The sequence below is a fragment of the Schistocerca cancellata genome, chromosome 1 (assembly GCF_023864275.1).
Source record: "Schistocerca cancellata isolate TAMUIC-IGC-003103 chromosome 1, iqSchCanc2.1, whole genome shotgun sequence".
Taxonomy (NCBI): Eukaryota; Metazoa; Arthropoda; class Insecta; order Orthoptera; family Acrididae; genus Schistocerca; species Schistocerca cancellata.
Window position 1 is genome coordinate 390,677,820 of NC_064626.1, and position 288,358 is coordinate 390,966,177.

At 40.3% G+C, this 288,358-nt stretch overlaps 2 protein-coding genes across 6 annotated transcripts; one reads left to right on the forward strand and one right to left on the reverse strand.

Annotated features, from left to right (window-relative positions):
• Positions 1 to 5,332: 5,332 nt before the first annotated feature.
• On the reverse strand, positions 5,333 to 205,904 carry LOC126175571 (telomeric repeat-binding factor 2-interacting protein 1-like). Of its 5 annotated transcripts, none has more exons than XM_049922465.1 (16): positions 205,656 to 205,904; positions 182,334 to 182,491; positions 173,588 to 173,669; positions 173,398 to 173,493; positions 163,160 to 163,271; positions 155,629 to 155,741; positions 140,234 to 140,317; positions 101,727 to 101,822; positions 101,499 to 101,594; positions 88,920 to 89,015; positions 80,399 to 80,494; positions 49,284 to 49,355; positions 44,454 to 44,498; positions 21,161 to 21,272; positions 19,067 to 19,176; positions 5,333 to 5,845 (listed from the first exon to the last, which is right to left on the reverse strand). In XM_049922465.1, the coding sequence occupies exons 3-16, from the start codon at positions 173,632 to 173,634 to the stop codon at positions 5,788 to 5,790; spliced, it is 1,233 nt and encodes a 410-aa protein (XP_049778422.1). In that variant the 5' UTR covers positions 173,635 to 173,669; positions 182,334 to 182,491; positions 205,656 to 205,904; the 3' UTR covers positions 5,333 to 5,787. The 5 variants fall into 5 exon arrangements, with proteins under 5 accessions (XP_049778422.1, XP_049778397.1, XP_049778388.1 ...); XM_049922440.1 differs by having other exon boundaries at positions 163,160 to 163,268; positions 173,588 to 173,674; positions 205,656 to 205,902; XM_049922431.1 differs by having other exon boundaries at positions 173,588 to 173,674; positions 205,656 to 205,902.
• Positions 205,905 to 210,353: 4,449 nt separating this feature from the next.
• LOC126175600 (zinc finger protein-like 1) lies at positions 210,354 to 245,277 on the forward strand. Its single transcript, XM_049922478.1, has 6 exons — positions 210,354 to 210,602; positions 224,360 to 224,471; positions 226,741 to 226,934; positions 236,882 to 237,143; positions 240,058 to 240,175; positions 244,707 to 245,277. The coding sequence occupies exons 1-6, from the start codon at positions 210,501 to 210,503 to the stop codon at positions 244,933 to 244,935; spliced, it is 1,017 nt and encodes a 338-aa protein (XP_049778435.1). The 5' UTR covers positions 210,354 to 210,500; the 3' UTR covers positions 244,936 to 245,277.
• The last annotated feature ends 43,081 nt before the right edge of the window (positions 245,278 to 288,358 follow it).

A 288,358-nucleotide genomic window follows, 5' to 3' on the forward strand; every position in this document is an offset into this window, starting at 1 on the left:
TGAACAAGAAATTTCAGAGTGAACAACTGTCTTGCTGGCAGGTCAACAGGAAGCATCTTCTGAACACGGCTGAGTTTGTATGGATAGCAATCCAGAATGCTTCTCAGGAATTATACACCATACTCACAAGCGTGCCGAATGTTTGGGTCATTTCCCGTGCACTGCATGTTTGCATACCACCACTCGACCCCTCTTGTAATGCTGTGGCTACGTCTTTAACGGACGTCAGATCAACTTCTTTCTTCCCTCTGGAACACTGAACTTCCAAAGAACATGTCTTTTCAATATTCTGAAAAGGATAGTCGCTACTGACAATACAGCACAGATGCCAAATTGCAGATAGGCACAACAAAAAGACAGTCCGAAAGTGAGCTTTCGGCCAACATGGCTTTCATCAATTTCATAAAATTGTTACATTCCACCTTGAGTTTTCCATTCTCGGATTTAATCTGTCTTTTCTAATTTTGTAATCATTTTATCAAGACTCTTAGTAGACATCTATCTTGTCATCTATTACCTGTCTTTATGTATTATATACTTGTAAATAAACAGTGCTTAGAAACCCAATGAATCATTTCGGCTAACCCAATATATAAAGATTATTCCGATATATAGGAATATTATCACATTAACAGAACTGATTCCATTATCAAAACTGTTTGTATTGAGGCATAGATGGTTTTTTCACATTAAAACAAGAAGGAAAATAATAATAAATGATAATATAAAAACAGCATATACGTACCTGACGTAACTTGATCTGGCAGCATTTAAGAAGCAAGATGATGTTGTTTTAAGCAGAAGGTTAATTAATTAATGAAAAAGATGATTCTATACTGTTTAAATTAGATTACTTAACAAATAGTAAAATATTTATCCATTTATATGGGGCAGCATGCATAAGGGTACAGAATTTTTGTGGATTTAAATTTAGATTTTTCCCTCAAGACCCAGAGGTACAAACTTTTTGGTACCCTCGTCATCCATAATTGAGTAAATGTGTTCAGAATGAAATTTTCACTCTGCAGCAGAGAGTGTGCTGATATGAAACTTCTGGCAGATTAAAAGTGTGTGCTGGACCGATACTCGAACTCGGGACCTTTGCCTTTCGCGGGCAAGTGCTCTACCAACTGAGCTACTGAAGCATGACTCATGACCCATCCACACAGCTTCAATTCCACAAGTACCTTGTCTCCTACCTTCCAAACTTCACACAAGCTCTCCTACGAACCATGCATAACTAGCACTCCTGGAAGAAAGGATATTGCAGAGACATGGCTTTGCCACAGCATGGGGGATGTTTCCAGAATGAAATTTTCACTCTGCAGTGAAGTGTGCACTGATATGAAACTTCCTGACAGATTAAAACTGTGTGCCAGACCGAGACTCGAACTCGGGACCTTTGCCTTTCGCGGACAAGTGCTCTTTCTGCAAGGTTCACAGGAGGAGGAGAGCTTCTGTGAAGTTTGGAAGGTAGGAGATGAGGTACTGGCGGAATTGAAGCTGTGAGGACGGGTCATGAGTTGTGCTTGGGTAGCTCAGTTGGTAGAGAATTTGTCCGCAAAAGGCAAAGGTCCCGAATTCGAGTCTCGGTTCGGCACACACTTTTAATCTGCCAGGAAGTTTCATATCAGCACACACTCCACCGTAGAGTGAAAATTTCATTCTGGAAACATCCCCCAGGCTGTGGCAAGGCCATGTCTCTGCAATATCCTTTCCTGCAGGAGTGCTATTTCTGCAAGGTTTGCAGGAGAACTTCCGTGAAGTTTGGAAGGTAGAAGATGAGGTACTGTCTGAATTGAAGCTGTGAGGACAGATCGTGAGTCGTGCTTCGGTAGCTCAGCTGGTAGAGCACTTGCCTGCGAAAGGCAAAGGTCCCGAGCTCAAGTCTTGGTCCGGCACACAGTTTTAATCTGCGAGTAAATGTGTTGTTTATTAACGTTATGTTAGAGTATCTGATTCAAATAAAACACAAGAGCATATTTTCATGATTGTTTGAATGCCTCTGGCACACTGTAGTTAGTGCAATCTTGTCACTGCAATGCCTACTGCATTGTAATATATTCATAGATAACTCAATTAAAGTGCTTCTTGGAACTTTGTAAGTACGCTTTCTCATGGTGGTGTGTTTATCTTCAAGTGGCTGCCAGTTCAGTTTCTTCAGCATCTCTGTGACGCTCCCCCATGGGTCAAACAAACCTGTGACCATTTGCACTGCCTTTCTCTGTGTACATTCAACATTCCTTGTTAGTCCTATATGGTATGGGTCCCACATACTTGAGCAATATTCTACGACTGTTCACACAAGTGTTTTTAGAGGCAATCTCCTTTGTAGACTGATTGCATTTCCCTAATATTTTACCAGTGCACCGCTATGAAACCTTATCAGATCCAACTGAATATTCATACAGCTATTTTCAGACAATACTTCATTATACACTCCTGGAAATGGAAAAAAGAACACATTGACACCGGTGTGTCAGACCCACCATACTTGCTCCGGACACTGCGAGAGGGCTGTACAAGCAATGATCACACGCACGGCACAGCGGACACACCAGGAACCGCGGTGTTGGCCGTCAAATGGCGCAAGCTGCGCAGCATTTGTGCACCGCCGCCGTCAGTGTCAGCCAGTTTGCCGTGGCATACGGAGCTCCATCGCAGTCTTTAACACTGGTAGCATGCCGCGACAGCGTGGACGTGAACCGTATGTGCAGTTGACGGACTTTGAGCGAGGGCGTATAGTGGGCATGCGGGAGGCCGGGTGGACGTACTGCCGAATTGCTCAACACGTGGGGCGTGAGGTCTCCACAGTACATCGATGTTGTCGCCAGTGGTCGGCGGAAGGTGCACGTGCCCGTCGACCTGGGACCGGACTGCAGCGACGCACGGATGCACGCCAAGACCGTAGGATCCTACGCAGTGCCGTAGGGGACCGCACCGCCACTTCCCAGCAAATTAGGGACACTGTTGCTCCTGGGGTATCGGCGAGGACCATTCGCAACCGTCTCCATGAAGCTGGGCTACGGTCCCGCACACCGTTAGGCCGTCTTCCGCTCATGCCCCAACATCGTGCAGCCCGCCTCCAGTGGTGTCGCGACAGGCGTGAATGGAGGGACGAATGGAGACGTGTCGTCTTCAGCGATGAGAGTCGCTTCTGCCTTGGTGCCAATGATGGTCGTATGCGTGTTTGGCGCCGTGCAGGTGAGCGCCACAATCAGGACTGCATACGACCGAGGCACACAGGGCCAACACCCGGCATCATGGTGTGGGGAGCGATCTCCTACACTGGCCGTACACCACTGGTGATCGTCGATGGGACACTGAATAGTGCACGGTACATCCAAACCGTCATCGAACCCATCGTTCTACCATTCCTAGACCGGCAAGGGAACTTGCTGTTCCAACAGGACAATGCACATCCGCATGTATCCCGTGCCACCCAACGTGCTCTAGAAGGTGTAAGTCAACTACCCTGGCCAGCAAGATCTCCGGATCTGTCCCCCATTGAGCATGTTTGGGACTGGATGAAGCGTCGTCTCACGCGGTCTGCACGTCCAGCACGAACGCTGGTCCAACTGAGGCGCCAGGTGGAAATGGCATGGCAAGCCGTTCCACAGGACTACATCCAGCATCTCTACGATCATCTCCATGGGAGAATAGCAGCCTGCATTGCTGCGAAAGGTGGATATACACTGTACTAGTGCCGACATTGTGCATGCTCTGTTGCCTGTGTCTATGTGCCTGTGGTTCTGTCAGTGTGATCATGTGATGTATCTGACCCCAGGAATGTGTCAATAAAGTTTCCCCTTCCTGGGACAATGAATTCACGGTGTTCTTATTTCAATTTCCAGGAGTGTAAATAATTGCATCATCTGCAAACAATGTGAGGTTACTATTATACTGTCTGCAACATCATTAACATACAGAACAATCAGCATGGTCCCAAGTAACTTCCCTCGAGCACACCTGAAAGTGTTCCTACATTTGTTGATGACTTTCCATCCACGTTAACATGCTGCATCCTCCCTACCGAGAAATCCTCAATCCAGTCACATATTTTGCTTGGTACCCCAAACGACCTTACTTTCATTAATAATCGTAGACATGATATTGAGTAGAATGCTTTTCAGAAATCATGAAACACTGCATCTAACTGATTGGTTTAATCCACAGCTTTCTGGATGTCACATGAGAAAAGTGGGGGTCGAGTTTCACATGACTGGTTTCAGAACAAATATTGACTGGCACAGAGTGCTCATTTTGTTCAAAATATCTCATTATGTTTGAGTTCAGAATATATTTTAAGATCCTACAAAAATGGATTTCAAGAATAATGCACAGTAATTTAGTGGATATCTTCTGCTACCCTTCCTGTTGACTCGTGTGACCTGTGCTTTCTTCCAACTGCTGGACACAGTTTTTTGTCTGAGGGATCTACAGTAGATTATTCTTAAATGAATGCTAATTCAGCTAAAAATTCAGGGATTCTATTGAGCCCTAGAGCTTTATTCACATTTAGCAATACAGCTGTTTCTCAACACTGCTGACAATAATACCCATAACACTCATTTTTGTAGTGCGGCAAAAATTACATTGGGTAATACTCCAGTATTATCCTTTGTAAATGAACATTTGAACATGGAGTTCTGCATTTATGCTTTTGCTTCGCTATCATCAGTTCCAGTTCCTGACTTACTCCCGAGTGCCTGGACACTACTTTTGGTACCACTAACAGCCCTTACACATGACCGGTTTTGTGAGATATCCTTTGATAGTATTCTGCTACAGTGGTTGCTGAAGGCTTCATGCATTGCCCTCTTGAGAGCCAAACATATTTCATTCATTCAGCATCTTCGTATCTATAGCCCTATGCTTTGTACTCCACCTACTACGCAGTAGTCTCTGTTTCCTTAGAAGACTCTTCACAGTTACTTTATACCATGGATTGTTCCTCCAATCATGAATTGTTCTAGTGAGTACATACCTGCCACATGCATGGTCAACTGTGATGATGCCATCTGCTTGACATGACAAATGGCTGCACTATTTTATTTTGTAGGGAACTTTGACAGTTATTCCCAACTATTGCTCAAATTTTGTCTTCGCGTGTTTCTTTTTCCCCTGAATATGTATAATCTCTGTTCACCATGGTGTAAACAAGCAATCAAAAATGGTTTGCCTTGAAACCACATAATCTGAAGGAAATGGAATAAGATGTCTCCTCACACAAAAAAATCATCTGAACACTATATTCCAGAAACTTTCTTTTATTAAAAATATAGTTTACTAATATCAAAGTGAAATGTTAAAATTTATTTGAATTGCTATCTTTAAAAAGAAATATCTGAAAATGAAGTAGGAAACAATCCAGTAATTACACTTCATTCATTATTGTAAACAAATAACATCGTACTACGTTGAAAGGAAATTTATAAAGGCATAAATACACTAGAACCAATTTTAAATAACAAATTTTAAAAAAATTAAATAATAAATAAATACATACAGCTTAAATAAATTTAAAGAGGCATAAATGCACTCAAAACAATGTTAAAATTGCAAGGAGACAAAAATCAGCAAATCTTCCTAATGTACCACATATATCTGAAAACTTGATAATAATACACAAGTGGAATTTTACAATTATTAACAATGCACTTTCACATGAGCTGGATATAACAGTTTTTATCGTGACCTCCGCATGTATTTTGGTTCCTCTGGCAAATTCTGCCTATTCTCTTCCATGGGAAATGAAAGTCATTATGTTGTACGCAGTAAGTGAGGTCACGCAAACAGACTGCGTTTGCCCACTTTTTTTGCTACTGGTTGTGATCCTTTTGACCTGCAGATACGTTCAAAAAGAAAGTTTAATTAGTAGTTATAGTTGTTTATGGAGGAAAATCAGGTGAAGAATAAGAAATCAACTAAGTCAAATCGAATGGAAAAACCCTGATGGGGATGTAACTGTGTATAATATACATCATTCCTTACCAATTACAAGAAGTATATATCTAAAAACAAAGATGATGAGACTTACCAAACAAAAGCGCTGGCAGGTCGATAGACACACAAACAAACACACAAAATTCAAGCTTTCACAACAAACGGTTGCTTCGTCAGGAAAGAGGGAAGGAGAGGGAAAGACGAAAGGATGTGGGTTTTAAGGGAGAGGGTAAGGAGTCATTCCAATCCCGGGAGCGGAAAGACTTACCCTAGGGGGAAAAAAGGACAGGTATACACTCGCACACACACACATATCCATCTGTACATACACTGACACAAGCTTGTGTTAGGAGGTATCTCATATTTTTGTCACCTCAGTATATACAGGGTGTCCATAATTAAAGATTCTGTTTGAAAACATCGTAGAAAGAGAACTGCTAGAATGACGTCAAATTTGAACAGTATATTATTGACATAAGGGGAAACATCATGGAACAAAAAAATTTAATGAAAATTTTACCAACAGATGGTGCTGTAAGCTTTTTAATGCAAATGGGGTTGGCTACAAATGACATATGAATCACAATATGATGACTATGGTTTGAGTTGCAAATTACACCATCCAAAATGACAAGGTTGTACCACATCAGATGGGAGAAATTGGTTTTTAATTGACCTGAGGTCAAAAAAAGCATAAAAAGCAAAATGACATCGATTTTTAACTGTCCCAGAGCCAAAAACTGCGTAAAAAGCAAATTGATTTTTAATAACCCTGAGGCCAACCACCTCTTAAAATGCAAACTGATACTAGTTTCTAATTGTCGTGATACTGGCACAAGTATGCTGTCCACTATTTTCTGCCAAAAGTTGAAATCGAGAAACAGCATGTTCCACAACATATCGAAGTGTCTCGGGAGTCACATTTTAGATCATTCTAGCGTCTTTCTACAATGTTTTCCAAGTGGAAATTGAATTATGGACACCTTGTATATACTGAGGTGACAAAAATCATAGGATAGCACCAAATATTGTGTCAGACCTCCTTTTGCCCAGCACAGTGCAGCAACTCGATGTGCATTGACTCCCTGCAGAATATAGAACTATGCTGCCTCAACAGCCGACCGTACCTGTGTTGTGCAATGTGTGCCTTCGGTTCAGCTATGTTTGTAATTGGAGCACTGAACACATAACTCCACAGCCAGAAGTCACACGAATTAACATCGAATGATCCGGGTGGCGTGGTTGTACGCAAATGATGGCTAATGATTATAGCCTTTCCAAAAAGCCTCTGCAGAAGCCACTTTACTGGCTGTGCAGTGTGCAGAGGAGTGCCATCTTGCATAAATATGATTCTACCCACACAACCACACTGTTCAAGGATTGGAATGATATTGATACAGAAGACTCTCACAATGTTTGACAGTGATCGCACAGGACTCGTAGGACTCATCTCCTCAATAAAAAAAGGCCCTACAATAAATGATGTCATCAGCTAGCACCACACAGTCACCTTTGCAGAATGAAGTGGTACCAGTTGAAGTGCATATAGATTTTCCATTGCCCATATTCTGCAATTCTGTATATTCACATGTCCTTGGAGTTAGAAATGGGCTTCATTTGTCCACAGAATGTTCCAATGGCTGTTCATTGTCCACTTGCTATCGAGCAATATATTCGATAGTGGACGTCTGACTTGCTGAAGTGTCAGCAGGAAGCAACTCCTGAACATAAGTGATTTTGTATAGAAAGCAATGCAGGGCATTTGATAGGATTTTACGCACCGTGCTTGCAGGCATGTTCAGCATTTGGGTGATTTCCCATGCAATGCATGTTTGCAAATTACCACTTGATGCCTTCTGCAATTCTGTGGCTACATCTTCGATAGATGTCAGATCAACTGCTTTCCTCTCTCTGCCACATAGCACTTCAAAAGAACCTGTCTCCTCAAATTTAATCATTTTCTCCAGATCTTTAGGAGACATTGGAAATATGCCTTTTTTTCATACCCTTGTGTGTCTGGACCTTCTGCAGGGTTACTGGAGCACAGTCACTGTTCTTAGAGCTTTATCAGCAACACATGATCCTTCCTGGAGACAGTCATGTTGGGCATCTCGGATGCAAACTGAGGAACACCTGTGTGACACGTGCCTGATAGTGTGGACATTCTGATGCTTATAGCGCCATCTATTGTCAGATTTTTGTTTTTTGTTCCATGAAGTTTCCCCCTGGGTCAGTAATATGCTGTTTTGACATCAGTCTGAATAGTGGTTCTCTTTCTACAGCATTTTCAAACTGCAACTTCACTTATGTGCACCCTGTAGAATACACCATGTCATTGTAAGTGGGACAAATCTGACAGATGTAAAAATCATTTCAAGAGTACCCCAATGGACAGTTATAAGTCCATTACTGTTAACAAAATATAAAAATAATCTAGAATATAATAATGAAGCTTTGTGAAGCCATTTGTGGACAAGGCTGTTATCCTACATCATCATCATCATCATCATTTAAGACTGATTATGCCTTTCAGTGTTCAGTCTGGAGCACAGACCCCCTTATAAAATTCCTCCATGATCCCCTATTCAGTGCTAACATTGATGCCTCTTCTGATGTTAAGCCTATTACTTCAAAATCATTCTTAACCAAATCCAGGTACCTTCTCCTTGGTCTACCCCGACTCCTCCTACCCTCTACTGCTGAACCCATGAGTCCTCTTGGGTAACCTTGCTTCTCCCATGCGTGTAACATGACCCCACCATCTAAGCCTGTTCACCCTGACTGCTACATCTATAGAGTTCATTCCCAGTTTTTCTTTGATTTCCTCATTGTGGACACCCTCCTGCATTGTTCCCATCTACGAGTATCTGCAATCATCCTAGCTACTTTCATATCCGTAACCTCAACCTTATTGATAAGGTAACCTGAATCCACCCAGCTTTCGCTCCCATACAACAAAGTTGGCCGAAAGATTGAACGGTGCACAGATAACTTAGTCTTGGTACTGACTTCCTTTTTGCAGAAGAGAATACATCGTAGCTGAGCGCTCACTGCATTAGCTTTGCTACACCTCGCTTCCAGTTCTTTCACTATGCTGCCATCCTGTGAGAATATGCATCCTAAGTACTTGAAACCGTCCACCTGTTCTAACGTTGTTCCTCCTATTTGGCACTCAATCCGTTTATATCTCTTTCCCACTGCCATTACTTTCGTTTTGGAGATGTTAATCTTCATACCATAGTCCTTACATTTCTGATCTAGCTCTGAAATATTACTTTGCAAACTTTCAATCGAATCTGCCATCACAACTAAGTCATCCGCATATGCGAGACTGCTTACTTTGTGTTCACATATCTTAATCTCACCCAGCCAGTTTATTGTTTTCAACATATGATCCATAAATAATATGAACAACAGTGGAGACAGGTTGCAGCCTTGTCTTACCCCTGAAACTACTCTGAACAATGAACTCAATTTACCGTCAACTCTAACTGCTGCCTGACTATCTATGTAAAGACCTTTAATTGCTTGCAAAAGTTTGCCTCCTATTCCATAATCTTGTAGAACAGACAATAACTTCCTCCTAGGAACCCGGTCATATGCCTTTTCTAGATCTATAAAGCAGAGATACAATTCCCTGTTCCACTCGTAACACTTCTCCATTATTTGCCGTAAGCTAAAGATCTGGTCCTGACAACCTCTAAGAGGCCTAAATCCACACTGATTTTCATCCAATTTGTCCTCAACTAATACTCGCACTTTCCTTTCAACAATACCTTAGAAGATTTTACCCACAACGCTGATGAAAGAGATACCTCTGTAGTTGTTACAATCCTTTCTTTTTCCATGTTTAAAGATTGGTGTGATTACTGCTTTCGTCCAGTCTGATGGAACCTGTCTCGACTCCCACACCATTTCAATCATCCTGTGTAGCCGTTGACCTGAAATTCCACTGTATTTGATGAGTTATTGACCATTTTCTCCACTTTCTCAAATGTGATCTTATTTCCATCATCATTCCTATCCCATTGTACATTGAAATCTGAAACATTACTGATCATATTTTCACCTACATTGAGCAACTCTTCAAAATATTCCCTCCATCTGCCCAAGGCATCAACAGGATTCACCAGTAGTTTTCCTGACCTGTCCATAATACTTGTCATTTCCTTCTTACCTCCCTTTCGAAGACTGCTAGTTACACTCCAGAATGGTTTTCCAGCAGCTTGACCCAAAGTTTCCAACCTGTTTCCAAAGTCTTCCCAAGATTTCTTCTTGGATGCTGCAATTATCTGTTTGGCTTTGTTTCTTTCTTCAACATAGCTTTCTCTGTCTACCTGAGTTCTAGTATGTAGCCATTTTTGATACGCCATCTTTTTCCTTTTACAGGCTGCCTTGACTGTGTCATTCGACCAAGCTGTTTGCTTCATCCTACCTTTACACGCTACTGTTCCAAGACATTCTTTAGCCACTTCTAGTACTGTGTCCCTGTACCTCGGCCATTCCTTTTCCAATGACTCATTCCTTTTCCAATGACTGTAATTGACTACATTCAACTAACTGGTACCTTTCTGAGATCACTGTTACGTACTTGTGCCTGATTTCCTTATCCTGAAGTTTCTCCACTCTTATCCTCCTACATATGGACCTGACCTCGTGCACTTTCAGCTTCACAATACCAATTTCACCCAATTTCACTGCAGATTAAATAGTGATCAGTGTCATCAAAGAATCCCCTGAATACACGTGTGTCCCTCACAGCCTTCCTGATCTGTTATTATATAGTCAATGACAGATCTGGTTCCCCTGCCTTCCCAAGTATACCGGTGAATGTTCTTATGTTTAAAAAAGGAGTTTGTGATTACTAAGCCCATACTGGCACAGAAATCCAAGAGTTGTTTCCCATTCCTGTTGGCAACAATCCTGATGCTGGCAACAATCAGAGCAAAATGTTATCCTACAGAAAAAATATAATCCTAGAACATTGTAATGAAAGGCCTGGAAACACACAGGTGATAAATAACTGGAATAGGACTGGCAGTTGATCCTGAATGTAAATATATTGAAGCTATGACCCACAGATAAGTGGAGAGATCCATTACTGTTTGAATGCACTACTGTCAGTAACTCCATGAAAACTGTAAAAATTATTGAGTACCTGAGAGTAACTGCTGGGAGCAAACTAAAGTAGAATGAAAAGAATAAAACTAGTTGTACGAAAGCAGATGCCAAGCTGAAAGTCATTAAAAGAATTTTATGGAAATTTAATTCATCCATGAGAGAAGTGGCTTCCAAAATACTCATTGAGTACTGCTTGTCAAATTGGTAGGATTTGCAGAAGAGAGAGAGAAGATCTGATGAAGAATGGCATGTTTTCTAACAGATTCATTTAGTAAATGTAAGAGTGTTTTGGAACTGCTCCTCAAACTGATGTGCCTCATGTACAAGCCGATTCTCATAACCATACTTGCAAAATTAGGGGAAGTATATTATATACAGAGACAAGGCACTCTAATATAACCCTAGAAAATTTCATTTAAAAATCAGTTTACTCCAGTCCATATAAAAGTTAAAAAGTTTAGTAAAACATTAAACTGTATTACGAACAGAAACGACTCCATAGTCAAGGCATCCACAGCTGTGATAGTACCTTTTATAGCAAGAACTCCACAAACAGCTGTATCTTGAACCAATTTTTATTAAGATATTACTACAAGAAATAAACAAAGGTAGTGATTGGACCCCTACACATCAAAATAGTACCAATCATATGCACCTACTTGTAATAAAAGATAAGCTTAGAAATATTAAAACATGATAACTAACTACTGACACACCTGATGATGTGGCTATAAGCCACGGAAATGTTTATGCCTTCATAAAAATCAGTTGAAGATACCGCTGTTTGCAAAGTTCTTGCTATAAAATATATTATGAATGTCTCAAATGTACCAACCAGAACTCCACATAAGCACTTATGACCATGAACTTTCAAGGAGTTCAACTTGTGTAGCACGGGCTTCAAAATGATTATCACTGCAAAAGTTAACAATATCATTGTTTTTATGCTTGTATTCTTTTCTAATATAAGTGGCAACTGCACCTTTCTCCATATCTGTCCTACAATAATTTGATGCTAAGACCTACAATAATTGGATGTTAAGCTATACCCACCCCCATTCAGCATTTCTGTTTCAGTGCTCAAATGATACTCAGTACATACTGTACTCATATGGTTTGTAAGCTGCAGTTCAACCAATAGAAATAACAAATTCATTAATTTTACTTTTAACCTGTAATGTTCCAAAAAAATACATTTACTTTAACCTACCTTTCATCTTTACAATTAATTGTTGGTGTTGTGGTCTTCAGTCTGGAGATGGGTTTTGTGTAACTCTACATGCTGGTCTATCCTGTGCAAACCTCTTCATCTCCTGCATAACTTCTGAAACCTACATCCACTTGAACCTGCTCACTGTATTCATGCATTGGTATCCCTCCACAATTTTTACCATCCACACTTCTTTCCATTACCAATTTGACAATTCCTCAATATCTCAGGATGCCAAATGAAACAACAAGTTTACTGTTGCTAGTCACTGTTTATTTATATCAACAATGTGTTTTGAAGGTTTAAACCTCCATTATAAAGCTGATTTACACGGTTAGTATGACATGTGTTGTGTTATGATTTTGACACAACACATGCATGTCATACTAACACATGTAACTCCAGCTAATGTTGGAAGTTTAAACCTTTTAAATACATCGTGGATATAAATAAACAGTGACTGGTAACAGTAAACTTGATTCATTCGATATCAATAAAAGTCAGGGTAAAGCTTAACCTGAAATGTTCGCATCAAGGATGTGTCATAAACTGATCTGCTCTTTTAGTTAAGTTGTGCCATAAAATTCCTTTTCCCTCAATCCGATTCGGCACCTCCTCATTTGTTATTCGATCTTCCCATCATTCTTTTATAGCACCCCATCTCAAAGGCTTCTTTTCTCTTCTCATATGAATTGATCATTACCCACATTTCAGTTCCACACAACGCTACACTCCAGGCAGATCAGATAGATACCTTCAGAAAATACTTTCTAGCACTTAATTGATATTAGATGTTAACAAATTACACTTTATCAGAAATGCTTTTCCTGCTATTGCCAATGTGCACGTTATATTCTTTCTACTGCAGCATCATCATTGTTTTACTGCCCAAATAACAAAACTTGTCTACTACTTTTAGTTTCTTATTATTTCTTAAAATAATTCCCTCGGTATCACAAGATTTAATTCAATTACACTCCATTACTCTTGTTTTAGTTTTGTTGATATTCATCACCTAAAATTTTTTCAACACACTATCCATTCTGTTCAACTGTTCTTCCAAATTCTTACCACCTCTGTCATTGGCACACCTTAAATTTTTATTTCTCCATGAACTTCAATTCCGTTTCCAAATTTCTTTTAAGCTTCCTATATTGCTTGTTCAGTGTACAAATTGAATAACATCAGAGATAGGCTACAATTGTGTCTCACTCCTTTCTCAAATACAGCTTCCCTTTCATGTCCATCAACTCTTGTAACTGCAGGACGATTTCTATATAACATGTAAGTAACTTTTTGTTCCCTGTATTTTATATCTGCTGCCTTCAAAATTTCAGACTGCAGTCCAGCTGTCAGAAGCTTTCTCTGTATCTACGAATTCTATAAATACATGTTTTCTTTCCTTCAGTCAGTCTTCTACGATAAGATGTAGGGTAGCTATTGCCTCACGCGTTCCTACATTTCTCCGGAACCCAGACTGATCTTTACCTATGTTGGCAGTTTGACCGTTTGTCCATTCTCCTTTACTGTATTAATCTTTTGTAGTCATGATTTATTAGACTGACAGTTTGGTAGCATTCACACCTGCCAGCACAAGCCTTCCTCAGAATTACGATTATTACATTCTTCTTGAAGTATGACACTGTTTCTCAGCCCTCAAATCTTGCTCACCAGGTGGAACAGCTATGTCATGCTGGCTCTCTCGTGGACATCAGTAATTCTGAGGGGATGCCATCTACTCCAGGGGCCTTGTTTTCACTTAGATATTTCAGTGCCATGTTGAATTATTCTTGAAGTGTCATATCTCCCAATTGGTCTTCACCTGTATCCGCTGCTCTTTCTATAATATAGTCCTCCCTTGTACTTGACCTCTATATATTCCGGTCACCTTTCAGCTTTCCTTTCTTTACTCAGTACTAGCTTGCCATCTGAACACTTGATATACATACACTGTCTTCTTTTTTCTCCAAATGTATCTCTAATTTTCCTATACATGGCATCTATCTTTTCCCTAGCAGTGCTTGCATTTTTGCTCTAGTCATTTTTGCTTAGTCATTTTGTACTTTCTGTCAATCTCAGTTTTTTTATGTCTGTATTCCCTTTCCCCTGCTTCATCTGCTGCATTTTTATATTTTTACTTTCGTCAATTAAATTCAATGCCTCCTGTATTATCCAGAGATTTCTACTATGCCTTGTCTTTTAATCTATTTGATCCTCTGTTGTCTCCTCTAATTCATCTTCTATTGTATTCTATTCCCTCATTCAACATGGCCTGATGCTTCCTCTGAAACTGTCAACAACATGCGGTTCCTTTAATTAATCAGGGTCCCATCTCTTTAATTTCCAACATTTTTCTAATATCTTCAGTTTCAGTCTATGGTAATTTCCAAGAGTGATTACCTGTCAAACATATGGATTCCTATCAATATATATCAAACATGTGATTCGATGTCAACCACACGACTCTGGTGGTTGGTATGGATAATGTTTACAGTGTTCACTAGAGCAACGACATAAGATGAATGTTTACTAAGTTACAATTAATTACAAATGAAAGTAATAACTTTACTTTCTTTAATTGTCAGCCATGTCTTCTTCATGCACTATTCCTCATGTTGTATGAGCTGCCAGCAGCAATCTTTTTTGCCCACCTCGGGTACACTCTTGCTACGTCAGTTGGAAATGTTGGAAGAATATAAGGAGGATCAATTTTTCCATGCAATGTCAAGTTGTGAAAATATAGGTACTAGAAGAGGAACAACTTTCCACACTACATAACCAAGGAATTAGATTTTACCACATGAGGCTAATGGCACTTGAAACTGCAACACTGTCACTGTTGTTATTCACAACTATGTTTCTCTGGCAATGCGCTAAACATTCACCATAATTCATGCCAACAGAGTTGTGGGGTTGGCATTGAGCCACATACTCGATATTTATCATTATGGGCCAGTGCATTCAATAGGCAATCATTCTTGGAAATTACCAAATCTACAGTTCACAGCCAATAAATTACAGCCAGAATCCACACCTGCCCATAGAAATGTCTTACAGCTTAAAATCTGGTTTTGAAATTTCTGTCTTACCATTATATAATTAGTCTGAAACATTCCAGTGTTCTCAGGTTTCTTCCACATATAAAGCCTACTTGCGTGATTTTTAAACCAAGTGTTAGCAATGAGTAAATTATGCTCTGTGTAATTTCTACTTGGTGGTTTCCTCTTTTATTCCTTGCCCCTAGCCCTGTTCTTCTACTATTTTTCCTTCTCCTCCTTTTCCTGCTTTTGCGTTATTGCAACTACGATATACACACATAGCTTAGTTGCATTCCTATTTTCTTACTCATTATTAGACCTACTTCTGAATTACCCTTATTTAATTTTGTGTTGACAGTTCTGTACTGACCTGACTAGAAGTTCTCTTCTTCCTGCCACCACACTTCACTAATTCCACTATATCTAACTGCAACCTATTCATTTCCCTTTTTAAATTCTCTAACATACCTAACTGGTTAAGGGCTCTAGCATTCCACACTCCGACCCATGGAGTACAGGTTTGACTTTCCTGATGACCACATCCTCCTGAATAGTCCCCACCCAGAGATCCAAATGGGGCTATTTTACCTCTGAAATATTTTACCCCAAGAGGATACCATCATCATTAAGCCATATGGTAGAACTATGTTTTTCACTTATTCACAGTACCAGTACAGAAAAGTACAATGGCGAATGTTACAAGGGCAGATCAGTCTATCATCCAGGCTGTTGCTCCACTAACTTCTGAAAAGACTGCTAACTCTCTTCAGGAACCAAAGGTTAGTCTGGTCTGTCCACAGATACTCCTCCAATGTGGTTGCACCTATGGCACGTCATCTGTATTGTTGAGGAACGCAAGCTGCCCTACTGTGGCAAGGTCTGTGATTCATGGAGGCTTCACAATTTACAGGATCAAAACTAATTTATCCTAAAGAATTGTCTCCATTCATAACCGTAACTGCACAGCTGTTTCTACAACATGTTTATTTCATACCCGAATCAAGATACTGGTGAATTTCCTGCCTCTGTTCATCCACATATAACTTACAAGGGAACCCACCATAGGTTGCTCTCTGATACAGTCAAAACTTGGCATGGAGACAGAAGGGTAAAAATAGAGAGACACCTACTTCAGCTTAGGTGCCAATGCTCAATAGTTTTGGAGAAAATGACTGTCAAAGAGTCCACTTGGATATTGTGAAACCAGGTAAGTTGGTAGGGCAGTGGCTAAGAGCACCATGGTGTATATGCAGACAAAAAAAAAACTCTGGATTATCCTGTTAAAAATACAATTTCCCCTGTACAAAAATACACTATACCCTGGGTGAAAGCATTTTTTTCATGTTAAATGACAATATACTGCTGTAAAACTCATCAATCCTTTGAATAGTTATGATTTTATAGACTGGCACAGAGCTTCCCTGCAAATTAGAAACTTATGCATAAGTTACAAAAGATGAAAAGCAGTCTACTTTCTAGCAACATGTCGCTTTTCCCACCTCCACCTACAAGCTTCAGCAACTGCCGATAAGTGGATCTGCTCTCATTCAGCTCTGGTTCATTCTACAGCACAGATCTAGAATCATTTGTTTATGTACCTGGTAAGGTAGTGTCATGTGAAAATAATGGATTCTTCAACTAAGTAAATAAATAGTTTCTTAAGTGATAAAATGTTCTTAAACAGTGTGATAAGACTATCATTCTAGCAATCAGCAACTCCTTATAATCAATGATTTATAACAGAGTAATACATCATCACTTTGGGTGATGAAATGGATTAAAACGTACTGAAATAGAGTGTGACCTTGCTGAGGTTACTATTACTGCAGAACAGTCAATACTGTGAAGATATATTTTATTTCAGTATAATGAGCTATGAGCACTACTTCATCTTCAATACTGTGAAAGAAATCTCTTCTAAAGGAATCTCTTTGCTGTCCATATTCTGAAAGGTGGTAGTGTGGACCAAAACAAGGAAAAATATGTTAAGTATACATCGGCACTGAAGTGCTTACTTTAAGAGCTATAAGCATTTTTGTTCATCTTCGCTCCTGTGAAATACATATCTTCTGCAGAACATGTGTTCCTAAGCTTTTTAAGATATGCATTTTAGGATTCATGTATACTACCTCCATCCAAAATATGAAAATCAAAGAGCTTGCAGTAGAAGAGATTTGTTACACAGTATCGAAGATGAAGAAATGCTCAGCTCTTAAGGTGTGTTAGATCCCTCGTTTACTAGACCTTTTTGCTTATAATGAGCGTTCCTGTCATATCCTTGAACACTAACCATCCCTCTTCAGACAACCTGTTTAATAGACAGTAAGTGAAAAAAATTTCTAGTGGTTCAATTTTTGCTCTTATTTTTACTTTTATACTTCCAGGGAAACAGAACATTCCTACAAACATTTGAATTATAACAATTTGGAACACCACACACAGCACGTGAAGGCACATACACCACAGTCACCTTTTTTTTGCGAGGAGTAGGGGAATAATTTCACAGTAAACCATGAATGTCAAAGCATTTTCTCGAATGCTGGAGCCTGCAATTGACTTCGGATCAAGGTGTGTATTTTAACTGAATTGCTTCTACTTGTGATTTCCCTTTGCTGTGCAATAAGAGAAGGGCACTTCTGTAATTGGCAAATGTAATTTTTCAGGTGTCAGTAAAAGTACACATTGTAGGTTTTACATACATTATGGTGGAATTTCTGCCAATCCCTACATGGAGGGACTGTTTTGCCCACGCCATGAGCCAGTTTCTTTTGTGAGCTTTCCAGATTTTATGGTTGTTGTGTGCACATTCTGATGTTGTTCCATTAATTGGCTTATACCTTGATGGGTTCAAGGACCAAATTTGTCACTAACTTCTTGAAGACAAACAAAAGCTGTTGGTAGCAGTTCTCTGAAAGGTTTTAATCAGTTTTAATTGTCATGATAAAAACTATGTTTAGTAAGAATGACATCTTTATTTCTTCATCATTACTTCTACTGTCTTTCACAATGTCATGTTAAGTAATGATGACAGTACTTTTGTGACGGATTTGTTATACAGGGAGAGTGTATCCTTTACATTTATCCTTTTCCCAAAGCTTATACTACATTTTCTGCACAGTCTCTGTGCCTCTGACACACAAACATGACAAAAAATGCAATAACTAATTTTAATCCTTATTCTGCAGCTGGTAAATAGATTCTCATCTTCTGTGTTAAAATCGTTAAAAACAAACAGTTCAACAAAAAAAATTGATGCTCAGAAATGGAGCAACATTTGATAAGCATTAAAATTTAATAAATGGAAACATAAAGGAGCAGCTGATTTTTAATGCCATCTGAAAAGACCAATTTAAAAATTAAGCACACTAAAACTTATAAATTATCAACAAAAATTGGCAAGAGACCTCACCCCACCACACACACACACACACACACACACAAACACACACACACACACACACACACACACACACACACACTTACAAACTGCAAGGGTATCTGTTCAGAATATGTGGCAAATGAAATAATTTAAATATTGCACTATTTTTTATAGTCCTCAACTTCTTTCTCCAATCACAAACATTCCAAATTGGTTTTAAGCTTATATGTTTCAGAGTTTTCTTCACAGTGCCGTTTCCTGGTTGCTGCATTTCACTTGTACCTTGTGAAAGAAATAATATAAAAATAAAAGGGAAATATGTGAAGGACTGTTTGTGCAGTGTCAGTAAGGAAATATATAGCATTTACTTACTTAATACGTCTCACTATTTCTTCTGGCAAATTGTATTTATTAATATTTGGCACAATCTTCTTCAGGTACCGTTCCCTCAGTGAATGCCATGTATGACGATTTCCCACTGGCTAAAATAATTTGAAAAAAGTTTTTAGTAGATTTGATTCAACAACGGAATTTATATTTATAAATACTTTGTGTATAAACTATTCCATAAACTATTAAACACTAATAAATACAGAAAAAAATAAAAATAAATGTAAGCAACAAATGTAAATTTCTAAGGTTGCCCATACAATAGTTTTCCAAGGAGTGAGAGCCTTAGATCTGACATATTTCTAACATTTTGGAAGACGAACGGCAACTTGTAAGCAGCCATAAAAATGTTCCTGCTCTGATCCTGTATAATACTGACTTTTAAATCATTTTCTTGGGGGGGGGGGGGGGGGGAATCTGACTAAACTATACATTTTCCTTTCTCTGTGAGCTTGGAGGGTGAGAGGGGGGGGGGGGAGGGGGCGGAATGGCCCCCAATTGTTTGAGAAGAGCTCAGACAAATAGTGTATGCAATCGAACAAAATTCTTGTGTTGAAGCAATCAGAGTGTAGTTACTGGATGCTGTGCTTTATTTTTTATGTTCTATTTCAATTATATGAAGCAATATTGGCCAATGACCAGTTCTGTAAAAGTATTGAATTCTGAATTGTAAACTCAAATAAGTGTGATTGAAACAATGTGCAATACAAATGTGTTATTTTTGGAAGCTATACAAGGAGCAATGGCAAAAGCTGCCACAGTCAGTTCTATGCCATGTTTTAGGCTCAAAATCTGTGTCAGTTTTTTGCCAGTTTGTGATAGAAAAAACAAATTTTTAAGGTATTTTGACTATTTTGGCTACACCATTTATTTCATTAACTCGAACAGACAGCCTGACATACGTTAAGTGGACACAGATATTATTTCACGTAGAGGGAACACAATGAAGTTGAGTTGCAAACCTCAATTGAGATCATTGGTTATTAACAAGTAGTTCAATCCTAGCCACAAAAGCTGGTTATGTTGTAACAAGACTCACTTAAAAAGTCATATAAACAATATTTTCTGCAGCTTAAGTCCACAATACATTTATGTTATGGCACAGCATATATAAACATAAAGAAAAAATCGATATCAACATTGCTGAGCATCAAGCTGAAAAATTGACACCTTGCCTTCATGCACTTGGCTTCTCACCATTAAGGGGTGAATAATTGTAGGCATAGTCACGACACGATGCACACCTGAAAAGTTAAAAATTTTCTGTGTGTCTAAGTGTGACACATGAAATACTTTACTCTGTAAATAAATCATCCAGTATGCACCCTTTTACACAAGCCAAATGCAAGAGATTCATAAAAGCAATTGAACCGTTGAAACAATACACAGCTTATGATCACCAATAAAGATATTTCACTAATGTAAAAGTTATCAGTGTTACTAGCATTGTTAAAACTTAAAGAGTACATCATATGTGATGGTAGTGAATAATAAGAATCCAGGCATCAAAAGAGGTTTTGAACTAGTTGCAAATTGTAAGTGACTGGACTGAGACAGTTATAAACAAACAAATGTGCTCCATTTATGTGAAAAGAGGAAGATAGAGAAAATTGCTAAATGTAATTGAAAGCAATGCTGGAGGGACTAAGTCAGAGACTCAGCACCTACTTCCATAACCACGAAAGCAATTTACAATGTGGTTCTGTTCCAAGAAATAAGACCCAGACAACATATCAGTAAATGTCAAGACACGTGCCAGATATTTCTCTGTCTAATTTGTCATCTTTGTACTGAAGTCTGGGCTTCACAGCATAACTTTCAAAAAAGTCACACTGAACTTTAAAAAAAATATCATTGTAAAGAGCTACAAATCATGAAACCAGCATTTCAACTAATAATTACTACTATGTCATATACAGTATATGAAAATAGTAATCATACAGTTCCCAAAATGAAAATCAGTGATTTGCTCAGCAAATATGACCTTTATACGACATAACTGAATACAGTCAAACAAGGAATGAAACTTCGAACATAATGCAAATTTATAAGAAAAAGTTATATGAACATCAGTACCTCCGTTGCTGCCATATTCTTCCATACAACGTTGCCTCCAGTATTACTAAACCTGTTATGCTTCTGGAGGTATGTGAGTATGGCATATTCTTCTTCCATAGTAAATTCTTCCCTGAGAAAAGATACATCTAATAATGTATGACAGGATTTTCACAACATGAACTACGAAATGCATATATCCTTAAGAAAATATCATGTTACTTCCTAGCATATGTTGAACCAAAGGAAACACTCATGTTACTTGCATATCTTCAAGCAATTTCAACATTCTCATGTTATTTGATATTGTCGATTTTGTTGGTTTGCCACATGTACATGGAATTTTGTATACACATGTCGACAGAGGAGGGCATTTATGCTTCACAGATTGGAGTACTTGACTTATTTTCTTTGTTGGCCTAAAGGCCGGCCTGATGTCATGTTTCTGTAAAATCTTAGCAATCTGGTCCATTACTTTATTAATAAAAAGGAGAGAAACTGTATTTTTAGGTTGTTGTGGTTCATCCTTGTCCTTCTTCCTTTTTCGGAAAGTACCTTGTCCTTCTTCCTTTTTCAGAAAGTAACACATACAGACAGATATTTGCATAAAAACTCCAATCACCATCCACAATAAAAGAGAGGTGTCATTAAATGTCTTGTTGATAGAGCCGAATGGATATGCACATCGAAGCACCTGGACACTGAAATAAAACACCTGAAGCAGGCCTTTGAGAAAAAGGGCTACTCAGGGAAAGAGGTAATGAGAATTTTGTGATCAAGGAACAAAAAACAGAAGGACAAGGATGAACCACAACAACGGAGAAATACAATTTCTCTCCCTTTTATTAAAACAATAACGGATCACATCGATAAGATTTTACAGAAACTTGACGACATCAGGCCGGTCTTTAGACCAACAAAGAAAGTACTCTGATCTGTGACGAATAATGCCCTCCACAGTTGACATATGGTGTATACAAAATCCTGTGTACATGTGGTAAAGTTTATATTGGAACTGCAAAGAGAAGCATAAATACATGGCTAAAAGAGCACAAAAGTCTTTGTCGACTAGGAAAAAGAGAGAAATTAGCTGCAGCAGAGCATGCTCTTCAGTCAGGACACCACAAATGGAAGTTTTCTGAAACAGTAATTTTATCTACAACGTCTAATTATTATCCACGACTATGTAGAGAAGCCACTGAAATTTATAAGCATCAGGATCATTTCAATATGAAAGAGGAGGCAATGAAACTTAGCGACATATTAACAGTAGCTCTCCAGAATCACTAGACAATTTTATCTTTGACAAGGATTATCTCTGCTCATCACGTGTTACTTTGACTACGCCCCCTTTCCCATAGCATATATGTCGCTCTCGGATGTCGGACCAGTCAGTTGGCAAGATTCAGAGGAGGAGCACCTCTGAGGATGTCCAGTGCAGTCCTGGATGAAATGTCTGGAACAGAAGTGTTTCTTGGACCAAGACCTCACATCCCAAAAGGTTTACCAGCAGCTACACTGCCAGTTGTGTCTGCCAATGAAAACATTATGTCACCCCAATGACATGAGGAGTGCATTGCATCATATCATCGGTGCTGCACACATCAGCAGTTGCAGGCAGCTGTTATATGAGCAGGTACTGAGTCAGCACTAAAGCACCAACTGGATCTCAGAGTATGGAGGTTGGCTGTCTTCATTGGAGCCGAGGCCTTGAGTGGCTGGTAGAGGAAGAAAATTTAAGCTCCTCTGGGCATTGGGGAAATGTGTAAAGCTGACACTCAATCACACATGCCAGTGACAGTGGAGGAAGAGCTTCACCCACATTAGGCCAAGTTTTTACAGTATGTGGTCAATGATCGGGAAACTTGTAAGATTGCACCCAGTTTCAAACTGAAAGAACTCAACAATACGATATCAAGATGGGCAATAGCACAAGTAAAGCTTGTAGGCCACATTAAAATCCTAACTGTACTTCCCAAGTCATATTCTGAAGTGTCAAAAACATTTTTCAATGTATTTATAATAACAGATAAAATAGAATGCTGGGCCACTTGTGAAACCACAAGAAAAACTTCATATGAGGGACATAAGAACCACAAGAGATATGTTCACTGTGAACTTGGTTAGTAATGAAGACAAAAATAAGATAGTTAATAATCCCATGAAAAAGGAAAATATGGTGTGTGAACTAGCCAAAAAAAGTGTCTTCAAATTATTATGTATAATGTATCATCCAAGATGACACAGGAGTACATTTTTTCATGTATCAATGGGCAAAACCTAGAGTATATCACCAAGGAGGATGGAAACATCCAGCTGAGACTCAGAACAGAATAAAGCAACAGCACACCACATCATAAAGATATCTCTTGAATTAAGGAAATGCTACTTAACTTGACAATGGAAAATCCAGGATGGAATGTAACAATATTATGAAAAGGATAGTTGCTACTCACCATACAGAGGAGATGCTGAGTCACAGATGGACACAACAAAATGCTACTCAAGTAACAGACTTTATGTTGGCTACAGTTCAGTGAGCATGAAGGATTATTTGCCCTAACAGTGTGTATGAGGTTCGGCAACTTTTGGCCTGTGGCCAAGTGCTGCACTACAGCACTTTAGTGAGGCCCTCTTGAGCTCATAGTGGAGACAATATGCATGAATGGAAAGATGATCCCAATAGGAATTTTGATCCTGTATGCATACCCTAAAAATATAGGGGAAAAAGCCATTTGCTTCTATATGTACACCCTAAAAATATAGGGGGAAAAGCCATTGTGCTCTCGGATAGAAAGAGATACATACAAACTTCAACTGCAAAGAGGGACTCTACACATGGCTACTAATATATCTTTGCAGTATAAATGTAAAAACCTCTCATGTAAAGAGAAAACATTAATCTCTTACAAAATAAGCATTTGATTAGGTAAGGCTTACAATATAGTAATTGGTACAACAGTAAAATCAAATGTGTCAGTTCAGACCATACAGCACCTTATACTTCTACTGACTGGATGAAAGTGATGCTGTCCATTTAAAACATTCCTGCAATCAGTCGCAAAAATAAAAAAGGGATGCCAGATGCTGAGATGCATTTCTCACAAGTCTACATCAAAACATGGAAAATATCTGCAAATATCACAATGTATTGATTTCTAGTTTTCACACATGTGCTTGGTATCTGTCTAGGAAAGCAGACAGGTGGTATCAACCCTAATCAAATATGCAGAAGTTTAGTGAGGACTCTTCAGCTCTCCAGACTTGAAGGGGTCATAACAATAAAGACACTTCAATATCGGGTGTGAAATGGATATTCCAGGGGACATGAAATCACTTTTCCCATTAGAGAGGCTGAAGTTGATAATTCTCCTTACCAGGAACGAAGAGTAAGTGGAGCTAAATGTTCAAGTACTTCATACAAGAGGTGAGTATTTCAACACTGAAATTACTTACAGGAAATTTGTAATTTTGCATAGTAGTATTGCTTTTAACTCAAGCAAATCATGGGTACAGTGTTACATTCACATGTAAGTGATACATACATTAAATCAGCTCCATAGGATACACACAGCACAGCTCACTTCTATGCCCAGCCTAGTGCTTATGAACAAAATCAAGAAGCTGTTTGAGGGAATGAGATTCGACATAAAAGAGCCATACTCTGGGCAAGGCAACATCCAATTAATGTAATGAACTGTTCAAGTTAACAGTGCAGGAGGGTGTCCAATGACAGTAATTCTCTTTCATAACTAAGTATTGAGGCCTGTAAAACTAACTGTACTACAGTAGAATTAATTTCTCCTTTTGACACATGGTATATTGTAAATATGTACTTTTGGTACAGTTATAAGATTAGTGTTCATATAAGGAAACTAAGATAATAAGTGAAACTCTACATGACAAATTTGTCACTATAATGATGGATACCAAAGACAAATCAAGTTTCCAGAACAAGAGAATTCGTGGCCTTGAGTTATAAAAAAAACATACTTACGAAAATTCAGTTTCAATGCAAAATAGTCACATAACCTAGTAATTTAAAACAGGCAGTGACATCATCAAGTACTGATTCAGCATGACAAGCAGCTGTGCCTGTAGATCTGTACAAAGTTGGTGACTAACTCAAGGCGTGACCACCCACACTTTCATAACCATATTGTATGAATTAAAAGTTGTAACCATATTGCATGAATTAAAAATCAGAAATTTCGTAGTTCTGTGTGATGCTCTCTAGCTTTAAAACTGGTCTGTTGAACAGACAAGTTGACCATGTAAAGATTAAGTTACAGGCCTTGCATGCAAAAGGTTGTGGGTTCGAATCTCATTAGGTGCTTTGAAACTTTTTATTTTTATATCTTTATTGAAATGACTTTAGTCATTGGGTTAAACGTATGTTTACATTTCTGTTGATTTGTCATTTTATTTTCATCATCATATTAATTTTTTCATTTGCTCTTTTTTGTTTTTATCAGTCTTTTCCCACTTGGAATCTTTGTTCACATTATTTTAATCGTTTTTACATATTAATGTTGATTTAATTTCTTCCATTTTACATGCCATATTTTTGTCTGTGTGATTGCCTTAATTATTTCTATTCCTGATTTTGCTTGAATTTAATTTAAATCTTCATCTGCATTACGTTGTCCACAGTGCAATAAGAATTTATATTTTAAATGGTTGTATGATGATTACCATTCCAAAAATATACATATTGTCATGAAAAACACAGTTTTGTTACCATTGCTCATTCAATATAAATAGTGTATTTTGTCTTTTGTTTTTGAACAGGTACAGTGCCAGTTTCAAACATTTAAATTTTATGACAGATAAATGAAAAGAATGTAATTCACATGCACAGAGATTCCAAGAGGAAAAAGAATGACAGGAAGGAAAAAGTGAAAGCAACTGAAAAATTTACTGTGTTGATTTTAATGTGACAAAGAAGCGTAAATAAGAAAAATTACATTTAACCCAGTCAACAGATTAAAAATAATGACCAAAATCATTTCGATAAAGATAAAAAAAAAAATTCAAGCCATGTGATGAGATTTGAACGCACCACCTTTTGTGTGTGAGGCCTGAACTTTATTAATTACACTGTACAACTAGTCTTCTGAATATTCCTTTTTTTTTTTAAAGCTGTAGAGCATTGTGCAAAAATTTCAAATTTTATTATTATTACTTCCAAAAGAGGGCCTACATGATGAATGGTCACAGGACGTGATAGCTGGTATCTTAACCTATATCATAAAGATTATTTCAAAAAGTTGATCCCACAGATGGATAGCACTCTCAACATTAGTAGATAATAGTCAACCGACTACTGGTTGGCAGCAGCTAGTCGAACCATTACTGAGTGTACTATTGTCAAATGACAGACAAAAGAGATGTTGAGGAAACATCTGACTGAAGGAAACGAGAACAGTTAAAACTGTTGATGAACAAGGTTCTGGAGAATCTCAGCATATTAAAAAATAATTACGCACCAGATCCAAAAGACTGAGATATTTATGTACTTGGGTATAGCCACTACTTCCACTTGAAGCAACCTGTTCGACGAGGGTAGCGTGCAAGGAAAATCTGTAAACATTTGGAAATCAGAAGAGGTCATAATTCTGAGACAGGAGGAGGGATGATAAAGATCATACCCAAGGGAAATCTTATAGATCTACCCATCTGCTAAAAGTTATTGGCAAAATGTTTGGAAACGTGCTAAATAAGAGGCTTTACATTCACAAGAGCAAAACTGGAATAAATGATGCACAGTATCAGAAACTACTGAGGAAGTTACTAACTGTGATCTAAGATCTCCTGCTCTTAGCCAGATAGACAGAAACATAGGAGCTCTGCTGAACACAATTCAGGAGTACTGCAGTATAAATAAACTTTCCATTGCTCCTTGGAAGTCGAGCTATACAATGTTAAAAGACAGACTAAACTACAGCAGAAATCCTCTATTCAGAATTAATGATGTGCTCAGAAGCAGTATGCCCACTCGAAAGTACCTCAGGGTGTGATTGGATGAGAAATCAAACTATAATATTCAAACAAATGCAGCATGATCAAAAGGTTTGGCAATTATGAGTGAATTTGTTAACTTTGCACAATGAAGATTTGAACCACCAACAAAAATTTTTCATCGCTATCAACTGGCAATACCAGTAGCCATAGTGGGTACTGGTGCAAGCCTTTTGGGTACATGGGACACGGACAGAGACATTGTTTGCAGTGTGGGTGCAGCATGCAGATCTAAAGCTTTGCTCGGGTGCATTTGCTGCAACATGAATTGACGCCTTGTAACTAGTGTTTTGGACCAGTCTCTGATTCTGCATATCAGAGAAAAAATCTGCAACCTATTGTACGAAGAAAAGCATACCACACAAGGTAAATGAAATAGTTAAGAATTGTGAAGAGAGCTGTATTTCCATCAGAGTGTGTATTTTGAATTTGTGGCAGGAATTACATATCTTTACTGCCACTGGAAGGCAGACAGTTTGTTTCTTTTCAAATGTCAGGATATACTCTAAATGGGTCACATTTTATCATCTACTGCTCTTGAGCACATTTACTGCTCTTGTGCACCATTTGATGGTATGGTTCATACTCAGATCAACTATATGTATTGCATAGGAAAGATAATACAACTGTGATTACCCATCATAAGTGCACCTGACTGTGTCCTAATGGTGTGTCCTGTTTATGATATGAAAGAGGGAAGACAGTAGCTTCAGGGCACTCCTGTCCACGAGGCAGTGCCCAATGAGCTGAAATTTGTCTTCTTGAATGACTCCTGCCACTGCCACTACCCGCTGCAGAAGGATGTGACGTACCATGGAGGAGGGGGAGTGGCCTGTTACCAGGATAGGAATGAAGGGAAATGTCTAGCAAACCATCACCTTTTATCACTTTCAGAACCAAATTTGCTTTGGATCTAAGGGAACATCTGAAACAGAGACTGGATCTTCAGTACTTCACCTAAAATACAGCTGGTGGAACAGGAAACACTCCAGTACACTGTCAACTTGTTTTAGTATACACAGAGTTCCTAGAGCTAGTGTGAGGAAAAAAATGGATCTAGAGTAGCCTAAACACTGATATTACTTAATGTTATTAAAAAACAGTCACTGTTGTCTTCTCCACATATTTTTGTAAAAATGACAAATTTTGTTCTCCTTTCTATAGTTCTTTTCATTCCCTCTCTAACTTTTTATTATTATAGTTCTCTTTTATTATTAGATTGTCATTCCTTTATAGCATTAGGTAAGGGAAGTATAATGGGCAATTTTAGTAAATAAATTAGTAATAGTTATTTTACAGCTAGCTCTTAGAAGAACAAGGTGTGTAGGTGCGCACACTGCCAGAAACTGTTGTCCTCCAGCTTGTAATGTTGTCACCAGTGTGTACTAGGCACTTTAAAAAACACAAAAATAAATGTTTTGTGTACAACATGTTATTTTAAAAAAAGTTCATTTAGTTAACTACATGACTGACCATCAATAAATTTTACCAACTGTAATGTCTGACAATATTAAGCCTCCAAATAGTATCAAAGACCTGCTCAAGGAAGAATCAAAAGAGACACCTTTAGACATATTTGCTTAAGGAAACCTGTAACATAGGGGCAGATTACTAATGGTGGAATGATACCTCCTTGGACCACACTGGAAATAACTACGACACAATATATGCAGTTCATAACTTGCAAAAGGTTCCCTCCCAGTATATGTCTAAAATATGATGACACGAAGATAGAAGAGGTTGCAGAGAGAAGTTGGCAGTATTAAATTCTTGAGAGTACAACCTGATGATAAATCCAACTGGGAGAAGCATAGCACAGAAGTACTGAAGCACCAGAGCATACTAAAGAACTAAGGATGCTCATAAAAAAATCTTAACTTGTAATGTGGATGTTGTCAGATATGGGTGATATAAAAATAAGGCACTAGCACACTTCAATTACCTTCATTCGATCAGTTTTTGGGTAACTCATCAAGCCAAGCTAAAGTTTTCACAATCCAAAAATGTATGTGTGTACTACGAATCATTTATGGTATGAACTCATGAATGTCCTGCAGAGTTGTTTCGTTTAAAGGGTGCCCAAAGGATTTATTGGTAGTTAATTTCCTCATTTATTGGTAGTTAATTCCTTCGTTTCCATTGTCAAGTTTCTCAGCAGAACCAAATATGTGTGTGTGTGTGTGTGTGTGTGTGTGTGTGTGTGTGTGTGTGTGTAAATATATGTTAAGCATTATGTAAAATGTGACTCCTGCACATCTTCAGTGGAGTAATGTGATGAATGTAAATAAGTGAAGCAAACTGCTTCCTGTTTAATGACGCATGGGTACGACAGATAAAGAATTATCTTATGTACCTGAATGTACACACATTTACATGTTTGTCAATAGTTTGTTGTTACCTCTTAAATGAAAACATGTTTAAGATTTTTTGACTCATCCCACATCCGTGACAATCATTTCACTCACAATATGTGGAAGGAATATTGGCACATCTCTGTAACTTGTAAATGTGAATTATGTATGACATGTTTTATATCCTTGAAGATCTCCTCACTATGGGTCTATGGAACAAAAAGTACAGCTAATCTAAGGACCTGTCTAGATTGGGGAACCCAGATGAGACAGTGGTCAAACATTCACTTCAAGGCATTTCCTTTGCTTCAAGTGTGGGCAACATTACAACAATTATTTGGGTATGTACAGAACTTTTACATTTTTAATAATGAGATCCGGATGCCCCACCGTAAGTTAGGGGATTTCCTGTGTCCTAAATTCAGCTGAACAGGCCAAGGATTTCTTTAGTAGTACCTCTGAGATAGTGCAGCATGGGGTAATAAAAATGATTGTGAGTACAAAGATGTTGAATCATGAGCTACAGACATTGCCGAATGCAGTTTCCACACTGAGAAGTGGTACTTGTATCATTCTTCATTATTGAACTTTACTTCTCACTATTCAGTTTAGCAACATGTAAGTGTTGGAGAATTGTTGGATCCTAGCTGACAGCAATGGTCATTTGCCCAAAATGTCCTGCCACTGTCTGCGTGATGTCTCTCTGGTTGGTCATAAGACTTTTACTCCACATTACACCTGTGCCTGACCAAATCTAACCCCACCCAAAAATACTACGAACAATTTCCCACACCACTGTGTTGATTATTGAGTTCAAAAACTCCTGCCACACTCTCTTCTTGCTGTTCTTAAAAATATGGTGAGATTTGTTACTGAGACTGAAGTTTTTTCTTGTGCTTATGAAATGGAAAACCATACTGAAACAATTCAACAATCCAGAATTCAATGACTCACAATTTTGGATCTTTTTTTGCTTTGTTGAAAAGTAGGAACTACTGTACCTATTTGTTCAGTATGTCACATTTATGTAAGACAATTCAAATTAAAGGTCAGTCAATTAAATAAAATGTGTATGCTTAAAAGTGTAAAGTGTGTTACGGTACCCACAACCCCCTGAATGCTGGATGTGGTGACAGACCAATTTATAATGCAGCCCAGGTTCTAGGTTGGATTTTTAGGCGGTGGGTAAGCAAAGCCAATGAATATGAATGAGAACTACAGGCTGTAGTGATAAATTAGTCTGTAGCATAGCCTGATCTCTATGTTCATGTAATATTTAATGCTCTTTGTAATATTTCGTACACTTTTTCACAATAAGATCTAAAACAGCTAGATACATTCAGAGTACTATGTTCAGCCACCAATACCAATTTTCCCCACACTTGAGCAGAACAAACTGCACTAAAGATGACATGTTTTGGAAAGATTTTTTAAATTGTGGTGTATACCTAAAATGCATATTTACATATTATATAAATATGAAACACACTAAATATGGTATTTTAGCTCTGTATAATACTTTACAGTCTTTGACAAAACATAAAGAGATCCTCAAGGCAGCTTCTTTTGCTTAAAAATATATTTATCTTTTTTTTAGAGAGTGAAAGATAGACACATAACCAAAAGTGTTCTGCAATTATTGCTGGATTCTCTCTCTCTCTCTCTCTCTCTCTCTCTCTCTCTCTCTCTCTCTCTCTCTCCACCTCCAACTATAAGGTGCTTTTTTTGTAAGTAAGGTGAGCGGTGGGAATTTTAAAATTTTCCCGGTGAACTGAGTGTTCTAAGAAATTTTGAGCTTTCAATGGACTCTAGCTGATCATGACTGGCTGCAAGCCTGAAATTTCTTCGAACAGGGTGAGAGATGATAGCAACTGTACAGATAAACACAAGAGCTTAATTAAGGCCCCTTTAACAAGCAGTAGCAGATAAAAGACAATGTAAGTAACAACATAAATTTACGTTGTGTGTGTGTGTGTGTGTGTGTGTGTGTGTGTGTGTGTGTGTGTGTGTGTCTGTAACATTTTTGGACACTTTTTCGACTTCATATTACCCAAAAAAGGATAGCATGTTTTGTAAGAAACAAATACAGGAAACAGTCCCACAGAAAGAGCATACAGTCTACACTGAGAATCCCACACAGGGTCTCAAAGTTTAGGGGCACAATTAAGAATATTTTATTTAGCTGACTAACCCGCCATTGTCCGAGTATTAAATTTCCCAATTTTCTACTGGAAAAATAATTTTTGTATGTCGGACACAGCTGCTTCATGTATTTACAACACAATTTTGTAAATGTCTCTAAGGCAATGCCTCTTCACGCTCTACAGATGGCTACTGTTTTCAACTAAAGCTGTTTGTGCTTTGCAGTTGAAAGCTGTCAAATGCATTGCCAGGTGTCAGGGGTTTCCTTAAGTTCACTCGACTGCTGGAATAGTAAAGAATAAATGTATTAAAACTTCATGATGAGTAATTTTTTTTCACACAGTTCAGTGTTTATAATGTCATATCTCTTGAACTATGTGTGACACTATGATGTATTTGGGTACATACATTCTGCAGCATATGTGGACATACATTCTGCAGCATATGTGGATACTGTCTGTGACATATATTGTGAATAGATTTATTATCAAAGAAGTAGTAAATTTAAGTGTTGTGCATGATGTGACAGTTCTTCATGCGTCTCAGTATTTATGACGTCGTATCTCCCGATCCATATGTTATACAATGACATAACTTTGAAGGTACATTTGGTGGCATATGTGGATACTGTTTTCAAAAAGTGTTGCGAACAGAGTTAATAGCAAAGTAGTAATAAATTTAAACATGATGCACAATGTGGCAGTTTTCATGCATATCAGTGTTTATGAAATGCATGTCTTCTGAATTGTGCTAGTTTTTTACCCACACAGAACTGCATTGCTGCTTGACAGTAATGGATATGTGTGGCAAGTTTGGTCGAAATCGCTCCATTGGTTATATGTATAGGGTTGGGTTGTTTGGAGGAAGAGACCAAACATCGAGGTCATCAGTCTCATTGGATTAGGGAAGGAAGTTGGCCGTGCCCTTTCAGAGGAACCATCCCGGCATTTGTCTGGAGCGATTTAGGGAAATCATGGAAGACCTAATTCAGGATGGTCGGACGCAGGATTGAACCGTCGTCCTCCCGAATGCGAGTCCAGTGTGCTAACCACTGCGCCACCTCGCTTTGACAGCTTTCAATACCTCATCTAAGAATAAAAAATATAGTAAAAAATAGGATGTGAACTAAGCTGCATGAAGGCTGACTGATTTGAACACATGCCTTATGTCATTTGACTACTTCATCTGCTAGCTGGGGCTCTCCTCACCATCTTTATCTGCAATGGATGGAAATCACAAATCCTTCAATTTCTTGGAAACTATCAGGGAGTAGGCTGATTTGTACGAATAAAACTTCCTTAGTTTTTAGTGATCAGTCGCATCTGATCCAAAAGGGGCCCTGCATTATGACCTTAGCTCAATGTTTTTCTGTAATGGAAGCCTGGTGACCTAAATCATTCCACATGAGTTATTTTTCAAGATACACCAACTAGTGGGCCAAAACTCATTTAAGTCAGTAGGTCACACATCCGGGTCTCTCCGCATTAGCCTAAAAATGAGAGTCTCAGTGGTTAAGATGCTGCAACGATGTTCTGGAGAAAAGGGGTCAGATATCAATGAAACATTTAGTACATTTCTTACGAGAAAATGTTCTCTTGCTCCAGTATTTAAGCTGACAGTGCGTTAGTGTTAACAGAGTAAACTAAGTTTGTATGGCATGTTTGGCTGAAGTTCCTCAAAAGGGATGTTCAGCCACATCTTGGCTAGTTCTTTCAACTGTATGCCACTGAGGGGATATTCCATTAATCCTACCATGGAGAGGGCACCTACAGTTTAATGTGGAACCCCAACCACATGTCATTCTTGACATATCTTAACATCACTGAGGTTAAGTCCAGCTTAATTGCAGATTGAAGGATTCTGGTCTCTGGGATTCAATTCTGCAACCTTGTTGGCATGAGGCCTGCACTTAAGAGACAACCAAGCCAGTTGACAGAGTAAAGTGTTGAAACAGAGAGCAGCAAAAACCATTTGAAGCTGAGCCTGATGCCTTTTGTTCACAGCTGTCACATCACTCTGGTACCTCAGGCTGCTGGTTAACAAGTCACTTGTGGATGGTAGCTAAGGCTGGTAATTTAACTATTGGGACTTGTTTGCAGTGTGTGTTTTGTACCTTTGTGTGGAATGTTACTTTGCACAAATATGTGGAGCTAGCAGCAGAAATGCATTGGAAAAGATACAGCCATTATGATTTTGCAAAGTGAATGTAATATTTTGCATTGATGGAGAACATGTAAACTGTTGCTGCAGAGGCCCTACCAGGTGTTCAGGTAACAGTGAACTGACGACATCACTATTTTTCATGCTTGACCATCAATCACTTTCTTATTTTGATCCACGCATTTGGGTTTCTACTTATCAGGAGTACTGGTATGAAATGAGCATTAAGATACAAATGTGTCGATAGGGAACATTTGTTGTGAGCGAGCCTTAATTTTTTTTTTCTTTGGTTGGTATGACATCTTTCAAAGATATTTAGTATACATCAAGTCATGGAACAAACAACATCATATGTTTTCATCCTGTTAACAATGTCGAATTTTGTACCAGAAAGTGATGATTTGCGGAAAGCATTAATTTTTTGTTTCCATTTGAAAAAAAAGTGCTGCAGTCGCATCCAATGCTTGTCGAGGCATATGGTGATCATGCTCTATCACAAGCAACATACAAAAGATGGTTTCAACGGTTCAGAAATAATGATTTTGATGTAAGAAATGAAGAATGTGGAAGACCACCAAAAAAGTTCGAAGGCACCGAATTGCACGCAATATTGGATGAAGATTGATACTTTGAGTCAGAAGCAAATGGCAGCAATGCTAAATGTTGCACAACAAACAATTTCTGACCGTTTGAAAGCTATGGGAAAGATCCAAAAGTGTGGAAAATGGGTATCACATGAACTGAATGAAAGACAGATGGAAAACCGAAAAACAATTTGTCAAATTTTGCTTTAAAGACATGAAAGAAAATCAATTTTGCATAGAATTGTTACTGGTGATGAAAAATGGATTTATTTTAAGAATCCTATATGGGAAAAATCATTGGTTAATCTGGGACAACCATCAACACTGACTGCAAAACCAGATTGATTCGGCAAGAAGACAATGCTCTGTTTGGTGGGATCAGAAAGGTGTGGTGTATCATGAGCTTCTAAAACCCGATGAAACTGTGAATACTAATTGCTACAGACAACAAATGATCAATTTGAACTATGCATTGATTGAAAAAAGACCAGAATGGGCCAGAAGACATAGCAAAGTAATTTTTTTACACGACAATGCACCTGCACACAAAGCAAAATTGGTTCAGGATACAATCAAAACACTTGGTTGGGAGCTGCTACCCCACCCACTGTATTCACCAGACTTGGCCCCTTCTGACTACAATTTGTTTTCGTCAATGGGACAAACATTGGCTGAGGAACAGTTCGATTTCTACGACAAAGTCGTAGTTTGCTTCAAAAGACGAACAATTCTATTGGTGTGGTGCCCACAAATTGCAAGAAAGGTGGTCAAAATGTGTAGAAAGCAATGATCAGTACTTTGAATAAAATGTTTTTACTTCAATTCAAAATTATTGTTTCATTTTCACAAAAAAACGCTCATTTCATACTGGTTACCTGGTAAACCATTTGACACTATTAATGGGATAGTACCTTAAACCACATTTACACTGGTTTCTGTTCACTATTTTATTTTCAAGTCTGCAGTGTGATTCCAATCATATTTGTTGTTTGTGTCCCCAACAACACTAGCTATCGAACATTTCTTCATATTTATTTCCATTCTCTGCTATGCTGAACTAGCAGCAAATGTTTCACACTGTGTATTTACACCGAAAGCTAAGCTATGACAAATGAAGATATGAATTAGTGATATGTTGTGATGCATTAATAATACTTAGTGTGATGTTAGCTGACAAAGAAAAAGATGTAGTCCTTGTTGGTGGACAAAAACATGCTATAGGAGACATGGCAGCAACGACACATTCTGTGAGTTGAATTTGGAATTTCACTAGGATGTCGCTGTAGAATTTTGATATCCTAAAGAATATGTTAGTGCCAATTGTTTCAAAGAAAGACACAAATTTCAGAAAATCAATTCCTATGAAGCATGGATTTGCTGTTTGTTACTCTTTGGTTTTTGGCAACATGATATTCCTATGAAACTGTTGGATATTTATTCCACATTTCAAAGCCAATCATATCTCAAATAGTTCCTTTGGTTTGTAAAGGTTTGGTTGAATGATTGAAAGATTATATAAAAGTAATGCAGTTATGTTAACGGCACTGAAAAATATATTTTATTGATCATAGATTTATATGTAGATTAAAATTACACCAAATCAGCATCAAATTCGACAAACACAATCTCTTTCACTACAATGTCACTGGCAATCTGCAGCTGAAGATCCCCCTACCACATCCGCATTCACTGTTGAATCCTCTCCTGCATAAATTCATCTCTGCCACAAAGAGAGTTTCTTTGGCTGTAATTGGCCTTTCACAGGACTGCAAGCTTACGTAATGTGCACAACAAACTTCCCGATGGCACTGATGGAATTGTGCTCTTGTTGTTATTACTGCAAAACATTCTACATTACAGTTGCCTCATTTAATGGACTGCTTCTTCCACCTTCCTTTTCAGCTATTTTTGTGGAGGGAGCAAACTTGATGGTTCAGCTGCACCTACAGATTCTTCCATATCCTCATCTGGCATCTCTTGTGGAACTTGAAGTCAAATTTACTTTTTTCAGATACCAGTGAATCAAGATGAATAGCATGCAAAATAAAATGTGTTCAGCCAGGTACTCCATTTATCCCACTGTGAAGGAGCAAATGAAGGGTAGAATATTGTCCTACAACAGGTTGTTGGTTGTGGGAGTGAATTTTACAATTACAAAACGTAATTTATCATTGTGCTGCTTGTTAGTTTGACACCAATCACAACTTTTTATATGCTGATGTTTTCTGCAAAGGGAGGATTTCAGATGGTGGTGCATTTAAAAATACCTCTGTAAGTGAACTACTTCATACAAAAAAGTGAACCTGCCATGCATGAATGTTTGCCTGGAAGGACAAAGCAGCTACCACTTGCATTCCTGGTATATGATGCTTTTCAATTACAAGAAAAATCATAAAATCATGTCCAAAAATGCTCAACTGAGACTCAAAAAGAAGTATTTTAACTGACAATTGTCAAGGGCAAGGATGAAAGTAGAAAATATATTCGGTGGTACAGCCTCTTGGTTTTGTTGCTCCCCAAAAAAATCTTGTTGCAACCTGAGAAAGCATAATCTATCACAATGACAGCAGTGTGTCTCAATAGTTTCTTAAGGAGAAATCCCAAGTCAAGGAGCTATTACAGCAAACAAGGAAGCTTCAATTCTCATTGTCTCTAAAAAGGTGAAGTGATTCCAGCAGCACGGAGATGAGATGCTGCTGCATCATCTATTACTGCACTTCCAAATATACAAACAGAACTTCAAACACAAACAACGAAATTCATTTTGAATTTGTTAATTACTTTGAAAGCCCAGAAGAAGTTATACTATAGCAAAATAATTAATCATAAGCCCATGTCCCCTTGTGTACCTCTTTCTTGATTGTATTTCTTGTTTCTTTGGTTCCTGAATATCCTCAAAGAATCATAAATAATCAAAAGTGGACCACTCTGGTTAATGCAGAGACTCGGTACCACTCCCCAATTTCTAGATCTCTCCAACTTTTCTTTTTTTCTTTCTGTGCTGAGCCACACACAGGTGCTAAGCACAACAGTGATATTCTGTAGTGAGTCCTGTTTCATCTTCATATTTTTTATAATTCCAGGGGTACTCCTTTGTCATACAGAATGTGAAATGTTCAAATATGTGATTTCTTATCAGTTCCATTATTTTACAAAACACATCACAACATGCAACATTACACTAAGCAGGACAGAATATAAACAAACTAGAGCTGCACAGCAGCTTTTAGTGGAAGCAGACTAGGAACAATGTTACCTTCGATCTGTAATGAAACAGCTATGGAACACGTTTTCATGTTGTTAACATGTTGCAAACATCAATAGTACAGTAGTAGCTGCACACAATATCATAAACATTGTATAAAAACATGTTTCACACACAGTGTAAAAAAGGCTTTAAAAAGGGTCATTGCCAATTTCTTTTCTCATACTTCTCCATATCAGCTTGTGCTCTATTTATAAGGACCTCAATGTTCAACAGACATGAAACTCTAACTTACATATCTTCCTTTTGTATCATTTGATTGTTATTTGACAACCACTTGGCAATGAGCCCTTCACAGATAATTTTTTTGTTCATTTGGAAAATAACTGAATCTTCCATTATTAATGCAATTATACCATTCTCTACCTTAAGTGATTTGGGGAAATGTTAAGAAACCTACAGTTGAAAAAGGAAGAACATCAGATTTAACATCCAGTCGGTGATACGATTGTAAGAGATGGAACACAAGTTTAGACTGGAGAAGAATATCAATCACATTCTTTTCACATGTAAACTCAACAGCATAGCTAAATGTGCACGTCCGGACATAGCACTTAACCCTAGCACTACCAAACACAAATTTAGTGTGCTACACACTAGATCACCTCACTTGGTATCTAAATTGGAATTGGAATGTAATGTTTAAATGTGATTCCCCCACAAATACACACATGTACATACATTAAAGGAGCTCAGAAACCCAGAAAGAGATTGTGTGGACTAAACTGTGATGGGGCAATAAGTAACTGTGCGGAAGAAAAAAAAGGGTAGAGACAAGGTAGATTCAAAACTTAAAGCCAGAAACTGGGTTGTAATCTTGCCTTTCAAAAGCACAAATATTTTGATCTAACGTAGCATCTGACCTAGCCAGAGAGTTCATGGCAGGCACTGTGTTACAGCTCTGAGAGGATGTTCTGTATGTTGTGACTCGCCGATCATTCAAAGTTCCGCCGCGCAATTACGCGCGTCCTCTAAGTGCGGCGCTGTCTGCCAGCCATGCAGCAGCTGCGCCACCTAAGCGGCCAGCCGAGCAGCGGCCGCTAGACTGGGACTCAGTGCTCATTCGAATGCTAACGTGTTCACATGTCTTACTTGTCAACTTACTCTGTGACTTATATGTGTTGTTGTATCATTCCGCAATATATGTGTTAAACTTGAAGTTCTAACAATTGGCGACAAGGTAGTGGATTTTTCCTTTTCACCGTTGACTCACAGGATTCCATGGCTACTGTCGTGCAACTATTGCAAAATCTCCTTGAACAGCAAACGCTTCTAACAGCGGCGATTCGCGGTTTCGTCGCAGAGTCAAATGCGGGGTGTTTCTCGTCGTTGGCTATACCGCCTTTCCCTCCTTACGACGAGACGGCAGAAGACTGGTCTGATTATGAAAAACGCCTCGACAGCACTTCTTGGCATTTCACGTCACGGACGAACAACCATGTAAGTCTCTGTTCCTTTCCTGGATTTCACCTCAAATGTATCGGTTGTTGTCGCAACTGGCTCCTTTGAAGGATCCTGCGTCTTTGTCCTTTGCTGAAATGTGCTCACTTCTGTCTGTCTATTTTCAAAAGCAAACGCATGTGGTAGCCTCTCGTGTTGCCTTTTATCGTTGTCAAAAACAACCAAATCAATCCTATTGCGCTTGGGCTGCTGAACTTCACGGCCTCAGTCGAAAGTGTCAATTTGTTACTGACGTTCACAAAGAATCCTATGCCGATTACATGGTACGGGATGCTATTATCCGGTCGGCGCCCAACAAAGAAGTTCGGCAACGTGCCCTTCAGTTGGCGAATCCGACTCTAGATGAAGTTCTTTCCATTGCGCAGTCTTTTGAAATTTCTCACGCCGCTGGGGCGCAAATAGAGGTGTGGGGTGATGTCAGGGAAATACAACCTCTGTGCGCTGTTGACGGCGCGTGCCCGCCGGCCGACGTGGCTGCAGTGCGCTCCCACGCGCAGCCTCGGTCTAGCCATAAACAACCCGCTAAGAAACTGCAGCAAAACCCCCGGCAACTTCCTTCATGTCCGCGGTGTTTTACGAAACATTCACGCAAGGATTGTCCCCAACGTTGGGCTGTGTGTCACAATTGCAAAAAGAAAGGTCATGTGTCTTCCGTTTGCAAATCTGATCGCATGCATGATGTTCATGAACATGACACTGATTCTGATTCTGTGTTGTCTGTCAATTGCACTTCTTCCCTTTCAGGGAAGTTATTCCTCACTGTCCAAATCCTTGGTCGAGATGTTTGCATGCAAGTGGATACCAGTTCTGCTGCCACTATAATTAATTCTCAGACGTATCTTCAGCTGGGTTCTCCACTCCTGTCCCCTGTCACTCAGCAATTACGGAGGTACAATAAACAGAAGATTTCTCTCTTGGGACAGTTTAATGCTGAGGTATCTTACAAATCCGTCGTTCGCACTGTTCCCATATTTGTGGTCGACCAGAGCAACGCAGAAAATCTTTTTGGTTTCGATGCCTTTCCCGTTTTTGGGTTCTCCATAGATGACTCTGTCAATATTGTCTCTGATGCTATTCCTTATGCTCAACTGGATTCCTTGTCAACGACATTTTCGTCCCTTTTTTTCTCCTGGGTTAGGCCGTGCAAACGACTTTGAAGCTCATATCACGCTCAAACCCACTGCTCGGCCTAAGTTTTTTCAGGCTCGGCCCATTCCTGTGGCCCTTCGTAATCGGGTAAAACGGGAGTTGGATCATCTCACTGCTTCAGGGGTCTTGCTTCCTGCCACTTCCAGTGAGTGGTCCTCTCCTGTCGTTGTAGTTGCTAAGCCAAATGGTGATATTTGTCTCTGTGGCGATTTCAAAGCCACTGTAAATGCTCAATGCCTCATCGACACTTACCCTATGCCCCGTCCTGAAGAACTGTTCACTAAACTTGCTGGAGGCCAGTATTTTTCTAAAATTGACCTGTCAGAAGCTTATCATCAACTTCCTCTCGACGCTGCTTCCCGGCAGTTTCTGGTTCTTAACACGCCTTTCGGCCTCTATCAATACCAATGCTTGCCATTCGGGGTTGCTAGCGCCCCTGCTCTCTTTCAGCGATTCTTGGAACAGTTATTGCTCCCTGTCCCTGGGTGTATCACTTACATGGATGATATTGTTGTCACTGGCTCCACCACTGAAGAACATCTTCAAAATCTCCGCACACTTTTTCATGTCTTACAGACTGCCGGTCTTAAGTGTAATCTTCAGAAATCACAATTTTTTCAGGCATCTATCACGTACTTGGGGTTTCAACTCTCTCGGGATGGTATTCGTCTGCTTCAACAAACTGTCGCTGCGATCGATGCCCTTCCTCACCACCCTACATCTGTTAAAGAACTGCAGGCCTTCTTGGGCAAAATAGCATACTATCACAAGTTTTTACCGTCTGTGGCTTCGGTGGCTCAGCCGTTGCATCGCCTGTTGCATAAAAATGTGCCTTTTCACTGGTCCGCGTCTTGTGAAGCGGCTTTCCAGAAGTTGAAGACTATACTGAAACAGGCCCCGTGCCTGGCTACTTATCGACCTGGCCAACATCTTGTTCTTGCCACAGACGCCTCTCAATACGGGGTCGGTGCAGTCCTTGCGCACCGTTTTTCTGACGGTTCGGAACAACCCATTGCTTATGCCTCCAAAACGCTCACAGATGCCCAACAAAAGTATTCTCAAATTGAGAAAGAAGCTTTGGCCATCATTTATGCTCTTCATTAGTTTGGTGTTTTTCTCTATGGCTCAAAATTTCATCTTGTTTCCTTGTTTCATCCATCAACGTCACTTCCCGACAAGGCTGCACACTGCCACCAGCGTTGGGCTCTTTACTTGTCCCGTTTCAATTATGAGATTCATTTCCGGCCAACGGCTCAACATGAGAATGCTGATGCTCTGTCTCGCCTTCCCATGGGTCCTGATCAGGCATTCGATAGGGACGAACTTTTGTGTTTCCACCTGGATGTTGCCGAGCAGCGGGTTGTGGACGGGTTCCCCATCACTGGGGACAGGCTGGCGGCTGCTACGGGTTCTGACCCTACCCTCTCCCGGGTTTTACGCTGTATTCAGAAGGGTTGGCCAGATCGCCTGTCCGCTAAGACTTCTGATCCGTTGCGGAACTACTACACTTTGCGCTACCGCCTCACGGCTAGGGATGGTGTTATCCTCCTCTCCACTGACAATGCTTCGCCGCGTGTTGTGGTACCTGCGTCTTTGCATGCTTCGGTCTTGCGCCTCCTTCACCAAGGGCACTGGGGTGTGTCTCGTACAAAATCTCTGGCGCGCCGTCATGTGTACTGGCCTGGCATCGACTCTGAAATAGCACACATGGTCGCTGCCTGTGGCCCTTGTGCGTCACAGGCCACTGCCCCTAAGTCATCTTTGTCACCGTGGCCTTCGCCTGAGAAGCCCTGGGAGCGCATTCATGCTGACTTTGCGGGACCCTTTTTAGGTACTTATTGGCTCCTCGTAATTGATGCCTACTCTAACTTTCCTTTCATTGTCCGTTGCACGTCACCTACCACCGCAGCAACCACCAGTGCTCTCGCCCGCATTTTTTCTTTGGAAGGCCTCCCCTCTACTCTTGTTACTGATAATGGTCCGCAATTTGCCTCTTCCGAATTTGCGGATTTTTGTGCTTGTCACGGCGTTATGCATGTCACGGCCCCGCCGTTCCATCCACAATCCAACGGTGAGGCTGAACGACTGGTCTGCACATTTAAGGCTCAGATGCGGAAACTTCTGACTTCTTCTGCTGCTGATGATGCGCTTCTCCAGTTTCTGGTGTCTTACCGTTTCACCCCATGGGCGACCACAACCCAGCTGAGCTCTTACATGGCCGACAGCCCCGCACACTACTTCATCTTCTGCGGCCTCCCACCTCACGGCCGCGGGTGCCTTCACTTGGCCGGTTCACCACCGACGACCTTGTCTGGGTACGGGGATACGGCAGGTGGCCAAAATGGAGCCCGGGCCGCATCTTAAGACACAGTAGCAGATGCCTGTATGAAATCCAGACAGACACGGGTGTTGCAGTGTGTCATTCGGACCAGCTTCGGCCTCGGGTACCAGCAACGCCTGTTCCAAATGCCGCCACACCACCTTTGGCTCTACCTGATGCTCGGGATCTTGGCATCTCTCAATACTCACAACGCAGCCCTCTCACCGTCATCGCGATGCCAGCACCAGAACGGACACCATCAGGAGACGTGCCCATGCAGGAACTGGAGGACCATCCTCTGTCAGAGCAAATCTACTTGCCTCCTCCTCCAACGGACACCGACACATCGCCCATGTCTCCTGTCATATCAACTGGACTTGCCGCAATGGGCAGATTGGTGCAAGGGGCCCCAGCAGATTCGACCCCTACGTCTCCTGTCATCTCGACCCGTTATCATCAGGGACACTTCCGTCCGTACGGGAAGCCTCCTCCTCGAGACTTTACGGTGAGTCAAACAACGCCTATGGACGTTAGCCATCTCCAGGACATCTCCATCAAGACCAGTGCAACAATTTCAAAGCGGGGAAAAGTGTTGTGACTCGCCGATCATTCAAAGTGCCGCCGCACAATTACGCGCGTCCTCTACGTGTGGCGCTGTCTGCCAGCCATGCAGCAGCTGCGCCACCTAAGCGGCCAGCTGAGCAGCGGCCACTAGACTGGGACTCAGTGCTCATTCGAATGCTAACGTGTACACATGTCTTACTTGTCAACTTATTCTGTGACTTATATGCGTTGTTGTGTTGTTCTGAAATATATGTGTTAAACTTGAAGTTCTAACACTGTATGCTAAGCAACATCCTACTACAGACCCCCCCCACCTCCTTCACTCACCCACACGTCATGTCTTGTCGATTGAGTTCCAGCTGTTCAATGATTCAGTAACACTACAGATCATAAGACATACTTCCACTCACATGAATGTCCACTCTCTTTCCACAATCTGCTCTTATATTGTGTGGCTCTGAGAGATTTAATCGCTATTTGTGTGCATTTTAGACACATTCTCCAATTTTTTGAGATGTAATGGCCAAAACATTTTTATTCAATAAGAAATTTAACCTTTTTTCCTTTCCTCTACATCTAAGGCACAAATAATTACTAATCCTGGATGGTAACGCCCCACAACAAAAAGCTGTCCTGATGGACAAAGCCTGCAACACTATTATTTTCTTAAAAGCATTAATTTTATCTTTCAGTTATCAAAATGTAACTGGGAAAGTGTAGTCCTTTTCAGTAGCAGAGTAACCTGTACACTGGTATAAAGAAATACACAAAAGGTTTTCAGAGTTAATTTTTCATAGAGACTGAAATAAACTGATGACATAAAGATTTTTACTATCACAAATAAAAGTTAATTATCGTTCCTGATGTCTCCTTCCTCCCAACAAGCATTTGTGATACAGTAGTGACAATACAGATGTAAAAAAAAAAACCTTACTATTAAGAGCCACCTCTTTTGTGTACAAGTAATAAAAAATAAGCACACTTTTCAACTAATTACCAAGGAGGATAGTAGTGAATAAATAAAGAATTTCACTCACAGAACCAGGGTTTATAAGTATGTTCCCTTATTAAAAATGATGCTGGTAAATACTTAGATAATTGCCACTACTATACTCCCTTTATTAAAACTATTGTTAGAAGTATAGTTTTTTTCATATTTGACCATTAGATGTGCTTAATTACATGATTATGAGCAACTGTTGTCAGAAAAATAGATTTTTAATAATTATGTACTGCCAAAGAATGGGAACAAATTACCTCCTCTTTCAGCTTACTCTTGTTAAGTACAGATACATACCTATGTCTTTTCCTCAACTTCTTAGACGTCTGACTGATGGCTTTGCTGAAGAAAAAACAAATAAAGAAATAAATACAACAAAACTCTATTCCAAAAGTCTGCTAAAAATTTAATAAGGTATCAGTAACCTCAGTTTAACATCTTCATACTGAAATAGAAAATAAGGACACTCATTAATATGATGGGGGATTCAAATGGAGCAGTGATGCATAAAACACAAATTTTGACAAGATAAAGTCACATAGCCTCTCATATTCAATCCCCTCTCTCACCTCCATGTTGGTGAACAGAGGGAACCTGAGCAACTCTGTGGAAGACTGGGTACCCAAGCCCTATGGGAAACAGGGTCAGAGTACATGAGCACAGGGCAGAAACCCCTGACTAGGAAAGAATTATTGTTGTGAATAATTTAATACAGAAAGCCAGACTGCCCTCAAGAACACAAAATAAGTGAGGAAAAGGATACAAATAGGACTCTTAAATTCAGAACATGAAATATATGTACCCTGCTGGAATCAGGAAAATGAATAGCACAGCCAAAAAAAGGTTAAAATATGTTTTGGAATTAGATCAGATGGAAGTAAAAAGGAGAATAAGGGAGCAAAAATTTATGATATATTACTCTGGGAGAGGTGAGAGACAAGGAGATAGTGGTGTTAGGTTCATTGTAGGAAAAAAAATACGTGCAAATCTGCTGCTGACTTTCTGTCATATAATAACAGAATACACAGCCTAAGAACAAAAGGAATATTCTATAATATGACTTTTGAAAACATACATGCTCCAACAGAAGGATCAGATGACACTGTTGTAACGGCGACTGGAACAGTCACGGGGTTGAAGTGACGGAAAACGCGGCGGGACTCGCGGAGCGGCCCACAAACAACACAATGGAGACAATGGACACGAGCAACTATGGACCTTACGACAACAACAAGAATGAGACAACAGAGTCAAGAACCTAACAATACAACCATGTCAACTCGTAAACAAAACACGAAAGTAAATACGTTGCCTAAGGCGAGGTGATATGTCCAGAGATGTATGCAATGTTAGACTGGCTGGCTGAGCAAGAGACAGGCGCTTAAGTACTTTATCGGGGACGCCGCTATTGGCCGCTGCAACCACGCGTTCCACTGTGGCGCCCTCCCTCGCGCTAAATGCGGGCCAGGAGGCGCGCACCGCCACAACTTACGGTACGATGGTGCAGAGATCTCTAGGGGTCTTCGAAGTCCATGACGTATGGTGGGGATTCAAATTCCGCAGCGCGTGGTACCAGAGCTACACAAAGTCTGTGAGAGGATACCTGCACCTGCACATGATTCAAGAATAGCCCTGGGATATTATAATGCAAAACTTGGAAAAGAAGGAGCTTCCCCCACCTGTTTTGGTAAGGAAAGCTTGCACGAGAAAACAAGTACTATTGAGCTGAGAGTTGCCCAGTTCACAGCTGCCAATGATCTTAAAGCAGTAAGCACATGTTTCACAAAGAAAAAATTTCACAGAGGGACTTGATATATTTCTGGAGTGGATGATAGAATGATAGAATGACCATATATTGATATCCAAGAGATGGGCAAGTGACAGTGAAAATGCATGCACATTTTGGGGAGTTAACTTTGACCACTACCTTATAGATGCAAAAGTGAGGCAAAGGATTGCTATTCTGTATAAAGAGGAAATTATGAGAATGCTGAAATAGAACGTAGAAAAATTGGGAGATCAGCTTTCAAATATCAGAATAAATTGAAACAGAAATTACAGGTACTGGAGCACAGTAATGACATAGATAAGGAATGACAATGTATTAAGAATAATACCATAACTGTGTCAAAGGATGTAGTCGGAGAATCTAGAAGATCTAGAAGTGAGGGGTGGTATGATGATGAATGTAGATAGGTGGTTCAAAAGAAGAAGTGTCTCCAACGAAATACAAGAATTATCCAGGCTACATACAATGAAGGGAGGATAGAAGTGGAAGGGTATGCAGAAGAAAGAAAAGGGAAGCCTTAAAAAAGGAAGACATGAGATATTAAAGAGCTTTATAATAGGAATGAGAGAGAAGGCGTATAAGCAGTTAAAAGAATGAACACAAGGGTATAGACCTAAACTAATAGGCTGCAAGGATAAAGATGGAAACCTGCTGACAGGAAAGAGGAAAAAGATGGACAGACAAAAAGAATATTTTAAAGAAGTGCTGGAGGGTGACTACAGTAATGGGGAGCAATGGATATACCATACAGTACATCCAAAAATAGAAGAGTGTAGACTTGCATAAACACAGAAGGTGGTGAACTGTAAAAATCACATATCTCCAGGAAATGATGGAATAATTGCCGAGCTGTTAATGAGAGGAGGCATTACTTTACACAAATGAATATTTAAATTTATCTCTTTAATCTGGAATCAAGAAAGAATTCCAGAATAATGGACTAAAGTTGTAATCCAGCCGATACGTAAGAAAAGCAACAAAGCACAGTGTTCTAACTACAGAGAGATAACTCTGTTGAATGTGGCATAAAAGGTTTTATCTGGAATCCTATACAATAGACTATTACCATATGTGGAAGATGTATTGGATGATTATCACTGTGGCCTTAGGCCTAACACATCAACTGTGGATCAGATATAAGTACTGAGACAAATACAGGAAAATGCATATGAATATAATATACAGTTCAACAGTATCTATGTGAACTTCAAGCAGGCCTTTGATAATTTTTAATAGGGAAGAGATGTTAGAGGACATAAAACTGCTTTGGAAGGGATGGCGAATTAATCGATTGTTTTAGTATCAGTAATGGAGTTCAACAAGGTGATGCTCTTTCTACAATACTTTTCAATTTGACCTTAGAAGCAATTGTAAGAAAACTGGAACTAGCTGGGCACACAGGTATAAACACCACACAATTGAATGCATATACTGCTTTTTTTTCAGTTATGAGTAGATGAAGGGTGTCATTGGGGAGAGAAGCCACACAGCACAGGGGACTGGAAATTAATCACTAAAAGACTAAATATATGAAACTCCATACAATAGAGGGCACCAAAATCTGCATAACTGGTCAGCAGGAGGCTTTAATTTTCAACATGTAAATGATTATGAATATCTAGGGGCTAATACTGTCTCTCTTTCCAAGCATTAATCCCGAACTGGCGGGGTCTGCTGTTATGGTTAACTGGATGTGGTGTGTTAATTTTAAGGGGTGGCTGGATGCCCCTTCTGTCGCCACCCCTTCTCCCCCGGGACGGAATCAGTGTACCCCAACTCTCTGCGTCTAGTGTAAATCGTGAAATAGTGCGAACGTGTTTCAAATGTCTGCGAGCCGTGAACTTGAGGCAGAATGTGTGTGTGTGTGTGTGTGTGTGTGCGCGGGGGGGTGGGGGCATCAACCCAGTATTCACCTAGCGGGATGTGGAAAACCGCATAGAAACCACATCCAGGTTGCTCGGCACACCGGTCCTCATCAATAGTTCACCGGGTGGATTCGATCTGGGGCCAGCGCGCCTACCCGAGTCCAGGAAGCAGTGCATTAGTGCTCTCAGCTACCCTGGTGAGTCATCTAGGGGCTAATATTAATAAAGTAAATTCCATGTTCACTGGAATAAAAGCAAACTTTTTAAGTGCTAATAGGTGTTACCACACATTTATAAAGCTGATGACATCTTGAATGGTAAATCAACAGCTCAAAATGGCTATATACAGGTGCGAAGCATTGACACTAACCAGCACTGATGAACAACAACTCAGAATATTTGAACAAAGAATACTATGTAAAATTTATGAAGGGAGTCAAAACAATTATGGTACTTAGATAGCAAGAACCAATCATGGTTTGGATCATCTCATACAGGGAACTGATACTGTAAGGCTAATTAAAAGTAAAAGAACAGCTTGGCTGGGGCACATCCTAAGTACAGAGGACACAAGAGCTACAAAGAAGGTGTTCCACTGGAAACCAACAGGAAGAAGGTTAAAAGGAAGACCACGTAAACAATGGCTGGTTGATGTGGAAGAAAATATCAGAGCCCTAGGAGTCAGATGATGCAGAAAGAAAAGGCCAGAATGGAAATAAATTGTTAAGAAGCCACAACAACAAGAAGGCGAAGAAGAAGAAGAAGAAGAAGAGGTCAATATGATACTTGTACTTTGGAGGAAAGAATATATAATTATTCCTGCACTCATGGTATATAAATAAATAAATTAATTATAACATTTAACAGGCCGTTGCACCTTTACAGAAACAGAATATAAAAAAAATAGCAAACAAATACACTCTGACCAATTTTCACATAAATTAACTGCAGAGTGCATTTCGTCCTTGTAGAAATGATTACGAGTTCTAGTTTCGTGAAACAAAAAACTATTGTTATTATTATTATTATTGATTGTATTGACGAGGGGTGCAGCTTTTTCACTGAAAAGTCAAGATTTAACCATATTTCCAAGCTCATTTCTCTTCTCTTTCTTCTCTGCATTCTCCTCTATTCAAAGAACACATCGATGTTTTCATGTTTCCTGCAATGGCATGGTCTTTAGGGATATGTGTGTGTGTGTGTGTGTGTGTGTGTGTGTGTGTGTGTATGTGTGTGTGTGTGTGTGTGTTGTACCCCTTTACCCCTATCCATCCATCCATCCATCCATCTCTCTCTCTCTCTCTCTCTTTCCCTCTCTCTCTCTCTCTCACACACACACACACACACACACACACACACACTCCTCCTCCCTCTCCCTCCCACATCTCTCTATGAAATATTTACATCGACTTCTATTTCTTTCAAAGTAGTCTTGAAATTAAATTGAAAATGGCAACTACATTTTAGACTTACACATTCACGTTCTGTCGCTCTTGAGTCGTTGCCGCAAACCAGTCATCAGATGAAGAACTATCTTGAGATTTTCTGTAGTGGAAGAAAAATATTTCTTTGGAAAAATTCATTGTTTTATACAGTTGCATCTTATTTTTCTTCATAAATGTATAAAATATGAATCACCATTTCACAGCACACAACTGTCATAAAAGGGCATTAAAGACAAATCCAAATATTTTTCCAACCAAATTTGACAGTAATGTCAGATCAGTTATTGTGTGTGATACAATATAATTGTCTTATTGCTGTCTGAGATAGATCATAATGGAGCTGATTTGGTATTAATCTCCTTTGATGTTAGTAAATTTTTCAATTTACATTACTATAATTAACAAATGTCAAGTGCAACATTCCGTGTTATTCACTAGCGTGTAAAATATACTCCAGATTTTAAACACCAACAGTCCTTTTCCAAGGAGATAAAAAATTAGATTAGAATGTACCACTAGTATTAATCTTAGGAATGCTTTTAAAAAAATGTACCACTAGTATTAATCTTAGGAATGCTTTTAAGACTGGAACACAAATTACACATGGACAAGAATGGGGCAGAAAATCAGAATGGCATTTTTAAAGGAACCACACTTTTTGTCAAGAAACAGTGGTATGATTTGAATATCAAAGAAGTCAGGCACAGACAGGTATGAGTATTACCAAACTATTAAGTTAATAAGTTGTGACAGCAAAACAGTAACAGAAGGATCAAAAGATAAAATCCAACACGGGATAAGATCAGTTCAGACCCTGAAGAAATTTAGGAACACATTAGGCAGTATTATTTCAGCAACTTATTTCTGAAGATAGGTGAAGGAAAAACAAGCCCACATTGACAGCATTTGTAGATTTGGAAGTGTTCTTTAAATATACTGATTAGAATACACTCTTTAAAATTGTGAAATTGCCAGAGACAAAACACAGGAATAAAAGGTTATCTATAATTTATATGGAAACATGACTGCAGATATAAAGAGTTGAGGGACGTGAAATGGAATCAATAGTTAAGAAGGAAGCGACACTATACTGTAGCCTTTCCCATTATTAATCAATCAGGTAGAAAAGGAAACTGAGGAAAAATTTGGAAATGGAGTTTAAGTTCACAGTGAAAAAATAAGAACTACAAGTTTTGTTGATGATATTGTAATTCTGTGCAAGACTGCAAAGACTTGGAAGATCAGGTGAATCTTTTTTTGATGATATTGTAATTCCATGCAAGACTGCAAAGACTTGGAAGATCAGTTGAACAGAATGGATAGTGTCCTAAAAAGAGGTAATAATATAAGCAAGAAAAAAGTAAAACAAGTGCAATGAAGTGTGATCAAATTGAGTCAGCTTGTTGAGAGAATCAGATTACTAGATGAGATGGGCAGGAAAACAACTGATGATGGCTGAAGCAAAGAAGATATAAAAGGCATACTGGCAATAGCAGGAAAAGCTTTTGTGAATAAGGGAATATCATTTATATCAGTATACATAAATATATTACACAAATTTAAGTATTAATGAGTCTTTTGTGAAGTGTAGCCTTATTCAAGGATGATAAACACTGCAGATAATAAGAGAACACAAATTTTTGAAACATATTGCAGAAAAATGTTGAAAATTAAATAGGTAGATCAAGTAACTAATGAAGAGGTACAGATTAAAAGCAATGAGGACACAGCTTTGTTACACAATTTGATCATAGTAAGGGCTAGGTTGATAGGACATACCACGAGGCATCAGGGAATAGAATTTGATAATGGGCAAAACTGTAAGGGGTTAAAATTGATCATGAATACAATAAGATGGTTAAAATGCATATAAGTTACAGTAGTTATACTCAGATGAAAAGAACTGCACGGGTACACTGGTAAGGAGAACTCCTTCACACCTGTCTTGAGACACAGACAACTGCAACAACTGTAGGTGCATGGAAGGGAGTGAATTTAAGACCTCTGGCAACCATACATCCAGTGCAATAATCAAGATACAAATTACTGCTGCAATTCCTTTTCTTGTTTTTGGTGTCACTTGCCTTGGTCACTTTCCGTATCTTTTCCTTACTATTTTTTTTTTTTTTTTAACAGAGAGAAATCACAGTTCTCACAATGCAACACTGCAAGACACTTACTTATAAAATTATTGGCCTCAGGCTAATCTACTCATTTGCACAATTACTATTCTTTGTCAATTTTTATCCTAATTTTTAACATGGCAATGGACAACATAGTTTCTTTTAACACTACTCTGGCAAAGAGACCAGGTCTCAATTTAAATATTAATCTATTACAGTCACCTGCCAGTTCCCATGTCTCCAAAGAGTTTTAAAGATTAAGACACAATTGATTAAGTATTACTTAATCTGTGTGATAAGTGTTGCTCTCTCTCCTGCATTTGTGATTTACAGTAGTGTACATTACTGACCACATTGGGAGGAAGAATTTTGAACTGTTCTGTGCATCTACCCTTACTAAATTTTGGTTGCTAATGAGACTTAGTTTTTCTCAAGATGCCTTGCCACGAACAGACATGGACGATTAATGCTCACCTCCAGATTCCTGCGTGACCATAATTCAGTGGCAATGCAATTTCATTCACTGCTGCAATACTTCGTACAGCTCAGCAGTATGGATGATGGATGGTGTTTTCCACCTCTCTGCCATCACGTATGAGCAAAAATCATCCCCCTCACGATTTCCCCCCCCCCCCCCCCCCCTCTCTCTGCCTTTGCCTCTGCACAGAGATGTCTTTCTGACATGATGCACATTGTATAATTTATTGCTTACACATTTTATTGTTTTCATTTTAATGTCATACATCTTATCACTGAGTATTAATGGGGCTGACACATAAGATCAGAATTACAACATGTTAATGCAACAGTGTAATCTCAAAAAGATGACTGTTGGTGACTTTCAGTCTCACATTCACAGACTGTATTCCCAAGTTTTCTATATCTACATCCGCACTTTGCAAACCACTGTAAGGTGAATGGCAGAGAGTACTTCCCACTGGACCAGTTACTAGTGTTTCTCCCAGTTCCACTTATGTATGGTGCACAGGAAGAATGATTGTCAAAACTCATGTCTGTGCTCTGTAACTAATCTAATCTTGTTCTTGTGGGCCTTAAAAGAGCAATATGGAGAGGGTAGTAGTATATTCCTCGATTCATCATTTAAAGCTGGTTCCTGAAACACTATAAATAAACTTTCTCAGTACAGTTTGAGTCTATCTTCAAGTCACGGCCAGTGCCATTCGAACTACCATTCTATGTTTACATTCAATACCCCCTGTTAGACTTCTTTGGTAAGGGTCCCACACACTTCGGCAATATTTTAGGATGGCTTGCCAATTGTTTTGTAAGCAATATCCTTTGTAGATTGATTGCATTGACCTGGTATACTAAAAATGAACTGTAGTCTGCAGCCTGCTTTTCCTGTGACTGAGTTAATGTGATCATTCCATATCATATCCCTAAAAATCATTACAGCCAGATATTTGTATGAGTTGACTGATGATTCCAATTTTGTGCCTGTTTATCTCAGCAGTTTATCATCATGATCATTGTATATAGTTCTCACAGCAACAAAACTGTTTTACATATGTAACCAAAAATACATAGGCCTAACTGTTTACACCACATAAACATTCAACAGCACAGACTACAAACGAAAGTTGACATGCTCAATTCAGATGAATACCTCACTGGATACTTCATGTATAAGCTACCCTCGATACCAAAAGGGAAATGTCTGTTAGGACACTCATTTGCAAAGTGGTCCATTCTCTCAATATCGCCACAGTGGTACGACTATCTGTGCAAAAGCCCAACTTGTGCAGGTTGTATTAGCACATACCTTCTCAAGTCCAGAATCAATTGAGCTGTACCCACACCTACCCAGGATGATGAAAGCCTAGAAGTTAAACAGTTGAGTTGTCAGTAAATTTGTGGTTTTGGGATTTTATGGCTTGTCACTAATGTTCCCATTCATTTTCCAAGTGGAATACAGTGAAGAGCATTTGGATTGATACTTCACATGCTTGTCTTCTGGATTTGAGGTGTTTCAAGTGTACTGAAAATTGATCTTCGTAAAGAGGTACTGATTAATTTTTAGAAACTTGCTGACAAAGGTTGTAGTAAGCTGCCTTTTGATGAAGGTGTGCTGGACAGATGTTCAATAATATTGGTAGCCAGCACATCGGTGTAGATCTGACCGTGCTACTAATTAGAGGTCTGCATCTGATGTTTATGCTCGCTTGAATTGCTTAGAGCATGCAGTTCCGTGTAAGTCTCTCAGATGTCAATACAGTCACTTAGGACTGAGGGGGCAACAGCACTTGACTTTCATGACACTCGTTGGAACATTGAACACTCGAACTGCTTGGCCATCTGCTATAGTTACCCGAGCGCCTCTCGGTCTCCTGCTGTAGGATCATGGCGCATGAACATGAGATGAAAGAGTGTGTGAAAGCTAAACCTAATTCAAAATAATATATGCTGGGCACAAAAGACAGTGCCTGTAACAATGTTGGCGAGAGATTTTCATCAGCACCTGACAAGGGTGTCGGCTACGTGTACTATGGCAATTGCTCTGCTCTCCTGTCTTTGGTACCCACCATTAGACATCTCAAGGCACATGTCTGCAGTTTACGATACAGTAACAATATTATGAAACAAAAAGTTGCCACCCACCATGTAGAGGAGATGCTGAGTCGCAGATAGGCACAACAAAAAGACTGTCACAAATAAAGCTTTTGGCCATTAAGGCCTTTGTCAACAACAGATGACTGACACACACACACACACACACACACACACACACACACACACACACACACACATTGCAGTGTGGTTTCAGTTGCCTGAGACTGCAGTTGTGTGTGTGAGTTGCATTTGTGTGAGTGTGTATGTGTGTGTTTGTCGACTATTGTTGACAAAGGCCTTAATGATCAGAACTTTTATTTGTGATAGTCTTTTTGTTGTGCCTATCTGCGACTCAGCATCTCCACTATATGGTGAGTGGCAACTTTCCTTTTCATAATGTTATTACATTCCATGCTGGATTTTTAACTGTTTGATTACAATAAAGTGTAATTTCTGAAGCATTAGCAGTTTCAGTGAAAGCTACAATAATTAAAAAAAGGTGCATAGAAATGCGTACCAGAAACCTTATATTAACATTGTTGTTGTTGTTATGGTCTTCAGTCCTGAGACTGGTTTGATGCAGCTCTCCATGATACTCTATCCTGTGCAAGCTTCTTCATCTCCCAGTACCTACTGCAACCTACATCCTTCTGAATCTGCTTAGTGTATTCATCTCTTGGTCTCCCCCTACGATTTTTACCCTCCACGCTGCCCTCCAATACTAAATTGGTGATCCCTTGATGCCTCAGAACATGTCCTACCAACCGATCCCTTCTTCTGGTCAAGTTGTGCCACAAACTTCTCTTCTCCCCAATCCTATTCAATACTTCCTCATTAGTTATGTGATCTACCCATCTAATCTTCAGCATTCTTCTGTAGCACCACATTTCGAAAGCTTCTATTCTCTTCTTGTCCAAACTATTTACCGTCCATGTTTCACTTCCATACATGGCTACACTCCATACAAATACTTTCAGAAATGACTTCCTGACACTTAAATCTATACTCGATGTTAACAAATTTCTCTTCTTCAGAAATGCTTTCCTTGCCATTGCCAGTCTACATTTTATATCCTCTCTACTTCGACCATCATCAGTTATTTTGCTCCCCAAATAGCAAAACTCCTTTACTACTTTAAGTGTCTCATTTCCTAATCTAATACCCTCAACATCACCCGACTTAATTCGACTACATTCCATTATCCTCGTTTTGCTTTTGTTGATGTTCATCTTATATCCTCCCTTCAAGACACTATCCATTCCATTCAACTGCTCTTCCAAGTCCTTTGCTGTCTCTGACAGAATTACAATGTCATCAGCGAACCTCAACGTTTTTATTTCTTCTCCATGGATTTTAATACCTACTCCGAATTTTTCTTTTGTTTCCTTTACTGCTTGCTCAATATACAGATTGAATAACATCGGGGAGAGGCTACAACCCTGTCTTACTCCCTTCTTAACCACTGCTTCCCTTTCATGTCCCTCGACTCTTATAACTGCCATCTGGTTTCTGTACAAATTGTAAATAGCCTTTCGCTCCCTGTATTTTACCCCTGCCACCTTTAGAATTTCAAAGAGAGTATTCCAGTCAACATTGTCAAAAGCTTTCTCTAAGTCTATAAATGCTAGAAACGTAGGTTTGCCTTTCCTTAATCTTTCTTCTAAGATAAGTCGTAAGGTCAGTATTGCCTCACGTGTTCCAACATTTCTACGGAATCCAAACTGATCTTCCCCGAGGTCGGCTTCTACCAGTTTTTCCATTCGTCTGTAAAGAATTCGTGTTAGTATTTTGCAGCTGTGGCTTATTAAACTGATTGTTCGGTAATTTTCACATCTGTCAACACCTGCTTTCTTTGGGATTGGAATTATTATATTCTTCTTGAAGTCTGAGGGTATTTCGCCTGTTTCATACATCTTGCTCACCAGATGGTAGAGTTTTGTCAGGACTGGCTCTCCCAAGGCCGTCAGTAGTTCCAATGGAATGTTGTCTACTCCGGGGGCCTTGTTTCGACACAGGTCTTTCAGTGCTCTGTCAAACTCTTCACGCAGTATTGTATCTCCCATTTCGTCTTCATCTACCTCCTCTTCCATTTCCATAATATTGTCCTCAAGTTCACCGCCCTTGTATAGACCCTCTATATACTCCTTCCACCTTTCTGCTTTCCCTTCTTTGCTTAGAACTGGGTTTCCATCTGAGCTCTTGATGTTCATACAAGTGGTTCTCTTATCTCCAAAGGTCTCTTTAATTTTCCTGTAGGCAGTATCTATCTTACCCCTAGTGAGATAAGCCTCTACATCCTTACATTTGTCCTCTAGCCATCCCTGCTTAGCCATTTTGCACTTCCTGTCGATCTCATTTTTGAGACGTTTGTATTCCTTTTTGCCTGCTTCACTTACTGCATTTTTATATTTTCTCCTTTCATCAATTAAATTCAATATTTCTTCTGTTACCCAAGGATTTCTACTAGCCCTCGTCTTTTTACCTACTTGATCCTCTGCTGCCTTCACTACTTCATCCCTCAAAGCTACCCATTCTTCTTCTACTGTATTTCTTTCCCCCATTCCTGTCAATTGTTCCCTTATGCTCTCCCTGAAACTCTGTACAACCTCTGGTTCTTTCAGTTTTACCAGGTCCCATCTCCTTAAATTCCCACCTTTTTGCAGTTTCTTCAGTTTTAATCTACAGGTCATAACCAATAGATTGTGGTCAGAGTCCACATCTGCCCCTGGAAATGTCTTACAATTTAAAACCTGGTTCCTAAATCTCTGTCTTACCATTATATAATCTATCTGATACCTTTTTGTATCTCCTGGGTTCTTCCATGTATACAACCTTCTATCATGATTCTTAAACCAAGTGTTAGCTATGATTAAGTTGTGTTCTGTGCAAAATTCTACCAGGCGGCTCCCTCTTTCATTTCTTAGCCCCAATCCATATTCACCTACTACGTTTCCTTCTCTCCCTTTTCCTACACTCGAATTCCAGTCACCCATGACTATTAAATTTTCGTCTCCCTTCACTATCTGAATAATTTCTTTTATTTCATCATACATTTCTTCAATTTCTTCTTCATCTGCAGAGCTAGTTGGCATATAAACTTGTACTACTGTAGTAGGTGTGGGCTTCGTATCTATCTTGGCCACAATAATGCGTTCACTATGCTGTTTGTAGTAGCTTACCCGCCCTCCTATTTTCCTATTCATTATTAAACCTACTCCTGCATTACCCCTATTTGATTTTGTGTTTATAACCCTGTATTCACCTGACCAGAAGTCTTGTTCCTCCTGCCACCGAACTTCACTAATTCCCACTATATCTAACTTTAACCTATCCATTTCCCTTTTTAAATTTTCTAACCTACCTGCCCGATTAAGGGATCTGACATTCCACGCTCCGATCCGTAGAACGCCAGTTTTCTTTCTCCTGATAATGACATCCTCTTGAGTAGTCCCCGCCCGGAGATCCGAATGGGGGACTATTTTACCTCCGGAATATTTTACCCAAGAGGACGCCATCATCATTTAATCATACAGGAAAGCTGCATGCCCTCGGGAAAAATTACGGCCGTAGTTTCCCCTTGCTTTCAGCCGTTCGCAGTACCAGCACAGCAAGGCCGTTTTGGTTATTGTTACAAGGCCAGATCAGTCAATCATACAGACTGTTGTCCTTGCAACTACTGAAAAGGCTGCTGCCCCTCTTCAGGAACCGCACGTTTGTCTGGCCTCTCAACAGATACCCCTCCGTTGTGGTTGTACCTACGGTACGGCTATCTGTATCGCTGAGGCACGCAAGCCTCCCCACCAACGGCAAGGTCCATGGTTCATGGGGTGGATATATATTAACATTAGGTGCAGGATTTTACGATTTATATCAGGAGCTTGTAAAATGTCAGTTCAGAATTGGGAGATGTAGACATTTCCAACATTTTGCTTCCTGTTGCGATAATAGTACGAAGTACTGAAAGACAAGCCAATGAAATACAAGCAAGTATGATGGGCAGCACTGCTCAGGCTGTAGGTGTGAATGCATGTGGATGTACAGTTGATATATGCACTGAAAGATATCAGAAAATGTGTTACCGTCTAATAGTGTGGACTTTGCTTATTGAGATTAGGCACTACGAAATATGGCACTGGTGCCAAATCACTTTTCTGAGAGGAAAAAAAAAATGGAGAATTTACTAAGAACTACATTGAGGAAACATTATTCAAATTGTTAGGAGTAAATCCCCACCATTTTAATAAGATTTAATTTGAAACAGACAAAGACTTTAATGTAAGCAAGGCACTGTAATCCTTTCAGCATTATTATGCAAGCATTACTAATGATTTGAATGTAGTCCTGAAACATATGTTAGATGACTATTACTTAATAACCGGGCTTGAAGTAGTTTATTCCACGACTTATTCTGGTAAAGATAGTTACCGTTTCACGAAGAAAACTGGTGACCTGAATTCACTACAGACAAAGTTGAAGCAAGAAAAGTAGAGTAAGTGTAACAGCTTGTTTAGAATGCTACACAATGTACTAAGGAACTACGACAAAGTCATAGAACTGCTCCTGGAGAGAGGTGTGTCTGAAAAACTTACTGATTACAACAACAACACTGCAAAAGAACTCATGACATTTTTAGAATGATTCAGAGATGCAACAGGAATTCTAGAAGGCAAGAAGTTTCCAACAGTTCTGTTCGTTTTGTTACGGGTGCACAAACTGAAAAGTCATTGTAATATAGGACCTGAAGATACAAGGGTGCATACGTATTAATTATTCTAGACAAGCTGCATGTCCAGCAAATGAAAACTGTGCTTAATTGCAAAATGCTGCTTTCAGTGTCACTGGTATTTTGGCAGTACACTACAACAGCTGTATTATCATCAACTAACTGCAAGTACTATGACTAGTGAATCATCGCTCTCTCGGTCTCACAGATGAGAAAGTTGAAACTCCAGCATTGTACAGAATAGTAACAATTCTGTGGCGATTATTGGAAATGATATTTGTTTGTGACACAGATGAGACCTTAAATAGTGTGTGTCAAATGCCTGATGAAGTATAGGTTCTGATAAGATAGAACAATAAAAATTTCAGTGCGGTTTGACCCGTTATCTTTGACAGGTGAAGCGAACTTGATCCGAAATGAGTCGATTCATTGTAATTACACCAACAGGGAATAATTTAGAAACAATTTCATTCTTTTAGATTTCTAATTTGTGATGTGGTCCAATTCACATACATACATTTAACTCAGTAAAGCAGATGGTGTTATAAAAAGCAGCAACATAATTTTTCATTATGAGACTGACAAAGTTGGTAGATGCACAGTTTTCCTGTGAAATTCCAAATCGTTTCCAAAATTTCGTTATTGCATTAAGTAAGCTGTTTTCTCTTGTTGTTGTTGTGGTCTTCAGTCCTGAGACTGGTTTGATGCAGCTCTCCATGCTACTCTGTCCTGTGCAAGCTTCTTCATCTCCCAGTACCTACTGCCACCTACATCTTTCTGAATCTGCTTAGTGTATTCATCTCTTGGTCTCTCCCTACGATTTTTACCCTCCACGCTGCCCTCCCATACTAAATTGGTGATCCCTTGATGCCTCAGAACATGTCCTACCAACCGATCCCTTCTTCTGGTCAAGTTGTGCCACAAACTTCTCTTCTCCCCAATCCTATTCAATACTTCCTCATTAGTTATGTGATCTACCCATCTAATCTTCAGCATTCTTCTGTAGCACCACATTTCGAAAGCTTCTATTCTCTTCTTGTCCAAACTATTTACCGTCCATGTTTCACTTCCATACATGGCTACACTCCATACAAATACTTTCAGAAATGACTTCCTGACACTTAAATCTATACTCGATGTTAACAAATTTCTCTTCTTCAGAAACGCTTTCCTTGCCATTGCCAGTCTACATTTTATATCCTCTCTACTTCGACCATCATCAGTTATTTTGCTCCCCAAATAGCAAAACTCCTTTACTACTTTAAGTGTCTCATTTCCTAATCTAATACCCTCAACATCACCCGACTTAATTCGACTACATTCCATTATCCTCGTTTTGCTTTTGTTGATGTTCATCTTATATCCTCCCTTCAAGACACTATCCATTCCGTTCAACTGCTCTTCCAAGTCCTTTGCTGTCTCTGACAGAATTACAATGTCATCGGCGAACCTCAACGTTTTTATTTCTTCTCCATGGATTTTAATACCTACTCTGAATTTTTCTTTTGTTTCCTTTACTGCTTGCTCAATATACAGATTGAATAGAATCGGGGAGAGGCTACAACCCTGTCTTACTACACCTACTACACTGGCAGATGACATTCACCGAGCATTCATCGTACCCTCATCCTGCCATCGGTTTGCCACATTGTGTACCAGGATTCGACACTCCACAAAACAGTTTTTCCACTGTTCAGTCATCCGATGTTTACACTCCTTACACCAAGCGAGATGATGATTTGCTCACCTCCCACCTAACTGTCATAGTACATGCAGTGGGTCCATCTCAGTTTGGAATTTCTGTGTAATGGTCTGGATAGATGTCTGCCTATTACACATTATGACCCTCCTCAACTGTCGGTGGACCCTGTCAGTCAACAGACGAGGTTGGCCTGTGCGCGTTTGTGCTGTACGTGTCCCTTTACGTTTCCACTTCATTATCACATCAGAAACAGTGGACCGAGGTAGGTTTAGGAATGTGGAAATCTCGTATACAGATGTATGACACAAGTGACACCCAATCATCTGATCACATTCGTAGTCCGTGAGTTCCGCGGAGTGCCCCATTCTGCTCTCTCATAGTGTCTAATGACTACTAATGTCACTGATAGGAGTACCTGGTAGTAGGTTGCAGCACAATGCACCTAATATGAAAAACGTATGTTTTTGGGGTGTCCAGATACTTTTGATCACATACTGTACCTTGGTGTCACATAAGACAGAACACTAACATATAATTTCGCCTTTCCAAAACAGCTAAAAAGGCACAAACATGAGTGAACCTGGCAAGTATTACATGTGGAGCAAATTCATTAGTCTCTGTATGTCCATCTTTTCAGAGATGATTGCGGGACCTTGGCTGTTTGTGTAGAATGTCAATTGAAACAACTTTCAGCCATCTAATTTCCAAACTGTTATTTTATTGGTTGGTTGGTTGTGTCGGGGAAGGAGACCAGACAGCGAGGTCATCGGTCTCATCGGATTAGGGAAGGAAGTCGGCCGTGCCCTTTGAAAGGAACCATCCCGGCATTTGCCTGGAGCGATTTAGGGAAATCACGGAAAACCTAAATCAGGATGTCCGGACGCGGGATGTCATTTTATTGGGCTATCAGTTCTAGCATATATTACGCCACCTTCAGGCCTCCTGACCGATATGTAGGAAGTTTCCAACTTCGGTTGGTATCTGTAAATCTCTGCATTATACAGTGACTGGATGTTTGAAGTGATCGCTGTATCAAACAGAAATCTACAAGATATGAGTCTTTGAATGCTGGCCTCTATTTTGACTGGAATCTTCCTACACATCGGTTAAGAGGCCTGAAGATGGATGATGATGATGATGATGTTTGGTTTGTGGGGCGCTCAACTGTGCGGTTATCAGCGCCCATATAAAATCCCAATTTTTACACAGTCCATTTTTTTCTCCCAATCAAATCTAGTCACTTTCACAAATGATGATGATAATGAAATGATGAGGACAACACAAACACCCAGTCCCTGGGCAGAGAAAATCTCCAACCCGGCCGGGAATTGAACCCGGGACTCTAATCCAGAGGCAGCAACGCTAGCCAGTAGACCATGAACTGCGGTCATCCCCCCGCCTGAAGATGGCGTAACATATTGCCAAAACTGGTACCCAGTTTGGAAATTGGACAGCTGAAAGGTGTTCGATTTGACATTCTAAACGCCGTAGTTGTCCACGAAGCGTCCTATATATTAGTATACTCCACAGCAGAATGTTGTGCACCAGTTTAACTCTGCAGCACTTATGTGAAGAAAGTTGATGTTCATTTAATTGCAGCTATGAGAATCATTAGTAGTGAAGTCTGCAAATTAGGAGCTTCACTTGCTCGTACTCGCTTGAGCGCACTGCACTTGGCACAGCTTCCCCGAGTACAAATACTCGGAACTGAGCTGTTGTCGAATGAGGCACCATACAGGGGCTGGGTAGAAGCCACCCAGTCTGATGCACTCGCTGTGCTGCTGTTGCCACCATATTATTATCAGCACTCTGTGTCTGCAGACTGGTGTCGCACCCACCAGCTGATGGAACTACACTCAGATCAGTTTGTTTGCGCTGAAGATGTATACTCCTGAGTGGCAGTTTATAATCATGACATCATTGTGATCCCCCCCCCCCCCCCCCTCATGAACCATGGACCTTGCCGTTGGTGGGGAGGCTTGTGTGCCTCAGCGATACAGATAGCCGTACCGTAGGTACAACCACAACGGAGGGGTATCTGTTGAGAGGCCAGACAAACGTGTGGTTCCTGAAGAGGGGCAGCAGCCTTTTCAGTAGTTGCAAGGGCAACAGTCTGGATGATTGACTGATCTGGCCTTATAACAATAACCAAAACAGCCTTGCTGTGCTGGTACTGCGAACGGCTGAAAGCAAGGGGAAACTACGGCCGTAATTTTTCCCGAGGGCATGCAGCTTTACTGTATGATTAAATGATGATGGCGTCCTCTTGGGTAAAATATTCCGGAGGTAAAATAGTCCCCCATTCGGATCTCCGGGCGGGGACTACTCAGGAGGATGTCGTTATCAGGAGAAAGAAAACTGGCGGTCTACGGATCGGAGCGTGGAATGTCAGATCCCTTAATCGGGAAGGTAGGTTAGAAAATTTAAAAAGGGAAATGGATAGGTTAAAGTTAGATATAGTGGGAATTAGTGAAGTTCGGTGGCAGGAGGAACAAGACTTCTGGTCAGGTGACTACAGGGTTATAAACACAACGTCAAATAGGGGTAATGCAGGAGTAGGTTTAATAATGAATAGGAAAATAGGAATGCAGGTAAGCTACTACAAACAGCATAGTGAACGCATTATTGTGGCCAAGATAGATACGAAGCCCACACCTACTACAGCAGTGCAAGTTTATATGCCAACTAGCTCTGCAGATGACGAAGAAATTGAAGAAATGTATGATGAAATAAAAGAAATTATTCAGACAGTGAAGGGAGACGAAAATTTAATAGTCATGGGTGACTGGAATTCGAGTGTAGGAAAAGGGAGAGAAGGAAACGTAGTAGGTGAATATGGATTGGAGCTAAGAAATGAAAGAGGAAGCCGCCTGGTAGAATTTTGCACAGAGCACAACTTAATCATAGCTAACACTTGGTTTAAGAATCATGATAGAAGGTTGTATACATGGAAGAACCCTGGAGATACTAACAGGTATCAGATAGATTATATAATGGTAAGACAGAGATTTAGGAACCAGGTTTTAAATTGTAAGACATTTCCAGGGGCAGATGTGGACTCTGACCACAATTTATTGGTTATGACCTGTAGATTAAAACTGAAGAAACTGCAAAAAGGTGGGAATTTAAGGAGATGGGACCTGGATAAACTGAAAGAACCAGAGGTTGTACAGAGTTTCAGGGAGAGCATCAGGGAACAATTGACAGGAATGGGGGAAAGAAATACAGTAGAAGAAGAATGGGTAGCTTTGAGGGATGAAGTAGTGAAGGCAGCAGAGGATCAAGTAGGTAAAAAGAAGAGGGCTAGTAGAAATCCTTGGGTAACAGAAGAAATATTGAATTTAATTGATGAAAGGAGAAAATATAAAAATGCAGTAAATGAAGCAGGCAAAAAGGAATACAAACGTCTCAAAAATGAGATCGACTGGAAGTGCAAAATGGCTAAGCACGGATGGCTCGAGGACAAATGTAAGGATGTAGAGGCTTATCTCACTAGGGGTAAGATAGATACCGCCTACAGGAAAATTAAAGACACCTTTTGAGAAAAGAGAACCACTTGCATGAACATCAAGTGCTCAGATGGAATCCCAGTTCTAAGCAAAGAAGGGAAAGCAGAAAGGCGGAAGGAGTATATAGAGGGTCTATACAAGGGCGATGTACTTGAGGACAATATTATGGAAATGGAAGAGGATGTAGAGGAAGATGAAATGGGAGATGCGATACTGCGTGAAGAGTTTGACAGAGCACTGAAAGACCTGAGTCGAAACAAGGCCCCCGGAGTCGACAACATTCCATTGGAACTACTGATGGCCTTGGGAGAGCCAGTCCTGACAAAACTCTACCATCTGGTGAGCAAGATGTATGAAACAGGCGAAATACCCTCAGACTTCAAGAAGAATATAATAATTCCAATCCCAAAGAAAGCAGGTGTTGACAGATGTGAGAATTACCGAACAATCAGTTTAATAAGCCACAGCTGCAAAATATTAACATGAATTCTTTACAGACGAATGGAAAAACTAGTAGAAGCCGACCTCGGGGAAGATCAGTTTGGATTCCGTAGAAATACTGGAACACGTGAGGCAATACTGACCTTACGACTTATCTTAGAAGAAAGATTAAGGAAAGGCAAACCTACGTTTCTAGCATTTGTAGACTTAGAGAAAGCTTTTGACAATGTTGACTGGAATACTCTCTTTCAAATTCTAAAGGTGGCAGGGGTAAAATACAGGGAGCGAAAGGCTATTTACAATTTGTACAGAAACCAGATGACAGTTATAAGAGTCGAGGGACATGAAAGGGAAGCAGTGGTTGGGAAGGGAGTAAGACAGGGTTGTAGCCTCTCCCAGATGTTATTCAATCTGTATATTGAGCAAGCAGTAAAGGAAACAAAAGATAAATTCGGAGTAGGTATTAAAATCCATGGCGAAGAAATAAAAATTTTGAGGTTCGCCGATGACATTGTAATTCTGTCAGAGACAGCAAAGGACTTGGAAGAGCAGTTGAACGGAATGGATGGTGTCTTTAAGGGAGGATATAAGATGAACATCAACAAAAGCAAAATGAGGATAATGGAATGTAGTCGAATTAAGTCGGGTGATGCTGAGGGAATTAGATTAGGAAATGAGACACTTAAATTAGTAAAGGAGTTTTGCTATTTGGGGAGCAAAATAACTGATGATGGTCGAAGTAGAGAGGATATAAAATGTAGATTGGCAATGGCAAGGAAAGCGTTTCTGAAGAAGAGAAATTTGTTAACATCGAATATAGATTTAAGTGTCAGGAAGTCATTTCTGAAAGTATTTGTATGGAGTGTAGCCATGTATGGAAGTGAAACATGGACGGTAAATAGTTTGGACAAGAAGAGAATAGAAGCTTTCGAAATGTGGTGCTACAGAAGAATGCTGAAGATTAGATGGGTAGATCACATAACTAATGAGGAGGTACTGAATAGGATTGGGGAGAAGAGGAGTTTGTGGCACAACTTGACCAGAAGAAGGGATCGGTTGGTAGGACATATTCTGAGGCATCAAGGGATCACCAATTTAGTATTGGTGGGCAGTGTGGAGGGTAAAAATCGTAGGGGGAGACCAAGAGATGAATACACTAAGCAGATTCAGAATGATGTAGGTTGCAGTAGGTACTGGGATATGAAGAAGCTTGCACAGGATAGAGTAGCATGGAGAGCTGCATCAAACCAGTCTCAGGACTGAAGACCACAACAACAACAACAACAACAACGTGAAAAAGTATGCCTCTAGATACAACATCAAAGGAGCTAGATTCTAGTAACAGTTTTAGTCACTGACTTCAATTTTCCTACCAATTTTGCACAACCTGCTGTACAAAAATGCCACATTTTTGGGATATCTTTAATGTGATATATTAGTTAAAATAGATATTTATGTAATATGCAAGTATAAATGTGAGAAACACCAAATACAGTTCTTTTGTTTTGAAAACATGTAAATCAAGATGGCATATGACCTAGCCCCCAGCCTACTCAGGAAGCCATGCTGTCATCCCAAACTTCATTTATGAAATAAAAAAAGTAATTTGGCTAAATATTGGAGTGAATATTCTCAGTGTACTGTTTTACCACCAGATACATGTTTGTGTGATGTTATTTGTCCTGTACTGTGATTGGCTGATGGAAGCAAACAAAGCAGGTGCTATGTCGACTTGTGTATTTGTGAAGCTAAGTGTTTGGTGATTTTTGTATCTGTATGTGCGTCCTACAGAAATATGTAGTTCAATTGATGTGCTACATTAAACACATCTCAAAACTATAATTTTTGGTATGATTTCTTACGCAAAAATAGCGGGAAATTTGACATCCTTAAATAAAACATTGCCACTATTAAGATCGAAAAGTGAAAATTGCTTAATTATGTGGGAAGACAAATTTTTACCGATTAAAGAAGTAACCTTTTGAGAAATGTGAAGGGACAGATACTTCAGGCAGAAGTGCAGAAAACACTGAAATGCACTGGGTTGTACCTTCATATTAGGCTTACAACTCTTCTGACACAGGTACACCTCTTAAGTCTGTGTTCATAGATGTAGGTTCTTGTTTAATCCCTGGGATGATAATGACCTTTATTAATGCTGACATGGCAATAAGTCTATTACTTGCATGTGGAATGGCAGGTCTCAGTCATGTAAGATATTCCGAAGGTATTCAAACCCCTTCATAATTTAAGGAAAAACAACTGTCCATGTCAACCATGTCAATAGGATATGTGGACTTTGTCAAATTTCTGGTGTTGTGCTGAAGGCAGTTGTCACGCGTATTTAAATTTGAACTCAGAGCATCTAATTTTACACTATTGGTACGTTTTTTTTTAAATCCATTAGATTTAACCATAAACCCCCACCACTGATTCTTTAAAGAAGTGAACTCCCATGTATGAAACATTGTATCTTCTGAACTATGCATCATGCAATGACATGCTTTTGCGGGTACTTCAGTGGTATAAGTGGATACTGTCTAAAAATGTGTTATGAATAGAACTGGTAGGAAAGAAGTAATCAGTTAAAACATAATATCTGATGCTGCTGTTTCAACACATGAACAGTGTAAACACAATAAGCAATAAACTTTTTTCTTTTCATCTTTTTGTGAGGGGTGTGAGAAAAAGTTTCATGATGGTTTCAAGTTACGTGACAAGTTTGTTGGGAGTCACGCTTTTGCGGGTACTTCAGTGGTATAAGTGGATACTGTCTAAAAATGTGTTATGAATAGAACTGGTAGGAAAGAAGTAATCAGTTAAAACATAATATCTGATGCTGCTGTTTCAACACATGAACAGTGTAAACACAATAAGCAATAAACTTTTTTCTTTTCATCTTTTTGTGAGGGGTGTGAGAAAAAGTTTCATGATGGTTTCAAGTTACGTGACAAGTTTGTTGGGAGTCACTAAGTGCTTACATTCTCGGATGCTGGATGAATATAGTGTGGGTACTGTGCTGCCTCATTGCATCTACCTGTTTCTAACTGATGTTCTTGAGTTATAGTGTCAAACCTCAAACATAAGATTCTAGCTCTTAATGAGTAGATTATGAAAGCATTTTAAATTTTTAAATTTGGTCACTAATTGTATGAAATAGTGAAAATCCAGTTTTTGTTTACCAAGCTGTAGGCAGACTACCTGCAGTGTGACTGTACTCCGGGTTTGCTGCGTTTAATATAAATATTCTTTTAACAATGTAAATAAATGTAATTTGTGATGTCAATAAACATAAAATTATTGATAATTACATTTTCAGTTTCAACTTAACAGTGAATTACAATGAAATAAGACAAAATTAGGATCATAATAGTACTTCAGAAATAAGCCATCAGAAACAAATACCAAAATCTGCAAAAAATAGCAGCAAACTTGACAAAAAATTACAGCAGAATTGACTGAGAAGAACAATGAAATTGACAAAAAATGGTGCCATATTTGACCATAAAACAAAACATGTCATTGTTCCACCAGGTGAGCGAGATGCTAACAAAACAGTGCTTTATGCATATTGACAGTGAACAGAAATGCTTAGACATAGGTCTAAGATGAAGAAGTAACAATAAATCTAATCCTAAAATTAATCATTAAAAATTATAGTGGCTGCAGAACACACCCTCCCTTCTCCCAACCTATCCATCCCCTCCTGACGTGCTCTTACCTTGACCCCTCTTCATGAGCACTTATTTCGCTGTTTATGAATAAGATACTGTTGTATAAAAAAATGAGTTCTATAATAAAAAGTTGTATAATAATCAGTTGTATACAGATTTAAAGTCTGCCTGATAATATTCATGGCAAAACTTCTCAAAAGAGTCATAGTGTATGTTTCAGTAGCCTACATGAAGCTTGCTGAGGACCAAATGAATGTTAGTAAGTGACTATAGCAGTGCCCTTCCAGAATGTGCAAAGGAGAACAGCACATTTCATTACAGGATAATTTAGTAAGCACAAAAGTGTCACTGAGAGACTCGGCCATCTCCAGTGGCAGACACTTGAAAAAAAGGCATTATGCACCGTGGTATAGTCTACTGTTAAAATTTCGAGAGTATACTTTTCTAGAAGAGTGAGCCGTTATTTTGTTTTCCCCTATGTATATCTCACAAAAAGGCCATCAAGTTAAAACCAGAGATATTTGAGCCCACATAGAGGGTTACCACCAATTGTTCTTCCCGTGAACCATACACTACTTGAACAGGCAAAGAGGGAGTGACACTGATACACAAAGTATCCTTAACCACACACCATAATGTGGCTTGCACAGTATAGATGCAAATGTAGAATAGTTTCATCCTCCACTTAAGGTCAGAAGCAATTCAGCCTCCCAGATGTTCTTACAGCCCTTCTCTCCAGAACTGACTCCTCACTGTCCTATTTACTGTGGTTGCATTGTGTTCAGTTTAAAAAGAAATTGATCAGTCCTCTACTTTGGCATCAGGATTTGAGGAAAATGTCCTTCAGGGGATCAGCATTCATTTGCTGGGTATGGACTTGGCAAACCCAGGGTTCCTGAGCTGGGGACTGGCCAAGGCTGTTAGTTCTCTGTCACTGTAAGCTCTGGGCATGCTTCAGTGACTACTGTGCAGCACAGCAGTGGAACGTTGTATGTCACAGGGAAGGGGGTTTTTGGCTTGACCACTCGGATTGTGAGGATGATGAAAACTTCTATTTAAAAAACCTTGAATCTCAAGGTGTGCTGTGCACTGATGAGATGCAGGGCTGTTGAGGTGGAGCAGTTGCTAGCTGGCAACCTCAGGGGAACCTGCCGCACCTCAGTTGTATAAGACTTATTCAGGCACATGGGACCCTGTCTGAGTGGACCCATATTTCCATAGCTGTTCATGGCACCAAAAGGATCCTCCAATTTTCCTTTCCTTTTCCCAGCGAAAAGGATGGGTGCTGGAAGGTACTAACACCCAGTCAAACAAGAGGGCTTGTGTAGACAATCCTCCTGACTCGGGAGTTTATTTGGAAAGTACAGTCTCTAGTAAAAGAATACATGATGGTCCTCAGAATGTGTTTCTCATGGTGAAACAGAAGGAGGGTAGTTTTGAGAAGATTTTGCCCTTCTGTATACAAATAGGTTGGAGGGAATCTGTGGCTCCTTAAAATCAGTAAAGCGTTTGGTACTGGGACCCTGCTAATGGAAACTTCAGATTCCCAGCAAGCCACTAACCTACAAACTGCTAAATGCCTTGGGGAATGTGCAATAAACACTGAACTGCACAGCATCCTGGATGTTGTGACGTGCAGGGATCTAGCCAACATTCCCAAGGAAGAATTGTAACGTAAGTGGTCTCCAGAAGGTACGCTACATGATCAAAAGTATCGGGACACCTGGCTGAAAATAACATACAATTTTGTGGCACCCTCCATCGGTAATGCTGGAATTCAATACGGTGTTGGCCCACTCTTAGCCTTGATGACAGTTTCCGCTCTCGCAGGCATATGTTCAGCAGGTGCTAGAAGGTTTCTTGGGGAATGGCAGCCCGTTCTTCATGGAGTGCTGCACTGAGGAGAGGTATCGATGTCGGTCGGTGAGACCTGGCATGAAGTCGGCGTTGTAAAACATCCCAAAGGTGTTCTATAGGATTCAGGTCAAGAATCTGTTCAGGCCAGTCCATTACAAGGATGTTATTCTTGTGTAACCACAGGCCGTGCACTATGAACAAGTGCTTGATCGTGTTGAAAGTTGCAGTTGCCAACCCCGAATTGCTCTTCAACAGTGGGAAGCAAGAAGGTGCTTAAAACATCAATGTAGGACTGTGCTGTGATAGTGCCACGAAAAACAACAAGGGGTGCAAGCTCCCTCTGTGAAAAACATGACCACACCATAACACCACCACCTCTGAATTTAATGTTGGCACTACACACGCTGACAGATGACAATCACAGGGCATTCGCCATACCCATACCCTGCCATTGGATCGCCACATTGTGTACCGTGATTCGTCATTCCAAACATCGTTTTTCCACTGTTCAATCATCCAATGTTTATGCTCCATACACCAAGCGAGTCATTGTTTAGCATTTACCGGCATGATGATGTGTGGCTTATGAGCAGCTGCTCGACCATGAAATCCAGGTTTTCTCATCTCGCACCTAACTGTGATAGTACTTGCAGTGGATGCATCTCACATTATGACCCTCTTCAACTGTCGATGATCTGCGTCAGTCAACAGACAAGATCAGCCTGTACGCTTTTGTTCTGTACCTGTCCCTTCATGTTTCCTCTTCACTATCACATGGGAAACAGTGGACCTAGGGATTTTAGGAGTGTGGAAATCTCGCGTACAGACGTATGACACAAGTGACACACAGCCACCTGACCACCGTCGAAGTCCATGAGTGACACGGAGTGCCTCATTCTGCTCTCTCATGATGTCTAATGACTACTGAGGTCACGCTGATATGGAGTACCTGGCAGTAGGTGGCAGCACACTGCAGCTAATATGAAAAACTTATGTTTTTGGGGGTGTCCAGATACTTTTGATCACATAGTGTATAGTTGCCATGCAAAACATCATGAATAGCGTGGATGAAAATATTATCAAATCCAACTCCTGTATCCTGACATTCAGTAGCATGAAAGTTCCTGAGCATATTAAGGCTGGCTTCCTTCACCTTAGCATGAGGCCTTATTTCCCAAATCCAATGTGCTATCTTAAATACTAGTGTTTTGGGCGTACAACTCTCGGGTGTAAAGGAGAAGCAACGTGCAGCAACTGCAGTAAGGCTGCTCATGAAGGTGCTGGTTGCTCATCTCCAGCCAAATGTATCGAATGTTCTGGAAACCACCCTGTTTGGAATAGAGACTGCAGAATCATTCTAGAGGAATGCAAAGTACAGAAAATAAAAACAGACAAGTACAGGAATTATCATATCCTCTATGGTGAAGCCAAAAAGATCTAAAAGTCCATGCAGCCTCCCTCATTTGTTACATCTGTTGTGCTGATGCTTCAGGAGCATGCTCCCAAAGCTAATGGTTTTACACAAACAGAGGTGTTGAGTGTGAACAGAAAACACCTGCACATGTCATTGCACTTGCAAGGTATCAAGTGTTTCAGAGCCTGTAGCATCCCCTAGATCAGCAGACAAAGGTACTTGGGAGAGCCCCAGGCACCTCTGATGGCTGAGGCTGTTTAGTAACCCAGCATGGCCATTACCACTCCTACTTTGGCTCAAGCAGAGCCCTCAGAACAGTGAAAAGCTACTGTAAAGCAGCAACAACACATAAAATCAAGTGATAAATCATTGGACCATGTCGATGTGATTCTACCTGATGCTTCATCTGACTCTTCCCCAGAGCTGATGGAGTATGAGGTGTGTGTTGGGCACTTGTCTCGCCCCACCACTGAACCTTCACCCACTGCGACCTTCCCACCCCTGTGGAGAGACAGGATGAATGACTCCCATACTTCAGTGGAACTTGCTGGGTTTCAGGATGCATGTGGAGGAACTCCGTCTACTATCTCAGGGTAGACTATTGTGTCTGTGTCTCCAGGAGACTAATTTCACTGAGTCATATGCCCCTGAACTCTGAGGCTATGTACTCCACATAAAGGATGGCCTGAGAGGAGGAGTAGGTATTTTTGTCAGTACCGACTTCCACTCCTTGCCTCTCTCACTTACAACGAATTTACAAGCAGTTGCCAAATCAGTACATGTGCATAATCTGTTGACAATACGCTCCCTCTATGTGCCGTCACATGATGCGCTCAATGAAGGGGCTCTAAATGACCTTGATACACAGCTGCACTGTGGTGATTTTAATGCACACAATGTGCTTTGGGGCTGCGCAACTATCTGTCCCAGGCTAGGGAAATTGAGAGGCTTCTTGTGTCACCTTGCGCACATTTGCTCAATATGGGACAGAGCACACACTTTTGCACTGGCCATCGATCTCTCATTTTTCTCTCCAGCCCATGCTCACACTGTTCAATAGGTAGTGGTCGACGACTTGCACGGAAGCGATTGCTACCCAGTCTGGATTCATGTGCCAGATAATGTGGAACCTGAAAGGGAACCACCACGTTGGGTGCTCAGTAGAGCCAGGGTTGCCGCAAATTCTGGAAATCAGAGAATATCAGGGAATTTCAAACATGTCGGGGAAATCTGGGAAATATCAGGGAAATTTGAAAAAACATTGGAAAAATCTGTGCCAGTCTGAAGCCCATCATTCCCCACTAATTTGTAAGCCCTGCCCATCAGATCTAGTCTCACTGACCTGCCTGCAGTCCAGGTCTGTTTTTGAGTGGCATAATGCAGTGGATTTTTGTGATTTATCCAAGGGTCCCAGACTTTGGTGCTCCTCGGCAGGCCAGATGCCATGGGCGATATAGTACACGTTGGCACTTACGAGTGGACCTTCTGGTAGGTGCATCGAGTTTATACTGAAATGCAGGAAGATCTGCAACAAATTGACGCATGGTGCAGTGAAAGGCAATTGAATCTCAATGTAGACAAGTGTAATGTGCTGCGAAAACATAGAAAGAAAGAGCCTTTATCATTTAGCTACAATATAGCAAGTCAGCAACTGGAAGCAGTTACTTCCATAAATTATCTGGGAGTAGCCATTGGGAGTGATTTAAAATGGAATGACCATATAAAATTAATCATTGGTAAAGCAGATGCCAGACTGAGATTCATTGGAAGAATCCTAAGGAAATGCAGTCCGAAAACAAAGGAAGTAGGTTACAGTACACTTGTTCGCCCACTGCTTGAATACTGCTCACCGGTATGGGATTTGTGCCAGATAGGGTTGATAGAAGAGATAGAGAAGATCCAATGGAGAGCAGTGCGCTTCTTTACAGGATCATTTAGTAATCGCGAAAGCTTTACGGAGATGACAGATAAACTCCAGTGGAAGACTTTGCAAGAGAGACGCTCAGTAGCTCGGTACGGGCTTTTGTTGAAGTTTCGAGAACATACCTTCACTGACGAATCAAGCAGCATATTGTTCCCTCCTACATATATCTCACGAAGAGACTATGAGGATAAAATCAGAGAGATTAGAGACCACGCAGAGGCATACCGACAATCTTTCTTTCCATGAACAATACGAGACTGGAATAGAAGGGAGAACCGATAGAGGTACTCAAGGTACCCTCCGCCTCACACTGTGGGGTGGCTTGCGGATTGTGGATGTAGATGTAGATGTAGATGTAGATGTAGAGTTACGAGCTCCCACATCACCTGCCTATAGTGTGGATAGGCACCTATCACACCCTAAAATTGTAGGTGCCAATGCGGCCTCGTTTTTGAAATATTGCCTGTTAAGTTTGGGCAGCTCTTTATATACAGAAGAGTTTCACTGTTCTGGCAAGTGAGCGAGTAGCAAGCAAGCAAGACTCCCGTCCAGGCAACCCTCGTTCGAGACCCGTCTATGCTACTTTTGTTTCCTTTTTCTTTTTTCCTTCAAATTCCTGTTTTAATTTATAATTAATCATAAAAATTCCGCAAGGAATTGATTAAAAAGAATTGGCTCTGAGCACTATGGGACTTAACTTCTGAGGTCATCAGTCCCCTAGAACTTAGAACTACTTAAGCCTAACTAACCTAAGGACATCACACACATCCATGCCCGAGGCAGGATTTGAACCTGCAACCGTAGCGGTCGTGCAGTTCCAGACTGTAGCGCCTAGAACCGCTTGGCCACCCCGGCCGGCTTAAAAAGAATTAGAAGCCTCTGTTGTTGTTGTGGTTGTTGTTGTTGAGGTTGTTGTTGTTGTGGTCTTCAGTCCTGAGACTGGTTTGATGCAAATCTCCATGCTACTCTATCCTGTGCAAGCTTCATCATCTCCCAGTACCTACTGCAAACCAACATCCTTCTGAATCTGTTTAGTATATTCACCTCTTGGTCTCCCTCTACGATTTTTACCCTCCATGCTGCCCTCCAATACTAAATTGGTGATTCCTGGATGCCTCAGAATATGCCCCACCAACCGATCCCTTCTCCTAGTCAAGTTGTGCCACAAATTTCTCTTCTCTCCAATTCTGTTCAATACCTCCTCATTAGTTATGTGATCTGCCCGTCTAATCTTCAGCATTCTTCTGTAGTATCATATTTCGAAAGCTTCTATTCTCTTCTTGTCTAAACTATTTACTGTCCACATTTCACTCCCGTACATGGTTACACTCCATACAAATACTTTCAGAAACGACTTCCTGACACTTAAATCTATACTTGGGATTGCTAACTATCTATTCTAGGTAGTTTTGAGGCAAGGCATTTAGTAATGTTTTACGGGAATGTCGTATCACACCCACCACTAATAAAACAGTAATTTTCCCAATTAATTGTCAGATGATTAAAGTCTCCACTGATGATTACAGTATGACTGAGGAACTCATGTACAAGTGAACTGAGGTTTTCTCCAAAGCTTTCAGTTACATCAGGAGATGAGTCTGGTGGAAAATAGAAGGATCCAATTATCATTTTATATCCATCCCTGATACTGTGTGTTGCCCAAACAGTATCATATGCAGCTTCAGTTTCTATCTCGGTAGATCTGAGTTTCTTGTCTACTATGTCAAATACACCACCTCCATTTCCCATTTGTTATCCTTTTGATATACACTTAAAATTTCCTCAAAAATGTCACTGTTCTCAATTTCAGGCTTCAACCAGCTTTCTGTACCTCCTATTATGTGAGCTTCACTGCTTTTCATGAGCACTTCAGAATCTGGCACTTTCTTGTGAATGCTTCTACACTTTACCATTAGAATTTTAGTACTCTCACGTGTGGGAGGCATTTGTTTCAATCTTACACTGGTAGTTCCAGGTTTCCTACAGCTGTTGTTATTTGGATTGGATGGAGAGTTGCCTAATCTAAAAAACCCTTGTGTGCACCTCATACACGGTTAGCTACCTGAGTAGCAGCCTCTGATGCCTAGGGCACACCTAGGGGGATCCTACAGTCCTCAACCCTACGGTGTAAGTCCAGGAAGTTGCAGCCTAACTAGTCCCAAAGTGTTCAAAGTCCTTGGTTTAGTGCTTCCACTCGACTCAGAGCCAAAGGGCTGCAATCAGCTCTAGGGACAGTTTTGCAAATTGTGAGCTTTGTGGAAACTAACATGCGCAAGGCTGGTCTTCCAACCTTCTCTGCCAGTTGCTGGAATGACTTAAGTTTGACACCAGAGCCCAGATGACAGCCATCATTTGTTCCAAAGTGTGCCGTAGTCTGCAGTTGGTTGCACCCTGTTCCCTCAATGGCAGCTGGAATATACTCTTCAACGTGTTGTGTGAGACCTCCAGGCATACACACTGAGTACACCTGGTGTCCTTTCCTGTCCCTTCCTGACCTTTCCCTAAGAGTACCATCATTCACCATAAATTTGAACTGCTGGCGATTAATAGACCCTTACACTTTTCCTCTTGCAGCAGGCAAAATGGTTTTCCTCAAAAAAGGTGAAGTGAGTCCCAGTGGCTCAGTTTCAAATTCAGTGAGAGAAAGCACCTCAAACTTGTTGGTTAGGGGGATGGGTACAACACCCTGCATCCTCACTGGTCACTTTCGTCCTTGTATGTGACACCTAGGTCTACCATTGAGATGTCACTTGCAGTCAACTGGACAAGTAATAACACTTTGACAAGACCTACCTGAAATGTTCACTTGTCATGACAATGTGTCAACTTCTTTGGACTCTGGATCATAAGTGCTTGAATATCTATGATTGCAGTAGGTGTACAAATGGATGGGGCTCGATTCTTTTTTGCATTTGCCACTGACCCTGTAGCACACCACTGTGTCACCAAATCCTGTGTACTGCTCTTTGTTGATATGGAACCACCCCATAGACTACAAGTCGCAGGTGACAATGAGCAGTCTAATACTCTGGGCCAGTCTTTCGTATACCACCATGTATCTTCTCAAAACACTATGAGAACCTGTGAAAGATGGTAATGAATCTTTGATTGGATCTCACTTAAATGCATTTTATGTATTGTTCAGGACAGCAATACCAGACCACAAAGATAGTTATAAGAATGTATACGTATTGTTTCAGCTGTCTTTGTTTTTGCATAAGAACACTTCACAGGAGACACAGTTTGTGACAACATTATCGTAAACTTGCTTTACACCAATGAAGATTTGTGACAGGTACATCCAGAAAAGTTGATAATACACTGGCAGATAAAAGAGTACACTCTTTTTAGTGGTTTCCAATTCACTCAAGATTTAGTGTTGGAGCAATGCATATGGAGTGCATAAAATAGTTACATTTACAGATCAATAGTACAAGCAGTTCTGAGGTACCATGTATCGACCCATGCTGACACACGTAGGTAATGCAGGCACAGATTCTGGCAGACAGTCGACAGTACAGATGGTGAATACTGTCCTAGGATATGTCATGCCATGTCTGCTCGACCTGTTCATGTAGTTCTGTAAGAGTTGTTGGCTGACAAGTCATATGAGTAACTACTCGTCCCAACATATCCCACATGTGCCCGATTGGAGACAAGTCCAGAGATCGTGCTGACCAGGGAAGTTGCTGCACATCTTGCAGAGCACATTGAGTTTCACAGGCAGTGTGTGGGTGAGCATTATCCTGTTAGAACAACACATCACCTTCCTGTTGCAAGAACGGATCTAACGACATTCTGCATGTACTAAGGACTGGTTAGCATCCCCTCCAGTAACACCAAAGGTGAACAAGAGTTATAGCTAATTGCACTACAGACCACAATGCCTGATGTGGAGAGGGGGGGGGGGGGGAGTTACCTTGGAAAAATGCACTCTTATGAGACAGCCCTCACCAGCTACATTTATAGCATGCAGACAACCTTCACTCGTGTAGGAAAAATCTGCTTTCATTACCGAAGGCCACGGCATGCCATTCCACCTTCCAAGTGGTCCTCTGATGGCACCAGTCAAGACATGCATGTCAATACTATAGTGTGAGTGGAAGACAGACTAGAGGTGTGTGTGCCCATAGTCCCACTGCTAATAACTAGTTTGCAACAGTTCATGTTGACACTTCAAGGCTCACAAGTCCTTTTATCTGTGCTGTGGTAGCTGTATGATCTGCCACTGCTGGCCTTAAAATATAGCAATCTTGGCAGGCATCTGTGCTGGGTGGATGCCCAGAACCTCTTCTACGGGTGTGAGAATGTTCATGTGACTACTGATACCAGCATCTTTGCACAGCTAATGCAGAACGTCCACCTTATGCGGGGGTTCTCTGAAAGGACTGTCCCACAACTCAGAAGGCCACAATTTGACCTCTTTCAAACTCACTCAGGTGACTGTAGGAAACACGAATGCATCTCTGTGGCAAGATCGGATATTTGCTTCACACATTTGCACCACACAGACCCTTCTTGCTGTGAGTATTCTCTGTTAGAGGATAGACACAGATGGTGTTCCAGTAGCTATTTCACTAAACTGTCTCTTGATGGATGATGTTTAAACCATTATCAGTACATCTACTATCCCACAGGTGGCATATGCCATCATCAGATCAAAATCAACATTGTATTTGCAAGTGTACTACTCCCTACCCCCTCCCCACTTTCTCTGGCAGTGTATAATCAAACAGTGTGTGACTGATAGTCACATGCGATCAGCAAGGGTTGTTTCTCCCTGCTGAAAACTGACTATATTTTGCTCTTATTTATGGAAAGTATGCAGATGATCTTGGAATTTCATATCAGAATAAAAATCTTTCTGAATTTGAAGAACATCTAACACACAGCCCCCACTAAATTTTATGAAGATTTTAACCCTCCTACTAGAGTGCTTTTTTGTCTCAGTGAATACATTTGGGATCATATAGACCCCAAATAATTTATGTCAGATATATTGGCAGTATTGCAATGAACTAAACATAAAAATATACATAACAATTGTTCAACATAACAGTAATCATTCTGTTTTCATAAATATTATATTCAAGAAACAGAAAGAAATTTAGATTGAGGTCAGATTGACTATTGCCACTCAGTGCGGAAACCAGTAATAAATTTTAATGTGTTGTAAAAATAAAAGTTATTGAAACATCATTGGTACAATTGACTCACAAAGAGAAAGTCATACATTTTCAAAATAACAGTTTTGACAACTAGGGTGATATCTATTTCCAGTGTGCTTATGGGGTCATATTGATCCCACTAGTACTAGGAGGGTTAAGCTATGGCAACTTAAATCTTATGCTTCTAGAAGTACGGTACGGCTATCTGTATCGCTGAGGCACGCAAGCCTCCCCACCAACGGCAAGGTCCACGGTTCATCTACTATCTACGTATCAACTACTATTTTAAGATTACACACAATTCCCCGAAATGAGAAAAAGTCAAAATCCAATTTCAGCATTTAATAACTACTAGCTACCATTATTGGAAAACTGCTGGCCTCAGGTTTGCAATATTTTTACACAGGAATAGGAAATAATGTCAAATTACGTTACTTTTCGTAACAACTCACAATTTCACATTAGGTCACTAAAAATTGTCATTTCACATTATTATTTTCTTGCAAAGTTTTCTTGTCCCTAAAAATAGGTTTAGCTATGTATGACCTTCAGGCAGTGATGCTTGTGCCAATGGTACAAAGATGAAAAGTGTTTTATAAATTAAGATTAAACTACTTCCGTGTCACCACAAATATGGTATCCTAATGATTCTGAACAAATATTATTGTCACTTTTATTAATTTTATTTTGTTAATTATCATATTCACTTTTTTTGTAGATATCCAAAACTAGATGATAACCATTGTTATTTTAGGCATGAAGTACCTGGCAGCACAGTTGCAATAGAAATTGGTTCTTGTGCTTTGCTTTACTTTCCACAATTTTCAATCAAATATACTTTATTCAGATAACTGCTGAGGGCAACAAAAGAACATGTAACTATAAGTCTTATACAACTAACAAAAACACAGTTGTCTTAGAAAAAAACTGATAAGAAGAACTGCTTACTTTTAATAGTAATTTAAATTAGATTTTCCTTCCAGATTTTTCATCGCACTATATCTCAGTGCAGTGATTAATATAACATCAAGACAATAAGCCACAAATATCTAGTAAGATGGCATCCTCAAAATGAGGGAGACATTATCCCAGCATTATAGAATACACAGCAAAGAAATCTGAGCGAGTCTATGTTCCCGACAAGTGTGTTACATTAATCAGAAATGCAAAGAGGAGATCCCCAACATTTAAAAGAACAGAGCTTTGAGGAGTTCATGAATTTAAAACCACTGTATGATGAAGTAACTATAATATACCAAATAACACTGATGGGAATCCATTTAAGATCAGTGATGTGGAGCTCTTACATTTTGAGAAAGGTAGTGACTGTTTTTCTCAAAAGGGCAATTACAAACAGCTGGAATGGCAAACTGTTAATTTCAAACCCAAAAAAGTGTTCTGTGGATAATATTTGGGAAGAAATTTGTGTAAAACCTGTGTACACAATGTAGTTAACAATTCCACACACCAAAGTAAATTATTTGAAGAGCTTGATAACTAGTAACATAATTCCCGGGTTCTATAGCAGTTATTTTTAACAATATTTGTTAGCTTTGTCTGCAAATTATTGGCTTGCATATGATTTGTGACTTTCATATATTTTTTTGTGTTTTGGAAAGTTAATGTATTTATATTTTTATTGAACAATGGAAAGACAGTTACTACTCACCATATAGCGGAGATGCTGTCACAGAAGTACAACAAAAAGACTGCCACACAATAAGCTCACAGCCAACAAGGCCTTTGTCAAAAACAGAAAACAGACACACACATGCGCTCACGCAAACGCAACTCACACACACATGACCATAGTCTCTGGCAGCTTCAATTGCTAGAGACTGCAGTCACATGCTTTGATTTTTATTTCATATTTTATTTCCTTACTGAATTTTTTTAATGACATGAATCTCTTTTTCAATAAATTAGCATAAACAAACAAATAACATTATTCTATCTGAGTATTAGACCCTTCTTATAATTTAGTACCCAACACTTAACAGAAAGTAAATGGTAGTTGAGATTTAATCTGGGACTCACCTCCGATCTCTATTTGTTCTTTGTACAATTGGAGCTCTATGATGCTCCTCACTACCTGAATTCATCTCATCAGAACTGTTAATGACCAACTGCCGCCTAGAAACAACACACATTTTTATGTAGGTAATGAACTTTGTCTGTAGGAGAACGAGAGACAATATCAATCATTCATAAGAATCTGTTTGGATTTGCGTGTCAAATAAGCAATTACATAACTGAATCTTCTACATGATTCCATTCCACGCAACAGCATTTAATTGTTATAACCATAATTGCCCATTTGAAGGTCATCATATAGGAGACATAACTTTGCAACAGAAAATACAATTTTATACTCTTCTCCCAGCACTACTGTCAGTAACGACATGCCTTTAGACTCTTTAACTACTACTACTACTACACAAATTGCTTATGGCTACCATGAAAGTAAAGGGTCAAAAGTGAACTCGGCACAGTCACGCAGATGTCACAGGGTTAAAATGATGGAAAATGGAAATGATCCGAATTAAGCATATTTTCTCCCAGTTATTTTCTACAAAACTGATTTCCTTGCTAAGCTGTCTGTCATGAGGTCACATTCAACTGGAGAACTGAGGGCACTAGTCACCAGATGGAAGGGGTAATAAAAAATGAACAGACATGCAGAAAAAAAGACCTTCGACAGTTGAGATTTTAGATAATGTTTTCCATCCAACTCTCTCTTTCTCTGTCCCTTAGCTCTAAAGCTGCATAGGAACTCATTCAAAAATGGATGCACAAAGCCTGTTCCCTCACTTTCAACATTTGACAAGTGGGTAAGTGAATTCAATTGTGTCTGATATTCTGGAGCACCTCAAGGATTTCCCGAGATTGCAACCACAGACGAAAATATTGAAACAGTACACATGGTAATGGAAAAGCTGTGGCTCAACAGGCATGAATTATCAGAAGAAATAACTACACAAAATTTTTGAACAGAACAAGTGTTGTATTCGTTCAATGCTGACCACAAGCAGGTGAGGAGAAGAATCTTTCATCAGCAACGTTAGCAGCAGTTTAAAAAAAAATTGATTCTGCATAATGATTTGTCACTGTGGATGATACTTGAGTACACCACTTCACTCTATAAACAAAACAGCAAGTGGATCAATGGACAGAATGCTTCGGGCCTTCTCCAAAAATGACAAGTCAGTTTCATTTGAAGGGAATGTTATGACTAATGTAACAGGTATTTTACCATTAATTATGTAGCAAAAGGTAAAAAAATCTGGTGAACTATAAAAGTGTTCTAGATGAAAGAATATGTGAGAAAGAAATTGGGTTACAAAAGGGCAGGCAGAAGCCAATGCTTTTTTCTCAGCACTATAAACATTCACAAAGGTGCTTTGGAACTAGGGAACCAATGGCTTTGAAGAACAAATTGCTCTGCAAAAAGTTGCACAAGTGAAATTATGAGTTGAGAACATAATGGGATCTGTCTATAGTTATTTATATGTGGGCTATAGAAATGAGCTCAATAATTAACCTATCTTTAGAAAATCTGTGTGACTAAATTAATGAGTATTGAACAACTCAATAAATGTTAAGGGAAACATTTCTATTCTTACTAGACTTTGATGTCAAAGAAAAGCAACAGGTAGGGGATACAGGTTTATTTAATCTATGTGATCCAAGCTCTATCTCATCGAACAAAGAACAAGTTCTATAAACTATAATCCGTCCATTCATACTTGGAAAGTCAAAAATGTTAAAGGTTCATATGGAAGAGAATGTAGATAGAAGACATACGAAGAGCTGCTTGAGATATGCTTGTCTGGACACCAAATTACTAACATATATGAATAGGTATCTGTTCTTTCGGAGACGTCCGAAAGAACAGATACCATTCATGATATTGCAGCTCTCGAAGAATGAAATGTCTGAAAGAACAGATACCATTGGTGATCTTGCAGCTCTTGAGGAATGAAATTACAATGAAATCCAGACATTTAGTTGCTTACAGGTGTTGGTAAATATCAACGGGGACAGTTGAAAATGTGTGCCCCGACCAGTACTCGAAACTGGGATCTCCTGCTTACATGATACCATCTTCATACAAATAAGGCTTACCGGCCAATGATCTTCTTCAGTGAGGATGCACTCACACTGCCTGAACTGTTACGGGAATCGGTAGATTGGCTGCTGCGAGTAAAGAGCATAGTGGGCAGGGGCACAACAAATGTAGTGTGTGGACAGTAAGTTGTCAGTGTGAGTCTCACGGGGTGCGTGCAAGTCCCTGCAGTAGCATTATCCTCTGTGTCCTTGATGGCTCAGCCAGATAGAGCGTCTGCCACGTAAGCAGGAGATCCTCGGTTCGAGTCACGGTCGGGGCTCACATTTTAAACTGTCCCCATTGATATTTACTAACGCCTGTAAGAAGCTATAGGTCTGGATTTCATTGCAATTGTATATTACAAATATGTTGAGAAACAAACTAACTGTACCAAAGATAGTGATGGATGGGAAAAAAGGACAACACTGATACGACAAGACACAACAGGATTTTATTTCCATTTGACGGTGGCAATCTCACATTGTCACATTAGAGGACAAGAGAATTTTGGGCATGTGATAACAGGACCATGACAGGTATGTTGAATTAAACAAAACTATTCAGAAATTTCTTTGAAGGATACAAGATGTTACAATGGTAATTTGGTAAGAGACGTGACTGAAAACATTCAGAGTATCTATCAAACATAAGCTTATTCATTAACATAATATCATTAGTTAATATGACAAATGACACAGAAAATAACAGAAGAGGGAAAACTGACAACAGTTTAAAAATCACAAATTCACTTTTGAAGGAAAAAGTATATACACAAGTATACTGGGGCCAGCAGAGGTCTCAGATCAATAATTGACTACATCTTAGTGAATGATAAGCTAGCAGGCCACATAAGGGATACAAGAGTTTATAGAGGACACGATATAGGATCAGGTCATTTCTTACTAATCTCCAGAATAGATCTTTTTACAAAATGGAAGAAAATAACTAAACAAGTAACAAACCAACAAGATTAAAGCATTTATAAGGTATAATTGCTTGAAGAGGACAGTATCAGACACCTGTACCAAAGGAGATTAAATGAAGGAACTAGCAAACTTACAAACTAAAGACAATATAGAAGAAGAATGGCAAACTCTGAAGAATACTGTATGCAGAGTAGCAGGAGAATCTCTCAGTAAAAAGAAAAGAATACAGAAAAGTAAAGAATATGGAAAAGAAATGGCCTAAAAATCTGGAATGAGGATATAATGAAAGTTGTCAAAGAAAAACAGGATGCATGTATAAAACACTTAAGCAGCCCCACTGTTGAGAACAAACAATACTATAAGGAGAAAAGAAGTAATGCTAAGTGCATCACATCAAGAGCACTGGGATAGGTTTATTTCTAATATCGAACATGATATCCATGGAAGACAACAAATGGCATATTAGGTTTTAAAAACCTTAAACACAACATAAAGAGAAGATACAAATAAGTAGTATTGAAAAAGAACATTGAAGTATTGAAGAAGAACATTACAGCGAATTGTGGTATGATCATACAGCACAAGAAACTGAAATTGACCAACTAGACGAGAAAGGATTAGATGAAATACAGTCTGACGAATTAACATCTGTACTAACATCACTTAAGAACAGAAAAGCAACAGGAAAAGATGGCATTAATGCTGAATTATTAAATTATGGAGGAATGATGCTACACTAACGACTGCTACATCTCTTCAACGAATGTTGGAAGAAGAAGAAGAAGAAGAAGACGAATAGTATTCTCAAAGACTGGAAAACAGCTAGAGTAATATCAATTTTTGAAAAAGGAGCTAAAAGCCTATGCAGTAATTACAGAGGAATAATTTTACTGGACTCAGCATACAAGGTGTATGCTGAGATTTTAAATCCAAGACTTAAAAAATAACACAAGCAGTACTGCATGAGGAACAAATGGGTTTTAGGGAAGGACACTCTACAATAGATGCAGTTTTTATCCTGCAGCAAATAATAGAAAAACGGAGAGAGTATAATAAAGAAACACACATTACTTTTATTGACTTAAAAAAAGCTTTTGACAATGACAACAGACAGAAACTTTGGGAAATATTGACGAATTGAGAATATCCAAAGCATCTAGTAAATGCAATAAAAATTTTATATCAAGACACAAATATCACTCTAGATTTCAATGGTAAAACAACTAATGAGGTGCCAGCTAACAAAGCGGTATGGCAAGGCTGCTGCATCTCTCCAACTTTGTTCAACATCTACATAAATGAAATAATACGAGGGTTGTTTTTTAAGTAAGGGCCGTTTGCGCGTATAGTCCCGTAGTTTGCGTGGACGCCGCAACAAGCCACCGCGCCACTTGCCGGCATCCTTCCCGTTCACACTGATGCAAGTTGCAGCTCTGTAGCTGATGTGTACGCATCGCTGTGGTACTTTATAATGTTTACGATTATTGAATCACCCGCCGCGTGTGAGATACGGTCAGTGATATGTTTTTTGGCCGCGAAAAGCCTATCAGCTACAGAAATTCATCGCCAGTTAACAGAAGTTTATGGCTTGAATGCAATGAGTGAAGGTAAAGTGCGTCAACAGGTTAGAGAGTTTCAAAATGGCCATCAAAACGTCCATGACGAACGCTCAGGCCGGCCCTCTGTGATCACTGATGATTTGGTGGCTGCAGTCGAAACAAAGATTCGTGAGGACAGAAGATTCACAATTTCCACTCTTTCTTTGGAATTTCCACAAGTTTCAAGATCGGCTTTGTACAAAATTGTGTCTGAAAACCTAAACTTTAAGAAACTGTTTTCTCGGTGGGTACCCAGACTCCTCACAGAGGACCACAAAGGGAAGAGATTTGCCACTTCATTGGACTTTTTGATTCATTACGAGGGAGAAGGGGATGACATGTTGAGTCAAATTGTCACTGGGTATCCCATATCACTCCCGAAAGCAAGCGACAATCGATGGAATGGCGACACACAACCTCACCTGTCAAGGTCATAACCAAACAGACGCTGTCAAAGCGCATGATTATGGCAACTGTGTTCTGGGACCGGTGCAGTGTTTTGCTAGTGGACCTTATGCCACGAGGAACGACAACCAACTCAGATGCCTACTGTGCAACTCTAAAGAAGCTCCGCAGAGCAATTCAAAACAAAAGGCGCGGCATGCTGACAAAAGGAGTTTTGCTCCTGCACGATAACGCTAGGCCTCACACCTCTCAAAAGACTCGGGATTTGATTGATTTTTTTGGCTGGGAAGTTTTGGACCATGCACCATACAGCCCCGACCTTGCTCCTAGCGATTTTCACCTTTTCCGGTACTGAAACACCATCTTGGCGGGCAGCGCTTCAATGACGACGATGAAGTGAAAGCAGTCGTGAACTCTTGGCCGTCGGAGCAGGCAGCCGAATTCTTTGAAGAGGGAATTAAAAACTTAGTTGTACGGTATGACAAGTGCTTAAATAAACAAGGCAACTATGTAGAAAAATAGGTAAAAGTGTGTAGAATCAGAAAATAAAAGTTTTTTTTTACAAAAGTATTTGTATCTTTTTTAAAAAATAAAAATGACCCTTACTTAAAAAACAACCCTCGTACATATATGGAAATCAGAATTTCAGAAAGGCAACTACCTAGACAGGAACATTACTTTTAAATAATTTACTATATGCTGATGATGCAGTGGTCCTAGCAGATAAGGAAGATGACCTTCAGAAAGGAATCTACTTGCTGAAACAAATAAATGCAAAATTTAACATGGAAATTTCAAAAGAAAAAACTAAGACAATGGCCTTCATGGGGAAAGAACCAATCAGAACCAAAATAGTGATAGACCAGAAGAGTTTAGAGCAAGTAAACCATTTCAGTTACCTAGAATGTGAAATAAAATATGGCTACAGCAGAGATATTGAAATTAAGCTTAGTAAATTCAGTCGGGTATGTGTAACAATCATCAGGAACATAAAAAACAAAACCAGGAAAGACACTCAAATTAAATTTTACAAAACTGTTGCAGTTCCCACACTGCTCTATGGAAGTGAAACAAGAAAGCCAGATCCAGGCACAAGAAATGAAATTCCTTGGAGGTGTTAAAGGTTGCACAGGAGAAGACAGGCTAAGAAATCAAGATCCAGAGAAGAACTGCAAATCTTTAGTCTCAATGATTGGATTTGAGATTACAGAAGAAAACGGAATGAACATCTACAAAGAATGAAGAGTGAGAGACTTCTCTTAAAGGCAAGATATTATAAGTGCCATGGGAGAAGAGACAGAGGAAGACCACAACAGAGATGGGTACCGTAACAGGCCTAATACCTGAAGAGAAGAGGAAGATGAGAAAACTAAACGATCATTCTAAGAGTACTTTAAATGTCTGTATATTTCATGAGATGAATGAAACACATAGATTGTCATGAAGTAATGAGATTTCGAAAAATGATAGATGAGGTTTTTGAATACAAGTGATTAAAGCTGGGGCAAAAGAAATACAGAATGGAAATGCTAAATGTCAAACTATTATTCAACATACAAGAAAGGCGTTTGACAAAATATAAAGGACCAAAGACCTATGAGGCTCTCAACCATAATTTTAACAATTTTTACTGAAATAATCACCATCCTTACAGATGTAGCATAAGATCTTAATCAAACATAGGAAGAAGATAGCTTTAGAAGCCAATATAGCACAATGTACTATTTATAAGTTGTAATAAAGTTATGGTGACAGCAATGAGCATGATTTACTCCACTGACTAGGCTTCATAAATTTTTGAAAACTTTTGATTCAACCTGAACATAATTGGTACTCACATTTCTTGAGAAATACCACAAGCAAGCTATGTTAGTAACTGAAAAATATACAAATCAATGCTACAGTTTCTATTATATTGCATCACAATAGTGAGACATGCAGAATTTAACAAAAGGGTCAGGCAAGGTGATTCCATATCACCAAGCTACACTGTCTAACAAATAATGTTAAGCACCCAGAAGTAGAGGAAACAAAGTGAAACTTTATGGGCTGAAAATGTGAGTGAAGTTTACAGTGTCTCACTTCACTAGCATGTTGTGAAAATACAACTGCAAGAAAATTCTGAAACAGTGGTTTATTAAATCAAACAATGGAAAATCCAGGATGGAATGTAACAATACCAGAGAAAGAAAGTCGCTACTCACCATATAGCGGAGATGCTGAGTCGCGATAGGCACAATAAAAAGATTCACACAATTAAAGCTTTCAGCCATTAAGGCCTTTGTCAGCAGTAGACACACATACACACATGCGTACACACATACTCACATAAACGCAACTTGCACACACATCTGCAGTCTCAGAGAGCTGAGCCCACACTCTGTGCATCTCCGCTATATGGTGAGTAGCAACTTTCCTTCTCTGGTATTGTTACAGTGGTTTATTAAGTGAGGAACTGAAGAAAAGTGAAGTCAGAAGTCTGTAGTTATTGGAATAACACAGTAGATAATGAAATTTTACATAATAATGATACAGTAAGATACTCTCCTCTTTGCGTGGTCTCATTTGCCTAAGTCTCATTTCGATATCTGAAACCATTTATGTAATATGAGGAATGTCGTGCATATTTCACTCTGGGTTTATCGCTGGTGCAGTGTGATTGCAAATGAGTGTGCTAGATCACATCAATTCTGTCGAGATTGGTGACAGATACATACCTCTACCCAAGCCCAAAGATAAATTCAGTATTTTAGCTACATTTCATATGCAACAACATCTTATAAAATATGCACCAAACGCAAAATCAAAGCGACCTCTATTTTTCACAGCACACTTTTCCTAATTTTGTGCTGTGTCTTACTTTCACATGAATATCACAATAACTATGACCATTAATGAAATGACGGGCACATCATCACAAAGCTAACATATAAAGCTATAAGTAAAGCAGAAATGAATTTTTTCACCAAAGAGTTTTATTAAGGTCATTTGAAAAAAATTGCAGGGTGCACACCACAATTCTGCCTTCACTGAGCAGCTGCAAGCTGGAAAACACTTATCGGCCTCCCCTTCCGAACAAATGAATGAACTTGCCCAGCACTTTGGACGAAAACTGGTCACTGTGCATCGACCACCATATTCTGCGCGAGCTATAGTTGCAGCAAGCTGGTATACAAAGTGGGTGCTTTTATAGGTGGTTCTGTCAGTGAGGGGATGGAATATGCCAGTGAGAGAACTGACACATGTTGTAAACGCTGAGTATATGGGCTAAGTCTTTGTATCTAGGTCTTTGCCACAAATGTGATTTAGGTGGTAAAGAGTTGGAAGCAGGTTGATAAGCTGAATTAGCATATTCCAATAGTCAGTTATGTTCCTAACCGCTGTTCAATGTCTTCAATCGCAAGATTTCTTGGAAATTTAAGACTAACTGATAAACATAAGTAAATGAAGGAAAATTATCATTTTTTTTTAAAAAACTTGTTAGCACTGGCAGAGCTTTACAATGGCAAGTGTCAACTAACCTTTTTATGGTATGTGCTTTGTTTTTCTCTAGCTGCTGCAGGTCATCCTGTTTCCCGGAACATCTGCCACCTTCGTTCTCATGACATATCCGTGAGCTATATGGAATAACAGATTTGAATTAATATTTATACCAGAAATTTTTCATACATTGTTGCTACCCTCAACACATACAGATTGTAACACAGATAAGGAAACATATGATTTCAGTGGGAGGGTGCAGCATTGTATGGAGAAATTCACTTGATAGGGAGGTTGCACATGACTGCTATTACCCATCTTAAATATATTTGAGCACTGAATGATACCTGTAACTAAAGTGGGTGACTTTCACACATGGTAACATTACAGCTGGAATGTCATATTGTTGTCTCTTGTATTACTGTATTACTTCCATCATCATTGCTTCTGTCATGTTATTCTTACTATTATTATTAACGTTAGTCCATAAATTAATAAGGGATTATCCATGTCAACAGTTTCATTGATTAAAGCATAATTCACTTTGCATTTACGTATATGAATTCAATGAGAAGTCCAGTCATCTTTGCTTATTATATATCAATTGGAATTCATTTCTAAGAATAGCTCTTTACAACCCAGGTTTAAACATTGTTTATTTAATATTAGTTACAGTGAAAGAATATTTAAGAAAGAAGAGAAACAGCAGAGATAGCAGTGTGCTGACTCCCCCCCCCCCCCCCCATACAACATCCAGTGATGTCTCTGGCAGAGGATGACAGGATGACACAATGGTTGGTCGGTATCAATGGGCCCACCACGGTCTGTGGATGGAGCTGTTCCATACATATGAAAACAATGAGAGATTTGGGATTAATTTGCTTTGAGGCATTCATGCACTTTTCAAAGCTCAGGTTATTGTGATAATCAAAACATTTCATCCCAAACTTATATACTAATAATTTGTTTAGTATGAACTTACAAACACCAGCATCAAATTCAATAATAGCTCCCTCCCTCTTAGAAAGTGGTGCAGACAAACCTTTCTCTTCAAGAATGATTTGTGGCGTGCAATGAGTACAACTAAATCTCAACCACACATGTAATATGTCCGTTATTATTCCTGAATTGCTTCTACATACTGCAATCTTTTTTTGCAGATGACTACTTTTCTGCTGATAATTTCCACTTATTTGCCTTTCTCTTGCATCCAAACCCAAAGTTACCTATAATTTTATACACAACTCAACTGCTTCCCAAAAATTGTATCTTCTGTTTTAAAACTTGAAGCAATGTTCTCTATAGTTGGGTTTATTTTGTGCGTGTCAACATTTTCTATTTTCAGTTTCTTCCCGGAATGCTTCTTATTTGGTGTGCTAAAAGATCTAGATTCCTTGTTAATTCTATGGTCTTCACTCAGAATTAATTTCTAGCCACTCACAAATAAACCACAGATCAGCAAAACATGAAGCAATGTTTTAAAAATTTTAGGCTGAATGTTTCCTAGAGTCAAAAAAAGGATGGGAATGCAGAGACTTCACTACAGGTCTGTGCCAATGTGTCACTTGAGCTGATCTTTTAATGACTAGCTCTGAAAAAAGGACATTGTGATACATCATGGCTACAGTGCTGTTTTTATGACTATACATTCAACATTGTCTGCTCAGTACAACAGTAGTCCATCCTTCATGGACTCTGTTGGTGATCAGTACAGATTGAATTTTTGCATATTTGCATGTTTTATGCCTTGATAATTAAACATATGTATGTAAGGAATAAATTTATTCAATGTTGTCAGGAATTTATTAGGAAGTTTTACAGTGTACATAAATGCATATATGATGGGTTGGTGCACATTTAACTACTTTGTGCATATTTATGCATATATTTTACTTTTTCAGCAATGATTTTTGAAGTAGAAATGTTTCACCATGATACAAGAAGAATAAGAAGAAGAAGAGAAAGACCTGAGCAAATTTCTCCTTTTGTGTAGAAGGACTGTTACATATCACATTTCTAATTCCATAAATGATCACTGAAAAATGAGAACATAGTTTTCAACAATGTGCAGCTGCTGATCTAGTATAAAAAAAAAAAAATATGCTGCACAACAGCTTAATGTAAACTATACAATGTTCTTATTAGTAACTTGAATACAAAGCATTAATGTTTATTGTAGAGTGTTGATACTTGTTGTTTGAGTTAATATGTCTATGTTCCTCCAAGACCAACAGAATATTCCATAAATATTAAACAATGTTCAATAATCAAGTGGAAAATCTTTAAAGTAAGGTGCAGTCATCACATAATGAAACATGATACGGTTTGTATTATGTTACAAACAAAGCTGTCACCTGGAACAATTACATTTCCAAGAAAATTAAAAAGTGGCGTTTCCAGTTATATTAAATTTGTAACTAATGTGCTGTTACTCACAACTTCCGGAGTAGGAGCAGGAGATGACGAAATACTACAATACTGAGGAGATAAGACTACTACAATGCCAAGCAGTAAAGCTTATTTGCTTCAACAGTGGATTGATGGAAATACAGTACTGTGCCAAGTGTGTGAAAAAATATGTCAATCTTATTTTTGTACTTTCAGAATATTTAAAAAATCAATGTGATTTTTGAGTTAGTGAGGGTTGTTTTTATTTAACTAAATAAACTCGCATTATTTTTATACTATTGTTATAGGTGCTTTGTGACAAAAAATTCCAGATTACACAACATTTACAAACACATGTTCACAGAAATACTGTCAATAACACCCAAGTGTCTCCAAGATCCAAACTACCTTACCTGTAGCATTTTCTGCAAGCAGAAGTGGAAATTATGGCAATGAAAATTTTTCAAGAGGTATCTGCAAAACGTTAGTTTCTGACATTTCTTTCAAAAATTTAAATAATGTAGAATTTTGAATGCTCCTCGAAAAATATTCCAAATGAAAAGATCCTGATGAATCAACATTAAGGAAAAACTACCTCGGCAAAGTTTATGAAGCGATAAGTTCAAAAATTTATTTAATGAAACTAGTTTGTGTGTCAAATAACCCCCCCCCCTTTTCCCCAATACATAAAAAAATATTTTCAAATAGAAACATAAAATACTGTATGGCCTGCAATGCCACATGGTTTGATCTAGTTACTTGATAAAGAAACGCATTTATTACATTTTTTTAAACTTGTCTTTGCTCGCCCTCCCCACAAAAGAAGAAGTGAAACTCCAAACTACACCACTGATCTTTAGTATTTTCAATAAAATAATTGTTTTTAGGTAATACTAGACATAAGAAAGATGATATCGGTGACTCAAACTTGTGGTTATCTGACTCATGTGGGAAATTTATTGCCAATGTCATACGTGAAAAATGACAGAATCTGAACCAGGAACACCACATCTCTTTGTCTCCAGGGTAATGGAAGAAACAAAACATTCAACAACTGCTAGGATTGTTTGTGATGCATTACGTGTTCTGTGGCCTCCTAAAGAAAATGAAGAAACACTCTTGGTGATAGTTACAGATGCAGCAGCTTACATGATTAAGGTTGATAAAGCTTTGCAGGTATTTTATCCTACAGCAGTTCATACAACGTATTAAGCACACACTCTTCACCGGTTGACTCAGAAAATTTGAGCGAATTTACTATAAGTAAATGCCTTAATTTTCTATCTGAAAAACGTGTTTGTGAAGGTGCCATCAAGAGTAAATTATTTACTGATATGATGCAAGAACTCTTATCCTCAGGCTCACTCCTCACAGCTACTTGTGAGAGAAACAAAGTACTTAGCTCCACGGTATTTCTTTTCAGATGGTAAGTAATATGTGTACCAATTTTGGCTGAAATAGATCCAGAAGTTTAGAAGGAGTTTTTAATCCACAGCTTTGCCTGCATATGCGCATGTCATATTTATTTAACACATTCACATATATTCGTACATATTTCACCTCCCCGTAGTTTCACTTTCACACAGCTCAATGTTTATGAGGTCATATCTCCTTAATTGCATGTTGCACAAAGATATAATTTTGCATGTGTATCAAGTCTTATATGTGGACACTGGACGAAAAAGTGTGTAAAGAAGTTATGAATTAAAGAACCATGTATCATGCAGCAGTTTTTCATGCATCTCAGTATTTATGATGTCATACCTACTGAACTATGTGTCATACAATGATATATTTTTGCAGATTTATTCAATGGTATATGTGAATACTATCTGCAAAATGTGTTGTGGATAGTGTTATTAGTAAAGATGTGATAAGTTAAAAGGTTAAGCCAGTGAAAATGTAGTAAGTGGCAAACTGTTTTCCTTTCATCAATTTCTGCGGGGAGGAGGAGGGGAGGGGGGAGTTGAGCAAGAAAAACCCTTGTAAAACTTTGAAATTATGTGTAAAATTGGTTGCAAGACAGCAAGTGCTCACATTCTCAAATACTGGATGAATATAGTCTGATTATCTGCACGTTGTGAGCTACGCTTCTGTTCACCTTCACCCCCCACCCCTTTGAGATGTAGGTGTTTCTTACCACCACAGTGGTAAGTCTAGTTGAAATCAATCCAGTGGTTCAGGAGGAGATATGAAACTACATACATACACATACATACATACACTTTTATAATATGTATGGATACAGTGCAATTTATCTACAGTGCGACCCGTATTTGTCACCCTCTGAACCAATTAAAGAAAAAAGAAGCTATGTGCAAACATACCCAAGCATCTCAGAAAGCACTTCTCACTTCAAAATCACATCTTACACTGAAGAACCAAAGAAACTGGTACACCTGCCCAAATCACGTAGGGGCCCCGCGAGCATGCAGAAATGCCACAACATGACATGGCATGGACTCGACTAATGTCTGAACTAGTGCTGGAGGTAATTGACACCATGAATCCTGCAGGGTTGTCCATAAATCTGTAAGAGTACAAGAGGGTCGAGACCTCTTCTGAACAGCACATTGAAAGGCACCCCAGATATGCTCAATAATGTTCATGTCTGGGGAGTTCGGTGGCCGGCGGATGTGTTTAAACTGAGAAGAGTCTTCCTGGAGCCACTCTGCAGCAATTCTGGGCATGTATGGTGTCACATTGTCCTGCTGGAATTGCCCAAGTTTGTCGGAATGCACAATGGGCATGAATGAATGCAGGTGATCAGACAGGATGCTTACGTACACGTCGCCTGTCAGAATCGTATCTAGACACATCAGGGGTCCCACTTCACTCCAACTGCACTGGTCCACACCATTACAGGACCTCCACCAGCTAGAACAGTATCCTGCTTACATGCAAGATCCATGGATTCATGAGCTTGTCTCCATACCTGTACATGTACCTCCTCTCAATACAATTTGAAATGAGACTCATGTGACCATGCAACATTTTCCAGTCGTCAACAGTCCAAGGCGAGCTTTGTGTTGTGCAGTCATCAAGGATACATGAGTGGGCCTTTGGCTCCCAAAGCCCATATCAATGATGTTTTGTTGAATGGTTTACATACTGCCCCTTGTTGATGGTCCAGCATTGAAATCTGCAACCATCTGCAGAAAGGTTGCACTTCTGTCATGTTGAATGATTCTCTTCAGTCATCGATGGTTGCATTCTTCCAGGATCTTTCTCTGGCCACAGCGATGTCGGAAATTTGATGTTTTACCGGATTCCTGATATTCATAGTACACTCGTGAAATAGTTGTACGGGAAAATCCCTGCATTATTGTTACCTCAGAGATGCTGTCTCCCATCGCCTGTGCGCCGACTACAACACCACATTCAAACTCACTTAAATCTTGATAACCTGCCATTGTAGCAGCAGTAACCGATCTAACAACTATGCCAGACGCTTGTCGTCTTATGTAGGTGTTGCCGATTGTAGCGCCATATTCTTCCTGTTTACATATCTCCGTATTTTAATATGCATTCCTATACCAGTTTCCTTGGCGCTTCCTGTTTACATATCTCTGTATTTGAATATGGATGCTTATACCAGTTTCTTTGGTGCTTCAATGAAAATCTGCCCCTGCCTCACTACTTTGATGTCTGCTAGGTGTCTTGCATTTGCAACCAATGCATCATAACAAGGAAGTGGCACTGTAGTTCACATAAGAATCCAGATGGATCAGAAAAATCAACTGGAACAGTAACCTCGGCAACAGCTCAACTAGATTATTTATGCATAAAGAGGTATCTATAAACATTTCTGGGATCTGGAACCTTTATGCTTTTTTTTAATGGTACAAAATTTTACTTGTTTTTCAACCAATGAGGCCACCATACTGAGAAAACTTCACAGTCACTCTGATGATAGGCATCCTATCTTAGTAATTGTCATTACTCCCTACAATACCAAGCCAACTTGCAGCGAGCAAATGCTAACGGCTTATTTCATCTCTTTGTTGGTCCTGATGATGACTCTGACACACATGAAACTGTATGTTTTCAACTTAATGTTAATTTTGCAACACATGTTAAAATAACTTTACATTATCACATAAAGTTGCTCTTGTCACTTCCACAAACTTTCTACTGAGAGGTATTCTCAGATATTTTTTACAAGACTGGTCTGAATGGCTACCAAGTGCCAACCCTTCCGTAATTGACACTCTCACTGCAGAGCATCACCAATACAAAGTGCCAAAGGGCATTCTCCTGTTGGAGATGGGCAGCCCATTCTTGAAATCCTCTTTCCACAAATCCTCCAGCTGCTGCATCACTAACATTGGGAAGTGTCACAAATGACAGATCTTGTCCACAGCTATACACGCTGGCCAGTTATTGAAGCAGACACAGAACAAATAATTTGTGTGTACTCTTTCACAACACAACCGACAACGACCTTCATCAAAGGACCCCTTTGAACAAATAAACATCTACTACAGGTGTTACTGCTTGGAACCACAAAGATCTTAGATGTGGATGTGTTTTCAACATCCACATGTCACCTTCTTGACTTCCGTCATAGCTAAAACAAATTCTTGACACTGGCACCATATTTGCCATCAAGGACATAGCTTGCACCATCATTTCTGACAATGACTCACAATTCATTTCCTCAGTATCCAAGTCTTTTTGTTGCAGAAATCAACACAGCATCTTGACAGTGCACCTTTTCACCTCGCTCCCAATTTCAGTGTTAAATGGTTGGTAAGGACATTCAAGGCATACATCAAGGAATTAATAACATAGTGCTGAATAGTTTTTGGGCACATACTGATACATTCTTCCATCCATGTTCATGACCTCAGCCCAACAAAAATCCCACACATATGCCAGCAAAGGTGGCTGAACCAAATCCGTACACTCTATCAACAGCAGTCCCAGAAAGATCACTCTTCCACATTAGCTCCTGGTCTGTGTGCTCACATTTGGCCACACTCAAGGATGGACTCCTTGCACCATCACTGAGTGACAAGGGTGCCAGAGACTTCCCATTGAGGTCAAATGCCATTAATTCGAGTATATAACCAGTTTCAAACATTAATTTAACAAAAGCCATAAAAATTGCACAGCACAGAGAATTTCCAAAACAAAAAATACTGAAGTCAGTCCCATTTTTGGTTAAACAGTTCTACAGCTTTGTCAAGGACAGATTGTGGATAGATGTATTGTCTTCCTGATGGTGATGTTGATGGTGTGTCTAAAGTCATGAAAATATGTTGCTCAAGAATTCAGCAGGTGTATTTAACAATTGGTCAATGGAAGGAACAAGCACCACCTTGTGGGTCAAAGCTGATGAGGAAATCTTATTGTTCATGTGAAACTTTACACATGTTTCCAACCCACCAACATATATGCAACATACTGTCCAGGTTGTAAACTTGCAATTAAGTTTTCTCGAATTTCTTCATCTGCTTCAAAGGCATTAACTAGGAATGCTGCAGCATCATTGGAATGTCACTTACTCTGAGCTGATTATAATTAACTGGCTTAAATTGATGATTTTCTCTCATTCCAGAAATTGTATGTCCCCTGGCAAACCTTTTTCTTGATCAGCCTGAATTTTTTCAATGTCTTCTTTTGGTACATAAAGAAACTTTACAGCTGGAGTACTGTTATCACAGAATTTGAACAAATCATATGGAGTCAATATTTCGTTATTTACAGGCCTCTGCAGACTGGAATGGACTGCTAGTCTTCCCCAATGCCATCACAAGGTGATTTACCATGGCTTGTTCGTGCAGAAATAAACTGACGAAATTTTTGAAGATCTTATATTGAACAACTAAACCATCATTAAAGTATTAAATGTTCTTAATGTTTTCAATGTCTTTAAATGCGCTATTAACTTTATTTGAAAGGCATGGACAGTAACTGTATCACAAGTGAGACAGTTGCTGATCATACAAATACTAATACTCTGACATTTTTTGCCACAAAATAGACAACAAATTGATGTAATGTGGCTTGACAATTCTCCCAATGAAATCCTTGCACAGCATCTTGGGCAACAAATGAATAATTCTCAGCAAATTCCATCAATATAATTAATTCATTTTCTGCAAGATTAACTTTTTGCTGCTTAAGATGTGCCTTCTTAAACTGGTAATTTTCAAAATAATTGCCTCCATGAAATGTTCAACAGTTCTCTAACATGTTACCAAATTGTCTGTCAGTATGGCTCCATTGCTTGTGTTCGATTGTTTCTTCAGGGTCATTGTCTTTGAAAGTGTCTTCAAGAACAGCATCCAGTTGAGTTTTTCCTGAACGTTCCTCCCAATGTTGCACCATACAGTCTTTTGATTCCAAACTGCATACAGTTTCTTTTGTCAAGTCTGTGTAGTCATCTTGGATATATGTTGCTGAAACCAAAATTAATTTGACATTTTGACGAATAACACATACACATACTGAATGTGATTCAAAAGCACCAACTGTAGTACACAACTTTGGCCTGAGCTCACAAAATTGAGAAGCTCAGTTGATTTCCATATTGCTTACAATAAGCAATGAACATTTCTTTTGGGTTACAAAAAAACAGACTTTTCTGGTTCTGCAACACAATTCTTTTTGCCTGGGCGTAAATAAGAAAACTCTTCATCTTCATAAAACTGAGGACATTTTGTTTTACTTTATTACTGAGATTTTTCCCTTTTCGGTTTGCAGGTGTTGCCAAAATCCCATCTTCCATCTTTAGTTTCCTAGCTTTCTTCACCATTTTAGTTGAAACAGCAAATTCTTTAGTTGTTTTCTCAAGAGTCCAGCCACTTAGGGGTCAGGGTCAAAACTTGAACTTTACTGCAATTGCTTTAAGTCTGAAGCTTCAGCTTAAGTTCTTCAATTAACATGTCCACATCTTTACATTTTTGGCATTCTTCCATTTGTATCTGAGCAATATATACTTGGCTCTCACCAGCAGTTGTGGCAATTACCTTAGTAATGCTACCTTGGGCTTTCGGAACTTCATGCTTTATGTTTCCCATTGAATCCCTTTTGCTGATCTCTTTAAGCTTTAATGGTGATTCTCCAAGTGATAATAATGAAGTACTGGCAGGAAAGCAAGCATCAACAACATCCATGTCTTCAGAGGATGGTGATTCTTGCTTATCCTGGTAGGGTTATTCTTTTTGGGCCATTTCTTGTCTACATTTGGTAGAAATTTTCTGACCAATTTTAAAAACTTCACTAGTCAGTAATTTCAACCTATCAGACATTGCAATGGCTACTGGTGTTAAAGCCTTCTTGGTTATGTGTTTTTCTTAACAAAATAGGATGTAGCAAGTCTTCTCCAGGAACTGAAATTTTGTCATCAACAAGGCATCATGGTACGAACAAATTTGAGCACATTCAGTAAAATCAAGCCCAGACCTAAATCACAGAAGCTTCCTCAACTGATTGTAATTGATTTTTGCCATAATAAAATGGCGATGACTTAATCAGCTCCATCTGATCCACAAAAGTAGCAGGGTGCAAGGATCTCTTGGTTCATTTCATAGCATAGTTTATTAATCTATAACAACCAACTTTGAAAACTCATGAATACGCTGGTTTAAAGCTTAATGTAAGATGCTGTTACACATGGTGATGTCTACAAATCTTTCACTTAAAATTCCACAGTTTTTATAATTTACTTGTAACATATTCAGTCTTGTTTGTATATAAAATATGCAAATTACGTTATCAAAAGATATTGTTTTAGTGCTTATCTTCAACTACAACGATGATCACTGATTATTCAAACACTCAGTATTCAACACTAAGATTGTATTATAATACCAACAGAAACAGTCTTGTAGGGTTAAAACATTATAAATCAACATAGCATTCCTTTATGATCTTTGAGATTTTATAGTCTTAAGAGCATTTTATGAAGTTTTATTATATTTATAATCTATACTGTAAAATAGTGTAAAAACACTTCTTGTTAGTATATTTACATTTCCTAAACCACAGGCTCAAATCTTATACCATTAAATGACACTACAATTACACATATTTTGATTTATAACTTCAAATTGTATTGATTTTTTTCTATTTATCGATAATCCATTTTCCCTACTTTTGATAGGTATTCTTACGCATCAAAATGCAAGATCCAGATATTAAACAACATAGCTTTGAAATCTTAAAGAACGCTCTTTCCAGCTGTAGCAAGGGGGAAAAAAAAGGATTCAAAAAGACACAGTTGCAATATTGCTCCTCAACAATATCCTAAAATTCGCATACCGAAAATTTTGGCCCATTTCGCAGATGCGTATCTTTTCATCTAGGCATCGAATGTTAATTAAATTTGATCCATATATAGACATCATAGGTAGGAATAAACCTCTGAAGTTTTGGTGTGATTGATTCATACAAAAAGTAGCAATGTTCAGTCAAATCTTGGCTCTCAAATAGTAAGGTGAATTTGTTAGCCACTTTTGAGGCTTGTATCTATATTTGGGTGTGGCTAAATTCATAATTGCTGCCATTCAGCATAAAATGTTGTCTACATATATTAAAGCAAATGACCAAATGTTTGCTAGGAATTTTTAAAAAAGCCTAGCAAACTTGGCACATTTGCACCTTCATATATGATGCAAAGATGAGTAACCTCTCTTTAAGAGTCCCTAAAAATTCAACCACTGGAGACACTGGACTGAAATTCAGTGAATAACCATCAAAGACCTTATAGAAACTTCACACCAAATTTCGCGAGATTTGGAGATGGTCGAGTGGAGAAACTTTTTAATATTGGTTCCTTTGACATGGAATGACCCACTACAGTCTCCACAACTAAACTACACGATGACAACAGGGTATGATGGAGATGGACCCCTTGTCACTGAACCAGCTAATATCAACCCAGAGTGCAGCCAGTTGTAGAATCTGGACCTAAACAGCCCTTTGCAGCCTCTCAGTGCTGCCAGACCCAGTCAGCATGCAGGTTTGCCACAAGTTTCCCCATGTGAAATTCTCTGATATTTCCCTGATTTCAAGACAAGTTTTACCATTTTTCTCTTTCAAATTTTGAGATCTCAAGGGTAAGCTATGCCATAAATTGACAATCTGTCTTTGCAGTAACAGTACAAGAAACAATAGGTGCAAATGAGGAAATATCTAAAAAAAACTTGCTAGCAGATGGGGTTTCCTGATGTGAGCAAAAATCTTAAATACTAACATCAACATCTTTTGTAATGAACTGCTTTAGATGCAGAAAGCAAGGCAAGTGGTATATGTGTTTCATTAAGACCACTGATGTTATTTTATTTTAATAAAATGAAACACATTTGGTACTAAAAGACACATACATTTCTTTGGAGTCTCAAGACGCATTTAAAATACCTTCACTGATTTCAGAAATAACCTCAGAAAGAAGTAGGCCTCTTGAAGGAAATGTATAAGGTGGGGAAGAATTAATGAAAGTTGTCCTTTTTGGCAACAGCCCAGATATTTCCCAACTTCCCAAGACATTTCTGATCCTACAGGCCAGTTAAAGGATGCAGGAGAGAGACGGGTGGGTGGATGGGAGGTTAGTGTCCTTGGTAGATATCAACCGGGTCACAGATGAGGAAACTGTTGATACTGCTGGAAGGACGGCACTGATGAGTAATGCACAGCTCCACTACTGACACTGACAGTCACATGAGTTGATCCTCTCATGACTAGCAGATAGTACAAGTGCCATCTGGTACCTCACAGCTTCAGTCTGTACCTTCAATATTGCCTACTCCCTTGAATCAGTACTAAGCTGATTATGATCAGCTTATCTTGGACGGTTGTTAACACACACTGAATACTGATACAAAATTAACTCACTCAGAATCAATTTGACAGTGATCTAGCTCCAGACAAAGTTGCTGCTCACGGATTTCAGCAGTGGCACTGTGTAGCAACTTACGGCAAGTATCAGATAATTAGCATAATAAAATTAATACAAATTATGTTTATAAAATATAATTTTCAATATGTTAAGTTATGGAGTCAAGAAATTGAGAACAGAGAGATATTAAATCATGTCAAAAATAATATTAAAAGTGAATAAGGAACATAATGAATACAGCATGACACGTTTCAGCATATATGACACATACACAAACCCACCTTCACATGTAGAATATTATTTATTAATTTAGGCACAGTGATTAACACAGGGAAATCCCATGGGAGTAATAGTACTGCTGTTGACAATAAAAATTTTAACACACCTGGTAGATCTATTTACCAGACATATATCTTGAAGTCTCTGATCGTCTGTATTTCCTGGACAACCATCACTGTCACTTTCAGAAGATTCACGGAATCTAGAAAAAGGTAACAATTTGACACAGATAATTCAACACAGAAAGAGACAGTAATGGTAAAAATATGAGAAACATTATTCACTAACAAAACTCAAATATTACTGGGCAACTAAAATAAAAGTCTTTCCATACCTGATGATTCTGAATGGTTTACGTTTCTCTGGGAGCCTCTGACCACAGCCCCTTTCAAGACTGCTGGCATCAGTACTTACAGAAGATCCACAGGGGCTAGCAGTAAAGAGAAATATGGTTTACAGTTTAAAAACGCAATTTCATTACACAAAACAGAAAGTAACATTCTAGTATGTATTGCAATTCAGCAGGAAAACAATTTCAGTTATCAATAATATTTACAATGATTATATGTGACAGAAGTCAAAAAGTTCCTGAAATTGGTAGGCAAAAGGTAGTTGGACAATCACCAATGGAAATTTAATCTTTTTTCGTTGGCACCTACGAAGAAACGGCATACATGCTGTAGAAAGTGCTCTATATTTGCAATGGGTTAATTAACTGATGTCTTAGTCATTGATGACAGAACAAAACCGAAAACCAATTATGCATAAACACTACCTTTAATGATAGTATGTGAATCAAATATCATGCCTTACAATCAAAATCACTATTCAAGACTCTTTAAATATTGAAAAAGCCTAAGGAAATTAGAAAATAAAAAAAATCACAAGTGTTCCAGCATTTTGTGATTTGTCCGAATGCACTAGAGATGACATCCAAGTGTGATCACACATTGACTTTCAAGACTGCTGCCATTGCTACCATGAAATCACGCAGATGACAAATGGACACTAATTTTGGTTTATTATGTCCCACAGTTCTCAAAATATAGCAGAGATGCTGAGTCACAGAAAGGCACAACAAAAAATTTGTCGGAAAGCTAGCTTTTGGCCAACAAGGCTTTTGTCAGAAATAGACAACATGCACTGCACATGTGTGCACCCATACACACACACACACACACACACACACACACACACTATCACAGTCTCTGGCAGTTGGAGCCAGACTGTGAGCAGCAGCAAATTATGGGAGAGGCAATCAGGTGGGGGCAATGAGGAGGCTGGGATGGGTAGGGTGAGGGATAGCAGGATAGGGTTGGGGGACAGTGAAGTGCTGTTGGCAGTGTGCAGGGATGAGGTCGAGAGTGGAGCAGCTAGGTGCAGTCGGGAGGTTATACAGAGGGTGGGAGAGAGAGAGAGGGTAGCGGAAAAGGAGAGAAGTAAAAAGACTGGGTGGATTGGTGGAACAGAGGACTGTGTAGAGCTGGACAGAGAACAGGGAAGGGGCTAGATGGGTAAGAACAATGACTAACATAGGGTAGGGCCAAGACAGTTACGGAAATCTGGGATATATTGCAGGGAGAGTTCCCACCTGCGCAAGTCAGAAAAGGTGGTGTTGGTGGGAAGGATCCCAGTGTCACAGGCTGCAAAGCAGTCATTGAAATGAAGGACATCGTGTTGGGCAGCGTGCTCAGCCACAGTTTGTCAGTGACCATCCATGCGAACAGACAACTTGCTGGCTGGCATGCCCATGTAGGATACAGCACAGTGGTTGCAGCTTAGCTTGTAGATAATATGACTGGCTTCAATGGCAGTCCTTCCTTTGATGGGATAGGTGATGTTTGTGACCGACTGTAGTAGGTGGTGGTGGAAGGATGTATGGGACAGGTCTTGCATCTAAATCTACTACAGGGATATGAGCCGTGAAGCAAGGGATTGGGAGCAGGGGTTGTGTAGAATGGACAAGGATATTGTGTAGGTTCGGTGAGCAGCAGAAAACTACTGTGGAATAGGTAGGATGGATAGTGGGAAGGACATTTCTCATTTTTGGTCCCGAGAAGAGGTAGTTGAAACCCTGGTAGAGACTGTTAATTCAAATGCTCCAGTCCTGGGTGTACTGAGTCATGAGGGGAATGAGCCTCTGTGGCTGGACAGTGGGGCTTTGGGGACCGATGGGTGACTGGAGAGATAAGGCAGAGTAGATCTGTTTTTGTATAAGATTGGGAGGCATTATTTGCCAAAAGCTAACTTTTCTACATTTTTGTTGTTGCACCTTTCTGCGACTCAGCATCTCCACTATATGGTGAACAGCAACTTTCCTTTTCATTATATTGTTACATTCCATCCTGGATTTTCCATTGTTTGTTTTTGCCTTAAGGGTAGCAACTTTCATGCAAGTGAAAATAAAAACTGAAGTACTAAGTGGATATCATTTATTATGAGTTCATCACAAATGGCCAGACTGCAACTAAAGAACTTCATATGAATGTCCTCTACACTGAAGACTTGCTAGACATGCTATCAGAAAGAAAATTCAGAAAAAATGGGCAGATTACCTAACTTTATTGTGTGACAATAGCCCTGCAGAGCAATCACTAATGCTTAAGCATTTCTAGCCAGGAACTGTAATTGCTAAACTTGAACATTGCTCACACATGTAAAACATTCATATGTCAATTTGTAGCTGTTCTCATAATTAAAAATAAAATTTCAGTATCAACAAAATGCTGACTCTGAAGACATGGTGGAGAACACAACACGAAAACAGCTCTGTAACAAAGGATTCCAGGAAAGTTTCAGGAACTGTATTGGCACTAGTGCAGATATGTGAATGCAGTAGGAAAGTGAAAAAATATAAATACATTAGGTATTTTGTTTTTAAACAATTACAGAAACTTCTTGACATTACCTTGTAAAGCATTTCACGACAATAAGTGAAAAGCTTACATCACAAACACTAAAATATGCAAGAGCAGGCATTGCCTGCAGGGTGAGCAACTGCTAAAGATAAATGTTTGAAAACAGCCACAAGATGCACTTTGTAGTTTTTATTTACCAGTTTCATTCTTCAAATGAACAAGAGCATCATCAGAATATTCACTGCAAAAGAAACAAATTGGGATAATATGGAAAAATTTACATTGACATTCCATAAAGTACATATTCCATTTCCAGTATGGTGACATGTTTAAAGCTGCCTGACAGCATTAGAGATTGCATTTAAAGTTAGCTGACAACTCTATACAGATTAAACTGGCTGCACTATAGTACTTAAACTTATGTTTAAGTACATTTACACTACAGTAGTAAACAATGACAATGCCAAAGATGGACTTGTAACATCCATAGTATAGTGTATTCAACGATATTTTACAATTACAGAAAATGAAATATACATTTTAATCGTCTCTTTTTTGGGTATGTGTACAGGCATCTCACATCTTAAAATACCTGTTTATCTTTCAAAAAATATGAGTACATCTGTAAAAATTAGGTTATCTTTCAAACTATGTTAAAAACACACATATTTAAAAGTGTCTTTATAAGAATATATTAAAAAACCAAGATGCTGTGACTTACCAAACGAGAAAGCGCTGGTAGATAGACACAATAAAAAACACACACACAAATTTCAAGCTTTCGCAACCCATGGTTGCTTCATCAGGAAAGAGGGAAGGAGAGGGAAAGATGAAAGGATGTGGGTTTTAAGGGAGAGGGTAAGGAGTCATTCCAATCCCGGGAGCGGAAAGACTTACCTTAGGGGGAAAAGGGACAGGTATACACTCGCGCGCGCGCGCGCACACACACACACACACACACACACACACACACACACACATCCATCTGCACATATACAGACACAAGCAGACATATGTAAAGGCAAAGAGTTTGGGCAGAGATGTCAGTTGAGGCGGAAGTACAGAGGCAAAAATGTTGTTGAGTGACAAGTGATGTACGAGGGGCGGCAACTTGAAATTAGCGGAGGTTGAGGCCTGGTGGGTAACGGGAAGAGAGGATATATTGAAGGGCAAGTTCACATCTCCGGAGTTCTGATAGGTTGGTGTCAGTGGGAAGTATCCAGATAACCTGGACGGTGTAACACTGTGCCAAGATGTGCTGGCCATGCACCAAGGCATGTTTAGCCACAGGTTAATCCTCATTACCAACAAACACTGTCTGCCTGTGTCCGTTCATGCAAATGGACAGTTTGTTGCTGGTCATTCCCACATAGAAGGCTTCACAGTGTAGGCAGGTTAGTTGGTAAATCTCGTTTCACACATGGCTCTGCCTTTGATCATGTACACCTTCCGGGTTACAGGACTGGAGTAACCGCCCCTGGTGTAAAACCTGTCCCATGCACCCTCCAGTCCAGTAACCCGGAAGGTGTACACGATCAAAGGCAGAGCCATGTGTGAAAGCACCCACGTGATTTACCAACTGACCTGCCTACACTGTGAAGCCTTCTATGTGGGAATGACCAGCAATAAACTGTCCATTCGCATGAATGGACACAGGCAGACAGTGTTTGTTGGTAATGAGGATCACCATGTGGCTAAACATGCCTTGGTGCACGGCCAGCACATCTTGGCACAGTGTTACACCGTCCGGGTTATCTGGATGCTTCCCACTGACACCAATCTATCAGAACTCCAGAGATGGGAACTTGCCCTCCAATATATCCTCTCTTCCCGTTACCCACCAGGCCTCAACCTCCACTAATTTCAAGTTGCCGTCCCTCGTACAACACTTGCCACTCAACAACATCTTTGCCTCTGTACTTCCACCTCGACTGAAATCTCTGCCCAAACTCTTTGCCTTTACATATGTCTGCTTGTGTCTGTATATGTGGATATGTGTGTGTGTGCGAGTGTATACCTGTCCCTTTTTTCCCCTAAGGTAAGTCTTTCTGCTCCCGGGATTGGAATGACTCCTTACCCTCTTCCTTAAAACCCACATCCTTTCGTCTTTCCCTCTCCTTCACTCTTTCCTGATGAAGCAACCATGGGTTGCGAAAGCTTGAAATGTGTGTGTGTGTGTTTTTTATTGTGTCTATCTACCTGCGTGTCCTCGTTTGGTAAGTCACAGCATCTTGGTTTTTTAATATATTTTTCCCATGTGGAATGTTTCTTTCTATTATATTCATGTCTTTATAAAAATGTAGTCGAAACTACAGTTTTCAAAAATATTTATGTTAGTATCAGACAGCAGGTGTTACATTTTGGTTACTCATCTACAGCACTTCATCAAATAACTGTAAGAACCCATGTAAATTAAAATCATTTTATTCATTTAATAAATTTTGCGGGTTTTTCTTCTATTTTATGAAAATTTTGAATTCTTCCAAAACTTTTAACAGAGGTGCTTTATCTGCAGTGTGTATAGTTTGATACTATTTTCAGTCTCACATAATGTATGTTTAGTTGTTATCAAATGTTCATCTAATGTTGTGCAATTTGAATTTAAACTCAATGTTCCTTATAACATATTTTAAATGTTCTTCCAGTTTGGCCAACGTGCACTATGTGATCAAAAGAATCCAGACACCCCCCAAAACATACATTTTTTATATTAGTGCATCGTGCTGCCACCTACAGCCAGTTACTCCATATCTGTGACCTCAGTCGTCATTAGACATCATGAAAGAGCAGAATGGGGTGCTCCACGGAACTCACTGACTTTGAATGTGGTCAGGAGATTGGGTGTCACTTGTGTCATACGTATGTACGCAAGATTTTGACACTCCTTAACATCCCTAGGTCCACTGTTTCCAATGTGATAGTGAAGTGGAAACGTGACGGGACATGTACAGCACAAAAAGTACAGGCCGACCTTGTTTGTTGACTGACTGACACCGCTGACAACTGAAAAGGGTTGTAATGTGTAATAGGCAGACATCTATCCAGACTAACACACAGAAATTCCAAACTGCATCAGGGCCCACTGCAAGTACTATGAAAGTTAGGTGGTAGGTGAGAGAACTTTGATTTCATGGTTGAGTGGCTGCTCATAAGCCACGCATCACACCAGTAAATGCCAAACGGCGCCTCACGTGGTGTAAGGAGAACAAACAATGGATGATAGAACAGTGGAAAAACGTTGTGTGGAGTGACGAATCATGGTACACAATGTGGCGATCCGATGGTGGAGTGTGGGTATGGCGAATTCCTGGTGAACGTCATCCGCCAGTGTGTGTAGTGCTAACAGTAAAATTCGGAGGCCTACATTGATGCTTTAACCACCTTCTCGCTTCCCATTGTTGATGAGGAATTCGGGGATGGCAACTGCATCTTTCAACATGATCTAGCACCTGTTCATAAAAATGGTTCAAATGGCTCTGAGCACTATGGGACTTAAAATCTGAGGTCATCAGTCCCCTAGAACTTAGAACTACTTAAACATAACTAACCTAAGGACATCACACACATCCATGCCCGAGGCAGGATTCGAACCTGCGACCGTAGCGATAGCTCCGTTCCAGACTAAAGTGCCTTTTTCTTTCATTTAATATTTTTCTGTGTAGAGTGGTACAATTTCATCATATCACATTCTTGATAATTGTTCCTTAAAGCTATCTTTTTGATTGTCTGTAATTCTGCAGCTCTGTCTTCATCTGTGAGTGACAATTGTAATATTCTGTGTAAAGTTGAACAGAAATAAGCTCTTTTGTGCTGGACTAGATGATCTGAGTTATTCCCAATAATTATTCTTGAATATGTAACCTTCCTGTAAACTTTAAAAATATGTTTCCCATTTGATCTATTAATTGACAAAATGAGAAAATTGATGCGACTATCAGTTTCATGTTCAATGTGAACTTAATTTTTGGATGCATCTGGCTGAGCTTGTCTATCATTTCATTTAAATTTTCCTTGGTACCTTAGAAAAGAATTATAATGTTGTCAACATACCTGTGGTATTGGCAAATTTATCTAAAAATCTAATTTCCAAGTTATTAAGAAAAATTTCTGATACGATGCTAGATAAACTATTGCCAATTGGTAGACCATCTCCCAGGTGGTAAATTTTTCCATTACATCTACATCTACATCTCTACACCGCAAATCACCATGTGGTTCATGGCAAACGGTACAACCTTGTACTAGATATACCATTCAGGTATGGAGCACAGAAAGAATGATTGTTTGGAGGCCTCTGTGTGTTCAGTAATTATTCTAATCTTGTCCTCACAATCCCTATGCTAGCGATATGTAGGCGGTTATAGTACATTCCTAGAGTAATCATTTAAAGCCCATTCCTGAAATTTACTGTTGGCACTACACACACTGGCGGATGACGTTCACCAGGAAACATTGTAGTTGAATTTCTATCTTCAAGAGTCTTCCAGTTCAGCTCCTTCAGTGTCTCTGTGACACTCTCCCACAGATCCTGTAATCATTTGCGCTGCCCTTCTCTGTGTACGTTCAATATCTCCTATTAGCAGTATCTGGTATGGGTCCCATACACTTGAGCATTACTCTAAAAATAGTTACACGAGTGATTTGTAAGCAATCTCATTTGTGAATTGATGGACAACCCCTCTTTCCATTCCATGAACCATGGACCTTGCCGTTGGTGGGGAGGCTTGTGTGCCTGAGCGATTAATATAGCCATACCGTAGGTGTTGAGAGGCCTGACAAATGTTTGGTTCCTGAAGAGGGGCAGCCTATTTTCTAACCCCACTGCCTAATTAGGGGATCCGACTTTCCATTCTCCGATCCGTAGAACACCAGTTTTGTTTCTTTTGATAATGATGTCCTCCTGAGTAGACCCTGCCCGGAGATCTGAATAGGGGACTATTTTAATTCTGGAATATTTTACCCAAGAGGACGCCATCATCATTTAACCATACAGTAAAGCTGCATGCTGTCGGGAAAAATTACGACTGTAGTTTCTCCTTGCTTTCAGCCATTCCGTGTACCAGCACAGCAATACAGGTTTGGTTGATGTTACAAGGTCAGTTCAGTCAATTATCCAGACTGTTGCCCCTGCAACTAGTGAAATCGATGGTGTTATGATGTGGTAGTGTTTTTCATGGAGGGGGCTTGCACTCCTTGTTGTTTTGTAGCCACATGACATTTCATTTCATCCTAGAAAGTGTTAGAAGATCTTTCACAAGAGAGAGAAAACAAAAGTCAGGGAAGTCACACTCAGCAGATCATAGGGCAGCAAGGAGCAGAGGGATGTGTGCCATCATAACATCATAATGTGGCACCAAATTGATTGTGCTTCCCCAGTATTCTACCAATGAAGCGAATTTACCATCCGCTTTACCAATGACTGAACCTACGTGATCATTCCGTTTTATATCCCTACAAAGTGTTACACCAAAGTATTTGTATGAGTTGGTCGATTGTACTGATATTACAGCCACAGGATACTACATTTCTTTGGCTTATGCAGTGCAAAATTTTACATTTCTGAATATTTAAAGCAAGCTCCCAATCTCTGCACCACTTTGAAATCTTATAATATCTGAATGAATACTTATGCAGCTTCTTTCAGGTAGTTTAATTTTACTGTTAATATTGTCTGCAAGGTCATTAATATACAACATGGACAGCAAGGGTCCCAACACACTTCCCTGTGGCACACCCAAAGTTACTTCATCTGACGATGACTCTCCATCCAAGATAACATGCTGTGTGTTCCCTAACGAAAAGTCCTCAGTCCAGTCACAAATTTCACTGGACAATAAATGGGGGTTTGGAATTGAGTCCATTGGTTTCAAGAAATCAAGAAATACAGCATCTATCTGATTGCCTGGACCTAAAACTTTAGTATGTCATGTGAGAAAAGAGCGAGTTGGATCTAACATAACCGATGTTTCCGAAATCCATGCTGGTTGGCACTGAGGAGGTCATTCTGTTCAAGATACCTAATTATATTCTAAGATTCAACAACAAATCAATGTCAAGGATATTGGACAGTAATTTTTTGGATCACTTCTGCTACCTTCTTGTAGATGGGCATGGCTTGTGCTTTTTTCCAAGAACTGGGAACATTTTTTTGTTTGAGATAGCTATGATAGATTATAGTTAGAAGAGGGCCTAACTCAGACACAAATTCAATACAGAAACTGACAGGGATTCCATTGGGGCCTGGAGCTTTGCTCAATCTTAATGATTTCAGCTGTTTCTCAACACTGCTAACACTAATACTTATTTCATTCACCTTTTCAGTGGTGTGAGGATTAAATTGGGGCAATTCTCCTGGGTTTTCCTGCGTAAAGCCACATTTGAAAATGGAGTTACACATTTCAACTTTTGCTTTGTTACCCTCAATTTCAATTCGTGTCTCATTCACTTGGTGCCACTAACAGCCTTTACATGTTGTTGTTGTTGTTGTTGTTGTTGTGGTGGTGGTCTTCAGTCCAGAGACTGGTTTGATGCAGCACTCCATGCTACTCTATCCTGTGCAAGCTTCTTCATCTCCCAGTACTTACTGCAACCTACATCCTTCTGAATCTGCTTAGTGTACTCATCTCTTGGTCTCCCTCTATGATTTTTGCCCTCCATGCTCCCCTCGAATACTAAATTTGTGATCCCTTGATGCTTAAGAACATGTCCTACCAACCGATTCCTTCCTCTAGTCAAGTTGTGCCACGAATTTCTCTTCTCCCCAGTTCTATTCAGTACCTCCTCATTAGTCATGGGGTCTACCCTTCTAACCTTCAAGCATTTTTTTGTAGCACCACATTTCGAAAGCTTCTATTCTTTTCTTGTCTATAACTATTTATCGTCCATGTTTCACTTCCATACAAGGCTACACTCCACACAAATACTTTCAGAAACGTCTTCCTGACACTTAAATCTATACTTGATGTTAACAAATTTCTCTTCTTCAGAAACGCTTTCCTTGCCATTGCCAGTCTACATTTTATATCCTCTCTACTTCGACCATCATCAGTTATTTTGCTCCCCAAATAGCAAAACTCCTTTACTACTTTAAGTGTCTCATTTCCTAATCTAATTTCCTCAGCATCACCTGACTTAATTTGACTACATTCCATTATCCTCGTTTTGCTTTTGTTGATGTTCATCTTATATCCTCCTTTCAAGACACTGTTCATTCTGTTCAACTGCTCTTCCAGGTTCTTTTCTGTCTCTGATAGAATTACAATGTCATCGGCGGACCTCAAAGTTTTTATTTTTTCTCCACGGATTTTAATTCCTACTCCAAATTTTTCTTTTGTTTCCTTTACTGCTTGCTCAATGTACAGATTGAATCACATCACTCCCTTCCCAACCACTGCTTCCCTTTCATGCGCCTCGACTCTTATAACTGCCATCTGGTTTCTGTACAAATTGTAAATAGCCTGTCACTCCCTGTATTTTCCCCTGCCACCTTCAGAATTTGAAAGAGAGAATTCCAGTCAACGTTGTCAAAAGCTTTCTCCAAGTCTACAAATGCTAGAAACATAGGTTTGCCTTCCCTTAATCTATCTTCTAAGATAAGTTGTAGGGTCAGTATTGCCTCACGTATTCCAACATTTCTACGGAATCCAAACTGATCTTCCCCGAGGTCAGCTTCTACCAGTTTTTCCATTCGTCTGTAAAGAATTCGTGTTAGTATTTTGCAGCCATGACTTATTAAACTGATAGTTCGGTAATTTTCACATCTGTCAATACCTGCTTTCTTTGGGATCGGAATTATTATATTCTTCTTGAAGTCTGTATTGCTTTACATATGAGCAGAATTTTTTTGAGTTCTGTGAAAGATTACTGACAGTCTTCTACTATGGTAGTCATTGAAGGCATCACGCTTTGTCTCTTTATCTATAGCCCTACACTTTGTTTTACAGCTATTATGCAGTAATCTCTGTTTCTTTAGAAGTTATTTTTACAATGACAGTTATGAACTGTTCTACTGAGTAAATATCTATCCAGTGGCTGCTAAACCATTCTTTTAAACTTGAATCAGAGCTCCTCTACAGGCTCCTGTCTTGTGTCTTGTACTGAGTTTCAAGTTAGGGGGACCATATAGTTCCCTACCCTATGTTGCAAGTCCAGGAAGTCACAGCCTAGCTTGTCACAGAACATTCAAAGTCTCCGGTTCAGTCCTACCACTTGACTGAGAACAAAAGAGCCATGATCAGTTCTGGGGACAATGCTGCAAATTGTGAGCTTCATTCAAACCCATGGCTGGTCTTCTCAACCTCCTCTGCCAGTTACTGGAATGACCCAAGAATGACCTCAGAGCCCAGACGATAGGCATCATATGTTCCAACGTGTGCCACAATCTGCTGCTGGTTGCATCCTGTTCCCTCAATGGCTGCTGGAATAGCCTCTTCAACATGTTAAACAAGTTTGTGTGATTGCAGGCTTCCTCAGCCTATTTCAGCTATGGAATCATCTTCCGTTATCAGATGAGTGGCATCATCGTCTTGTCACAATGTATCAACGGATTTCATATCGATCATTTTTGCCAGATGATGACGGACATGTAATCCACTGAAGTGTTGCAACAAGACAAGATGTCACCCCACTGATAATCCAAGAAGATTTCATAGGTGCTGAATGAGGCCCCCGGGCATACACACTGAGTGCACATGGTGTCCTTTCCTGTCCCTTGCTGCCATTTCCCTAAGGGGTATCACCATTTGCTGTACATTTGAATTGCCAATGATTAACAGACTCCTACCCTTTTGCATTTGCCTCCTCCTGACACTGGGCAAAACAAGTTTTCCCAAAAGTGAACTGACTCCCACTGGCTCGGTTTCACTTTCAGTGAAAGGCAGCCCCTAAAACTAGTTTGTTGGGGGATCTGTACAACACACTGTGTCCTTCCTGATCCCCATCCACCCAATACAGGATGTCAAGATCTACCACTGACATGCCACTCAGAGTCAAGTAGACAAATAATGACAGATCCTGTACCTCCTGCAGAGGAGACAGGATCCACAGGATAGAATAGTACTAAAGGTACCTCTGGTATAGGTATCACAGGTACATGACTTTCGGGAGCTCTTACAACATACCGATTCACAGCAGCTGCCAGTTGTTTCACAATAGTCAGGGTGATTTTGTGTTGCTTACGAATGTCAACCAACTCATCCTCAGTTCGAGAAAAGTGTTCACAGTGTAGCTGCATTTTGGCTGGAGCAATGTATTACAAGGCAATGGACAAATAACTTTAAGTTTGTTGGTCATTTTTTAATCACTTGAGCCAAAATTTGCTTACTCCCTTTAAGAACTGAAGCAAATACACAAAATGAGATTTCTATTAAAGCAACACAAAAACCTGTGGTAAAAAACTACTAGTTTCCTAAAACATTTTGAGGTTAATTATAGTTGTTAGCATATTCAAAAACAGAGTTAATTTATGATTAAATATAGATAATATATAGAGCTACTTGTCTTTAAGGGGAAACTAGATGTAAAACAATATTTTAATTAGAAAATATACTACAGTAACAAAATCACAAATGCCGATTTGTTACAAATTGCTTGCAGATTCTGCAAAAGGCAATGTTAGCAATTCCCAAAATTGCACATTTATTTGTGTTTATATACAATGAAGTTCAGGGATTATGTATGCTTTGACAGAACCTTGAACCATAAATGCTGATTTGCTATGAAAAAAATTATGTATCCAAAACACTCATACCAGTAACTTATGAAAATATAGTCCTGTCAGCATCCGAAAATTTTCAAAATAAACTATTTGTAACGTAATTATACAATGAAATTGGGGAATGATTGTTTTGAATGAACTTAAAGTACCTGAAATCAAGGTTAAATTGCAAAAAGTCTAACAGCTCTACAGTCTCGTGTACAACCATAGGTTTATGATGTAGTAGATTACGGTTAAATATTTCTAAAGTTTTGTCAATTTGTGTGTTCATAAACATATTAGTAACATCCCAAGAGATGAAAATTGCATCTTCTGGAATATTCATACTTGTATGTATTGTATTGTGTGTTAACTGGGGACCTAGAAACGACGGAGAGGCTCCGTCCCCACCGCAGCCATAGTGGTCCACAATCCCATGACGACTACCGCAGTCCACTTCACCCCTCCGCCGCCCCACACCGAACCCAGGGTTATTGTGCGGTTCGGCCCCCGGTGGACTCCCCCAAGGAACGTTTCACACCATCCGAGTGTAACTCCTATGTTTGCGTGGTAGAGTAATGGTGGTGTACGCATACGTCGAGACTTGTTTGCGCAGCAATCGCCGACATAGTGTAATTGAGGCGGAATAAGGGGAACCAGCCCGCATTCGCTGAGGCAGATGGAAAACCGCCTAAAAACCATCCACAGATTGGCTGGGTCACCAGACCTCGACTTCTAACCTCTCCACAAGCCAATGCAGTGGAAAATGAAGTGTTAAGTAGGGTTGAAAATACTGCACATAAATGTAAAGCTATTCACTGTAAGGAACTTGTAACAATTCACTATAGATGGCGTCATAACTGCTTCAGAAATACAAATTAAATTCTATGATAAGCATGTCAATTTAACATATATACAGGTGAATAAGAGTGAAGCAGACTTATCAGAGAAAGGACTTCAGTATAATGTGAAGCACAATTTATCGAAGGAAGATATTAAAGAAGTAATTTCTGGGGTAAAAGTAATTTGTATTTGAGGTAAATAAAAAAAAATGAAGAAACTAAAGTAACTTTACAAGTGAGCAAAGCCCTAGATAATGCACTAAATGCAAATACTTCTAATACACTTGTACTTACCATAGTAAACTCTTTAAATAAAAAATTGCTAGATGCATGACCTCGAGGGATAAAATCTAAGGGTAATATGGCAGTGTAATTACTTGAAAAAGATTATACTGACAAAACATTACAGTATTTTGAACAGAACAGCACAAACAAAATTAGCGAAGACCCACCCAATAAGTTCTAACCTGAACTCAAAAGAAAAATTAATGCCTCTCAATTTCTATTTGACCCATTACAAAAAAATAGATTGCAGTTAATGAATCCAAAGCTTCCTACAGCAAGAGCTCAGTTAAAAACACATAAACCTGAGAAGTCAAGTAAAGCAATTAATAATAATGGTGAATATGCTCCCAATAGTGAACTAAATTAGATACTCAATAAATAACTTAAATGTATGTACAAAGTTGACAAATCTTTCAGCATTAAAAACAGCTACCAATTTGCTAACAATGTAGCAAATATGAATATTCCAGAGGATGTGATTTTCGGCTCTTGGGATGTTACTAATATGTTTACGAACATAGTAATTGATGAAACATTAGATACAATTAAATGTAATTTACTGCAGCATAAAACTATGACAGTAGGTGAGATAGTAGAGCAGTTAAGACTTCTTGCAATTTAGCTTTGATTTTGGGTACTTTACCTTTAATGGAAAAATTTACCACATGGAAGATGGTCTAGCGATGGGTAATAGTTTATCCAGCATCTTATCAGAAATTTTTCTTAACGACTTGGAAATTAGATTTTTTAATACATTCCTCATCATAGAGCAGAAAATACTATACTATTACCAGTATGTACACAACAGTATAATTCTATTTAATGGAACCAAGCAAGATTTAAATGAAATACCAGGCAAACTGAAACAAATGCATCCAAAAATTAAGTTCACAGTTGAAGATGAAACTCATAGTAGCATCAATTTTCTCACTTTATCAGTTAGTAGACTGAATGGGAAAATATTTTTAAAGTTTACAGAAGCCTACGTATTCATGTATAATTACTGGGAATAACTCAAATCATCCAATCCAGCACAAAAAACTTGTTTCTATTCAGCTTTACGCAGAATGTTACAGTTACCACTCACAGATGAAGACAGAGCTACAGAATTACAGACAATCAAAAAGATAGCATTAAGGAACAATTACCAAGAATGTGATACAATGAAACTGTATCACACTATACAGAAACATATTAAACAAAAGAAAAACAATAGTACAGGCGAACCAGTAGAAAAGAAAAGATTACACTCACATACAAAGCGCCAGTAACAGACTGTACAGCGAGATATTTGTCAAGTTAGAAAGTTAAAGTAGCATTTTAAACTAACAACTCCCTTAAGTGTGCACTAATACGCAAAGAGAATATACATAAGGAAAAATACTGTAATTCAGGAGTACATATAATGAACTGGCAAATTTGTCAGAGCACATACATTGGCCAAATTGGAAGAGTGTTTAAAATAGATTATAAGGAACATTCAATCTAAATTTGAATCGTGCAGCATTGGAAGAACATTTGAGAAAAACTATACATTAGGTGAGATTCAAGACAATATGAAAATTATCCACTCCACAGATAAACATCCACTGTTGAATGTTTTTGGAGAATTGGAAATTTTCACAGAAAAGAACAACAACCCAGAAAATTTATTAAATGAACAAAACTAGTTAATTTACATGGGTTCTTTCAAGTTAATTGATGAAGTGCTGTAGATAAGCAACAAAAATATTATTTTAACATAAATATTTTTAAAAATGGTAGTTTTGAATGCATTTTTGTAAAGACATTTTTAAATATGTACTTTTTGTAATGTCTTTTGAAAGATATTTCAATTTTTACAGATGTAATCATATTTTTTGAAAGATAAGCTACTATGTACAGATGTGAGGTGCCTATACACATGCTCATAAAGGAGGTGATTGAAATCAAAATTTCATTTCCTGTAGTTGTAAATTATCTTTAGATATAATACACCATGGACATACTGTTGTACAGTCAATTTCATCATCAGTGGTGTTGATGTCATCATTTACTACTGTCATTTCAATGTACCTACACATAAGTTTAAGTACTGTAGTACAGCCAGTTTAATCTTTAGAGCTGTCCTACTTTAAACACAATCTTTAATGCTGTCAGCCAACTTTAAACTCAAGTCACTGTACTGGAGATAGGATATGTACTTTACATAACATCATTATCAGTTCTCCTTAATATCTCAATTTGTATCTTTTGCAGTATATGTTCTGATGATGCTCTTGTTCATTTGAAGAGTGAAACTGGTAAATAAAACACAAAGTGTGTCTTTGGCTCTTTTTGAAAACTTACTAAAATACACTATAGGCAACATATGATAATCTAGGTTATCAAATATGATTTCCAATTGATGGCTATGCAAATAACTCTCAAATTAATGCAAAGAACAGACTGATCAACTGAGAGCAGAAAAATGGGGAGAAGCTACTATTCTTCCACAAATGTATGGTGGATGGCACATAGCCATTCACTTGCTTCTGAGTGGTTTTCTGTATTCATTTTTTGTTTGTGGGTTCTTCTAGGAATTTCTATTATTATAATATTTTTGAGATGCTATTATGTTTCCTCTATCTTTTTATGTTCAGCTCATACAATCATTCTTTTGGGGCAGGTCTCATACCATCGTGAAAATCTGGTTTCATAGTTGAGATGTACAAGAAAAAAAAACTGATTTATCTGCTTCGTTTTAAGAACTATCACAGCACACAGTATCTGAGCAGCAAGTGTTTATCATAAGTTCATATGGCACATATTGTTTGAGAATAGTAGAATACTTATTGAAGTACATACAGTGTTCACTACAAGCCCACCAAAAGTCTTGTTCTGTTATAATGTATATTACCACAGTAGTCATACATTCAGGTCAGCACAATGACGTTGTCCACAATTACCATCATGGAAAGTACCTCGACAGCTGAGTGATCAGCACGATGGAATGCCATGCAAAGGGGCCTGGTTCGATTCCGGGATGGGTTGGAGATTTTCTCCACTCAGGGACTGAGTGTTGTGTTATCTTCATCATCATCATCATCATATCATCCTCATTAACATGCAAGTCGTCAAAGTGGCGTCAATTCAAAAGAATTGCACCAGGCGACAGGTCTACCTGACGGGAGGCCCTAGCCACATGACATTTCATTTCATCTTAGAAAGTGTTAGAAAATCTTTCACAAGAGAGAGAAAACAGAAGTCAGGGAAGTCACACTCAGCAGATCATAGGGCAGCAAGGAGCAGAGGGATGTGTGCCATCATAACATCATAATGTGGCGCCAAAGCCAATTGATGGACAAAAAATTGTGGCAATTGGAGAGTTAATAGTTCCAGCATTCCCTGGCAATATTATGGCCTCTGAACCATTTCCACCAATGGATTATGCCTTTATCAAAAAGACAGGGTCATTTGTATGGGGTTATGGCTATTACCCCCCCCCCCCCCCTTTCCATTCCATGAACCATGGACCTTGTCGTTGGTGGGGAGGCTTGTGTGCCTGAGCGATTAATATAGCCATACCGTAGGTGTTGAGAGGCCTGACAAATGTTTGGTTCCTGAAGAGGGACAGCAGCCATTTCACTAGTTGCAGGGGCAACAGTCTGGATAATTGACTGAACTGACCTTGTAACATCAACCTAACCTGTATTGCTGTGCTGGTACACGGAATGGCTGAAAGCAAGGAGAAACTACAGTCGTAATTTTTCCCGACAGCATGCAGCTTTACTGTATGGTTAAATGATGATGGTGTCCTCTTGGGTAAAATATTCCAGAATTAAAATAGTCCCCTATTCAGATCTTCGGGCAGGGTCTACTCAGGAGGACATCATTATCAAAAGAAACAAAACTGGTGTTCTACGGATCGGAGAATGGAAAGTCAGATCCCCTAATCAGGCAGTGGGGTTAGAAAATTTTAAAAGGGAAATGAATAGGTTAAAGTTAAATACAGTGGGAATTAGTGAAATTCGGTGGCAGGAGGAAGAAGACTTCTGGCCAGGTGAAAACAGGGTTATAAATACAAAATCAAATAGGGGTAACTCAGGAGTAGATTTAATAATGAATAAAAAAATAAGAACTCTAATAAGCTACTATGAACAGTATAGTTAATGCATTATTGTAGCCAAGATAGACATGAAGCCCACACCTACCACAGTGGTACAAGTTTATATGCCAACTAGCTCCACAGATGATGAAGAGACTGAAGAAATGTATGATGAGATAAAAGAAATTATTCATATAATTAAGGGAGACGAAAATTTAGTAGTCATGGGGACTGGAATTTGATAGTAGGAAAGGGAAGAGAAGGAAAAGTAGTGGGTGAATATGGACTGGGGGTAAGGAATGAAACAGGAAGTCGCCTGGCAGAATTTTGCACTGTAGCATAACTTAATCACAGCTAACATTTAGTTTAAGAATCACGAAAGAAGGTTGTATACATGGAAGAGACCTGGAGACACCAGAAAGTTTCAGACTGACTACATAATGGTAAGACAGAGATTTAGGATACGGGTTTTAAATTGTAAGACATTTCCTGGGGCAAATGTGGACTCCGACCACAATTTACTGGTTATGAACTGTAGATTAAAAATGAAGAAACTGCGAAAGGTAGGTATGTAAGAAGATGGAACCTGGATAAACTAAATGAACTAGAGGTTGCAGAGAGTTTCAAAGGGAGCAAGGAATACAGTAGAAGAAGAATGGGTAGCTTTAAGAGGTAAAGTTGTGAAGGCAGCAGAGTATCAAATACGTAAAAAGACAAGGACTAGTAGAAACCCTTGGGTAACGTAAAAGATACTAAATTTAGTTGATGAAAGGAGAGAGTTTAAAAATGCAGTAAATGAAGCAGGCAAAATGGAATACAAATGTCTCAAAAATGAGAACAACAGGAAGTGCAAAATGGCTATGCAGGAACGGCTAGAGGATGTAAAAGCATATATCATTAGGGGTAAGATAGACACTGCCTACAGGAAAATTAGAGAGACCTTCAGAGAAAAGAGAACCACCTGTATGAATATTAAGAGCTCAAATGGAAAACCAGTCATAAGCACAGAAAGGAAAGCAGAAAGGTGGATAGAGTATATAGAGGGTCTACACAAGGGCGATGAACTTGAAGGCAATATTATGAAAATGGAAAGAGGATGTAAATGAAGATGAGATGGGAAATGTGATACTGCATGAGGAATTTGACAGAGCACTGAAAAACGTAAGTTGAAACAAGCAGACAACATTCTGGTATAACTAATGATAGCCTTGGGAGAGCCAGTCATGACAAAACTGTTCCATCTGGTGAGCAAGACGTACCCTCAATCTTCAATAAGAATATAGTAATCCCAGTTCCAAAGAAAGCAGATGCTAACAGATGTGAAAATTACCGAACTACCAGTTTAATAAGTCACAGTTGAAAATACTAACACAAATTCTTTACAGACGATTGAAAAAACTGGTAGAAGCTGACCTCGGGGAATATCAGTTTGGATTTCATAGAAATGTAGGAACACGCGAGACAATACTGACCCTACGACTTATCTTAGAAGCTAGGTTAAGGAAAGGCAAACCTACAAAAAGAAAAATTTGGAGTAGGAATTACAATCCAGGGAGAACAAATAAAACCCTTGAATTTTGCTGATGGCACTGTAATTCTGTCAGAGACAGCAAAGGACTTCTAAGAGTAGTTGAACGGAATGGACAGTGTCTTGAAAGAAGGATATAAGATGAACATCAACAAAAGCAAAACGAGGATAATGGAATGTAGTCAAATTAAGTCAGGTGATGCTGAGGGAATTAGATTAGGAAATGAGACACTTAAAGTAGTAGATGAGTTTTACTATTTGGGCAGCAAAATAACTGATGATGGTTGAAGTAGAGAGAATATAAAATGTAGGCTGGCAATGTTAAGGATAGCGTTTTTGAAGAAGAGGAATTTGTCAACATCAAGTATAGATTTAAGTGTCAGGAAGTCCTTTCTGAAAGTATTTGAATAGAGTGTAGCTGTGTATGGAAATGAAACATGGATGATAAACAGTTTAGACAAGAAGAGAAAAGAAGCTTTTGAAACATGGTGTTACAGAAGAATGCTGAAGATTAGATGGGTAGATCACGTAACTAATGAGGAGGTACTGATTAGAATTGGACAGAAGAGGAATTTGTGGCACAATTTGACTAGAAGAAGTGATCAGTTGGTAGGACATGTTCTGAGGCATCAAGTGATCACCAATTTAGTATTGGAGGGAAGCATGGATGGTAAAAATTGTAAAGGGAGACCACACTAAGCAGATTCAGAATGATTTATGATGCATTAGCTACTGGGAGATGAAGAGGCTTGCGCAGGATAGAGCAGCAGGGAGAGCTGCATCAAATCAGTCTCTGAATTGAAGACCACAACAACAACATGGCTATTTAACTGTGCAGATCTGTACACACGAGGTGTTTTCCTGAAGCATGCACTGAAAGGACAGGTATATCAGCAGAAGCATTACACTGTTGAACAGATGAAGCACAATTATCAATGGATAAAGTACTTTAGCCCAGTGTAAATGTTAGCTGATAAAACAGAACACCAGAAGAAAATGCCTTGTTTCAACAGCGACTTTGATATTTTGCTTATACAAAGGGCATTCAAAAAGTTTTGAACAGTCATCTCTAATTGTTTTATATTACACAGGAGGAGAATGAAATTTTTTGTGAACATACTTGGAACATTTAACATACATTGAGCCTACTCAATATAGCCTCCATCAGCTGTGATGCATCTGGCCAAACATTTTTCCATGATGTAAATGCACTTTGGTAAAATTCTCGGCATTGACTTTTACACCATCGCTTGACACAAGAAATAAGGTTTTTCTCACTATCAAATGTTTTACCGTACAGGTGAGCCTTCAGATGACTAAAGATCAGACGGAGCCAAGTCCGGACTGTAGGGGGTATGAAGAACAATTTTCCAACCCATTTTCCTGATTTTCTCCTGTGTCATAAGGGCTGTATGGGGTTTGGCATTGTCATGGTGTAGTCTGATGAGCTAACCCTGAAGGTGTGGTCTGTGGGTCCTGATGGCATGTTGCAGCTTGTCCAATGACAAACAGTAATGGTCTCAGTTAATTGTGGAGCCAGGTTCCAAAAAGTCAATGAAAATGACACCACACTGATCCTAGAAGGAGGAGGCCATCACCTTTTGGCCTGCTGTTCGTGAACGTCTTGGTTTCTTCTTCCGTGAAAGTCTTGGTTTCTTCTTCCAAGGGGAACCCGGATGACGCAATTCCATGGATTGGGTTTTGCTCTCAGGTTCACACAAAAACAACCAACTTTCATCTTGTGTAATGACGGTGTCAAAACACTGTTTCCACTCTTCAGTAAAGGTCTTCATGAGACCCTTCACACAAATTCTTCCTCATCATTTTCATTTCTCTTGTCAACAATCTAGGCACAAAATGTGCACAGATTTTTCTGTACCCTAATGACTGTACCAGTGATACCACACTATCCAATGACAAATGAGTCATTTCAGCAAGCTGTCGTGTTGTTGCACATCTGTCATTTTGGATGATTTGATCAATGGTCTCCTTATTCGCATCACTCACTGCCATCGACGGTCTACCGCATCATGGATTGTCCAGTATAGAGAAATCACCTTCTTTAAACCTCGGCATCCACCGCTGGATATCGCTGGACACTGCTGTGATTCACTGTGTCCTCCCTATGAACAGGGAGAAACTTCCTGTGAATCGATGTGGCAGGGTCATTGCCGGTCTCGAAGAGGAACTCCATCACCGACCATTGTCGCAACCTGACATTTACTTCACGGTCCATTATGGCTCACCTGTACATAAAAGAAAATACTTTTATATACCAACTTATAGCTAAATGTTACTAGTACGTTAAAAAAATTTCATTCTCCTCCTGCAAAAAATTAAACAATTGGAGACGGCTGTGCAAAACTTTTTGAACGCCCTTCGTATATGCATAACAGTCTATAGTATCAGTTTTCTATCCATCTCCCCCCCCCCCCCCCCCTCCATTCTCTCTCTCTGTCTCTCTCTCTCTCTCTCTCTCTCTCTCACACACACACACACACACACACACACACACACACACACACAACCCTGCCCCCACCCCACCCCTTTCACACCCTCCTGATGTTACTCATCAATGTTTCTGATTTCCTTTAAAAAGCTATCTTCTAAATGATTTCAGAAATTACAAGGGACTAAAGAGTAAGCAATGATTTGGTTTATAGTTGGATGACATGTAACCATGTCATTCTCAAATCCTAAAACCTTCACTTTCACAGATTGTACCAATCCCTGAAATAATACACAAAAGAAACTATAAATGAGGTAAAATTTGTAGTTTAACGGCAAAGAAATGAGCAAGCAATACAAATGAGGATTAGGAGGCTACCTGAGTACAATCTAGCATTTATTTTTCATTTGAAATTGTGTAATGAAATTGGTAATCAAATGGAAAATATTTTCAGTTTACTGATAAACTATATCATATTTTTTCACAGAACTGAATATAAACAATATAGTACCTGAGCAATCTACTTGATATAAGTTCCTCCACATGTTTCTGGCTGATAGCCCTTGAAGAACTTCCAGTATCACCACTTTCTTTTGGTTTATGCAGGTTAAAATCAAATCAAAATTTTATACATTCTTGAATTATTAATAAAGATAAATTTTGTGTCATACAAGGGTAAGTCAATTATTATCTGCAAAGTAGTTATAAAATTTCGTTGTAATCAAGTGGGAAACTTACAATAACATCATTTTTTGACATAGTCTTCTTGCATTTCAATGCACTTGGTCCATCGTTGTACAAGCTTCCTGATGCCATCAGAAGGTTCTCAGTTGAGCTGCAAGACAGGAATGCGCCGCTTCTTTCAGTGCTTCTTCCAAGGCAAATCGATGGCCCCTTAATGCCTGTTTGAGTGGACCAAACAAGTGATAGTCAGAAGGGACAAGATCGGGACTATGTGGAGGATAATCCAGTACTTCAAATCTGAGTTTCTGGAGCATTTCAGCAGTGTGGGCAGCAGTATTCAGATGGGCATTGTCATGCAACAACACAACACCTTTTGACAGCAATCCTCGGCGTTTGCTTCGAATTGCAGGCTTTAGCCTGGCAGTAAGCATCTCACTGTAACAAACACTGTTTATTGTGGTTATCCTTTCCCCATAATGGTCCAGTACTGGACCTTGTGCGTCCCAAAAAGCCGTAAGCATCAGTTTTCCTGCAGACAGTTCGGTCTTGAACTTTTTCTTGCACAGCGAATTTGGATGTTTCCATTCCATAATCTGTGGTTTACTCTCTGGCTCTTAATGATGGACCATGTTTCATCACCAGTAATGATCCTGTCTAAGACGTTGCTCCCTTCATTGCCATAGCAATTCAAATTTTTTTGCAGATGTCCAAGGACAATTGTTTATGCAACTGTGTGAGTTGTTTTGGGATTCATCTTGCACAAACTTTATGAAACCCAAGTCTCTTGTGGATGATTTCGTAGGCAGAACCATGACTAATTTGCAGATGATGTGCCACTTTGTCAATAGTTAATCATCTGTCTAAGAGAATCATTTCATGTGAACGCTCAATTTGTGGTGGTAAATGGTCGTCCGGCTCCATCGTGTGTAACACTTGTGCAACCATTTCAGAATTGTTCAATCCATTCGTTGACACTCTGTTGTGGCAAAACACTGTTCCCGTACTGTACTCAAAGTCTTCCATGAATTTCGGCCCCTGATACACATTCCGACCACAAAAAACGGATCACTGAACGTTGACCTTCTTCGGTGCAAATATACAGTGGAGCAGCCATGACTAACAGCACAGCAGTGATAACAAAACTAACTTAGCAGGTTGAGAATTGCAAAGATATAACAAAAAATAAACAAAGCATGTGTCATCAACGTATAACTACAGTACTACCAAAATAAAAATATAACTAAATTGCAGATAATAATTGGCTTACCCTCGTGTAAAGAGATTCATGCAATCCAAATACAGAAAAAATTAAATAGCATAAAAGATTAATTGTATATTTGTAATCATTTTTGATGAAATGGGTTGCACTCCAGCCCTTGAGACACACACACACACACACACACACACACACACACACACACACACAGTACAAACATAATATAAAATTTTTCACTGCTGGCAGCATTACTATTTCTGTACATTCTTTGCAGTTGATGGCTGCTAATATGCTATCTTTGCTTAACCTAGTGCATAGGAAGTGCCCCAAATACAAGGTATTTACATTTTTGACACTGTTTACTTATGTAATCAAAACAACCACACGACTTTTGAGCTTTGTTGTCTTTCGTTACTGAGTTGAGCATGTCAGCCTCCTAGAACTCTGGACTGAAATACAGAGAAATCATGAGCCCTGTAGGTGCATTTCTGTTTTCTGAGAGGAAAGTGGGTGAACACAAATCTGGTGAGTAAACTGGATGACACAACTTCAACACAACTTCAAGACTTACCTTTCACCAAGAAATGGTGATTCATTGCTGATGACTAAGTCAAAGCATTATCATATGGCAGGAGAAAGCACAAGAAACACACACACACACACACACACACACACACAAGAGAACTTTGTTATGGCCAAACTCATTAAATAAGATAAATACACTGTGCAACACAATTAAAGGCTCACTTTTTCAAAACGCCATAACTATCTACCATTGTGATGCATCTGTTTGAAATTTGGTTCAAAGGTGTTTACAATCTTCCTCTGAAATGGTGCAAAAACTTGGCACCTTGTGATCTCACCATCAGGCTCAACAATGCCAAGATGAAAAAGGCCCAAGCTCAGAAGTTCATGTGAGATGTAAAGTGAGTTAATGATGTCACACTGGCACCAAATTTCATCAAAATTTTTCCCAACTCCACTACGGATGTTTCACGCGATGGTAAGGTCATTGCACCCCCTCTTACCGACACTGTACCCCATCTTTTGATGCCTCTGCAATAGAGGTCAGAATGGCAATGCTCAGTGTTGAACTTGCACAGTTTTCTTAGGGGTGGCTGAGCAAATCATTCCAGATACTCCACTGCTCAGAATTGACATGAAAAGACCTAAGGATGTGGCATAAAGGGCATCAATCACACCATCCCTTCCCTTGAGGCCACGATTCCCACATATTCTGCAGTTGAAAATGACAGTTCACAGTGCAGTGAGCAACAAGATGACATTCTTGACAACCCCTGACAATGCTTCTCTAAGAACTTCCCTGTGGACTGCAGCATGATCACAGTTTTTGCTTGGTGTACAGGGTGGAGCCACTATGCACCATTTAAAACCATTTGATGAAATTTGAACATGATGTGAAGCAGCAGATGGTGCTTATGCTTTTTCACCCTTCACGTTTTGCACCCCCCTGCTGCGTGATCATGGCAGTGGGTGTGACACAGACACACGCATAATTTAAACAGCGAACAGTCCCTCTATGACCCCCCAATCAGCAATAACCTCGGTGCCACCTGTGCTTTTCTTGAGCACGTTAAAAATGTACCTGTACAGACAAAGACCTAAGTGCTGGCAGTGTAGGGAACCCTTTTGACACACTGCAATTCAAATGCGGCCATTGAACACTAGTGCAGAGATGTGCTGCAACTCAACTGTTTTGTTCTGATGGACAAGGAAGTCATTTTCAGGGCAAAGAAAGGTACACATTCTGATTTCAATGATTTCTTTATCGATTACAATGAATATTCAGTAAGATGTGGCAGCAACACTAGCAGTATTAACCGCCTCGCATTCACAATAACAGCTGTGGATCACAGAATTGCTGTTGTCCTGGGGGACGTTGATCCAGATGTTTTGGAAGGCACTGGACAGTTCATCAACTGTTCCTGGCTGGGGATGCAAGCACCTCAGTCTTCGCTCCATTTAATATGACACATTTTCAATTGGCTTTAAGTCTGGGCTGTTAGCATACCAGATCATCACAATGATGCCTGCTGACCAGACCTTCAATGGCCTGGGCATTGTGAGATAACGCATTGTCCTGCATCAATGTGCAGCACAATCCAAAATCTGCAGCACTACCCCATCCCAGTAGCACTGTGTGTTCAATGCAGGAGGAGGCACTATGATGAGGGGTATTTTCCTGCCTCTAATGCCTCCCCAATTCATGAAACTTCTGCTAGGAAATGCAGTCCACAGGGAAACGACATCTGAACAATTCCTCACTTCCTCGTCATGACTACAAACGTAGAGAAGTGCAACTCATCCATAAGAGCACCAGACTCATGTGCTCCTACCCCACTGAATGTGATGGCTGGCAAATTCAAACCTGACAACCTAATGTGCACATGTCTAGGTGAGATCCTTCATTGACATGTGTGGACGAATGTGCTGTTCCTATAGGCATCACCAAACTGTTTGTGCCGACACCACTCGGCCAGTAGAAGCACAGCAATTGGCTAGAGTCAGTGTTGTCTCTCTTCAGTCCCAGCAACAGCACAATCCTCTCGTACTGTAGTGCAATGGTAGGTGCTCTGACGTGTCTCTGTACAGGTATATTTTTACTGTGCTCAACAAAGAAGAGTGGGTGACACCGAGGGTATTGCCAAACTGGGGGCTCATACAGGCATCGTTTGCTATTTTATTCACGCATGTATCAATGTCATCCTCTCATGATCACACAAGAGGAGGGTGCAAAAAACTAGAGGACTGAACGGTTTTTAACAGTACCTGGTGGTTCTGCCCTGCGCACTAGAGGAGAAACTGTGGTTGTGCTGGACTCCAAAGGGGAGAAACTGTGCTTGTGCTGCACTCCAAAGGGGTGTGGTCACATTTAATGCAACTGCAGTTCCACAGTGTCTTTGAGAAGGGTTGAATCATCTGGGGCAGTGTCAGCAGTGTCAAGAATGTTATCCTGTTGCTTATTGCACTAAAAACTGTCACTTTTGACTGTGAAATGTGTGGGAATCAAGGCTCCAAGGAAAGAGGTGGTTTCACTGGTGCCTTCTATGCCACCTCCTTAAGACTTTTCACGTTGATTTTGAATCGTGGTCCCTCTGAAATGATTTCCTTGGCCACCCACAAGAAAACTGGGTAATTTCAATGTGGGTGTTGCGGTTATGACCTCCATTGCAGAGGTGTTAAAAGAAGGGCTGAAATAAGGGTAAGAGTAAGTGTGATGGCCTCTCCATCGTGTGACAGTCACATGTCACATGTCGAGCAGAGCTGTGGCAAAATTTGGTGTGAATGTGATGTAATTAACCCACCTTATATCTCATATGAACTTCTGAGGTCTGGCCTTTGTTTGGCACATGTTGACACCTTGCTGTCTGAAGTGATGTTGAGCCAGAGGGTGATATCACAGGGTACCATGCTTTTGCACCAACGCAGAGAAAAGTTGTAGCCATCTTTGACCCAAATTTCAAACTTAACATGTCTCAATGGGAGACAATTATGGAGTTTTGAAAAGGCAACCATTTAATTGTGTTGCACAGCGTATTTAGGAGATGACAAGTCTGTTAAATTCTGCCTTAACATTAATAGGTTCACACGTTTGAAATCTATGAACAAAAGCAGAAAGATAAAACTGGGAAATTTCTTAGAACATACCTCAAATTACGTAAGATTAGGTGTACAAATCAAAGGATACAGAAAACCAAAACACATTATTTACCTGAAAGATGGAAGATTAGTAGATCTGGTTCTGGTACAGAAATAGTTACACCTTCATCTACATCCATACTCTGCAAAACCACTGTGAGGTGGATATGGCTTTTTCTTGTTGCATTCATGTATGGAGCACAGGAAGAATGACTGCTTAAGTGTCTCTGTGAGCACTGTAATTAGTCTAATCCTGTCTTTGCGGTCCCTATGGAAGCAATACTTACGAGACTGAAGTATATTCCTTGATTTATCACTTAAAGGTGGTTGTTGAAACTTTCTAAGTAGGCTTTCATGGAATAGTTTGCATCTATCTTTAAGCATTTGCCCATGCTGCTCTTCTTATACATTCGATATCCTGCAGTGGTCCTATCTGGTATGTGTGACATTCACTTGCACAATATTCTACGATGAGGTGCACGAGTGTTTTATAAGCAATTTCCTTTGTAGACTAATTGCAAGTCCCCAGTATTCTACCGATAAACCGAAGTCTACTACCAGCTTTACTTAATGTTGGTTGATTTGGGGGAGTGGACCAAACAGTGAGGTCATCAGCCCCATCAGAATGGGGAAGGATGTTGGCTGTGCCCTTTCACAGGAACCATCATGGTATTTATGTGAAGCAATTTAGGGAAATCACAGAAAACCTAACTCAGGATGGCTGGACTTGGGTTTGAACTATTATTGTCCTCCCAAATGAGAGTCCAGTGTGCTAACAACTCCACCACCTTGCTCGGTGCTTTACTTATGACTGAGCCTATGTGATCCATTTTATATCTCTACAAATTTTATACCCAAGTATTTGTATGAGCTGAGGGATTCCAACTGTGACCCATCGATATTATAGTTGTATAATACAGTGGAACCTCATTTAACAAGCGTCTCCCACAACAGGCAATTCGCATAACAAGTAAAACAAATTGTAAAACAAAACAAAAAAATGACTCGTTTAACGAGCAATGTTTCACATAACGAGTAATAACATTTAGTGTGATGTCACCAGCCATTCATGTGCAATGCAGGAAATGTTCAACAATATGAAGACCTTTCACTGTCGACAGTGGCATATTTAGTACATACTGCAGCCAGGGTTTAGTGGTCTTTCTGCTACCGTCTTAATGCAGCTAGTGATCACATATTTTTCTAAACTTATATTCATAAAGTGTTTTTTTGTGCAAATTTTAATAACCTTTGCAGAAACTTCCCCGAAGATAAAGCCACAAAAGACAATCATAAGAGAAAGAAAATGAACTTAGAAATGAAATGTGAAATCACTGAAAAACATGAATGTGGTATGAGCTTGCTTGCTTACTTAGTACACACCGACAATCAGTCTACATGAACTATTTGCACTATCCTCAAGAACAAGGACAAGCTTTCGGAGGCAGATGCTTCAAAGGGAGTGTGATGATGTTTGGTTTGTGGGGCGCTCAACTGCGTGGTTATCAGCGCCCGTACAATTACCCATTCTTTTGCTCAGTCCAATTTCGCCACTTTCCTGGATGATGATGAAATGATGAGGACAACACAAACACCCAGTCATCTCGAGGCAGGTGAAAATCCCTGACCCCGCCGGGAATCGAACCCGGGACCCCGTGCTCTGGAAGCGAGAACGCTACCGCGAGACCACGAGCGGCGGACAAATTCAAAGGGAGTGACAAGATTATCTAAACAACAGTTTTGTATTCTGGACAACGTCAAAAGGTTGATCCATATGTGGATAAATGAAAAGCAATTGCAAGGCAATACTATTAATGAGAACGTCATTTGTGAGAAGGCGAGAACGATTTTCGCCAACCTCGTTAAGAAGACACCACGATTGTCAGCAGCCAAAGCAGTGTTTAAGGGAAGCTGTGGGTGGTTTGAGAAGTTTAAGAGAAGAATCAGCATCCACAGCATTGTGAGGCACAGCAAAGCAGCCAGCTCCGACATGAAGGCAGCAGAGAAATTCATCAGCAACTTCAAGATGCTTGTACATTCCGAGAGTTATCCGCTGCAACAGGTTTTTAATTGTGATGAGACTGGTCTAATCTGGAAAAACATGGTGAAGTGTACCTTTATAACAGCAGAGGAGAATGCACTGCCTGGTGACAAGCCATTGAAAGACCATCTCACACTGCTACTCTGCACCAGTGCAAGAGGCAATTTAAAAATAAAACCGCTGTTTGTTTACCATCCAGAAACCCCATGAGCCTTCCTGAAGTGTACACTCCAGAAAAGCATGGTTGATCTTTTTTGATTGGATCAATGAGGCGTTTGGTCCTCCAGTGAAAAAATATTTGCTCGAGACGAATCTGTACACTCCACATCTTTCTTGTTATGGACAACACTCCCACCCATTAACCAGGCCTACAATGCCATCTCCTTGAAGAATTTCAATTCATCACGATACAATTTCTGCACTATGAGTAAGATTCCAGAATGAATTATGCTCACCATGCGAGGTTCCATTGCTACATTTCTTCGTATTATGAAGAGCAAAATTTTACTTCAACGTAATGAATACTAGGAACCCAGTGCTTTTTACTTAAGGGCATTTCTCTGTTATATCATCTGAGATTTGTATTCTATAAATAACAAATGTTTTATAAGAATTATAGATTAAATGTGCAGACAAGGATAGGCAACAGGTGCAGACAGCAAACCGAAAATGTACTTGTTCATGTGTAAATACAAAGCCTGCGAACATTTCATCTATAAAGGGTGGCATCAGGAGAGCTGTAATCATTGCTTAACATAAATCAACAGTTTTCTGTATCAGTCACTTATTTATTATGCCATTATGTGCTACTATGGTTCTCACCATCATCTTCACGTGGAGAATTGTTTAATTACACAGCTTGTGTTAGTGAAGAGCACAGATACATTTCCACAGCAGCAGATCTAGGATGGATGGATGGATGGATGGAGATGGTCATAATGGCGCCCGACGGCAAGATCTTTAGCACCCGCGCAACAGTGGATTGAGGCGAGTGTCAGTAAAATACCCAGAGCAGAAAGAGAAAACAGCAAGCAAAACACATGTAACAAAGGGTGGAAAACCATACGGATCCACACCAAGAGGCCGGACACATTGCAAAACTTTAAAACCCTAAGTACACTCGTCTCATCATCAGCTAAAATAGAGCGCAGATCCCCACCAATTTTTGCCGCCGCCTTTGCATCACAGTATAAAATGCACTCTGTTAAAACGTGGCACACAGAGACGTGCTCACCACAGGCATCACAAAACGGGGGATCCTCCTGCCCTAATAGGAAGCTATGTGTGAGAGGACAGTGCCCAAGACGAGTGAGTGTGACTTCATCCCGCCTGAGCAACGAGCAGGAGGAACGCCATGGCCGGTTTGTGGACTTCACCAACCGCAGCTTATTGGCTGTCACCACCAGCCATTCCTCCTCCCACAACTGCATCCACTTCCTGTGTAGGACAGAAATGACAGACTGCAAGGGAATAGGACACTGTATCACATCCTGTCCTATGTGGGCCTCCTTGGCAGCCCGATCGGCCTGTTCATTGCCCCATATCCCTATATGATCAGGCACCCAGCAGAATGACACCTGCTTACACTGCTGGTGGAGCAAGTACAGTTGGTCAAATATGAGCCAGAACAACTCCTCAGCTGGGTACAGGTTCTGCAACGATTGTAAGGCACTAAGGGAATCGGAGCAGATGAGAAAACGTTTGCCCGGAAGACGACGCATCTGCTCCAGTCCCTTCAGGATCATGTGGAGCTCTGCTGCAAAAATGGTATACTCGGCAGGAAGGCGAATCCTGGTGACACAGTCTGGGAACATGACATGTTTGGGGCCATCAGTGTAAATGATCGTGAAACCGTGATGCATGTCAAAAGTGCTAAAAAACAGAGATTGGTATGTAAAATCTGGTGTACTATCCTTGAAATTAGTCAAATCTAAAATAATCTTGGGTCTGTGGAGGAGCCAGGGAGGAAATCTGCTTCAACCTCAACATAAAACATTAAGACCAGCCACATCTATCTCTAAAAGGCAATCCTGTGTGTGAATCCCATTGCACGTTGCCAGGTATGAAAAAGCCATGCCAGCGGAAGCCGGGTTTCGGTATGGTATGCAGGTGTGTATGGTGTGGACAGTGTTTTTTATATCTGGCACACCGTAAGAAGCCGCTGCCTGATGTGAAGTGGCGGTTCACTAGCCTCTGCATAGAGGCTGGGTATTTGGCTTGTTCTGAATGCCCCAGTTGCCAATAGAATGCCTTCATCATGCCCCATATCCAACATTTTAAAATAAGAAGGGCTTGCAAACCCACACACTGTGCACCCATAATCAAGTTGAGATTGCACAAATGCCCTATAAAAGTGGAGCAGACAAGTCCTGTCCACTCCCCATGTAGTGTGACAAAGACACTTTAAAATACTGAGAGCCTTACGCGACCTTTTCTTCAGGTACCCAGCAAATGAATGCTGAGCCCCTGATGGGAGCAGACCAAGGGCAAGGTAGATTATGTTGTGTCTTTTGAAAGAAAGTAGCGTTGAAGAAAGGCTGCATACTGTTACTTGCTGCATGTGCTCTCCATTGTACATTTGCTTACTTTGTTTTGGACCTTGGCTGTTTGTTACAGCAGATCACAATTCGACTACTATATTGAATGATTACATACATAAACATGGTTTTATTTTATTTTAAAGAATATGAATGTCCTGCAACACAACATGGAAATGTGCACAATTCAGTTATTATATTTAAGTGCTTTTATATAGATTACTACAGATAACATGTATATATTGTAGGTTGAACTAGATCTTAGTCGGACATGTGTAGAGAAACACTGTGCAATTACAGGAATCATATGTGATGTAATGAAACTTATCTTGATATGTATTCCCCTGGCTCAGATGAAAAACCTTTTTAGATAATTTAGATACTGTACTCTGCTACACAACAAAGTGGAAACAATATGTAAATATAATTGAGGAGACTTTAATTCAAGCTTTGATGTGACATGTAACAAACCTGGTTTAAGTAAGTGACTGAATATGATAAGGCAACACAACTTCCATCATGTAAATTCAGAACTGACAATAATAAACGCGTACTTAGATAATGCTTTTGTCAACTGTGCTCATGGCACGTACTCCACTAGTGTAAAGAAATGGTTTCTCAGACCGCTCCATGTTAACAGTACAGTTAACACATTTTATAAAAGGGGATGGGAACAAGGCCATACAAAAGTTACCAAAACCTAACATCTTAATATTAACAAAAAACAATATCAGAAAACTAACACACCAGTTGAGCATAACTAATTAGGACAAATTATTTCAAAGATGTGATTCCAATGCCCAAACAGTTTATGAAACATTCCACGACTACTTAATAGGTATGTTAAAAGCTCAATTTGTTCCAAAGAAATCTGATGAAATAAGAAAGGGGAAACTGTGGTACACCAAAAAATTGGAGAATTTAAAAACTAATGCTGTTAAAGTGCCTTGGCAAAGTAAATAATTCTAATGAAATTAAGGACCTCGAAATAACTACTAAGAAAATGTACAAGAAAGAGCTACAATTGGCTACACAAAGATGCAACACTAATCCCATAAAAAATAGTAAAAACCAGTGTAAAATAGCCTGGTCAGTAATTAATATTGTTAAAGGTGAAATCAGAAATTTTGATAAGACAGTCTCAATGCCAGCAGATACATTCAACAAACATTTTGTAAGCTGTGCTGCTGAAATCAAAAAGTTGATCAGTACACCCAATGTAACATAAATACACTCCTGGAAATGGAAAAAAGAACACATTGACACCGGTGTGTCAGACCCACCATACTTGCTCCGGACACTGCGAGAGGGCTGTACAAGCAATGATCACACGCACGGCACAGCGGACACACCAGGAACCGCGGTGTTGGCCATCGAATGGCGCTAGCTGCGCAGCATTTGTGCACCGCCGCCGTCAGTGTCAGCCAGTTTGCCGTGGCATACGGAGCTCCATCGCAGTCTTTAACACTGGTAGCATGCCGCGACAGCGTGGACGTGAACCGTATGTGCAGTTGACGGACTTTGAGCGAGGGCGTATAGTGGGCATGCGGGAGGCCGGGTGGACGTACCGCCGAATTGCTCAACACGTGGGGCGTGAGGTCTCCACAGTACATCGATGTTGTCGCCAGTGGTCGGCAGAAGGTGCACGTGCCCGTCGACCTGGGACCGGACCGCAGCGACGCACGGATGCACGCCAAGACCGTAGGATCCTACGCAGTGCCGTAGGGGACCGCACCGCCACTTCCCAGCAAATTAGGGACACTGTTGCTCCTGGGGTATCGGCGAGGACCATGCGCAACCGTCTCCATGAAGCTGGGCTACGGTCCCGCACACCGTTAGGCCGTCTTCCGCTCATGCCCCAACATCGTGCAGCCCGCCTCCAGTGGTGTCGCGACAGGCGTGAATGGAGGGACGAATGGAGACGTGTCGTCTTCAGCAATGAGAGTCGCTTCTGCCTTGGTGCCAATGATGGTCGTATGCGTGTTTGGCGTCGTGCAGGTGAGCGCCACAATCAGGACTGCATACGACCGAGGCACACAGGGCCAACACCTGGCATCATGGTGTGGGGAGCGATCTCCTACACTGGCCGTACACCACTGGTGATCGTCGAGCGGACACTGAATAGTGCACGATACATCAAAACCGTCATCGAACCCATCGTTCTACCATTCCTAGACCGGCAAGGGAACTTGCTGTTCCAACAGGACAATGCACGTCCGCATGTATCCCGTGCCACCCAACGTGCTCTAGAAGGTGTAAGTCAACTACCCTGGCCAGCAAGATCTCCGGATCTGTCCCCCATTGAGCATGTTTGGGACTGGATGAAGCGTCGTCTCACACGGTCTGCACGTCCAGCACAAACGCTGGTCCAACTGAGGCGCCAGGTGGAAATGGCATGGCAAGCCGTTCCACAGGACTACATCCAGCATCTCTACGATCGTCTCCATGGGTCTGACACACCGGTGTCAATGTGTTCTTTTTTCCATTTCCAGGAGTGTATTTGATAACCTTGTTAGAAGTATGAATATGGTAAAAGAAAATGCAATATCATGGTTTAATGCAAATAGTCTACTATTAAATGAGAAAAAGACTCAGAATATGTCATTCAGTCTACCAAAGACTGTAAAAATAAAAATACAAAATGCAAAACTTTTTGATATCATTCTTGATAATAAATTAACATGGAACTCTCATGTTGAACACATAGTGGTTAGACTGTCAAGAATTATATATCTGCTGAAGAGACTGATGTGCTCTGTGACATTTGAATATGTAAGGACAATGTACTTTGCTTTTTCCAGTCTGTTTTAAGGTACGGGTGAATACCCTGGGGGAAAAAAAGTGAAATTCTGGCAATCCAGAAGAAAGCAATTAGAGTAAAGGCAAAAGTAGCTAATAGAACACATTGTAAAACATTGTTCATTAAATATAAAATATTAACAGTTATTAATCTATATATTCTTGATATTGTTGACTATATACTTGCTGAACTTTCAAATTTGGGTGTAACGAATCAAAGGCACAGCTACAATACAAGAATCTGTATTTCTTTGCTCTTACCACAAAATAGATTAGTAAAAACTAGCAACAGACATAAGTATGTGGCAATTAAAATATATAACAAATTGTCTAAACATGCCTCACGGATGCCAGTTGAAGTATTTAATGAAAAGTTACACTGCTTCTTGTTAACTAAATCCTTCTATTCATTAGAAGAATTTTTAGATTTGGTCAATATCAACTCAAATATGTAAAAATGTATTTTACAAAATTAATAGATTAAGTGAATTGATGAAGTATATTGCATGTAATAATGCTAAATGACTAATAAAAAATCTTAATCTGGATCTGAACTTACTGGGAAATGAATGAATGAGGTTAAAGAAAAAGATGTGCCCTGAAATTGTAAATTATGAAAGTGCTTTAAGTACTTTGTCAGAGCTTTTGAAGAAGTTGGTTGAGCCAGTTTCATTATTGCTACTGAGTAGATTCTCCCCAAGCTTCTTTCTGTGGATACTGATTTCCAGTTCTTTATATAAAGATGTCATGTGACCATTGTTCAATGTGTGTAATATTTAAAGATTGCTTTGTACACTGCTACATGAGAAGCTGTTGCAGATGTGTGGTGTGTTCTATCTTAAGACTTTGATGTATTCTTTGAACATGGCTTGGAAGTTATGGCCTGTTTGACATATGTATTGAGCTGGTTACTTATTGTGCATGACTTTATGTATGCCAGAGGATGAAATTTATCTTAGCTGCTTTTCAGTATTATGAGATAGTCTGCAGGAAATTTTATTGTTTGTTTGGACTGCAATTCTTATTTTACGTCATTTGAAAAATTGGCAATTTGTTAGGAGACGTTAACGACGAAGGGGATGCACTTTGTTAGTGTATTTTCCTGGTTCTTGAGGATTACTTTATTTTCTTTTTTCACTTTTTTTGCTAAATTATCTATTACTGTGGGTTCACACCCATTCACTGTAGCTATTTATTTTATGGATTTCATTTCATTTTGGAGGTTCTCATCACTCAGTGAGATTTTTAGAGCGCTATGAATGAATGAGTGGTATTCTGCTAATCTGTGCATGTTCACGAGACAGGATGAAGCATTTATGTTTATGTCTGTGGTGGCTAGTTTCCTATAAATGTGGAGGACATATTTGTCAACTTGCTTGCAGATGGAGAGATTAAGGAAGTTAATGCTATTATTTATTTCCATTCACAGGCAAATTTAAAACTTTTGTGCACAAATATAATGTACAGTGGACAGCAGATGCAGCAAGTAGCAGTAGGTGGTCTCTTTTTTGACTCAACTTCCCTTCAAAGGACACAACATTACCTACCTTGCACTTGGTCTCCTGGTGTGGAGAAAGGCGTCTTTGTTCTTCACTAATAAGTTATGTAACTAAACAATTATCAATGCGAAGAAGAGGGTGTGAACCATAGATACTTGTAGTGGCAAAATAAATGACTAACACAAAAACATTATTTATAGCACAAAGCCTGTGATATTTTCCATATTTGTTGATTTGTCACCCCTCACTCATTTACATCATATGAGGCATGGATAACATCTCAATATAATGAGGTAAAGATTGTTTTCATGTCTCACTTTACAAAGCATTTAATGTAATCAGAGAAGTATCTATCACATTCTAATGATTTTCAGTGCTTTTACTATGTCTTTGTTAGTATAATGGGTTTCAAGAAAAAGAATAGTGAATAACTGTGGAAACATTGGAACAATTTTTAATTCAACAAAACACTGTATCTTGGATTAAAAATGATCACAGTTCACTGCATTCCATTACCATATTAAATGCTTTTAAATTAATAGAAAAACCTGTTAATACCAATTCAGAAAAATGAGAGCGAAAATGTAGTACCCACAGCAATACAACGCTCATCTGAACATCATTTAAAAATAACTAAATCTGAACATATTCTACACTTGGATGAATATGAGCTAATAGAAACAATTATCTTGACAGGTGACGAATTTTTACACACTGTTACTAAAGATGACAACAGAAGATGAGGCTGAACTATTTCAGTCTGCAGATTTTTTTAAAAGATTAGCTAAATGAAGGAAGAGAGATATAGTTCTTCGTAAGAAAGGAAGGACAAGGTGGGCACATGGAAATGGACAGGAACTTTACCTTACCTAGATGAGATGAACTGAACAAGAGCAGCAAAATGGGTCAGAACATTGTACTGTGTAAATAAACATTTGCAAGGATTGCAGCATAAACAATACAACAAAGAAGAGAATATTGTACCAGTGGCACTACTTAAATCCAATCCACAGCGAGGAAACCAAGCATGGGGAAGTACCGTATATGTGTATGTGGTCTGTGCTCATTACATTATTGCACTCTGTTTTAATAAAAATAATCATGCAATTTGTGTTAAAATCTTATAAATTTGTAAATCTGTGGCAGATACGAGCTAAAATATCTTTTTTTTGTATGACCATATTACCACAAAAGTAAATAATAATAAATTGTTATTATTTCTTTTATCCAATACATGTACTTGTTTACAATTTACACCAAAAGCATTATAAGAGAAATGTCAATGACCAATGCCACAAGTAAAATTTAACATTCAGTGGGAGTATAATTATCAGTACATCTACAAAGTGCCCTAAGCACAATGAGACATTATTATAATCTGGAATTTGACAGAAATTTATTTCTGATCCACTGATGACATGCTTTTCTCCTGTTTGAAGATAGTTGTAATAACCAAAACTGGTTGAGAATAAACATATTGTAGTTTCGTATGATTGTAAGCACCATGCTTGCAGGCACATCCAGCATTCGGGCAATCCACTGTGCACTGCACATCTGTAGACCACCACTCAACCCCTCCTGGAATGCTGTGGCCACATCTGTGACAGACGTTAGATCAACTGCTTTCCTCCCTTCACCACATTGCACTTCGAAAGAGAGACGTTAGATCAACTGCTTTCCTCGCTTCACCACATTGCACTTCAAAAGAGAATGCCTTTTTTAGTTTTGTAATAATTTTCTCCAGGACCTTAGCAGACATTGGACCAATGGCTTTTTTAATATCCTTGAGTGCTCGGAACTTCTGGAGGGTTACTGGCACACAGTCTGCATTCTTGTAAAAGAGCTCTACCAGCAGTGTGTGATCCTTCATGGATACAGACATGTTGGGCATCTCAGACACAAACTGTGGAATAGCTGTGTGCTGCGCGCCTGTTGGCGCGTGTATTGTTCTGACGCTTCCAGCACCATCCATTGGTCAAATTTTTTGTCTCCCCCCCCCCCCCCCCCCAATGACGTTTTCTCCTGCGTCAATAATACTCTGCTCAAATCTGACTTCATTCTGAGCAGTGTCTCTCTTTCTACAGCATTTTTAAACACTGGAACCTCAGTTACAGACACCCTGTAATTATTCAACTGACCAAGAACTTAGAGGCACTTGTATTTCTGAAAAGTTGTGATGTATATTACAGTTTCTACTGAATTACTTCTGAAATAGGGTTAGTGAAAGAAAATCCTAAGCTATCTTTGTTTTTATGTCAATCTTTATGTACTTTACATCTGTTCCACACCTTAAAATACAAAGGGAAAAAAAAACAGAAACTCTTATGTAAGCTGTGATTCATTCTGCTTTTAATTTTAAAGATTATGGCTCTTCAAATAAGGTGGATGTGTTGCATCCGGGGCATGTGTGTATGTCAGGGGAGGGGGGGGGAGGAGGAGGGCATGGGGATTTGCATGCCCACATGCACTAAAAAGACAGAAGGTGGTGGTGAAGGACTGGGAGGTGTAGAGGAGGGGATATGAAGGGAGGGACAGGCAGATGAAAAATGGAGGAAAGGGGGGGGGGAGAAGGAGGAGGGATGGAAAGAGATGATGAGAGGGGAGAGGGAAAGAGGGCATGAAGGGAAGAGATAATAAATTAATCATCAGAAATTACTGAAATAACATTTAAAGAGAAACATACCTGATTGTTTTTTGAACTGATGAACCAGATTGTAGTTTACTTTCTGAATTTATTACATCATGACTGTCTGCAGGTACCTTCCCACTGAAAACAGCAGTTTACTGAACATAAGAGTATCTCAATTAAGCATTCAGAATATCAGATCATCTCTCTCAATTAATAACTATAATCTATCATTAATATCAGTTAATCTTAAAAAGAGCATGGAACACCCAGACTAAACATGGAATAATATAAATAAGAAATAAAACATCTGCCCATAAATGTGTACCTTCAATACATGAACAGCCACTGAAATCAAGCCCATACTCAGATCAAATAAAAAGAAAAAGGGAGTGATATCTGGCTGCTTACAGGACATCTACCATATCAACACGCAATGAGAGAATCAGCTGGGACATGTCTCATTTTATTGTTTGCTGCTGTCATATTACTCTGTTAGTTCAGGTGCTGGTTATCATGAAAAGTTGTGAGCAACATCTGTAGTTGATAATGTAACTGTTGTGATATGTTTTTATTGTGAATTTTGGTTCTACGTATGCTGTGGTTATTCTATTACGCAGATTTTTTATGTTAGTTTTGAAAGTGCACAGAAAACAGATAAAGTTCTTATAATACAGCAAAGCCAACTCAGAACTGTACATTAATGGGGAACATGTAAACATTTCAGAATGAAATTACACAGCTCATGTTGCCAAAGCCATGCTGCACACAAAAGCAGCGATGAACTGATAACATGATCCTCTTATTTCCAACTGTGTTTGATTGTTAATACCTCTGATATTATGATCTAACAATATTTTCGTATTTACAACCAAACTCGCAAAACTTCTTTAATCATGAAACTTCAAGCCTAATCTTTCATAAACTGTATAAGTATATGGTGAGTTTCATTGTAAATACTATTGCAAAGAACAATGCATTTGTCAAAATTATGATGACTGTGAATGCCTATCCCTATTTAATCATGCACCTTTAACTAGAACTTCAATGGAAATTATTGCTTTACCAATAGATAAAAGTTGCAATGCTCAAAAATTACAGCTTATCAGTTTTTTACAATTTAATGCACAAGACAGCATTAAATTCTTTTCTTTGAAAGGTCCATCATAATGTGCACCTGTAATGTCAAATATTACATCAATGCTCCATTACTTTACCTCTGCATGATGTAAATTCCATGGAGATGGTATTTGATAGAAAAAGGTGGATACTATTAAGAAAAAGCATCCTTGACCATTCTCATGAAGTATATTTCTAGAACTTAGAGCTACTTTATATTCATACTTAGTTCTGTATAAGCATGAAATCGCTGACATTCAAACTATATCAGAACCCACTCAGAGTAGTATTCAACCACACATCCACTGTACAAGTTATTAGTTGATTACACAAAACTCACAGTGTCCCTCTCTGTCCTGTTATTCAAATGTTCCTAATAAAAGAAGTGTCCCTTTCTGTCCTATTATTCAAATCTTCCTAATAAAGAAGCCTCACATACCGCAGTTTCTATTTCCTTCTAAAATCTGGTACATTGCTCATAAGCCTGTATATCATCTCATGGTTCACATACCCACACAATATAATGAGAAACTGAAATAGAATAACAGCTGTGATGGATAGAGCACAATCATGTCACCACAGCAAATGGAGTAGTTCAGTGTCTCTTGTTGCTGGGGTTTTGTCAGACCTGCCATCGGCACTGCAGGCAAGCACACAATGGGAAAGACACACAATATCAGCCCATTAGATCACAGCCCAACTGTGGTTGCTGAACACAAGCACATGCCGTCTCTCAGGTCATGCATCATCAAGCTTTCCACAAGTCAGAGGCAACAACCATGGGCAAGAACTTCTGAGGACAGTGACTGCCACTCACTACTGCAGATTGTAACAGCTGCAAGACAGGCCAAAAAGTAGAAAATCACTCATCAGTTCAATGTTAACCAACAATTGATTAGTCATCTTACCATTCAATATAACTTCTGCAGCCTAGGATACATGAGCCATAGCTCCACATGTGTAGTTCTGGTCACCCCACATCTTGTAACACTGAAATTAGCACAGGCACAGAAACATTGCCATCAGCTGCTTGAAATATGAAAAAAGATCACCTGGACTGATGAGTCACTATACACACCAGGAGACATCAAAATATTAAAAACCATATGAGGTGACATTCCCTGCTTGCCAGTAATGCACTGTTCAAGCAGGATGCAGAGCTATTCTGATGTGGAAGACAGTTACACAGTGTGGTGTGCTATCATTTCTCACATGTAAACGAAACACTACCCCTTACTCCACTCACACAGATCCAATAGTTCAGCTACGCACTCTGCCTGTCTCTACCTTTCACCATCTGCAATCAACTTTTGTGAGCTGTGGGTGACACTAAGTGGTCACGCATGAAAATGCACCCCCCCCCCCCCCCAAACACACACAGATGTTTGTGGTGTCTAAGTGAATTCATGGCACACTATACATTTATAAGTAGGTAAGTATGATGACACACTGAGTTACTTACATGCATGAGAAAAAGACTGTTAGATATAAGTTTGCAGCCAAAGCTACCTTCAGCAATGAAACATGCACCCACATTCACATAAGCAAGTACATTTGACACACATGACCACTGTCTCTGCCCACTTAGACCAGACTGCAACAGAAGCACATTGAATAGAAGCAACAACCAAGAGTGGAACAGGGAAGGGGGACAGAATGTTTGAGGGAAGAGGAGTCAGCACTGCCTGGCAGAGCATGCATGAACTGGAGGTCTGTCAGGTGCAACATTCCAGGCTGTGGAGGAGGGAGGAGGAGGAAAATGGAGAGCAGAAAGGAGAGGAGCAGAGAAGGGGAAAGACCAGTGGGTGTGCTGGCAGAGAGCAACACACAATGAGGAGGAGGGGAGGAGAATTGTGGGGAGGTGCAGGATAGAGGGGTGGAAACTGTTGGGTGGACGGTGTGGAGAATGCAGATTAGCATAGATTAAGACCTGGCTGATTTCAGGAGCAGAGAATGTGTTAAAAGAATAAATCCCAACTGCACAGTTCAGAAAAGCTGTAGGTGGAGGGGAAGATCCAGATGGCTCGGGTTGCGAAGCAGGCATTGAAATCAAACATGTTAAGTTCAGTTGCAAGCTGTGGGACATGGTGGTTTACTTTGCTCTTGACCACAGTTTCGCAGTGAACATTCATCATTGTGGACAGCTGGTTGGTGGTCATATCAACATAAAAAGCTCAGCAGAGCTAGTATGTGATATGGTTGCTTTCACAGGTGGCCTGTCCTCTTGTGAGGTAGGATAACATACACTTGCAACAGCCTGTTGATGCCACTTCCCTGCACGTTAACAGCCCTCATGCCCATGGTCTTGTCACTACTGAACACTACCTCTCTCAATCTCCTTCAGGCTCCAAGCCCATTACCTCATTCCTCATACTAACTATATCTCAACACACAACAACTTCTCCTTTGAAGAGAAGGTATAAAAACTCACTGACAATCATCATCTGGGGTAAAGCAGAAGTACGACGGTGGTTTGAAAAGTTCTCAGAATGGAATAGGAAAAAAGTACTTACATCACTGAAACTTTTTTATTTTTCAATGTAGTCTCCTTGTAGATTAATACACTTGATCCAACGATGTTCCAGTGCCTTTATCCCATCTTGAAAATGAGTTTCCTCCAGGCTTGCAAAATAGTTGTCAACTTCGGCTATCAAATCTTTGTTTGAAGTGAATCTTCATCCACCAGGAAAAATTTTTAATTCTGGGGAGAGATGGAAGTCTGATGGAGCCATATCAGGTGAATAAGGTGGCTGTGGCAACAATTCATACCTTTGTTCGTGTAATTTTGCTTTGGCAACGGCATGCGTGCGGACACACATTGTCTTGATGGAAGATGACTTTCTTCCTTGCTAAACCTGGCCTGTTTTACGTATCTTTCGTTGCCATTTGTCCAGGAGGGTAGCATAGTATTCTCCAGTAACTGTTTGCCCAGTGGGCAGATAAGGAGATAATCTACAAACAGAATCCCCTTCGCATCCCAGAACACTGATGCCACGATCTTTCCCACCAAAGTAACTGTCTTTGCTTTCTTTGGTGGCGAAGAATCAACATGTTTCCACTGCTTTGACAGTTGTTTTGTCTCTGGGGAGTAGTAGTGCACCCAAGTTTCATCTGTGGTCACAAACTGGCGCAAAAAATGGGCCAAACATTGTTCCAATATGTCCATTCTCATACGTTTTTGATCCAGCGTCAAGAGTCGCGACACCCATCCTGCAGATAATTTTTTCATTTCTAATTCTTCAGTTAAAATGTGATATACCCTTTCAAATGACATCTGGCAACCATAAGTAATTTCATGCACTTTCAATCTGCAATCCTCCATGACCATTCTGTGCACTTTTGCGTTGGTTTCTGGAGTAGTGACACATCTTGGCTGACCACTGCATGGATCATCACCTAAGCTCTCCCGACCAAATTCAAATTCATTAGTCCACTAGGCAATAGTTGAATATGAAGGACCTGAGTCACTGAGTGTATTCTGGAAATTGGCATGAATGTCCTTTGGTTTCATACCTTTCTTTATGAAGCACTCAATCACTTTCGAATCTCAATTTTTTCCATCTTTGCAAATCAGTATGTGGGAAGAACAACAGAGCCACATCACTGCCCAGCTCTCTTCCAAAAGCACTGACGTGGCACATGTTTACAGGAAACAGTCCAATGAATATCACTTGAACAACTCATTGTGCTAGCACTGACCTCTCATGGTGATTCTGAGAACTTTTCAAACCACCCTTGTACGATTCAACAGCAACACAATTTGACACAGTTCATCAAAAGTCCATGTTTGCTGATCGTGGCAACCATCCAAATGTAGCCATTCAAGTTGGGGTGTTAATGGCAGTCTATGCGTGGGATGGTAAACCCTAGTATAGCTACTGCTAGTCTCCTACCAAAGGTGTGGGATGACACCTAGTGTTGCTGGGCTCCATTACTTTTTGTCTGTTGGCAGGTGCACCGATGAAGAGGGCGCAAATGTGCTCGGAGTGCAATACGATGATCCTTCTTTGTGATGATCAGGTGCACCTTGACGACAAATATGCTTGCCCTTACATTCTCATATAGTCTGACTTGAGGCCACATCCAAATGCCCCACAAATCTGGATACTGCACAATTCAACCAGCCGGTCAAATGGAGAGTCACAGTGAGGTCCCTTTAAAACTCTGTTATGTGCTGATAATGCTGTCTCGTGGGAGTACTCAACCTCTTCATGTCTTCCACAGTGATCACTCAACATCTGGTACCATTCACACTCCTTATATACCCTACCAGTCCTGGTATCAATACTAAACAGAAACAACACTAATGCACTCTGGTCGCCATTCTACCCGTCACAAAGCATTGCAGCTCTAATCATTTACACATCCATCAATGATATGTAGATATACTAAGTTCACTGACATTCGATCATGTTTTCTGGGTGCTTCACTTTTTTTGTCAGATAGTGTATATATGCCGTATTTGTTCAACATATTACGTATCCATATTTTCCTGCAAAATATATGGTCAATCAGACCAAATTGTCTTACGCACAAACACCACATAGAAATAATTTCTCAAACCAATACTGTGTTTTTTGTACTCCACAAAATACAGGAAGTTTTTAAATATGAGCTATCAAGTTCGCATTCCTGTTTGTATGCCAATCAACTGATCAATACCTACACTGTAATGCAATTGGTCATCTTATTGGTCATCTTATTCATTACATCGTCTGTATTACAACCAGGATTTTCCAGTATCCTGTGAATGAAAAGTCGCAGTTTAATGGTTCGGAGTGTGACCTGTCTCTCCTTATTGAGGTATATCTCCTGATTAATTGTCCAACTGGTGCATTTAACATGCCCTCTTCTACTTCCATCTCTTTTCAAACATATTGTCATGTAGAAGAAGGTGTAAGTAGATGAATTACGAGCACCAACTTCACTTACTGAAGGTTTATTCAGCACTTGCACATACAAGAGCATGGAGCAAACTGCCTCCGGCGAGAACACACACAGTATATATACAGCTACAGAACAATGATTCTTAATATTTGTGGATACTTCTAGAATGTACTCGAACCAAATATAGAAGTTAAAATTCTACAGTCCAGGTGAGTTTTGAACTCACGACCCTCTGTGCAACAGTTTAGTATCATAATCACTACACCTCTGATAGAACCAAATGCACAATCTTCCTTGGCTACACGAATGAGTATATTTGTGACAGCTTTAGGTTTTATATTAAAACAGTAGTTCTGTTATTAGTGAATACACAGTAATTCAGTGAGCCAGTAATATGAATAAACCAATGATTGGAAATTCTATAATATGCAAGAGACTGAAAGTCAAATGACGATATGCATACTCTTTTGGATAACTGACTTGGTCCATACAAATACAATTAATGGATTCAGACATTTGCAAATGTCCACATGTTGCTTCAAAAATGTAACACCTGAATGTCACCCAAATCAGCCTCCCATTTACTTGACAAGATAATGACATATTTGGAAATCAAAGTGATAGTATGTGTTACTTGAACACTTATATCAAGGAATATGACACTCATCCCTGTTACCACACACATTGTGATCAACAGGTTTACTGCTATTTGCCAAATAGCAGAAGCAATGAGTCGTCAATAGGCACACACAAAAGAGAAAGAAAAGTCTGCAATTCCTTCAATCTCTCTCTCTCTCTCTCTCTCTCTCTCTCTCTCTCTCTCTCTCTCTCTCTCACACACACACACACACACACACAATATGTGCCAGATGGACACACAATGAGAGGTTTGCAGTTTCACAGGAGGGCTGGGGTGGGGTTGTGTTGGGTTGGGTGGGTAGAAGGAGAGAGAGTTGGAAGGCAGGGAGAGGGGTGGCAGGTGGCTGGCTGATGGCTTGGAAGGAGGCAGCCAGGTTGCTGGCTAGGAATGGGGAAGGGAAAGGTGGTAGGTGCACAGGTGGGCCATGCAAAACATATGAACTGGAGCTGGTGAGGTGCAGTGCAAAATGAAGATGATGTAGAGGCATGGATTCAGATGGGGTAACAGGACAGAAGAAGGGGAAACTTTTGGATAGAGGGTGTGAGGACAGTGGATTAGAAGCAAAAGAGACCAGGAGGATTTTGGGAGAAAAGGATATGCAGCAAGGATAACTTCCACCTACTTAGTTCAGAAAAACTTGGCTGGAAGGAAGGATCCCAAGGACTCTAGCATGTTGTAGTCAACAGTCTGTTGTGTCACTGTGTGGTCGACTCTGTTCTTGGCCACAGTTTGGCAATGGTCATCCATTCATTCTAACGGACAGCTGGTGGGTGACCATGCCCACAAAAAATATTCTGGAGTGACTACAGCAAAGCAATTATATGTGCTTTCATTGGCAGCCCAGCCTCTGATGCAATAGGATAAGCCTGTGACAGGACTTGGGTAGGATGTGCTAGGTGGATGGATAAGGCGGGTATTGTACCTGGATCCTCTGTAGGGATATGACCACAGTGGCATGGAGTTGGGAATGGGATTGCATAGGGATGGACCACGACATTGTGTAGCTTGGGAGTTGTGGAAATGATCTTGACTATGATGTTCTTGATTTCCAGGCATGATGATAGAAAATGAAAGCTCTGGTGAAGGCTGTGGTTCAGATAGTCCAATCTGGAGCTATATCAGGTGACTGCTGCTTTGCGGCTGACTCTTGGTGGAAGTGAGAGAATTAAGAGTATACCACAAACAGATTTTTTGTGTAATATCCTCATACCCCCAATCCTCCCACTACCCTGAAGAATCAGCTGTAAAGGAGCACCCCCTTGTCATCCATTATCATCCTGGACTGTAACAAGGGAACCATATCCTTTGCCAGGTTTTCTATCATCATGCCAGGAAATTAGGGACATCCGACCCAAGATTCTTCTCACCCATCCTCAAGCAGTATTCCATTGCTGACCCAACCTACACAACATCCTGATCAAACCCTATGCAATATCCACTCCCAACTCCATGCCATATCACTGTGGAAGAACCAGGTGCAATACCTGCTTGATTTGCCTGCCCAGCACATCCTACTACAGCCCTGTTATACATTTATCCTATCTCATCAGATGCTGGGCCACCTGCAAAAGCAGCTCAACAGCAACCACTCCACAGCATTTTATGCAGGAATGATAACCAACAAGCTGTCCACCAGAATGACAGCCACCAAACTGAGGTCAAGAACAGAGTTTATCACCCAGTGGCATAACATGTTGCAGACCACAACATGTTCCGAGTTCAATAGCTGCTTCATGACCCATGCCATCTGGATCCTTCCTTCCAGCACAAGATTTTCTAAACACATCCTCCACTCCCGCAATCCTCCTGATCTTAATCTTCACTAACCCACTGTCCCCACATCTTCAACCCAACAGTTTCCCCTTCCTTTGTCCTGTCACCCCTCCATGTCATCTTCATCGTGTGCTACATCTCACCGACTCAAGTAACCTTATTTCGCATTTCTCACCCATGCATCTGCGACCCCTCCCTCCCACATTCCTACCTGCACACCTGCTGCCTCCCTCCAACCCATTTGCTACATGTTTCCAACCTCTCCTCCTCCTTCTCCCCCCCCCCCCCCACCTATTTCTCCCTCTACTCACTCCACACACCACAACACAACCCACACCCCTGTCCACCTACAACAATGCAAACTTCGCATTTTATGTCAAGCTGGCACAGTGGACGTGCGCAGCTGTGTGTGTGTGTGTGTGTGTGTGTGTGTGTGTGGATGCATGCGTGCTCATGCCTATGTGCATGTGTAGTCTAGCTTGCGAAGGATTTCTTCCAAAAGCTAACTAAGATTTCTTTCTTTTTGCGTGTGCGCCTGTCGAAGATGCAACACTTTTGTTATTTGGTGAGTGCTTTCCTTTAATCCTACATTAACTACATTTTCGCAGAACTTTCTTCAATATTATTCATCACTGTTGATTAAATGGGTTGCTGAAGTACCTGTAAGACAATTCATATTCAAGCCTCATCTAAAGTCATGGAAATATCTCAATTTCTGTAAGCAATTTCCAATTGAATAAGTAATAAAGTTTAAGCAAATTGGTAAGAGTCTACAATGTTACTATGTTTTGTGGAGCAAGTTGTGATGGCAACCCAAGGGGTTCTGGCAACAACTGATTCAAATACCGAACACATAGCTTGAATTGTAACAATAAGTTAAAAAATAATCATGTGGAATCCTGACATGAATATATGCACAATGTATTTGGATAAAACAGGGGTTGTACTTCCCAAAATGCACAAGGTATTTGCCAAAACAGACAAAAGATGTTGGCACTAAACAGGCAGCCATAAACACCATTTGGATTGTTCAGTAACTGTAGATCTCTTCCGTGAACATAATTTTTTCTCATGATTCTTAAACAACTGCTTCATGACCCATGCCATCTGGATCCTTCCTTCCAGCACAAGATTTTCTAAACACATCCTCCACTCCCGCAATCCTCCTGATCTTAATCTTCACTAACCCACTGTCCCCACATCTTCAACCCAACAGTTTCCCCTTCCTTTGTCCTGTCACCCCTCCATGTCATCTTCATCGTGTGCTACATCTCACCGACTCAAGTAACCTTATTTCGCATTTCTCACCCATGCATCTGCGACCCCTCCCTCCCACATTCCTACCTGCACACCTGCTGCCTCCCTCCAACCCATTTGCTACATGTTTCCAACCTCTCCTCCTCCTTCTCCCCCCCCCCCCCCCCACCTATTTCTCCCTCTACTCACTCCACACACCACAACACAACCCACACCCCTGTCCACCTACAACAATGCAAACTTCGCATTTTATGTCAAGCTGGCACAGTGGACGTGCGCAGCTGTGTGTGTGTGTGTGTGTGTGTGTGTGTGTGTGTGGATGCATGCGTGCTCATGCCTATGTGCATGTGTAGTCTAGCTTGCGAAGGATTTCTTCCAAAAGCTAACTAAGATTTCTTTCTTTTTGTGTGTGCGCCTGTCGAAGATGCAACACTTTTGTTATTTGGTGAGTGCTTTCCTTTAATCCTACATTAACTACATTTTCGCAGAACTTTCTTCAATATTATTCATCACTGTTGATTAAATGGGTTGCTGAAGTACCTGTAAGACAATTCATATTCAAGCCTCATCTAAAGTCATGGAAATATCTCAATTTCTGTAAGCAATTTCCAATTGAATAAGTAATAAAGTTTAAGCAAATTGGTAAGAGTCTACAATGTTACTATGTTTTGTGGAGCAAGTTGTGATGGCAACCCAAGGGGTTCTGGCAACAACTGATTCAAATACCGAACACATAGCTTGAATTGTAACAATAAGTTAAAAAATAATCATGTGGAATCCTGACATGAATATATCCACATAATGCACAATGTATTTGGATAAAACAGGGGTTGTACTTCCCAAAATGCACAAGGTATTTGCCAAAACAGACAAAAGATGTTGGCACTAAACAGGCAGCCATAAACACCATTTGGATTGTTCAGTAACTGTAGATCTCTTCCGTGAACATAATTTTTTCTCATGATTCTTAAACAACATTTAAGCAATGGTTAAACTGCAGTCTGTGTAAAAATTTTCCATACAACTCGCTCTTTCATTTCTTTCCTTTAGTTCTGGTTCCCCTGTAATTTTTTTGCTTCTCTTCCTTTTCCTACTATTGAATTCCACTACCCCATCACAATTAAATTTTTGTCTCACTTAACAAACTGAACAATTTCTTTTGTCTCATCATACATTCTCTGAATCTCTTCGTCATCTGAGGAGCTAGTTGGCAAATACAGGATATAAAAAATAGCCATTTAAAATGTACCACAATGGTGTAGTGAAAGTTGTGATGAGCAATTTGATATAAGACACTTGTGGTCAATCAAGCCAGGAAACAATCTCAAATCGCCTACAAAAGCAACCTAAGCTGCAGTGCCTGCCAACAACTTTGTTAAACAATCTCTATATCAAAAGATTATTTAATATGAAATACATAGGCTGAACTTCTCAAGTGCAGCCATAAAAATAAGCAACACATGTAACTTTAAAGGGTTTGCTTTGTTTAGTGATGAGAAATTGCAGCTTATGTATGGTATAACTCTGCAATTGAATTGTATAGGTCAGTTAACTTTTCTTTCTTGTTGTTGTTGTTGTTGTTGTTGTGGTCTTCAGTCCTGAGATTGGTTTGATGCAGCTCTCCATGATACTCTATCCTGTGCAAGCTTCTTCATCTCCCAGTGCTTACTGTAACCTACATCCTTTTGAATCTGCTTAGTGTATTCATCTCTTGGTCTCTGGCTACGATTTTTACCCTCCACGCTGCCTTCCAATACCAAATTGGTGACCCCTTGATGCCTCAGAACATGTCCTACCAATTGATTCCTTCTTCTAGTCAAGTTGTACCACAAACTCCTCTTCTCCCCAATTCTTCTCAATACCTCCTCATTAGTTATGTGAAATACCCATCTAATCTTCAGCATTCTTCTGTAGCACCACATTTCGAAAGCTTCTATTCTCTTCTTGTCCAAACTATTTATCGTCCATGTTTCACTTCTATACATAGCAACAGTACATACAAATACTTTCAGAAACGACTTCATGATACTTAAATCTATACTCCATGTTAGCAAATTTCTCTTCTTCAGAAATGCTTTCCTTGCCATTGCCAGTCTACATTTTATATCCTCTCTACTTCAACCATCATCAGTTATTTTGCTCCCCAAATACCAAACACCTTTACTACTTCAAGTGTCTCATTTCCTAATCTAATTCCCTCAGCATCACCCGACTTAATTCGACTACATTCCATTATCCTCGTTTTGCTTTTGTTGATGTTCATCTTATATCCTCCCTTCAAGACACTGTCCATTCCGTTCAACTACTCTTACAAGTCCTTTGCTGTCTCTGGCAGAATTACAATGTCATCAGCGGACCTCAAAGTTTTTATTTCTGCTCCATGGATTTTAATAACTACTCTGAATTTTTCTTTTGTTTCCTTTACTGCTTGCTCAATATACAGATTGAATAACATTGGGGAGAGGCTACAACCCTGTCTCACTCCCTTCCCAACCACTGCTTCCCTTTGATGTCCCTCGACTCTTATACCTGCCATCTGGTTTCTGTACAAATTGTAAATAGCCTTTCGCTCCATGTATTTTACCCCTGCAACCTTTAGAATATGAAAGAGAGTATTCCAGTCAACATTGTCAAAAGCTTTCTCTAACTCTACAAATGCTAGAAACATAGGTTTGCCTTTCCTTAACCTTTCTTCTAAGATAATTCGTAAGGTTAGTATTGCCTCACGTGTTCCAACATTTCTACGGAATCCAAACTGATCTTCCCCGAGGTTGACTTCTACCAGTTTTTCCATTAGTCTTTAAAGAATTCGCGTGAGTATTTTGCAGCTGTGACTTATTAAACTGACAGTTCGATAATTTTCACATATGTCAACACCTGCTTTCTTTGGGATTGGAATTATTATATTCTTCTTGAAGTCTGAGGGTATTTCGCCTGTCTCATACATCTTGCTCACCAGATGGTAGAGTTTTGTCAGGGCTGGCTCTCCCAAGGCTGTCAGTAGTTCTAATGGAATGTTGTCTACTCCCGGGGCCTTGTTTCGAATTAGGTATTTCGGTGCTCTGTCAAACTCTTCACGCAGTATCATATCTCCCATTTCATCTTCATCTACATCCTCTCCCATTTCCATAATATTGTCCTCAAGTACAACGCCCTTGTATAGATCCTCTATATACTCCTTCCACCTTTCTGCTTTCCCTTCTTTGCTTAGAACTAGGTTTCCATCTGAGCTCTTGATATTCATAAAAGTGGTTCTCTTTTCTCCAAAGGTCTCTTTAATTTTCCTGTAGGCAGTATCTATCTTACCCCTAGCGAGATAAGCCTCTACATCCTTACATTTGTCCTCTAGCCATCCCTGCTTAGCCATTTTGCACTTCCTGTCAATCTCATTTTTGAGACTTTTGTATTCCTTTTTGCCTGCTTCATTTACTGCATTTTTATATTTTCTCCTTTCATCAATTAAATTCAATCTCTTGATCCTCTGCTGCCTTTACTACTACATCCCTCAGAGCTACCCATTCTTCTTCTACTGTATTTCTTTCCCCCATTCCTGTCAATTGTTCCCTTATGTCCTCCCTGAAACACTGTACAACCTCTGGTTTAGTCGGTTTATCCAGGTCCCATCTCCTTAAATTCCCACCTTTTTGCAGTTTCTTCAGTTTTAATATACAGTTCATAACCAATAGATTGTGGTCAGAGTCCACATCTGCCCCTGCAAATGTCTTAAATTTAAAAACTGGTTCCTGAATCTCTGTCTTACCATTATATAATCTATCTGAAACCTTCTAGTATCTCAAGGGTTCTTCCATGTATACAACCTTCTTTCATGATTCTTGAACCAAGTGTTAGCTATGATTAAGTTATGATCTGTGCAAAATTCTACAAGATGGCTTCCCCTTTCATTTCTTACACCCAATCAATATTCACCTACTATGTTTCCTTCTCTCCATTTACCTACTCTCGAATTCCAGTCACCGATGACTATTAAATTTTCGTCTCCCTTCACTACCTGAATAATTTCTTTTATCTCATCATACATTTCATCAATTTCTTCATCATCTGCAGAGCTAGTTGGCATATAAACTTGTACTACTGTAGTAGGCATGGGCTTCGTGTCTATCTTGACCACAATAATGCGTTCACTATGCTGTTTATAGTAGCTTACGCGCACTCCTAGTTTTTTTATTCATTATTAAACCTACCTATTTGATTTTGTATTTATAACCCTGTATTCACCTGACCAAAAGTCTTGTTCCTCCTGCCACCGAACTTCACTAATTCCCACTATATCTAACTTTAACCTATCCATTTCCCTTTTTAAATTTTCTAACCTACCTGCCCGATTAAGGGATCTGACATTCCACGCTCCGATCCGTGGAACGCCAGTTTTCTTTCTCCTGATAACGACGTCTTCTTGAGTAGTCCCCGCCCGGAGATCCAAATGGGGGACTATTTTACCTCCGGAATATTTTACCCAAGAGGACGCCATCATCATTTAAGCATGCAGTAAAGCTGCATGCCCTCGGGAAAAATTAAGGCTGTAGTTTCCTCTTGCTTTCAGCCATTCGCAGTACCAGCACAGCAAGGCTGTTTTGGTTAGTGTTACAAGGCCAGATCAGTCAATCATCCAGACTGTTACCCCTGCAACTACTGAAAAGGCTGCTGCCCCTCTTCAGGAACCACATGTTTGTCTGGCCTCTCAACAGATACCCCTCCGTTGTGGTTGCACCTATGGCACGGCCACCTGTAGTGCTGAGGCACGCAAGCCTCCCCACCAATGGCAAGGTCCATGGTTCATGGTGAGGTTTCTTTCTTAGGTGTGATGAAATGGCTCACTTAGCAACAGCAAGAAATGCTGCATAGTTATCAAGGATAAGACAGACACGATACCACCACTTTTACAAATGGCCCCATCATTGACCATTATCGTATACAACCTCGACACTGGTAAAACATAAATGAGCAAAAAAAGAGCAACCTGTGAGAGCACTCATGTGCTGCACCAACTGACTTGAAAAGTTTTGTCCTGCATTTCATATTGGTATGATCATTATCAGGCTGCTGTACAAGATGAATGGTCACAGACAAACTGTCTCAACAGCCAACATAATATTGCTGAGTCTTTTTAGGAAAACTGCAACAATTAAGTTTTGTCCTCTATTTTATATTGGTATGACCATTATCAAACTGCCATACAAGATGAATAGCCACAAACTGTCTCAACAACCAACATACTGTTGCTGAGTATTTTCAGGAAAACGGCAGCAGCCATTTCAACACTTGTCTCAGCATTTTACTGATTTCAAACTCCATTTGATACACTCATTCTTTAAGTCTGGGCAACCAATTTTTCAGTAAGTTCAAGAATAGTTGCAGCATTAATTGATGTAATATTTACAGTAAAAAGGAAGCTTTTAATTTCATGAGCAGAATATTTTGTGAACATCCAACCCAACAACTTTACTCAGCAACACCTAACACACCATGCTCCTCATGAGCGACCTACTTTCCACAACACTTTACAGTTATAAAATTAATATCCCTGTGAAGATAACATAATTTTTAAGTTGTTTATAATTTTCACAGATTTCCAGCCAAGTCCTATGATTTAATTGACAAGTTTCATATGTGGTCCACACAAACACAATACTTGGAAGAAAATGCTCAAATACATAAAACAACCATCACTACACGTAAATATTTCTGCAGATCTTTAAATCAGCAACAGAATAGCAAAAACATTGTAAAACATTGTAACATAAAATAAAATACCTACTGTTTCTGAAACTCAAGTCTGTCCGTTACAGACAAAAATGTATACTTTGTAATATTGGGCAACATGTGTTTCAGAAAATGCTTCTTCAGTGACTGCCATGTTCGACCCTGCAGCTGAAAAATAAATGGAAAAATAAAGAGAATAGCTTATATTTCAATTATGTAGAGTGATTTAAGGGTTGCTTCTTGACTGAGCTTTCAAATATTTACTGTTTGCAAAGTAACCAGCTAATCTATACTATTGAGGTTTCTAATCCAACCCCTACACTCATTAAATTACACAAATCCCCTAAAGGTATCTCTAATACATGTAAATGGGTCAAAGATGTAGGTAATGATAATGGTGTCATTGTTGTTCTTAATGTTTTTATTGCTCAACACTGTAGTCTTTCATGTTCACACTTAGAAACACGAGAGTGGTTAAAAAGGATAAAATATCCCAAATGTCTACAAGAATTAATATAAAAACATATTAGTCACTTCATAAAAATTTATGATGAAATAAGTGCAGTTCTACTTTATACAGCATATACCAAAACACTATAGGAGATTAAGGTGGCTGGCCAATCAATCAATTAAATATGGACAGGACAATCACTCTGCACCAAAAAAAGTCTACACTTTTGTTACGACAATTTACAAAATTTTACAATACTTGCCCCACACACATCATTTTCATCTAAAATACAGTGCAAATTCACATTTACACTGGCAGTTGCAATCTTGGAAGAATTCATAATGCATTCCATTAAAATGTCGCATATTGAACCATGGACGGCATTAATAGGTGGTTTGTCTCACCACAGAACCAGGGAACAGACACTATGATCAAGCAGTTGGTTTCACAGATCACAGCTGATTGTTAAGGACTTCCATCTACAATTCTGCCCATCAGCACATGACATTCTGAGTCAACAGGAATAGTACACTTTCCTGAAATGTACTCATGAGAGAAGCATCCTTGGTCACAGTGTAAATTTGCTCACTTCCCTCAATTCAAACATTCCCTGATACACAGCAGAATGACACTGCCTTTCCCTGGTTTGATACAAATAATAAATACCTTGGATCATTTTCTCTCCTTGGTACATCAATTAGTGAGAACTGAAGGAAATGGAGCAGATGAGAAAACTCATCCTTCTGTCACACCTCATCAGCTGTAGTGCCTCCAGAATTGCACACAGTTCTGCTGCTCTGAAAATTTAAAAACTATCTGACAGGAGACGTTTGCAGGAAAAAAACTGAGCAGCCACAGGAGTATAACACATCAGAACTGCTTTCTTTCACAAAAAATTTCAACCCTAAGATTATTTTGGATGTCATAAGAAACCAAGTAAGAGATTTGCTCTAACATTGGCAACACATATCAATATATGTCAAACTCACACCTAGAAGGTAGCTCTTCACGCAAAACATAAGAGGCATCATTCACTAATCACCATAAAATGCTGTTTCATGGCTGGGTGAGAATTGCGTTCTTTGGAGGTGTCTAGCCTACAGAATACATTTCATACGCTTAGCTATGAAAAGAGTCTCTTCCATGCTCATAAGTAAAGACAACAAAAAATACTAAGGCATACTGAAAGAGGTGCACAAGCCCATTTGTGAGGTATTTATTTCTAAAAGCTAACTACTCAAACAAAATTTAATGTGCTACAAACTCTTAATCAAGAGGGGGGTCCTTGTTCGTGGCACAGTCTTTGTACAGAGTGAACTGCGACGCAGTTTACACTATTCTGTTGGACATCATCTGACAACACAAGAAGAAAAGTGCCAAGAAGGAGGATGTTAACACAGTGTTCCGCTGGAACAATGTGTATACGCAAATCTTACAAATCCACAGGAAAAGGAAGGGGGGAAGTTTGAAAGTGAGATGGACTTGTTTAGTGGACAAGGGAGCCAGCACAGTCAAAGAGAAAAATAGTGTCAGTGGCACACTTGGCAATAAATGGGTGCCAAAACAGCTGGGGATGAAACGTTAATAAAGCTGCCTGATATTCCTGGTGCTCACTGAACTTCGCTGCACTAAAATACACTACACCTCACACAGTAACCCAGGTGCTAATACCAGGGGGATGAACTGGGTGTCCGGCATCAGACTTTGTAGAGCTGCAGTCAAGGGAAGCCGCTAGAGGGAATGCAGCTCGGGAAGATGGCGTGGAAGATGCGATAGCATTTTTCTCATTAACCAGACTGCAAAAAAAACACATAAACTGGGTGCGGGTGTGAAATCCTGCTGTCAGCGCAATCTCCGGTAAAGTGCACTTTACAATGCGAGCCACATGGCCCCCAGAAAATGTGGCAGTCTGAGCACTATCTACGGCGGCAGTGAGCAGTGAGTGTGCTGGGGAGAGGCGGTGATACCTTGACCGGCAAGCACTTTGCTAATTTTCAGTCAGTGCAGACCATTGTCTGCTGCTATAGGTGAAGGCAAATGGAAGGCATCACCTAAGTCTTATCAATCTATCTCAATCAAGTAATACAATAATTTCTTTTGTTGAAAATATGTACACCCACATATCTAACTCTCTCCTGAAATAGCATTCAATATTTGAAGTCTTTGCATAGGCTTTTTTAGTTCTGTAATTATGATCACACTTTGTCCTTTTTTTTCCAGAAAACAACCAATTTAGCCAATAACAAATAAAGAGTAGCAAACAACATCTTCTGAGAGATCTCAGTAAGATATCCTGGGACAAACAACAGATGCCACCCCCACAGCACAGTTCTGCATTCTGAAAATGTTATCTCTGAAGCTGAGTTTGACCAACAATTTTGCAATTCATTAATTAGTAAATAAATTTAGAATAAACTAGTTTATTTATTTTTTAAATCACTTATACCTGTCATCTTGTATGCTTGAAATGTAGCTGAACTACAACATTACAATAAGTATGTGGGTTTTACCTGGCTCCTGGGGTTTCTTCACTTTATATCATCTGCCAATCCTCAGATGCTAGTAATACGGTGGCGATAACATGAAACTACATCACTGTGATATTGTATAATCACAATTGACGATGTGTCATACACCTATCACCTCACTAAACTGTGAAATGCCTTTGTTGGGAAAGTGTGTCGTTTCTTCATAACACATGTGCTTGCTAACTGTAGCTCAAAACTGTGTTCTAAATTTTCCAACACTCTATGTTCTTGTTAGTAAAGAGACTGGATGAATTTACACCTATGTGCCATGATATTTTACACTCAATGGATTTAATTGCTCAAAAAGATCATAAGGTTGTAATCGAAGTTGGTGTGGATGACCAGTACAAGAGCAAGAAGAATATTTTTCACCATAACACAAAGATGGAACTGATAAAAATGGTCTTTTTTTAATCTTCATACCAGTTCCACAAAAACATTAAAACAAATGTCAAACTGATCTGTGGAACAGAATTAATTACAATACCATTTAAAGTAATGGTGTGTGTTTTGCCCATGCCAATAAACTGAATACTACAGGTCATAATATTCTTTGTTTTGGACAGTTCATAAGGAATCTGCTCCTTCACTGAAGAAATGTGTGGCTGACTACAAACATGATCATACATGTCTTGGAAGTGATCCACATGAAGGACTTCCAAAAACATCTGCAGTTACAGACTGAAAGATTGAAAAAGTGCACAACGTAGTCCTGGGTGACCACCAGTTAAAACTGTATGAAACAGTTCATGAAATATGAATATTAGAAGAAAGAATACGGTACATTTCATGTGAAGATTTAACTATATGGAACTCGTGTGCAACATACACCTTGCATTTTTTGGATGCAGACAAAAGTCAAATATGAAAATAAATTTCTTAGCAATGTTCAGCTCATTAAAAAAAATACCAATGATTCTGTGCATTAATCTGTTACTGTAAATGAGATGTGAGTCAGCCACGTCATGCCATATATGAAACAGCACACACAGTACTGGGTAGAAACTGGTGGCACTGTAAAAAGAACTGAAGTCAAATTCATCTGTTGAATACATTATGGTTAATATTCCTCAGATTCAAACTGATTCATCTTTCTGATTATGTTTCATAGGGCCAGACAACAACAGGTAAATAGATACAAGTTTTCTGAATAGACTGGTTTGTAAGGAAGTAATCTTTCATCAGAATAAAAGGACCCTGCCCCACATGTATTTTGAGACTGGAAGGAACCATGTGATTTAAACCACACATTGTTGGAACATTTACCCTATTTATAACATTTGACAGAATCCAATGTCCACCAATCCTCAAATCTAAGGCAATTTGTAGCTATCAGTATTGGTACACTATGAGGAAAAACTTCAATTTGAATGTCCTCAGTGCCATGGAACTGATACAATTTTCTTTCACATAGGCAGCACGCAAACTGTGGACCTGCGCTGTGCCAATGTGCCAACTATTGTTCATCTGCAGCTGAATAGTGGCCTTCCACAATTTCTGACCACAGTAATTTAACTTTGGCATGAGACTATACACCGAGGTGATAAAAGTCATAAGATACCTCCTTTTGCTCAGCACACTGCAGCAACTCGGCAAGGCATGGACTCTACAAGTTGTTGGAAGTCCCCTGCAGAAATATTGAGTCATGTTGCCTCTATAACCATCCATAACTGCGAAAGTACTGCCGGTACAGGATGTTTTGCACGAACTGACCTCTCGATTATGTCCCTTAAATGTTCGTGGGATTCATGTCAGGCTATCTGGTTGGCCAAATCATTCACTTGAAATGCCCACAATGTTTTTCAAACAAATCACAAACAATTGTGGCCTGGTGACTTGACATCATTGTTTGGGAACCTGAAGGCCATGAATGGCTGCAAATGTCTCCCAGTAACTGAACATAATCATTTCCAGTCAATGACTTGTTCAACTGCAACAGAGGAGCCAGTCCATTTCGTGTAAATACAGCCCACACCATTATGAAGCCACCACCAGCTTGCATAGTGCCTTGTTGACAACCTGGGTCCACTGCTTAGTGGGGTCTGCAGCACACTCAAACCCTACCCTACCATCAGCTCTTACAAAATGACTCATCTAACCAGGCCACAGTTTTCAGCCATCTAAAGTCCAACCGATATGGTAACGAGTGCAGGGGATGCACTGCAAGTGATGTCACACTGTTAGCAAAGGCACTCGCAAAGGTCATCTGATGCCATGCCCATTTGATGCCAACTTTTACCATAGTGTCCTAATGGACACATTCGTAATACATCCCAAAATGATATTTGCGGTTATTTCATGCAATGTTGCTCATCTGTTAGTACTGACAACTCTACACAAACGCCACTGCTCTTGGTCGTTAAATGAAGGCCATTGGCCAATGCATTGTCCGTGGTGACAGGTAACGTCTGAAATTTTGTATTCTCGGCACACTCTTGACACTGTAGATCTTGAAATATTGGATTCCCAAATTATTACCAATGTAGAATGTCCCTGTGTCTAGCTCCAACTACGATTCGTCATTCAAAGTGTGTTAATTCCTGTCATGCAGCCCTAATCATGTGGGAAATCTTTTCACATCAGTCATCGGAGTCCAAATGACAGCTCTGCCAATGCACTGCATGTTTCTACTTTGTGTACACAACTTACTGTCATATGTATATGTGCATACTGTCATTCCATGACTTTTGCCACCTCAGTGTAATAGTTCACACAATCAAAAGTCATACAAAATAGCAAATGGTAATACTTTCTGATTTAATGATCCTACCATGTCTTTTGTTACAGGCAAGTGCAGTATGTTGGGTTTATGGTCTTTTCCAAATCCAAACTGTTTATAGTTGAAAAGTTTGCCCATTCTATGTGTTTATAAATTCTATGGTACATGGAAATCTTTTTTTTAAATTGCAGATTACAATGAGAAGGGATAGATTTTTTTACTATTGTTTTACCTCCTTTTGTGTAAAGGGATTTGACAACAGGTTACTTATGGCTATCTGGGAAACTAAGCTGAAGCCCCTAAAGCCATTCTTGTGAAACACAGGGGTGGTGGAGACCGCTGATGAGCCTGGGAAAGTAGGCAGTATTCGGCCATCACCAGTTGGACATAAAGTCATTGACTCAAACGATCAGTAATAATCACTGGAGCTTCCGAGCCTTCCCCAGAATTACATTGGAATACAGCATATACAAGGCCGAATCTGCAATGTGCTGCTACCATTCACCAAGGTGACTTCCAGGTTCAAAACTGCTACCTGTCTCACCTGCTGTACTCGGTCATTGTTAGCCACCAACCTTGCAACCACTCATGATAAAACTCAAAAACTTCTACCTCTGCCTTAATGAGCTGAACTGATGTTGTTTGGTGCACCATCCTCCCGCTGCAGTAAATGTAAGGCATGCTAACCGCTACTGCACCCAACTAGTACCTGTAAACAGTCATCAACATCTTTGGATTTCCTTGGTGGAAATGCCAAACTGCTGGCCATCTCCATACTGTGCAGAGCTGCTGAGATATTACCCGAGCATACTCCTTCAATGTCCACAAGACTGCTCTGGTAATAAGCATTCACTGACTTGGGCAGGAACACCTGCTGTACATGTTATGCTGGCCGCCAGTGAACCAGCGGCCCACTTGACACCATTTTTTGAGAATGAACACTGCTGGGGTGAAGGTCTCTGAAGACCGCTGAGACAGTGCCAACACGTTCCGAGGCCATGCACTGCATTGCCGAGGGCCTGGGCACTGACACATAGGAGAAGACATGATTTTAAACTTTAAAGCAATAAATTATTATTCTGCTAATGTTACATCATCAGTGGCCAGTGTGCCGACCAGGCTTCTCCACTGCACACCACATTCTGTCATCTCAACATCAGTTAAAAAGTCACAACACAGCCCCCCACACTACTACTGTGTAAATGGACAATAAGAAAAATTTCTTTTTTTGCTACCACAATTTCGGTGCCCATCAGTGTAGCTATAAACTTATCACGTAGCTTAAATGGCCAACTTACTATACTAATTAAATTTCTCTCTCCCTTAACATATGGAATAATTTCTTTTACATCATCATATTTTGTTTTCATTTCTTTGTCACCTGTGGAGCTAATAGGCATGTACTGTGGTGGGTCGTGCTTTTGTTTCTATCTTGGCTTTGATAACTCATTCACCAGGCTGTTCATAACAGTGCAGCCACATTCCTATTACCCTGTTCATTTTAGACCTATTCCTGCATTACCCAAATCTGATTTTGTGTTGACACCCATATACACACCTCTCCCAAAATCCTGTTCTCCCTGACATTGCATTTCACTTACTCCTCATAATCTAAGTTCAGCCTACCCATTTCTCTTTTCAAGTCTCAAATCTAACTAAACAATTAAGGGACCTATATTCCATGCTCTGAGCCACAGAACACTATGGTACCAGAAGAAGTAAAAGGATTCCACAGCATTTTTTTTATTATTCCTACTCTAACAATTATCATTTGTGTGCTACCTGATAACAACAACACAACATCTATAGTAAGCAACAACAAAAATTATATTCACTACAAATCATTAAGAGTGTACTATCAATTGTAACACATTAATTCATTTCCAACCTTTTTTTGTGCAATTTTCTTCCAAAGAGTATTTCCCAAAATGAGACCAATCTCCTTGTTCTCTACAATGTAACGAAGAATTTCTCTCTCTTCATTTCCAGAGAATGTTCTGCTGAATAAAAAAAAAAAAAAATAAAAAAAAAAAATAAACCACATAAACATTTTACTTCAGGCAAAGCTAATATTATAAGACAAAATCTATAGGATTTGAATCTTCTAATGATGAATATTAAAGCACTCTAGGTACATATTCTGCAAAATAATGTGCATATAAATTGTAATGATTAAAACTTCATTCAATAAATGTAAGAATGGTACAATTTCTAGAAATTTAATGAAGAAGTCACATGAAATGTTAAACAAATTTATAGAAACATTTTACACAATTCAGCTTAAATGGAAACAAGCACTTTAACCAAGGTCTTAAACGAAGCTATACTGGACCCAGTAAACACACAACCTGCATAGAACTAAAACTAGTCTGAAACAAAAAGTTTGAATCTTATTAGTCACCTTAATCAGTTAAAAAAGGTCTGCCAGTATTATAAATAGTTTACTACATGAAACACTGAGTGTGAAATTTCTAATTTCTTGGTGTCCATAGGGTAACAAGCTAAACATGAGCAACAGACAGAAAAAGTAATTAGAATTCTTGGTTTAGTGTGGTTTGCACTTAGAAATATCTGTCACTGTGCTAACTTGAAGACAAGAGAACTAGCCCTACTTCATTGTGTCATTTTTCATGAAGTCAGAAAATACATTTATGTTATGTTGCACGGTACCACCAATGTTGATGTTTCCACTCACTAATTTCTCAACCAAATACGAAGTAGTTTACCAGTTGTTGTTGCAGTATGTACTAAACCCTTTCCAAGCAAATCATGAGCAAGTTCCAGAACAATTTGAGAAGTTTTTGTCTCTTCAGAATAATGACTGCCTTAGACTGTGTGCTTACCGGCATAAACACTGAAAAACAGTATAACTAGTTGAGGCTATTATCCTGACTGACAAGAGGTACCATCTATTGGAGAAAGCAATACCTAGTAGCATTCTAACACAAGCCAGCCTGCATCTCATCATTCCCATTAGCCACAGAATGCTGCAGATGTATATATTCGCCAAATCCACTAGAAACAAGCATGTCACAGATGGATATACAATGACAGAAAAAAAGCGCAACACCGAGAAGGAGTTGTGCGACATAAACAAAAGTTTCTAGGCATGTTTCTACATCTGAAAGATGAGGTATAGTCAAATTTCACTAGTCACATGAGAGTTGTGCTAATAGTGCCACTATGAGGATGCAGATCAGATTTCCTTTAAATACAGAATTTATCAGTTGTGAGTATTAGTTATCTTTGAGAGTGGACTTAATGAGTTGATGCTAGTCAAGAATGCCTTTATGGCAACAAAGACATCATTATCAACACATACAGAGTCTGAACGAGGTCATGCAATAGGGCTATGAGGAGCTGAAAGTTCCTTCTGTGATATTGCAGAAATATGTGGGAAGAATGTAGCCACTTTACATGACTGCTAGCAGCAGTGGTCATGAGAATGTATGGTCACAAGACCGGGCTCCAGATGGCCACCTGGCAGTACCGAGAGAGAAGACCTCCTTGTTCAGCGTATGGCTCTAGTGCATCATACTGCATCTGCAGCAGCAATATGAGCAGCAGTTGGCACCACAGAGACACAATGAACAGTTACATATTGGTTACTTCGAGGACAGTTCCCAGCCCGATGCCATATAGGGTGCATTCCACTGACCCCAAACCACAGGCATTTGCAACTTCGGTGCCGTCAAGCAAGAGTTCATTGGAGAGCAGGGTGGAGGTCTCTTGTGTTTTCTGATGAAAACTGGTTTTGCCTCGGTATCAGTGATGGCCGTGTGTCAGTTAGGAGGAGGCCAGCTGAGAGCCTGCAACCAACCTGTCTGCATGCTACACACACTGGACTTTCATATTGAGTTATGGTGTGGGGTGCAATTTTGTATGAAGCAGGGGCACTCTCAGGATTATCCCACACACCCTCACAGCAAATTTGTGCATCAATCAGGTGTTGTGACCTGTTGTGGTGCCATTCATGAATAACATTCCAGGGGGTGTTTTCCAACAGGATAATGTTTACTGTAGTAACCCAACACGCTCTGTAGAGTGTTGATATGTTGCCTTGGCCTGGTCAACCACCAGATCTGTCTCTATTTGAGCACACTTGGGACACCATCTGACAACAACTCTAGCGTCATCCACGAACAGCATAAACAGTCCCTGTATTGAGCCACCAAGTGCAACAGGCGTGGAACTCCCTTCCACACACTGACATCCAGCACCTGGACAACACTATACATGCACATTTGCATGTGTGCATGCATCTTTCTGGAAGTTACACAGGTTATTAATGTAACAGCATTTCACATTTGCAATGGCTTATCTTGAACTTACATTAACCTGTAATCTTGCATTGTTAATCTCTTATGTCTGTTACCTAGACAAATGTACAGCCAATACTTCATTACTCTGCATTAAGTATGTTTTGGTGTTGCGATCCCCCCCCCCCCCCCTCCCCCAGTGTAACTCACTTAAAAGGCTAAATCAGTCATGGAAAACATACAATACTTGATTCTTTAATTGAAACAGATATCTGTAAACCTGGAACTATTCCAATAGGCATACCTGTGATGCAGAATATGACAAAATTTTTAGCTAATTAGATTATTGTTAGGTATAAAAAAAAGTTATAAAAGGAAAATTGAAAAGAACATCCAGCTACACAGAGTTATAGTAATACTTGGCAAATTTGCAAGTAACATTAGAACAATGCACTCTGAACATAGTGCAACACCGGTATGATAAACAGGATATAAGTGTCAGACCCAGAAAAACTGTTGTAGTACTGTTCACAAGAAAACGTGTCCAGGGCACATACTGGAATCTTAAGCTCTTCAACAAAATTCTATCAGTAGACAGATACTGAAGTACCTTAGCATAACCCTGGGTGTGGCACTAATTGGGACCTGTCACATAAATAATATATTTCCCAAGGCAAAAATGTGCTCTCAAGTGCATTAACAGGACTTGTGTAAAACAACTAGGGTCTAAATCCAAAGAGCAAGCATTTAAGGAATTCCAGAATCATTCAGTAATATAATAAATGCGGTAAACATGGGACCTGTTGGGGAAATGATGATTGCTAACATAATAACTTCCAACTGATTCAATAAACATTTCTATATAACCTTGGGGGGGGGGGGGGGGGGGGAGGGGGTAGAAACCAGCAGGAGAGAGAACCACAGTGCCATTCAGGTAATGTAGTCTGATTTCCTAACGGGTCAGATGACTCGAAAATGCAAATTCCTTACATAAGCTCGCTACAGTATTCCAGGTGGAGATATTCACTATCAGAGCATGCCTGGAAGAGAATTTATGTAGGTGTTACAAGGACTGTAGCATCTACTTTCTTTCAGACAGCCAGGTAGTACCGAAATCTCTTTCAGCCTCTGCAACAATCTCTTAGATCATTGCAGTATGCCTTGAAGCCCTTGTGAGGCTGGGGGAAAGCAACAGGGTAAACCTCCTTTGTGTTCACGATCACCGAAGAATTAGTGATAATGGAGAATCTCATAGGCTGGCCAGGGCAGGTGCAACAATTCCATTCGTTGGCCCAGAACCTCTCTTAACCATTACTAAGGTGATGGTACAATCTAAGCTACATAGCTGGATCAGGAGGCAACACATAAAATATTGGACTAAGATCCAAAAACAAGACTATGGCAAGCTAATGAGCAACCATCTTTTAGGAGAAGTTCTGCAATCTTGGGCTTGAGCAGGGTCAGGTTAATCTCATGGTAGGTCTAGTGACTGGCCTTGGAAACTTCAGGAAACATCCTCAAATGATGAGTTTAGAGAAAGGACCCTCTAAGTGCAGATTATGTGGTATGGGGGATGACGCCGCACTAGTCTACCAATGAGAATCACTATAGGCCAAAAGAAACAATAAATTTAGATCATTAATTCCAGAAGAAAGAGATGTTAACAGAGATGTAGCAAAGGGCCTCCTAGTACTCTTGAAAGGTACTGACTGGTTTTTATAGAAATACAGGGAGAGGTACTGCACAATAAATTCAGTTTCAGCGTGAGCAGCAAGAGGCTAAGACCACTGTTGTTTTGTCTCAGTGGATGAATCAAATCAAATCAAACCAAACCAAATTAATATCTGCTCCCAGGTACACCTCACAATCCAATTTACAATTTCAGAATCTCTGTCTGACCTTGATGTAATCCATCTAGAGTCTTCCCTTGCCCCATGCATTTTCCAAGTATACCTCCTCCTCCTCTTCTGATTTTTGAACACTGTATTCACTACTACTGGCTGGATTTTATTGCAGAACTTATAAGTCTTTCTCCTCTCTCATCTCTACTACCACATTCACATTCTCATGAAACTCTTTCTGCCATTCCTTTCTCTATTACCCGTCCTTCATGATTATTAGATTATCATCTACTTTACGATTCAAATTACCTGTTCAGTATCCTCATACACTTCCTCCACCTCTTCATCTTGTATGTGCGACATCAGCAGGTTTGCATCCACATCCACATTTATATCTACACGGTTACTCTGCAAATCACACTTAAGTTCCTGGCAGAGGGTTCACCGAACCACCTTCACACTATTTCTCTCTATTATACCACTCTCAAACAGCACATTCCTGTGCTGATTTCCATGGGCGTACCCAGTGAGGGGTGGTGGTGGGGGGGGGGGGGGGCAGCTGCCCCCCTCTAGAAGATATTCGCAGTTTTTCACTAGTTTACTGTTTTATTTAATAAGAAATGCTGCATATTTTCTCAGATTGTACAAGTGCATTCTTGTATTTAAAATGTTTATTAAAAGCAGTTTTTCACTGGTTTACTGTTTTATTTAATAAGAAGTGCTGTATGTTGTCTCGAGTCCTTGTTTCCTGAGACTAGTATGATATATGTTACAAAATCCTGTTGCATATCGACCTTAATGATATGGGCCTGTAATGTAGTGCATTACTCCTAATGCCTTTTTTGAATATTGGTATGACCCATGCAACTTTCCAGTCTTTGGGTATGGATCTTTTATTGAGCAACTGTTTGTATATAATTGTTAAATATGAAACTACTGCATCAGCATACTCTGAAAGGAACCTAACTGGTATACAATGTGGACCAGAAGACTTGCTTTTATCATGCGATTTAAGTTGCTTCACTTCTACAAGGATATGGCAGCTGTTCATGATTCAAATACTGGAATATTTACCTCGTGTTCTTTGTTGAAGGAATTTTGGAAGACTGTGTTTAGTAAATTTGCTTTAGCAGCACTGTCATTGATTGTATTTGCATTGATATCATGCAGAGAAGGCATTGATTGTGTGTTGCCACTAGCATAATTTATATATGACAAGAATCTCTTTGGATTTTCTGCCAGTTTTCAGGACTAAATGTTGTTATGGAAGCTATTACAAGCATCTTACATTGAAGTTTGTGCTAAATTTCGAGCTTTTGTTTCATTGTTTCTGGAGCAGTGTTCTGTCCTGTTTTGTGTACCATGGGGGATCAGCGTCATCATTTGTTAATTTATCTGGTATAAATCGCGCAACTGCGAATTCAAGCCACATCTGGTTTACACTTACACTGTTAATTTGGAAGGAGTGGAAATTGTCTCTCAGGATGGTGTCAAGTGAATTTTTATGTTCTTTTTTGAACATATTATTTTTTCGTTTATTTTTGGTGGATTTGGGAGTTATGGTAATCAGTCTTGCTACAACAACCCTGTATTCACTAATCCCTGTGTCCATTTTTATGCTCATTATTATCTCAGGATTATTTTTTACTAAGAGGTCACATGTGTTTTCACAACCGTCTACTATTCGAATGGGATCATGAACTAATTGGTCAAAATAATTTTCAATGAACGCATTTAGCACCATTTCAGATGATGTTTCATGTGTACCTCCTGATTTAAGCAGAACTATCTACTTCAATTTTGCTACAATATAAGCTACTTCTAACAGCAACAAACATGCCACTGCCAACTGTATTTAGCCTACTATCCTTTCTGGACACCACTAGGCTTTGCAAAAATTTTGGCTGAAATTATTTCCAGCTTTAGCCAGCTGTTAGTACCTATAACGATACGAGCATCAGTGCTTTCTATTACTACTTGGAGCTCTGATACTTTTCCAACATGGCTACGACAATTTACAACTGTTATAACAACGGTTCCTAGATCTATCTGCTTCCAGCATTTGACCTGCATACTTTGAGACTGAAGCACTTTGTGTGTTTCACCAATAGCCTCTAACTTAAGAAATGCCCAGTCCACGCCACACAGGCCCCACTTCTCACGTAGCCACCCCCTGTGTGTAATGGTCTCCTGACATATTTAGCAGAACCAAAACCACCACCATCTTACGGCGCAAGTTGAGGAATCTGCAGCCTACACTGTCTTAGAACAGTCTGAGCCTCTGATTCAGAAGCTACTCGACTCTGTAACAGAGGTCTGCAATTGGTCCTGTCAACTACATTGCAAATGGTGAGCTCTGCTTTCATCTTGCAAGCAAGACTGGCAGCCTTTACCACTTCATATACCAGCTCAAGTCTAGACAGACTCTTCTCTGATCCAAGGCAACACACATCATTGGTAATGATGTGAGGCACCCCTTCAGTCAGCTGCACACTGTGCTCTTTCATAGCATCTGGAAGGACCTGTTCCACATCTGGAATGACTCCACCAGGTATGCAAATGGAGTGCACTCTGGCTTTCTTCCCCTCCTCGGCAGCCGTGTTCCTAAGGGAACCCATAACATATCTAACATTGGAGCTCTAAACATCAGTAACCCCACCCTCTGAGACTGCCTGAAGCTTGCAGGTTGAGAAGTTTCCTCTGAAACAGGACAAGTGACTGCATCTGGCTGAGGGACACTGTAAGTCACAGACAACACCTGGAACCTGTTTGACAGACTAACTGGGGAGGCCTTATGTTCAGCCAACTGGTAAGTCTTTTGGAGCCTGCTACACCCTGAGGTGACCTCCCACTCGATCACGGGTGAGGAGTCAACCTCTATGTGAACAGTAAGAGGGTTGGCCACTGGTGTGTACTGATCAGCGGACTAGTGGATCATGCTGGATGTCCATTCTTCTCAAGGCTAGTTAACAACAGTGATGCCCCTTGAGTTGCAGACAGGTGCAACGAAAAGCCTGTTACACATATAGCTTTCGGCCTAAGTCTTCTTCAGCAAAGAAAACACACACACATTTGTACAAGCAAGCACATCTCACACACACGACTGCTACCACAGCAGCTCGGACTATAATGCAACTTTCACTTGAATAGTAGTCTGGTGTGGGTCAGGTAAGTGGGAAGGGAAGGGACAGCAGGGTACGTGTGAGGGGAGAGAAGAGTGCTGTCGGGCAGAGTGTGCAGGGACTAGACGCTGCCAGGCACAGCATTGTGAGATAGGGAGGAATGGGGAGGGGGGGTAGGAAAAGGAGAGGAGCAGGGAAGGGGAATGGATAGCAGAGGGCAGCATACAAAGAGAGTAAGGTGATAGAATGAGGGGGCGGAAACAGTTGGGTGGAGGGTGTGGGGACAGTAGGTTGTTGTAGGTTGACGCTGGGATAATTTCAGGAGCAAATGTGAAGTAAAGGATAACTCTCATCTGCACAATTCACAAATGCTGTTAACGGATGGGAGGATCCAGATGACCTGGGCAGTGAAGCAGCCATCAGCCATCACCCATCAGCTGCATTTTGTGCCACAGTGTGGTCTACTATGCTCTTGACCACAGTGTGGCAGTGATTGTTCATCCTGATGGACAGCTGGTTAGTAGTCATACCAATATAAAAGGCTGTGTATTGGTTGCAACAGAGGTGGTATACAACATGGCTGCTTTCACAGGTGGCCTGGATTCTGGTGGGGTATGATAAGCCTGTGACAGGACAGGAGTAGGTTCCTATTCCAGTCCTGTCACAAACTTATCTTAACCTATCAAAGACATGGCCATTTGTGACAACACCAATCCCTCCCCCTTTCCCACCCCACTCCTGATGACAGTCCCATTCTAGTTGGAGCTACCGGCAGTAGCTGTCATATGTGCATAAGGTGAGAATGTGTGGTATTTTCTTTGTTGAAGAAGGCTGTGGCCAAAGCTATAATGTGTAACAGTATTTTCGTTGTGTCTGTCTGCAACTCAACGAGTCATCTTTATGGTAAGTAGCAAGTTATCCTTTTCCTAATATTGTTACCCTTTCATTGATTTTTCAATCTTTTTAACATTGTTACCTCCTCCTTGACAGTCACATTCCAGAGATCAAAATGGGGGACTAGCCCAGAATCTTTTTCCAATAGAGAGATCATCATGATACTTTTTGAATTACAGGCTACATGTCCCAAGGATATACTCATATGCTGTGTGTCTTTAAAGCAGTAGTTTCCACTGACTTCTACATCCTCATACCCCTGACCACTGCCAATTCTTCTACCTTTTAGGGGTAATGTCCCGTCCCATTGTTGACTCCTTATATCGGGAGTGTTTGGCCATCACTGCTGATGATTTTTGTCCAAAATTTAAGCATTAGCTAGATTTGAACCTGGGATCCATAACATTTTGATTACTATTCAAAGATGCTACTGCGAGACCACAGGTCCAGACTGAAACCTAACTGAAATCTCCTAGATGAACAAAAACCAAACAGAGCAAAAATTAGTGTAAAGAAATATCTATGATTGATTCAACAAATTCAAAAGTAAAGTTCTATATATTGATATGATAGAAAATACTGAGAAGTTCTGATCTTATGTTGAATATGGAAACAGAGCATAGTCATCTCTCTGGGTCCTCAGTGACCATACTGGTACTGAAAGGGAAGATGTCAGAAAGAAGTCTGAAATATTAAATTTCTTTTTCAAAACGGTTTTACTGCAGAATATCATACTGTGATTCCTCCTTTCAACCATCTCACAAGCAACTAATTTACAGACATCAAAATAAATGAGCATGGGATAGAAAATTTACTAAAAATGCTCAACAGAGAAATGATCCTATGGGATGTAACACGAAAAACCAGCCCCAAGTATAGACTGCACCACTGCTCCTCAATTACACACTAATTATTGCCCACCATGAGCACACACAACAACAAATGATAAACAAATACATTACTACAAGAGTTGTACTTTGGTTTCTGGAAAAGTTAACCTATATAATGTTTCCTGCTACATGTATCTTGCAGAAAGACCATGACGATACGTCCTGGGTAAAGAATGGAGTTATGTATTCTTGGCGGTAGGTTATTCAATAAGCTCCCATCTAACATGTAGCAAGAAAATGAGAATCCTCATCAATTCAAAAGAAAATTAAAAATGTAGCTCATTAGCCACTCTTTTTACAAATTATCTGAATATTCAGACTGATGGATTGAAAGGTTCTGATAGCTATGTGGAAAGTAGCAATGTACTATAAACAAGACTAAGTAATTCTAGATGTAACATATTTTCTTTGATAAATCTACATTTTCTTCAAAAAATCTTATTGAAATCAAATAAGTACTAAGCTACTAATGGAAAATAAACAGCAGCTGTACAGTAAAACTGAGATTTTTTTCTTTCAAAATATCAGCCTTATTACTAAAGTTACCTGATTCAATTTAGATGGCATAAACATGAATAGCATCAAGCAGTACAGTGACAGTTTACTGTTAATGCAGCCTACATTTTAAGTTTCTATGATGTCTTTGTCTTATGTCAGTATATAGGTTGACTCATTCCACATCCCTCAAGGTTCTCCTCCACAATCGGATCTACAGAGCATTGTAAATGAAAGAATGGAGAGATTTGAGTTCACATGGAGGCTTACCAATGACTGTTCTTCCTGTAGAACACTTGTGAGTGAGACATGAGGAAGGACAAATGAGAGTGGTACACACCATAAGGCAGATTGAGAAATATATAAAAAAAAGTATGTGTATAACCAATTAAACATAGCAGATTATGCACAGCACATGGCAATATTCACTGCTCTGCTTCGTAATTTAATTTGCAGCTTACAAATGGTCCATAGTGCCATTTCCCCTTTTAAAAACCAGTTTGTTCCTTTGCCTGATTATAACTGAATGCTATTTTCTCTGTGGCAGGTGATACTTTTAGTGAGTATCTCATACATTGCAGAAAGAAGGCTAATGAGGTATTACCATAAAATGCAAAAAGCTTACCTTCTATGTGAGCTCATGTTTCTTCTAGAATTCTGAGACTCCACAGTAGTATCAGAATCTGAGTGCCTATCAGTATTAGCTGAGTCATTTTCATCCCTGAAAAATTGGAGCACCTACAGTGGTAGAGAAGTTTCATTCCACATTCAAAATGTCCTAGGAATATACACATGTTATTAGCAACAAGTATTACCTTTCTGCAGGTGTTGGCCAGTGAGACTGCCTCAGGAGCACCTTCATAGCATTGAAGTTGTCAGAATAACTGGAAGGACCACCTAACCTTCAGGCAAAACCAGGAGATGAAAAGAGCACATGATTTAAATACCTTGCTATTAAGTAAAATATTAAAGTCAGAATAATGAAAGAACAACTGAGAATATTTCTAAAAATAATTTTTTCCATTTAACAATCAAAAGCAAATGTTTAATGACAGAAATTGACTAAGTTTAAAGACAGCGCAGAAAAGGATCACTGCCACGAAAAGTTCTGAGAACATTACAACGATAGTGACAAGGGCAGATTTTGTCTCTTTATACTTTGGTATCCAGCAACTATAAAATATGCAGGAAGATTTATTTTTCTTTCCCTTTACTAGGTGGTGCTCCAGATTATACATTTGCAACACAAGATAATTTAAGGACTGAGGAACTAAATATTTACACACTACTAATTCTGCTGACTCAGCCCTGATTTAACAAATGGAACATACAGAATATTTGTAAGAAAATATATACAGAGATCAGAGATGTGGTGGGGACAGGGCAGGGCAGTCAGGTGGAGTTCAGAAGTTAGGTGTGAGGTTCTGGGGGTGGAGGGGTGGGGGGGTGGGGGTGGGAGTGGATATGGAGAGAAGTGAAGAGGCTGTGGGTGCACCGGTGGAACAGAAGGCTGTGTAATGCTGGAGTGGGAAAATAGATGGAGATAGATGGGTGAAAGACAGTGACTAATGAAGATTCAGGGCAGGGGGCAGGGTTATGAAAAAGTAGGACATATAGCAGGGAGAATTTCCCCCTGTGCACTTCAGGAAAGCTGGTTTTGGTAGGAAACATGCAGCTGGCATAAGCTGAGAAGCAGTCACTGAATTGAAGAAAGCTTTGTTGGGCAGCATTTTCAGCCAAAGGGTGGTCCAGCTGTCTCTTGGAAAGTTTGTTGGATTGCCATTCATGCAGACAGACACCTTGTTGGTTGTCATACTCATGTAGAATGCAGCACAGTGGTTGCAGCTTAGGTTGCAGATCACATGACTGCTTTCACAGATAGCACTACCTTTGATGGGATCTGTGATGCTTGTGACTGGACTGAAGGAGGTGGTGGTGGTGGTGGTGGTGGTGGTGGGAGGACTTATGGGACAGGTCTTGCATCTAGGTCTATTCCAGAGATATGAGCTGTGAGGCAAGAGGTGGGAGCAAGTGTGGAGTAGGTACGAATGGTAGGTGGTGGGATACCACTGTGGGAAGGTTAGTAATAGGATATTCCTCATTTCAGGGCACAATGAGAGGTAGTCGAAACCCTGGCGGAGAATGTGATTGAGTTGCTCAGTCCTGGGTGGTACTGACTTACAAGGGGAATGCTTCTTTGTGGTTGGACAGTGGGACTTCAGGAGGTGGTGGGTGACTGGAGAGATAAGGCACGGAAGATCTGTTTTTCATCCAATGTTGGGAGAGTAATTTGGGTCTGTGAAGGCTTCAGTGAGACCCTTGGTATATTTGGAGAGGGACTGCTTAGTACTACAGATGCAATAGCCACCAGTGGCTAAGCTGTATAAAAGGAACTTCTTGTTATGGAATGGGTGGCAGCTGTCAAATTGTTATTCTGGTCTGAGCACCCAGAGTTGATAGTTGTGTGTGCATGAGGTGTGCTTGCTTGTGTGAATGAATGGTGTGTGTTTCTCCTGACAAAGGTGTGGCCGAAAGTTCCTTTGTTTGTTTTTATGAAATTTAACTCTGTTTGTGCAATTTGATGCAGCTGTGAAGCGTAATTATTTGCTGTAGTTGACATTAATAGTCATGTGTGATGGAATTCTTGGATGTTTTTGTTATGCCGGAGCCAAGGTAGCCCCTGAGGGCTGGCAACCCATATTACACCACAGAGGACGGCGTTGTCTATGTCAAAGGTGTACCAAAAGCACCAGGGTAAAACTGGCTATTTACTTACAAGATAATGGAAACAGACATTCCAAGCACTACTTCTTGCAGGGGGAGCTTGAGCCACGGCATGCAGGAAGTATCATTACACCAAAACCTGATTGGCTGGAGACGGTTATTTAGGGGCTAGAACCAGTCCCAAAGCTGAGTTCACTCCGGATGCCAACCTTGTGTACTCCAACTGCTGAAGATTCCATCTTCGTCTCTGAATTGGACTCTTACTAGTGTGTGTGTGTATGTGTGTGTGTGTGTGTGTGTGTGTGTGTGTGTGTGTGTGTTACCATGAACCTTTGTGGAAAATTAGAAGTGAACTTTTGTTTGCCTCAATTAGGAGACTTATACTGGCTTCGTTATTGTTACCTTTTTGTTTTGTTATTCAGTCATCAACCTTGTGAACTTACCTCAATAAAAGTTGTGTTTGTGAAAAATTGCGAATTGTCAGTCACAACACAAGTGGCGACGAGTTGGTGCCTGCGTGTATATTCTCATGGCAGAAGTTGTACTTCAGCAGCTGGTCCAAAGTGTGCATGACTTACTACAAGGTTTTCAACAGTTTTGCAAGAAATCTAAGGATACACAGGAACGTTTATTTACAGAACTTTTGCAGAACTGCCTGGTTCCGCTGCCCCCGGTGTTTCCTGCTTTCAAATAAGAAGAAGGGGAAACATACGAGAAGCGGCTCCAGCAGCATTTTCAAATCCACCAGGTTGTCTAAGAGGCTGCTCTTCGTACCTACTTCTTGTCCTGGAACCAGTACAAAGTGTATGTTCTCTTGACAAAACTCCAATCTCGACCTCCGGATTCTTTGACTTTCTCCCAGATTTGTGAGATTCTAGCTGCTTACTACCGATGATGGTTCCACATGTTAGCTGCCCATGTCAAATTTTACCAGTGTCGCAAGAAGGCTGGCCAATCCTATTGACAGTGGGCAATGGAACTGCAAGGTCTCAGCTAGAAATGTCACTTCAACACACGAGTCTCCAAAGAATCCTACACAGACGAGATGGCCCGCGACCACCTCATCCAGGCCGCTCCTGATGCGGCTTTCCGGCACAACGCCCTCAGACCTGACGATCCTACTCTGAACCAGATCATTGATCTAGCATTCAAGTATGAAGTCTCTACGGGGGCCGACAAGTGTTTGGAGCCCTGCACGGAAGTGGCGGCCCTCCGCGACCACGACGCCTCAGAGCCCATAGCATCGGCGGTGGATGTCGAAAACGTTGGCGCTGTCCGTTCCGTTGACTGGCACCGACCATCCTGTTCTGCACAGCGTCAACAGGGCAGCCGCCCTGTCCAGGAATTCACACCCTCGGACGGCACCGCGGGTCTGGCACAGACCGTCGGTGCATGGAGGCCCCCCGTGCCCTCGCCAGCACCACCAACCCAGTTTGACTGCCGACCTGCCCGGGATGCTTTAAGAACCATGCATGAGAAGACTGCCCTGACAGGTGGGCATATTGTGCAGTGTGTACCCGTAACGGACATGTCAGTTCAGTCTGTCGATCTCAGCAGCTCCCTCCTCATCCAGCCAAGGACCGTTGGGGGCCTATACCCATGGATATTAACCAGCTGTAGTCTCGGGATCATCCAAGCTGATGATCGACGTTCAGGTCAACGGTAGGCCGCTGCAGATGCAGGTGAATACCGGTGCAGTGTTCTCACTGATCAACTATTCCTCTTATGTGAAGATTGCCCCCCCCCCCCCCCCCGATGCCCACACCTCCTTACTTATAATAAACAAGCGATCACCCTCTTGGGTCAGTTAACGGCTTCCATCTCGTATAAATCGGTTTGCCGGGAAGTTACCTTCCTCGTGGTCAACAATGTGGCCATGGCAGATCTCTTTGGGTTGGATGCCTTCCGGGCCTTTGGCTTCGCCATCGACGACATTGTTCATCTGGTGTCTTCCCACATTCTGTTTCCAGCAGTCAATACCTTATGCACGGAATTCCAGGACCTCTTCTCACTGGGCATCGGCTGTGCTCAAGATTTTCATGTGTCACTCCAGCTGAAACCACCTGCCTGCCCGAAGTACTTCCAGGCCCGGCAGGTTCCCCATGCCCTTCAGCAGTCTCTTCAACAAGAAATGGACTGTCTCACCATGGAGGGATTCGTCACTCCGGTCTATTACAGTTCGTGGGCCACACCGTTGGTCGTCCTCAAGAGAAAAGATGGGCGTCTTTGAGTTTGTGGCGACTTCACGGCTACGCTTAACCCTCAGCTACAGGTTGAAGACTATCCCCTCCTGTGCCTCAAGGACCTGTGCTCCAAGCTCACAGGGGGACAATTTTTTTCAAAGATTGGTCTTGCCGAGGTTTACCTCCAAATACCTTCAACTCAGTTGGCCGTCGTCAACACACCATTTGAGCTGTTCCGGTTGAACCCCCTCGTGTATGGCATCGTTAGTGCACCGGCCATCTTTCAGGGTTACTTGGAACAGCTCTTGCGGGAATGCCACATTGTATAAACTACCTCAATGACATCATCATCATCGGTCGTACCGCGGATGAACATCTCAGTCATCTGCGACAATTGTTCCTGCGCCTGCAGACAGAGGGTCTAAAATGCAACCTTGTTAAATGCTCCTTTTTCCAACTGGCTATCTCCTACCTGGGTCACATCATTTCCCGTGATGGCGTATCACCTACCTCCTCCCACATCGTCGCTATAACGGCCCTTCCTCATCCGCGCGACGTCCACCAATTGCGGTCTTTCCTGGGTAAAATTACTTACTATAGGAAGTTCATTCCCTCCGCCGCCCACATTGCGGTGCCCCTCCATCACCTATACTGAAAGAACGTGCCTTTTCATTGGTCCCCAATTTGTGAATCGGCTTTCCAAACCTTAAAGCAAAGGTTGCACTCTGTGGTGTGTTTCATGCCATATAACCCCACTCTTCCTGTCCTTTTGGCTACGGACGCCTCAGACTATGGTGTTGCGGTTGTCCTTTCGCACCGTCTACCGGATGAATCGGAACACCCGGTGGCGTACATATCTAAATCCCTTACACATGCCCAATGCAAATATTCCCAAATTGAGAAGGAAGCCCTAGCCATTGTGTTTGCCTGTACCAAATTTCTCCCGTACCTTTACGGTACGCCTTTTTGCTTCATCACTGACCATAAGCCCCTTGTGGCCCTATTTTCCCCTTCAGCCCAGTTACCCACAAAAACTTCCCACCGCCTGCAGCTATGGGCTCTATTCCTTCACGTTTTAGGTACACCATCCATTTCCGGCCCACCTCCCACCATGCCAATGCCGATGCCTCGTCTCGGCTCCCCTCCAACCAGGATTCAGCATTCTATTCGTCAGACCTCCTAATTTTTCAGGTCGATGACGAGATACAGGATGTGTTAGCTGCATTCCCAGTCACAGCTGAGAGTGTGACCACAGTGATGACCGCAGATCCGCTTCTGCAACCGGTGCGCCGCTATGTTCTCCGTGGCTGGCCGACGCTTCAGCCCAGGCTGACCTCCGAGCCTTCTTCTAACATTTGCCATCAAATGGTGGTCGTTAACGGGGTGCTCCTCCACGCGGAAAATTATGCCAATCCACGAGTCATTGTACCAACTTCCCTGCGGTCCCAGATTCTCCACGTCTTACACCAAGGTCACTGGGGTATTGCCCGGACGAAAATCTTCGCACGTCACCATGTCTTCTGGGTAGGCATGACAGTGGACGTGGAGCGCATGGTCGGGGGTTGTCAGCAGTGTACCCAGGTCCTTCCCACACTGCGCCGGTCCTTCCAATCCTGGCCGGCCGCTTCCCTCCCGTCAGAACACATCCATGAGGATTTTGTGGGACCCTTCCTCGGCGTTTATTGGTTACTCGTCACGGATGCCTACTCCGACTTCCCTTTCATTATCTGATGCTCCTCTATCACCACAGAGAATACCATCATGACCCTGTGAAAAATATTTTCCATTGAAGGCCTTCCCGTCACCTCGGTATCAGACAACAGCCCGCAATGTCGCAGTCAAGAGTTCGTGAAATTCTGCCACGATAATGGCATCCACCATGTCTTTACCCCTCCTTTCCATCCCCAATCCAATGGAGAGGCAGAGCACTTTGTTCGCACTTTTAAAACTCAGATGAAGACGTACACAGAGGACCTTTCTCCCGAAGAAGCTCTTACATTATTTCTCAGTACCTACAGGGCCACACCGGTGGGTGACAATGAGACCAGCTGAACTGCTCCATGGTCACCAACCTCAGACCCTACTTCATCTCCTCCTGCTGCAGGTTGGACCTCATGCCCTGGCCAGTGCTTTCCGATATTCATCTGGCTCCAAGGTGTGGGCTCGCGGTTTCGGGCCCCGGCCCAGATGGCTTAGCGGGTCGTTATCTGGCCCCGTGGTTGACAACTGTTCGACGTATGCCTGGACGACAGGGTGGTTTCACGTCACCGCAACCAACTGCATCTTTGTTTCCTCGAGCAGCCACAGCCCCAAACACTGGCTCCTCTCTCTCTCTCTCCCATTGCCGGCCCCTTCCTTGGGGCCTACGTTGATGCCCTCTCAACAGTTGGTGGATTATCTTCCCAGCAATAACCAGCAGACGCTGTCTGCTAGCCCCACACCTCCGCATACTTGGGACTCAGGGCATTTCCAGGACCTTCCCCTGAACCCATTTTCCGGCCCCTCTCCAGCGCCACGTCGGTTGTACGACGCAGACGTCCCCGTGCCACTTGCCCAACCCAACATCGACTCACAATCGCCACTGCTTTGGCGTTCCAGCCACCTCTCGTGTAAGGCAGTGCCCTACTCTCCGGTGGCCGAGTTCCACCGCCTCCTTCACGAGGACTTAGCTACAGATCAGCCTACAGCACCGGGCTATATTGGTACTCTCTCCCCCGCGGTCACCCATGCCGCACCAGCTTTTCCAAGGGGGGAGGGGTATTATGCCAGAGCCAAGGCAGCCCCTGAGGACTGGCAACACATATTACACTACAGATGACGGCGTTGTCTATGTCCAAGGTGTACCAAAAGCACCAGGGTAAACATCGGCTATTTACGTGTAAGATAATGGAAACAGACATTCCGAGAACTACTTCTTGCACAGGGAGCTCGAGCCACAGCATGCTGGAAGTATCACTATGCCAAAACCTGATTGGCTGGAGACAGCTGTTTAGGGGCTAGAACCAGCCTCGAAGTTGAGTTCACTCCAGATGCCGACCTTGTGTACTTTGACCATTGAAGATTCCATCTTCATCTCTGAATTGGACTCTTACTAGTGTGTGTGTGTGTGTGTGTGTGTGTGTGTGTGTGTGTGTGTGTGTGTGTGTGTTAGTATGAAACTTTTTGGAAAATTAGAAGTGAACTTTTGTTTGCCTCAATTAGGAGACTTTTACTGGCACTGTTATTGTTACCTATTTCGTTTTGTTGTTCAGCCTTGTGAACTTATCTCAATAAAAGTTGTGAATTGTCAGGCATAATAGTTTTCAAAGAGGTCTGAACTTTAGTTTATGTAACAATTGACAGTGGGAAACTGTACTTCCAGACTTTGAGAGTTTGTTGTTAAGTTTTGTAAATAAATGTGCACTTAAATGAACTTTGCTTTCACATGATTCTGTATTTGATTTTTTTTTTAAGAAAAAGAAACTGCATTTATGTGAATGTTATTCAATAAACATTTATTTGGTTTAAATTATAATCCTCTGTTTTCATTAACATCATTAATCCTATCGGATTTATCCAGTCATTTCACATTTTATATATTATCGACTAACAGTTTGAGATGGACAAGGACAAGGTTGGCTTTGCTGAAGGAAGTACTCTGGCAATTACATGATGTGGTTTAGAGGAAACACACAAAACCAAACCAGGACAGCTGGAGAGAGATTTAAGCATTTACTGTTGAATATTAGTCCAGTCTCTTATGTATCACAGCAATTTTCTTCATTTATACAGAAAATCATCGCATACATGGAACTATAACCAACAGAACACAGACAACAATATTAGTAAAAGGACAGATTGCTACTCACCATAAAGACGACATGCCGAGTTGCAGACACACACAACAAAAATACTGTTACATATTTAGCTTTCGGTCAAAGCTGTCTTTAAAAAAGAAAGATAAAAACCACACACACACACACAAGCACAGTAGAACACCAGCAGCACACATAACCGCCATGTCTGGCAGCTCGGACACGAATGCAAGTGACATGTTGAGTGGTAATCTGGAGTGGGGCAGGGAAGCGGGTAGGATAGAAGGATGCAGATGGGGAGAGAGAAGAGCACTGTCTGGTGGAGCAAGCAGGGACTAAATGGAGGCATGAGAAGACTGTCAAGCACAGTGATTAGGAGACTTTAGTTCAATGAATATAGGAAAAATTTTAGTCGTAATTTCTATAGATGAATGCACATAAACACAATTTGACATAAATACAATGTAAGTAGCAATCATTCTTCTTGAACAATATCTGGTTTACCTATCTTCTTTTTGGTGTTTGTACCAGACAAGTACTTTGCTTGTGTTTATTCTAAATTTTCTACTTGGCTCCAATATCTAAGTCTACGATTAATTTCCACACTAACCTAATTTTAACATCACACCTCACACATTATGGACTTTAGTTGCTGTAAAAAGGCTATATCATTTTACAAAAATGCATTATATAATTTCTCTAATCTTGTACTGAAAATAAATCATATATTAAGTGCTTAGTGATATCCAAAACTGCTCACCATAAAGTGTGTATTATCATATAACAAACAGAAATGACTTATTGTCATCGGACATGTAGCTAAAAAATACGCATGCTCCAAGATAAAGCTCCGTTTCTACCTGTACTGATTTATATCCAAAATCCTATTGGCTATACAGCAGTCCTTGATGAATTCAGTGGAGAAAACTGCTTCATTTTGTAACAACAGCAAATTTTCAGGAGATGATAGGCAAATGCCATATGGTCCTCTTAAAGAAGCTACGCAACCACCACCATGCTGGCAACAAAGAAAACACTACAATTAATAATAAAAGAAAAATTTATTCATGATTTGTTCATATGCATAAGTACAAGATTTGTCTCTGCAGTTTCTTTTAATACAAACTGTTAAAAAAACTACATGCACATTGGTGTCCTCAAGGGAAGGGGGTGGAGGGGGGGAGGAGTAAGCAACCCCCTCCCCTCCGATGGAGTACAAAATCATTTTTCTTCATAACAAAATTCTCATACACTCCTAGAAGTGCTTTCTCGTGATTCCATTAAACCTTCCATTTAGTCAACTGTAGTACTATGTGGCTGACCACAGTAATTCAATATTATGTCTTTAGCAAACTCCTGTATAATGGCAATTTTAAAGTCTTACTCCTTCCCTCACCACAGATACATCTTGGAAGACACCCATGTACATGCAGTGAATGAAATAAACATAGAAATAGAAATATAACCTAACCAAGCACATCTACTGTAAGAAATTAAATATAAAAATAAGATTACTATTGTTTCTACCTTTCCTCACAATGCTCATCATGATCCACTTGCAAGTAACCTGCTCACAAACCACTGCCTGATCTAGGCTAACACACAAAATACCTCGGCCAAGAGCAGCTGTGAAAACCTGACTATTCCATGTGTCCCTAGACTGCTTCATATTTATTATTAATTTGCTGAAGTGTTCATTCCATACTGTAAGATTAGATTCTCTAATAATTCATATAAGTAATATAAGTAATAACTAATATATATTTTCAAATAGCAAAGTCACAACTACCATGACCATACTATAACTGAAACTACAAGTTTCCGACACACTGTTCTTGAAGTACACTTTAGTGATCAGCTATTACTGAACTCCTCAGATCCTTCATACGACACTCATGCTACTAGTTACTGTCTGTACAAAACCAATGACCTTTTGTTATGAAATCATGACAGAGTCAGTTTACTAACAGCCTAAATTTCACACTGTATTCAATAGTTTGCTATGCTCACCAAAATACCACACAGTTCACTGGTTAGTACTCATTTGATATCTTCAAGTGATTTCTGTGTAATACACTTGCATTATTATAATACGTAGCAATAAAGGCAAGTTTAACTTCATCAACATAAATTCTGAGAAATGTCATCCAAATTGGACATCAGTACACATTTACAATTCATACTGTCTGCAATCACATTGTTCCTCACCATAACACATTTTTTTCAGAATATTAATAAATCTCAATACTTTAGCCTGCACACTACACATCTTCTAACTCTAGAATAGAAGAACATACTCTCCTCTAATTAGCACATCCCAGTTAAGACTAAAGACAGTTGTTTCTGTTTCTCATATAACTCCGTAAATCCCCTACCTGACGAATCACAAGACATACAAAATTTATGTCTATAGCCAAAATATATTCTCAAAAATGTTACCTGAAATTCAGTCTTTCAACTGTATTTATACTTGTCTTAAGGACAAGTGCAGAGGTGTAAGTACTGCCTGTTTTTATGTTATAGCTTCCACTCAGTCTGTGAGATCCACTCCACTAATGTACAATCTTCTGCACATGCTCTGACACTTTTAATCACTCATAAATTCAAGATTCAGTCTCCAAGTACACTTCTCACTCACTTGATACGGATTTTAATAGCATATGTCCTGCATACTGTTACCTTCACAGTAAATTTTAAGTTACAAGTACATTTTTGCAACTCAGACACTATTAAAAATACCAATTTGAAATTGAAATGGTAAAACAATATTTCTATATAACATCGTTGTATAAAGTTTCATCAAACTTGGTTAATTGTAGTAAAATCATAGGTTGGTATGTAATTTAGTATCTGACACATGCATAGTGTGGGTACAGACCACATGGGATCTCCTCATACAGCATATATACCCACTGGCCATACATCTTTACCTCCAGATCATTTGTTTGACAATCTCAAACTAGAACCGAAAAATGTCAGGATCAATATTATTATCTCTATTTGACTAACAAAAGCAAGAGCACGGCATTAATGAATAAAACTTACAGTACCGATACTCTTCAGTGGAAATCAGTTAGAATAATTAATGACTTGAAAACAAATGATTTTACAGAGAGTTTACAAAAGATCACCTGGGACAAAATTTATAATGAACCAAATGCTAACATACAATTTAATCTACACTATGTGATCAAAAGTATCCAGACACTTCCAAAAACATATGTTTTTCATATTAGGTACAGTGTCCTGCCACCGAATGCCATGTACTCCATATCAGCGACCTCATTAGTCATTAGCATAGTTAGAGAGCAGAATGGGGCACTCCACGGAACTAACGGACGTCGAATGTGGTCAGGTGATTGGGTGTCACTTGTGTCATGTGTCTGTTAGCAAGATTTCCACACTCCTAAACATCCCTATGTTCACTGTTTCCGATGTGATAGTGAAGTGGAAACATGACGGGACACATACAGCACAAAGGCGTAAGGCCAACCTCATCTGTTGACTGCCAGAGACCACCAACATTTGAAGAGGGTCATAATGTGTAGTAGGCAGAAATCTATTCAGACCATCACACAGGAATTCCAAACTGCATCAGGATCCACTGCAAGTATTATGAAAGTTAGGCGGGAGGTGAGAAAACTTGAATTTCTTGATCAAGCAGCTGCTCATAAGCCACAGATCACACCAGTAAACACCAAACAAAGCCTCGTTTGGTGTAAGGAGTGTAAACATTGTGTGGAGTGACGATACACAATGTGGCGATCCGATGGCAGAGTGTGGGTATGGCAATACTCGGTGAATGTCACCTGACAGCATGTGTAGTGCCATCAGTAAAATTCAGAGGCGATGGTGTTATGGTGTGGTCATGTTTTTCATGGAGGGGGCTTGCACCCTTTGTTGTTTTGCATGACATTATCACAGCACAGGCTTACATTGATGTTTTAAGCACCTTCTTGCTTCCCACTGTTGAAGAGCAATTCGGGGATGGTGATTGCATCTTTAAACACGATTGAGCACCTCTTCATAATCACGGCCTGTAGTGGGGTGGTTACATGACAATAACACCCCTGTAATGGACTAGTCTGCACAGAGTCCTGACTTGAATCCTATAAAACACCTTCAGGATGTTTTGGAACGCAGATTTCATGCCACGCCTCACCATCCGACATCGATACCTCTCCTCAGTGCAGCACTCCATGACGAATGGGCTGCCACTCCCCAAGAAATCTTCCAGCACCTGATTGAATGTATGCTTGCGAGAGTGGAAGCTGTCATCAAGGCTAAGGGTGGACCAACAGCAGATTGAAATCCAGCATTACCGATGGTGGGTGCCACGAACTTATAACATTTTCAGCCAGGTGTCCGGATACTTTTGATCACATAGTGTATTTGATGATAAAGTGATATTATTATTTGAAAATAGCTTTCAGCATAAGCTAATCAGAAAGGGCATTAGACAGATATGTAAAAACCATGGATCACTACAGGGTCTAAAGTACCTTGTGAAAGAGAAAGGACAATGTATCAGTTGACAAGTAAAGATCCTGCAGTAGCTGCACATTACAAAAACTACTCCAAATTACTAGGAAAAGTTATTAAAAATCAAGGAATCTGCACAATATGTCAGAGATCAGTAATTCTGACAGCAAAATTAAGGCTACATGGAATGTAGTGAAACAACAGACAGGACAACCAGCTACAGATCAAGTTAATATCATTACTAAATTGAATGTAAGGGCTATAAATGATGTGTCACAGGTAGAAAGCATATTTAATATTCATTTCTTAAGTATAGTAGCAAATATAGGGACAAACAGTTCAAGAGAAAAATCACAGCAATATGATGAAAAGGCAACTCATAAAATTCAATCATATCAATATATCACTAAGTTCTCCTTCTGAAATTAAGAAAATTATACATTCTCTCAAAAATACAAGCTCATCTGGATTTGGTGGTATTAACAGTAGAGTACTAAAGGTTTGTCACCATATGTTTTTGAGAATAGCTTACAGGAGATGATATGGGATGTAATTTATATTAACCAAATGTTAACATAAAATTTGATTTATTCCAAGATAAATTCATACCATTATTTGAAAACAGCTTTCCACATAAGCCAATCAGAAAGGACACTAAACAGCACTGTAAAAAACCATGGATTACTACAGGGATTAAAGTATCGTGTGAAAAGAAATGAGAAATGTATTTTTTGGCAAGAATTAGTAGGGATCCTGCAGTAGTTGCACACTACAAAAACTAATCGAAATTACTAAGAAAGTTTGTTACAAAATCAAGAAACATGCACATCAGAAATCAGTCCTTCCGACAACAGACTTAAGGCTATATGGAATGTAGTGAAATGAGAGACAGGAAAACCAGCCACAGAACAAGACAACAACATTATTGAACTGAAAGGAAGGGTTACGAACGATGAGTCACAGGCAGCAAATGCATTTAATAATCATTTCTTAAACATAGTAGAAAGCATACGGACAAACAGTTCAAGAGCAAAATCACAGCAGTATGTTGAAAACTAACTTTCACAAAATTCAATCCTATGGATGTATCACCAATTTCTCTGTCTGAAATTAAGGAAATTATACATTCTCTCAAAAATAAATGCTTATCTGGTTTTGATGGTGTTTGCAATAGAGTACTAAAAATTTGTTCCCATGTAATAAGCACAGTATTATTTGAAATATTTAATGCATCACTAATTCACGGCATTTTTTCAGAGATACTGAAATATGCCATTGTTAAACCCCTCTTTAATAAAGATGATAAGAAAGGTGTCAATAACTACTGATCTGTTTCATCGCTGACATTTTCCAAAATTTTTGAGAAGGTGGCATATTCTCAAATAGAATGTCCCCTTAGCAACAACGGTATCCTCAACAAATGACAGTTTGGGTTTCAGAAGGACTGCTCTACTGAGAATGCCATTTACACATCAACTCACAACATTTTAGAAGCATTAAATAATAAAGTAGCACTGTTCAGTATTTTATGCAACTTGTCTAAGGCATATGACTGTGTGAATCACAGTATTCATCAAGATAAATTGATGTTTTATGGGATTCCCTCATTCCACATGGGAAAAATATATCTAAAAACAAAGATGATGTGACTTACCAAACGAAAGCGCTGGCAGGTTGATAGACACACAAACATACACATATGTTTGTGTTTGTTTGTGTGTCTATCAACCTGCCAGCACTTTAGTTTTATATATATATATATGTCAACTGCAGATATTGCTACTAACCTTGCATCAACATTCACTTGTATATTTTCTTTTGTTTTATATGTTAATGAAATATAATGAGACATACTTAATATGAAATTTGCTTGTTGTTTTTTCATGTGATGTTTGATATTACACAGTTGGTGAGTACCACTGAGCTCATTTTATATCATAGGTTAATCAGAGAGGCATAGCACCTTTCATTCACTTTCTCTACCTCCCCCACAACAGTTTTACGTATTGGGTAGGTGCATAAGTTTGTAGTGCTCTTCCATAAATTTAATAAACACAACAGATATACATAACAGGGACTTTAGTCATCAATAACATGTTCTACTTCACTATTTAGAATAGTCTGCCAACACTGGGGTAACTTTTTGATTCTGAAGTTGTAGAAATCGCATGGGTTTCATGCGAAGAAGTTGTCGAGGCATGTCCAGAGCACATATTCATCCAAAAAGAAAGTTCCTATTGTTTGCTAGAGAGTGGAAAATTGTGTCTGCAAGACATCTCAGTTGTCGACAATAAATGTCAGCAGTGATGGTTACACCTCGGGGAAGCAATTCGTAGTAAACCACACTGTCACTGTTCCACCAGACACATAACATTAGCTATTGTGGCACCATGCAGATCCTTGTATGGAAAGTTGCTGCTTTGTTTGGGCTCAACCATTCCTTTTCTTCCTTATATTAGTGTAAAGAAACCATTTCTCGTCACCAGTAATGATAAAGGAATAGGAATGGTCAGTGTTGTTCACGAGCCAATTGATGATGAGCAAGCAGAGATGCACATATGGCCACCCACTGATTTTTGTGATTTTGGTTAGAGCATGCCATACCCAGACACCAGATATTTGAACCTTCACCGTTGCATGCAAATGTTGCACAATGGTGGAACGATCACAGTTCATCACATTTGCCAGTTCTCGAGTACTCTGATGCGGATCACTGTGAATTAATGTGTTCAAACAGTCTTCATCAAACACTGAAGGTCTTCCTGGACATAAACAAGTCACTAATGTGATAAAAGTCCTCTTTAAAATGAGAAAACTTTTTTCTTGCCATGCTACATCCAATGGCACCATCCTCATACATGGGCAAGTGTTTCTGGCTGCCTCTGCTGCTGTCGCCCATATACTGAACTCAAACTGAAGAATATATTGAAAATGTTCCAAATTCTCCATTTGGCACACTATTTTCTAGCGTCCACAGCTCCAGTCACTATATCCAAATGACAATATGTAAATTCTAATAGCAACAGTAAACTACAAATAAATAAATAAATAAATAAACCCATAGCAACCAGAATACCAAAATGCAATACAAAAATGCTACGAGCTTAAGCACCAACCCAATAATTGGTGGATACTGTAGTGTTCAAGTTACCTACATGTATCAACTGAAGACAAGGATACCAATTTTTGGTTGTACTGTGCAGAATTTTTTAAGGAAGTTTGATTAACCTTTCTTTTTTTTTTTTTAATACTTGGCTGCTGGATTACAGTGCTGCGTTCCCACCCTAACTCCAGCTTCCAGCAGGTGTCTCATCAGTTACATACGGTTTTGTGTTCATGAGGGAGGGGAGGGGGAGACGTCATTTTTCTGAAACCAACATCTTGATCAACAGCCTAGAGGCAGAATCCATTTGCAGGCAACTTCTGGAATACTGTTCAATTACTGCAATGGTGAAATCTTGAGCAGCACTTGGTTGCATCTTAAGACATGTAACAGGAAGTATTATTTCGTTCAACAGGTAAAGTTGGTTCAGAAACAAAAAAATTGCAAATATATTTTTGCAGATTAAGTCAGTGAATTTACAGACAAACTAAGGAGTTATACTATCACCAAACAGATGCAAATGACCTCCCATTTGAGAGCATTTATTTGTGCGTAAATAACATGAACAGAATGATAAGGGTCATTATATATCTATTTCATAAAAATATTGGGTGACACAGAATAACAGGAATGTTTGAAATGAGTAGTGACAGCCATGGGCAGGTGTCAGCACTGTGGGTTCGTAACAGTTAGCGAGTAAACAGTCCACCCTTTCGGTAATTGTGAATCAGTGGAACAGACAACAGCATGCATTAGCCATAAAAATGTTTTGTAAAAACAGTGATAGGTAGCAGCACAGAGGGAGATTCAACATTTTTATAATTTAGGACGTCATGATGCCATTCCATCGAAACATGCGATAAAATGTTGGATTAATAACTTTGAAGAGACTGGATCTGCCATCAAGAAGAAACCAACAGGACGAGCAAGAAGTGTGCATTCTCCAGCGAACATTGATGTTGTACAGGAGTCTGTCTTACGGAGCCCGCAGCGTTTTATCCGTAAGCAAGCAGCATTGGTTGGAAAGTTCTGGGAGAGGGTTTGCAGAGTTCTGCATCTAGATTCAAAATTTCACCTTTACAAACTACAGAAGGTGGAACAACTGAAGGACAATGATTATTGGTTATTATTAAGATTCTGTCAACAAAAATAAACAATGATGATGAATTTCCAAACAAGTTGTGGATGTCACATGAGGCACATTTTAATCTCACAGGTTATGGGAATAAACAGAACTACTGTTACTGGGCAAACAAAAATCCTAATGACTTTCATGAGTGCTCTTTACACACTGGTAAATTGACAGTATGGTGTGGTGTTTCCTCACATGGACCGTATTTCTTCGCAAATGAACAGGAAAACACAGCAACTGTCCACGCCAATTGTTACATGGAAATGTTACGAACTTTTGTTACACCTGCACTGAACAACTTTGCAAATGTTCAAGAAGCCTGGTTTCAACAGGCTGGAGTGACATCATACACTGCATGGCAATCATTGGCATATGTGCAAGAACTGTTAGGAAACCACATGATCTTACGATTCGGTAACATTCCCTGGCACCCTAGGTCACCAGGTTTATCCGTTTGTGATTTTTTCTTGTGGGGCTACCTCAAGAGCAAAGTCTACATAACTCTACCAAGAACACTGGCAGAAGTAAAGCTGTGATGACCGGGCGTGAGTCATGCTTCAGTAGCTCAGATGGTAGAGCACTTGCCCGCGAAAGGCAAAGGTCCCGAGTTCGAGTCTCGGTCGGGCACACAGTTTTAATCTGCCAGGAAGTTTCAACCATGGATGAGTTAAAACAGAGAATTCAGGATGCAATTCACAGTACCCCAGCTGAGGTGTTACAGTGGTCAATGAGGAATCTCAACAGTAGATTTCATGAATGTATTCGTACAGGAGAATGGCATCTAAACGATGTAATTTAAAAAAAAATGATAAATGCCATCACTGTTTCGTAAATGGCAAAGTTGTAAGGTTTCAATTACTATGGATGCAATTTCTTTCCTTCATCACTTCTAGTTTCACTAGATTGTTGAAATGTTCCCGTTTTTCTGTTGCCACCCTGTATAATAGTTGTCTGGCCCAAAACTCAATAAATGATGAAGATTTTGATATGACAGGATGTTAATATCTAATTAACTACAAGAATTTTCTTTATAATAAACTTTTCTAATACGTAATGCTTCTTATCTTGATATTGTTTCAGCATATGTACTACATTAAGCAAATATCATAAAACTCTTCAATTTGTGTACAATTGCCACAGTGGAAAGTGGACAGAAACGGGTGTCAATTATTTTTAAAGCACAATAAAACATTCTACACATATCACTCCCAGAAAATTAAATGCTTGCTTCTAAACTGATATTTTGTCTTCTTCTCCTGTAGAGGCAGTGAGCTAAATGACTCGCAGGGCAACTAGTACAGGAATTCACTGAAGAGCCGTAATTCTGTCACTTGTAAAAAAAAAGAAAAAAAAACTGTTAATAAAATGTTTGAAACTGTTTGTTACCTTTTCACCTGGCCAAACATAAAAATGATAAGCATTGCATAACTACTGGAATTATCAGAGAAATTAAGTTGGCTATCCTACTACTGCTGTAACACTAATACAAGTAGTTCAATTGTTAAAATCAATGCTTGACTTCGGCTTTAAATAAGAAAAATCATAAATTTCAGCTCCACTTCGTCTAGTGAGTATCGACAGAAACTCTGCTTTTTGCCCTCCGTCACATGACTTACATGTTAGTTTCAAACCTGAACACAGCAGAGAGAGTAACATGCATGGTCTGTATTTATCTATTGTCTCAGAGTTGTTTGTACCTAACATTTATAGGCGGCATCATGGATCAAAGCTAATGCCCAGTGCCAAAGAGTTAACTATTTCCCAGTAAAAGGGTCTAAGCTACTGCGAGGACCTCCTGTACAAACTCAGTGCAGTGTGTCACAACAAAGCCTTTGAATTTATCAACTCTGCTAGAGTTTGTAATATAATGTACTATTACATTATATCAAGATTCACCGACTGAATAACACAATACACCCAATTAAGACACATCAAAACATCCTTGTAGATTTAATTTTTTGTATCTAATCTTTCAGTTTCTTTGTTTCTTCATAATATAACATTAGTGTCATTCAATTATGCTCATTTTTCTTTTATTTATACTCTCTCGTCTACAAATGAAATACCTGACCAAATCAAATAGGGACACACAAAAAACTGTTTTGTTAAAATAACATAATACACGAAATTTTCATAAAAACTTACTTTTTAAAAAATTACAGTTACTGGTAGAATGTTCATACTATTTAATATTTTAATTCTTGTGGGCAAATGTTGCTGTGCAAAGTAAATAAGAAGTACTGAAATAAGTTAAATGTGAAAAGTCTGATAATTTCATCCAAATGGGAAAATGTTGATGAAACATTGCCATTGTAATTTTTTTTAAATTTAAAATACCAAGTAAATCATGCTGTGAATCCTTTAGTGAAATTACTCAGAATCAAAAACTGTAATTACATCATCAGTCTTGACAAAAAGTAAACATTCTGTCGACTGGTCATGAATTTATAAAATCGAATGCAATGATGACCATGAGGGTAGGTCACTCAACGAATCTCAGTTCAGTCGTAGTACAGAATGAGTTTAGTTTATCTACTACAATGAGTTTTTAGGAACAAATGAACACTTTTTTCTATAAAGAAAGAAATTGATTTGTCACTAGATTATTTACTAACCAAAATTCTCAGCAGAATAGGACAGACTTGTCAGTACAATGGTTACGCATGTGTTAAAATAAAAGCAAATCGTTTTTTTTTTTTACTAATCTTAATTGAACTAATACTGTTGTATCTTGAACTCTATGAAAAGACACAGTTACAAGAAATCCATATGTTATTAGACAATGAAGTGACAGCACAGCAGTTATTAGGTCACAGGTGACAGCATACAGAGCGGGTACAAACTAGTAAAAGTAACTGAATTGGTAACATGTACAGACTGTGAGCTGAAGCATTTGCGCACAAAAGACCACTGGTTCTCAGCTGCAGGTTACCGAGACGCCACCGCTCTCTGTGGCCTCTGGCAGGGGCATGGAGCAGCCAAACAGCACACTACTCAAACTGCATAATGCGCGTAGCATTAGTGGCGGCAAAGGTGCAACATATGGGTAACTACATCCTTCCGTCCTTGAGGTGGAAAGTGACCAGATACCTGTTCCTCCGCAACATGCCGATGAGTGACACATCAATTGTGTCGAAAGTAGTTGTCCTGGCTGTGCACAGTTCTGGGGCTACATGGTCCCTTGAGCAGGAGTGCAGGAGGCAGTGGAAAGAAAGCACCCTTGTTCCTTCCTTCCCTTAAAGGAAATGCTGTTGGATGGCCCCTGCAGCCTGGAGACAGGGCCTGGGTGATGTCTGAGTCAACACTAGGTGCTACAAGCTGGGAAGCCATAGTATCTTGTGGGAGGGTAGGTGGTATTGGCAGGAAATGACAGTCGCCAGTGTCAGTGCAGGAGCTACCTGCATCAGAGTGGGAGGCACCCGCATCAATGTGGCAGGAACCTGCAATGGGACAGGAGTGTTTGGATCAATGTGTGAACTACCAGCTTCCGTGCAGGAGGCGCCCGCATAGAGTAAGAGGCACCTGTAGTCGGGAATGATGCACCCAAGTCAATGCAGGAGATGCCTGGAGGTGACCATGTTGGTGCAGGGCATCCCTGCTTCAGGGTAAAGGCACCCACGTCAGTGCAGGAGGTATCTGCATCTAGGTGGGAGGCGTCCACAACAGTGCCGAATGTGTTCAAAGGATGAACTGCATAATCGCAGTGTGGGTTGTACACCAGCAGGAAGGTTGGCAGGCACAGACTGAGTGGTATGCTACCCCAATGCACTGCAGTGCCAACGGATGCTATTGTAGGAGCAAAAATAAAAACATTGTACAAGGCAGCCCTTCGACAGACAAATGTACGACAGAACCGTAATAATCACTTCTAATGCAGTAGATGGGCAACAAACAATGTAAGGAAACTTGGAAGACCTCAAATGACCAACAACCAAAAGGGCCTAACAAAGGTTCAGCACATGTGATAAGGGTTCTGTTCCAAGGTGGCATAGGTGTCAGCCAAAGGAGAAAAAGCAGGGCATGGTGCTGAAAGTAGATTGCGGCAGGCTACGACCAAGAACTGTGATTTGCTGTGTAGTGCACATTAGCAGAAGGGATTTGATGGGAACCAACTATAGGGGGCCCAGCTACGCAAACGTTTGAGAACAAAGGAACAAAACAGCTGCTCCGGTGATCACATGCAGCTCTCTCATATTGTACAAAGCAAGATGGGCCAGATGGAAGAGCTACATGGTGTCCTTGTTCCTGTTGCCAATGGAGTTGTCCAGTGTGGCAAGATTTCCTGATTGGGACTGCGGTGGCTACCTCTTTGCCCGGCTGGATTACTGCTATGTGCTAATGAGTTCATTAACGGTGACAGACCCCCCCCCCCTCCCTCCCTATGACTTCTACTGGAGAAAGTGGAAAACAGGAAGAATCACATCCCTGAGCATGGAGCTGGCAGACTGCAGTACAAGAAAAAAGTTGGCTTGAGCGGCAATAAAATGTGTGTGCAATTGATGAATGACTGAAGCCAGTTCTGAAAAGGAGGCCAGTGAACGAAGAGAGGGAGGGTGGGTCCTGGAAAGGAGGCAAACAAACAAACAATGAACAGAGGTAGGTCATTCCGGAAAAGGAGGCTAACTAACAGAACAACATAGGGAGAGAAATTGTTCCTGAAGAGGAGACCAACGATCAGAACAACAAAGAAGGCCGCTGTTCCTAAAAAGGAGGCCATGACAAAAAGAAAGCATACCAGTGTCCGAGTCCATTACCTGAAATGCGATGAAATGCTGGCCATTGGTCAGAAGCTTGCCAAATCCAAAATCTGCCACAGTGGAGGTGAAGCTCTTAGTTATTAGGTCTGGGGTGGCAGCATACAGAACGAGTACAGACTAGTGATGGTTACAGACTATTGACGCATACAGGCTGCAGCTGGAGATGATGTGAGTCAATATAAAGTGCAATTGCCTGCCAGGGGCTGCTGGCTCTTGGCTGCAGGTGATTGAGGTATTGGACCATGATCAACAGCCTCTAGTGGGGGTACGGAGCAGCCCAGCGATGCACTACTTGAAATGTGTGATGTGCACCATGCTAGTGGCAGCAAAAGCGTACTAATATATGGGCTACTACTAATAATGTAAATAACTGCTAATCTCAGGAATGAGAATATGTGCAGGGATGCCAGAATTTGAATTCTGAACCCACGAACACAGTGTTGAATGAAGTATATGTACTGACAACTAGAGATCAAATTTTTCTGGGCTACGTATATTCTACGTGAATGAACAGAGTTGCCTCGGCATAGGTGTCTCGGTTATAGTAAACAAAAATAAATACAGTAAACATACTTTCATATTTTGGTGTCACTGACTATAAAGATTACCTTTAAAGTGACGACAGCATCACTTAGTTTTCAAACAATAAAAGCATTTCACTGATCTTCACTTCTAAAAAGGTAAAGGTGTCAATTTTTTCTGTGTTGGACAACGTATGAAATGTGTTTTGTTGAGTTAACTGACAATGTTTTCTATGTAAGCCACAAGCTGATGCTTGCCCACAGAGACTAGGACAAGTTTATATTTTGTGACATGTACAGATTTATGCTTCTTTAAATTCTGAGCCAATTGGCATCTTTTGTATCAAACAAATAGTGCATCTAGGACTGGAGACATTACAACACACAGAGAATGGGACCAAGTACAAAAAATTGGCAAGAGCCAATGATCGCTGAGTCATTAATATGTAACACAAGAAATTATACTTGTAACAATATTCTGAAAAGCAAAGTTGCCACTCACCATATAGCGGAGATGCTGAGTTGCAGATAGACTGCCACAAATACAGCTTTTGGCAAGTAAGGCTTTGTCAAAATTAGATATCAAACACACACAAACACAAACGTAACTCACACAAACATGACTGCAGTCTCAGGCAACTGAGGCCACACTGCAAGCAGCAGCACCAGTGCACGATGGGAGTGACGACTGGGTGGAGGTAAGGAGGAGGCTGGGGTGGGGAGGGGGGATTGTATGGTAGGGGTGGGGGACAGTGACGTGCTGTTAGGGAACATGCAGGGACGAGGTGGAAATAGGGTAGGGCAGCTATGTGCATTCAGGAGGTTAGGGAGGGCAACGGAGAGGTGGAGAGAAAAGGGGGGGGGGGGGGTATAGCAGAAAAGGAGAGAAGTAAAAAAGATTCAATGTGATGGAGGAATGTGGTCTGAGTAGTGCTGGAATGGGAACAGAGAAGGGGCTGGATGGCAGAGGACAATGACTAATGAAGGTTGAGGCCAGGAGGGTTATGGGAACATAGGATATATAGCACGGAAAGTTCCCACCTATGCAATTCAGAAAAGCTGGTGTTGCTGGGAAGGATCCATATGGCACAGGCAGTGAAGCAGTCACTGAAATGAAGGATGTCATGTTTGGTAGCGCACTCAGCAACAGGGTGGTCCACTTGCGTCTATGTGAGTCTGTATGTGTGTGTTGTCTAATGTTGACAACGGCCTTACTGGCTGAATGCTACATTTGTGACAGTCTTTTTGTTGTGCCTATCTGCGACTCAGCATCTCCACTATATGATGAGTGGCAACTTTCCTTTTCACAATATCGTTACTTTCCACCCTGGATTTTCCACTGTTTGAAATTATATTCATATCACTTTTCCATTAGGCACACCCAAAATTATTTCAAAGCCCATGGAAGATTCTCCTCCAAACTTATGAATTGCTATATTCCTGACAATAAGTGCTATGTCCATCTGCAAAGCTAAGTACTTCAATCATACATATTTCCTTCATAGACATTTTAGATAGCGATGGCCTTGCCAAGTGGTGACACCAGTTCCCATCAGATCATCAAAGTTAAGCGATCTGGGGCTTAATTAGTACCTGAATGGGTGACCGTATGGGTCTGCCGAGTGCTGTTTGAAAGCATGGTGTACTCAGACCTTTTGAGGCCAGCTGGGGAGCTGCTTGACTGAGAAGTAGCGGCACCAGTTAGAAAAACTGACAATGGCTAGAAGAGCAGTGTACTGACCACATTCAGTGACACATATTGGCTGGGGCTGACACAGTGGTCCATAGGTACTGTTGGGGCTTCTGAGGCCTGTTCAGAAGGAGTTTAGTTTTTAATTTTAGATATTTTGGATACCACATTAAATATTACGGGAACAAGAAATCCAGTTCATTACTTCTGAAAGAGCCAAAGAGAAACTGGAGCTCTCTGAAACTAGACTGGGTGTCCTAAGAAATATAGTTTCATTCCAGACAGGTTATTATATTTCAACTTAGAATATGTCTGGGAATTTTTTATGCTACAGACAGAGGTTTGCAATAACATGTGGCAGTTCTGAAGATCAATTCAGCTGATTTTTGTAGACGGATACAACACACGTATTTGTCCAATAGCAGCAAAAAGTATTACATTCTGTATCAAACTATAGTTAAGAGTGGAACTAATTCATTTGGATTTTTGGTTTAAAATATCATGAGGCATCTATGGGACCAATGTGTCCCATAAGTAAGAAAGCAAGGAAACAGTGGGTTTCTCCGAAAAATAGAAGCACCAGAGAGGATGTACGATAGACAGCAGAAAACTAAAATCAACGAGAAGTTTTATAGATTAAAAATTAACACTGCTGAAATAACAGAAAATCTGTTTCTGTTTCCAATAGATAAGTATGAAATAGTAAAAATAATAAAACTTTCAAAAGCTAAGAGTACCAATAGTATTTCTAATGTAATTAAAAAATTATACACTGAAGCACCAAAGAAACTGGTATAGGCATGCGTCTTCAAACACAGAGATATATAAACAGGCAGAATACAGCGCTGCGGTCGGCAACGCCTATATAAGACAACAAGTGTCGGCACAGTTGTTAGATCGGTTACAGCTGCTACAATGGCCGATTATCAAGATTTAGTGAGTTTCAGCATGGTGTTACAGTTTGCGCACAAATGTTGGGACACAGCATCTCCGAGGTAGCGATGAAGTGGGGATTTTCATGCATCACCATTCCACAAGTGTACCGTGAATATCATGAATCCGGTAAAACATCAAATCTCCAACATCACTGTGGCCAGAAAAAGATCCTGCAAGAATGGGACCAATAATGACTGAAGAGAACTGTTCAGTGTGACAGAAGTGCAACCCTTCCACAAAGTGCTGCAGGCTTCAATGGTGGGCCACCAACAAGTGTCAGCCTGTGAACCACCTAAAGAAACATCATCGATATCGGCTTTTGGAACCGAAGACCCACTCGTGTACCCTTGATTACTGCACGACACCAAGGTTTGCTCCTCACCTGGGCCCGTCAACACCGACATTGGACTGTTGATGATTGGGAACATGTTGCCTGGTCAGACGAGTCTCGTTTCAACTTGTATCGAGCGGATGGACATGTACGGGTATGGAGACAACCTCATGAATCCATGGACTCTGCATGTCAGCAGGGGACTGTTCAAGCTGGTGGAGGATCTGTAATGGTGTGGGACGTGTGCAGTTGAAATGATATGGGACCCCTGATACTTCTAAATGACTCTGTGAGGTGACACATGCGTAAGCATCCTGTCTGATCACCTGCATCCATTCATGTCCATTGTGCATTCCGATTGACTTGGGCAATTACAGCAGGACAATGCAACACCCCAAAAGTCCAGAATTGCTACAGAGTGGCTTCAGGAAGACTCTTCCGAGTCTGAACACTTCTGCTGACCACCAAACTCCCCAGACATGAACATTATTGAGCTTATCTGGGGTGCCTTACAACATGCTGTTCAGAAGAGATCTCCACCCCTCATACTCTCATAGATTTGTGGACAGCCCTGCATAATTAATGATGTCAGTTACCTCCAGTACTAGTTCAGACATTAGTCAAGTGCATGCCATGTCATGTTGTAGCACTTCTGCATTCTCACGGGGACCCTATACGATTTTAGGCAGGTGTACCAATTTCTTTGGCTCTTCCGTGTAAATGTTATACAGTAGGACCATTTACTTTATTAATAAAAGTAACTCTGGAAGAAGATATTTTTCCTGAATGCTTAAAAAGAGTAAAGTAAGTTCATTATAGAAGGAAGGTAACAAAACAGACACCTCATGATGATGATGATGTTTGGTTTGTGGGGCGCTCAACTGCGTGGTTATCAGCGCCCGTACAATTATCCAATCTTTGCTCAGTCCAATTTCGCCACTTTCCTGGATGATGATGAAATGATGAGGACAACACAAACACCCAGTCATCTCGAGGCAGGTGAAAATCCCTGACCCCGCCGGGAATCGAACCCGGGACCCCGGGCTCGGGAAGCGAGAACGCTACCGCGAGACCACGAGCGGCGGACACAGACACCTCAATTACAGTTCCATACTGGCTCCAGCTGCCAGAGACTGTGGTCGTGTGTGTGTGTGTGTGTAAAAGTTATCTATTTTTGACAAAGACCTTGCTGGTCAAAAGCTAACTTTCCAACAGCCTTTTGGTGTGCCTTTCTGTGACTCAGAATCTTCACTATATGGTGAGTAGCAACTATCCTTTTCATTATATTGTTTAATTCCATAACTAGAACTTCTGTCTTGTCAAAAATATTGGAAATAGTAATAAAAAACAGTTTAGTTAAGCTAATAGGCATACAGAACAGCCTAAGTGAGGCAAAGTATAGTTTTAGGAAACGTGTCATCTAAGACAGCAGTTGCTAACTTTGTATCAATCATTTCAAAGAGTTAGATAAAAAAGTGAAAGTTTGTGATTTGTTTCTTGACTTTTCTAAAGCTCTTGATTGTGTACGTCATGAGACATGTGTGTAGCAACTTTACCATTATGGTGTAAGAGAAAAGTAAGCCAATCCTGTATAATTTTTGTGAAACAAAGATTACAGTGTCCTGAAACAAAATATTGTACATCAGCAGAGAAGGGGGAAGAAGGTTGCTGCATATGGCTTACGACAACAATGGACATGAGGTTGAATGGTCAGGACTTTTGAGTGGGCATCTAGGGCTGCCATTAAATGACAGAATGAAAATTATGTAAAATAAAGTAAATATATTTTGGTGTACAGAATACAAAGGGTGTGCTTAGGGAGGAAGTTACCAGGTTTAGGCCAGTCTAGGATGATAAGTGGGCAACGGAAGGGGAAACGGTTCATGTTAAGTTATGCTGGCAGCCGGTAGTAGAATGCAGAGCCAAGAAAAACTTCTGTTCTGCCTGAGGTCTGGATCACAAAAGAGCAAAGCAACTGTCTTGTGCACTGCAGAATCCTCCAGCATCCACACACGTGATATGTATCCCACACATGCTATTGGCTAAAACCGATGGCATGAATTTGCTAACAGTTTCAGAGCGCTCAAGGTTTCTCTTGTCAGCAGCTTTAACTAAAGAGAACTACCTTGGTTCTGAAAGGCAGGCAGCTTGTGTCATGCAGACACAACCGAAGTTGCTCTGCGAGAAAACTTGCAAAGATTTGACCGAGGTATTTGAAATAATTTTTTTAAACCAGTTCCCTAAATAATTCTCGCCTGGCTGCAACCCTGTGCAATATAAAATCCAATACCTGTCTTAGACCCCTTTAAGTAGAGAACAGAGTTCAGTATCTGGACCATTTATTTTCATCCTTTACATAAAAGACCTAAATGTTGTTGGAGGAGTTATGCTGACTATACTTGTCTTATTACTTGCTGTTACATCATTAATGAACTTCAAACACAACTCTCTCTGAGCATTGAAAAGGCAAATAAATATTTCTATAGCAACAATATGTTTATAAATGGAAGCAAAACAATGTAATTGCAGGTACATGCCACCAGAGTAGTTCACACTGATAGCTTTAGACTTTATGTTGGAAATTCAGCCCAAAAGATACAGATTCCTGGATGTGGTACAGGACAGATACATGACTTGGAAAAATCACACAAATAAGATTTAAGAGGCTTGCTCAGGATAGATTAGCATGCAGAGCTGCATCAGATCAGTCTTCAGACTGAAGACCACAACAACGACAAGATTTACTCAAACTTAGGCTGTAACACACTATTCATTATGAGGAAAATACCTAGTACTATAAATGAAGACATTTTATTAAAAATGTACTAAGGCCCCATATACCCATATGTAGCTTACTGCATTCTGGTCTGCTGTTGTACGAGAAACAGTAACATGGGCCAAAGTCAGAAGAAAGTCCAGTGAACATGGGTCCTAAAATGCATACCTTAAGAGCTATGAGTACGTTTTCAGCTTCACTACTGTGAAATACATCTCTTCTACTGCAAGCTCTTTGCTATTACAAACAACCTGTAGAATGCAGTAAAGAAATGAGAACACATTCTGTTACTGTGAAGTGGCATAGCTTCTAATGCAATCTGTTTGCTATTATAAATGACCTGCACTTCTGAGTCATCGCTAGAGGAGATGCTCAATATGGTGTACATTCATAGTAAGCCACACTTCTGGAAGATGTCTTAAGTAACCATGCACCCTCCGGAAAACTCCATGTTGGTCACAGAGGTGGTGGCAGCCATTGTTAACACATTCCTCTAGTGTCTGAAGTCAGAAATGGAGCTTGCATACATCAAATATTTTATTTTCCCCCACAAACAAACACTCAAGGGATTATGGTTGGAGAAACAAGCTGACCAATGTACTGGACAACCTTAGGCAATCCTTCGCCCACTGAATTTTTGTAAAAGGTGTTCTGTGACATTTTAGAGAAAATGGGCTCATGTTCCAAATGCATTCACTGCATCTCCAGCCACTGTTAAAATGGTACCATCTCTAGTAGGACAGGTAACTTACTCGATAGGAAGTGAAGATACCTTGAACCAGTCAACCTGTTTGGCAATATGGGTGCTATTTGGCTATCGGCAATAATTCTTGCCCATATATTAACTGAAAATCGGTACTGATGCCTTGCTTCTTCAGCTACTGGTAAGTGCAAAGTTAAAACTACAATGTAAAAGCACTTCACAAGCTTGTCAAACACAAAATGATTCCATTAGAAGTAACATGTATGCTGCACTTGCACACAACTGTGGAAATGGTTTACAGTTACAACACTAACAGATGTTTACTGCATACTGTACCCATGAACAATAACAGAGGGCTGTGTCGTCATTTGTTTACTGAATTCTGTAGGTTGTTAGTAATAGCAAAGAGCTTGCCGCAGATGAGATGTGTTTCACAGCAGCTAAGATGAGGAAGTGTTCATACCACTTAAGATATCCATTTTAGAACTTGTGTATACTGATCATTTTCGTTTTGTTTTGGTCCATACTATCACCTCACAAAGCATGGATAACTTACTTTTAACACAGTGTATATAAGGCCATTCTTTTCTTAAAGCATCAACGTTTACTCAATTTCAGCCGAAAAATACATGATTACAAGACTAGGAACAGAAATAATGTTAACATGGAAAATAAGTACCCACAAGTGCAAGATATTATTATTTTATATTTATTTATTTTTTACAATAAGCTTCCCCACAACATAAAAATATGAAGTGGTGCCACATTCAAAAATAAATTACAGCTGCACTTGTTTCTTCTTCTCCTTTTTCTGGAGGTACTTCTTCAGAGAACAATCATCACTGCCAATGGGAGAAGAAAGGTAGTTACAATATGACATCAAGTGGTGCTGTGATAAGTTCCATTTTGTTATTAGCTGTGATGAGGGGCTTCCTACTATTGCCACTGATATTACCACATCAAATGTAATACACATTGGTGTGGGCAGCAGGTTTTCATGAAATAGTGGCTGGTAGTGAACAGTGGTTCCTGCCAGTAGTTTTCACATCTCAGTCAACCATCCAGATTATGTCTTTCCATTGTTTTCCTAATCGTTGAGGCAAATGCTGGGATGGTTTCTTTGACGAGACTTCGTTTCCACACACCCCTAGCATGTGGTTTTTCATACATGTTGTATTTCACAATTCCTACTACAGGCTTCTAGGGACTATAGAGGGGACTTAGTAGATCAAATCTTGATAAGGAACCCATGTTCAGAGATGTATCATCTGAATATAAAATACGTTCGAAGATCGGATCACTCTCAAATACCGCTTCATGGTATGCACACAAACTGAGAAGAGAGTACCAGTGTCAGTCCCCTGATGCAATGTGCCCTCTGTTTAAAATCACTATTCCAGCAATTTGCTCACTTGTCATTCCGTCTTTAAGGGCAACCAAGACAACACACAATGGCAGTGTGCACATTTGAAGAGCACACAGAGATGTTTATAATTTATGGTGAAGCTGAACATAATGTATAAATGATGTTTTCTTGATTGTCTGAGTCCATCACATACCATTTGCATATTTGCATCTGCGTACAACAACAGCTGTGAGAAACTGGTACATTCGCAACTGGGGGGGGGGGGGGGGGGGGGTTGACAGTGGTGCTCCACTGATAGGCTGTGCTCTCAACTTTAAAGAAGACACCCATCACTATGTGATGACAACGAGCACCTGAAACATTGCCCATGCAATGGATGTGCCCCATGTGAGTATTTGGCACGTTCTGCATATGCATCGAATTCACCCTCACCACTGACATGAATGCATTGACTGGCAGATTTTCTGCTATGAGTCAATTTCTGTTAGCAGTTTCTGCATCATGCCTGAGTTTCCATTCTACATTCTTTTTACAGATAAAGCTCATTTCACCAAGGAGGCTGATAATTGTTGAAACAGCCACACCCAGGATGACAAAACACCTCATGCCACAAATTCAAGTGAATTTCAGTAACGTTTCAGTATCAATGTATCAGCCAGTATCATTGATGGTCATCTTACTGGGTCGTACATTCTTCTGTAGCACTAACAGGTCCCTTATACCTGACACTCCTATTGAAGGTTCTGGTGGAGTTATTGGAAGATTTGCCACCATCACTCCATCAGCAAATGATGTTCCAACATGAGGGCACATGTGCACATTTTGCACCTGGCATTCTTGAACATCTGAAGTAAATGTACAGTGAAAGGTGGACAGCTTGAGCTGGACCAACTCCCTGTCCATCATGATTGTCAGATTTAACTCTCTCAATTTTTTTCTTATGGGGCAGTATGAAGAGTTGTGTATAAGACTCCTGTATAGTTGGAATTTGATCTCCTTGCACGAGTTCTGGCAGGAATAGATATTATTTGGCACACAACAGAGTTTGTGGACCATGGTTATGTAAGCATGCATCACCGATACACCTTGCAACATGAACAGTGTGGTCACCAGGTGGATCAGCTGCTGTAAAGCACACAGGTCTCCACCATGAAGCTGGCAATTTGAAAGTGATCTTGTCATCAAACTTATTTTATTTCTGGACAAGGTCACTTAGCAAAACTTTAACCACTAAGCCTCTTCTACAAGCACTGTGGTAGAAATTGTGAAACAGCCTGTATATGCAAATATTTTTCTTTGTACAACTATAATTTTCTTTACATAATTTATAAGCAATTACATCTTCTATAATGTATTTCCTGGCTTGTATCACACTGTTGTCGAAATGTTCAATGGCCATATAAACAAATAAAAAGAAGCAGGAACATTTGGAAGACTAATTTAACTTTCTTTTAACACTAATTTTTGTACCACTGACAGCCTCAAAATATGACTGAACAGTGTTCAAATTTTATGAGAAGCCATGAGATAGGATTTGTTTATGGTAGTGCCTCACAACTTCCAGAATTGCTCTCCTGATCATAAAAATTGTTTTGACTGTAATTTTCAGACTTTTGGCACTTAATTTTGTAGCTACTGAGTAACAGGTTCTGTTTCTTAATAAACATACCACATTTTTTGTGTACTACAGTGAGAGGATGGGCTGCTCTCTACCACATGAACTTTTTTAGGTTACAATACTACAAATTTCTGGGCAAAATAATGATAATGAAATGAGTAAAGGTAGCCATTTACCAAACTGTGGAGAGAGCGAGTGGTGAATAAGCTCATAAATTAGATCCGTAACACAGATTTGCAAACATTAGTTCATCTGAGCACAGAGACACACACATTGTATACCTGAATTAGAAAGAAAGTTCATAAACTGCGATACCATGAACCATCACTTCTTTATGTGCTCATCTACCACTCAATGCCTCCATAATTGCAATAGGGAGATACTGTAGTGAACTATCACTTCATCCTTACACCACGCAGATATCCCTCAAAATGTGGCAGCTTAAGCTTGATTAGTATCAAACTTTTGATCCTTACATTTATGATAGCAGACATCATGTTAACATCTACATTCAGCAAGAACGTGGTCTCTACATAAATACGTTGTATCACAGACGGTAAACTTGCGTATATAACATAATTTGTTATACTACGTCCTACAGTATTTATGTTTGGTGAAGTTAGGTGTATGCAAGAACGTATTTTAACACTATAGCTGGATTCCAAACGGACAGTACAAATGTTCAGTGTATGGCAATCATCAAATTGCAAATAAATATCATATTACGACTAATGCGGTTTCACTACGAATGTGACATGTCATATCACCTGGATCATTTGGGCGATGATTTTGTTTTCATCATTTTCCTCCAAGACGAAAACCATGGGAAAGGTCCCAACAGTAAAGAGAGTAGTGCTGCACGTAATTTCAAACATTTCGGTGTCACTATTACAAAACGTTGATACAGTGTCAGCTGTCATGCATTATCATTTCATTACCCATGCACTGCACCTCATTCTCCCGCGCTCAAAACATAACATAAACAACAACAATACAGAGAGCTTCATAAATGCGAAGACACATCACAACGTCGCATCACAAACGTACGTCCATATATATCGAAAACTTGTACATGTAACCACAGTCTAACATAATAACCCTCACCACAGCTCGAACAGCTAACTAGCATACACCCCGTTTACATGGAGCTCCCAGAACCGGATTTCGTAAACCGATTTTCCAATTCTGGGTGCTCATGTAAGCACTTCAAAATCGATTCTGGAAATCCGCTTACCGCTTATGGTTGCCGGTTTTCCAATTCCACAATCGGTTTTCGTTCCCATGTAAAAGCAACCGGGTTTGAAACGTGCTTGGGCTGTCAAGTTTCGTCTTGTTTTTAAAAATTTTCGGCTAATATGGAAGGAATGGCCTTCTGTACAGCGAAAGATAAGTAGAGCTATTAGACTGAAGCTGTTCATACCTCTTCTAATTAAAGAGAAATAGCGATCGTGCTGACTAAATCATGAACTATAACAGCGTTTTCCAGGCGACATGTAAAAACGACAGCGAAAAACGGTTTTCGAAATTCTGTTTCCGTCTTTAGGAAGATGTGTCACACGTAAACATTGTGATAGATTGTTCTGTTCAACTAGCCTGTGGACAAATAGTACTGGTGTAATTATCAGACACTTTAAATGCCATTTCACTTACTCGTCTCATGTAGCTTCTCCTACCATATTCCCAGCAACTTCATCAACTAAAGCAACAGCAAAATATTCTCATTTAGTGAAACTTATTCGACAGCGCAGGTCTCGACTCGTTTGCATGTGTACGTGATTAGAGAGCGCTATATCAAAATAAAATGACTTTTTCTTCATCTGTGTAAGTGAATCAGTACTAAAGCGGCAGAAATGTTCTTAAATCTTATGAAAGGAATCTAAATGCAGGCTTCAGCTATTCCTTTTAATACCGATTACAGTTAAATGAACACAGCATTTGTGGAAACGCAAAGTATTCCAGCAGCATTGTAGTGTGGAATATGAACTTACTGTATTTAAAATTACTGCAAAATTGTCAGTATATTAAAGGGATTTTGATTTCGTGACATATCATCGGGCACCCACCACATTACACATACACTTCCACTGAAGTGAGTTTTCACTGCTCATTGTGTCACATCCGGTACACAAATTTTGCACTTGTGCACTTTTGACACCCCTCTAAGTTTGGTGCCCCAACTGGCCACTTGTGTCGCTTGAACCTTGAACCAGTTCAGCTCCTCTCGAAGGTTTCAGGCGCTGCCATCGCACCTATGTAACGAGAACACTATCACAGCCCCAGAAGTCAATGGTTTTTACTCCTCATGATGATGGCAGAGGCAGTGTCGAAACCTCAAGTACTTTATTCAAAGCGATGCGGCTTATAAACAGATAAGATTATATTCTGAACTCAAGAATATTCAGTCAGGTCCTGTTAGCATTTACTGTATGCCGTTCCATTCAGTTGATTGTTGCTATGTGCAAGATGGTGCTACAATGGATGTTTGGGGAGGGGTTTGGGGGCATACTGGAGGATTATCAATTTGATGGGTCGACCCACCATTGCAATGTTGACTGTATGAACGAATGATGGGTTGGAATATCATATTGTAGTACAGTACGACCTTTTAATGTCCTTGGTAGTGAAGAGAGGTGTCTGACATCTATCTGTGGATGACGCTAACCCAGAACATGACAGGCTCACTTTCTTGTTGAACCCATGGGACCGAAAACCTGAGACATTCATTGGTACCTGGCGGCCTCCAGACTCTTCTATGATGATCATCAGGCATCAGACGAATATAGCCAATCTCAGTGGAGAGAATCCAACAGCGTTGATCCAGCTTCTATTTCAGGTTCTATGATTCACCTTCTTTGCCGACCACAGAATTTGGAAGGTTTGTCCTGTTAGTGCTAAGGGACGACTAAAAGCCATACTGATCGTCTGTAGACTTTTCTGTGTTGTCTGAATCGGCGTAGCCATTCTAGTTGCCTCTAAAATGGCAATGAATAGTTATGTAGCATTTTCCTTGGGGTACCTATGAACCTTAATTTGCAGATATCGGTCACTGGTTGTTGTCTTGTTGTTTTTGTTGTCCATGGGCGAACAGTATGAGGCAAATCTTCAGTATTTTGTGTGTTACTAATGCCTGAACGTTGTAATGACGAGTTTCTATGGTGTATGCGCATTTGGCAGACAATGCCCATGCTGCAATACTTCAATACGCACATGGTTAAACCTGAAATGGCCTAGCAAGGCTCGCTGAGAGAGTATACAGTGTATATAAACTACATTTTCTCCTACGACTGGAGCCATGGCACACTCTACTGGACTAAGAATGCAGGTATTGTCAATTCATAGTGTGCAGCGGGTACAATATTTCAGTATATAGCCAGACGATGGTGACATGTGAGTGCCGAAAGTTTGTGTCTACTTTACACTGTAAACCGACAATACACCCGTGAATTGTTTGATTATCTAGTAAACTGGGAGAAATGGAGAATCACATGGTCAGCATTGATTACCGATAAATGTTTCGTTTTATACCATGAAACATCGTCGAACTTAGGGTTTTCTTGTCTGTTTATTTTTTAATGGGAATGTGTTTATTTGCATGCATATTTACAAGAATTTCTATGTTGGTGCTAGCGAAAGGACTCAGTCAAATTTTTCGTTTTGTTTCCACATTCCTTCCACTTGAATCCAGAATCCCAAAATAATGTATAGTCTTCCTAATGTATCAGTAGATCATGAAAACTCGTTACTTCTCATTATTACTATGAAGATCATTGGTGCATTAGAAGCTCTGTACTTGACTCACAAGAGCGACACAACAATTGGATTTTTGTAATTTCTTATTTATTTATGGTACATGAAGCTCAAAACTCAAATTTCAGTTTCCCAAAGCAGTTCAATGCAACCCTGAAGAATTCTTAAGAGTGTTGACACTGAAGTTTACTGTCCATGTTTAATAGGCTAGAATAAGATAAGTTTTCTGGCAAACAGTGTGGTTCTCTGGCAGAGTGGTCAAATGCCATTTGAGAAGCCTAGTATCTATTTCCCATGGATTCAAATTTTTAAACAAAGGTGTCTTTTCGATGAGCATTTCTTTGAATATGCAAAGAAAAAGTCGGTAGTATTCAGGACTGTTTTTGAATATAAAGTACGTCAAATGTATGCTAATTAAAACATCTAATTGTCATTTGTATGAAAAATACACATCGTCTTATTTCTAAATACGTAAGTAAAGCACAGCAGGCACCAACTTGAAGACTATTTTGAACAGCATAGTGCTTTACTACACATCCTCATGTTTGAGGTGGTATGCATTGCCCTTCTCTGAGCTTTAAACTTACTTACCCAGCCAGTTATAGGCGGACCTACAGTTTTAACATACCTTGTAAACCATAGTAAAACTCTACCATTTTCACATCAACAGACATTGTCAGAGGTGAAAGTAGTGATAAGTGACAGATAAAAATCCTAGGATTTTGTTATTTCAGGTGAAATTACACTATTTTTAGTCAGTGCTTCATTTTATTTCATTAGCTTTTGAACTAGTTTTTATTATTTCCATAGGCTTCCATCGCTATGAACTGTCTTCTCTTTCTTGCGGTCTTAATAGATCGCAGAGGCACAAGAAATAGTCTGTGAATTAAGTACTGTTCTTTGCCAAAGCAAACCAACAACGAAACAAAACCGGAAACAACATAGATTTAAAAAACTAGTAAATACAGCCCTTCAATAAAATAAAATCCGAGATCATCAACGATGAATAAGGAAATCCAATACAGAAAAACCAAGTAAGGACTAAGGCAGTATTTTCCGGACGGACAATAACACGGGCCACTGGTAGCTGTGAGGCAGAAAGTAAGGTTGGTTGGGTTGTTTTGGGGGGAGGAGACCAGGCAGTGAGGTCATCGGTCTCATCGGATTAGGGAAGAACGGGAAAGGAAGTCGGCCGTGCCCTTTCAAAGGAACCATCCCGGCATTTGCCTGGAGCGATTTAGGGAAATCACGGAAAACCTAAATTAGGATGGTCGAACGCGGGATTGAACGGTCGTCCTCCCGAACGCGAGTCCAGTGTGCTAACCACCGCGCCACCTCGCTCGGTAGAAAGTAATACGTGTTTTCCTTCCACCACTGATGCTGTTCATTTACAGTACCTAGTGATCCCATTCTGTACCTTGAGAGAGCCGGCTTGGGGTACAGGGACCACGGAAAGCTAAACATACTTTCTCTACACACGGTCTATAAAGCGCAGTATTGAATGTAGAATGTTTTTGATCAAGATCAAATTATCACTTTTCTTGCTTCACCTACGTCCTCTGTACTTTCGTTTTGTTTTGACACGTCCCATTTCACGAAGTTCCACATCGTCGACTTACGTTTGTCGATACGTTAGCATTAAACAGTAGAAGTATCTGTCTTGCTTTTTCTTTGTTCCAGTGTTATACGTAGGTTTGTCTTTGCTGCTCAAAGTCTGGGAAGGGTTTGTCAGGTGTTTGTTGTATGGACGTGGCCCGGTAGTGAAGTTGTTGAGTGATGAATGTTTGTATGATGTTGCTCCGTTTGTAACGTGTGTTTATGTGTATTATAGTCAGTTACATTGCATTTGAAGTGCCTTAATAGTAATGGGTCTCTGCAAATGTCCAAAACGAAGAGTAACGAATCAATTTTGTTTCGAACACCGAGTAAATGTTTGTGAAAATTGTATGGTCACAAATCACCCAAAAGTAAGTGCGAGCTGCTACAAAACACTGACTGAATTACTCTTGCCCTAAATACGAACTCTTACACGTAGCAATCGCTTCACAAAATAGCAGAGTATGACATTTCCTGAATTACGTTCAATATGGAATAAGGATTTGAAGGAATTTAAGTTCTACATTGAAAGAAATTAAGAACCTTGAGGTTTGCCGATGACTTTGTTATTCTGTCAGGAACAGCAAAAGATCTGGAGGAGCAGTTGAACGGAACCGATAGAGTTGTAAGATGAGCATCAACGAAAGTAAATCAAGGGTAGGTCTAATGGTAGCTTATGTAGTCTTTCAGTTGCATCAGGTGATTCGTAGGAAATGATATTAAAATTAATAAGTGAATTTTGCTGTTTGGGCGTCAAAATAACTGACGATAGCCGAAATAGAGAGGAAGTAAAATGCAGATTGGCTCTAGCAAGAGAAGCATTTCCAATAAAGAAGAATTCACTAACATCGAATATAAATTTTGAAGGAAGGAAGTCTTTGTGTATTTGTCTATTGTGTAACTTTGTTAGGAAGTAAAATATGGATGAATAGCAGTTCAGATAAGTAGAAAACAAGCTTATTAAATGAGGTATTGTAGAAGAATACTGGAGATTGAGTGAGTAGACTGAATAATAATGAGAAATTACTGAACCAAATTTAGGAGAAAAGAAATTAGTGGCACAACTAGACTGAAAGAAGGGATCCAGTTGATTTGATATACTTTATGAAGTATAAATGAACTGTCAATTTGTTATCTGAGGGAAGTTTATAGGTGGGGAGGGTGTATAAAAATTGTAGAGGTAAACCAGGGGATGAATACTGTTACAGCTTACTCAGTACAGACTAACATACAGAGTTGCATCAAACCAGTCTTTGGACCGAAGGCCACCAGCACCACAACATGGAATAAGAAATGTTCCACCCTCAGTGTTCTAAATCATATCAGACAATTGGCTTGATTCTCTCTAACACCTTTCAATTTCCACTTGAAAGTTTCATAGGTCAGATCACCATTGTGTTGTAGATCAGCAAAACATCTTGAGTGCTTTTTGAAATAGTGCTTCTGGAAGTGAAGAACAATTTTCTTTCATGATCTTGTAATTCACAGTATGTGAAAGCTTCATAACACTTTTGTCAGAATGAACCCTGAAGTCACTAGCCTTCCTCCTGTCTTGCACAATCTTCACATACTTTGTAATACCTGCTAAAACTAGATATCAACAGATACTCTTGTTTTTCAGTAATTAATATGTCCAGAATATCTGCAGCACTGTAGGCAGTAATTTGTTCCTCACATTATTGTTATTAAAATTCTTCCTCTGTTTTTTTGAGGCATTTCAAATGTGTGTGTCATCCACTTTGAACTCTGTACTGCCGTAAATAAATACCATCATGTCTGTTAGTAAAATACAATACTTTATACTTCTTATTAAGAGTATATACCTAGATGATAGGACATACTTGTGACTGCAGTTGAGGACACTGTTTTCTATATGTCGTCTTAAGTATTAGCTGCTGTTGTGTGCTTGGACATTAACATTGGTCGTGGATCTACTAATCTTTCACATTGTTGAGTGAGGCATGCTTGATGTTATTTGTGGGTAAATTCATGGCTTTCTATCCATTTTAATGTTCCACAGAGATTCCCAATGTAATTGAATAATGCACCACATTAAATTCTCTCAACTTATTTTACCAAAACAGAAAGGCAATCACTTGGTTAAAGATATGAACTAATGCAAAAAGAGATGATGGGGCTGACCATCAGTAGTTGTGCATTGTTGCGGTTATTACAAGGAAGAGGACTGTGTTGGCTTCTAGGCATATGTGATTCATTATTTAATAGTGTTGTATGTGATTCACAGATTAGAAACACTTATGCTATTCTTCATTTTGTTCCCATCTCATTGAGTATACATTCAGTGGCTTAAATGCATGCGCCAAGCAAAGTGGCACATTGGTATAATTCTGGTTCTGAATACAGGAAGACTGTGTTTCAAATTAACCCCACCAATTCCCTCCTCGTACACCCCTCCAAAACCCTAAAACCACATTCTGAATACCCACCCCCAGCGGCCCCCCACATCCATAAACCAACCGGAGACTTATCCCTCTCATATTTCCTCTTACCAAACTGCAACTTGGCAACCTCAGCCAGCACCTCAGGCCCACCCAGCCTACCCCTGTATTTAATATATTCGGAACAGGCTTCCCCAAATATGAAAACCAAGTATTGCAAAATTTTGAGATGGGATTTCCAGTTGTGGAATTTTACCTGATGATCACGGGAAACTTGCAAAGACGTTCACCAGATTTGGGGATTAGAACTATCTTAAGATTGATCTCCTCTTATATACTTTCCTTGTTGCGCTCGCACGCGCGCACATTTAATAAGGGCAGAGCAGGTAGTTGTTGAGGCCTTGTTGAAGGCACCCTACTGGCAATTTTTACATTTTAGAACGGATGGTGTGAGGAAATTTTATTTGAGAGCATATGGAGAGCAGAAGGAAGTGTTATTTGAGAGCTTATGGAGAGCAGAAGTAATTTGGAGGTAATCAATACTCATAAATGAAAGTCACTTGTGAAAAGTATTTTCGCAGAGAGTCAGTTTTTGAAGTGTTGTTGACTAGTGATCAAATTTAAAAGTCTTTTCATGAACCTGGTGATAAATCATAATGAAAGTCAAGCAGCTGGTGTTGTATTTGATGAATACAGAAGGTAAACAGATTTTTTGTTGTTGTCATCATCATCTATAGCCTGGTTTGATGCAGCTCTGCCTGGTAGTCTATCCTGTGCAAGCCTCCTCTTCTGTGCATAGCTACTGTTTAACCTACATTTATTTGAATCTGTGTAATGAAGTCAAGCCTTGGTCTCCCTTTAAAATACCCTATTGCTCCTTTCTCTCAGAACTTCTCTCAATTAGCAGACTGACTATTCCTTGATGTCTCTGAATGTATCCTGTCAACTGATCCCTTATTTCAGTCGAAGTGTATCATAATTCCCTTTTCTTCCCAATTTGATTCAGTTCCTCCTCAGCAGTTATCAGAGCTATATGTCTAATCTTCAACAATATACTGTAACACCATTTTTCTAAATCTTCTCTTCTTGTTTGAACTGTTTATTGTCCATGTTTCACATCTTTACAAGGGCACAGTACACACAGACATCTTCAGGAGGGTGCTTTGCATATGCCATAATGACATTTACATCCAAAATGAAAATCACAATTTTGCCTCTGTTGTCTGATGCTTTCAAATTTTTTAATGTCTCAAATCGTTAATAACAAGAAAAACCCCTATTCCCATGGAAGTCCAGTTTGTTCATTTTTAGTTTGCTAAAGTTCTTGTGTTCAGTGGCGACATTCACTGCCATGTCTTGAGCCTTGTATCTCTGTTGTGTTCCCAAAATCATCAATTTATCCGTGCAGTACTGTGTTGTTAACTAATCCCTGGAATTTTATGTTCTCCCTGTTTCAGCCATCATTACTTATTTTGTTGCCCAAACAGCAAAACTTCTGTATTACATTTAGTTTCTCAGCTCCTCATCTTCACGTGATGTAAGTGACTTTGTGCCAACATGTCTGATGCTTAACAGGTGACTGGATAATGCATAATTCCCAGTCCCATGTTGACAGGTAGGGTTCACATGTACCCCGTGGTAAAGGCCAACCCCATGGAGGGGTGATTGCCTGAGCTGCTGCCTTCCTAAACTGCTGATTGGTCAGGTGTTTTGGAGGTGTGACATGAGGTGTGAACAATTACCCAAGGTGGGTACAACCACACTCAAGAGTCCTGTTGCCACCCAACCAAATGTGTAACCTGTGGTAGGGATGCTCAAAAGGCAATTGTCCGCCTCCTTCTTCCCGCTGTATCAACCGCAATGGCAACCATGCCACCTCCTCCTGCGATTGTTCCATGTGTCTTGATGAGAGGGCTGTCCTGGAGATCCAGGCAAAGGGAGAAGTTCCTTGCCCGGTTGCTTGCAAGTTGTTGGCTAGTTGGAAACCCTGCAGTCTACCATCTGGCACCTACAGTACATCTCGCTCCATAAAGAACATGACCACGTGGACTTGTGATTTCAAATTTAGCACCGTGGTTGTGAACTCACCCAGTGGCATGGTAGTGCCCGTGTCTCCCCTCCAGCTGTGCAGCAAGCTACTGAACTTTTGCCCACGTGGCAAAGGCACCTGCCACACAACTGGCAGGCTGGAAAGTGTTGAAGGAATACTCCCCCGAAGAGTTCCTGTGTCCCTCCAGCCGAAAAACATCTGAATCTTCATCTGCCAGTGGGAAAGGCTTCACGAAGTCAAAAAAAGGGAAATGGTCTTCTCCTTCGCTGACTTGGAAATACTCTTCTATGGTGTCACTGCATGATACGCTTGCTCGGCCAACCTCCGTGTCGCCAGTGTGCACTACCAACCGTTTTTCTGCCCTAGACTCCACAGACTGACAGAAGGAGAATGCCAAAACCTCTGTAGACCTCATGGAGCAGGATCCTCTAGCCTCTGTGCTCTGTAGCTATGAGTCTTCAAGGTTGGCACTCAACAGCCGCTGAGGTGATACCCCTTCATTTTTTCCTTGTCATGACTCTCCTCCAATCAAACATTGGCAGCTTTTGATCCTAAAAAGAGGACTTATGCCTGCTCTTTGAATCACAGCTTTGGCGTGTACTCTGCCTCCAGGAAACAAAATTGTGTCCCCACAACCGCTTTGAGCTCTTCCATTTCTTCCCGGTCTGCTCTGACCTTCCCCCCAAGGACAGTATTCCATATTGTGGGGGACTCATGCTGCTCATCCAGGGTGATCATAGTCAACCCATCTCCCTGACTACCCAGCTCCAAGCTGTTGCAGTCTGCATTTTGCTTCCTCACTTGACTTTTTCCCTTTGTACTGTTTACATCCCTCCATCATTCGGTGTCACGAGGGCAGACTTCCTCTAGCTTATTGGGCAACTCCCTCATCCTTTTCTGCTGCTCGGTGACTAATGCACACCATCCCCTTTGAGGCTCGCCCAGAACCTGTCAGAGGGGTGCCCTCTTGGCTGACCTTCTCAATCGCCTTAACCTAATCTGCCTTTACACGGCAGCACCCTTGTTCCTTTCAGACTCCACTCACACCTATTCCCATTTGCATCTCTCTTTCTGCACTGCCCAGCTTGCCCATCATCTTAAGTTGTCCGTTCTCTGACACAGACCGAGCGAGGTGGCGCAGTGGTTAGCACACTGGACTCGCATTCGGGAGGACGATGGTTCAATCCCGTCTCCAGCCATCCTGATTTAGGTTTTCCGTGATTTCCCTAAATTGTTTCAGGAAAATGCCGGGATGGTTCCTTTGAAAGGGCACGGCCGATTTCCTTCCCAATCCTTCCCTAACCCGAGCTTGCGCTCCGTCTCTAATGACCTCGTTGTCGACGGGACGTTAAACACTAACCACCACCACCACCTCTGACACATTCTCAAGTGACCATTTCCCATGTGCCATCCGATTGCTGACTCCTACCCCACCCATGTGCACACACAGATGGCAGCTTTCTATGGCTGACAAGAGGCTTTACACCTCTCTCACAACTTTCAATGTATAACATTTCCCCAGTTGTGATGACCAGGTAGAATATCTTACAAATGGTATCCTTACCGCCACAGAACGTTCCATTCCTTGGAGTCCCTTTTAATGTGCTGTGTTCCAGTCCCTTGGTGGACTGAGGTGTGCTGCAACACCATTTGCGCTCGGATAAGTGCTCTCCACCTATGATAACAAACTGCATTCATTACAAACAGTGTGTGCCCACTGTCGTCACGTTCTTTGGGATAGCAGAAAAGCTAACTGGATTTCCTTCACTAGTTCTTTTAACAGTTCCACTCTCTCTTCCGTCATGTGGGCCAACCTCTGACGCTGTGTGGGACCAAGGCCCATTCTCCAATTTTTGGCCTGACAGTTGCAGAAAATGTCACAGTGGACCCCACTGCTATCTCCAGCACCTTGGGCTTCTGTTTTGTGGAGAATTCAAAATCCACCCACTATAACCCTGCCTTCCTGCATCGGAAACGAGTGGAGGAGGCTCAAACGATACCCTTCTCTTCTCAGAATCGTGAGTGCTACAACACCGATTTTACTACAAGGTGCATGCTCTCACTTCACCCCAATCCTCTGTCCCAGGGCTGGACGATAGTCACATTCAGATGCTGCAGAACCTTTCTCTTGCAGGCAAGCTCTTTTCCTTCATACAGACAGTCGCATCTGGACAGAGGGCACATTTCCCCGACACTGGCGTGAAGCCACTGTCATACCCACACCCAAGCCTGGCAAGAACAAACACCCATTTGTCTCACCATCTGTGTTTGCAAGGTGGTGGAACATGTGATTCATGCCTGGCTGCTATGGTTGCGTGAATTTCACAATTTACTTACCACTGCACAGTGTGGACTTCGAGCATGCCGTTCTGTGGTTGACCGTCGCATTACCTTGTCCAATCATGTCTTGAATGGTTATCTGCAGAAATACCAGACTGTGGCCATGTTTTCCAATTTGGAGAAAGTCTACGACACCTGCTGGAGGACTTACATCTTCTGTACTCTCTACACCACTCATGCATGCCCCATTTAATTCAGGAATATTTAAGAGACCGAGTTTTCGAAATACATGTGGGCTCTTCCTTGTTGGGCACCTTTATCCAGCCTCAGGGTTCCATCCTGGGTGTTGTCCCTTTGCTATTGCCATGAACCCCATAATGGCTTCTCTGCCTCCAGGCTTCTCTGTCTACTGTTTTGTTCATGATTTTGTGATCTATTGCAATTGTCCATGGACTTGTCTCCTTGAGTGGCATCTTCAGCGATGTCTTGGTCTCTGTACTCGTGCAGCATCGGTAGTGGCTTTCGCTTTTCCACTGACAAATTTCTGGCAGCACAACTGGTCTCTTCCACTGTCTTTACATCTTGTGCCTGTTGCTCTTCCGTTCATTGAAACTACGAAGTTCCTGGGGCTCATGCTCAACAGGAAACTTTCTTGGTCCTCCCAAGTACCTTACCTGACCGCCCACTGTACACGGTCCCTCAATGTCCTACATGCCCTCAACAGTATTTCCTGGGGAGTGGATCAGACCACCCTCCTAGACTATTGGTGTTTCGTTTATGCACCTGCACATCCGCCCCTCTTACGTCATCTCAATACTGTCCACCATCGTGGCATCTGTTTGATCACTGGCACCTTTTACACTAGGCTGGTTGAGATTCTGTCTGTCAAAGCTGCCAGACTACCACTGTCATATCTTCCTGACTTTCTCCTCAGCAGATACTCGTGCTGTTTGTCTGCCTGCCTGGCCACCCATCCTACTCCCTCTTCTTCGATGACTCCTTTGATCGCCAGTATGGGGCCCATCCCTCTTCTCTGTTACATCCTGGAGTTCACTTTCACCTCATGCTCTGATAGCTTAATTTCACAGTACCTGCCACTTTCCCGATGGGTGTGAACCCTTCACCACTTTGGCTTTGTGCAGCAGTCAATGTTCTCCTTCACCTTAATTTGCTTCCCAAAGACATTACTCCAGCCTCACTCTATCACTTTAAGTTTCATGACCCTCGCACAGAACTTCGCGATAGTACCTTTGTGTTCACTGATGGCTCTCGGACTGACCGTGGAGTTGGGCGCGCCTTCATCATTGGCGCCAACGAGTTTCGGTATCGGCTTCCGGAACACAGCTTAGTATTTACAGTGGAGTTCTTCGCCCTGCATCAGGCCATGCAGTACATCTGGAGACATAGGCTTTTCAATTGCATCATCTGCTCTGACTCTCTCAGTGCCCTTTAGAATGTCAGTGTGCTGCCACATCCATCCCTTAGTGCAAAGGGTCCAGGAAAGCTGTCATTTTATCATTCTTGATGGTGCCATTGTGATGTTTATGTGGGCTCCTGGTCATGTCAGTCTGATGGGAAACAAGGCCACTGATTCTGCTGGCAAGGCTGCAGTTCTCGTACCTCGTCCTGTTAGTTCTTCTGTTCCCTCTGATCCCTGTGTCGCTGTCCGTCGGCAGGTGGTGTCACTTTGGCACCATCACTGGTCCTCCCTTCATGGGAACAAGTTATGGGGAATTAGGCCTCTCCCATTGACTTGGACGACCTCCTCTCATTCCTCTTACCATAAGATCAATTTAGCTAGGTTGCATATTGGGCACTGTCTTTTTAGCCATCGCCATTTGTTAAGTGGTGCTCCCCTTCACTATGTGCTCTTTGGCCTCAACCCTTGATGGCACGCCATTTCCTGATGGCATGCCCTTTTTTTTTTAATCACTTACATTCTCATTTATATTTGCCGCCTGAGTTATCGGCCATTTTAGTGATAACTCTTTTTTTTTTTTCCTTAGTGTTCTATGGTTCTGACATGGGCTCATATGACCCTAGTTGTTTTTGCACCCTAAAACAAAACAAAAGCACTGCCTTCACGCCATCCCCTGGCACACAGTCGTCATGCTCGCTCTCCAAGTAGGAATACTGAGGATGGTAATGTGTAATCTGGTAGCCAATAGGCAAAATAAATAAATTGTGACCATAGACTAAAACTTATGCTTTTTCAGTATTGTATTGGTAGCTGTTCCGCAAATAGTATGTTGGCACTGTGTGTTGAAGATAAGTCATATAGTCAGCATTGCTTCACTTGTTCATACATTACTGCGGAGCTGAAAATCTTTCCTGAGATCAGCTTCTACCAGTCTTTTCATTTTTCTGTAAACAGTTCATGTCAGTCTTTTGCAACCTTGAACTTATTAAACTGATGCTTCTGTAATATTCACATCTCAGTAACTTCCTGCTTTGAAATTGAAGTTATTACATTCTTCTGGAAGTCAGGATATTTTGCTAGTCTGGATATCTTGCTTACCTGGTGGAACTGTTCTGTCATAACTGGGGCTCCAAAAGAGTTCAATAATTTCGAAAGAATGTTGTCTGCATCGGGTGCCTCATTTCAACTTGGGTTTTTCAGTGCTCTCTCATGTTCTTCTCACAGTATCATGTATCCCTTCTCGTCCTCATCTACTCCTCAGGTGGCTCATTATTCTATTGAGAAGTGTATGCATGGCAGGCATTTGTCCCCAAGCCATTTCAGTACTACTTCCTTTCCTGTGCTGCAATTTTAATCTCAGGATATATCTTTTTTCCGACTTATTGCCCAGGACATATTCTCTGCTGACAATCTAGCTTGCTCGTAGGATGTGGATTCTGGCAACTCCCACTTTGTTCCTTCCTTTTACACCACATATTTTGGTTCATTTATGTTTGGTCGCCAAATCTGGGTTTGACCTCCACCCTTCTTCTTCTTTTTTTAAAAAAAAGGTGACAGGGGTTCCTGAGTGCCCCGACCAATTTTTATTTATCAGTTTTTATTGCACCAGTTGTTTCGAGTTACAATTGGTACGTTACTCAGCTCCCCACCAGTCCAAGAGAACACCTCCTGCAGGACTCCATACTGAGTGTTACACTTTTCTTTATTATCATCATCAAAGTGATTGTGATCTGTCGAATCACTGGTCACTTCTGTGTTGTTTTTTTGATGGCTTTTGCATTTAGTAAAATGCAAGTCATGCATTTCTGTCATACCATGGTCCATTCTGACTCAGAATTCAATTTGGGTATCCAGCACTTGGAAGTTGTTGCCCATTCTTGATTTTTGGATCTCTTCTTTGGTAAAAAGCTGACATGCCTGCCACTATATTCATAAACTAAAGGCAGTATTAATCCAAAAGCTTAATGCTTCCTACTTCCTCACCTACCCCTCTTGGGGTGCAGATCATGCTATTGCCTTCCTTATTTACCAGTCGCTAATCTCATCCTGGCAGAAATATGGTGGTCTGGTTTATGCCTCAGGAGCACCTTCAGCTTACAAATTGTTAGACCCAGTCCATCATCATGGAGTAAGACTGAAGACTAGCCACTGGTGCCCTTATGATTAGTCCCATGGACATTTAAACAGACTTGCCTTGTCTGCATTTTAATTTGTAGTAACTCAGTGGGCATTACCGAAACTACTCTTCTTATCTTGTGGTACCTGCTGTTCATGACTTTCTGTCTGACCTTAGACCTACAGTATTCACATTGTCTTTCTCTGAGTCTCAAGTCGTGTGTATCTCTTGGAATGAACTGGCAGACCAGTTGGCTAGAGAAATGCTTACTCACCCAACATTCACTTTGACGGTCCCAAGTGTCATTTTGTGGGTGCAAATAAGACCTCTTGTCAGCATGCTGCTCCTTCTTCCATTCCTCCTGGAATGAATCCACTGTCCTGTTGCCTCTGCAGTTGACTATACCAAATTAACACATAATTTTATCTTATGTGCCAACCACCTTGCCGCAGTGGTAACACCGGTTCTCATCAGGTCATTGAAGTTAAGTGCTGTTGGGCTTTGCTAGCACTTGAGTGCGTCACTATCCGGGTGTGCCAGGTGCTTTGGTAAGCGAGTTGCACTCAGCCGTTGTGAGGCCAGTTGAGGAGCCACTTGACTGAAAAGTAGCGGCATTGGTTCACAAAAACTCACAACAACCAGGAGAGCGGTGTGCTGACCACATGCCCTTCTGTATCCACATCCAGTGAGCCGAAGGGTTGAGGATGACATAGTGGCTGATTGGTACTGTTGTGCCTTCAAGGCCTGCTCAGATGGTGTTTTTTTTGTTAATGAGGCATCCCCATGTTGTATTTGTGGAACCTTACAGATACTAGCTGTAGCCTCGTGCTGCTTTCCACTTACAGATATTAGCTGTAGCCTCATGCTGCTTTCTCCCGCCACATTTTCATGCATTAAAAAAAAAAAATTCTGTATGTATTTTATTTCTATCAGTGTTTAAAGACTATACAGATTAGACAGCTAATTAGCTTATTTTCCTCATTAAATTTTAAGTGTAATGACCATGGCAATCTTTCTTGGGGTATCCTCCAGTGACAGGCTACAGTTTTTAGGTGCCTGGGTTTTATCTCACTTTCGACCATACAGCTATTGGCACATGAGTTTTCAACCACAACATGGGTGCGAGACATGGAGCTCTCAGTTCTGCTTTTCTCTCTCCACATTGTTTTACATGATGTTCCAGTGCAACAAGGAACTGATAACCAAAATTTTTAGTTCCTTTATCATATCATCAGCAGCAGCAGCAGACAGTAGCTCACCATATGGTAGACTACTCTCTGTTTCTGGCTCTCCATGCCAAGCGTTGTTCTCTGGATTCTTTGCCTCTAAAGTTGGTAGATGGCATCCAAACAGATGAACTGGTTCTTTATTTTCCCCAAGAAAGTGATTTTTGTCCTCAGTTATAAACATTTAAACTGTCTTCAGGGTTAGGACTGGGTTGTCTGCTACCACATCCTGAATGTGGAGACCTCTTGATCTGTCTCCTCTGCCATCCACCTTGCACCCCCCCCCCCCCTTCTCTCTCTCTCTCTCTCTCTCTCTTTTTTTTTTTTTTTTTTTTTTTTTTTTTTTTTTTTTTTTTTTACATGGTTTCAATTTCTGTTAGCCCTTTTTTTGCTGCGTCCTATTTTACTTTTTAGGAGTCACACACCGATGGAGGCAAGACCTTAAGGATTCTTTATCCTTGACCTTACCGGATGATGAAGAATAGTTGAACAGCTTTTCATTCTTCGTACAAGAGTGTAGACCCTTTATTTTCATCTTTAACACTTCCCACCCCCCATCATGCATACTGAGCCTGGGGAGGGGGGGAGAGACTCTCACCTGCACCCACCCATCTACTTACCTAATTCTTTCTCTTACCGTATTTTACTTTTGTGAGTCTGACTGATGTTCATTGCATTTCTTGCTTTTACTATTACAGATCTCCTGGGTAGAAGGCTTTATTGATTCCATTACTGTCTGAGCCCTTCATTCGCTTGACAAGGGTCAGATGTGAGTGACGTTTCTCTCGCCACAGATCGAGCTCTGTGGGAGCCCTCATCTGCTCTCTGACATGCAGAGCAGCTCGATCCGTATACTTTTACATTACCTCTCTTCAGATGTTTTCTCTGCTTTGACATCGATATTGCTGTCAGTTCCTCAATGTTTCACTCCAAATGGAGTCTCTTGAACAAGGAGGGGGGACGGCCTTGTTTAGTCTCTCTTAACATACCCGCCCCCCCTCCCCCCTACACAAACACACACACACACACACACACACACACACACACACACACACACACACACACCACCAATCCATTTTTGCGTTTTAATGGATCAGTGCATATACATTCATTTTACTTATAAGCATTTGTCGTTTCCATGTTGCGTCTGCCCACCAACAGCTCTTATGTACAACTTCCTCCTGCCGTAAGTTCTAAAATGTAACTGACTGCTACACGAAGCACGCATCTGATAAAGATAGTGCTAAAACAAAGATAATTGATATAATTTAATGTGTTTAACAGCACACTTGATTACAACAAACAGTGTTAACTTCCATACAATAACAGTAAATGTTTCAGTTAAATATGTGAAGCAACAAAGCAAAATAGTTGTTTTAATTTATAGGCCTATATTTTTGGATGAAATACAGAAAAATTACAAAAATTTGATTTGAAAAGCATATTAGGATTTGTCATCACCTGTTCATGAAATGTGCAATATGTGGCCATTTGAAAATTGTGAATAAACTAGTTGATACCCCATGTCTTGAAAATAACATGCTGATACTCCCGATAGCATTATACCGTTGATATTTGGAACCACATTTAGAAAGGATGTGTAAGTAATGAGGAAATATTTCATAATAATTGGTGCTGTTGCATGTAACACAGTGAGGTGCTGTAACTGTGCTGATTCTTGTGTGTGAAGGGATTCACTTGTCTATCTGCCTTTTCAGGTGTTTCTTGGATGGACAAGAAAGGAGAGAACGAGAGGGGTGGCATGAGTGAGAGTGATGTAATGTTTGCTCAAGTCTGTGTAAATTTTATAGTGTAAAGTGTGACCGCAGGTCACATATAACTATTTCCACATAAACTAATAAAATTTCTAAGCAGTGATGCACAATAATTTCTTGACACTGAATGCACAAATTGAAATTTGATTAGTAATTGAGATCATGTAGTAGAAGTTTTATTGGCCCATATCAGAAGTATGAACAGTTGAAGTAAGTTGATGTGTCTGTCTGTGTCAACCAAGTATGGAGTTCACATGAGTGCAGTTACAGTTGTTTTTGTACTCTGAATAGATTGCACTCTGAGTAAAATTCACAAAAAGACTTGAATTGCTTGTGATGTATTGACTGCAGCATCTGACACCCATTTTTGTCCAAATAGGAGCAGTAAATGAGAAAAACCACAGAAGTCAATTAACAAACTTGCATCAAACTTATTATGATTGATGTCTGAACTGGAGTAGTGCTCCCTAAGTTGCTTCTTGACAGTCACTTCTTTTTCATGTAAATCTTGAGCAGAAAAGTTGAAATGAAACACGGCACACTGTTTGTACCACTCGGCATATGGCTTAACATATTTTGGTTACCAAAAACGTTATTGAGACAATAACACTTCAGTTGTTATGAATATGTATTATTGTATGTATGTAGGTGTCTGTAAATAAAGAGAGATCTACAGGTTGTTTGTTTGAAGCAGTTTGTCATTGAAATATATTGAAACTGGTAATTTGTGCTAAAAAATAGCCAAAAGGTGCTGCTTTGTTGTATTTTATTCTTGTTTTTCTACCAAAATATTACTGCACAACACTTTTTGATGTTATTTTTATGCCCATTGGCTATTAAAACTGTTTCAATTCTGTTCCAGTGCATAGTCCAGTCGTATCTACAATGGCTACAGGATAGCGATTACAACCCAATATGTGAACTATGCACAAAGGAACTGGCAGATGAAGACTGCATTAGGCTGATATGCTATCGTAAGTTTTCATGCTACTCTGGTGATTTGAACTACACGTGGAAATACTGTTTTTAGCTGCACAAATTAATGGTGAAGGCAAAACCAACATATTTATAGAATACTTGATTGATTGTAGATATTTTCACTAGTATTATATGCTGATGACAAAAGAACAGCATTGGTCTTTGTTTATGTTATTAAAATTATCAAAATGGTCTGCTGAACAGAATAATGCACTCCCAGTTTCATTTCTTGAAATCTCTAGTCTTGGATGACAGGATGGCAAATGATTGGCACTTCTCCTTTCTCGCCTTCAAATAATTAATTGTTAGGTCCATACAGAACGGTCACATACTCAGAAAATTACATACATCTTCAGTTTTGCTGATGAGTTCATCTGTTAACTCCTTGGCATCCTGCTAATGCTATGGTTGAACTCTTCTAACTACCCATTTCCTCACCAATTTCCTCTTTCACTTGGGTTAGATTTGGAAGATTTGTTCCTGTCATCTCTCTGTAGACATATTTTTTTCCTCCATTTCATCATCCAGCCCTCACTCTTTTTAACATATCATTGCCATATGTTATATTTCACCCTGTGTGATACAAAAGAATTCCACATAAGATTACTGAAACCCAAAAGCACGTATTTTAGGCATTCGGGAGGATGACGGTTCAGTCCCGCGTCCGGCCATCCTGATTTAGGTTTTCCGTGATTTCCCTACATCGTTCCAGGCAAATGCTGGGATGGTTCCTTTGAAAGGGCACGGCCGACTTCCTTCACCATCCTTCCCTAATCCGATGAGACCGATGACCTTGCTGTTTGGTCTCTTCCCCCAAACAACCCCCCCCCCCCCCCCCCCCCCCCCCCATGTATTTTAGGCAACACACACTGGTCAAACATCTTGTGCTGGGATTACCTGTAGTATTTTTTAAGATGGCATTTTCAAATTAATCTGTAATTCTACATAGAAGTTTGTTGTTTCATATTTAAAATTGTCATCTCTGACAATACACACTAACAACACATTAAATCTACTTGAGACTGAATTAAACAATGAAGAAACATGATTGTCATACCAGTACACTTTTTGGTTAGCTGGAACGCTCAGCATATCACTACATTACAGATGAATGGACTGAGTTGCAGATGAATATGTCTGATATTTAATTGTTTGTTGTGCGCGCAAGCATCATGAACACATTTGTTGTTCTTCAGTGATGTTTCCTGTCGGTTGCCATAGAAAATGTCGTGTTTGATCTCGTGTAATTTCAAAGAAAATCTGCTTCTCTTACTTCCCATGTTCTTAATAATGATCCTGGTTTAATCATAGCTTCTTTTTGGTACAGCATAATTGACAGCACTCCATCACATTTATCTTGTTAATGTCCATAGCAATTTTGCTGGAGTTTATTGTATGGTCATCGCTATTCACTGTAAACTGCTTGTTAAATTTAAACCTTAAAACAGAATTAAGTATCAAGCTATTCTGGGAACACACACACACACACACACACACACACACACACACACACACACACACACACTTCTAACTAATATTTGAAGTAACTCACCCTGTTACTTACAGGGAAACCTACAGTTTAATGTGTACACTTAAATATGGTACAGCGTGGCATTTTTCACTTCCATAGATCGTTGTCAGAGGAGGAGGAGGCAATAATCTACAGAAAAAATCGTAGGACTGATAAGGGATTAAATCCAAAATCTTTGGATTTGTAGTCTGACAATTACTTATCAATGAAGCCGCAGTTCATAAAATTAAAAGTGAATGGTTGAGACCTGGTGCTCACTCCAGAACAATGAGCATCATTTTTCTGTTTGCTGATAGATCAAACCTTGCCTATTTCTCATTTTTATGAGAAAGTATTAGTGAACTGTGTCATCATTAAGGCCAATTGCTGTGGTGCTTGGTTTACATCAGAAAATGTTGTAAAGAGTAGTTCATCTATTGCGTGTTAGTGTATGTACGTTGTGTATCTACAGAACAGTCTTGTGAATTGATTTGTACCCACTTTTGTAAGCATTACATGATATTTTATGACACATAGATAAATAAATAAATTCAGAACTTACTGCCTTGTGAGGTACGTGATTGACACACAAAATTGTAGATCCTTAGTTCAGTCAATAAATCATAATGCATAAAATGAAAAGGGTAAAAGAGAATGTAGTTAAATTTTTTTCTCTCACTAGTTTTACAGTAAGTATATGTGCAATTTATACTGCTTGCAGAAATGAAGTAATAGTCTACTAAATGGTGTTTCAGATGTCTATCACTGGGCATGTTTGGATCAGTATGCAAGGCAGTTGCCACCTACAACTGCACCAGCGGGGTACACATGCCCATCATGTCGTGTTGGACTGTTTCCAGCACCCAATTTAGTTTCACCAGTGGCAGATGTCTTACGTCAGCAGCTTGCTGGAGTAAATTGGGCCCGTGCTGGTCTTGGCTTACCACTTGTGAGTTATTTCTTCATCTTAGTTTGCTGTGTTTAGTTTTAAATAGAAAAAATGAGCATATATGGAAATAGACTGAATGTCAAGAAGCAGTAAGTCGACATTTAAACAATGGAAGGTCCAGGATGGAATAACAGTAATTATAAAGGAATAGATAGCTACTACTGATAGGGTGGCATCAACTCGCAAGCTGACACAGTGAAAAAGACTGCTAAACATTTAAGCTTTTGGAAATTAAGTCATGCTTCTGAAGTAGAAAACATACATCCATTCACACAGGCACAACTCACACACACGGCCTCTGTATCTGGGCACTGGGACCCAACTCCGACTGTGTCTGGCTTGAGCGGTAGCAGTAGCAATATGCTGGGATGGGTGGTGCGAGTGAGGAGGCGGCATAGTGCAGGCAGGGTGAGTGATAGCACGGTTGGAGTGGGGAAGATGCTATCTGTGGGATCATATAGGGATGTGGTGGGGACAGAATGGGCTGTTAGGTGCAGACTTAGGAGACTATGTTGGGAGGGAGGGTACAGGAGAGGAATAGAAAAGGGGAAAAGACCAGTTTTGATGGAATAGAATGTGTGTGTTGTGCTGGAGGGGGAGCAGAAAAGGGTTTAGGCAGGTGAAAGAGAAAGAACTGCAATCCACAACCTAAAAACTGATCCTTACCTTGTAATCCTACATCCCAAAAAAGGCTCTAGTAATTGCATTTACAGTTTATACCGGTTGCTAAAATGAAATAAGTCTACTAAATGATGTTTTAGATGATTTTCACTGGGCACATGCAGTTGTTAATGGCAAGGAATTCATCCATATACAAACCCTCCCACAGGGATTTCATTCCTGAAATCCAGCAAGATCTCCAGTCCTTCCTCATATCCTTAGATCCATCTCAGAATCTCTCCCCTGAGCCTCATTAATCACCTCCTCCATTCCCCAAATACGTACCTTCTACGTGCCTCCTAAAGTCCATAAACCCAACCACCCAGGACACCTCATTGTGGCTGGTTACTGTGCCCTCACAGAGAGAATCTCTGTTCTCATGGACCAACAACTTCAGCCTACTACCTGTAACCTAATGTCCAATACATAAGACACCAACCTTTTCATACACTGACTCCACACAGTTTCTGGTCGTTTTCACATGGGACCCCACTCATCACTGTCAATACCACCTTCCATTACACTAATAACCGCAATGCTCAGGACCTTGCTGTTATTGAACACCGTCTTTCCCAATGCCCGAAGAGCTTCAAACCTACAACGTGTTTCCTGGTCACCATGACCAACTGTATCCTCACCCACAATTCTACATACATACTCCACAAGCCACTGTATGGTGTGTGGTGAATGGTACCCTGTACCACTACTAGTTGTTTCCATTCCTGTTCCACTCACAAATACAGCCAGGGGAAAACGACTGTCTATATGCCTCCATATGAGCCCTAATTTGCCTTACCTCCATGGTCCTTAAGCGATCTGAATATTGGCGGTAGTAGAATTGTTGCGAAATCAGCTTCAAATGCAGTTCTCTAAATTTTCTCAGTAGTGTTTCTCGAAAAGAATGTCTTCTTCCCTCCAGGGATTCCCATTTGAATTCTTGAAGCATCTCTACAATACTTGCTTGTTGTTCGATCCTACTGGTAACAAAAATAGCAGCCCGTTTCTGAATTGCTTTGATGTCTTCCTTTAATTCGACCTGGTGTGGATCCCAAACACTAGAGCAATACTCAAGAATGGGTTGCACTAGTGTCCTATATGCTCAGGGCCTTACATATGAACCACACTTGCCCATAATTCTGCCAATAAAACATAGTCGACCATTCACCTTCCCTACCTCAAACCTCATATGCTTGTTCCATTTATATCGCTGTGCAACATTACACCCAGATATTGAAACAACGACCTGACTCTGTCAAGCAGGACACTACTAATGCTGTATCTGAACATTATGGATTTGTTTTTCCTACTCATCCACATTGACTTACATTTATCTACATTTAGGTCCAGATGCCATTCATCACATCAACTTCAAATTTTGTCCAAGTCATCATGTATCATCCTGCAGTCACTTGTCTTTGATACCTTTCCATATACCATTGCATCATCAACAAAAAACCACAGATTGCCACTCACCTTGTCCACCAGATCACTTTCCAGAAATCTAGCAATATTAAATCTGCCAGTTGACCTTCATCCACAGCTCACAGTATGTCGTGTGAGAAAAGGGCAAGCTGAGTGTCACAAGAGTGAGGCTTTCTAAAACTGTGCTGATTTTTTTCGGACTCTATGAAACTTATTATATTTGAACTCAGAATATGTTCTATAATTCTGCTATAAACTCATGTTACGGACATTGGTTTGTAATTTTTCAAGTCTGTACTTTTACCCTTCTTGTATACAAGAGTCACAACCACTTCTTTCCAGTCAAAACAATTTTTTCCAGGCAACTGTCAACAGCATTGCTATACTTGGAGAAATGCATGGAACACACTGTGCTGTCTTACAGTATATTTATTCACACATGTAAATATATTGTAAGACAGCACAGTGTGTACTATGCGTTTCTCTAAGTCTTTCCAGTCGCTTGGGACTCTGCCCTGGGCGAAAGATTCATGATAAATGAAAGTTAAATAAACGTCCAACGCTGTAGAGTAATCTTTATAAAACTGAACTGGGTTTCCATCTGGACCTGCTGACTTATTTTCTTTCAACTCTTTTAGTTGTTTATCTGTATTACTATGTCATCCATACTGAACTCTGTGTGATGGTCAAACGACGGTTTGTTTGTATGACTGTCCTGTGTGAACAATTTCTGAAACAAAATTTAAAACCACTGCTTTCACTTCGCTGTCTTTGACTGGCACACCAGGCTGGCCAATGAGTGACTGGATAGAAGCCTTAGATCCACTTAGTGATTTTACATTGGGACCAGAATTTTCTCGGATTCTCAGCCAGATCTTGTGCTAAGTTAATACAGTAGTAGTTGTATGCTTCATGCATAGCTTTTTTCACAGGTGCATGAATCTCTGCTAATCTTTGCCAGTCATCACGTGTGTTCTCTTTTGAACCAGCAGTTTCTGAATTTTTCTGTCCTTAAACAATTTAACAAGCACATACTTGTCCAGAGCACCATTTACAATCTGTTTATACTTCTCCTTTGAGGGCATCAACTACAAATAAAGCCATGGTACAGCAATAAGAAGTCTCATTGCACCATTCTATGCCAACCATGTTCATGGGCCATCTAGAGAAATCTTTCTGACCAACTAGAATCCCAAATCGCTTACTTCATCCAGAGTTATTGGATGTCTTCATGGTCTGTACTGAGGGTGAGGACAACCTATCCACATAACTCCAGAACCTCAACAACTTCTCCACCCTTCGAGTCACCCAACAAATCACCTTCCTCAATGTTGGCCTCCATTTTAAGGACAGCAACATCACTATGTCCACCCACATCGAACCTACTAACCGCCAACAACACTTACACTTCGACAGCTGCCATCCAATTTATTCCTAGTCACCTGAGGTTGTCACATCTGTAGTGGTGAGCAGTCCCTCTCCAAATATGCCCAGGATCTCATTGAAGTCTTCACATACCAAAATTACTCTCATGACCTTGTCCACAAAAAATCTCCTATGCCTTCTCTCTCCAGTCTTCTACCATCTACCACATACTCACTGTACGGCCACAAAGAAACAGTACACTCATGACCCAGTACCACTCAGGGCTGGAGAAACTGAATCACATTCTTTGCCAGAGTTTAGACTATCTTCTGCCATGTCATGAAATGAGGACTATCCTCCTCACCATCCTACCCACCTCTCCTGCAACAGTGTTCCACCACACACCGAACCAACACAATATTTTTGTCCATCCCTATTCCACGCCTGCTTCCAATCCCTAGCTTCGCCACTCAAATACATGCAGGAGACCTACATGTAAGGCCTTTTCTATATGTCAACCAACGACCATGTATTCCATTCCTGCCATAGCTATCCCTCACCCCATCAAATGCAGGACTACTTTTGAAAGCAGCCATGTGATCTACAAACTAAGCTGCAATCACTGTGCCACTTTCTAATGTGGGAATGACAAATACCGTATTTACTCGAATATAAGCCACACTTTTTTCCAGTTTTTACAATCCAAAAAACCGGCTGCGGCTTAGAATCGAGTGCAAAGTAAGTGGATGCTTTGCAGGCACAAAGATAAATACTGGTGCCAAAACCTCTGCGTCAGTAAATAAATTTTAAAAAAAGGTGGAAGACGAGCTTTTTTTTCTCCGCCCCGAGTTTCGACCACTGCATTTTCATACATTATCCAACGAAGTAAATACAAATTCCGTATTGTTCATCTTCGAATGTAGCAGCATTTCAATGTACTATTAAAATCCGACTGGGAAGACTGTTTGGGGTTTTTGTCAATATAGCCAACTCTACGTTCTGAATTTTTTCCTACCTGTGAGAAGAGATGGTTGCTAATAGGAACCTGATGAAATATGAATCACATGCAGTATTCTCTTCACCATAAGAATAATATGAATATAAACATTTTGCCATGTATTCTTTCGTGTTTGCTGCTATCTCATTTAAATCCTGTCTGCCTAATAAACTACGAAACTAGAGTGAGACAACAGCAAACGCAGAAGGATATACGTATCATGTCATGTTTATATTGGTATTATTCTTATGCCTAATAGTGATACATTCAGAAATGAAGCACGGAAATTGACTAGATTTTTAAATCTAAGATGACTCTAATTTATGTGCTGAATGTAATGTACTAAAGAGGCGTCTGCAAAGATTTTCAAATGGAGAAAAATTTTCGCTAAACTCTCGTTCAGAACATCTTCTATCATACACAGTCTATTAGGTTCTTGTTGATCATTATCAAAGAAAGCAGCAGTGTAAGTAACAACAAATAGCAGTCTCTTGCCATTGTTTCGCTAATGAGACAATTCCTCTCTCTCTCTCTCTCTCTCTCTCTCTCTCTCTCTCTCTCTCTCTCTTTTTTTCCCATCGTAAGCGGCGTTAGTGCACACAAAAGCAAGCCATGCCGCGAGCGGCGACAGGCCGTAAACACTCATTATCAGAATGCGGCAAACAATGCATGACATAGTACAGTAATGCATTTTCAGCTTAGAGTGATGTAAACACCTATAACAAAGAAAACTGCACTTATCAGATCAAAGAAAAATAAGCAATCAATTCAAACCAGACGAAGCACATGAAAAAGGAAGGGTACCCATATAAATACGGAGCGCCTGACGCATAGCAATGGCTACCTGGTAAAACGTAACTGCTAAGCTTAAGACTCGAACCAAACTACTGCAGCTGTATCGTCATTCATTCGACCTAAATTGTGTCTCATATTAAAACTGACCAACTTTGTTTCGATTTGGAGGTGCGGCCTAAAACTTCTCTCTCCCCTTGAATTTCGAGTCTCAAATTTCAGGTGCGGCTTAGATTCGGGAAATTTTTTTTTCCTTGATTTCGAGTCTCATTTTTCAGGTGCGGCTTAGATTCGATAGCGGCTTAGATTCAAGTAAATACGGTAACATCCTGTCTGTCCTCATGAATGGCTACTGCCGAACTGTGGCCAACAGACAGCTGGACTACCCAGTTGCTGAACGTGCTGCCCAACATGATGTGCTTCACTCCAGTGACTGCTTCATAGCTTGTGCCATCTGGTACCTTCCTATCAACAACAGCTGTTCTGAACTGCACAGGTGGGAACTCTCTTTGCAATATGTCCTACACTCCCATAATGCCCTAGCCTCAACCTTCACTAGTCCCTAACCCCACCTGCCTATCCCATTCACTGCTTCCACTCCAGCACTACGTAACCCTTCTATCCCATCAACATACCTACTAGTCTTTCCTCTTCTCTGCTTCTCTCCTGTCTCCTCACCCTTTCCCCCTCGCTTTCAACCCCCCCCCCCCCCCTCCTCTCCAAAGCACAGCCTCTCCGCACCTAGCAGCTCACCCTATCCCCACCACATCCCCTGCATGGTCCCACTGGCAGCACAGCATCTTCCCCCAATCCGACCCTACTTCCCTCCCCTTACTTTCCCCCACAGCTGCGCTTTATCCCCACTACCCACCCCAGCAGATTGCTGCTCATGTGTCAGATGCAGTTGCATTCGGGCACCAGTGCTCGTAGACAGTGGCCGTGTGTGTGAGGACTGTGCTTGTGTGAACGAGTATATGTTTTCTAGTTCAGTAAGCAAGTAGACATTTAGTAACATATGTATCTGACTGAATATATACATTTAATAGTCGCACAGAAGCTGCAATTTTATTTAGGTATTGGTTGACAAATAAGTAGAACAATATGCCACTTTTGAAGTTGCGTTAACTAATTCAGAGACATTGTATTAAGTGTGGCTTGCTGTCATTCTCAATTGACAGTTTGCCTCACAAAATAGATTGTAAAACAAGCACAATATCTTGAGGATGAAGTCATGAAAATAAATTCTCAGTGAAGACTTTTCTGGAATGCACATAACACTTTGCAGCGGAGAGTATGCCATTGCAAAACTTGTTGAAAAGGTAAAACAGTGTGTCTGCCAGACAGCATTTGAGACTCAGTTCAGCACTCTGAACCTGTCAGCAAGTCCCAGTTAAGATTTGTTAATCTTCTTGCTTTTGCAGCTGGGCTATGCATAGATAGACCGTATTTCTATTTTTGCTCATGGGATCATAAATATGATAGTTCATCATCAAAAGCCACCTAGGGACTGAATGGTGAGTACATTAGAGTTCTGTTGGATCTGAGAGGAAACCCAAAATATTGAACACTACTTTTACATGGTATTTGTTATACCTGGGTGCTTCAACACACAAATAGAGAGAAAGATATAATCTGACTTAGTAACTTTCTTCCTCCTGTATGTACTGCGAGTGTAAGAATAAAAGACCAAACAAGGAAAAGAGAAGTCTGTTGTTGGGTCAGAAGCATTATAACGAAAAAGCCCGTTTCGCTGTTACTAAAATTGTCGTATCTCTGTGACTACATTATCCAGCATATGTCTTGCTCTGTATGCTGTTTCATACACCAGTAATTTCATCATTCACCATCTTGTGAAATGTAAAATATATGCATGCATTTTCCAATCTAACAGCCACTAAGTTTGTTTGTTGTACTGGAGAAAAAAAGAGAACTAAAGAAGTTAATGTGATGAAATGAATACTTCCGCTAAATCCCTGAACTTTCATAAGATACTGTTTCATCAGGTTTACTGTACGACAGTCATGGCAAACAAAAAGCATCTCACCAAAGCCAGAGCTTCAATGCAGCACAAGCAGAAAGGTGATCTTGGGAGTGCATTTGCAATGAAGATTTCATCCCCTCCACTCAGTACTGGATCCCATAAAAATCGCCTACTTTTATGAAAGAACAGTGTGAACAAGGAAAATATGGGAGCAATCCAACATGAAAAAGAAAGCGACTCTTACTGTAACAGAAATGTTTTTCTAAAATCTGTGTTATGAAACCAGTAAATTGTCAGTATGCCCCCCACCTTTGTCTGATCCAGCTTGATCATATGAGGGTAGCAACAGATTGACTCTGCCATTGTTAATTTTTGCAGTTTCCTCTTGTTATTCCATTTTCATGTTTCCCATAATTTAGTATTTATAAAAAAAAATCCATATTTGTTTGGGTACAGTTGCTATATTCCAATATATCAGGTGGTTATAAATAGGAGCAGCTATTCACAGAGGACCAGTTTGGGCTGTAATTTGGTGCAAAATTTGGTAGATTCACAAATACATTAAAGCAGAAGCGATTTACGCTGAAAAAAAAATTAGCTACAATTTTGGCCAACAGGTGCACATCTGGTGCTGGCTGCATGTCATCACCTTCTCTAGTGCTCGTCGTATTGAGCAAGTTGTGCAAGCTGTGCTTAATATTAAACTCAACATAATGCTTTTCGCACTTGTATGACCTTTTGTGCCCATGTCTCATTCTTAATCCATTACGTATGGAAACATTTCTATATGTATTTCTTGCATTCACAGTGTCAGATTTGCATCTGGTTGCCAAAATTGGAACTGATTTTTTGTCAGCAGAATTCGGTTCTGCATTAACACATTAGAATATTTACCAAGTTTTGCTGCCATATGATAATTACAGCCCCTGTTAGACATCTGTGAATAGCTGCACTTTAGTTATTACCACCTGGTTCGACTCAGAGTAACAGTGTAGTTGGAATATGGAATATCTATACATTATGCTGTAGAAAATAAAATAAAAAAAAAACGCTGTTCAGAATGGCATCAAATTTGAATGGAATATTGTTGAAGAAGGGGTAATGATTTTGGAAAAAAAAAAAAAAAAAAAATCGCACTAGATGGCATTGTAAGTGTCATAACATAAATGGATTTGGCTGCAGATGACAGATGAATCACAATACGATTGCTATAATGAAAGTTGCATATTAAACCAACACATGCATAGTGGCAAGGCCGTAACATATCGGATAGGAAAAATCAGTTTTTAATTGTCTTGAGCCCGAAAACCACATAAAAATTGACAATGGAATCAGTTTTTAATCATCGTGAGACTGGAACAAGACATGTTCAATTGCTGTCCACAGTTTTCTGTCACATGTTGAAATCTAGAAACAGCATGTTCCACAACAGATCAGTGTGTGTCAGGGATCATGTTTAGAATGTGTTGCACAATGGGTACCTTCAGTTGAGTTACATTTGTAATCGGAGTACTGAAGACAGCATCTTTCAGTTAACCCCACAGCCAGAAATCACATGAATTAAGATCAGGTGATTTGGATTGCTAGGCTGTAAGTAAATGATGGCTGATAATTCTAATGTTTCCAGAATGTGTCTACAGCAGCTTTTTCAATGGCTGTTGAATGTGCAGAGGAGCATAAAAATGCTTCTACCCACACATCCACTCTATTAAAAGGTTGGAATGACATTGGTGCACAAAAACTCTCATAGCATTTACCAGTTACAATACAAGTAACAAGACCCGTTGGCCACTTCCCCTCATAAGTATATGGTCCTTTTGGTAAACAGCACTGTCAACACCCATCATACAGTTACCTTTGCAGAATGAAGCGGTACTGGTGGATATGTGTGCAGATTTTGCATTCCCCACATTCTACATTTCTGTGTATCAACACTTCCTTGTAGATGGAAATGGGCTTCATTTGTCAACAGAATGTTCCATGACCATTCATTTTCCACTTCCATGCAAACAAGAAAGCAGTGGCAGGTCAGCATGAAGCAAAGAAATATATTTTACGTATAGTAAGTGATCCATGGCTATTTCAGCATACATATGTGCCTGAAAAGAACAAGAGTAAGGAAGATTAAGTTACTTTGATGATTTGGGCTGGTACCATACCACTTTTTGAGCCCAAGTTCATCACCAATGCACTTGTAAATTCGTCCAGTTTTACATTCTTTCTGGAAATTTTATTGTACGTATATTAAAATGTTATTCCGTTTTGAGTTGTTTCAAAGTTTGAGAAAAAGTGCAGTCAGATATGGTTCTTCCCCATAAGGAGCATATTTCTTGATGATTTATAGATAATCTTCATAGAGTGTGGGTTGTGAGGGTGAGTACTGCCTTAAATTTTGTAAAAGTATGAGAGACCATGTGAATGATTTGTAGGACATTAAGCTCCGTACAGGCGTAGCAAGATAAATTGAAATGGCATTGTTGCAAAGTATGAGCAGAATCATGAATCAGTAGCTGCTAATGAATTTTAGGCAGGAAAACCATTCATCTTGAGCACGATATTGAAGAAAGCCCTGTTTACCTAAGTACCAGGCATTAGGGTTTGATGTGATGTAGCAGGCAGAAAATTGATTAATATTTTTATTGCTCTAAAACTTTTTTTAATTAGCCACTGTAATCTTCTAAACTATCACAGTAAATTTTATAGTTATTTACTATGTTATTTTACTTGCAGCTTAGCGAGGACAAGGAACAAAAACCACTTAGTGATAAAGTAAAGCTAACTGCTGATGATGTACCAAATGTAGCAAGATCAGATGATGTACGGTCAGTTGCAAGTGCCGGCAACAACCAGAGACAGAGTACTCCAAAACGAACAATGGTACCAAATTCGGAGTACCAGCAAACTGTTTCAGATGAAAATCCACATTCCATTGTTCATGTTGAAGAAACCACTTCAGCATTTAGTCGTGCAGAGAGCTTCCCTACTTCAGCAGGTTCGTATATGCAAAAAATATTGGATAAATATTGTTTTCCTCTTACCATTTAAAGTATTTGAGGTAGGTGCAATATATCAAGGATCTGTACATTGTCATAACCTGCATATTCTTCTGTTAGTGGTATTCAGAAGAGTACCATAGAATAACTGCCATCACCCGCAATTTTGGTTTAATCAGCTGAAATGTTCTGTTTATGGAGATGGTGACTCATAAAATAACCTTTCATATTAAATATGTTCTTTGTGAAACAGAAAACTAACCACATCCCTTCCCCCCCTCCCCCCCCCCTCTTTTACTGTGGGAGAGAGTATTTCTACAACACATAATAACTTTCCTCATGAATTTCATGATGAGAACATGTTATTACAACTCTTTTATTCCTTATTGATTTGCACAGGCCTCTGCCTGTTCTCTGAAAAGCACACAATTGTATGCCCACTGTGTGGAACAATATTTTCTTGTACATTACCATCTGAAGCACTTACCTTTTGTACACCAATGTGAGTCCACTTTTATTTAATTTTGAGTAACAGAAACACACGATTCACAAGCAGTGAAATTTCATCTTCATTTGAATCTGAAGTAGTTATGAGTAGTATGCACACACACACACACACACACACATACACACACACTAATGGCTGTTGTGCATTGCAGGATCATAAACAATAACTTGATTACATTGTGTAGACAGAAATGAGTTAGTAAAGGTGGAAAGTTCAACTTTTTCTTTAAAAACATTCCTTCAGCACTGTGAGTCTTGTTTTTCTCAAAGTAAATACAATTGTGCAAATGACAAAGAGAAAAGCAGAAAGGAAGGGGAAGTGTGGAGAGAGGAGAGAGTGCAGAGAGGAAAGGAGGGGAGAGATGAGGTTAAACAACACAGGATATGTCTGGAAACAGGGCCAATAAATGATTAATGGTTTGAAAAAGGTTCTAGCCACACTTATTGTTATGTTACTGTGTTATGTTGAAATGATGTTCTGTTGAAGTGATGACTTCCACATGCACAGCTGGTGCCTGGTGGTAAGTAAAACAAATTTCCAAGTCTGTATGAGGCACTTACAGTACAATTTTTTGTTGCCTATGTTATTTTCAGCTGTGGGAAATAATATTGGAGGATCCACACACTATACAGCATCACATTTTGAATAAAGATAATTACCATTAGTCAAAGCACAATTTAATTTCTGTAATTAGGCTTGTCTTGTCAATTTTCACCATCGTATTATATTTGTTACTTAATGTGCTAGAATATCCAAAGAACTAAGCATGCATTCCTTTCCTGCAACCTCCTCCCCCTTCCACCACCACCACCACCACCACCACCACCACCATCGCTCCACATGCCACTGCAACCACCCACCCATCCACCCACCATCCCCCCCCCCCCCCCCCCCCACACACACACAAAGAGAGAGAGTGAGAGAGAGAGAGAGAGATTCATTATTCCATTTAGTAATGAAATGTTCTAATGGTACCAATATTTTGATTTGTTATTACACAGCTAGACAAGAGATAATGCGGCAGTGTTGTGTATCTATAGATGCAGTTTTAAAACAGTCAGTCATGTGAGGGAGGGAGTTAAAGAGTTATGGCATAGTTCTTGTTTTGAGAGACACATTTCTTGGTCAAATCGGGGAAATTTTGTACAATGGCTGCTTCTTGAAACCTGGTGTGAAAGAGAGGCTGTTCAGTTCAAACTCTATACAGAACATAATTTCCTTGTGCAGAATCGATTTTACTGAGGAGCTTAGCAGAGAAAGCGCTTCTTGTTGTGAGATGAGCACGCCTAAAACACCAGTTAGGTTGGCAACATGGACAAAGCCATTGCAAGAGCTTCTCTGAAGCCAATTGCAGGAGAAAAACCATGGTTTTTGTGACCAAGTAAGAAGTCAATTCTAGGTGGGCAATGGTAGAGGAGTCATCTTGTGCTTCTGACATCTGGTCTGTGAACCTTTGAAGTCACTGTTGCCACAGCAAACTATGTTACAGTATGCAGGTAAACTCTCCACGTATAGCAAAACTCTGATACAATTGTTCCTCTTATTTCTCCTGTGCTCCACTGAATTTTGTACTTTTTTCTCATCAAATCTTGTCATTAAGAAGGTCATTAAGAATTTGTGCAGTTTTTACCAGGAACTGTGTATTCATAAATTCTTTTGCATTCCCATCCTAAATGATAGATTGTGCATTGCTACCCTCATCCATCCCTGCAGCTCTGGGATTGATCCACAGTCAAAGTATTGGTGTTCAACACTGCCAGTAGGATCAAATTGATGTCCTTTGGTCCAGAGCATTTCTGTGGACCCTATTCCGATTTTTGTGATTGGTTGCTCTTTCCATGGATTCATTGAGTAACTCGCACCTGGTGACCATATTTAATTAAATTATTTCAACTATAAATGCACAGTTGAAGTAATCAACAAGCATGAGCAATTAATCAGTCTTGGGCAGAGACTAACCAGCGTTTCTACCACAATATGAATATTTAAACAACCAATAAATTAATTGTACTTTTTTAATGGTGCTGTGTTTACAATGTTACATGTCGGAAATTATATTGAGGTGCAGAAACTATGCTGTGGGAAAGATTACTTATTATACAGACTTCGATGTATTTTCTAGTTATCAGCCATGGTAAACAATCAAATGCTTTTATTGAATCAGTTTAATGACATTTTCATTATGAAATACAAAGTCCAATATAAAAGTATTGCGTGATAAATGTGGGCAAGGGACTTATGCTCTATCTAGATTTATATTTAGACTGTTTGTTCACTTTTTTGACAATCCTTTGGGACTACGAAATTGAAGACATGTCTGGAAACTTATTTTTCTTTATTATCATCAGTTCCATGTAATTTTTCCGTCATCCATGATGAATCATTCCTTAAGGTATCTCTTACAGGCCATGCACCTCGTCGAGTATTTGAAGCTCTGGATGAGGTGAAAGATACATCGTTTGACCATGATGAAAATAAATATAAGAGGCGATCTGCAATAGACTGGTTCTTTAGATGGTGGAGGTAAGTTTCGCATTAAATAACTGCGGCGTTACCACCGATAATGTCTCTTTGGTAATATTTAAATTATTACATTTTATATTTTTTTAAATATTTAATTTCACAACAATATATCTACATTCATTACTGACTACGTGGAATTGGTGGCCCCACATTCCCTCTTCCTACCACTCTTCCCAATGCCCCTCCCCCCTCCATCTCTCCCCAGCAGTCCATCCTCTCTCTCTCCAGCAGCCCCCCACCCTCTCTCCAATAGCCCCTCTCCCCTCTCTGGCAGCCCCTCCCCATTCTCTGGCAGCCCCACACCCACTCACAAGCAGCCTCTTCACCTGCCCTTCCCTGGCACCTTCGCCTGCCCCTCTTCCTCTCCCTAATGGCCCATCACCCCTCTTTGGTGACATCCTCTTGCCCCTCCGCCTCTCCACGGTAGAGCACCTTCTCCTGCCCCTCCCCCTCTCCCCGGCAGCGCCTTCTCCTGCCCCCCCCCCCGCCCTCCTCTCCACGGCAGCGCCTTCTCCTGCCTCCCCCCCCCCGCCCTCCTCTCCACGGCAGCACCTTCTCCTGCCCCCCCCCCCGCCCTCCTCTCCACGGCAGTGCCTTCTCTTGCCCCCCCCCCTCCTCCTCTCCCCAGCAGCGCCTTCTCCTGCCCCTCCTCCTCTCCCCGGCAGCGCCTTCTCCTGCCCCTCCTCCTCTCCCTGGCAGTGCCTTCTCCTGCCCCTCCTCCTCTCCCTGGCAGTGCCTTCTCCTGCCCCTTCCCCTCTCATTGTTGGCCCTTCCATTTCATGCCATCTGCTCTTTGTACTACTCTACTTCATATTTATTATGCCCTGGTCTCATTACGATTGGGCAATGTTTGCCAGGTTTATGGCTCAGTCACACCCTCAGCTATGAAGTTATTGGACCCAGTCAATCACTGTGGGGTAGGAGTGGCCATTGCCATTTTCCTGACACCTACCATTGCCATGTCTTGCTCACTTAGTCAATCACCATCTGGCAATTTTGTAGTCATTCAACTTCTTAATTTTTTTTAGATGAAAAGTCTACTCACTAAGTGGTGTCATTTTGGTTGTGTTGTTAAATTTTTTGGCATATAAGGGTCATCAGCCCTCCTGACACAAGTCCTCGGGTGGCATTACCAGTTCAGGTCCCATGCTGGGACCCCTGCCTAACCCCCGTAGAATGTACCCTCATGTTCCCCCCCACTCTCCACCCCCCACCCCTCTGGGTTAGTACCCAGACCATGAATTAGGACCAATATTTCCAGGACCTAAAGTGTTCATCTCTATGACCTGTTTTCAGTGTTTCTTCCTCTCTCTTTTAAGAAGGATCAGGATACTACTATTATTTACACTAATACCTCTAAAACCGTGGTTTAGGTGGTGTAATGTAAAAATATAAAAACAGTGATATGTAAAAATATACGGCAGTCTGCCAGTGTAATCATATTCTTAATGACTCAATAGTAGCGGTTGAAAACACTTTTCTGCAAATGACTCACAAGAATGTTCTTAATAGTGCAATATCTTTTTTAAGTTAGCCCGACACAGATCAGTAATTAATAAACTAGCTCAGTTCTCAGGGTAGTTATATAATCGTCTATAATTAATTGTCCTTTCCTTCTTTACTCGACACCACAGATATTATTCCAGGCTCGTGAGAAGTCGTGTACTTATTGCACCCAAGAATATTTCACAAGTCTGTTCGATGTAAACTACTGCAATACGTAACTTAATATTGTGGTTTCATCTCGATTCCCCAATATAACAAGAGTAGCATCTACAAATGAAATCCTATAATGGAACTGGAATCATGTGACAAGACCTTTTCTGCCTGGGATGTTATCTCGTTATATAAAGAAAAACTGTAAGTAAAAATTGTTAAATTATTATCAGTGACCACTGGGCTCGTGGGATCTGAAAGAAAGTTAATTGTCCTAAATGACGGCACGTCTCGTAGATGAGCTAAAAGAAAAATGTTAAAGGTTTTCTAAGATGGCACCTAACAATGAAAATTCTTTGTTAAGGCCCATATCTACATAGGACAATCCAGGTACCAGTTTACAAATTGATTGACCGCATACACAAATTCTTTTGACAAAATAACCATTATATTTTTCTGGTTTTAAGTACAACTTATATTATTAACTGGTACAGCAAGATGAGCTTTACACAAGAACATCCTCTTAGGTCCGAATCCAAGCAGATAAGATAAGCGAATGACAAAGGAAAGATAGTTCATGCATAGAAGTGCAAGAGTCCATGGAATAACATGTCCATTGTAGTTCTCTCTCTTCTTTCTTGGCATAACTTGTTGGTACTTTATAAAATTTATCATAATATTTAGTTTACATTTTTTTAAACCTAAGACCACCCAGGAGAAACAGTACAGTGGGATATGGTTTTACATCTCCCGTTGGACAGGAACATGTAGTGTTTTCATGAGAGTATTTGAATTGTTTCATTTTACACTTCTTTTTTCTGTATATATAATTTCACAATAATATGTCTACATTCAGCACTCACTACATGGTACAGGTGTAGAGTAATTTTAGACACTAGAAAGAATTTTTCACTCTGCAGCAGTGTGCTCCCCTCCAGTGGTCCAACCCCCATCTCTCACAGCCTCACTCCTCCTCTCCGGAGGCCCCAGCCCCTTCTCTGGCGATCCCTCCCCCCATCACCTCTCTGATGGCCCCTCCCCTACCCCTGGCAGACTGGGGGGGCGGGGGGTGGGGTGGGGGTGGGTGGCATCTTCTGACACAGATAAACCCTTGTCTGTTCTTTGACTTACAAACTGGCTCACCCATATGCTTATACCTCTCTCTTAAATTTTTTCTCTGCCCTGGCATCAGTACTGCTTTCAGTGTATTGATTTTACCATTGCTACTTAATTTGATCAAATGTTTGGTACACTTCACTAACTCCAGATCTAGATGGGCTCTCTCTTGACCAAAAGACAGGTGACCTTCCTGTTCAGTCACATAATCTGCACCCACCCAATCTACTCATTTGCCTACCCCTACCTTCTTTCTCCGACTACTCCTTCACCTGCCCCACCCCCCTTCCAATGACTGTCTGACTTCTCCTTAGCCTACCCACCCTCCAACCTCTCTCTGTCCACATCTTCGCATATCCTCCTACTCCTCCCATCCAACCAACCTCTCTCTCTCTCTCTCTCTCTCTCTCTCTCTCTCTCTCTCTCTGACTACTCCTTTGCCTACTGCCCCCTACAACCTCTCTCACTGACTACACCTTTATCCCCCCCCCCCCCCCCACACACACACCTCTCTCTCTGACTACTCCTTTGCTTCCTCCAGCCCCCCTCCATCTCTCTCTCTGACCACACCCTCACACACACCCCTCTCTCCATCTCCCTCCATCCCTTCCCGCCTGTCCTGTTTCCTTCTTTTCTCTCTTCCATATCACCACCCTTTCCTGTCCTTCTCCTCTTCTCTTCCGTCTCATTCTCTCTCATTGCAAATTGTCCCCTCACTTTGCTTCTCTTCTTTCCTCTCTCGCTCTTCACTTTTCTTTCCAATACCTGTATCATGTTAGTGTTTTCTCCTCGTGGCATATAACAGTTCATGTTATAACAGTTGCTGAGTATTTTGTTTACTGTAGATATTGTAGATTCACTATTTGTACCCTTATATTGTAATAGACCGACATGCTGGAGACAGGGCGCAAGTGACTCAGCGCCTGCCCCCCCCCCCTTTTTTTTAGCAAGATTTTTAATAGCCTGTACATTATGTTTCTAGACACAAATCATTTCTGTACACTATTGTTCACTATGTGTGATTAATAGCCTGTACATTATGTTTCTAGACACAAATCATTTCTGTACACTATTGTTCACTATGTGTGATTTCCTTCATACCTTGTCTCTCTGTGTAAATACCTTCAGCCCATTCCTTTGCATATCTGTAAATTCTGGCAACTGTTACTCCCATTGTACCAGCCACGGCTTATGTACCTCATACATATGCAGAGAAATCACTTCAATTCTTGTGCCAGCTGGTGACTGGCATTACGAAATGCTTCACCGTTGTGAGAAGTTGTTGTTTACCCTGATTTGTAGTGACATGTGTCTTCTCATCAAGCTTTTCTGATCTAATGTAGCCTTCTGAGATTAAGAAAGCTATTCACTGCTGGCAGTACTGCTAGCTTGGGAGTGATCATTTTGCTGTTTGTTCAGACACTTTCCTGTTGTATAATTCCTCTGAGTACCAGCAAAACTTTTAAAGGATAAACTTCTGCTGCTTCATAATAAAAGAGAACATATTATTCTCAGGAAATAAGACATTTATGATTTGTCTCTTAGCACATAAGTAAGCACTACGCCATTTAAACATTTGAATTTTTAATGACTATCTTATTTTCTATATTTTTGTTACTACAGCTAGTTACCAGTTCAGTTAGCATTTTGTAGAATAAACCGTCAAATTATTTGTGATTCACTAAGTATGTATACTAATGTGACTCCTTCAAATTTCTTACTGTCAGTTTACATCATTTTCGTTTATCATCTATTTCAGAACTGCTTCTGGTCCTGCACTACGAAACAAGAAGCCAGGCCCTCTGTATCGGCGCTACTTGATGGCTGTTATACTTTTCTTAATAGGCTTGTTTACTCTTATAATGATATTTTCTTGGCTTGGGCGCATAGCAACCGAAAATGATCCAAGTTTTGATGTGCATTTAAACCCTAATGTGCGAAATAAAGACACTGTTCCCATCCACGATCGCAATGAAGATGCTAAGTAGGAGAAGAATGAACGAATAGAAAATTTTATATATCTGGATGACAAGTAACAAGTAGTTTTTTGACTGCTTGATGAAGTTGGAATCATTATTTGATATTTTACATGTACTGCGTAAATAGTCCTCATAAGAAATGGATTTTTAAAATTTGGTCAATAATATCAGTGATATGATATGATACATGATATTCAAATGCAGTTGTTACTACATGAAAAATAAGACTGCTTCATTTTATATTGTTGTAGTACACTGCTTGAATGTATGTAACACTTGTTTTGAGAGAAAGTTATATTAAATATTATTTGTTGTTGTGAACTTCTAAATACTTGAGCCACCACCATGAAACATATTTTCTTATGATTTATATATGGGACCCAACTTTCAGAATCATTAACAGGTGCTGTGGATATGTCAACGTGATGATTTCTATGTAATTTGTTTTCATATAACTGTTTTCTCATGTTATGTGAGTGAGTGCATACAGCGTGGTTCAACAGGAAATGTTTCCAAAAATGTACATGGAATTTTTAGTATTATCAGATGAGGGGCGGGGAAGGTTCTCAAACATCTACTATACTTCTCTACACACACAGTTTCACATAATTTTTCCAAACATAATCGTTAATTCTTAACATTGTTGTTTTACAACTTAGTTGTTTTACATCTCCATCAATTACTTCAAATTATCCTGTGTTTAACAGTTGTTAACTTGAATTGTCTTGGAAGGCCTCTTTTAAAAATGTTAACTTTTATGAATTGAAGTTCTTGTTGCAGAAATTGTGATAGTATTTGATAATATAGTTCTGTTTTTAAGAAAATAAAGGCAAACATTGTAAGTTGGTATATGTGAATGAATGAGATTTTAGATGTGTAGCTGTGCTAGGAGAGTAAGTGAATAAAAAGTGTGACTGATTATTGTTCTCTCGTAAAGTGCTTGCACAGTAGTGCTAAACCACATTTTTTGTCAATACAGTTCACATATGGCCGGGAATGAAATAAGCCCATGTTTACACATTCCTGATACCTATATCGATGAGTGAAGAGCTGGTGCTATTCAGTGAGGTCTATTCACAGTGAGCACTGTCTGGTAGAGTCGTGCATGACCGAGTAAGCAAGCGCAAATTGAGACATGGGGTGAGCACAGCCTAGCTGGATAGGTTGCTCACATCAGCTGTTGTGGCTGAGGATAGAAGCCATGACCGAATGTCTAACTCCAAAGATGATAAACATGTCTTTTGTGTGTGCACAATTACAGCCAGCATTTGTGGTGGTCTATCTATAATGATGCAGTGTGATGAAGCCTGTGCAGTAAGACTGAAACCGATGCAATGACATTAAAGAAATGGGGAGATCTAAAACGCAAACTATGGAAGAAATTTCTGTTGATTGTGGACAAAACAGACAGTCCACTGGATACGCATCATGCATAACTTGCTCTACATTACTGTTTTTCCATTTGTGAAGAACTCATTTAAAGAAACATAGTTATATGAAATCCCACACTGACAATCTTGGTGTCTATAAGTGCAGAAGTTGAATGCATGACAGATGGTATGGACCTGGGTACTCACTAAGGGTCTCCGTGCTCTGGTGCACGCCTGCACCATGAGCCTTGTTGTACGAGTGTGCCACTCTCTGTACCACCTGAAGTCCGCAGCCAATTGCGTTTCCTGCAGTCAGGTATTTAGGCAGCTGCGAAGTAGTACAGCGCTACCCCAGTAGTTTGGTACTTGCCGTAGTTTACATGCGAATCTCAGCTGTACCGCAATCCTGTTGAGTGTGTTGAGATACCTACTGTCATTGTTTGGAATGTTCCTGTGGTGTTGTTGTTGTTGTTGTTGTTGTTGTTGTTGTCTTGCCGTGTTTATCACCTCAGTTCTTGCTTGCTTGCCTCATGTTGTGTCCTGGTCGGTCGTGGTGTCTGTTGTCCCCTACTTGTTCGTCTGTCCTGTCTGTTCGTAGTTATAGATACCTCCAGTGGCTCCCCCGCCTGGTGGCTTCACATCTCTGTTCTCTGCCATGCACTGCTCACCGGTCGCTCAAAGCAATAACAGACATAGCTCTGTGAAGGACATAGACAGTAATAAAAACTAGTACAACAACATAATGTGTGCAAAAAATATGAGACTTCCTAATGCTGTTTCTGGTGGAGGTTTCAAAGAACTATGCCAAGAAGGTCTAGGCACACATTATGGAGAAGTCAGTGATTCATATGTCTTGGTGTCCCTCTACTATAAAAAGACATGTCAAAGAACAAGTTGATGCTGTTTGAAACAACATAACACCTTCTGTTGTTATGGCTGCTGCAACAGCTGATTGTGGGCTGATTCACATAATGAGATTCATTATTTGACACTTACAGCAATTTACATAAACCCAGATTTGTCTCTTGTGCATAATGTTTTATTTACAGCTAAATTCCTGGACATTAAAAGATGGAAGCAAATATTAAAAATGAAATAGAAATGAGCATGACTGGTGAACACTTCGTCAAACATGCATGATTATGTTTTTGTGTCCGACCCATGTACCAGTATAATAAAACCTTTGGAAAGCCGAGAAAGCCTTGTTTGTGCTGCTCATATTAACACAGCACTTACACACGTTTGACGGATATAGGTTTTTGTGTAATGATGCCCCGAATGTCACAGCAACAATAAATACTCCAAATTGTATGGTGCTTGTAGAAAAGTGATCTCTGCTTATCTTTGAAGTCATCTTTGAAACAATAGGTCAGTACACACTAGAACAGTGCTAGAGTCCTTATACTTAAAGTATAATGAATTGTTGCTTCCAATGACAGATGAGAATTCTGCTTACAGGCTACAGAGATATGATAATGAGCCTCCAGGAAGAATTCTGTATATTCTGAACCCATTTGAAGAGGCCATAGGTGAATTAGACGAAAAAGAACTTACAATCATTAATTCTTCTTTGGTTTGATGACAAATCTGCAGTGTCAATGAAAATGGTTGTGAAGAGTGTTAAATTACTGCAGTTACAAGTACTGTTTCTGTATGATATGAGGAAAAGATAGAATTTTAATTAACTAGCCTAATTGATATGTACTGATAGATATGTATTTGTTAATGGGATATGCAAAGGGTTAAAAGGGATTAAAAACAGAGCTTTTATTTTTCTACGTGAGAAGGTTGTAATTACTTCCAAACATAAAATTGCTACATTCCTTTGACCATCTTTCTGTGATCTCATTATGCTTGCATAAATGAAGAGCATAAAAATTTTAGTAGTGTGTGATAAACTTGTGCTAGTTTTGCAGGTGCTACAGGCAATCGTTAATGCAATCATTTTTGTGTAGTTGGTGCAGTGCTTTATAGCCAGACGAAGTATTATAATTCATACATCAACATAAAATACTATTTTTTTGGGTACACTATAATGAAGTTCTTTATCATTTCTCTCTGTTATTTGTTAACATAGAGCCTTCTAATATAAAGCCACCGCCACCTAGAAAGAGGGATTGTTTCAAGGACTGTAAGAATAACATAATCTACACTGCAGGTGAAGTAGATATCTATATTTTAATGCATGTTGAAGATTATGGCATGTTAAAGCAATTTTGCGGACATGAAAAGGATTTACCAGTGATGGCTGCAGTTACAAGAAGTATTTTATGTATTCCTGCAGCAAGTGAACCTATGATCAGGGCTTTAGATTTCGGAAAAGCTAGCACATTGTTAACAAATTGGCACAACTGTTTAAATACAGACTGTGTCAAGTGATCTACTGCTCACCAACAGTGACTGTAAATTTTCTTGAAATGAGAAGTTACAGCTGTGAATATATAATATTCTTGGTATGTTTTCTTTGTACAAATAGTCATCTTCTAGATTCCAGGGAATATATTTGTTTAAAGTGTATGTAGTTTCTATTACTGACAAGTAGAATAAATCTTCTGTTTGGAACAAGTCTCTTTTTCTATGGTTGTAATGAATATCAAATTATTTTCCATGTATTGTATGAAGTTAACTGTGTCACATAAGTATTCTTAGAAATGTTGCTTTTGTGTTGAGAGAGAGGCATTGGCTTTGGATTTGTGCAGTGTGGAGAGGTGGGGTGACATGTCAGAAAAGACAGGTCATGCTTGATTATTCACACATCCAGAGTCCAGACAACAGACACGATGCAAGTATGTGACTGAGGAGAGTCACATGGGGCCAGACACGATGGCTCAGTCTGCCCTTGAGCAGCGATCTTATCTGGTCAAACGTGGAGCATTGCAGCTCTCTAGTTTGTGGCTTTGGAATTTTGCTTTTATTAACAGAAATCCACCACTGGAACTTGTGTAAGATGGAACTGCTTTCACCCAGACAGTCAATTGGGTGGTTAAAGTGGAGGGGGAAGGGGGGGGGGCGCTTTTGCTGCTTGAAAATAAGATGACTGACATGCTCTGAAAATGGCAGCAAAGGAGACTGTGACAAAATGGCTACTGAAAATAAGAAATTCACTGGTAGATATGTCAAACAATCCCATGCTAGGGCATTCATTACTTGTGCTAATCTCTCTCTCTCTCTCTCTCTCTCTCTCTCTCTCTCTCTCTCTCTCCCTCCCTCCCTCCCTCCCTCCCTCCCCGTCTGTCTACTGGCTCCATGTCACCATGTCAGGGCGGCTTCCGCCAGGGTCGCTCTACCGCTGATAACCTTGTGTCCCTCGAGTCTGCCATCCGAATAGCCTTTTCCAGTCGCCAACACCTGGTTGCCATCTTTTTGATTTACAAAAGGCGTACAACACGACCTGATGACATAATGTCTTGGCCACATTATATGAGTGGGGTCTCCGAGGCCCGCTCCCCATTTTCATCCACAATTTCCTTTCGCTTCGTACTTTCCGTGTCGAAGTTGGTGCCTCCCATAGTCCCTCCCGCATTCAGGGGAATGGCGTTTCGCAGGGTTCCATATTGAGTGTGTGTCTATTTTTATTGGCCATCAACGGCCTAGCAGCAGCTGTAGGGCCGTCGGTCTCCCCTTCTCTGTGTGCAGATGACTTCTGCATTTCGTATTGCTCCTCCAGTACTGGTGTTGCTGAGTGGCGCCTACAGAGAGCCATTCACAAGGCACAGTCATGGGCTCTAGCCCACTGCTTCCAGTTTTCAGCTGCGAAGTCGTGTGTCATGCACTTCTGTTGGCATCTTACCATTCAACCGGAACCTGAACTTTATCTTAACGATGATCCACTCACTGTAGTGGAGACGTATCAATTCTTAGAACTGGTTTTCCTTGGCTTCCTAACCTCTGTCAGCTTAAGCAGAAGTGCTGGTAGCACCTCAATGCCCTCCACTGCCTGAGCAACACCAAGTGGGGTGCAAATCGCTCTATGCTGCCGCAGCTCTACAGAGCCCTTGTTCAATCCCGCCTTGACTATGGGAGTGTGGTTTATGGTTCAGCGGCACCCTCAGCATTTCGTTTACTTGACCCAGTGCATCACTGTGGTGTTCGCCTAGCGACAGGAGCCTTTAAGATGAGTCCGGTGACCAGCGTCCTGGTGGAGGACGGAGTCCCTCCATTGCAGGTTAGGTGTGCGCAATTGCTTTCCAGTTACATTGCACACGTTTGTAATTCTCCTGCGCATCCAAATTACCATCTCCTTTTCCCACCCATGGCGTTTCATCTCCCTCACCGGCGGCACAGGTCAGGGCTTACAGTTGCAGTTTGTGTGTGATCCCTTCTCTCCGAACTGGAGTCCTTGCCTTTACCACCTATACTTGAGGTTCATTCACAAACACCTCCGTGGTGTACACCTAGGCCACGGCTTCACCTGGACCTTTCACATGGCCCTAAGGACTCAGTTAACACTCTCGATTCTCGACACGTACCGGGGCCATGAAGTGGTTTACACCGATGGCTGATGGTCATGTTGGTTTTGCCTATGTTCATGGAGGGCATATAGAACAGCACTCCTTACCAGATGGATGCAATGTTTTCACTGCAGAGCTGACGGCCATATCTTGCGCTCTTGAGCACATCCACTCATGCCCAGGTGAGTCATTTCTTCTGTGTACTGACTCCCTGAGCAGCCTACAAGCTATTGACCAGTGCTATCCTCGTCATCCTTTGGTAGCGACCATCCAGGAGTCCACCCTTGCCCTGGAACGATCCAGTCGTTCAGTGGTGTTTGTCTGGACCCCAGGTCATGTCGGAATCCCAGGCAATGAACTTGCCGACGGGCTGGCCAAACAGGCTACGCGGAAACCACTTAGGGAGATCAGCTTCTCTGAAACTAACCTGTGTTCAGTATTACGCCGGAAGGTTTTGCAGCTTTGGGAGACAGAATGGCATAACCTCAGTACGCACAAGCTGCATGCCATTAAGGAAACTACGAATGTGTGGAAGACCTCCATGTGCGCCTCTCGCAGGCACTCCGTGGTTCTCTGTCGTCTCCGTATTGGCTATATGTGGCTGATGCATGGTTACCTCCTCCATCGCGAGTACCCACCTCGGTGTTGCTGTGGCTCACGAATGACGGTTGTCCATCTCTTGCTGGACGGCCTCTTTTAGCGGCTCTGCAGCGGGCTTTTAACTTTCTCAGCACCCTACCTTCAGTGTTGGGCGACAATGCCTCAACAGCAGCTTTAGTTTTAGGTTTTATTCTTGAGGGTGAGTTCTATTATTCGCTCTAAGTTTTAGCACATGTCGTTTGTCCCTGTGTCGTCCATCCTAGTGTTTTCAGGGTGGAGGTTTTAATGTGTTGCGGAGTGGCTGGCTTTTCCTTTTTATCATCATGGTCTGCTACCCATGGTAACCTGCTTTCTTCTTTTAATCTCTTGCGTCTTTGTGTTTTCCTCGTCCCCTTTTGTCCAGTTAAGTGTTTGTTGCCCTTCAGTCGTTTCCTTCCAAACAAGGGAGCGATGGCCTCATAGTTTGGTCCATTCCCCCCCCCCCCCCCTCTTTTAAACCAACCAATCTCTCTCTCTCTCTCTCTCTCTCTCTCTCTCTCTCTGTGTGTGTGTGTGTGTGTGTGTGTGTGTGTGTGTGTGTGTGTGCGCACAGCACTAACAGATTTACCTATTGCTTCATCTGAAATTAGAACTATTTCATTAGATTTAGAAGTTTTTGTTTGTTTTGGTTTTAGGGCGCAAAACTACTGTGGTCATTAGCGCCTAGTCCGTGACTTAGGAAACAGTAAAAAACCGAAAATGGAAACCAGCAGCAATGGGAACGAAAGTCATAAAATTGGAGAAACTAAAAGCAGAAGGAAGGCTTTAAAAATCCTCTACAGAAAGGGGTTGGTTGTCCCCAAAAAAAGCTTCAAATGACTGACGTCATTTCACTGGCACTAATAAATTCGAGAACGCGATCGGCTGAGCGCGTGTCATCCGCTAAAATCGACGATATATCAGGCGACAGCTGTAGACGGGAGCGTAACGGATTAAAATAGGGGCACTCAATTAAAAGGTGTCTTACCGTCCACAGCTGAGAGCAGTGGGGACAGAGTGGGGGAGGATCGCCGCTTAAAAGATGTCGATGGCTAAAAAGACAGTGTCCTATCTGGATTCTAGTTAAAATTACCTCCTCCCGATGACGCGTTCGGGAGGAAGAGGTCCAAGCATAAGGAAGAGCTTTCACGTCCCGCAATTTATTATGGGGAAGTGTCGACCAATGTGCGTGCCATAAAAGAACAACACGACGACATAAAACGCTCCGTAGATTGGCGACGGGAATTGATTGAATAGCTGGCCGGAGAAGAGAGACTGCAGCCTTGGCCACAATATCGGCCGCCTCATTTCCACAGATACCAACGTGTCCCGGGAGCCAGAGGAACGCCACCGAGATGCCCCCCAAGTGGAGCAAGCGCAGACAGTCCTGAATCCGGTGAACCAGAGGGTGCACAGAGTAAAGAGCTTGGAGACTGAGGAGAGAGCTGAGAGAATCTGAGCAGATAATGTACTGTATCCGCTGATGGCAGCGGATGTATTGGACAGCCTGGAGAACAGCGTAAAGCTCCGCAGTATAGACTGAACACTGGTCGGGAAGCCGAAAGTGATTTGGGGTGTTGCCAACAATATAGGCACTCCCTACACCTAACAATGTTTTCGAGCCATCGGTGTAAATAAATGTGGCTTCCGTCATTTGTGCACATAGAGCAGCAAATGCCCGACGATAAACAAGTGAAGGGGTACCATCCTTGGGGAAATCGACAAAGGTCACGGAGCAGGCAGATCCGGGGATGGAGCCAAGGCGGTGCTGTACCCCATGTTGGCAAGAAGGTTTTAGGAAAGCGGAAGGAAAGAGAATGGAGCAGTTGACGGAAGTGGACTCCCGGTGGTAGTAGGGAGGAGGGGCGGCCTGCATACCCTACATCAAAGGATGCGTCGAAAAAAATATCATGGGCTGGATTAGCAGGCATGGAAGACAGATGGCTAGCATAACGACTCAGAAGGACTGCTCGCCGATTGGACAGCGGAGGTTCAGCAGTCTCAGCATAAAGGCTTTCCACAGGGCTGGTGTAAAAAGCTCCAGACACTAAACATAATCCACGGTGGTGGATAGAGTCGAGACGCCGAAGAATAGACGGCCGAGCAGAGGAATAGACTATGCTTCCATAGTCCAATTTCAAGCGCACTAAGGCGCGATAGAGGCGGAGAAGGACCACTCGGTCCGCTCCCCAAGAGGTACCATTCAGGACACGGAGGGTGGTGAGGGATCGCAGACAGCGAGCCGAAAGATAGGAAACGTGGGAGGACCAGCACAGTTTTCTGTCAAACATAAGACCCAAGAACTTAGCGACGTCTGAAAACAGAAGGTTGACAGGTCCTAGATGTAAGGAGGGCGGAAGAAACTCCTTACGTCGCCAAAAATTAACACAAACGGTCTTACTGGGAGAAAAACGGAAGCCGGTTTCGATGCTCCAAGAGTGGAGGCGATCGAGACATCCTTGAAGACGACGTTCAAGAAGGCTGGTCTGTTGAGAGCTGTAGTAGATCGCAAAATCGTCCACAAAGAGGGAGCCCGAGACATCAGGAAGCAGACAATCTATAATTGGATTTATGGCAATGGCAAACAGTACAACACTCAGCACGGAGCCCTGGGATACCCCGTTTTCTTGGGAGAAAGTACGGGAGAGAGTTAGAAGTTGTCAGTGGTGGTCTTGAAGGAAGCTGCTGAAGATAAGTTTCAAAATATCCTCCAGCTGTGGTGCCACTTGAAGAAAGTATTCTGAAAAAGCACTTCAACCTCAGTCTTGTCCAAATTAGGATGTAAGCAAAAAAAAAAATCCTTAATATTTACTGGGTCATCATAAGGCTATGTAAATAAATATGTATGATAAAGGTAGTTCATGTCTTCAAAGTAACATATTTCTTACAGTGTAAGAGATCTGCTAAATCAATTTTCACTGGAAGTGTTTTAGATATTGAGGATTAAAGTTGCTCTAGCTTCAGATGAGATCAAAAAGTTTGAAACTGATTCAGCTAAAGGTGTATTTTTTGTAGATGTCATGCAACACATGTGATTCAGTAATTAATTTGTTTGTTACAAAGTACATAGTTGTATTGTAATGTACAAAGCAAGAACACAGCTTTAATGTTATCAGAAACAGAAGTTCGACAGTGTTGGAAGTGTTATCCAAAGCCCTACAGAAAAGGTAGGCAAGTCTGTGGTGGAAACTGAGGAAAGAAGCAGCAATTAGCAAATATTGCATAGTTTTAAATGAGAAGTTATTAAATCTGTGAGATAACAAATTTCTGATTTGACTGTGTACAGTACTGCAGGAAAAAAGACATACTGTAGTACAAATGTAATAGCTAAGACAATGGACAAATTTTAATTCATCAGATCTCAAACTTCATTCAGAGTATTTTAAAACAATTTACAGAAATGAATAGAGCTGGGTTTTGAGATGGGAGGTGGGGGAGCAGCAGTGAAAATTAGCTACAGATCTTTAGTGTGCAGCGTGCAGTGGTAGCATACATTGCAAAAATGGAAAGATGTGTAATTGTTAGTATCTGAACTTGGATTAAGACTATGCAGAAAGTAACAAGATCATAAGAGCTAATGGCTAATAAAATTGTCAGAGGAGGATGCTTCTTGTCTCCAGTCTTGTTCATGTTGTAATGTATAATGGAAAGAAATAGCCACTGTAGACTTCAAGCATAAAGCAATAAATGTAATAATCTTTACCAATGACCACATCTGAAGATAAATTAAGAAAAAGCTAATTATATAATGCAAGATTTCAACACTTAAAATTTTAACCACTAACATAAAAAAGAATTATAAAATAAATGCTTGGTTACACACTGTCAATCTTGAAAACATTAGGTTTAAGTCAGTTTGCCCATGACACCACACATGAACAGACACTAACTTGTGATTTAATTAGCCAGTTTCTCACATATATTTTGTACAAACTGAATACTAGTGGCAAAACTGCCACCATCTCGAAGACCGTGGCAGTCCATATTTTCGCTACTTAAGAGATTTATGGAGACCAAAAGCCAAAGGAAGGAGCCAAATTCAAGCCACAGAACTGAAGCTGTGAAAAGAGTTGAAGATTATTACACAAAGAAAAACTGAAAACTTAAAGATCAGTTGTCAATGAGAGGAAAAAAATCTAAGAATATGAGCCTGAATGGTGTAATGTCCCATTTGAATGGGCAGTAAGTGTCTACTAAAGCCAATTATAGAGTACAAACAACAGGCAAATAATGTTTGGAGAGACCAAGTGATGGTTAGAATGTCCCTTGAAGTACATAGTGGTGACTTCATAAAGAGCATATGTTTTCCTGTAATCTTCAGTTTAAGTAGCCTGGTTGTCTGTTTTTTATCCCCTTTGTTTTTTTAAACAGTCTGTACAATGTGGGCAGCATTTTATTTAGGTGTTGCGAGGTATGTTGAGATTGCAAATGTTAAGGGTACTGTTACCACTGCAGTGAGAAGAGTCAGTATGCTGCTCCTAAGACATCAGGGCTGCAGACAAAGTGGTGTGTCGTATTTGGTGCTCAGTAAGTGCAGAAGACTAGCCTTGTGCGTGCAATGTTCAGTTAAGCATTCCAGAAGCTATTGCCAGAACGACAGCATATGCCAGCACCTGTGGCAGTGGGAGAGACTCCGTGCCATTGCAGGCATGTGTGTTGCAGAAGCAGGCTGTGGTTTCAATGTCATCATGCGGCATTATTGCACAGCCCTCTCCGAGACGTGCACCCATGTCATCTGTGGCACTGAAGCAACCGCGCGATGTGTGCGTGTAGCTGCTCCCAACCACCACGACCTTGGTGCAGAAGGCAGAGAAATGTTTCGGGCATATGGTGAGCATGTCGTGCCGCTCACGCTGCGTCGTCTGGCCCCAGAACTGGGTGTCGCACAGTGGCTCTTCGTCGCGGCTGTCAGACACGCACTGGTAACAATACAGCGCTCCGGCTGCGGTCAGCAGGGATGCAACCACCGCCCATTGCAGCATACCACTGCCTGCACAGCTGAGTGTGTGCTGTGTAGGAAACCTATGAGAGATAACGTGTGTGGGCATTACACAGTGTTTACTAAAGGCCATTGTACATAAATGAATCTATGATCAAAATAACCAACTCATGGTAGGTGCACGTCACATTCCAGAGTATAAATTAGCAGCCAATCACATTGTGAGTAGGTTGTTCATGCCAATGGTGATAACTGATTGTATAGTTTTAAAATCCTGAGTATGCTGCAAACTGCACAAGAGCAGAAACAGGGACTTTATCAATTGAAGACAGAAAGTCTGTAAATGAGATTGTTGTTCATGAAGGTCCATGTTGATCACCTAGGTTGTACAATTCATGATTAATGGTTTCAGCTATTGCCATTTTCAGATTCGTTATGAGTAGAAAACCCACCCGAGTAGTTGTGAATTTTAACGCATCTGCTTCTAGGACAGGGAAGTATGCTGGTCCTGGATGAAGGGCTTAGTGTGCTGGCCAGCCTGGATGTGATTTTTAGATGAATACCAGGCGAGTTCCTATATTCCACCTCAGATACACACTATGTAACCATTTAGAATACCAGCACTTAAATTGTGTGTCTTGTATATGAGGGTGATTTGATAAGTGTGGTAAAAAAGTGAAAAAAGTTTGTTTCATAAATAACTCAACTTACTTCTTGACAGTCTCCTTTGATGGCTATGCATTTGGTACGGCGATCCTACAGCCTTTTCATCCCATCAGAAAAATAGGTTACGTCAAACTCTGCAAAATACTCATTGACTGCAACTGTCTCTTTCTCATTTGATGAAAATTTCTTACCAACGAGCCAAAGTTTCAAGTCAAGGAACAGGAAGAAGTCACTTAGGACTAAGTCTGGTAAATAGGGTGGATGAGGAACCAGTTCAAAAACTAATTCACACATTTTCACCATTGTTAATGTTGATGTGTGGGATGAGGCATTATCCTCATGAAAGAGCACTTTTTTATTTGTCGAACTTGATCCAGTAATGGTTCTGCCTTTTCCCAAGTAATCTATGAGGATTAGTCCTTTGGAATCCAAAAAAAGCAGTTGCCATCACTTTATCAGCTGGTCTTAGCCTTCTTTGGAGCACTTTCACCACCTTTGCCCACTGTTTTGACTGCTGTTTCGACTATGATGTGTAATGATGAATCCAGGTATCATCAAAAATCACAAATTGCTGCAAAAAGTCTTGCCGAGTGCGATTGAATATCGCCAAACATTGTTTTGAAATGTTGTGTCGAATGTGAGTTTGGTCAACTGTGAGCACCCATCTCGCACACACCCTCTTCACAGCCAATTCTCCATTCACGATATTATGCAGTCACTCAGTTAAAATGTCTGCAGTCTCAGCAATCTCGTATTTTTGAACGGTGATCTTGCATTACCATAGCGTTGATTTTGTCAATCGTTTCCTTTGGATGGCTGGAGCATGCTTCATCCTCAGTGCTTGTCTGTACACGTCTAAATTCATTAATCGGAAAGTAAATGGTCTTCAATGATGATTCAGAATCTGTATGAACTTCAGTCAGTTCTGATTTGTGCGGCAGTCCATCCTTTCAAATGACCATGTTTAATAATAGTACAAAACTCAGTTTTCTCTATTATCAGTCTCAATGGACACAGTGTCAAATTTAGATGGCTGTTAAAGAATGAACTGTATGCTGTACAGCGTTGAAATTGTTTATACGATCCTTGGAATAATCAAGCTCACCAACCATGAAGGTGGACAAAAATATTCCATTCTTTCATGGTCATTTACCACACTTATCAAACCACCTTCGCAGATCTTGATGTTGATACTTATATCAGAATATTTTATGGTATATTTAGTGCACATGGCTGTTAATCCTGTCATTGTTTTTTTATTTTTTCTTGTGTATTCGTAGATCTTTTGTAGCTTTAGTTTCAGCTAATTGCAGTTTGTTTCTGACACTACCACTGTTGTATTTGTAACAGATCAGAAGATGGCAACAGCAGAAATTGTGTAACCTATGCAATCAAGACTAACTTTTACAAATAGATAGATTTGATGTCGTCTGCTGTAATACTGAAATTTAACCAGTTCTTGCCATGCTCACTCATTTTATAGCAATGGATTTTGTGGTTTTTTTCCCCCTCTTAATATTTATGACACTACTGGCCATTAAAATTGCTACACCACGAAGATGACGTGCCACAGACGGGAAATTTAACCGACAGGAAGAAGATGCTGTGATATGCAAATTATTATCCATACAAGGTTGGCGCAGGTGGCGACACCTACAACGTGCTGACATGAGGCAAGTTTCCAAGGCCTTGCCCACATTGACGGCACTTTGAACAGTAGACGTCACATTTCAGATCTGTTACGACCCGTGGCTATCATACACAAACAGCAGTTGACCGGCGTTGCCTGGTGAAACGGTGTTGTGATGCCTCATGTAAGAAGGAGAAATGCGTACCATCATGTTTCCGACTTTGATAAAGGTCGGATTGTAGCGTACCACTATTGCGGTTTATTGTATGACGACATTGCTGTTCGCGTTGGTCGAGGTCCAATGACTGTTAACAGAATATGGAATCGGTGGGTTCAGGAGGGTAATACGGAACGCCGTGCTGGATCCCAACGGTCTCGTATCACTAACAGTCAAGATGACGGCCATCTTATCCGCATGGCTGTAACGGATCGTGCAGCCACGTCTTGATCCCTGAGTCAACAGATGGGGACGTTTGCAAGACAACAACCATCTCCACGAACAGTTCGACGATGTTTGCAGCAGCATTGACTATCAGCTCGGAGACCATGGCTGCGGTTACCCTTGACACTGCATCACAGACAGGAGCGCCTGTGATGGTGTACTCAATGGCGACCTGGGTGCACGTATGGCAAAACGTCTTTTTTTCGGATGAATCCAGGTTCTGTTTACAGCATCATGATGGTCGCATCTGTGTTTGGTGACATCGTGGTGAACGCACTTTGGAAGCATGTATTTGTCATCGCCATATCGGTGTATCACCCGGCGTGATGGTATGGGGTGTCATTGGTTACACGTCTCGGTCACCTCTTGTTCGCATTGACGGCGCTTTGAACAGTGGACATTATGTTTCAGATCTGTTAGGACCCATGGCTCTACCCTTTATTCGATCCCTGCGAAGCCCTACATTTCAGCAGGATAATGTACGACCGCAATCACATGTTGAAGGTCCTGTACTGGCCTTCCTGGATACAGAAAATGTTTGACTGCTGCCCTGGCCAGCACATTCTCCAGATCTCTCACCAATTGAAAACGGCTGGTCAATGGTGGCCAAGCAACTGGCTCGTCACAATACGCCAGTCACTACTCTTGATGAACTGTGGTATCGTGTTGAAGCTGCATGGGCAGCTGTACCTGTACACGCCATCCAAGCTCTGTTTGACTCAATGCCCAGGCGTATCAAGGCCGTTATTACGGCCAGAGGTGGTTGTTCTGGGTACTGATTTCTCAGGATCTATGCACCCAAATTGCGTGAAAATGTAATCACATGTCAGTTCTAGTATAATATATTTGTCCAATGAATACCCGTTTATCATCTGCATTTCTTCTTGGTGTAGCAATTTTAATGGCCAGTAGTGTAAATGGTTTGCCTTGTTTTTGTGACACATTGTATAGGTTGCATGAAGCTTTGAAATTTCTCCTAGTAGTATTTTTCGACAAGAGAGGCCAGACACCCGAAACTTAATGATTATTTAGGTTTTACAACACACGTACACAGGAAAAGAAACCTTTACTGCACATAAATAATAACATAAGTATATAGGTTTTTTTAATGAATGTTTTTCCAACAGTGGAAAAATAAGGCCTCCTTAACGAGAAAAATAATTTTCAGTATTTTTCATTTAGAAAGAAAACAGGTCACAAGTATAAAAAGTAAAAAGGCGCTTTATTAACTACTGCCTAAATATGTGTGTGTGCGCGCGCGAGAATCATGCTGATTTGAAACGGTGGGCAACAGTGTAAGAGCTGAAAGAAAGCCGATAATCTGCGTGCAGACTCGCTATACGAACCTACGGTGCACACAGTTAACGTCGGGTAGCCAGCTGGTCAAGGGGCAGCAATGTCATCACAAGTACAACGTCACGCGTGCTCCGTTTGCACTGCAGTCTTTCTCACATGATTTTACAGAAACTATTCACTGAAAAAAGTTTTTTTAATACGTATAGCTTTATATATATATATGTGTGTGTGTGTGTGGGGGGGGGGGGGTTTGAGGTTTTCGGGCGCCGCATAGAAACAGGAACACAGGCAGTGAAGGGACGAAGACGGACAGCGAACAAGGAGAACGGCTAAAAGACACAGACCTGACGCAGTTCCAAATCCTCACATACAGAGGCAAAACAAGAGGAGAAGAAACGCACTAAAAGAGGAAAGGAAACACAAGGAAAAGAGAACAGAAATCGAAGTGAAACAAGTAGGTAATCGTGACTGGCGGACCTCTTACCTAAAGCCTGGGTGAGCCAGTCACCCAGCAGCAAATTAAAATCCTCTCCCTAAAATCCGAGGCAACAAATTGGACAGGACACAAAACCGTAAGACCCAAACCACAGTCGTTGCGTCGTCTTGCAAAATAGAGGGCAAATCCGGTGGCAATGAAATGGTCAAATGCACATCTCGCTAATGGTCATGCTTATTGCGATATTTGCATTTACGTAAGATGCTGAAAGGAATTCTAAAAGTGTGCAATGAAAAATATGGGCTGCTATTATTTTGCTTTTGGTGCATATTGCAAATTTTGCTAAGGTATTCAATTTTTATTTAGGCATGGGAGGAGGTCTTATGCGTTCTGGAGAAAATGGATTTTGTTTAGAACGTTTACTTCAATCGCACGTGTGTGAGAGAATGAAATATTCGTAGCGTACCTCCTGTCTCCAGAATCTTTTGAGACATCGAATTGCCAACTGATAGCACGCAAAGAGGAGAGTAATTTGCCCTATGATAACCATACGTAACTTTCTTATCTACGTCGACATAGCCGAAGCTAAAGCTTTAATATAATTTTACTTTCAAACGAGTATGCCCTATAATTTTTAAAAAGTCATCGGTAGCTGGCGAAAAGAGAATTTGCTAGTATTAAAATAAACGTGAAATTTCTTCTCTTATACTACTGCAAAACCGCCAGTATGTTTTCTGGTAAAATACTGGTCTCTCTGGTCAGCAAATGTTTCTTTAATTAGACACGCTGTTTGAATATTCTGTTGCAATAGTTATTGCATGGTGAGTTTGTGCAAATTATGCTGTGTTTTGACTAAACAAACGAAAATTAAACCTGTCAACGAGAAAAATGTAGCTTTTACTCGTAACTGAAGTGTAGAAGTAAAGTCGTATGGTAAGCATCAGACTCAGCTGCTCATTTGTGAAGATACACTATGATTTCTGCGGGAATTATAACAGAATTGGCGATTTATTTTCATCTTACTTCTTTTAGAAAAGACGAGATTCGAGTAACACGTATGGTATATTTATTTAGTTTCCACATTAAATTTGGATTCTTTTGTCAAAACAAAACAGAAATTGAAAAAAAAAACTTAATTTTTACTGGCAAAAATAAAAAGATAGTTTATCAACGCATACAGTGATGATGCAATTCTTTTTTTTTTCAAATTGTTGCTGCAAAATCAGAAGAACAAGCTCGTGCGGTAGTTCGTATTCACACACCTGCCATTCACTTTATAATCCTATAATGTATTTCTGGCACTGTAATGGTTCTTTTGCTGCAACATCAGTCATCTCTGTGTTCAGTTTCTGTAGTGTTTTGGCAGAAGCAGCAAAATTTCATGTGGCCTCTTAGATAAATGTACCATATGCATTACTCAAAGCCTGTCACTGAATACACGCCCCTGAAGAAAAAAAAGTTTAACAAGTCAGATGAAAATGAATCGTCAACTCTGATGCAATTCCAGGGGAATTCTGTAACCCAGTATCTCTCTGCCAGTGAACAGCTGGGACTGAAACTTACCAAAGGATTTTATTTCTTTTTTGTGTTATCTTTGATACATGAAAAAAGTACAGCAAATAGTGTAGAATATTTCCGTTCCCAGGCCTGTACAGACTGAGAGAGTGAATCTTATTACTACAAATATACATCCCTTACTTCATCAGTTGCTATTGGCTTTGACGGATAGCTGGCATGGTTCTGCAAGTCGTCAGTGTGTTCACAGCTGCAGAGCTACGAAAGAGTATCGTTGAGTCAGTACTACTACGCAGATTTGATGCCTGTTTATCTGCGGATAACGAGGTTGCGAAAACATTATAGTTATTATTTATGAACCGCTTGAGACAACTCATTAAGTTCAAAATAGATTATAAAATATTTATTCCGTCTTTAACACATCAAAAGATAATTAAGGTCAAAAAGTTCACCACTCTGAATGGGGATAGGAACAAAGACATGGTACACCATTTGCTGTGAATTATTTTCACATTTCCCAGATGAAGAATAGGGAGAACATTCTTTGACAAGTTTGCATTCTAGTCGTTGCCTGTTAAAAGTACAGCGTGTTACAGCATTCCACCCAAATTGCAACACAATTTATTATTGGCTGAATTGTCAATCTTTTCTCATTTGAAGAAGCATCGTCAGTTATGAGTAAAAGCTACATTCTCTTATTGGCAGGTTTAATTTTGCGTCTGTTGCTAAAACACTGTATGATTTGCACAAACCTTTCAATAGATGTTGCAACAGTGTATCGTAGTAAGCAAGCAACCGAGGCGACCAGAGAGGTCAACACCTTACAGAAAATCCCATTGTGACGGTTTCCTGTAACATACGAGAAGAAATTTCACGTTTATTTTCATACTAGCAAATTGTTTTTTCACTAGCTATCGATGCATTTTAAAAAATCACGATACTAGAACGAAAAAAAAATTAAAACTATAGCTTGGGCCATGTTGTTGTTGTGGTCTTCAGTCCTGAGACTGGTTTGATGCAGCTCTCCATGCTACTTTATCCTGTGCAAGCTTCTTCATCTCCCAGTACCTACTGCAACCTACATCCTTCTGAATCTGTTTAGTGTATTCATCTCTTGGTCTCCCTCTACGATTTTTACCCTCCATGCTGCCTTCCAATACTAAATTGGTGACCCCTTGATGCCTCAGAACACATCCTACCAACTAATCCCTTCTTCTAGTTAAGTTGTGCCACAAACTTCTCTTCCCCCCAATCCTATTCAATACCACCTCATTAGTTATATGATCTACCCATCTAATCTTCAGCATTCTTCTGTAGCACCACATTTCGAAAGCTTATATTCTCTTCTTGTCCAAACTAGTTATCGTCCATGTTTCACTTCCATACATGGCTACGCTCCATACAAATACTTTCAGAAATGACTTCCTGACACTTATATCTATGCTCGATGTTAACAAATTTCTCTTCTTCAGTAACGCTTTCCTTGCCATTGCCAGTCTACATTTTATATCCTCTCTACTTCGACCATCATCAGTTATTTTGCTCCCCAAATAGTAAAACTCCTTTAATACTTCAAGTGTGTCATTTCCTAATCTAATTCCCTCAGCATCACCCGACTTAATTCGACTACATTCCATTATCCTCGTTGCTTTTGTTGATGTTCATCTTATACCCCCCTTTCATGACACTGTCCATTCCATTCAACTGCTCTTCCAAGTCCTTTGCTGTCTCCGACAGTATTACAATGTCATTGGTGAACCTCAAAGTTTTTATTTCTTCTCCGTGGATTTTAATACCTACTCCGAATTTTTCTTTTGTTTCCTTCACTGCTTGCTCAATATACAGATTGAATAACATCGGGGATAGGCTACAACCCTGTCTCACTCCCTTCCCAACCAGTGCTTCTCTTTCATGCCCCTCGACTCTTATAAATGCCATCTGGTTTCTGTACAAATTGTAAATAGCCTTTCGCTCCCTGTAGTTTACCCCTGCCACCTTCAGAATTTGAAAGAGAGTATTCCAGTCAACATTATCAAAAGCTTTCTCTAAGTCTACAAATGCTAGAAACGTAGGTTTGCCTTTCCTTAATCTAGCTTCTAAGATAAGTCGTAGGGTCAGTATTGCCTCACGTGTTCCAATATTTCTACGGAATCCAAACTGATCTTCCCCGAGGTCAGCTTCTACCAGTTGTTCCATTCGTCTGTAGAGAATACACGTTAGTATTTTGCATCCGTGACTTATTAAACTGATAGTTCGGTAATTTTCACATCTTTCAGCACCCGCCTTCTTTGGGATTGGAATTATTATATTCTTCTTGAAGTCTGAGGGTATTTCGCCTGTCTCATACATCTTGCTTACCAGATGGTAGAGTTTTGTCAGGACTGGCCCTCCCAAGGCCCAAGTACATTACCTTTGTATAGATCCTCTATACACTCCCTCCACCTTTCTGCTTTCCCTTCTTTGCTTAGAACTGGGTTTCCATCTGAGCTCTTGATATTCATACAAGTGGTTCTCTTTTCTCCAAAGGTCTCTTTAATTTTCCTGTAGGCAGTATCTATCTTACCCCTAGTGAGATAAGCCTCTACATCCTTACATTTGTCCTCTAGCCAACCCTGCTTAGCGATTTTGCACTTCCTGTCGATCTCATTTTTGAGACGTTTGTATTCCTTTTTGCCTGCTTCATTTACTGCATTTTTTATATTTTCTCCTTTCATCAATTAAATTCAATATTTCTTCCGTAACCCAAGGATTTCTACGAGCCCTCGTCTTTTTACCTACTAGGCTTGGGCCATAGCGACATAGATCAGGAACTTCCGTGTGTTAACCATATGGCAATATACTCTCCACTTTGCGTGCTATCATTTGCCAAAATCTCGTTCCCAGATTTCAAACAGTTTAGGAGATATGAGGCATTGTCATGCGAGTGAGATCGGAAGTGAATCCGCTACATAAAATCCATTTCTCTCGAGATTGTAGGCAGATAGAGACCACTTCTGATGTATAAACAAAAATTCAGTATCTTATCTAAATTTTACGGCAATATATATTCTAATATGCATCGCAATCAAAATCTTAACGACTCCTGTTTTTCATTTCAAACTTTTTGAATCATGCGCAGTGTCTTTCAGTGAGAATATCTTAATAGTTATGACAGTTAGGGAGATGACGGGCATTTCGCCATGTGCTGTAAGCAATGTAAAAATCAATTTTTTTACCTAATAGATTCTGTAAAATCGTTTCAGATAGATTGCAAGGGGAACAACTCGATTCTGCGCTCTCGTCGTGTCACACCACGCCGAAAGCGGGCAAAGAATGTCTCGTTCACTCCGGCTCACCGGCAGCCGCGATACCGCGCCTGTCTGCGCCGCCACCTTGTGGCCAATGTGTGCTGCCTCATTAGATAACAAGAGGATATTTTCTGCACTGCATCAAGTCACCTCGCACAGGGATGACCTGCGCAGATGGCCTGCTTTCTTTCTGTGTGCATGTCAGTAACGCTAGAAAATGCGCTAACAGCCCAAAACCTAGGGTGCAAATGTAGGATGGTGAGAAATGTGGCAATGTTTTTTTTATATAATAATGTTTCACGAAGTACTCACAGTGAAATAAAAAGAAATAAGCTATTGTCATTGCTAGTTCCTTATTCTGTAACGGTATTTCGACGGTTTGTAAGAAGGATGGCCCCTCATAACCTCCCTTTCACAGGCGTGGTACCAAATTGCATAGCGGACAGCTCACAACACAAGCGATTATAGCACTGACTTGTAAACAAGAATGACCATTCATGACAGACGGAACTCGGTACAGGAACAATATGCCACGGGCACTACACTAAACTCATCCGCCACAAGCAGTCGATTGACTCAAGAAAGTTGCAGATGTAAAAGGGGCTTAACCCCCGGTAACACCAGGCGTCACGAACTTACATAATATCAGTGCGGCTATAATAAGTGTAAGATTAACTGTTTTTGAGTGCCAGTGTTGGTAAGTGCAGATTCTACACGAAACTACCAACGCTTCTGACATGTGCTGCTACGGCCTGAGTATGGTACTTCTAGAGCGACATGATTTTTGTTTTCTTCCTTCCATGAAGAAATTTATTCAGGTATTAAGAAATTAAGCAATTGAATTTAGCTGGTATAACAGGAATTTTGGGTCCGTTCCTCAGGATACTCGTCCCGACATATGCGACGCGGTGGATAAGACACTGAACTCGAGTCGCATTCGGCAGGACTGGGACTCAAATTCCGTTTCGGACGATTCCAGACTAATGTTTTCCTGTTTTTCCTTACTCATTTAATCAGGATGGTTCCTTTGATAACTTCACATCCAATATCTCTCCCCATTTTGCACCAATCCGAGAAAGTACGCTAATGACTTGGTCATCAGTTGTAAGTTAAATTTTAATCATCCTTCATTGAGGCATTAGCAAAGCCTCTCAAGAGCCTACATAGGATCTAAAGTGAGGTGGGGGACTCACATTAGTCGTATAGAAGTAGAAGGAGAAGGGTGAAGGAAATGAAGCACAATTTCATAGAAAATTACTCGAAACTATTTCAAAACAATCTTTATTAATCACCGAACATACTAATGCTGCTACATGTTACAATAAATACCTGCTGCCTACAATGTACAGAATGTTTAAGAATGCACAACGCCCAACGTGAGAGGAATCGTGTGCAGCCACTACTCTATCAAATGAGCAGTCTCCAATGAAATCATTTCAGGAAAAGAACAGTGGACCTTCAAGTACTACTTAAAATACAATATATGACCACATTTAAACAGATTCGGGGAATAATTCAGTCTCATGTGACCGCGTGTTGGTACAAGATAAATAAAAAAATTGCACAAGTGTTGAGAAAGCCTCTCGAAGCACAACACCGGACATGCTCCGCAAGATGTCAGTGACGTGGTGACACACAGATTTCTGTTTAAGGCGCGTTGGTGCACATACAAATCCACTGAATACATACTCCAATACACAGTATACTGTTTTACGTGGGGAGGGGGATATAGGGACTTCTCCGACACACTGTGCGTGAGTATGTGTATAGTTTGTATGACGTTTATACATATTTTGTGACGTGCAGGTATCTTTCAAATACATAGGAATAGTTTCTATATTAATACATATTTTTTTCCTCTGGTATTGGCTGATAACTCGGCGACAAAATGGCGAATTGAAGTTGCAACGCTACGGAAAGCTTTTAGATCCAGAGGCATCTGGTATTTACTGTTGCAAGAACAGTAGTGAATGGTGAAACAGTGCATGACGAAAGATTCCGTGTACACTTGTTACCACCCATGTACATGTTCTGGCTTCAAACTGATACAGATTGATACGCCTGTCTGTGTGGCACAGAAGGGGGAGGAGGAAGGAAACGAAACGCAATTTCTTAAAAAATAAAATTCAAAACTCTTTCTCAGCAGTCTTACTGAATGTGAGGGATTTCGTATTCTGTATTCGGCGTGTGTTCGTTTCTAATCATATTCTTTGGAATCGGAAATGGTGGCTCTATCTCCACCCATTAGACTCACTAAATGTGGAGTCTCATTCACAAATCTCAGATTCCTGTATTAATCGTTGGAAGTTCAATATAAGATGAAACAGTGTAGTAGCTAATTTCAGCTTTGGCTTAGTAGCAACAGCTTCCTGTGGGACTACTACCACCTGTTTCTAACGTTTTAAACACGTAAACTATTTTGAGGATGTGGTAATGTGCATCAACCGTTTTGGGGGGAAGTGAACAGCAATGACATTCTGTAGGTCTATGCTGTGGCAGCCATCGTTTTCCGACTACTCTGATTCCGTAGAAGCCTATGTAGTGCGCCGAACGACTGTTTCTGTTGGGGGTTTGATAGCTTAAATTATAATTTTGTGCTCGTTTGTTGGGTTCCCTAGAACTATTTTCGACTTAATAACGAATATCTATCGTTTGTCTACATTATATGTGGTATTTGGTGTATGACGTAGTAGGCGTAATGGGGACGACATCCATATATTGTGCATAGTGCTCCGCCATTTCTGATAGATTCGATCGCAGCTTGCATTCCTTCCGCGATTTATGTAACTCCTACAATAAACTAATACAAGTTTCACGTAAGATATATTGTGCTCTTGAGTAGCAGATTCCCCTCCTAAGAGTGTGTTAGTACTACATATAATTACCTAAACTGGTATGGACGTGGTCTGTATTCAAGCACTGGACTTACTTTTGTCTCTAACGAAAATCGAAGGCCAAGAGATCTCGTTATTCGCTTTTGTCGAACACTCCTGTCGGTATTATCAGGCGATTATTCTTGAAAGGCATTTCCCTCACTAACAAATGTGACTTATGTACTCTGAGCATCATGGAATAAATAGACGTCCTCTGTGATAGTTACGCCTCGCATATGCAAAATATTCGATAACAATGTCCGTCTCTCGAGTTTCTGTTTGATGTATGAATTATTATTTTATTTTATTTACTTGCGCAGGTGGTCTCAAGAGGAACAGAAAAAGATTCTAAAAGTGTTAAGGCCTCCGTAAACCATCAAAAATTTTGACAAACTTAACTATGCTTGCCAAATATTTGACGGTGTACGGTGCTGTTTGACGTGCTTGTCAAGTATAGAGCGTGTCTGACGTGCCGCGAGAAATTTTGTTTGACGGGAAATTTGACAAGGTGGCGGACGTTGTCTGTGTCGTTGATTCGCCACATACGTTTAGTGAAAAAATGTTTTATTACAACCTATCTCATTGTACCATGAGTTTCCACAACTATGGAAATAGCGATCAAGGATAAAAACAAAATATCACTGGCAGTTACCAGAGTGGTAATCTGGCCATATGTACACAGGAAGAGGTTATAAACAAAATCACTATGCCAATGCTTTAAATATAATTACTACTAGTTTTTTTAACAATTAACGGCTGAAATGGCAGGCAGGCTACGTTGATGGAATCGACCACCGGCTAACTGAGAAAGATAATTTTCGTTTGACGGTGCCTAGGAAAAAGTGAGGCCGGTCGTTGTGGCCGAGCGATTCTAGGCGCTTCAGTTTGGAACCACGCGACCGCTACGGTTGCAGGTTCGAATCCTGCCTCGGGCATGGATGTGTGTGATGTCCTTAGGTTAGTTAGGTTTAAGTAGTTCTAAGTTCTAGGGGACTGATGACCTCATATGTTAAGTCCCATAGTGTTCAGAGCCTTTTTAAGTGAGAGCAAATTGAGTAGGAAATTGAACAATTTGTTAAGCCATTTATTTATCCATTTATAACATAAATTTCATGCACAAACACGTTTGAAAACAATATGAAAGAAAAATCCACTATTAATTCAATGTTGATATTTTTACTCATATTTCGGTCGTTTAAACAACTGTTTGTTCAGATATTCATCATTTTTTCTCAGGACGAATTAACGACGTCAAATTCAAGTAGTGTCGAATCAAACTACTTTGATTCGAGGGTGCTTCCCGAACAACAGACAAACAAATCGTTCCTATTTCAGAAAAAAATGGAGGATTTATTCAAGAGAAACAGCTTCACAAATTGAGCAAGTCAATAACATGTAGGTCCACCTCTGGCCCATATGCAAGGATTAGATTAGATTAGATTTACTTTCTTTCCAATTGATCTGTAGTGAGGAGGTCCTCCAGGATGTAAAACATGTCAGAAAAACAATAACACATGATAAATATTTAGAACTCAAACAAATAAGCTAATGTACCATTCCACATGTCCCAAGTGGAATGATCGTCATCTTTTTTTAATGAACACTATATGAAAGAATCATTTTACAAACACTAATGCACTGAATTTAAAATAAAAAAAGTTTTATTTTTTATGAGGTAATAAGCATGTAATAGAACTACTGTAATACTTATTTATAATCAACACATTACTGCACTGAAGTGGTGCAGAAGTTAGATTGTACTTACACACACACACACTCACTTACGTACAATGAACACATTACTGCACTGAAATTGTGCAGAAGTTATATTGTACATATACACAAATCAGTTGGTTCTACTGAGAAATACATCAATGGAGTAGAAGGAGTTGGCCACCAATAAATCCCTTAGTTTTTTCTCTTAAACTGAATTTTATTGGTTATTAAGCTTTTTATGGCAGCTGGCAAGTTATTGAAAATGTGTGTTCTTGAATAATGCACGCCTTTTTTTTACAAGAGTAAGTGACTTTAAATCCTTGTGAAGAAGGAGTTATTCGGCTTGGCACAGATTGATGGAATTGTTGGATGTCCTGTGGGATATTATGCCAAATCCTCTCCAGCTGGCGTGTTAGGACGTCAAAATCCCAAGCTGGTTGGACGATCCTACTCACAATAGCCCCAAAGTTCTCGACTGGGGAAAGATCTGGCGACCTTCTGGCCGTAGCAGGGTTTGGCAAGCACGTAGACAAGAAGCAGAAACTCTCGCCGTCTGCGGGCGGGCATTATAACGCTGAAATGTAAGCCCAGGAAGGGAACAAAAGGGGCGCAGAATACCGTGGACGTACCGCTGTGCTGTAAGGGTGCAGCGGATGCCAACCAAAGGCGTCCTGCTACGAAAAGTACTGGCACCCCAGACCATCACTCCTGGTTGTCGGGCGACAGTCAGACTGTTATCCCACCACTGTCCGGGGCGTTTCCAGAAACGTCTTCGACGTGGAATCTCATTGACTGCACTAGAATTGTCTTCGGTGATGGGTCCTGCTTTGAACTGAGCCTAGTGACAAGTGAAGATGTGTCTGGAAAAGCTCCCGACAGTGGTGGAATACTAATCTGACTGCAGTCCGCCATAGGGCCTTACAAATAGGCGTCATGCTCAAGGCTACTATTTCATTTAATAGCGGGACCCCTTTGGTTGACATCCGCGGCACGCTTGCAGCACAGCTGTACGAGAACGATATTTTACACACTTCACGGCAAGCCATTCTGGGCTCACATTTCAGCAAGATAACGACCGCCCACACACGGTGAGAGTTTCTGCTGCTTGTATTCGTGCTTACCAAATTCTACTTTGGCCAGAAAAGTCGCCAGATTTTTCCCCTATTGAGAACGTTTGGAGCATTGTGGGCAGGGCCCTCCAAGCAGCTAGGAATTTTGATGATCTAATGCGCCAATTACACATAAGTTGGCACCATATCCCTCAAGAGGACATCCAACAATTCTGTCACTTAAGAGCTTCTTGCATATGGGCCAGACTTGCTTAATTTGAGAAGCTCTTTCTCTTGAATAAAACAGCCAATTTTTCTGAAATCGGAATCATCTGATCATTTGTTTGTCTGTACTTGCACACCACATCTACCGATTTCCGTCTCATACGTATAATTCCTTCGTGATGCATCGTTTTCTTTCTTTTTTTTGTCTTAGAATGTTCTTCCAAGAAAGCTTCCCATTACCCTCATCCCTAATAATTTAAAATGATCGACTTCACTCACTGTTAGACCACCTTGGGAAAATAAAAGTTGGCTTTTACAAAAGTTCCATGTCAGAAACTGTATGAATTGCATTTTGTTGCAGTTAAGCGTTAATCTCTTCTCTGGAAGCCACATGCTGCTGTTACGAATTACGCTGTTAGCTACATCATTTGTATTATAGTCCACGTCTTTCACAATAACACTTGTGTCATTTGTGAAGAGAACTTTTTTTGAATTATCTGTTATATTTACTGACAGATCATGCATATTAGTGGTGATCAGAAACTTTTTATTTCATGCTACAAACACAGTCAACTGATACTACATGCATTACGTTATTTTTCGACATAGACTGCATATCAGTTTAGGAACTTGTCACTCCGCAGTATGAGTTTGAATGTATCTTCCTAGTAAAAATCTTGTCCTTGCATGTTGAGCTACGTCATCGCGAAGTGTTTTACATCCTCAACTAAAGCAAATTGTTGGCCTCGTAGGTACTCCTTCAAGTGATGAAAATGTGAAATTCGTGTGGCGCGAGATCCTGGCGGTATGGTGAAGTCGGAATGAAACTACTTCGACAACGTGGTGTTCTTCTTGGCTGAATGATATCTCGCGTTGTCGTAAAGGAGGATCACGTCCAGGCCGCGTCGTCCTGATTGATTTGTGCATTCATGTCAAGGTCTCGCAATATTGATGAGAAGTCACTATCTTCCTTCTTTTCAAAAACTCCACGAGTATGACACTTGCACTGTCCCAAAATATTGTGGCCATCGCCTTTCCTCAAGATGACGTCACCATAAACATATTTGTGAATGGAGAAGAGGGGTGTTTCCATTCCGCTTACGACTGCTTACTGCTGGGTATGTAGTGGTGGATCGCTGTTTCGTCACCTTTGACAATCAGTAAAGAAATCAGTTTCCTTTCATGAAAAACCGCTGCAGAAGTAGCAGACTAGCCCCCATGCGCTTCTCCTTATACTGATTGGTCAGATTTCATGAAACCCACGGGAACAAACTTGTGGTACTGCAGAAGGTAGTATGTGACGAACGCTTCCGAACGACATTCCCAATTCTGTTCATATGCCATAACGTGATCATTCTGTTTTCTTGCATTCTCATCCACGCGAGCTGTGTTCTGTTCTGTTGATGCTGTGCTGGGTTGACCACTACAATCCTCATCAGTGGCGGTGACCTTTTCCGTACCAGCCACAGACGTTTGACACCTACCAGCGACATGCTGACGAGATTGAGTTCGCATTTATCGCGAATCTCTCTCCCTGTGTGGGAGTCCCAAACCACTGGAAAAAAGCGCAGGTTACTCATTTACATAAGGAGGGTAGAAAAAAGGACCCGTAAAATTACAGACCAGTATCTTTAACATCTGTATGCTCCAGGATCCTTGAACGTATTCTCAGTTTGAATGCAATAAATTTCCTTGAGAGAGAAATGCTTCTGTCCACAAATCGGCACTGCTCGTGACCTTTTCCCACATAAGATCCTGCGAACTATGGAAGAAGGGCAGCAGGAGGATTCCAGATTTCCGTGAAGCATCTGACACGGTGCCGTATTGCCACCTGTTAACGAAGATACAAGCTTACGGAATAGATCCCAAAGTACAGGGTGGAGGAGAGGAAACGCATGTTTTTTGAACCTCTAGTACGCGCCGACGAGAGGTGGTATTGACCTTGAATGAATGTTGGCAGACTGCCCAAACAATGCAGTTTCAGTCGCTATTGAGAATTGGAAATTAGAGCATCGTGTGTTCGTTGTCGAGCAGTACTTTAGAAACAACGATTCCGTAGTCACAGTACGTCTTCTCTGTCAAAATTTTAGAGTTAGACGTCGAGGTGCTGTGCCTGATCGAAATACTGTACTCCGATGGGTTGCAGCGTTTATAAGTACTGGGTCTCTGATGAAAAAGAAACCACCTGGTCTTCCCCGTTCAGTTCGTACTCCGGAAAATGTAGACCGAGTGAGAACGGCAGTTCTTGATGGTCCGAAACGATCGGCCAGACGACAGGCTGTAGCGCTGGGTATGCCACGTCGTTCGCTTCACCGCATCTTACTTGATGATCTTAAGTTTCACCCGTACGAGACCGTCCAGCAGCTTAGTGAAGAGGATTTTGTGCAGTGCAGAGAATTTTGTCGCGTAATGGATGAAATTTTTAAGATTCGGATGCTACAGCCTTCATGAGTGATGAAGCACATTTTCATGTAGACAGTTACATCAATGTTGAAAATTGTCGGTATTGGGCGCCAGAGAACCCACATGAATTACATCAAAGACCTCTCCACAATTTAAAAGTAACAGTGTGATGCTGCATTTCAAAGATAGGGATTGTTTGACCCTATTTTTTTGAAGGGGAAGGAACTGCAGTTAGTGTGACATCAGTGCGCTACGTTAAAATGTTAAACAACTTTCTTCATCCAGAACTTTCAAGTGGGGTCAAGTGAACATGAGAGAAATATGGTTTCAGCAGGCCGGTGCCACAGCGAGAGCATCCATGGAAGAGGCTCGACAAATGTTCCCAGTAAATGTTATTTCGAGGTATGGTGATGTTTACTGGCTCCCTCGCTCACCCAGTTTGTCGATATGCGACTTCTTTTTGTGGGGATATTTAAAATCAAAAGTCTACATGAACAAGCCTCGCGCAATCGATGACCTGAAGAATTCCATTCGTCAGGAAATTGAAGCTGTGCCGAATGAAATGTTGGAGAGAGCCATGCATAACTTTCGGGAGAGGTTCCAAATTTGTATCCAGCAAGAAGGACGTCATCTCCAAGACGTTATTTTTCGAAACTAATTAAAGTATGTATATTTCAGAACTGCATTAAGAAATCCATCACTTAATGCTAGTTTTTATTATTTTTATCAAACCGTGACCCAGTCATTCAATAGTGAAAAACATGCATTTCCTCTGCTCCATCCTGTATGTGAGTGGCTCGAAGACTTCTTAAGTAAGAGAACCCAGTATGTTGTCTTCAACGGCGAGGGTATCTTTAGGAATGCCCAGAGAAGTGTGATAGGACCGCTGTTATTTACTATGTACATAAATGATCTGACAGACAGGTTAAGCAGCAGTCTGTGGCTGTCTGCTGTTGATGCTGTGGTGTGTGGGAAATGTCGTCGTTCAGTGATTGTAGGAGGATATAATCTAACTTAGACAAAATTTCTAGTTGGTGTGATGAATGGCAGCTACCTCTAAGTGTAGGAAGATGTAAGTTGATGCAGATGAGTAGGAAAAACAAGCCCTTAATGTTCGAGTGCAGTATTAGCAGCGCACGTCGGTTAAATATCTAGGCGTAACATTACAAAGCAGTATGAAATGGAATCGATATGTAAGGATTGTAGCAGCGAAGGCAAAAGGTCGGGTTCAGTTTATTGGGAGAATTTTAGCAACGTGTGGATTATCTGTAAAGGAGACTGCATATAGGATCCTAGTGCGACCCATTGTTGAGTACTGTTCGAGTGTTTGGGATCTGCACCAGCTTGGATGAAAGGAAGACACTGATGCAAGTCAGAGATGCGTTACTAGATTTATTACTGGTAGATCTGAACAACATGCAAGTATTATGGAGATGCTTTGAGGTACTTAAGAGGGGCTCATTGGAGGGATGGTGACGTTCTTTTCGAGGTGCATTATTGAGAAAATTTAAAGAACCGGCGTTTGAGGTTGACTGCAAAACGATTCTACTGACGCCAACGTACATTTCGCATAAGGACCACAAAGATAAGATCAGAGAGATTAGGGCTCGTATGGAGGCATATAGATAACTGTTTTTAACTCGATTTATTTGCGAGTGGAACAGCAAAGGAAATGACTACTAGGGTTCAAGGGTATCCTCCGCCATGCACTATATGGTGGCTTGCGAGAGCATGTATGTAGATGTAGATGTAGATGTACAGTCTCTCCAAAAATCTTGGCCAGCTGCCGATGAATTTCAGTGGTGGTTAAGTGTTTCGCGCACAGAAATCCAATAACTGAGCGGATTTCATCGCGAGAACAGTTTTCCAAACAAGTCGCCATTTGTGTTTACCTACAACTAGCGCTGTAGGTGGCAGGTGGCTGAAAGTCTGCACAGTTGCTAACCGCGTGTATCAGAATTGTCGCGCGCTACTAATCTCTCTATAACAGACGAAACTCCAGGAATAACGGTTTTGTAACCGCAGTTTCTGATCATCTCTCGTATAACCTTTTCAGACGTGTGCCTGCAATTGTGTACATTAACTTTTACTGTGTCTTAGCTGCAACAGAAGTATTTTTTCCCAATTGAAACGGGAAGTACACTTTTGTGAATGTTCAACCTAGTATCATGCGCAAGTGCTGCCAACTGTTGGGCATCACCATGAAAATATCAAGTCAGTGCAGCAGTGCGCAGCAGCTCGTGGCACCAGAATACACAGATGTAGTTGCTTCACTAAATCCACTATATAACTGAACATGGTTATCGTTATTTTGCATGAAATTGGGTGATCTTTTTACTATTTCTTACAATAGAGAATATTTCGTAATTAGTTATTTCAGTCTATAAAATGAAGCCAAGTGTATGAGGCATGTTTTGAAAATGGGTACTTATTTTTGTGTCAGTCTTGCATACAAAATCGTTAAAAAATCACCTAAGAGCATTAACACACAAAGAAAAAATTTCTGTACTCCAGAAAAAAATCAAGTCTTAAAGAGGTATATATTTTAAAGCTGATGGTTGAGGAATCCATAAAGCATTTAGCTGAAATATTTTCGTGTTGTTTGGACAGTGGAACATTGCCAAGAAACTGGAATAAAATCTAAATAATCCAAATACATAAGAAAGGTAGTACTAAAGCTATAAAGAACTATCACCCCCGTCAGTTTTCTATCATAACTGTCTTACTGTACAAGGTTTTCAACAGAATTTTGACCACTAGATTGAGCACTACACTTGACCTGGTTCAATCCACTGAGCGAACTGGGTTTTGCATGGGATTTTTTTACAATTGGCCATATCCTCACACTATTCAAAGCAATTAACAGAACAAGTAACATATACCTCTTTGCCTCGCCTTTATAGATTTTGAGAAAGGGATTCGATCTGATCAGTAACTCAGCTATGTTTGAGACACTAACAGAACATGGCTATATTAAAATTCATGTAACATATATAAAACCTCCAGAGTGTATGTGAGTGTTGTTGAAGAAACCAATGAATTTGCCATTGGAAGGGATGTAAAATAAGGTGACCCTATACTCAAAAATTTTTAAGCATCCTTAGAAAAAGTAGTGTTTAAATTGAAATGCCAAACGAAGAGATTAAACAACCTGAGATTTTCTAATGATATTATTCTACACACATCAAAAAAAGTTTTGCACCATCCCAGTTCCCAGAACTCCTGAAGATATATGTTGACTGTGGATACTGTATCACAGACGTGGTCCCTTTGATTGTTCAGAGATGTCACTAAATCCGCCCAAAGATGTAAACAACCATACATGAGCGGCGCCTATTGTACGGAGGGGGTCCGACAGCCGATCTGTTCCAGTCATTCGACCGGGAAGGAGGTACACGGCTCGTGTTGTCTGTAGTTCAACCATGTCTAGACGGTCAATACCGCGATTCGATCGCGTCTGAATTGTTACTTTGTGCCAGGAAGGGTTCTCGATAAGGGCAGTGCCCAGGCGTCTCGGAGTGAACCAAAGCGCTGTTGTTCGGTCATGGAGAAGATACAGAGAGACAGGAACTGCCAATGACATGCCGCACAGGCGGCCAAGGGCTACTACCGCTACCTACGGATTATGGCTGGGAGGAACCCTGACAGCAAACCCACCATGTAGAGCAATGCTTTTTGTGCAGCCACAGGACGTCATGTTACGGCTCAAACTGTGCACAATAGGCTGCATGATGCGCAACTTCACCCCTGACGTCCATGGCGAGGTCCATCTTTGCAACCACGACACCATGAAGCGCAGTACATTCCGAATGGACCGCTCAGGATTGGCATCACGTTCTCTTCACCGATGAGTGTCGCATATGCCGTCAACCAGACGCACGTCGAAGGCGTGTTTGGAGGCAATCCGGTCAGGCTGAACGCCTTAAACAAACTGTCCAGCAAGTGCAGCAAGGTGGAGGTTCCCTGCTTTTTTGGGGTGGCATTATGTTGGGCTGGCGTACGCCACTGGTGGACACGGAAGTCGCCGTAACGGGTGTGCGATACGTGAATACCATCCTCTGACCGATAGTGCAACCATTTCGGCAGCATACTGGTGAGGCATTCGTCTTCATGGACGACAATTTGCTCCACAATCGTGCACATCTTGTGAATGACTTCCGTCAGGATAACGACATCGCTCGACTAGAATGGCCAGCATGTTCTCCAGACATGAACTCTTATCGAACAAGCTTGGGATAGATTGAAAAGGGCTGTTTATGGACGACATGACCCACCAGCCACTCTGAGGGATCTACACCGAATCGCCGTTGAGGAGTGGGACAATCTGGATCAACAGTGCCTTGATGAATTTGTGAATAGTATGCCATAAAGAATACAGGCATGCATCAAGGCAAGATTACGTGCTACAGGGTGTTAGAGGTACTGGTGTGTACTGCAATCTGGACCACCACCTCTGAAGGTCTTGCTGTATGTTTGTACAACACGCAATGTGTGGTTTTCATAGCAATAAAAAGGGCAGAAATGATGTTGATCTCTATTCCAATTTTCTGTACAGGTTCCAGAACTCTTGGAACCAAGGTGATATAAAGCTTTCTTTGATGTGTGTATTTGCAGATAGTATAGAAGAACTTCAAATACTAGTTAGTGAATTTATGTTGGTTTACTCTGAAGCTGGTCTAAAAATGTACTATGACAAAACCAACATGATGATAAATGAATTGACACTGGAGGAAAGTGTATGTGTTGCAAATACAAACATGCAATGGTCACGGGATATCTTTATCTGAGTTACTTGAAAATATGAAGGGGGAGATAAAACCAGTAATATTTCGAATCGCCACACTGGGCTAGCAAGCTTACAGAAGATGCTCTACAAGCTTAATATGTCGGCTGAGCTGAAGAAAACGCTTTATGACCAATATATACAACCTGTAATATCTTACAGTGGTGAAACATGGACATTCAATGAGTATGTTGTTAGAAAACTTGTAGTAGCTCAGAGAGGAATGGATAGTTCAGTGTTGGGTTACACAAAGCCAGAAAACAGTACGTATCAGACATATGAGAAAGATAAGTGACACAATGAAATAGTGAATATCTTGAAATGCTGGTGGGTTGTTCATGCCACCTGAAGAAAGGATGGCAGTTGGACAGAACAAATACCAGACTGGAGCCAAATTTACCAAAAACTACCGAGGGTTAGACCACTGGACAGACGGTACAGAGACTTATGAGAGACAGGTGGATTCAGTTAGCAACAGGAAGCACAAGATCGAAAGAAATGGAAGAACCTGCTGGGATCCTATGTTGCACGCAGACTCAAAGAGGCCATACCACAAAATGATTTAATTGGCTGATAATATGTATTATTATACACCTATAGACAGAGTTAGAGGACCACAAGAAGCGTCTACTTAATGTGAGATTTTCTCAGGCAGCACACTTATTGCATCTTGTATCTATGAATTTTCTTCTTTTCCCGACTAAGTTTTGTTTGTCTTGCACTTCTTGACCTCTTGGCTCGCTTTTCACTTTGTCTGTCATGTATATCTGAGTCTGTTTTGCGAACATTCTTCAAGTCTTTTCTGATTTCACGTTCTTAGTACTTTCTGTGTGCGGCATTCTTTCCATATGCCTGTAAAATTTTAGTGACATTTTTTCATGTCATGGACAGGGTGTCCCACTCGAAAGAGACCCCACAAACAAACATTTGAGTAAATTACACTTAAAGGCTTTGCATAAAAATCAGTAAATAAAATGAACATGTCATACTTTACGAATTTCCAGCACGCTGGAGTAGCTTGCGTCAGCAACTTCTGTTAATCAGTAGAACGGAAAACGAATCCACATTTTTGACATCTTCGGAAATGCCATTGTCGACTTTGTTTTGATGATTTGAAAATGAGTCTCGGCCCGAAACTAGTCATCGAAAGAATAAACAGTAAAAATTTGCAACTCTGACTGGTTCTTCGTTCTGCGGATGTCATACTTTGCTCATGGGGAAATAAAGGTGAATCACAAAAGGTGCAGGAAATGACCACCCTCGACATGTAAACACAATGAACACGGTGCTACAGATTCTCGAATGTTGCTGCCGGAACCTCTGGTAACACTGCCTGAATTTCACGGATGATATTCTCTCATAAATCTTCCAATTTGTATGGTTCGTTCCTGTAGGCCTTGCCTTTTAGTCAGATAGTGTTAAGACAGGTGACCTTGGGGGCAACAGCCCTTTCGAAATCACTCTGCTGGGGAAAAATGATTCCACTTCAGCCATGGTCACTCGACATGTGGCATGACGCCGTCCTATTGGCACCAGCCGAGAGTAAGTCCTTCATTGTCCAACTGGTTCACAAATTCCCCAAACATTTTGATGTAAACTGCACCTGTCACAGCAGACTAGAAAAAAAATTATCCGATGATTGCACAGAGCACTCCAATCTTTTGTGAATGCAGAGGTTGTTCTACCAGTGCATTTTCATTACACCACAAACGTGTATTCTGTGAGTTTACATAGACAGAGAGGTGGAAGCACATCTCATCACTGAACCATGAGTATTGCAATATTCCTGACCTCTAAGCAATAAACTGCTGAAATCAATGGCAAAATGAATTGTGTTTGTCTTTGTCGTTGACAATTTCATAAAGTGACATTGAACATAAAGAAAACTAATGCCATGAATTTCAGTTTGAAGAGGGAAAATGACAATGTTAAATTAAATGTAGATGGCACCTCAATAGACTGTGTAACAAATGCAAAATTTCTACGTATAAATAGTGATTCTCAGTTGAAGTGGTGTGAACCACACAAAGGTACTCGCAAAAAGAATGTCATCAGCATGTTATGCCCTTAGAATCCTATCATCAGTGTGCAACATGCATTGTCTTTTAGTTACATACTATTCAAATGTGCACGCAATTGTTTGCTACAGAATTCTTTTTTGGGGAACAAATGCACAAAATAAGAACACAATTTTCGAATCCAGGAAAGAGCCATAAGAATAAAAACCAAAAATAGTAGTCGAGCTCATTGTAAAGATCTGTTCAAAACACTGGGGATTCTAGCTGCTCTGTGTGAATACATTTACCAGTCAGTTGTACACATAAAAAAAAAAACACTGGTAATTACTGTACAAACAGCTCTGTCCATGACCATGGAACAAGAGCTAGACTCAACTTACATTTACCAAGAAAGAATAAACATAAAACTCAAAACAGCATTTTCTACCAAGGAATAAAACTGTACAATAAATTACCAAAAGAGAATAAAGAAATTGAAAAATACACTTATTTAAAAAGGCAGCTAAAAAGTACCTGTTATGCAATACATTTGAAGGATTACTTAGATAAAACAGAGTTGGTATTTGGTAAAAAATGTTTTACAAATAAATAATACTAATGATCATAAAATGTCCCACATTCCACATAACACCTTCACACTATTTTCTTTTGCTTCCTTTCTCCTTTTCTAGAAAAACTTACCCCCAAGCTAAGTACAGCACAATACTAACACCTCTTCCTCTTTCAGAGCTCAACATCTCACTCATTATAGAGGGATGCTGACTCAGCTTCTCAGGTTATCAAATGGGAAGTTGCAGTACATAAAATGGCCCAGAGATCAGCAGTGTGTGTGTGTAGTGAGTGAAGTGTTATGAAACAATGTGTGTATAGTGTGTGCAGTGACTGATAGTGAGATATGAGTGAACAGTGTGGCATTACGTTATTTAATAAGTTATTTGTAAAAAAAGTATTGTATACCAGGAGTAAGTCTAATGATTGTTTCTAACTAGAAGTCTGTAAAGGTAAGTGTACACGAATTAGTTTATTTTAAATTGGTCTAAACTTGTAAATACTCTGTACCCTTTTTCTGTCTTTTTGGATCCTAGGATTTTTCTGATGCTTTCTCTCTCTAGGTTCTTGATATCTTCCATTACACTTTTTGGATCATGACCAACGTTTCTGAAGTGTATAAGATCTCTGACTTGATGACAGTGTTGTAATGTCTCGCTTTTGCATTATGTGATAGGCTTGATTTATTATAGGTGTTTCCAGTGTTCCAGAATACTCTTGTCATCTCTTGATTCCTCTGTTCATGGGCTTCTTCCTCTATCCCATTTGCATGTATCAGCTTCCCAAGATTCTTGCATTTGTGAACTCTCCTGATTTCAACATATTTTGTTGTGATCTTTTTTGATGCAGTTTTTTGGTTTGACATATATTCTGTTTTTCCGAAGAGATTTGTAGTCTGATCTTTTCAGCCTTCTTTTCAGGACCTCTACTTATTTCACTATAGTTTCTGTGTTATCTATGAGCATTGCCAGCCCACCAGTGAATTACAGACTACCATTATCAAATCCTTTGGTTTCCGTTCATAACTTGGTTAGCTTGTAAAATACCTTCATTTCCAGTTGTTTTTCCCATTCCCTGATGACTTTGTGTAATTGTGTTTTGAACAATAGTGGTGAAATGATGTCGCCCTGTCTCACTACAGATCTGATTTTTGAGGACTCTGAAAACTCTCCCTTGAATTTAATTATGTGTTTTATGTTTTTTGGTGTCTGTATGATAATGTTCTCTGTCTTCTCACCGAGGTTCCTCTCTTCCAGCACTTGAGTTAGTGGTTATCTGTCTATAGAGTCACATGCCTTGTTGAAACCTGGAAAGGTGCAAACAATTCCTCTGTTCTCATCACTGGATATCTAAGAACTGTCTTTAAATTGAGTTTCTGTTCAGCACAGGATCTTCCCGGTCTGAAGCCTGCTTGATGTTTATCTGTCTTGTTTCCCAGTTGGAAGAGTGCCCCGTTTATAGTCCGATCCACGAACGATGGCGATTCGGTCAGTTGGAGACACAGACGGGGATTGCATTGTTGCCGGTTCCAAACGACGGCTGCAGTAAGCTTATACAAGTACTCTGCTCTTGAAGTAAGCGCTTGTACCGCACATTATCTCTCTCGATTGGTTGTGCATAATTTGTCGCTTACCACCGCCATCACCGAGCGAGGTGGTGCAATGATTAGCACACAGGACTCGCATTCGGAAGAACAGCAGTTCAAACCCGTGTCTGGCCATCCAGATTTAGGTTTCCAGTGATTCCCCTGAATCACTTCAGGCAAATACTGGCATGGTTCCTTTGAAAAGGCACAGCCGACTTCCTTGCCACTCCTTGTCTAATCCGATGGGACCGATGACCTCGCTGTTTGGTACCCTCTGTAGTGGGACGCGAAATTGAAGCGTCACCCATCCACCAGTGTCAGCCCAGTTTGCAGGTGAATATAAGTTTAATTTAGTTTTGTTTATGTATTTTTGTAATATTTTTGTAATAGCTGTGAATTATCTAAAGTTTTTTGTATTTTTTGTATGTTTCATGTACGGAGAGGGCGGCGCAACGAACGGAGACAGCATCTTCGCTGCCGCGACCAGAGAGGAAATTGCTGGCCACTATACGTCGCGGGTCGACAGCCAAAGAGCAACAGAAGATCCTGGAACCGAGTTGTTGCGTCGTGCTTCTAAAAAATTGAAAATGAATTTTTTGTACTCTTTTTGTATAACAATGACGTCATAGAGAGCTTAATCTTATTGAAAATGTCAGTCCTAGTTGGTTAACGGGCAAGTTCACATATGTATGTAGGAAGCTAATAAATTAGTGGAGCTTACTAAAGTTGAAACACGTGTTCTGAGGATTTATTTATGGAGAATTATGTGAACTGATTAATAATTTATTTGACAAGATTATTGGATTTAAACAGCGTTCATCGCAACTTCGAATCTGAAAAGTTTAGTCAATGTGTGATTCTGATATCGATTAAGTCAAGATAACGTGTGTCAATATAAGTTCTGAGGAGAAACAAACGAAATTTAAATTGAAAGAGTTTACGCAAACCAATTGGCCCAAGTGACGAAATTCTTTGCTTACGACTCAACTGATGTTTTACAGTTTCATTCAAGAACCATTCTGTGACAATTTAAAAAGAATATAAATCATTTTGAAGTGGGTTGTAACTGACGTAGGTGACGAAGTCTGCACATGGTCATAGGTCGAAAGAAAACCGTTTATAAACAAACCTATACGTCGTTACACTACACCGTGGCGACCGTGACAGGACTTGTGTGCAATTAAGGCACACAGGTACGAAACAAAACATCAAGAGTCCTTCGGGAGAGCAACGCGAGTTTTCGTGGAGCCTTCACCAGCCAGCGGCGACTTTGCGGGTGTGGGCATCTGACGGAGCGCAGCCAAGCAGTACGGTCACGCAGTTATTCCACGAGAAGGCGCATCTGTTGGGCAGCAGCTGAACGCTGCAAACCCCGACAACCTTTTTTCTCCCTAAGCTAACGGGCCCAGTGTGTCAGCTGGGTGGTGTTCCTCCGGCTGGTATTAGAGGTGTTGCTGAGGGCTTCGCCTGTCTACGGCGGTGCCGGGCGTGGTTGCAGCCAGGGACGTCTCCGGTGTTCGACTCAGCGTCCTGCTGGTTGCGGAAGCGGGGTCGCAGCATCTCAGCGGCATCGACGGCTGTTACTTCTGCAGCCCATAGCAGCACACTGATCATCGAGAACTACAAATTACAATATTAGTGTCCGGTGAGTCTGTTTCAAGTTGGAAGTGCAGTGTTGTACATAGGGAGTGTGCTTTTACAGGATTGTTGATTACAAGTCTGCGTGTGTAACTAGTTAATATCTTACAATAATGTCGGGAAGTGAAATGTCAGACGAAGAGCAGTCTATGTCCGATAGGAGCATGAGATCCCTTTTTAGGGCGATCGCTAAATTAAAACAGTCTAACGAAGAATCTGCTGCTAGATTAAAAGAGGAATTAAAACAGTCTAACGAAGAATCTATTATTAGATTAAAACAGTCTAACGAAGAATCTAGTGCTAGATTAAGACAGTCTAACGAAGAATCTACTGCTAGATTAAAACAGTCTAACGAAGAATCTATTGCTAGATTAAAAGAGGAATTAAAAGAATCTAATGAAGAATCTACTGCTAGATTAAGTGATAAAATAGAGGCTTCTAAAGTTGAAATGCAGGAAAAACTAGTAGGACTTAGTAATAAGACTGCGGATAATTGTAAAAGGTTAGAAGAACATATCCAGGAATCACGTGAGGAAAAAGCTCGTATGCGAAATGATATTACTGACTTAACTGAGAGACTAGATAATGTCAATATCTTAGTTGTAAATGAAATACAGAAAAATAGCGAAATGTTACGAGATGAATTTTCTATGCAAACAGAAACTGTTCGTAGAGAATTATTAGAATCTATTAAAGAGGTCTCTACCAAACCTGTGGAGATTTCTTCAATAGATAATGTAGAATTAGAGACATTAACTCAGCAAGTAGAAAAAGATCATACTGAAATAGAAAACATGAAAGTTTTAATTACTGAAATATGCAGTAACCTTGAGACCTCCAAAGATAATAACATTGACGAAGGTACAGAGGGTTCACATCGTGAACACAGTGAAGAATCGATACTGGCTAATTGCGTATCCAATACAGAAAAGCGAATACAGGAAATTTCTAAACGGTTATCGGAATTAGATAATAATGAAAACATTTCAAGTAGTAGAAGTAACAACGTAATCAGAGACAACAGTCGCATCGTGTTTGCTAGCTCGGACGACAACAATACAAATAAAGAAATCACGGCAAGCCAATCCGATGCAACTCCGTCTCTGCAATCTAAACAAAATCCAACTATGTCTCTCGCAGAATGTTTGAATGATATAACGACAAATTCAAATGTAGCAAGTAGATTTCCTGTATTCAAACCAGGAGGTGAACTTCACCCTATAATCTTTATAAAAGCTTTTGAAACTTCATTATCTCCTAAATGGAGTAATGAAAAAAGGATTCAATTTGTAATAGGACATTTAGAAGCAGAAGCTGCGGAGTGGGCAGTACTGCATAGAAATGAATTTAGGGACTGGGATGATTTTGTTAAGCAGTTTAAACAACATTATTGGTCAAGAGGAAAACAACAACACTTAACTTTAGAGTTGCTAGACCCTCCTCCATATTCTAAACGGTGGGGAGGTTATAGGAATTATTTTGAATGGCATTTAAACCGTGCTAAATTAATTGAAGAACCAATTATTGAAAGTCACCTAATACGAGTCCTAATTAGTAGGTTACCGTATTATGTAAAGGAAAGAATGATAGAAAGAGAATAGTCACAACCCTGTGAATTATTAGGATATTTAGAACAGTTAGATATACTTAACAGAGAAAGGGAAGACGAGAAATTTAGATTTGGTAGAAATGACAATCCTCGAAATAATAATAATTCAGAACCACGAAAATTAAACAACAACAATCATAGCCGGTTTTGTTATATAAAACGTCAATCTAAAGATAATGAGAGCCAACAAAATCATGGTAATAACTCTAAAATGCGGAGATTACACAATAACGATCATGAGATAAACCACCCTCAAGTAATTAATGAAGGTCAAGTTGTAGGTGACGTTATCATAGAAAGTTCGGAAAACTAGTAAAGTCCTTTAGTACAGGTCAACTAAAGGGAACTGTTAGTCGAGATTATACAAGACCCAATTGCAGTTTATCATTAAGCTGCCAAATGGAAGGTGATTGGCAACAAGATTTACTTCAGGAAGACAATCAGATAAGGGAGAATATAACTTATAAACCCGCTATTAAAGGTTATATTAAAGATCCCGAAGTAAATATTATAATTGATTCGGGTAGCGAAGTAAGTATTTTATCGAAAGAATTATTCCAGCATAAAAGAAAATATTGGAATTTCCCAGCCTTACCTGTAACTGGGGCGAAAATTATAGGGGTTACTGGTAAAAGAAGTCAAAATATTAGTGAGGAAGTTTATTTAACTTTTGAGATTGCTAAAAAATTAATTGCTCACTCTGTACTTGTCGTAGCCAACTTAAATGTGGCCATGATTTTAGGTATAGATTGGCTGTGTAAATATAAAGCTATATTAGATTTTAAAGACTCTTCCTTAACCATCCATAAGGAGGCATGTGCTTTTAAAGTGAGGTTTTCTGATAATCAAGTACCTGAAAATTGCTACGAATCCTTACAGATTAAGTACGCACAGACCATGAGCCTATTAACAGATTTTAGTGATCTTGAATATGAAGTATACCAAGGTCAGGCTAGTAGCGGTATCGAAACCGAAGTGAAAGAAAAATGTTATTCTACGAATTGTCTATCCGAACAAGAAAAGGAAGAGTTGGAATCTTTGTTGTTAGAATTTAGAGCCGTCTTCTCAGATGAACCGGGGAGAATTAAAGATTACATTTGTAAACTTAAGATTAAAGATCAAAAACTATTCTTTAAGAAACCTTATCCTATTCCAGTACAATTCAAAGAATCGGCTAGTAGAGAAATAAGTAAGATGCTAGAACAAAACATTATCGAACGATCATGTAGCTCTTTTAACAGTCCTTTGTGGGTAGTTATGAAAGCTACTGGTGGGGTACGACTGGTTCTGGATGCCCGTGAGTTAAATAAAATTATAGAGATGAAAAGAGACAGACCTATTCCTATGTGGAGGACGTACTTCTTAAGATTGCTGGTTCACGTTATATGAGTGCAATGGATTTAACTGCTGGCTACCATCAAGTAATATTACACCCGGATTTACGGCAATATACGGCTTTTCTTTTTGAAGGCAGATCATATCAGTTCCAAGTTTTACCCTTTGGACTTAATATATCAGTGTCAACTTTCATTAGGGCATTAGATTCTGCTTTGGGTCAGCAATTGTTACAAAAGATTATTTTATATGTAGATGATATTTTGGTAGCCACTAAAACGTGGGAAGAAGACGTAACGATATTACGGGAATTGTTTGACCGTTTAATTGACAGAGGAATTACTTTAAAATTATCTAAGTCTTACTTCGGAAAGGAGGAAGTGAGATTTTTGGGGCATATAGTGGACAGTAAAGGTATTAGGCCAGACCCAGCACGTATTGAAGCTATTGCTCGATGTCCGAGTCCTAGAAATCGGAAACAACTGAAAATTTCTTAGGAATGGTAGGATTTCTGAGAAGATTTCTTCCAGGGCAGGATATTGTCAATCCTAAATTACTAGATTTATTAAAAGAGAAGTCAGTATGGCTCTGGGGAAAAGAGGAAGAGGAAGTTTTTAATAAGATAAAAGGAGCGTTAACAGAAGCCAAGATGTTATACCATCCAGATTTCAATCAGGACTTTTGTATGTGTACGGATGCCTCTGATTATGGTGTGTCTTGCGTAATATTCCAAGGTGATCTAACCAATGAAAAGGGATTACATCGGCCTATTGGATTCGCTAGTAGAACTTTAAATAAACATGAAAGGAATTATTTTGTAACCGAGAAGGAAGCTCTCGCAGTGGTATGGGGTTTTCAACGATTTAGAGGATTATTAATGGGAAGAAAAACAATTGTATATACTGATCATCAGGCTTTAATCTTTTTGAACAATTGTCGGTTACTTCACCGTAGACTATTACGTTGGGTATTATGCTTGGAAGAATTTCAGTACGAGAT

Coding starts and splice junctions, on each gene's coding strand:
- LOC126175571 (XM_049922431.1), bottom strand. CDS start 205,808: ATGACAGCTGACACTGTATCAACGTTTTGTAATAGTGACACCGAAATG. Junction 163,272..173,397: donor AACATGAGCTCACATAGAAG/GTAAGCTTTTTG, acceptor TTTTTTATTCAG/CAGAACATTCTCTGGAAATG. Junction 49,356..80,398: donor AGAACAAATAGAGATCGGAG/GTGAGTCCCAGA, acceptor CTTCCACTACAG/AAAATCTCAAGATAGTTCTT.
- LOC126175600 (XM_049922478.1), top strand. CDS start 210,501: ATGGGTCTCTGCAAATGTCCAAAACGAAGAGTAACGAATCAATTTTGT. Junction 226,935..236,881: donor CTGGTCTTGGCTTACCACTT/GTGAGTTATTTC, acceptor TTTTACTTGCAG/CTTAGCGAGGACAAGGAACA. Junction 240,176..244,706: donor TGGTTCTTTAGATGGTGGAG/GTAAGTTTCGCA, acceptor CATCTATTTCAG/AACTGCTTCTGGTCCTGCAC.